At 37.1% G+C, this 288,358-nt stretch overlaps 1 protein-coding gene across 3 annotated transcripts; it reads left to right on the top strand.

Annotated features, from left to right (window-relative positions):
- Nucleotides 1-60,681: 60,681 nt before the first annotated feature.
- LOC131066721 (uncharacterized) lies at nucleotides 60,682-212,564 on the top strand. Of its 3 annotated transcripts, XM_058001554.2 has the most exons (11): nucleotides 60,686-61,173; nucleotides 62,775-62,895; nucleotides 63,010-63,156; nucleotides 147,724-147,770; nucleotides 177,521-177,878; nucleotides 178,034-178,205; nucleotides 178,487-178,630; nucleotides 178,749-179,141; nucleotides 211,371-211,551; nucleotides 211,635-211,768; nucleotides 211,923-212,564. In XM_058001554.2, the coding sequence occupies exons 1-11, from the start codon at nucleotides 60,946-60,948 to the stop codon at nucleotides 212,203-212,205; spliced, it is 2,208 nt and encodes a 735-aa protein (XP_057857537.2). In that variant the 5' UTR covers nucleotides 60,686-60,945; the 3' UTR covers nucleotides 212,206-212,564. The 3 variants fall into 3 exon arrangements, with proteins under 3 accessions (XP_059075870.1, XP_057857544.2, XP_057857537.2); XM_059219887.1 differs by lacking the exons at nucleotides 211,635-211,768; nucleotides 211,923-212,564 and adding an exon at nucleotides 179,592-179,672 and having other exon boundaries at nucleotides 60,682-61,173; nucleotides 178,749-179,130; nucleotides 211,371-211,506; XM_058001561.2 differs by lacking the exons at nucleotides 211,635-211,768; nucleotides 211,923-212,564 and having other exon boundaries at nucleotides 60,683-61,173; nucleotides 178,749-179,130; nucleotides 211,371-211,506.
- Nucleotides 212,565-288,358: the final 75,794 nt, after the last annotated feature.

Raw genomic sequence — 288,358 nt, 5'->3', positions numbered from 1 at the left:
CAGGTTCGACCGTCCAAGACCAAATTTTGAAAAACTACTAACTTGTGTGCATGCAAGGTTTATTTTGAGCAATTTTGCATGCATTTCCTCACTTAGTTTAACTAGGATTACTTTGGGAAGTAAAAAAATCATACATGTTTCACCTAGCTTAACTAAGAGGTAAATGAACAGCATGCAACTTGCATCATGTGTTTTTAGTAAGGTAGTTGCACATCGGTAATCTAAAGGGTAAAAGAACCATTGTCTATCGTGCTAGTTTGAAAGTAGTAAGTATGCTCTCACCTAGATACGGTGATCAAAAAACTAGTCCTGCTTTCATTTTTCATGTTTTACCTTTAGAGGGCCTGCCTTCCCAAGCTGCCTTGAGGGGGCCAGTGAGAGGGGAACGACCCAAGTGGAAATGAGCTAATATCGAGTCCTTCCAATCCAATCTAAATAAATCGTGTCTATGATGAAATTCATGGACAACATGTGTTGATTAGTTCATACCGACACTATGTTTCCCCATAAACCCTATGGAGCATAACCTCTATAGGCTTGGAACATTCTATATTTATAGAGTGTAGAGTGTCACATGTATGGCCACATGATCAGAAGCCCTTACTAAAAACCATTTGTATTAGATACCAAAATCCTTCTAATTGTTGGCGCAGGAGGTCAGACCTATGAAGCGGCTCACACACATACTGTTCTTTGTAGAGATATGAAGTTTGTCATGAGGAGTTTTCATGGAAACTGGTGCTTGGCTTCCCCAGAGAAGTGAGTGCTGAGGGTGGAGCCAGTGGGGTCAAACACCTAAATATCTACTCTGAATAGCATAGCCTCGGGGGAAACCCTATGTGAGATTCAACAATTATTGTCTTGGCCTACCATAGGACTTGTTCTTGCTTGTGCACTTTGATTTCTAAACATTGTGTCTTTTGTGTCTGCAAAATGTTCTCAAAATGGTCCAAAACATTTTTAAAAATCATCATCCTGAAATGAGTAAAAATTTGACAACTTGTTGGAAAACTGAGAAATTATTTAAACACAATCAAAATCGCGCATTTGTTGCACAAAACAACGCATTTGTTTCATAGAACAACACCTTTGATCAACAATACAATGCTTTTGACCTTTAAAATCATGCATTTGCTCAACAAAACAACGCCTTTACAACTAAAACAATGCTTTTGCACCCTAGTTTAACACTTTTACAACATCGAGCAACGCTTCCATTCAACAGAGCAACGCATTTGTTGCGCAGGTTAGTGCTTTGAGCAAAAATTTAGCATGTTTGTTTTCACGCATTTGAAACAGTGAGCACTTCCACATATCATACCAAAATTTCAACATCATCTTCAGATACCCTTTTTTGAGTAGATTTGTCTTCAACTATCACAGGTCTTCAAGCTAGTCAAACAATTAACTTATCAATCAAATAGGCTTTTTTCCAAAAGTTTTTATAAGCATAAAATATCCAACAAGTTAGTGATTCAACCATCTCAAGTGCAAATCAACATCATTATCAGTTTCATATCAGGATATATCAAATCCTTTATCATGAAACTTGATCATGTCAACCTTTGTTCATTATCTTGGATATATCTTTCCTCTTTGAACCTAGGTTTTATCAAAATCAAGATTGCACTCACATTGGAATCAAACAACTTGAAAATCATTTGATGTTTATATGACTTTTAGATATCACCTCAAGAAGAGAAAACCAAGTAGGAAGGCTATCTTGAAGAAGAGGAAATTATTATACATCAATCGCAAAATCTTGCTAAAACATAGAACATTCCTACACCATTTTCATCACTATTTATGTGGTTATAGAACGGAGTTTGACAGAGAACTTTTGCAAGCACGTGACTTTCAACAAAAAGATGCCTTATCACAACGCACTAATAACGGTGGTAAAATCAACAAAGCTTATCTTCCTAAACTAGTGATTACCTTTTGAGTTGCATTTAGAAAATCAAAAACTTGGGAAGTTCAAATCAATTACATGCCAGTTTGGACTAGAGCTCAACACGAGCAATTTAGAAGACAACAAAAACAAATGGAAGAGGAAAATCCAATGTTTCGTCAATTTGGATACACAAATGTTGATGAAGCAGCAGTAAATAACAACATTAGAGACCTTGAATAAGATTATAAATTTGACAAACTAGTGGAAAAGTTATTGGAAAAACAAAAGGAAAAGTACATACTAATATTGGCAAATTCAAGAGCTAAATTGCCACAAGATTTTAATGTAGAAGGTTTGAAAAAAGACGCAGGAACAAGTAACAATCAAAACACTGATGATCTGAATAACGAGGATGTAAATTGAGTAAATCGTGAGGAAACAAGAGGAGATAGAATAAGAAAATACCATGCTGATACAAGAAGAGAGCGTAGTGATAGAAGAACCTGCGTTGATAATCCTTTGTTAACTCTCGCTCAACAAATGAAAACCTTGCAACAACAAATATAGGATATGAAGAATGGAACAAGTTCTAAGAAATATTCATTGGAGGACATATATCCATATTCTTTTGACAAGAATTTAAACATGATACCATTCCCACAACATTGTAAAATCCCTAAATACGATAAATATGATGGGAAATATGATCCTCGGGATCAAATTAGGGAATTTTGCACCATGAGTATGGAGTTTGCACACAATGAAACTTACTTAATGTGACTATTTCCTAGAAGCTTAAGCGGACAATCAATGGAATGGTTCTCAAGACTACCATCTGAGATTAAATATTTTGAAGAACTTGTGAACAGATTTATCTCACAATATTCATACAACACAAGGCATGAGATAACAATGCTAGATCTATGCAACATCAAGCAAACAAATGGTGAACTTTTCATGGTCTTTTTACGATGATGGAGATGAATGTTCAATAGATATCCAAGAGATATACCAGATCAAGAGAAAATGGATGTATTCATTGACAACCTTACCAGTGAAATGAGTTATCGTCTCAAACTGCAATGTCCTTCTTTTGCTAAAATGATGGAAAATGTTCTAAAGATAGAGGATGCAATGGTAAAGAAAGGAGATTTGAAACTCTACAATAGTTCCTACAACAACAATGGTAACAATAAAAAGGACAAACCCAAATTTTGGTCAAAGAATAAGAATGTTACCAATGAATGAAATGATGATAACGATGCTACCAAACAACAACCGATCTTCAACTTATCAAGTCAAGTACCAAACAACAACAATCAAGATAACATTAAATCAAATTCTTTCTTCTCCAATCCTCGCAGGAAATTCACAAACATTGGGGAACCATTGGAATCAACTTTGAAAACTCTTATTGTGAATAAATTGATTATCTTACTAGAAGCAAGAAATTATGAGCCTCAAGTTAAACTGAATTGGTGGAATGACAATTAATTTTGCAATTATCATCGAAACAAAGGACACCAAACCAATGATTGTCAAAGATTGAAGCACCTTATTCAAAATTTAATCGATAATGGAACTATCACAGTGGATGGTCATAAAACAAATGAATCGCATCTAGCATTAAAAATTCCACTCCTGAATTATGAAAAAGGTGAACAATCCAACCCAAAAGATGATAAGGGAAAAGCTAAGGTAAATTATACTTACACATATGATGATGTGGTAAATGTAATCATTGTCAAAGACAAAACACCTTCAGAACCAATCAACGTCATTACAAGAAGCAAAGCGAAGGTTACATTTTTGGGTATAAAAAATGAATCAACATCCACTTGAAGACAATACAACTTAGTGGAACAATTAAAAAAGATACCTGCTCAAATCTCAATTTCGGAGCTTTTAAAATTTTCACCTATTGATAAGAAAATATTGGAGAAATCTCTAGCAGAAACAACGGTCTCAAAAGACCTAGATGTGGATCAATTCCAAAACATGGTGGGACACCTCATAACCCCACATTGCTTATCCTTTTCTGAAAATGATGATGCATCCTTGCAACACCCTCATAATGCTCCCCTACATATTGAAGTTACCATTCATAAAACCCATATCAAACGCGTACTCATAGATGGTGGAGTTGTCTTGAACATTTGTGTATTAAGTTTAATAAAGGCTCTAGGATATTCAAAAAATGCACTGGATCCAAAGAAGAAAATAACTATCAAGGCTTATAATGAGGAAGAGTGTTCTTCTAAAGGGACTGTGGTGTTACTAATCAAAATAGGACATGTGGAAAAAGATACATTGTGCCAAGTTCTAGACTTGAATTTATATTATAGCATTCTTTTGGGAAGATCATGGATTCATGACATGCAAGTCATTCCTTATACCTATCATTAGTGTGTAAAATTTCCTCATAATGGACAAGGAATCACTATAGCAGTAGACTCGAGTCAATATTGCAATAATTTGAAACCAACACAAGATGCAAGAGTTGCACATAATAGAGAAGCAGTCTATCCCACTAAAGAAACTCAAGAAAAATAATAGGAAAACTTTGAGAAAAAGGTCAAATTAAATGATAAATGAATGGGAAAGTATTCTTTGCATAACTTACCACTTTCACCTAAACTATATGGTAAACCTACAAATGCTCAACCATGGATCCCACATAAATTAGTTGAAATGTTTGATGGAGCATTTTTAAGAGATGGAACACTTGCAGAGGAAACTAAAGACAAGGACATTCTTAGTTGGTTGTACAGAGATGAAAATGAAACCATAGCAATAGCTGCAAAAGTTAATATTCCCACGGGATAATATGGAAATGGTTACAAAATCATGCAAAAGATGGGATATGAAGGAAAAGGACCAATTGGCAAGCGTCGGGAAGGTATTTCAAAACCTATTTGTCCTCATACACAATCTAAGGAAGATAAATCAAGACTTGGGTTTTCTAAATCAAAGCAAAAGCATCACACTTATCGACATCCAAAGTGGCAAAAGAAAGCAATCCCTAAAGAAGAACCATGGAAAGAAAAGATACACCAAGCAACAGAAACAATAGCTAACAAACGGAATCAAGAAGAATATGAGAAACATCATGAAGAACTTGCTATCAAAAGAGAAGAAGAATGTTGCAAACACATCCAAGGAATGCAAGCAAACATGGAACCTAATCAAGATATTCCAGAAGCATTGAAAGAACAAATGGCAAAAATCAAAGAACTCTTCTCACCATATAACATTCCTGTTAGGTACAGTGGTGTGATTCTAGACAATGATTCAGAAATAGATTCAAATGAATATGAATGGGGTCCAGATCCATCATCCAATGTATCAAGTGAAGAAAATGATGAGGAACAAGCTACTGTTATAGGTGAGGATACACTTTTCACAAAACAAAGAATAGAGTTGGAAAGAAGACAAGAAGAAATTAGAATTCAGAGGAAAGAAGCATATGCAAGACAACAAAGAAAAGAGAATGAGAAAGATCAAAAAGTGACACCAAAGGAAACACAAAATATTAAATCTATATCAAACATTAAGAAATAGATACCAAGGTATGGAAGAACTATAAAATAACTAATAGAAAGTCAAGCAGGAATGCCTATTAGTCCAAAAGAAGCAAATTTTGAGAGAAGGCAGAACCTAGCAAAGAAAACAGTGACAAAATCATCTATATCATGTGCACAAGTATGCCAACTTCAAGCCACAAATGAATCTGATGAAATTGATCAAGAGGGAACTTTTAGTATCAAAGATGTATGTGTTGATATAATCCATTTGTTTGAGGGACAAACGTCAGATGATGAGTCACTTGAGAGCAAATCACAAAATACCAATCCTGATTTCGTTAGAGCTAATTGGAGAGCACTTGGAAGAGATTATCCTCAAGAGATTTGTATCTGTGACATAACCTATTCTACACCAAACTATGACTATTACATCATGAACCTTGAAATACCCAACGATGATACTGACTATGCCCTACCCCTGCTTCATCCAAAACTGATTGATTGGGATAACCTAAAAAACCCTGAATTGGATGTATTTTCCAATGATCATGACTTAGTTGTATATCTTAATGTCGTTGAACCAATCATACCTAATATATCTTCCACTAGTGAGTCAAATAACGCTTCATGCAGTTAGGAGAGTGCCAAATTTTCTAGTCCCAAAATTGAAATAAAACAAGGTAAAAGACCTAGTGCTAAAAACCATTTCATGGCAACACTAGATCAATCAAAAGGAAAAACAAAGGACGTATCTAATGGTGAAAATCTCCTTGAGGTTCCAGAAGATGGAAAGTTTGACACCCTCCTTGCATATTTTTAGGAGAGATCTGCAATATTGATAGATCCAACAGAAGCAATAAACATTGGCACACCAAAGGATCCCAAGGTCCTTCATCCTGTTGCATCATTATCAGATGAAGAAAATAAAGACTACATAGAATTCTTCAAACAAAGGCAGATAAATTTTGCTTGGTCCTATGTAGACATGCTAGGACTTGATCCAGATCTTATCATGCACCATCTCAATGTGGATCCAAAAGAAAAACCAGTTAAGCAAAAGCTAAGGAAGATGCATCTACATATTGCTCTTCTTGTCAAAACAAAGCTAAAGAAACTATTAGATGTGGGTTTCATAAGACCTGTTTCTTATCCAGAGTGGGTTTCAAGCATTGTACCAGTATTAAAGCCAGATAAAAGCATAAGTGTCTACACCAACTTCAAAGATTTGTACAAAGCATGTCCCAAAGATGATTTCCCACTGCCCAACATTGATATGATGGAACACTTATCAACAGGGCATTAGATGTTTTCCCTAATGGATGGATTCTTGGGGTACAATCAAATAATAATCACCCCTAAAGATCAAGAAAAGACAACATTCACTTGTGCATGGGGTACCTACTGATGGAATGTCATGCCATTTGGGCTTAAAAATGCAGGAGCAACTTATCAGAGGGTCATGACAACAATATTCCATGACATGATGCATAAATTTATGAAAGATTATGTAGATGACATACTTGCAAAATCTCATACAAGAAAAAAACATTTGAACATCTTGGACAAGATTTTTGACAGGCTTGAACAATATTAGTAAAGATTAAATCCAAAGAAATGTGCATTTGGAATTACCTCTGGAAAACTTCTTAGGTACATTATATCAGCTCGTGGAATTGAAGTAGATCCTGAAAAAGTTAAAGCTATCATGGAGATGGAGTCACCCAAGAACATAAGTCAATTGCGATCTCTACAAGGGATATTGCAATTGATCATAAGATTTGTTGCCCAACTAGTAGATAGATGTCATCCCTTCACTCACCTATTACACAAGAATGTTCCATTCAAATGGGATCATAAGTGTGAGGAACCCTTTATTCAAATCAAGGAATATCTGGCGAATTCCCTAGTACTGGTATCACCAATCAAAGGGAAGCCATTGTTTCTTTACATTTCAGCAACAAATGTATCACTAGGAGCTCTCTTAGCACAACATGATGAAGAAGGAAAAGAAAGAGCAGTGTATTATATCAGCAAAACACTTGTAGGCTATGAATTGAATTATAGATCAGGTGAGAAGACATGTCTGGCGGTTGTATTTGCAACTTAGAAATTGTGACACTATATGCTTACTCATTCTGTGAAATTGATAGCAAAAATAGATCCACTGAAATATTTGTTAAGCAAGCCAACTTTGATAGGCAGATTGGCTAAATGGGTTATGATATTAAGTAAGTTTGATATAGAATATATTGATCGGAAAGTTATCAAAGGATAGGTCACTGTTGATCAATTGGCTGAAGTACCCCTGCAAGACAACACACCATTGCATATTGAATTTCCTGATGCAAACATTCTAACAGTTAGCACAATTTTTTGGGAGTTGTTCTTTGATGGCTCTTATACACAACATGGATCAAGTGTTGGAATCCTATTAATCACACCTCAAGGTCACACAATTCTAAAATCATATAGATTGTGATTCCCATGCACAAACAACACTGCAGAATATGAGGCATTGGTTATTGGGATCAAAATGGCCATTAAATGGAACATCAAGGAATTGCATGTTTATGGTGATTCACAGCTCATAATAAACCAGATAAATGATTATTATCAAACTAAAGATGACAATATGATGCCCTGTAAACAATTGGTTGAAGATTTTAAAGAGCACTTTGAAGAAATATCATTCACTCAGATCCCACAAAATGAGAACAAAGCAGCAGATGCAATGGCTACAATAACATATCTTTTGTAAAATCAATAAAATCAACAATGTTACGAATTCCTGGTGGAAGATATCTTTCATCCTACTATTGAATCCTAGAGTACCCACATGATTTGCCATATATCTGGAACCGATCAATCCTTATATAGCCAAACTTATTGATACTTAAAAGAGAATATCATTCCTCCTGACCTATCCTGCAATCAAAAGAGAAATTTTATCCGTTAGTCATCCCGATATACTATTATTGTTGATACCTTATATAGATGAGGTCTAGATAGTACTCTACTGAGATGTCTCAAACAAGATGAATCTGAGAAAGTTATTAATGAAGTCCATGCAGGTATTTGTGGCATGCACTCAAGTGGTTTAATGTTGCTGGCTAAGAAACTTATTCGATTAGGTTACTATTGGCCTACTATGGAGAGAGATTCATTTACATATGCCAAGAAATGCAAACAATGTCAGATCCATGGGATTCTCATTCACGCACCAACACAAGAACTACATCCTATGGTAGGATCATGACCATTCTCTCAATGGGGTCTTGACCTAGTGGGTAAGATAAATCCTTCATCTTCTAATAGACATAAGTTCACTTTGATTGCTACTAAGTATTTCACTAAATGTATTGAAACGGTGCCTTTGAAAAAGGCAATAGGAAAGAAAATATCATTATTCATCCTAAATTACATAATCTGTCGCTATGGAGTCCCTATGACCATCATTACTAATAATGGGAGGCCATTTAAGAATCAAGAGATGAAGAAACTATGTGAGTGATTTCATATCCAACATAGGTTTTCTACACAATATTATCCATTGGCAAATGGTCAAGCTAAGGCATCGAATAAGACAATCCTAAAGATCCTGAAGAAAACAGTCACTGAAGCTAGTAAAGACTGGCATATTCAGCTAAATCTTTCTCTTTGGACATATCAAACCAGTATCTGCACACCAACAGGCGCAACTCCATATTGCTTAGTCTATGGATCAAAAGCCATATTAACAGTAGAAGTAGAGATACCTTCTCTATGAGTATCCTTGAAAGGTCTTATCCTAGAAGAAGAAGAATGAGTCTGTAGACTTCAAGAACTTGAGTTGATTCAGGAGCATCACCAAAATGCTTCAGATCATTTGAAAGCATATCAACAAAGAATGGCAAGAAGTTACAACCATAGAGTTAAGCCACACATTTTTCAGATTGGAGATCTAGTTCTAAGAGAAATCCACGAAATCAGGAAGATCGAGAAAAGAAAGGTAAATTTGAGCCAAACTGGTTAGGTCCCTTTGTCATGGTAGTAGCATATGGTTCAAGAGCACACAGATTATCTACACCAGAAGGAGATTGGTTTGATGAGCCTATCAATACTATGCATCTGAAGAGATTCTATATTTAAAAGTATCAGCAAAAACAGAAAATACCACAAAAACAGTGAAAAAGCATAAAAAGCCTAAAAATAAAAATAAATAGCAAAAAAGCATAAAAAGAGAAAATACAAAAACAATGTAAAACAACGAAGACAGTTAAAAAAATCAAATATATAAAAAAAAATGCAATAAATTTAGATGGTGAAAACTTGGTAAATAGGCGCTATCTAAAAGTGGGCTCTTCCATCTATGAGATCACTTTGCGCATCTATCCATCCTGTCATATCCATCCATCCTCACGTATCCATCTTATCTTTTGCATTCGTCACTCTAAACCATTAGCTGGAAATATGCAGCTTATCAAACAGTTATCAATCTTCGATATACTTATCATAGTCACTATCTTGGATTTTATTAGAATCAATCAATCTACAGTTGTATTTCACCATGGTTTGGATCATCCTTTGTAAATCCATAATAGAGTGTGTTTCCGTTGGGGGCAAAATCCTAAACTCCTTTTGTTAAGGGTATCTTTAAAAGCTTCGAAAAACCAAAAAAAATCGGAAAACTTAGAAAAACCAAAAAAAAACTAGGGTTTTGAAACAGACGATAAACAACAAGGCAATCAAGATCAAGGCATTTGTAACAACTGGATCATGAAATTCTAAATACAAAGATTCAACCAGCAAATAATGAAAGATTATCAATGGTCATTCATCAAGATGATTATATCAGTTAATGACCATGAGAACATATGTATGACTCACAAGATTCAATATTTATATCTTGATTTTCATTAATCATGTGTCCTATGAAATGCGATGATGTCCAAGACTAGAGGAGATATGATGGGGCATGATTATTTTCTTTGTTTGTTGGATGTGGTTTATCTATTAGTAAGGTATGTACTTGTCTAAGGATATAATTGGAAAAAGATCATGGAGGATGTTCTGATTCATGCACGGAAAAGGATAATCCTTGTCTGTTCTGCAAGAAATACTAAGGTCAACTTGATTCATTATATCAAGTTGCTTGTATAAACTTGCTATACCAAAATCCATGTAAGAAGCACTCAAGTTAAATTGAATCATTATGTCAAGTTATTTGTATTTTCTTACAATATTTAAAATCTCAATGATGAAATCAAGCATTGTTACAAGAAAGCATGTGAGGAATGGCAGTATCATTTAAGTTAGATCATTCTAAATTAGTTCATCTGCATTATAAGCATTCATTTTCAATTGCATTATAAGCATTTCATTCGAGATCAACGGTCAAAAATAAAGATTGAGTATAATTGGACAAAAAAAACAAAAAAATAATTGCATTGCTCATGATAAATTTCATTACATTGCATTTAATTAACTAGGTTCATTTCATCTTTTAAATCATTAGGTTTGCATGTTATCATAATCATCATGTCATTCACTATTCATCATTTATCAGTTACATTCATTTTAATCGTATTAGGATTGCATTCATAGTCATTTGCATTGATCATATCATTATTAGTTAGATTCATGATTATCATCTTTTGCATCCAATTATCATTAGTTGCATTTAGAATCATTAACCATATTATTCCATCATTATTTATATCGCATCATTTAATCATTATAAGCATTTACATTTACATCCATAATCATCATATTGCATTCATCAAATCAAAAATCAAATGCATTTCAAATAAATCATTTCATCATCTTATCATCACATGCATATACATTAAGGAATAGAAATAAACATCAATTTGCATATATAATCATTTTCAGATAGATCATTTCAAGCATTTATAAATATCATCATCATATCACATAGATCATTTTCATATCATCAAGATAACATCATGGAATATAAAGGAAAGGAAAGATCATCATTACATCATCCATGAAATCACTGCATATATGGATCAGTAAAGCATCATCCTTGTAACCAATGTATATAGGTCATCACCATCATAGTAGCATTCATAATAAATCATGAATCATCAGTATCATATAGCGTCCATGTATGCATATCATCATAAAACAATAAAAAGTCCAAGTATAGAATGATATCAAAGAAATAATCAATAACATACAAATGTCTCATAATATCAAATCAAGTCTCATGGCTGCCTTGTACCACTCCCGCCTGATTCTGTCCGTCTCTCTGGCTATGGGTGATACGATCCTCTAGATGGCCCTTCTCCTCGTTCCCTACTCCTCCAAGGAGGCCCCATAACCCCACCACTGCTAGTATCCATCTTGTTGGATACAGGAGTACTCGCATAGCTCCCTACTCTCTAGCTCTCAAAGACTAGATCCTCATATCGTCGCTACTAATACGTTGTCTCCTTCCTAGCCTGGTACAATGCTCTAACAATATCGGATGAGAGAGTGCTAGAACCAACCTACTAAATATGATCCAAAGTAGCCTATGTATACTGGTATCTCCTAACATCTTTGTCTCTCTCAACAGTGAGTGTTTGAACCTGTGCCCAACCCGAGCTGATCTATCTATGATCTAAGGTCATCTATGCTCTCCTGCTATGGTACATCTTGCTGAGGTATATCCTACATGGAATCATCATCATCTCCCTCTCCACCTGTTGGAGTCTCCACCCAAGTATCTCTCATAATTTGTAGTTGATTGAGGGGCACATGATCCTCTGAATCCTCCTCCCCCTCATCCCAACCACCTTGAGCTACAATCACCCCTGGATCTAGACGGATCTAACCAAAATCCCTCATCCTCTATCCAATCCTTCATGTCTGCCCAAACCTAAAGAGGGTAATCCTCTCACTACTCCAAACCCTCCTTTACCTGCGTCTCTCCCTGCCATAGGAAGTGGCCTCCCAACTCTCCCAACTTGTCCAAAAGGTCCTCCTCAAACTCTTACCCGACCTCCCCTTCATCCTTGTCTCCCTCCTCTCCCATCTCCACCCTCATCCTCCTCATCTCCCTCAGCCTTTCATGCAGCTCTAAGCTCTCGCCTCTGTCTCCGCCATCGGACAACAGGATCATCTGAATCATCCTCTTCATCTTTTGAGCTGGGAGGAGGGTCTGCGGGATCAGTAATGTGTGGAAAGGGGTGTGCAAGAAGCTACTGAGCATAATCTGTTGTAATCCTCACATCCAAAATGTGTGATCTCAAATCATATGCTATAATAGGAATAGCCAAAAACTCTGCATATGTTATCTCAAAAGTTAATGAAGCCCCCCAATCTTGCCTATCCTTGTATTGTCGTGCATACATGGCGACACCAGAAGGCATGTGTTGAATAATACCAAACTATCTCAAAATGCGACCAAATAACTGTCTCTTAATGATATAAGGAGTGTGACCGATCAAATACCTACTCTGCAAAATCAATGGCAACATCCGAGTGTCCTCCAACCAAGGCTCACAATCAATATATGGCCTCCAAATCACAATGTCCATAGAATCTAAAACCAATCACCAATATTCAAACTTACCCAGCTTAGGCTGAGTAATGATGCCTCTATACAAATATACAAATGGTTTCCCATCACCATGAACTCTATAATGAATAGGCCGAGTAACAACAATGTGCTCCTAGCACCATACCTGAAGTAGTGTGCATCTAGACGAGAGACTGCCTCTGCCATCATAAACAACCTGATGTAGACCATGATATAAATGTACAAGCATACACACACCCCATGCATATCGAGTACGATGTTGCATCATGCTTTGCAAGATCCCTCCCCATCAAATGATAAAACCTCGAGAACTCCTATCAAGACAAATGAACCTGCCAATCAAGCCTACAAGAAGCACTAGAAGAGTTTCATAATGCATGATCATGTCCTCCCATCGAATCTCTCCCCCATAGATGCTCTCATCACCGAACACTGTCATGCATGCCTTAGTCCCACCAAGATCCTGGTGGTCGTACTAGATGAGTTCACTAGTCACAGGGATGTGGAGGATCCTATAGACATCCTCGAGTGTCACACTAATCTCACCAGTGGGTAGGTGAAACGTGTTATGCTCACAGTGCTATCTCTCAGCTAATGCAGTTAATAAACCCCTATTATATGTAATATATGGCATGTATAAGAGGTGACATAATCCACAAGAATCAATATGTCTAATCTTGTCCTGAGTCAACTCTGGGACTAAATTGCGCATCGCCAAGAATTTTTCTCGACACTGGAGAACATCTAGTTTCTCCTATTTAATCAGACAAGTTTTATATCAATCAAATCAACATTCAATCAAATATTTTCTATCAAGAAAATCAGGCTATCAATCAAATGATCAACAAATCAAGCTCTTCATCAAGACTAAATCAGTCTCTTCGAGCTTCTATCAAACAATCAATCGGGCAAACAAACATCAATCCTATCGATCAAAATGTCTATCAATCAAATCAACAATCTATCTATTCAATCAACCAATAATCAAATCAATTGTCAGTCAATCTATCCAAAATCACACATCAATCATCTAATAAAATTCATCTAATTGAATTTTAACATGGCCAAAATCAAGAAAATTCAATTTTGAACAGAAGCACTATCCTATAATGCACAGGCACTAAAACAAGTGAAAATGCTAACCTAATCAACAAATGCGCTAACATTGCAAACAAAAGCAAGAAAACAATGTGCGAAAATTGGAAATTTTTTACATCTATCCTAAATCATGCGTAAATCACGAAAAATCATACAAAAAAATAAAAATAAAAAATCAAGATAGGTCACTCACCGGTGGGCCGTACTACACAGGTCTTTGGTATTTACGAACGCGCTCCAATCGATGGCTCTCGAACGGGATCACCATTTTGCCAGCTCAACAATCCAATTTATTTTCTCTCCAAAAGCTGGCGAATTTGCAAATGAGGATGAAATTGACCTAGGTTAACTTTATTATTACCTTTTTTTACTTTTGAAGGGGTAATTAATTATTTCAAAAGTGGGGCAATTTTATTTATTTTTCAAAAATGAATTTAATTGATAGGCCTATGTTCAATCAAATATTTTCAATCAATTATCATGAGATCAACCGCTCAATCAAAAAAATTCAACAATTTCACGATCAATCTCCCGATGGGGCACACAATCAAGATTTTTATCTTTGTTAGGCGAATTATCAAGACTTGATTTAATCTTTGAAACAATGTTGTCTCAACATCATTTCAAAGAGGGGGAAAATGTTTACATATAAAATTGGCTATGAGCAATTAAATAAATATTTTATATTTATTTAATAATTATTCTTCTATTAAATAGTTAATTTGAAAAGATTAATTTATTTAATTTGTTTCATATTCTTCTATTAATTAATTTAATTGAAACATTTTATTAATTCATTTATTTAGCTTTTCTTCTAATCAATTAATTAAATATCTAATGTTTAATTATTCTTCTATCCACTGTCTTATAGTCTTCTCAATTAAATATTTTTTTAATTATTTAATCTCCCTTATCCAACTCCCCTCATCTCCACATCACTTCTTCTTTGCCAACTCATCCATCATGTGGCTAAAGATATTAATATTTTTTAATATTAATATGCATCATTATCTTCAATATTCATTATATTCTTCAAATAATGTGTACATACACACATTCCTCAACCTTCCTATATTCTCTCCAACCTTCCTACATCTTTGGAGGAAGTTGAGTCCACTTGTCCTCCTATCCCTAAATCTTCTCCAACTATCCTGTATTCTCTTAGTCTTCATTCTTTGTCAAGGTGAGATGAATAACACTTGGCTTCTCCTTCCACCTTTTCCTCCATCTTGTAGGTGTAGGAAGAAACATCTTCCACCTTTCTCTCTCACATCTCAACCTCCTTCTCATAGCCATTCAAATTTCAAGATTTAATCATGATCGTTGATCTCTGCAGTTGATTTTGTGATCAGACTGAGGAATATAGTTTTCTTTAATTTTATCAGTAGAGTATACAGTTTATGTTGTATTACTATTCCAACTTTCCCATGAAAGTGACTAGACAACAAGCAAATAATAGTCAATGTTCACTTTCCCTTGAATGTATACCACCGATGATGAAGGTTGTTCAATCTATCATGGATGTATGCACATATAATTATTTGATTTATTTATCCTTATGTGTATTACAGACTGTCTCTAATCCTAGACATATTCTAATTGAACTACAGATTTGATTAATGTATGGTTGATCCACATCTCTATCTTTATTGTTGTAGGAACTTGATTGAACTCCTGTTACATTCGCTGCATCTATAAATTAAAAATCAATCTTTGTTCAAATGACATCGTATCATATTGATATATTATACTAAACGACTTCCTGAGAAGTCGTGACTCTTTACTCTCAAGAGTCTTGATGGTTTCTAATAAACCAATTCACTTATAATTGGTTTATGACTTAACTAATAAACAATCAATTTGATTATTAGCAAATCAGTGATAGAAATTTGGTCGATCATAATTAACTATCAATCATAAGTACATGATCAGATATATGTGTCTACGATATATGGTTTATTGATATTTGAATTAAATAAACATGCAAGGCCGATAGGCCATTTACATATTTGTTTCAGTTGATTAGAAGGATTGCTACTAATGCTATATCATTTACACTCCCTCTTATCTAGGGATGAATCCTTCATAATCTTTACAAATTACATCACCTCATTGTGATGATTTTCCACAACAACCACATCTATATGTGGAAGAGAAAGATATCACCTCATTGTAATATCAAGTGTTATGGCATGTCCACGAATATCACGTCACATGATATCCACCATAAATCTCTTAATATAATACCCACCATTATAGCTTATCCATGGATATCACATCTCATGATATCCACCATTATGACATATTCAAAGGATATTACTTCATGGCATGTCCACATACATTACGTCACATAATATCCACCATGAATATCTCTTTATGTAACATCCACCATCATGGATAATTCATGAATATCACGTCTCATGATATTCACCATTATGGTATATCCATAGATATTACTTCTAGAGATATCAACCATCATGAAATATCCATAGATAACACGTCTCATGATATCCATCATAATGGTGTGAACAATCAATATTGTAAGATCGTCACCTTACAATAATGATCAAATATACAAGTGTTTATCATTGAGAGATCGTCACCTCACAATGATATCCAAAATGGCTCAACCAGAGGATGAACACACAAGTATAAGGAAATCATCACAGACTCTCTCATGTGATGTTTTCATGGTGTCACACATATGACATCCACCATGAACCGTATCAGAGGGTCGAGATAAGGGCTTTCACCTAAAGTCTCTCTCAAAGAGAAATGCATTATCAAGAGTTTACACATTAAACATCTATGCTCAAATAGATGAATACATTATTATAATATATAACCAATCAATGATGCTGAGACTCCATCTCAGTTAGGGCTCCACTCTTTACCATACCAAACTTACCTCAAAAGTACACAAACTATATTTTGAAGAGAGGCTTGGTGAGAATGTCTATTGTCTGCTCATTAGTACTAATGTATCTTAATTGAAGAGCATCACTTTCCACTTGATCTCTAGATTCCTTGACCTTTCATGAAATACAAGGTTGGAGTCTTCTTCACTCTTGGTGTATTCCAAGCTTGCCAAATATCAATCTATCTAGAAATATCATGCCCTATGAATCGACATAAAGGCCTTTCAACCTATATATATAGGACTCTATCTCATGAAGCATAATTATTTGATTAATCACTAGAGAAACCATCTTAACATGGTCCACTCCCTCTGAATCAATATGATCAAGATCCTTGAATATCAATTGAAGCATATCTTTTTAGTTGCTCCTTCTATCACAAAAGTATCCCCTACTATCATAAGATTGGGCAATAGGCACAAATATGACCATCCTGAGAATAAAATTTCCTGGCAATATGCTCCCTCACTAGGAGAGCCTTCTTGTCTCAACTATGCTTTGTAACCTAGATGTTGTCATCACCTGCATAAATGCCTCGATAATTTTCTCCAGTGGACTGTTGCACTTCTTCCAGCAAAATCTCAAGATCTCCACTGAAGTCCTCTACATATTCCTTCTGAATTTCAATCTCTTCATTACAAATAGAAATTTAAAACTCTATAGCCTGAGAAGCAATAGACTGTCATTCTAAAGATGTCCTAAATATAAGGGACAAATTTCTCATAGTAAATTGAAGAAATTTAAAACACAAGATATCCAAATGTAGCTTGTCGTAAGCGAACATCTACTGACAAAGTTGTTTCACAAATAAAATGCATAATGTAATTGCATGAATTAACAAAAAAACTACATATTAAATTCATGAACATTATTCAACTTGTAGACATATAAATATGACCACTTTCCTAAGTGAATATTTAATATTCATTTTAACCCCATTCTTCCTATTAATTAAATTCTTCACATTCATCTATTTAATTAATGAATTACTCAATTTATTCAAGTAAATTCACCTAAGATTTTTCTAACCTTTAATTAAATAAATCACTTTATTTAATTAATTCCCCTTTCTCCCTTTTTAATTAAATTTACATTTAATTAAATTGATCCTTGCAAATAAATAAATCTAATTTATTTATTAAATCTCCCACTTGTATTTATGCAAGTTGCATCTATTTGATTGAAATAAAGTAATTTTATTTTAATTAAAATCCTTTTTCCTCCACTTTCATTTTCCTACATCTCCCACTTGCCTCCTTAACCCCCTTCTAGATTCTTCTAATCAATTCCAATTTAACCTAAATCCATCTCCTAATTATTGTCACATTCCTAAGCAAAGAGAAGTCACTTCTCAAAGCCTCCAAAGTCTTTGAAAACCATTAAAGGCTTTATGTCCTCAACAAATTAACCCTCAAAGTCTTCCAAACCATTTAAGGCTCTTACATAACTGTTAATGGTTAACTCAACCTTCTTGCATGATTATAGGCTTTCTCTCTAATTCAACCCTCATCTAACCCAAGGGTATCATTAAGCATTCATGGCTTTAACCTTGGTTATTTCTTTAACCCTTTCACAAGAGTTTACCCCTTGGGTAAAAGCTTTATCCATTGGATAACCCTAATCTAACCTTAACCCTTACCTCGTAAGGTAACCTTCGTGTCTTCTCAAGCATTTAATGCTTCTTTCATCTCCTCTCAAGCAACCTCTTGTTGACAATTGTCACCATTTCATTGGTGAAAATTGAAAACATGGACTGATTAACTTTCAATCCTAGCCCTTGTTAAGATTATCCAATCTTGACCATCCATTGCCCTATTTTCCCTATAAATAGAGCTCTCATTCTCTTATTTTGATATAGAAATCTTTGTGTATCAAACTTATAGTCATTTTTTTAATAGGATCCAAGTCCTTGTGCATCTAATTTATAGTCTAATTACTAAGCATTTTAGCCTCTCTCTATTAAATCATCATAATAGCATTTAGAAGCATTCTAATATCATAGAATATCCATGTTAGACTATTATATCATTGCTAGGATAATTAGCTAATCTTGTCATCATCTGTATGCTAGATTAATCATCATAGTTTCAATATCATATATATGTTAGGAATGCATTCATGCTTATAATCAAACATCACTCGTTCTTGGAGTTGTCATTCCTAAGTCACTTTGCTCAGTGATCTGAGAGCAAAGGCATTGACTTTAGGGATCTTGTGAGATAGAGAACAATGGGACACCCCTTGGGAGGTTGAGCTATTCAATATAGTTCCTATAACTTGCACCAAGAGTCTCATTGGTGTGTGGGCCCTTTGAAACTAACTTTCGTGTTTCTATCACCCTCATTTCCCGCACACACAACCAAAAAAGAAAAATTATCTCTTTCAAATCATAATATGAATCCATCTGAATCCTTTTGTAGAATAATATCACTAACATCTACAATGGAAGCTTGAGTCATAGTCCTGGTTCGACATTGCATTGCATAGTGACCATATTTGTCACATCTAAAGCATTGGATTTCAGAAATATCATTCCTTCTTTTGTGTGTAGGAGTGTCATTTGATTCCTCATCTTTATTTCTTTTGGAGTGTCCTTTCTTACCCTTCATCTTTGTGGAGTGGGAGGCAAGAACATGAATGTCTTCATTTATGGAGCTTTGGCCAATGCCTCTTATAGCCAATGTAGACTCTTCTTGAATGCAATCTTGCTTTAATTGATCAAACTTCAGAATTTTTGATCTTGCATTTATCCCTTAAATAAATGCCTCCCATGAGGAGGGGAGACCACTTAGTGCTAGCATGGTTAACTCTTTTCTCTCTATTGTGTGACCTATAGTAAAGAGTTGATCTTTCAATTCAGTAAACCTCATGAAGTATGAGGTGACGAATTTGCCTTTTGTCATTTTGACATGATGAAGTTGTTGCTTTAGAGCAAGAGCTCGGCTTGTGTTGTTTATCTCATACATGTTCTCTAATGATCTGAACATGCCATATGGTGTCTCCAACTTGGAGATGATTGGCACAATATGGTCCTTAACTAAGTCAACCAACATCTTCATGGCTTTATCGTTCTTTCTCATTCCTTGAGGCTTTTTATCTTCTTCTTCTTGTTCCAGTGTAACTTTCTTTACGAACTCATCTAATTCATTTTCTCTTAATGCAAGCATGATCCTGAACTTCCAAGATACAAAGTTGGAAGCTCCATCAAGTCGATCCTCGAATCTAACACCATTCACCATTTTGATGTGTAGAAGGGAGTTGAAGAAATTCAAGAAGATATAGAGCGTGGTGAAGAATCATAGTGCAAGGGTGGTGAAGAATCCGCCCCCAAGATCACTCACCATATATCTCCCAAGATAACTACTCAATTGTGAAGTAATTGACTTTGAGTTAATTTATGGCAAAAGGCAAAAAAAATGGGTGCCCCCTAGGGGGTGACAAGGTTGTTTGAGCTAACGGACTATCGAGAATAGTGGGCTATGATATTGTTAATGACCCTTGAATAAAGAGTCTTCTTGATTTGTCTTATTTGTTATCCAAACTAGTGAAAACATCGAAGATTTGAACACATCCTCACAGAACATACACTACTTGTTTAGCATAGGCAAAATTGTTATCTCTTCTATGTGTCATGTTTTCAAGTTATTTTTCAGAAAATCATCCACCAAAATCACAAGTGATAAAATTCAAAAACTGCAAAAACAAAGCAATTAGGATAGTAGCACATAGGAGCAACATCCTAATGTGTAGCAACCATTCTATAGCGCATTCCAACCTAAACTTACCGCTTTTAGCAGTCAAATCAGCGCATAACCAGTATCATACTAGTGAAATTTCCAGTATTGCTTTCCAGCATCAGTCTAGCACATTTAGACATCAGCATAGTGCATTCAAGACATATCATAGCGCTTTCAATCCAAACAACAATGCATAGTCGGGACATATTAGCGCATTACCCATCCCGGGCAATCATTTTCAAACAGTCTAAAGTAGCGTGTAGGAGAGGAAGTATAGCGCATAAAGATATTTTTGTCATGTATTTTGAACATTCTTTAGCGCATTCAGTTTCTGTCTTAGTGCATGATCAAAAATAGGAAAAACAAAGAGCAAATTAGTCACCTTGCGAAAATTTTATCGACAGTTTCACATACCCTTTTAGGTTTTTTAGCAAACTCAGCAGTCAAACTTCGAATTCGATCATCAGTGAGAAAATTTCCAAACTCAACAAAATGCTCTTAGAATGAATTTTCAAATCATCAACTAGTTGAGATAAGACTTCATCCAACAAAATCAGGAAGTATCAGAAACAGTGATCAAAAGTTTCACCATCCAACAGATTCTATCAAAACAACATACCTAGTTTAATTCTTAAGTTGTCAAATCAAGTTTCCATATCGGGAGACTTTATCCATATCATTTGACACACTTTATCATGGAGGCGAATCTAACTAAACGTCTACTTAATAAAGAAAACTTGAGTATTCAAATGAAGTATCCAAATCCAACATCAACGTCAACCTTTGATCATTCATGTATGACCACTCCTCATATTTTCAGAAGAACAAGTCTTCATCAAAAAACTAAGTTGAAGAAGAGACAACCTAGTTCTAGAGCACTTGCAAGAAGGAATAAATTTCTCTATATCAATTGTCAACTCTTTGCATCACATCGTGCATTCTTGTGTCACATGCGATTGTATATCCAAGGAAAAACAAACGAGTTTGACAAAGAACCTTTGAGAAGTAGGGCTTACATTCAGAAAGTGGCATTCAACCAATGCCTAAATCATGGAGGAAGGATCAACCCCTCTTTATTCCAATAGTTATGTATCACTTATAACGAAGCTTGACCTGAACCGCCAACGCCACCCATAACTCCCATAGGAGACGAAGAATTTATCACGGTACAAATTTACTAAATGCCCGTTGTCACTCGATCTCAGAGAAACAAACAAAGAGAATCACAACCATAATCAAGTATGGGTTGTAGATTATCCAACCCTTTTGAAGAGTATGCCAATATGGGCGAAACAAAGATCACCGAAGAACTTCTTCAAGAGTGTCAAGAAAACCCATCACTCCAAAAACTCATGGAAAGACTTATTGAAGAAGACAAGGAAAAATATCTACTCATGCTAACTAGAAAAGGAGTTAAACTTCCTGAAGATTTCGATGCCGAAAACCTAAGGAATATGGATGAAAGAATTTTATGAACAAGGTCTAGAAATTATGCCTATCAAGACCAACAAAGAGAAGAAGAAACACGTGATCCGAAAAACATACACGAGCAAGACAACACCAATTAACACAACCATGCCCACAATTAGGACAATCTTAATGAGAGAGAGGAAGCTCTCCTTTGAAGTACAAATACACCCATGGTTGCTCTTACACAAAAAATCCAAATGTTGCAAAGACAAATGTAGGACATGCAACAAGGAACCACGGTGCAATGCTCCTTGAACGAAATCTGTCCTTATCCTTTTGACAGAAGATTGAACATGGTACCTTTTCCCCCAAATTAAGATATACCAGAGTATGACAAGTATGACTATAAAATTGATCCCCGTGATCATGTTCCAGAATTTTGTACCATAAGCCTAGAGTTTTCTCATGGTGACAATTACTTGATGAGACTATTCCCAAGAAGTTTGGGAGGGCAAACCATGGAGTGATTGTCTAAACTTACACCTCCCATTAGATTATTTGATGAGTTGGTAAAAAAATTTATCATGCAATACTCCTATAACATTCAGCATGCAATCACCATGCTAGATGTGTGTAACACCAAAAAAAAGAACAATGAAACATTCATGATGTTTCTTCAATGGTGGAGATGCATGGTTTCAAGATATCCTCGAGACGTGCCTGAAAAAGAAAAGATGGAGATCTTTATCGATAGTCTAAATAGTGAGATGAGTTATCAACTCAAACTCCAATGCATACCATCTTTTTCCAAGTTGATAGAAAATGGAATCCAAGTGGAGGAAGCCTACATCAAGAAAGGAACATTGAAGTTCTTTAAGGAAGGAGTTAACTCGTCAAACACTAACCCCTTTAACAATCAAAACAACAATAACACTTTAGACAAATCCAGATTTTGGACAAGGAACAAAAACATTGTTAATGATGGGGTAGTTGATGCTAATAATGTGAAATCCAAACAACTGGTGTTAGCTTTATCAAGTAGCCCACCATCTAACAAAAATCAAAAAAGTGTTAATCAGCACTAACACTTATCCACGGCATACCAATCAAGGAACTTCAACATCAAACATCAACAACACTAACCAAGGCAATAACACTAACCAAGGCAACAACAATAACCAAGGCAACAACACTAATCAAGGGAATAATGCAAACTAGAGAGGCAACACCAACGCTTTCCCGTGTAGATGCATCTACACACCATTAGGGCAAACCTTAGAATCAGCATTTCGAGAACTCTTGGTGAATAAGATTATCATATTGCCAACTGTAAAAAACTTTGAACCCCAGGTCAAACCACCTTGGTGGAATAATGCACATTTCTATGATTTTCATCACAACAAAGGACATCACACAAATGATTGTATAAGGCTTAAGAACATCATTTAGGACATGATCGATAGAGGAGATTTAACAGTTGATAGTCACAAAAAAAATGGTGACCATGATGCCTTTAAAAATCCTCTTCCGAATTACAACAAGGGAGGAGCTTCAACGTCAAACAATACCGGAGGAGCTCGTATAAATCACCTATAAAATAACACCATCAATCACATATCGACATATGACAACCAAATAAATGTCATAAACATCAAGGACAAACAAGAACATGTGTCGATCAATGTGACAACCAGAGCACACAAATACGTCTTGAAAGGGAATACATCAACATCCACAACTATCCCCAAGACTCAATATAGCTTAGTTGATCAACTGCGGAGAACTCCCACTCAAATATCCATACTATAGTTGCTCAAACTCTTGCCAAAACACAAAGACATCTTAGAGCAAGCACTTGTCAAAATAAATGTTCCTAAAGATCTGGACATTGATCGATTCCAAGCCATGGTGGCTCATATGACAGGACCTCATAACCTTACCTTTTCTGAACAAGATGATGTCTCCTTGAATCATCCGCATAACACTTCGCTCCATATCGAAGTCTTAGTCTATAAACATCGAGTTAAAAGAGTGTTAATTGATGGAGGAGCTAGTCTCAATATCTGTACTTTAAAGCTTATATGTGCATTGGGCTTCTCTGAGCAATCTATTGATCCAAACAAGAAGATCACCATCAAGGCCTATGATGATGAAGAAAGGTCATCCAAAGGAACAATGATACTACCTATTTAGGTAGGACCAATACAAAAGGACACCATGTGCCAAGTCTTAGACATAGACTTAACATACAATATCCTATTGGGTCGTCCATGGATACATGAAATGCAAGCAGTACCTTCGACATACCATCAGTGTATCAAGTTCCCGTACAATGGACAAGAAATTTCCATATCTACAGATAATAACCCTTTTTCAACATTGCAATGCTATGGGGGCAACTCAAGACAACCTGGTTCCACACAATAGAGAAGCCCAAGCTTCCTCGGTACCTAATCATCATCAAGAAGAACTAAATTATTTAGCCATAGACTACAAACAAAAGATGAAAATCAAAGATCAAGGCATGGGGGAGTATTCTTTTGAACCCCTGTGTCTATCAAAATTACCCACATCACCAAAATCTTATGGACAACCTTCTGCATCAACACATCAAGCAACACAACCCATCACCAAATTTGATGGCAAATTTATCCAATTGGGCACACTGGCTAATGAATCAAAAGAGAAAGACATCCTTAGTTGGCTATAAAAAGATGAAGAAGAAGTCAGAGTTGCTACCATAGAGGTGGCCATACCAACACAACAATATGGAAAAGGATTCCAGATCATGCAATAGATGGGATACAATGACAAAGGACCTATAGGCAAGCATCAAGAAGGCATTACAGAACCTCTGCAACTTCCTTCATAATTTGCAAGAGACAAAATAGGACTGGGATATGGACAACATGTACCACCTAGATAAAAGCAAAATAAATATCAGAAACCTTAGTGGAGAGCGAAGAATAAATATAATGAAAACTCATGGCAAGAGGCACTACACCAAGCAGCAGAAACGACAAGAGGAACTAGTCATTCAAAGGGAAGAAACCTCTTATAAGAAAGTGCATCATGTGCAAGAACCTGATCAAACCAAGGTAAAGCCACTGCCCAAAGAAATTACTATTCATCGAAGGGAAACAATGTATGAACAAATGCAATGAGTACAAGTGGGCTCTGATTCCAAATTAAAAAAAACTACAAGATTAGTATCAATTGCTAGAGATCTTTTCTCACCGTACAACATACCTATTAGAAGCAGTGAGATACTCTGGGATAGTAATTCTGAAACTGATTCTAATGAATATTAATGGGGTAGTTGTTCCGATGTTACTGGAGATGTTGAGGTAGATACCATCCATTCATACACACTCCTTTCTCGGGAGTGACAAGGCGTAGAATCTCGACCACTTGAATTTGGACCACGACATACCTATGAGGCTAATGAGAATGAGCAACAGTAATATGAACAAGGCTACATCAAAGATGGTATCATCGAGGACCTTAACAATATCATAAACCTAACCCGTATCCCAAACAATTATAATGATGCCTATATCATGACACTTACCGTAGCTGATCTCAACCCACCAAATGACTCCTTACCGCTCGTATATCTTGATCTAATAGACCAGGAAGAACCTGAACACCATGATATACCAATTTTCCCAAATGATGAATCAATTGTCCAATATCTATGTTTAGTCAAACCAAAAACGTACTCTACCAGTGAACAAAATAATGATATCTACAATCAGGGGAGTGCCAAGTCTCTCAGTCAAAAAAATGAAAGAAACAAAGGATCTAATGCTGAAAACCAGTCAATGGTAGTATTAGATTACAAAAAAGTAAAAATAAAGGACGCATCTGCGGGTGAAAACCTTTTTGAGGCACCTAAGGATGGGAGACTTGACACTCTTCCCAAATATTATCAAGAAAGGTCACCCATATTGATTGAGCCAACTCAATCAATAAACATCGATACTGAAGCAGCAATCAAAACCATACACCTAGCAAAATCACTGATAGGAGAAGAGCAACCAGATTTTATCAAATTCTTCAAGGAAAAGCAAATCAATTTTGCTTGGTCCTATGTTGATATGCCTGGAATAGATCCAAACCTGATCATGCATCATTTATCCATTACTCCCGGAGCTAAGCCAGTCAAACAAAAATTAAGAAAGATGAATTTGCATGTGACATTGTTGGTCAAAGCTGAACTAAAGAAGTTATTAGACGTCGGATTTATTCAACCTATAGACTATGCTAAATGGATCTCCTATATTGTACCAGTTTCAAAACCCAATGGAAGCATCAGAATATGCACAGATTTTAGATATGTCAACAAAGCATGTCCAAAGGATGATTTTCCTTTGCCAAGCATCGACATAATTGTGGATCTAACAACAAGCCACATAATGTTATCATTAATGGATGGTTTCTCTGGCTATAATCAAATCAAAATTGCCCTAGAGGATCAAGATAAAACTACATTCACCTGTCCATGGGGAACGTATTGTTGGAACGTCATGTCTTTCGGCTTGAAAAATGTGGGAGCAACTTATCAAAGAGCCATGGTGACAATCTTCCATGATATGATGCATACCTTCATAGAGGACTATGTGGATAATTTACTAGCTAAATCATTTACCCGAGCAGAATATCTAGGCATATTAGATAAAATCTTTCAAAAGATTGGAACAATTCAAGGTTAGACTAAACCTCAAGAAGTGTGTCTTCAGGGTCACATCAGGAAAACTATTAGGATACATTGTGTCAAAAAAGGGCATTGAAGTAGATCCAGCGAGGGTACGAGCCATCATGGAGATGCCACCTCCCAGGAACCTTAGCCAAATCAGATCTTTGCAAGGATTGTTGAAGTCTATAAGGCGATTCATAGCTCAACTAGCGGACAAATGTCTACCATTCAATCATCTGCTACATAAGAACATACCTTTTAGATGGGAAGACAAGTGTGCAGAATCATTTTACCAACTCAAGCAATATCTGATGAATCCGCCAGTTTTGATACCACCAATAGCAGGAAAGTCGCTCATTCTCTACATATCAACAATTGAAGTATCATTGGGGGCAGTACTAGCACAAGAGGATCAGGAAGGTAAGGAACAAGATATATATTACATCAGTAGAACATTAAACAGATATGAGCTAAATTATACATTCATTGAGAAGGCTTGCTTGGTAGTAGTATTTGCCTCTCAAAAGTTCTGTCACTACATGCTAGCTCACACAATCAAGCTAGTAGAAAAATTTGATCCTCTCAAATGTTTATTCAACAAAGAAGCTCTTACAGGCCGATTGACTAAATGGGTCATGATTCTCAGTGAGTTTGATATCCAGTACATAGAACGTCGGGCTATCAAAGGATAGGTAATTATAGATCAATTGGCTGAAGCACCGCTACCAAATCAACAACCAATGCAGGTGGAATTTACAGACATGGATGTACTCACTATCACACCCAAACAATGGACCCTGTACTTTGATGGTTCCTATACCCAACATGGATCAGGTGTCGATATCTTGTTCGTCACTCTAGAAGGGCACACAATTCCATGATCTTATAGACTGATGTTTCCATGCACCAAAAACATCGCTGAATTTGAAGCCCTGGTAATAGGAATCAAAATGTTTGTGGAATGGAAAATAACAGAATTGAGAGTCTATGGGGATTCTCAATTAGTCATCAATCAGATCAATGATGAATATCGGACAAAGGATGATAAGCTGCTGCCATACAAGAGAATGGTGGATGATTTCAAATAGTACTTTATACACATCACCTTCGAACAAATACCAAGGTTGGACAACAAAGTGGCTAATGTAATGGCCACTATCATTTCACTGCTTCAAATTCCAGAGAAACAGAGTCGTTACGAGTTCTTGGTAGAGAAATTGTTTTTCCCAGCCTATGACAATTCCGCATCCCAAGTCATCTATGCCTTAACCGGTTTGGACTCCCCTCTATACGGGACAATTTATGATTATCTTAAGAACAATACCCTTCCATTCGACCTATCTCACAACCAAAATCGTAGCTTCATCCGACAAGCTGCCCGTTATACCTTAACCACTAACACCCTTTACCATCGAGCTCTAGATGGTACTCTTCTTCAATGCCTTGATCGTAATGAATCTGACTCTGCCTTGCATGAGTTTCATGAGGGTATTTGTGGTATGCATTCAAATGGTCCTACTGTCACCAATAAACTTTTGAGAATGGGATATTACTGGCCGATAATGGAGAAAGAGTCTTATCAATTTGCAAAAAAATGTCCTAAGTGCCAGATTCATGGCAATCTTATCCATGCACCAGTACAGAAGCTGCAACTATTTACTACATCTTTGCCTTTCTGTCAGTGGGGACTTGATTTAGTAGGGAAAATTCATCCTTCTTCAAATGGACATAAGTTCATTATCACTGCAACAGAGTATTTTACAAAGTGGATTGAAGCAGTCTCGATGACCACTATAACTAGAAAACAGATCGCCTCATTTATTCTCAATTATCTCATTTGCAGATATGGCATTCCCAGCTCCATCATCACTGACAATGGGCATCCTTTCAAAAATAAAGATGTGCGAGAGCTATGTGAAAGATTCAAAGTCCAACATCGCTTCTCCACCCCTTACTAACCACAAGGGAACGGTCAAGTAGAGGCATCAAATAAAACAATTCTGAAAATCTTTAAGAAAGCAGTTAATGATGCGGGTAAGGATTGGCATGTACAACTCAATCTGGCACTTTGGGCATATAGGACTAGCATTCAGACACATACAGGGGCTACACCATATTCATTGGTGTATGGATCAGAAGCAATTCTACCTCTTGAGGTAGAAATACCCTCTCTCAGAGTATATTTGAAAGGCCTCATACCAGATGAGGAATATCGGGTAAACAAGTTGCATAAACTAGAGCTTCTTGATGAAAAATGACAACATGCCTATGACCATCTCAAGGAATACCAACAAAGAATGTGCAAAATCTATAATCATAAAGTCATCCCAAGGGCTTTCAAACTTGGTGATCTAGTACTAAAAGAAAATCCCATAAATCAACAGGATCGAGAAAAGAAGGGGAAGTTTGAACCTAACTGGTTAGGTCGCTTTGTCATCCTATCAGCCTATGGATCAGGGGCATATCAATTAACAACTTCAGAAGGGGACGTGCTTGACGAACCAACCAACAACATCCATTTGAAGAAATTCTACACTTGAGTCATCCAATGCTCGTAAAAATCAAAAAAAAAAGAAAAAAAAGAAAAAAAAAAGTGCAATAAAAACAAGTAGTGAAAACCTGGCAACATGTGCTATTTGTGAGAGACCGACTCCTCTATCTATCAGTACTCATATCTTTTGATCCATCTAATCTCAGCTAATGGTCATTACCCAACACTTATTCATGCAACATTATCCCAGACATACTTAGCATAGTCACTGTCCTTGATTATCCAGAAACGCTTATCCATATCATATCCCACCATGGCTTGGTAATCAATGTGTATATCCACATCAATGCATATCTATGACTAGGTGAAACATTCCTCTCACTTTCAATCATTTTGGCGACAAATGACAAGGATCACAACATGCTAAGAAAACTAATGTCAACAACTGCTCATCAGGATAGAAAACAAGACTATTATCAAATTGCCACTTTAACACACACATGATGGATGATTTTATAAATTATGATTTGTTTACATATATCATGAAGTTTTGACTATTTTGTATCTTAAATTTTTGAGATCTCCAGAGCTACTCGAGGATGCATTGAGCTAGAGAAGCAACAAAGGAAATCTGTTTTTTGTTTGTTTTCTGTCTGTGAGGTAATCATTCATACGGTTCAAATTTGTCTCAAGACATGATTGGAAACATGTCATTGAAGAGATTTTCCACTTTGCACATGCAAATGGTTAACTCTTGTTTGTTTTACCGAAGCAACACTCAGGTTGTCTTGGTTCAATTATACCTCGATGCTTGTGTCGTCTTGCAATATCAAACATCCATGTAAGTTTTACTCAGGTCATTATGGTTCAATTATACCATTATGCTTGTATTAACTTCCAACATATCAAAATCTCAATGATGACAAACAAAAACAGAGCACAAACAAGTGACTAAATAGGAATGACAACGACAACATTAAAGTGATCATTTAGTTGCACATCATTTTAATCTTGCATTTAGTTGCATATCATTCTTAAAAACATGCATTAGTTGCATATCATGGTAATCTTGCATCAGTATCACATCATTATCATTATAATACATCTCATTTTCAAGATACATCTCACATCATTCGCATTATCATACATCTCATTTTCAAGATACATCTCACATCATTATCATTATCATAGATCTCATTTTCAAGATACATCTCATAAAGCACAATAATCAATACAATACATCATCACATTCTCATCTCAACATGAATCATACATCATCATCAAAATCAAGAGCATTATTATCTAAGCATCACATCGTCATTATAGAATCATCATATCAATGCATATCATCAATCATTATCAATAACACATGTGGATCAGAGAAAATCAGTGCCATATATATTATATCTCAAAAATGGTCGAAATGTACAAGGGATATCATGTCATTCAAAATACAACAAAATGATCAAACTACAACAGAGACAGGTCTCTTAGGTATGACTATCTCCTAAGGCTGACAGTCTCGCAGTGGATGTCCCAGCCCCTGGATCTCCACCAGGTGGATCATGTCGATTAGGCCCTGTAACACCTCTACTCTTTGTCCTTGTGACTGTGACCAGATCAATTGACTGCATAACTAGGAGCTCTGTGATCTCTAGGGACCACCTCCTCATATAAACACCTGTAATACTCAGCCTCCTTGGCCATGTACCGTATCTGCCTCAGCGTATCCCGCATCAGGACACCAACTGTCTCTCTCTCCAATCTCTTAGCAAGATCCTCTTCCTGGCCCCAACGCTCTCTCTATGTATCCCGCTCTGCACTAATCTACGTAATTTGGTGTTGTTGTGCTAACACCTATGCCTGTAGCTCCTGCACTGTGACCTGTAGTGTTCGAATCTATGAATCCTGATGATGGGTGGGTACCCTAATCTGAATGGGTACCTGTTTCATGGTCCCACCTATACCTGTCCCTATCCGAGATGTCGATGGAGGTAAAACATCTTATCTCCTCCTCTGGGCGGGTCGCCTAACATCCTCTATCTCACCCATCGCAGCTAACACCTCACCTACCCAACCAACCCCACCAGCACCAAGAACCAACCCTCTCCCTCTATCTAATCCACCACCTCCTCTATCTCCCCCTCGTCTTCTATCTAATCCATCACTCCCTCTCCCACCTCCTCTATCTCCTCCTCTGCCACCTCCTTCACCACCTCCTCCATCATCTCCACCTCCCTCTCCTACCTCCTCTCCCTCCTCATCTATCTGTCTAGCTCCCCCTCACCTCTATGGTTACTCATTCTCATCATTAAAGGCAGGCAACATCTTTATCAGATCAGATATACATGCCACTGCATGTGCCATGAAGTACGCTGCAAACTCCTCTGTCATCCTTGCATCCACAACCCTAGCTCCATAATCCCAGATATGTCCTACCAGCATCATATACTCCTCCACCATTGCTACTCTATCTAAAGTGGGTCCCCATGGCACATCCTGTCATCGACGAGCATATAAACATGCTCCCTGTGGCATCCCCTATTGTCTACCATACTGCCGCTAAACACGATTGTGCAAGAATCACTCAATAATAAAGGGCATCCGCCCGATCAGATACCTCGACATATAAACATAGGGCATCTCTAGCCCATCCTCAGCCCACACCTCGCAATACATATATGGTCTCCAAATGACTGTATCGATATCATCCAACGCTCTCTACTAATGCTCTAGTTTGCCCAACTTACGTTGGACAACTACACCTGTATACCCATAAACATAAGCTCACCCAACTGTCCTATCCCTATCTGCAAGTGGTCTTGACACAGGAATGTGCTCCCAGGCCCACACCTGTAGCAATGTCACCCCAACTGATAAACTAGTATATCCCAAATATACCACCTAGTGAAGCTCTCTATATAGATGGGCCAACATACAAGACCCCCATGTAAACCTGCATCCCTGCGTCACCATGTCCTCCAACACCAATCCCCATCCCACAACTAGTCCCTTCAACCTACGGTCGGGACACATAAATCCACCAATAAAACCTGCTAGTACAGATGGCAACAGAGCATAAAGAAAATCCAAAAACTCCTACCATGGGATCTCATACCCACTGATCTAATCATCTTGGAAGATGTGATGGAGAGCCTCTGTCCCACCCTCCTTAGTTTCTCATAACACAGCAAGGCCCCAACTATAGAAATCCGTAGAATATGATAATATTCCTCTAGTGTGACTGTTATCCCGCCCAGTGTTCGTGTCACTGTGCCACCTCGCTGCCAAAGCTGTCAACAAACCCCAGTTATTGATATACCGAGGCATGTCTAGTAAAGAGGACAACCCACATCTCTCAATCACATCTCTGTCAGCCTGTCATAAGCACAAAATCAATGACCATGGTCTTGGAAACTGCTCTCGAGACTAAAGCATGGCAAGCTCTGCCTGCAAAACAACAAGTGTCCATCATCAGTTCCCAAATCTATCTGATATATCCAATCAAAGCAAAATCTACTTGAAACAATGAAGCATCTCAAGAACACAACATCAATCAAGACCCATATCAAATCTCTAACCCATATCAAAAATCCAAGACCCATATCAAGAAAGCAGCATCAAAGATCCATAATGCAAGCATCAAATCAAGACCCATATCGAGAAATCAATTAAAGATCCATAACGCAAGCATCAAATCAAGACCCATGTCAAGAAATCAATTAAAGATCCATTATGCAAGCATCAAATCAAGACCCATATCGAGAAATCAATTAAAGATCCATAACGCAAGCAATCAAAAATCCATATCAAAAATCAAATCAAGACTCATAACGCAAGCAACTCAAAATCCATATTGCAAGCATCAATTCAGGAATCATATCAGAAATAAAGAATCAGGACTCATATCGAACATTAACTCAAAAGGAAAACATCAAAGATCCACATCAAACTCAAAATCAGGATGCACATCAAAACAATCAATCAGCTTGGCACTCCTTATCAAAAGCAATTCATCTTAACAACAACAAACTCCAACCAACATATCAGAAATTGAACATCATCACAAAGCAAGACTCACATTGACTCAGGACCCATAGTAGAATAATCAATGGACGCATATCGACATCTACGACATCTATCTAATCTATTCGACCCGTGATGCATTCTTCCAAACCTTTTTCACCAATTTTGGACCCTACGCGCTAAACCAGGGCTCCTACATGCTAAGTTGCTACTTATGTGCTATCCTTTTCCACCCATGTGCTAGACACTTTACTCTACACGTTACAACCCCCAACGTGCTAACTGGTCACTCCACTGCGCTAGCCTGCTAACCGCATGTGTTAAACTACCCAATGTGCTACCCAATCTACCCCATGCGCCTTTCTGTTGACCCTATGCGTTATAACTTTCTACGCGTTAACCTAACCTCCAGGAGTGCTACCAAAAGCTGCTCAGATGCTAACCTACCTAAGTTAACCCTACGTGCTAACATGTCTATCGTATGTGCTGCACGACCTAACCTACACGCTAAACCGATGAATTTCAACCAAAAAATTTAAAACGTGATCAAAATAGGAAAAATAAATAAAAAATGTGGAGAGATTTCAACCACTTACAGGTGGGCCATAGGTGGCAGGCCTCCGATGTCGCCTGACGCGCTCAAGTCGGTGCGAAGCATATGGAATCAACATCTTCATCAGAGCTCAAATGTCACAATCACAAAGAGACAAGTGTGCAAATGTTTTTTCAAAATCACTTTTTACCTTTTTATAGGGTAAAATCAACAAGGTTAATAAGTGGGGCATGTATTTTCCTCCCACTTTCTTATTTTTAACCTTATCAACATCATTATCGGGAGATGAATCAATAATGTGCATTCAACACAGTCAAAATTTTCAAAATGCAATTAATCCAAAAACGCCCATCAAATCGACAAATTTTTCAAAATCCTTGATTCATCTCCCGAGGGGGCATCATCAATATCGTTCATCAAATTTGGGGCATCATATCGATATTTCGACACACAACATCATATTGATAATTTTGACAGCATATCTGGCAAATTTTCTTTGAATCAACATGTGCACACACGTCACTTCAAAGAGGGGCAAAATGTAGACGTATAAATCTGACAACTTTCCTAAGTGAATATTTAATATTCATTTTAACCCCATTCTTCCTATTAATTAAATTCTTCACATTCATCTATTTAATTAAATGAATTACTCAATTTATTCAATTAAATTCACCTAAGCTTTTTCTAACCTTTAATTAAATAAATCACTTTATTTAATTAATTCCCCTTTCTCCCTTTTTAATTAAATTTACATTTAATTAAATTGATCCTTGCAAATAAATAAATCTAATTAGATTATTAAATCTCTCACTTGTATTTATGCAAGTTGCATCTATTTGATTGAAATAAAGTAATTTTATTTTAATTAAAATCCTTTTTCCTCCACTTGCATTTTCCTACATCTCCCACTTGCCTCCTTAACCCCCTTCTAGATTCTTCTAATCAATTCCAATTTAGCCTAATCCATCTCCTAATCATTGTCATATTCCTAAGAAAAGAGAAGTCACTTCTCAAAGCCTCCAAAGTCTTTGAAAACCATTAAAGGCTTTATGTCCTCAACAAGTTAACCCTCAAAGTCTTCCAAACCATTTAAGGCTCTTACATAACCGTCAATGGTTAACTCAACCTTCTTGCATGATTAGAGACTTTCTCTCTAACTCAACCCTCATCTAACCCAAGGGTCTCATCAAGCTTTCATGGTTTTAACCTTGGTTATTTCTTTAACCCTTGCACAAGAGTTTACCCCTTGGGTAAAAGCTTTATCCATTGGATAACCCTAATCTAACCTTAACCCTTACCTCCTAAGGTAACCTTTATGTATTCTCAAGCATTTAATGCTTCTTTCATCTCCTCCCAAGCAACCTCTTGTTGACAACTGTCACCATTTCATTGGTGAAAATTGAAAACATGGATTGATTAACTTTCAATCCTGGCCCTTGTTAAGATTATCCAATCTTGACCATCCATTGCCCTATTTTCCCTATAAATAGAGCTCTCATTCTCTCATTTTGATATAGAAATCTTTGTGTATCAAACTTATAGTCATTTTTTAAATAGGATCCAAGTCTTTGTGCATCTAATTTATAGTCTAATTACTAAGCATTTAGCCTCTCTTTGTTAAATCACCATAATAGCATTTAAAAGCATTCTAATATCATAGAATATCCATGTTAGACTAGTATATCATTGCTAGGATAACTAGCTAATCTTATCATCATCTTTATGCTAGATTAATCATCATAGTTTCAATATCATATACATGTTAGGAATGCATTCATGCTTATAATCAAAAATCACTCGTTCTTAGAGTTGTCATTCCTAAGCCACTTTGCTCAGTGATTTGAGAGCAAAGCCATTGACTTTAAGGATCCTGTGAGATAGATAACAATGGGACACCCCTTGGGAGGTTGAGCTATTCAATATAGTTCCTATAACTTGCACCAAGAGTCTCATTAGTGTGTGGGCCCTTTGAAATTGACTTTCGCATTTCTGTTGCCCTCATTTCCCGCACACACAACCAAAAAAGAAAACTTATCTCTTTCAAATAAAAAATTCAATCCATCTAAATCCTTTTGTGGAATAGTCTCACTAACATCCGCAAAGTAAGATTGAGGCATAATCCTAGTTGGACATTGCATTGCATAGTGACCATATTTGTCACATCGAAATCATTGGATTTCAGAAATATCATTCCTTCTTTTGTGTGTAGGAGCGCCATTTGATTCCTCATCTTTCTTTCTTTTGGAGTGTCCTTTCTTACCCTTCATCTTTGTGGAGTGGGAGGAAACAACATGAATGTCTTCATTTATGGAGCTTTGGCCAATGCCTCTTATAGCCAATGTAGACTCTTCTTGAATGCAATCTTGCTTTAATCAATCAAACTTCAGAATTTTTGATCTTGCACTTATCCCTTAAATAAATGCCTCCCATGAGGAGGGGAGACCACTTAGTGCCAACATGGTTAACTCTTTCCTCTCTATTGTGTGACCTATAGTAAAGAGTTGATCTTTCAATTCAGTAATCCTCATGAAGTATGAGGTGAGAAATTTGCCTTTTGTCATTTTGACATGATGAAGTTGTTGCTTTAGAGAAAGAGTGCGGCTTGAGTTGTTTATCTCATACATGTTCTCTAATGATTTGAGCATGTCATATGAGGTCTCCAACTTGGAGATGATTGGCACAATATGGTCCTTAACTAAGTCAACCAACATCTTCATGGCTTTATCGTTCTTTCTCATCCATTGAGGCTTTTCATCTTCTTCTTCTAGTTCTGGTGTAGCTTTCTTTACGAACTCATCTAATTCATTTTCTCTTAATGCAAGCATGATCATGAACTTCCAAGATACAAAGTTGGAAGCTCCATCAAGTCGATCCTCGAATCTAACACCATTCAGTATTTTGATGCGTAGAAGGGAGTGGAAGAAATTTGAGAAGATATAGAGGGTAATCTCACCTATATAAGTCTGATAAGATCTTTTACTTATATTGGATTTGATACCATGTTGATTTTGTTATTAGACTAAGGAATATAGTTTTCTTTAATTTTATCAATAGAGTATACAGTTTATGTTGTATTACTATTCCAACTTTCCCACAAAAGTGACTAGACAGCAAGCAGATAATAGTCAATGTTCACTTTCCCTTGAATGTATACCATCGATGATGAATGTTGTTCAATCTATCATAGATGTATGCACATATAATTATTTTATTTATTTATCCTTCTGTGTATTACATAATGTCTCTAATCTTAGACATATTCTGATTGAACTACATATTTTATTAATGTATGGTTGATCCATGTCTCTATCTTTATTGTTGTAGGAACTTGATTGAGCTCATGTGACATTCACTGCATCTATAAATTATAATCAATCTTTGTTCAAATGACATCGTATCATATTGATATATGATACTAAATGAATTTTTGAGAAGTCGTGACTCTTTACTCTCAAGAGTCCCGATGGTTTCTAATAAACCGATTCACTTATAATCGGTTTCTTACTTAACTAATAAACAATCAATTTGATTATTAACAAATCAGTGATAGAAATTTGGTGGATTATAATTAAATATCGATCATAAGTACATGATTAGATATGCGCGTCTACAATAAATTGTTTATTGATCTTTGAATTAAATAAACATGTAAGGTCGATAGGCCATTTACATATTTGTTTCAATTGATTAGAAGGATTGCTACTAATGTTGTATCATTAACATCTGCCACCTGAGCTTATGCACTCAAAAATCTATAAATAGAGGTCTCCTAAGCCATTTTTGAAACTAATAGCTGATCTTACAGTCATTCTAGGAGTCTTTATCTTTGCATCTGTGAGTTCATATGCTTAGCATTTTTAGTTGTTTTTGAGCAATTTAGCATAAATCATTATCATAGTTTAGCTTTGTATATCATATCAATTATCAATCCATTCCACACTTGCCATCTTCGAAGCTACTAGTGCTTGTCTAAGAGAAAAATCATCTGCAACCAAGAACAATGGGGTTAGGACACAATGAGACATAATCCATGAAGGTATAACAATTTCATTTGCTTTTTCATTTCGTGTTGTTTCATTGGTTGAAGCTTGAGTTATATTTGCATGATAGACTAATGAGTTTGTAGGTTTAATCTTTAAGGTGAAACTTAAGTGGATACAGCTATCACTCCATCTCACCATCTATATCTCTATATGTCTCCCTCTTATCCTAACTCCCTATCTCTTTCTCTCTATCTTTCCTTCTCTATCTCCCTATATCTCTCTATCTTTATCTCCCCCTCCAAAACTCTCTCTATCTCTCTCTATCTATTTATCTATTTGTTATCTCTTTCTCTCTCACTTTTGTTGAATATTCTTATGCATAAGATAACTGAGGGGTGTGTGTGGATCAGTTGTACATACAACTCTAAAATCTTTTCCTTCAATCAGATCCACAACAACTTGACTTTTATCACTTAGTCGACTGAAATATATGAGCATGAAAGGATGTGAAAAAGTAAAACACAACATATGCAATGAAACACCAGATTTGATGTGGAAAACCATGTTAAGGGAAAAACCATGGAGAACGTTATCCTCAATATATGAAAACTTGTTAGGGTGATATTGGTTAAGGTGATTTTTACAAAGAAAAGCTCACTGACAAAGGGCTTACTACCCAAAAGAAAGAAAGAAAGGTTGATTGTCTATATGAAGAAGAATAAAAGAGAAACAATCCACCACTGATAGACCTTTGCAACTGTAAGATCTGTAGGCTCACTACTACTAGAAGCTAACACATGAAAGTCCAGATCTGTAGATACCTTCGACTCACTACTATCGCCAACTAACACATGAAAGTCCACACTACTTAACACTTTTCACCAACTCAAACAACACTTATCACCATCTCAAACAATCAAGGAGATAGATCCGCTTTCACACACCCTCATCACATACACATATGCCACAACTCACTTCCTTTCCATTGCACACACTCTCATTTCCTCTCTCATCCTCAACAAATTATTCTTTATTTATATCCTCCTTACATATGCAAAATCTCCCAAGGTCGGCTAAGCATCTTAACTGAACACAATTCAAACTAGGTCGACACTAAACATTCTTGTGGTGGAAAAGAATGTAAAGTGGACCACAACACGTCGCTATTGTACATCTGGGATATTGAGAGGGGGGATGAATCAATATTCACATAATTAATTATAGTAAAAGAAGGGAAACTATGAATGAAACACATTACACTCGACATCAATATTTTTACGTGGAAACCCATAAGGGAAAAACCACAAAGAGGGTTAACTCTATTTCAATCTTCTTAGATTTTATGTTTCAATAAAAGTCCTCCTCCTATATACTAGGAGTGAAGTGGTTGTTTTGGTAGGTTGTTAGGATTCAGTTATTATATAGTCTCCTTTGAACTTCTTAGTGAGTTAGTTGAATCATGTTATGTGTCTATTGCATTGTACACTAAATTTAGAAGAAAAAAAGAAAAGAATAAAGTTTAGTCTTTCATTTGAAGCAGCATTTGATATGGTTGTGAGATTTTAGTAATCTAATTATGTAGTTTCCATTTTAGAAGACTCATCCAAGGGGGGCTACTTGGTGAGGATTTTGCATATTTACTTTTTGCACTTTTATTTTGAGTTGTCTTTGTTCTATTATAGTAAACTAAACGTTGTCTGTTTCTACAGCCACTGAACTGTAATTTTGTGACTATTCTTGCAACCAAGGTAGAGCAGAGAAACTATTTCTATTTAACTAGGAAGTTTTTATTTTTAAGAATGAAACATTAGTGGAATCTCTTTGTATCAGAATGTAGATCTCTTTGTATCAGAATGTAGATAGACGTTATTTCTTTGTGAAGATTTACTCAACATTCCATATGTTCAAATTAGTATGGAAATGTCTTCTAGAATCTCTTAGTGCACATATTGTGCTATCCTATTTCAAGTCATATGTCCTCAAGTTGATAAGATAAATGAACCATAATGATGGGGTCTAATAACTACTTAGTAAATAATTCATGTCTCTAAGTTTGGGTGTAGTGCCTAGTTGTTCATTCATTGTTTTGGATCAACAGTGCCCATACAAAGTTGTGGCAAAGTCCTTGGTTACACTTAAGCTACTAGTCAAGTCAATCATTCTATTCCTATACCTACATCCTTGCCTAGTGTCCCTACTTTCACATCTTCAATCATGACTACTTCCACACAAAATATTAATACTACACATGTTAGTCAAGGGGGAAAATTTGTCAATCAAAATTCTCTTATACCTCCTTTCGCGAGTCTTCCATTTATGACCCAATCATCTCCCATACCCACATATCATAGTGTTAAACCTCCTTACACTCAACCTCAACCTACACGCAACAATGTCACTCCTCCATCCCAATCCAATATGTCCAATTTCAATCCATCAACCAAAGAAACAATTAATAACTTAGCCCAAAATGTTTCATCCTTACAACAACAATTAGCTTCCATTACCCAATCCAAGTTTAATGTGCCCAAATTTGATGTTGCAAGCCCATTATCCGATGAATTTTTTTGGGATGTCCCTCCTAAACATGTGTAAGTCCCTCAATTAGAGATTTGCAATGGAAAAATTGATCCCTTGACTCATGTGAAAACATTTCAAACTTTGTGTAGTTACTTTTCTCATGATCAAAGACTTATGGCTAAATTGCTTACTCGAACCTTTAGGGATAAAGATTTGCAATGGTATTGTTCTTTGCCTCCTTATTCTATGACAAAATTTCAACAATTAGCTAATGCTTTCATTCAACAATTTCTTATTAATATTGGTCTTAAAATTACTTTAACTGATTTGATTCATTGTAAGAAAGGTGTTAAAGGAAAAGTGACTGATTTTATTGGTAGATATAAACATTTGTATTCCCAAATTGCTCATCCCATGCCTAATCATGATGTTTAATTTTTTTATTTCTAATTTATAAAGAGACATTAGTGAGAAGCTTCTCTTTTTATGAGTTTACTTCTTCTACGTAGTTGTGCACAATGCTTCATAATTATTAGCTTCAAGTGAGTCAATTTAAATCATCTCCTTCGATAGCTTTGGTTGATAAGAATGAGAGTGCTCAAAAATATTTTGCAAAGTTTAAACTAAACAAGAAATACATAAATATCAATGACAACATCAATACTCAAGTGGCAACCACGACATCGGGTGTGGCCCCTTTATCCAAATACTTTAGAAAATAATTTACTCCTCTTTTTGAGTCTTTGCATAGCATAGTGACACAATTTATAAATAAAAATATGTTGAAAATTCCTCCTATCAAGCCAATTGATACCTCCAAACCTTTGCCACCTTATCACGATCCCAAAGCCTTTTGCCAATTTCATCTTCAACCCAGTCATGATACTGAGAAGTGTTATACCTTAAGGAGTAGAATTCAACATTTTATTGATAACAATACCATATCCATAGCTAGTGTGAATGACAAAGGAAACAAATCCATAGATCCTCCTAATCAAAATCTTCAAATAAAATTTATTAATCCTTTGCGTTCCCATTCTACTAATGTGTTTGAGTATGAGCCTCTTGCATATTGTCCTAATGACCTTCGACTTGAGTCTAATAATTTGGTGAATCTTGTTGATAAACCTACACCTCTGAAGGACCTATACATTACCTTTGATCCTAGCAAGATTATTGTTGCACCTGATGGACCACTATATATCACTGCAAAAATCAAAGACAAGCTCGCACGAGGGGTGCTCATTAATTCAACATGTATGGTGAATGTGATCACTAAAGAATATCTTTATGATTTACAATTACATCAATTAACATATGATAAATCTGATGTAGTGGTCAAGGTGTATGCTAGTTTCTCTTTTCCTACTATTGGTTCTATTACTCTTCCCGTTGAGGTTGGTACTAAGTGATTAGATGTCATTTTTACTATCATTCCTACATATGTGAAAGTTGCAACATCCTTGTCTCTCTTTCATGAAAGCGATCCCTTCTACTATTCATAAATGTTTAAAATTTCTTCATAATGACAAATTATAACAATGGATCATAGTATGTATCAACCCACAGTGAGGCATTGAGATGTCAATCTTGATTACTTTTGGTCTAAACAATTTGAGACTCTTAAACCTCAAAGTGATGCTCTTTTTCTCTCTTATCAAAAGTAGAAGAATGCGATGATTTTATCTTTGAGTAAGCCTAGAGATCCTAGATCTATTCCTCCTCCTCCTCCTCATGATGGATCCAGTCTCCTTCCTATGCCTTCTATTCCTCTTATATATGTTGTGGTCCTAACTCCTACATTTTACAAAAGGAAGCACCCAACATCTCCTATTTTTCAACCTAGTACACCTTCTCTCATTCCTCCTCCTTCAAAGGAAGAGAATAAGCACATTTGTCTATTGATCCTAAACCTTCACAACCCTCTGCTAAAACTAAAAGAAATCATTGTGCGAGAGAACACCGATGAAGACATTGTGCTAAGTCTCATGAACTTGCTTCTCAACCCATTTCCTCCCCAAAGACACTAAATGTTGGTTTAGTCCCATTTGTCTAGGCTTTGCCTAACCCTAGGGAGGAAGTTCAACCTAAATCACTAAGATTACAAATGCTCAAGAAAGATTACGGTTCATGTTCTATTCATATTAGAGCTCCTATTTTTATTAATCTTGATGAAGAAATGCATGAAAATGATGTTGATGATAATGATTAAAATGATGAATATGAGCTTGTTGATGTTGACAATGATTTATCTAAACAATTTTCAAAAGCATTAATTCTAGCTCTTAGTGACAGACAAAGTGACTCATCATTAGAGAATGGTCCTTATTTGGAACTTGTAGTAGCTCCATCTACTATGCTCGAAGTTGCTCCTCTTGCATCTTGTCCACTTTCCCAAAATAATGTTCAACAAGATTGGGAGGTGGATGATTTGCTTGATTAGCTTCATTTGTGTCGTAGATTCTCTCTCCCTTCTCTTGCTTGTTCATGATGTGTTTCCCCCGTGATATGCTCTTTTGTTATGATAGGTTCTCTTTGGATGACCCTTGTCACTTCATTGGTGCAAGGATATAAAGAGGCTGAATCTTTTGTGTCATTCTTCTATTTGTTGTCCCTTGTGTTGTCTACTTGGGGACAATGCAAAGCGTTGAGATCTCTTTTGGTCTCTTTCATGTTGACTCAAAAGATGCATGTTCCCTTCTTCCATTGTGCTTCTGGTTCCACTACCTTTGGGGGATGAGGTCAATTCAATGCAAATATTTCAAGATATACATTATTTATCATAAGAGCATACTAACCCCAGAGTTAGTGGATCTATTATGTGTTTTATGTTTTGTGACCTTAATCCATTGATTTGTCCTTTCATGGGGGCATATCATTGTGGTAACGTGGTTGTCTTTAGATGCATGCTACCTTAAAGCAATTGCTCCTGATAAGGCGTATGCAATCACCTAACATGGGGGCATACACTCCACTAAATTTTTCACTTTATGCACACACTATCACATATCTCAATACTCAAATTACTTTCCAAACTAATAATGAATATCCCTCCCTTTTCTCTCTCTTATGATGTCCCTTTTATCTTTATGTTGAATTAGTAAGATCCGAAAGTCCCTTGGGGGATTGGTGTATCTTACCTCTTTGATGACTTGATAAAAGTTTTTGATGCAAACCTTTGTACTTTACCAAGAGCATGCTTAGTCTCATACTCCTACTAAAGTGGGGGCTAAATGTAGTCTCCTAAATTGTACTCCCTTACAATTTTGTCCTTATTTTGGCCCTCACCTTGGTGTTCATCCCCAATGCCTGATTGGAGCCCTAATTCTGCTCACACCATGAAACAAGCTCAATATTTTCAACACCTACACTTTATCCCCTAAAATTTTGAGTCATTGATTGGACGTGACCAAAGCATTGATGCCCTGGTCCTTAGGGACCAAAGCACCCTCACTATGTTCCTCCCAATTAGGGCCCATTTTGGGGCCTCTCAATGGTAACTTGATCGAGAAACTGGATCCCGTGTCGGCTCATGTCAAAAAATTAATTTGTTTTTCAACCAAGCATGTATAAAAGGAGGTCTACCCCTCTCATTTTGACATCCAATAATACTTTTCAATCAATTAAACATTTGATCAATTAAGCATTCATTCAAATTCAAGTGCATAAGCAATCAATCTTCTTTCAAGCATTAGAGTAGAAGTAAAGTCAAGATTCAAGCATGGGAGATGACATTCATGTTCTATGTTTTATGAAAACTACATGAAACCCTAATTCCTTGTGAAGACAAACAAAATTTCATTAAAAGGTATATCATTAGTGTTTTAGATAGTTTTCAGAATTTCCCTCAAAAGGAAATCATTTCCATTACAACAATTCATTTACATTTCAATTCTATTTCATGGTTAAATCCAAAACTAGGGTTTGACATAAGGCAAACCCCTATTCCCAATAAATTTACCTTCTCTACTGTGTACATGAATAGGTGTGGAGCTAAAATTATTAGGATTGACATTATTCGCAGAGATGAACAAGTTCCCCTTTGGATAGCGAAAAGTTTAGAGGACTAGAGAGATTGGCATTCTAGTCCCAACAATTCCAAATGACCTTTTGGGAATAGATTCAAACACTCACATATTGCTTAGATCCAGGTTAGTGGCTTTTTTTGACAACTGTAGCTCATTGTTTATGCATAATTAATTTAATTTACACACATTTACCCTAATATCAACATTTTCACAATGGGAATAAAACTCTAACGAGTAAATCTAATCAGAATTCTTAGCCCTACCTTAGTTAGATTGATGCTAGACCTATTGGATTTACCCCTCTTTAATGTAATGGTCCTTAAGCAAAAATCAGGTGTTTTACTACATCATTGGGTGAAACCCTAATTTTTCGCCATCTCAATTATTATGCATGGCATGGGAATTATTGTTGTCCCTCTAAAGAGGCTTTCTATAACCTCCATCATTCACATTCTTCAACATGGAAGAGAGCCTAAATACCCCAATGATTTGCATCATCCCTGATATCGAAAGGCAAAATACAACAAATAAAAGAAGAGTGATTAATAAAGAGAAGAAGCTTCATGATAGAAAATCCCCTATTTTCAAGCACCTACAGAGTAACTTAGGATATCCTGGGAAGCACAATATATAAAGATAGTCAAACACCTATTTCCAAGAACCAACAAAGTACCTTGGGTCCTTTGAGAGGGAACAAACATAGAAAGCAAGCATGAGGGAACATAGTTAGGCACAACCTAATCTAACAGATAAAGAAAATGAGGTATTATCCTATAGGTTGTCTACCAACAAGTCATCATCCTCCCAATCTTGATCATAAAAGGAGGGGGGATGAGCTTGAAGAGGGATAACAAAAAGGGCAACACAAGGTGCAACACCAACAACAAAATCCAAGGATGATGCAACTTCCACATTCTCATCCAAAAATTTCTTGAGAGGTGAGGGTCAACGATTGTGTGAAGATCATAAAAAATGTCGAGATATTCTCTAACGATTCAAACAAATGCCCCTCAGTAGAAGAGGCACGTGACTCGATCTGAGCTGACAAAAGAAGAGTTGTACCACCAACCTCTTGAAGAGGGGTAGAGACAAAATCTGGAGAAGGTGGAACCTGTTCAACAAAACAAATAGAAGTAGATAAAGAAACAAACTCTAAAGTAGACAATGAAACAAATCAAGAAGTTACTGAAGCTAATTTCTGATGATGAAATTCTATAACGAGACACTTCTTGAACTTTCTCTTAGGATGTACCGAAAGACATAGCCTTCAATCAACCATAGTGGGCTAAAGGATCCTAAGAAAAATCTAATGAAGATGCAACTATAAAGATGGAGGATCAAACACCACCTGTGTAGGCAGCATATCAAGAGGCCAAGAGAGTGGAGGCATATTAGGCAAGGATGTGATGACAGGAGGCTCCAAGGAGGGAGTGATGAAAACTTGTACCTGCTTAAGATGAGGCTCACCAATAGTCACTAAAGCAACATAAGTAGGATGGAAGATGAGGTAGACGTCATGGGAAAGGGAAGAATAGGAGAAGGAGTGGAAGTAGGTTTTGAAACAACAAAGGAAGGAGTGAACATTGGTAACTCACTCATAGCCTTGAAAGTGGCCTCACACTCTCGGGCCATCGCCCACCGATGATTATTACACTCACATGAAAGATGTTTCTAGCATAAATGACGATCAAGAATAGAATTTTGATAAGGAATAGCGACATCATGCTCCATAGGAGAGGCCTCTGAAGTCGTTATCAGTGACAAAGTAAGAGATGCAACTGAAATAGGTACTACAGATATAGCCACTGGTTCCCATCCTCTTTTTTATCTAGGAGTAGTTGGAGGAATAGAAGATACCCTTAGAGGTAGTGATGTAGGAGCCAAAGGCGATGAGTGAGAATGAGGTGAGTGCCTACCCTTATCATATTGGGCAAGATTGGGGATGTTAACTAGGATTGAGAGCTCAAAGGGCATGTAGGTTTCAAACTTAAACAACATGGGTAGCTTTCCTCTATATGCATAAGGAGAAGTCACAGGGATGGAAGAAATCACTAGGGGTAAAAGACATGACCTATTGTAGCACAAGAGAAGATATGGAAGGCGAAGTGGAGAGTGATGCAGGAGGAGGCAATGAATACCTAGTTCGAATTGACTTAGGAGCTCCAAATTCCCCACATCAAATCACCACAAGGAAGTATAGGCCCAACTAGATCAAACCAAAAATGATCCAATGAAAAATCCCCATGGGCTACTAGTGGTCAATATCTAGTATCCAAGAATGCACTAGAAAAAACTTTAAACACTTATGAATCATCGAGGGGATTGCGTCCATGAAAATCAATTAGGGAATGCCTAGTTTGACCTGAAAAAGGTTCAATTCAGGAATAATAGTAGACATGTTCGATACAACCTTGGGTCCCACAAGGATCATCAAGGTGATATTTACCAAAGGACTAAGAGACAACATTTTTATGCATGCAAAGGGTAGCATGACACTCATCATATCTTAGCCTATGTCGGCCATTAACAAACAAGGCATCCTATGTAATAACATATAGTCTGTAGGAAGGATCAACCATCACTCCTATAATGATCTGACCACTAAACTTTGCAAGGATGTATAGAGGAGTAGGATCTCCACAACAAGGGACATCTAGAGGCATGAAAGATATATCGATGGTTCTTTCCTTCTAGCAAGGACGTGAGATTGAAGTGATAGTAACCATATTAACATATAGGCCTTCACTTGATGCTGGATTCGAAGATGATGTAGAGATGAAGTTAGACAAATGGGGTGGAAAAGGATCTGTGTATATTTACAACTCACTATTTTTCTTGTCAACAAACTTATTAGACTTTTGTTTCCTCTCACCAATCCAGATAGCTCTGGAACAATCTATATGACCTTGGAAAAGATGTCTAAGATGAATGCAACGTTCAAAGTCATGTCTACGCACATGGTGAAACTGATAGAATTTTGAACCATCATACTATCGAGGGTATGGTTTGTTATCAAGAAAATGTATGATTTCCAGAAGGTTTAAATTATCCTTTAACAATTTATGCATTATGCTCAAATAGGAACTATTTAACTTAGTAAAGACTGTGAGATTTTGCCAAGATCAAGAGGCAATGGAAAGCACAAATAAGAGAGACAAAAAATATGATAGAAATAAATTGTATTCTATCAAGATGAAAATACTGATCAACTGGATAATCAATTGTTACATACAATGAATATGAGCTTGCTTATATAGGCAAGGCTATATGGATATGTGAGCACACAAACATGACATGTGGCTCAATAAGAAACAAGGGTAGGTAGGAAATAGGTGTGGGTAGGTAGGAGAAACAATATAATACTCCACATGAGGTGGATCACCCACCGAAGGTGGAGTGTAACAACAAGATCAACACCATAAAAGGTGGAAATTCTCCTATACACACTATCCCAATGTGGCACAAACACCCAAGTGTCTCATACCCAAACTACTATGTAATGCATTTCCTAAGTAAACTTAAGTAAGCTGTAATAATATCCAAGATGAATAATTATTTACACCAACAAAAACCCTATTTCATTGTGGTTCTTGTAAAAATTTCTCAGTTGCCTAAGGCATAGTAATGAAATTAGCCACAATCTTGTTCTTTATAGACCCTTCCAGGGAAGACATACTCCCAAAGGTGCCAACATGAGAATTCAAAGCAAATTCTCTGAACTGAATCATAGTATGTTGGTAATTAGTGAGTGCGCAAAATAGATTACCAAAGTTTTGATTCGAATAAGAGACAAATTTGCCCTCAATGTTCGCTACAAATTACTATTGAACATCCTTTGCAGGTCACTATCTAGCAGGGCAAAGAGAATTCTGGTAGAGAGGTTGGTATTGAGAAATAAAATCAGTAATTCTCTCATTCGATTTTTATTTACAATGAACAAGGTCAGCTATGGTGACCTTGACAACAATGTTTGTCTGGAACCATTTGAGAAACAAGTCCATGAGTTGATCAAATGTTAGGATGGAGTGATTTGATAAGGAATTATACCATTCAAACGTGATTCCCTTAAGGGACCAAGATAATAGTTTATGTAGAATAAAATCCAAACTATGATAATCACTACACATTGTCATGAATGAATCAATGTGCGCATTGGGATCCCCTTCTCCATTAAATCAACCAATTTCAATGCCTCATCCCCTAGGGAAGGATGGTATTAAGGATACTCAAGTCAAGCAAGCTCTTATGACAATAAGCGCGCAACAAAGATACATTAGAGGCAGATGCAATATTTGTAAGTTGTTGTTGAGATTGTCCTATGTTCTACAATATGGTGTTTAAAATAGGATTAGCAAGTGAAGGTACATCATGCATAGTGGTGGATGTATAAGTAATGTGACTACCACCTTCACTAGCACTAGTATGAGGTCCAAAACCACCACCACAGGCAATACTAGCCCCAATGCCAACATTGACAGAAGCAGAGCGAGTTACAAAAAAAGTTGTGGTAGAGATGTTGGACATACCATTGTAACCCAGAGGAATAAAAGAGAAATTGATTTTGGGAATCAAATGATCATTCGTAGGTCTAGTATTAATCATGTGTATTGTCACTCCAGGTATTTCAACACCGATCTAAGAACTAGTAGCATTGAATTGACTACCCTAGGAGGGAGCATCTATAAGGGGAACATGACTCTTGACAGTTAAGGATAATGTCCTAAACATATCTAGGTCTCTACTATTTGAGATTAACATATCTCTTAAAGTATTTACCACATTCCTAGCCTAGGGGAGAACATTTTCTTGATTTAAGAACCCTTCTAAGTCTCTTAGGTTCTCCTCTAATAATTGGATCCAGTCAAACTGAATAGTGACTGAGGAATCATGATCAATAACAGGAGGAGATCCTAAGGGATTATTTGTAGGGGTATTATTTTTTGATCTAGGTGTAGAAGAGCCCTCATTCATAATACTCTTAATGAGATGAGAAGCTATGGGATCACTCAAATCTGGCATGTCTGTGAACATCGAACCAGGTCAAGTAGGACTATTGTGATTAGGAGGAATACTTTGTTCAGAAGTCTTCCTTGCAATAGCCCCAGTGACAGTTTGGGTTGTAAAGCTCATAGACAAACTCTACAACACTCTGACCACTCTATTAGTGTCTAACAAAGGATTCTAATGCAAATCATTAGTTAAGGAAAAATCACACAAAGTTTTAACTTACTTTAGAAAACTTCTTGAACACACACCACATGATTAAATAATATCAAAACGCTTCCACATCGGGTTCACCAAAATGTGGAGGAGGAAATTCAACACCCTCAAGGTGATGAAACTGCGGAGGAGAAAATAGACCTACTCCACCTCACTAAAATGTCACTTTGGTGAGCCAGGAGATACAAACTACTAACTACCCAAAATTATAAGTGAAGTTTACTGGATAGAAGGTTTGTCAAACTACTAAACTTGAAAAGGATAGGTTGTCGAGTCTCTTTGGTAACCTCTACACAGTCTTTGCTTGAAGACGCACACACGAGTTGAAGATGACAACACAATGCGATAACATCTCGTATGGATAGAGTACTAAGACATACACATAAAGTATGGAGTGACGATTATGTATCCCAGATAGACTTTAAGCTAAGTAAATATGTGATAAAGAGTGAAAGCAACTATAATACTGAATAATGAAAGAAGGGAGAAGGAAAGAAAGATCTCACAATTCATCCATGATTAAAGCCTCTAGCAAAGCAATCCTTTCTCTAGTGAAACCTGTACACATGACAAAGAGAAAATGTTGGGGCTGTGTATTGAGGTTTGCCATAGTTAGACCCCTGCCACCTCCACAAACAACCAAAATAAATAGTTAGATAAATGACAAAACCATATATGAAATAAATACAACAATAGATATGCTATAAAGATTAAAGTGATAAAATGTAAGAGGAAAGGGACTACCCTTTCAACCCCACAACAAAGAGCTTGCTAGATGGAGAAGAAGGAAATTATCCTAAAACCATCAAGATAATGAGAGTCTAAAGTAAGCGAGAGAGAAAAGATGCATGCAAGAGAGCCAAGAGTGTTGGAGATTGTGGCATAAAGAGTTACTATAGCTTTCTTCAAGATCTTAAAGTTCTTAGAGAGATCATCCAACCCAAAAATGGAACTCAAAATGGAAGATAAATAGCTTGGGAATGAAACCAACATCAATGGGCGTGAACAAAGACGTAATGATTCCTACTAGTCGTGAGCACAATGCTCAAACGATTACCTTTTGTCAGCAGATTTGTAGGATGCTAGCACAATATGTGGACATCTTCGCAACATGCTAGTATCCACAAGTCAAATAGTCAACGAAGTTAGAAAAAATCCAAGGTGAAGGCTAACTAGGCAAGCCATGCAAATAAAAGGACAAAAAGGTGAATACATTCTTCCATAAGCGTAAAGTGAATGAACTTATATAACATAGAATAAAGGGTGCAAATTATGACACTACAACTTCAAGGAGAATGCTCATCTTTTGCTAAGGGATTATGCTAGCAAGTTGTGATATGCTAGAACATCAGGATCATATGGAGTCACATAAGTGCAACAAGGTGTATTATGCTAGGTTGTCCATAGATTAAAAAATTCCTAGAATGATCACACTAGTAAGCCACACTATACTAGATGATAAAAAATTGCTAGAGATAGATTGTTAACCACACCTTAGGGGGTACTATGCAACACAATACCACCATTTCGGGGGTACAACAATGAATAACTATAAGCAACAAGGAGGCTTCAGATGATCCACCTTAAAATGTCAATATATTATCATGTTGATATGTTAAGGTGGAAATAGGTTTGCATCAAGGATAATACACCTTCAACACAAAAAATATATCCTTAACAAAAATGCATGCATTCCAAGCGAGGAAGAAGATCCTTATAAAGAGTACAAATCTTCAAGCAAGGAAGAAATATTTGTAAAGGAAATATCATTCAACAAGTGTAAAGTAATATTTATTAAGGATAGATATCAAGGGGGAGGAAGAGATATTTGCCTAAATATATCTACCTTTGAAAAAAAGGAGATCTTTAATAATGGTGGCATCTTGTACATTAAGAAAGGGGAAGGAGATCAAGAATTCACACCTTTCCCATTGCTAGGAAAAGGGATTCTCGGTGAAAGATTGCACACTTTCAACACCAAGGAGATAATATTATAAAAGACACATACTTTCAAGCAAGAAGAGGTCCTAATCAAGGATACACATCTTGAATAAAGGATAAGATCCTCGTGAAGGATGAACAATTCCATGCAAGAAAATGATATCCTTATAAAAGATAAAACTCAACAAAGGGAAAGTGGATACTAAAGAAGGAGGAATGCCTGAAAACTATTCTCATCCCAACGTAGAGACAAGAATAATAAGGCTATTATGTTGCAGGCCAAGTATGATTTAACATGAATGGTACCACAATGAATGACAATGAGCCCCTAAAATTTAAGCTACTAGTATCACATAGTGAGGAGAAACATAATTAGGCTAAGAATGGTAAGGTATTACATGATCACCAAGAAATATTTAAATAGAGGAATAAGGATGGATCCTTGTGGGAGGATGCACATCTTATTAACATCATTCATGCCCAATTGGGAGATAATAGAGACCTTTTGTATCAAGTTGTTGGGTTGAGAAGAATTTCTTTCATCATTTAATGTTTCCTTTCTACTCAATGTAACGTCATATGACATATCATTAAGGTAATGCATAACATCATCTTGTCTCAAAATATATTGATGGTTAAGATAATCTCTAGGAGAATAAGGGTGATCTAAGGTTATATATGTGTTGAGAGTTTTCTTGTTAATGTTTAAAGCATGTTCCACTTGCACCAAAGTAATCTTATAGTAAAATGATTCATCATTACTTTTTAATGCTTCATCTCTAGTAGAGAGATCATTGATAAAAGTATTAACTATTTCCTCATGAATAAGAGATACTACAGGAGAGGTACAAGCATGATTCATCTCAACAGATCATTCATAGGGAAAGTATCAAAAGTGCAACATGAAACATATACTAGATCATCTTTTATGAAATCCAAACATTCTATGAACATTTTTAAAAATTGCACCATATAGCAACATGAAATGTGTATAAAAGCTTTTAGAAATGAAGTAAATACCGTGAACATACTCGAGGCTCTTATTATGTCGTACATTAGAATGGAATACATAAATGCAAGAAACATGAAGTGAAATAAGCCACTGTTCAACAAATGATTTTGATAAATGTAGCTAATTAGCAATGTAATCAAATGTGAAAGTGAAAACCTACCAAATTGTGTAGGATCCATAACTAAAAATCAGATTTGAAAATGAAAAATTAGAAGTAATGCGAGTATAAGACATGTCAAGTTCACCAAAATGAAATGGTGGTGAAATAGGTCTCTAAATGCATGAAGTGTAATTGCATAAATGATATAATTAAGAAATGATTATATTTATGAACCAATTAAGTGCATATAAATTAGATTAGAAAATGAAAAAATCAAAATTTTGCAAAATGTAAGACTGCTGGTTGAAAATTTTGTAAACTGGAAAGGTTTACAAAATGTGGGTTTCAGCCATAGTGTGTGAGATTAAATCTCTCCTCACAAAGGGGAGGTTGCCTTCTTATTGCCTTTCCACTTAGGAAACCAATACCTATTCTAAAATCAATTATCTATTCTATCCAAGGGTGTTACAATCATTCAATTCTCTTTTTTTCAGAATGAATGTTTCCTTATTCTCTTTCTTCAGAATAAGGGGGTTCTACTTTTCTAAAACTTTGAACTTTTAAGACACTAGCATGAGCAATAATAACCAATAAGAACTAGAGATGAACCTAATAATGTACCAATGCAATCATACAATTTAGAAACTTGTGTAGCACAAAGACTTCCACAACTTCTTATCTAGTTACGATAACAAAGATAATACTATATTGAAGCACAAATACTTTTAGATATAATATCAGCTAAAACATACGAGAGAGGAAATTTGTAGCTCAAAGACATCAGAATTTTCTATCTCTTGACTTTGAATTTCCAAACTTGACATTGTAGCTCAAAGACTTGCAAATATCAAATTCAAATTTCTTTTAAAACTCGCAACAATAACACTTACTTCAAATAAATTTAAGGTCATATAATTGCATTGACATAAGAACACTCCACTCATATGAAATACTGCTTCACCAAAAATTTTGAAGGCACAACTACTCCTTTATTCACTTGACTAATGTTTCACAAAATAAGCACAAAGCCTCAAGATGCTACACAATTTGACAGAGTTTTGTTGCAATGTTGCAAAGATCCCTATTTACAAAGAGCTCCCTCTTATATATAGGTAAGGGGCTATGAGAAAAGGTGGGAGAGTTCTAACTAACTTTTACTTAAATTTAACATTACAAATCCTAAACTATTTTGACTTGTAACGTGATACATGTAATTACAAATTCTAACTTTGCATGTAATATGTCAAAACATAGCTTCAAAACTACTTCCTAGAAATCATGGAAAAAATACTAAGTACTAAGGGGTACTTCATCTCAATCTTCATTCTTGGCCATAAACGGGAAATTTACGTAATGAGGCTTGTATCTCGTCATCATTTGGCCTAAAGGTGTGGCTTGCTACGACTGTAAGTCTAGTAACAACATCTCCATAACTAGTGAAAGAAACCTTGTATTTACTTAGAACATCTTGCATTTTATTTAAGAATACGTGGAGACTTATCAATTTATCAATAGAGGTTAAAGAAAAATGATTAGCTTCAATTTTTGTATGAACCAATAAACTAAATTTGGAAAGCACTGTATCTTCAGACAACAACTTCTTGTTTTCATCTATTAATCCAAAACAAATTTCAAATTTGGCAAGAATATCTTGGTAATCTTCAACACATGACTCAAGGGTTGATTCCCCATCTTTAATCAAATTTTTAGTAACCTCAACTCCATTGGCTATGAGTTCCTCATACTCGACATATTGCTTTCTAAAGGATAAGACACCATAGTCACACAATATATCCAATTTGAAGTTTGTAAATTTGAGCCAAGTTTTTGGATCTTCTTCTCAAGATTGCGAGTCTTGAGACAAAGCCTCATGTGTGTGTTTCAAGTTGGATTTAATTTCTTCCAAATCCTTCAACATCCGAAGAGTTAGCTTCATGAGTCATGTGTTTTATTGTAACAACTTGTCTGCCCAAGAATCTATTGCCTTTGCTTTATCTTAGGCCCTTTCAACCTTCTTTATAGATTCCTCAGCAATGGAAGATGACAATGGATCAACTGTTTTAGTGGATATAATGAGTTTCAAAAGAACTGAAACAATTTTTTCATTTTGTTCCTTCGACTGATCTTTCTTCTCCTTAAGCTCATCATACCTTTGAATCAATGAAGCCACAAACTCTTGTGTATCATGCTTGTTACTATCATGTGTTTGTTTCCCAAGCTCAACTCTTGTGATTTTATAATATGTAGGCTAAATATCCTCACCAAGCTTATCTGAAGTTGGCTCTGCCACCTCACCATATTTAATCTCATTTTTATCTACTCCAACCCTTGAGATGGTCTTGGTCCTCTTGGTTACCTTAGACTTGGCGGGACAAGCTGTTTGAAATCAAAATCACTTGGTGAAATCTCTTGCTTCTTCCTTTTAGGAGTAATTGTCCTTATCCATGAAGGAAGATTGGAGGAATCAACTTGAGTATCTTCAACTATAGTTTGTGAAGCCTGGACAAACTACGTCTGCATTATAGTTGACACTATGGGTGGGGCATCAGTTTGTACTGCAACAAGGATATGCTTTGTTGTTGCATGAGACATGGATTCAAACATAAACTTGTCAAAGTCAGTGATAGTGGAAGTAGATATACAAGACAAGTTTGGATATAAGGTGTAGGAATCAAATACACTATTCAAATTATCTTGTGGCTCTAGGATGGACTCGATGGCTAAGAAAGAAATAGTTTGAGTAGATATAATAGGCGCTATAAGAGTCACCATTACTATTAAAAAAGTATCAACATTGGTATCCAAAGGGAATGCGGGAACACTTATAGGAGTAGACACCTGAGAAACATCATCAAGGGTAGGTTTTGAACTCAAGGCAACTAGAGATTCTTGTATTTTTTCTTCTTGATCCTGTTCACCTTGACCATCATCTTGTTCTTCAATCTATTCTTTTCCTTTAATAGGTGTTCCTTCTTGGGATCTATTCTTGTCTTTTTCAATATTGATCTTAATCTTGGTCCCCTTGGAAGAAGAGGCATCTTCCTTGTTCTTCATTCTCAATTCAAATTTCCAACCAACTAGCCTTGTTGTATCATCCTTTGACCTAGTTTTGAACTTCTTCAACTTTATGCCTTTTCTTTTCAACCAGGCATTAGTATTGGCCAAAATAGTTTGACACCTTTCCTTGATGGATATGCACTCCTTTTAAGATCAGTGAATGGGACGAAGAGGAGTTTTTGCAATCTTATGTTGTTCATAGATTGGATCAACCTCCTCTTCATCATCTACCATGCCTTTTGGGATATCAACCAAATCTAGATCAACAATTTGCTCCAAAGTGAGCCTACTATAATCCATTCTACTGATATTCTCTTTTTTGCGAAGATCAATCTAGATGTCTTCAATGCGGTGTACATGAGTGAAATCCCTTTTTATCTTATCTTTCATACCCCTATAGTCAAAATCTCTTCTGATTTTGAATTTCTTCACTTTGATCTCCTAAAGTTCTATTTCCATAGCTTTAGCTTTGGCAGAGGTTGCCAATGAATACCTCCCAATGACAAGAGGATTTTGAATAGATATGATAAAATCTACTTTATGGGCAACTGATTGCTTTGCATGAACAACCATTATCTGCCTTCCTAGATCCATCAGGATAATATTATTTGTGGGGTACCTTGTGACCATATATGGTTGATCATCAAAGCATCCTACTCTCATACAGGTAAAGGTAAGAAATTGTGGGAAAAGGAACCCATACTCATTGACCTTCGTTTATTTAGCTTCTAACACTCTTCTCTTCTTCTTAAGTGTTTTGTCAAATGAACACATGTACATACCATATAAGACATCTTTAACCCTTATATAATGATGCCTTCTTGTCTTCATGGTGAATTGGTTATAATATGTCCATATCGGTACTTTTGTTTTGTCACCCTTAGTGGTGAGATTGGGAAACTGTTTGAATGAAGCTACAATGTAGACCACGTATGAATTCATATAGAAGATGAGAGTAGTGTGCACCTATGAAAGTTGTTCACACAAGGCATAACTAATTTGTTCACCCTAGAAGATATGTTGAACACCCTTTTTCATAATGGATATGTACCTATACATCCATGTCTCAAATACATTGGATTTCTTCAATCCTTGATCCTGTCGAGGAGAGTGATCATATCATTAATATCCTCTTTAAAATCACTTTGGTAAAGATTAGGCCACCTGGTAGTCATGAATCTTAGCTTCAAAAGCCAATTGGTATTGATGTTCTTATAGGATTCCTCATTTTTATTATAGTGAGCTTGAGATTTCTCAATGGTGATGTTAGCTTGTGCGTGAGGAGATGGAACCTTGAAAATTTTATCAACAATTTTCGGATCCAACCAGATAATCACTTTATGATCATCATCCTTGATGGTTCTTGTTTCTCTATCAAAATGAGATGCGCAAGCAAGAATAAATTTTGGTTCCAAAGTAGCCACTGAGAAAGACAATACTGGGTGAATGTGACTATTAAGAAGCTATTGCATGCCTGGTGATGATGACTGATCTTCAGTTCTCTTGATAAAAGCAGACATATTAACATGCACTATCGTTGTATCCCCGATCTCCTTAATGTTAGAAACCACTAAAGAAGGTGAGATGGTATTTTGGTACTTGTATTTCATTTTCTTATTAGGAGTGAAAGTTGGCTCTTCTGACATCGAAACTAGATCTCAAAGATGAGGTGGAAAGACCATAGTATTAGAACATCTTCATGTGACATAGAAAGCTCCATGACAACTTCTCTAGAATGGGGACCGTGTTACAATATCAAGACAAACGCTTTGATATATTGAATTTTATAGATCACGTGTGCAAACATAAATGATTTACAAAAAGATGAGCCTGACAAGAAGGGTCATGGGCTAGGTGTGGGGTTGATGTCATTATCACAAGTGAGAAAGGAAATATAAGGCTAATGAATAATTTTGGAAAAATCCAAAAGAGGTTTGCAATCGGGTCCTTGGAACCCGATTCCAAGACATGGGATGTGTATTAACAAAGGAAATTCTGACATACAAATATGAGGAGGAAAGAGAAATATACATGTAATCGGGCCTTTAAGATTTGATCACATATATATGAAGTGATACTACCTATTGTAATCGGGTCTTAAAGACCCGATTACAAGTAAACGATGCTTGGAAGAACTTATTGTGATCGAGCCTTAAAGACCCAATTACAAGTACACTTGTAATAAAAAATCTTCATCTTCTAGTCGAGGCTACAAAACCTGATCACAAGGTGGAAAGATGTACAAGTACAACAGTTGCGGTCAGGTTTTGAAGGCATGACTTCAAGGTTATTGTCCCTTGTAGTCAGGTCTTCAAAACCCGAATGCAAAGAAACGAGAGCAAAGGTATCAATAGATTGTGATTGGAGCTTGGAGATCGAACCACAAGGGTTTCTAAATTATGGTTGGATCTCCAAGACTCGACCACAAGAGAATGCAGCTTTTGATAACACGATGTTGGTCAAGCCCAAAGACCCAACCACCGTCAAAGTCTGACTTAGAACATTCAATAAAAACTCTGGTTGAGGCTTTGGACCTGACCAATATCAAAAAGACACAAAGAAAAAAGAAAGATTAATACAAAACATGAATGAAAACAAAAACCCTAATGAAAATCGAAAAGGAAAAACAACATACTTGGACAAAGAAATGCAAAAAATTTAAAAGCAATAATCCCAAAAAAGAATATGTGATTTTCCAAACGCCAACAAAGCTCAATCCATTTGCAAAGGTAACAATAAAGTTTTCAATCTAAAAAATGGGATGAAAAGTGATAAGAAGAAGATTAAAACCTAATCGACTTCTAACTCTTCAAGGCATTTAATGCTTCTAAAGATGCAATCGGGTCTTTAAACCTCGATGACAAATAAAAACATCACAAAAATGTAATTTGGGTCCTAAAGACCAAATTACAAATAAAGGAGAAACAAAAATGTAATAGGTTTTTTTGATCGCAATTAGACGTAAAACCAATACTTGGACAAATAAGTGATAAGACTGAAAAAGATAGCCTATTGACTTCATTTAGGTTGAAAACGTGTTAGAGGCAAAACCACTCTTAAAGATTTATCATTAATATCTTGATAAGTGTACCCCAAAACAAAAAGGATTATGAATTGGTAAAAAATTCGTAGGGGTTATCCCATTTTTATCAAAACTAAAAATGGAGATAACAAAGACACGTTGGGTTCATCAAAATGAAATAGTAGAAATAGGAGTCTTAGCCTATAAATATAAACTAAGAACCTATTTAATCACCATTGCCACTATTTATTAAGGAGAATAATAAAAAAGATCCAACTTTAGTCCCAAAGGAGAGCTAGATGTTGTGTTTGATTATTTCCTCTTTTTGATTGATTTTGATTGGATACACTTAAGATGAGAAATGATGCCAAATAGACAATAATCAACATAAACAGATAGATATAGAACTAGAAATCAAAATATAAGCTTGGATCTAGAAAGAGATGTAGAAAGGAACCTATAGCCAAAACATGAACCTAAAATAGTTATACTATGAAGCTAGGCACCTTAGTCTAGATCAGTGTCTTGTGGGTTGAGGCTTTGAATCTTGGATCAAGAGGTTTTATAGATCACACTCTCTAAAATTCATCTAAAAAGAATTGGACTATGCAACTAACTAGATTAGTTTTAGGGTTTTTTCCTGTTTAAAGTTAGGAATCATGTGTCTCAATTTGATCTACAAATTTTTGCCACTTTTTGCTATTGGATCTATAACTTGCACATATGTAAAGAGAGAAAATGTTGTACTGTATAGGAGCTTTCCTAAGTCAAACCTCGTGTTGGTGTTTTCACCTCCACAACAACTATAATGATGAAGAAATAAAACTTACCCCTAGTACGACAAAGGCTAAATCTAAAAAGAAATGCTTGAATTGAAATGATATTACCTTAGGAATTGATAATGGTGGTGATACAATGCTCTTTAGATAAGACCCTCAAGTATTTATACAATAACATAACAATATCAATCAAAAAATAATACTTGAGTGTAGATGGTTGTAGCTTGCTTCTCCATAATGCTCAAAGTTTGAAGATGATCGCTTAATAATGCTTTCTCAAATAAAAGTGATTGATAGTGCTAGGATTGGTTAGATGTTCAAATGAATTGAAACGATGTCTTTGTATAGGGCTCACAATGTAATTCCTATTTTAGGTTGACTCCCAATAGTCATATCAAATTATCAGGATTGGATAACAAATGGTGGGAATCAACATTTACACATGTTTGACAGGGCCCTTTTTGGAGGGACTATGATGGTAGGCACCCTAGTCCACTCAAAAAAGGAGTAGATAATGATAGTTGCAGAGTAGAAGGTCTTAGGTCATAGGATCCGGTCACCAAATAAGCATATGACAAGAGCTTGGTATTGACAAGGCGAAGAATAGGCTTAAAATGAGTTATGAGAAAGCACACTTAAGCAAGGACCCAAAAAGGAGCATGAAATTGTAAAAGGGTTACAATTTGTGACACTACAATTACAAATTTTGACACTACTATCACTTTAGACACAATACTTAGACAATACAATGACACTTCAACTCAAACATAGTATTATCAAACATCAGATAAGATGATTGAACACTTTTGATGAATTGTATAACTAAGTTATACTTCAACAATGCCGTGACACTCCAACTCAAATATATTATTGTCAAATATTAGATAAGATGATTGAACACTCTCTTTGAATGCACAAATAAATCATTAATAACATTGTACATAATAACTTTCATTCATATGTGTACTTATTTGATACATACTTTCTAATTGTATAACACAACATAATTTTAAACTATTAAATCTTCCAATTGTATTGAACATTATAGAAAATGCTCATAAGAAATCGGATCTCTCATGATTATCGACGTTGAACAAAATTTCTCTATTATATAGGTCAATGAGTTATTTTAGAACAAGAGATTCATGAATTTATAGTCAAACTTCTTAATAGAACTCTTAAAAAGAGAAAAATAATAGGTCTGTATATGGAGGCTGGTTTTTATAGCCATTTAGGTAGCCTACAATTCTTGGCGCATGCTTTCTTTACAAGCGAAAAAAAATGCAACCCTGAAAGAAGTTCAAACTCTGGAAAACCAAACCTGAAAAGATGTAAATGGAGCATCCTGCCTCTCTAGAGAACTCCTGCCCAATTAATTAGAAACCCTGTGTTTAAAATCCTGTAAATGGAAGGAGTTAATAGTTATAGAGAAATGGTACAAGAGTTTAAGCCAATATTTAATAGGGCCAAAGGCGTGCTGGAGGCATCCTCGCCTCATGCTCGCAATGCTGCTCTGCTTCCATTCCTTGTTCACATTCATCCTTCCGACTCAGGTCACCTGCATGTGCTTACGTCGGATTTCCATTTCAATACGTGGCATGCCCTCTTCAACTGTGATCAGCTTAATCAACTGGTCAACTTCCATCTTCTTTTGTTTTTTCCCAAAAGTTTCCTATTTTTTTCCTGAATACCAATTCACCAGTATACTATTTTTCTCTTAAACTTCTCCATCGATTGCACGAAATGAATTTATCTTGCTTATTTAATTTAGAATGTTGGGAACTAAAAATTTGTAGCAACGATTGTGTAGCAACTGCTTAAATTGGATGTCTACCATGCTGTTATTAAGCCCTGAGCCCATAGTCACTGGGAAACTCAGGTTTAGTGATGTGATTCTTGTTCCTGCACCTGTATCGATAGTTGTAACTGTAATATTTGGCATGCACTTATTCATATAGTTAATTTTCCAATTACATCTTAAAGTCTTCACACCTGTATCTCACATGTCCTGGTGATTACGCCTGAGCCTTAGAGCTCAAAAATTAAGTAATATCACAATGCAGAAAATTTGTTAGATGCTATTTAAATAAGTTCAATACTAAGATATGTCATATTTAACCTAACAATGTTGATCTGAAATTTAAGAGAAAACATTTCTTAATAAATGATCAGTGGTAACGATCAACTATTTGAAGGCAGGAGATGGAGTGAAGATTGTGCTCTTCTTTAGGTATGTTACCTGGTGCCTCTCAATAAGGAAGCTTAACAGAGAGGTTCTGTGTATGAAGCTTTAGACCGTGGGCTTCAATCCATTCGTGGAATTGTCTTCAACTGTTATGATATGGGTACACCTTCCAGTCTCACCACTAGAGTTTTGGCATGTTGATTTAAGCTCTAATCAAAATGGGAGTCATTAGGCACCCATTTCACGATCCTCAAGAGACATCCAGTTATGTATAACTTCTAGTTAATTGGTTTCATACACAAATATATGGAATCATGAAATATCACAATCTGGGATGATATTTGGCAACAGCAATCGAGAACGGTGACCAACATACTATGGCAAAAAAGATGTTTTTCTTTATGATGCTCTCATTGAAGTTCTCTTTGTAAATTTTACTGTGTATGATGCCAAGTTGATTATATCTAATTTCTTAGACATAGTTCCCATTCAGACATGTTGGCAGATTGCTTGCTTTATGTCCAGGGACATTGATACCTCTTCTTACTAAGTTTTTTGTACGAAGATCTTGGGTCTTGTGTGTAGGCAAGTCCCATAATTTGTTCATTTCTTCCACCAACGGTCATAAACAGTTTCATTTGTTTCTATTTTTCTAAAGTTTGTGTTTATTCGTTTGTGGTAAAGGATCAAAATTACATCCTGTTTGTATATGCTAGTGTCATTAAAATCATTGACATTTTTCTGAAAGACATCTTATTACCCCTCTATTAACTTTTTGGGGGATTGTGTTCCTTGTAGCTTTACAATTCTTTCTTCCGTTTGATTAAAATTCAAAACTGAAGGCTCATTTAATTTTTTTCACAAAGAAATTCATTTCAAGTTCTTGGAAGTTTGATAGTATCTAGGTTTCGTTAATTGAGGTTCTCAGCATGGGCTCTCCTTATGGCCCAATTTTTCAATTCATTTCTTCAATGCAATATTGAGCTATCGTTTGTTTTTCTCATGAATTATGAAGAGGCTTATATCCAGCAGCCTGTTGAAATGGGCAGAAAGAAACACTGGGGTTCAACGAAAACTTATCCACATTCCTCCAAGTCTTGTATAAGGCCTTTACATCAGACAATGTAAAGATTGAACTTGGGGGTCCTGCAAGTGCAATCGGTGGAAAAGGTTTGGTTTTAATCATATTCAATTCAACATGTATAGGATGGAAAATAAGATTTCGATATGATTTTCAATATTTGTTCACCTGATATTTGAATTCTTGCCTGGTCTGCAAGGCAGGTGCAACATCTGCTAAGATTAAAGGAACTGCTACTTTTCTGGGAGCTTCAAGAAATGTATGCCTTCATCTGGAGTTGTTCAAAGGTCGAAGTGCAAATGATGCAGTGGGTGCCTTGGCATTGGATCTTTATGAGGCCTTTTACACAGGTAAGCTTCCTGATTATGTAACAAGCTAAATTTTTTAAAAGAGATATCAATTCAAATAATCTAATCGTTGCAAATATAGCCGTTAACATAAACATAGAAAGAAGGATTTTTTTTTTTTAAAACAGGAACAAGAATAACGATAACTGAAAGATGAATTACATTGAACTAAAATTAAGCATACATGTAAGATTAATAAATAAATAACTTGCATGAAATTAAAGAGAGATAGGGTTTAGAGAGTACTTTTCAACTGATGCTAAATTCTGAACTTAAAAACTCCGTCATGATACTGGTGAGGAGGGAAAGTATCATTAGGGCGCTTTTCCGCCCAACCACGGACTATCTAGTCTCCCGTGCCATATCCTTCTGGATTGGCCCGGCCCTTCACAGGGAGGTAAAGGAAAAAGGGAACTCAATGCCATCTGAGACTTGGTGTTAGGACCTACACTCTTAGTCGGTCATACACTAAGGGTGACTCCCTATTAGTATGAAGCTCTGACTAGAGGTCTATCCGGTACTAAAGATCAGACGAATGCATGCATTACGCAGCACCACCTTGGCCAAAGTTTTACACTGTAAGTACGAATTAACGCACTATCAATGATCTCACCCTTCTCGGCAATAAGTCTAGGTTTGAGGAGTTCAACTGAACTGAAAAGGGAACTAAGGTCCAACTTTTGTGTTAGCATTCAATAGACACAATTTTATTACTCTAAAGTGTTATCGGTACCTTCTTACTCATTTAAGACATTTAAGATTGCAATGTTTTACGATGTATCAACTGAATCCCTGGCTTGGGAAGTTAGGGGGCATAAGAGCTGCCAATTGTATGTACAATTCCTAAGTATGGAATATAACTTGCCGGACATGTCTCTGCTGTCAGGGCCTCTTGAGAATGAACTCCCAATCGTGATGCTAACTGCATCATGTACAATAGTGCTCTTCTACCCACTGCCTTCCTAGGCTAGGGTATAGGTTAGTTTTATAACCAGGAGGGTAATCTCAATTAGATAGTGTATTTGACATTGCTGATCGGTTTGTTCAGGTTTAAGCAAAACTGAGGAAGCTTGATTAAGGTGTCATCAGTCTTCTAAACATGAGACTATGCAAGTTTCGATTCTAAACTGAGGGATACTGCTGATATAATTGTTTTCAGTTTATTACACAGTTTAAGAATTCAAATCAACATATTATACATATACCGGTATGTAGTATTATACCTCCATGCTTACATACACACACACCCATGTATATGCAAGTACTCATACAGATTGTATATGTATGTAAGTATGTATATAACACTACATACACCCTTATTCGCTTAGTTTGTAAGAAAACAATGATACAAGTTAATCAACCCCTTTCTTTCCATAACTGAAATAGAATGGACTGTTCCTACAAGAGGTTGATACATTAACCCAACACTGATATAATGATGAGCCAGTAGTTCCGTTAAAGAACTCAGATATCTATAGTTTGCCCAAAATCTTTTATGAAGGAAGCAGGGTTTTGCTGTTCAAAGAAGCTAACAGCATAGTTGCAGCAGAGAAAATGTCTATATTTCCTTAGAATTGCAAACTGTTCAAACCCTTGTCTAACATCAGAAGTATAGGTTTTTTATAACTTCACGTTTTACATCAGACTTGTAGAAACTGCTGTGTAGGTTCTTATACACACATATTTATATATACTTAATGTATATACAAACATATATGTATAAAAACTTAGTACATCTTCTAATTTTAAGAGGAACAAAATAAATAAATGCAGTCACAGCTACGTAAGCCCTTCTTTATGAATTAAGAGCAGATTGGAAGAGAAATTACTTCCTAATTTACAATATAACAGCCACTAATTCTAGTTAACTATAGAATAATGCAGCTGTGGGGTGTATATTTCCTTTCCCATTTCAAACTGCCCAACCCTTCCTTGATTCAATGGTAATAATTATGATTTCTTACAAATACTGAAGATGCATTATGTATTTATTTTGATAGCATAAGGGTTAACACTTACCCATTTTCAAATTCTTTCAACTCTTTCAACATTCAACTACATAATGCAATTTACCCAAAAAAATATCAAGACATAATAAGAAAACATTTCTGCATTTTTGACTTCTTTAATCTTTTTTTTTTTTTGAAAACTAGAATGATAAAAGAAGAAGAATAGTCAATTTCGTAGGGCTACGTGACCTGAGAAAATAGAATCCGCTAGATAATGTACTCAAACGCCCTTTCCAAACAAAACCCTCGATATTTTGAAATGGCTGAGCTGAAATCTGGTAAAATTGCAGAGCAAAATCTTTATTCTTAGCTGTCTAAGAAGAAGAAGAGAATGGAGTGCCGTCCAAGATGAAGAATGAAGAAAGCATGAATCCTTTTCCTTCCTTTTTCCTTAAGTATTTGCCAAAACGTTTTTCCTCAATGCCACGCCCTAATACCAAGCGGAATTCTCAAACTGCCCAAGGAGTCATGTTAATCCCATGCTCCATTCTCACGCCTTCAGCATATTTCGCTTTCAGCAGAAGCTTCCCATGAAAATATCTTTCCATGCCTCCCTTAAAAAAATGAATGCATAATAATATATATATTTGGTGCTTTTTCCATTTTCTTTTCAAATGAAAACGATATATATTAGGAAGTATTGGAAAAGCGTTAAACCCATTCCTTTTTTTTTTAACTTGCTTACTCTATTCTTAACAAATCTCCTAATACCCAATAATTTCATAAGGCAAGATAGAGTGATGAATAATGGTTTAATTAAAAACTATATCCCTCACAATATTGCCATAATATATATAAGTCAAACGCTTAGCAACTTAAGGAGGGACAAACTTCATATCTCCCTTTCACATAACCCTCACTTGATTATAGAGTTGCCAGTTTAAAGTTGGTAAATAATAATTTATTTAATTAAAAATAAACATTGCCATACGATTTATAATTTAATTTAAATATACATATTTATTCATATTTATATATATGCGACCCATACTCCCTACGAATACCTGACTGGGGTAGTACGTATACGACCATGTATATGTACTCCCGTACCCAGGTATTCATATAGGATATATATGTAACATATATATATATTTATATAATAAAAGTAACATTAGTCCCAGCCAACTTGATTAGTAATTAATGAAATAATTAAATAATCGTAATAATTAATAATTACCTCATGAAGCGACAAACCCTAGGGTTATAAACCCTAAAATCTCTGCACTAACCTGCTAGGTTACCCAGCGCACTGGCTAACAAGGTCTGACAAGCTCAACATGGTTTACCTGGCTTAGGTTAGGGTTTTCAAACGGAATTGAGTCCTTTCCTTTCTTCCACCTCCCAACCTGATGATACTTTCCCTCCTTTCGGAGGACTACGGTCTCCTGCACACACTTGGCCCACGGAAATCGGTTAGATCCAAAACTTGTCTAGTCTTGACAATTAATAATTTATGACGAGTAAAGCATGATATCATATTGTTAACTGCAATTTCATCAATTTAATCAATCAAAGTACATCAATCATCATAGAAAGCATAATTATCATCATTCACATATGCATAGTCATTTGAACATATCCATTAATTAAAGCATGAAACTAGGCACATTATACATCTTACAAGTATATCAAAACGCACTAGGTTTAATATGTATCAGGGCGTAAATACTTCACAAAATTAACTAGGGAACAAGTGGGATGTAACAAATTACCTCTTAGCTTCTCGAGAATCAAATGCGATGCAAGGACTACCCATTATGCTTGAATAGCTTAATATTTGCTCAATAAAATATGGAATCTTGTACCAGTCAGTTGAGAAATACTTTATTTTCTCTACATATTTGAGGCTATTGTTCTGATGCAGACTAGTTGTTGGTGTTAAGAATTTCAAAGTTCTTGACAATCAGATTGTGTTAATTGTTGTTTCTGCAGCACGCCAATATGTCATAGGTGTTTTTGACAATCGGCTTGTGTTATAAGAATCAATCTTCATGACTGGTCTCTTCATGAGTAGTGGTTCACAAGAATCCATTTTTATGAGCCTGTCCTTTCTATTTGCATCCAGGTGATGCTTATAGGGGTGAAGTACAAGACTTTAGCTTAAACTCACTTAACTACATAGTTTCCCCCACTACAAGGTTTGCTTAGTGTGCTACCCCATTTGCAAAAGCTCCTGCAAGTGTTGTGCCTTATGAACCATTTATTGTGGGCCTTCCAAGCTCTTTAATTTTGATATAATTGATATTCTACACAATGTGCCAACTATGTAATAGCATTTTTTTGGAGTCAGTTGAATGTCAATATTGAATCAATCTTACTCATCTTAAATCTTTGATAGGTTCAAAGTATTTTTGTATTGCTTTAATCTTCAAAATTTCAAAGTGCTTTTTTGTGGCTTTAATCTACAGAATCTTGTGGACTGATATGCTTTAACAACCTTTGAAAGAGTTTATATGCAATTTGATCCTAGACCAAGGTTAATGATTTTATAACCATGAGACAATCTCAAAAGCTGTTTGTGATCTTATTAGAATCAGACAAGGCTATACATAAAATCATTATATATGAGTCTTATTTTAATTTGTATGCCCTCAATGGTAATTACTAATTATCTGATAATGCTGGAAAAGAACGAATGCTGAAAATAAAATAAAAGGTGCATGCAAGGTAAATTTTTTGAGAGGGTATGGATGCCGATTTGAAATAAATGCAGGATGGTATGGAAACTTCCTTGAACAAAACATACTCTCAAACCCGTGCACAAAGAGCTTCTTTCCCAAAAAATATTTCCATCTCGTTACAAAAGCCAACTTGTAACTAATTTCCCATACTAGCGCTCTTTTTTGTTTGCATTGGATAAGTTTCTAGTTTTCTTACACAAATTACATCTAATGAACCAAAAGCCAAGTGGACCAACAAGATGGGAACCTATGGACCAATGAAGACAAATTGAAAAAATACTTAATAAACCCATACAATTGGTCCTGTTGGACCCACGAGGTGCAAATGACTAGTGCCCAAGCTTATCATTATCAAGCACTATAACACAAAGCCAAATTCACCTAGAGGGAACATTAACCTCAACCTTAGGTGTTGATAGATTCAAGAAGCACTCACAACTTCATCAACAAAGAGTTGGCTTCTTGTCTAAACTGTTTTATTCATCTAGCTCCAGTTTGAGGTCATGATCGGTGATGGGGGAACAATCAGTTGGTCAAGGAACTGCCATAGTATTAAACATGCCATGAGAGAATATTGGATCAACTACCCTATGTTTGCTATTCCCATGGGTGGACCAGACATTGTTTCGGGAGTCTAATGGATTACTACCTTGGGAACGATTCAGATAAACTTCCAAGATTTTTCTTGCATTTTCATTTAGAGGGCAGGCCATGTGAACTAAGAGGGTTGTGTGCAAAGTCTCCACAAATGATTAGTTTTGATCAAATACAAAAGATGTCTAGAAAGGGTGTGGATGGATTTGTGGCCCAATTGTTTTCATTTTTTTTTTTAAAATAAAATATAGGGGGATCTGTATGTGGCTCAACTACAAATAGAAACACCTATCAAAAAGGAAACATATGAAACTAGCAATCCATTGTGTCAGTAGACACTACACTTTCCTTTCTTTCTTCTCAATTTGGTTACTATGTGCTTGTTGATTAAAACTTAACATATTTTTTTCTTGGCTTAACCTCTTTCCATCCAAACAATTCCTCATTTGCTTCGTAATCTGTATAAGAGGAATCGGATAATGGCTGATTCATCATTACTAGCAAGGATTCTTGAAGACTTAACACAGAATCATGCATAATTTCTTTTGGGAAGAGCTTAAAGGGGATGTCCGAAAATATGTGGTCGAATGCATGTTATGCCAGCCAAAAAGGGAGACAATTAAGATTCTAGGTCTTTTGCAACCTTTATCTATTTCATCATTGGTTTGTCAAGTTTGAAGGAAAAAATGTGTTGGAAATGTTGTCATTAATGTCAAAGCTTGTTGATTGTTAATCATAGTTACTAGGAGACATGTCTCCAGGGGCCTCTTACCCCTGGAGACACGTCTCCAGTACCAAAGATGTCTCTGGAAACTTCTTGACGCTTAGGGTGCTTTTGGCTACCATTTCTTGCCATCTCTAAAGGCTTCTGACTAGAAATTGACGTCTCTTACCAGAAAACTTACAGCAAAATGCAGTAATAGGCAAAAAAAGGAAAGAAAATAAATAAAATAAGCTTGGAGCAAAGCAAAGTCATAGGGAAATTAGTAATAACTAATAAGGAAACTGTGTCGCATGAAGACAAAAATCCATGCAAAGTTATAGTGATCAAATATAATGACAGTGTAGAATTTTTTTGAGGGGCATAAACAGTTGTACGATTGATTTCTTGTAATTTTAATGGTCTAAAGAGAAATTGCTTTTACAATTTAGCCAACAATATTAAGTGTGCTCAACACCTATTTTACCTTACTTTTACTTTCACTAAACCATTTAGCTAGCTATGTGTTGATGTGTTTTTTGTACACGACCAAACACAGAATAAAATACCCAGAGGTATCTTATCCTCTCTTGATTAAAGTCTCCGAATGCTGAAGATGTCGCGAAAAGGATCAATCGGGATGACTTCAAGGTTCTTTTTGTAGGATCTCTACATGTGGATAAGCTCTCTGTGGTATGATGTGATTTTGCTGGAATCACAAGGGGACTTACACTCAATGACCTAAACGTCTGATTTGCTGGAATCACAAGATTTCACTGGCCTAAATTTTGAAAAAAAAAGGAAAAGGATGAGGGTGAGGAAAGGATCTAATTCTGACACTAAGAATGTAGGAGCAATGATTGATCTTTGATGAAATTCTAACTAAGTCTTGTTTTGACATCGTAGGACCATCTCCACAAGGTTAGTGCGATCTTCGGAGGAAAGCTCTATGATGTTCAGATCATCGCTACAGGCATAGACACCATCAAGCTGATGCATATCAGTGAAGAAGCGACAATTGAAGTTGAGCTTAAGCTGAATGATTCCAGTTGACTACACAAGGCAAGTCTGCAATCAACAAACTGCTAGTAGTATGGAAATACAAATTTCACCATCAATCAAACACATTTCTTCCACTCATCTAATAACATGAAATCAAATCTGAGAAGTATAAAGACAATGCAAATTGTTGAATCGACCCATAGATTTCACCATTTCTTCAATGAAGTTTTACAAGTCTTTTACAACAACATCTTGGCAACAATCTTTGCCTTCTCTTGCTATTCTACTCTAATTGCTATTCTATCAACTGACTATTCACTATTAGCTAACTATTCACCTACTATCAACTATCGACTAACTATTTTCTATTAGCCTTTACAAATGAAGAGCCGGGGCTTATATAGTGCCCTTAATACAATTCAATGGCTAAGATCAATTTCAGATCAATGGCCAAAATTCTACAATGAAAACCCTAATTAGGGTTTGTTACAACAAACTCAATTCTGACCAATGAAATAATTGTATTAATTGGACACATGTCTTCTTTGGAATATTCGACCAATGGATAGCTGGGGTAGGTACATCGAAGTTTGTGCCACCTTTAATGAGTCAGGTACATTGAATCTGGACATGCTGAGGTGGACCAACCCGACTGGAGGAGTGATGACTAGAATGCCAATTTGTCTGATACTTGCAACTTGGTAGATATCCAATTCGATGATGTTGAGAAGCTAGCTTTAATTAATTCATCTGAAACTATCTGCTTCTTCAACGAACCCTTGCTCTGACTTCTTTTGTCTTTGATGTGCAGGATGATGATGTACCTCGCCTTGGAATGCTGGATTGGAAGAGGTTATTCCTGATGATGCTTGACCGAAGAAGGCCGTCCTTGTCGATGCTAGACAGGAGGAGGTCGCCATTGTCCTTGCCCGATCTTCTTCGTTGAGAGTCTGCTAAGTAATAGATCCTCTGGCTTTGGGTGGTTATTTGAAACCTACACAAAAACTTAAAATTAGTCTTTGAGCATCATACCTTAAAGCATGAAATTTAAGACCTTTCAAGGGTATAACTTAAGATATTAATTTGAAAAAGACATGATAAATCAAGAATTATACATTTTCAAATTAATTATGAATGGAAATTGGATTTTCAAGACTTAGACTTTACAAAATTGCTATGAAATCACAATAAGTCTTGAATAAGAACTTCAAAAAAAATGATTCTTCATACCTCCTCCTTGAATGCCTAACTATGAACCTTGAAAAAATGGAAGAAAGAAGCTCAAAATTTGCTGGAAAAAGATTGAATTTCTGGCCTTCTTTTGGATGAAATATGCCTCAATTAGCCTTTTCGCCTTCCACTAGCCTCCAACCACTCAACAATTTCTGGAAATTAGCCTCCAATCTTAGCAAGAAATTCGCTCCAATCTGCCAGAATTTGCTCCTCCAATCTGCTCTTGAAATTCGCATGAGAGGAATAATGAATGAATGATTTGAAAATGCTACAACACTCCTCTCTTATATAGGGCGCTCGCCCTAATCAACCATGAGGCCGACCTAGCAAATAAACAAAAATAAAATAAAATCCCCTTTTAGAAGGAGGCCGACTTGCTTGTAAAAGCAAAGAAATGAATTTTGAGCGCTCACCTTGATTTTTTAAGTTTTAAAATCAATTCCAAGGCTTCAAAGGTGGTTTTTTTTTTATTTGCTTTAAGGCTTGGAAATTAGTTAATTAAATTATAAAGGCCTTAATTCATGCGAACTTGATTTAGCTTCCCAAATGTCTTGAATTTGGCAAATTTAGTGAAAATTGTGGGCTAGCTTAGGAATATTAAGGTTTGATCAAGACTTAATGAAACTTGTTTCCTCCTTAAGCATCAAAATATCCAAAGTGATGGTTTGAACCCCTTGTCTAGACTTGCTCACTTGATAAAATTGAAATTTTCTCAACCAATATTTGCAAATTTCCACGTCTTTGTATTCTCAATCTTGCAATTTGCCTTAGACTCAATCAAACAAGGTTGAATGATAGATTTTTTGATATTTTCGCGCTGGACCCTTTGGAAGGGTCAAGAGCGATTTTTCCAATTAGGTCTTGAATATCTCATTTCTTTCACTCCAAAATCTCCCGGAAGGCGAGCTTATGCTTGTTTTGACCTAATCAAGTCTTGCATTTCAATTTTTTTATGAGGAAATTAGGTGAAAATGTGAATTTCGCCCTGGACCCTCTGGAAGGGTTAGGAGCGATTTTTCAATTTTAGGCCAAAATTTCACCTTAGTTTGATCATTAAACTCCTTCAAGGCGATCTCCAGGGTTCATTTACCTCCATCACTGGGATAGCTCATCAAAACTTTGAAGGAAACATTGCATTTTTGGTAATTTCGCTCTGGACCCTTTGGAAGGGTCAGGAGCGAAATTCTCTCTTGAGCTCAAAATTCTCATTTTTTGAAGGTCTAGATTTCTTCAAGGCATTCCAAATAGGTTCTTTCACTGTAGTCCAGGCTTAATTTTATTCAAATCTGGAGGAAAAAGGTGATTTTAGGTTTTTTTTTGCCCTGGACCCTTTGGAAGGGTCAGGAGCGATTTTCCTTGCTTGGGCTTACTCTTTCATCATCTCAACTTCAATCCACTTTACAAAGCTAGGAAATAGTCCTCTTCATTCACCCAATCCAAGTTTGATTTGTTTTTGTAAGGCAAAATAGGGGATTTTGAGATTTTCGCCTAGGAGCGATTTTTAGGTTTTAGGCCTATTTTCCAATCCTTTCATCTTCAAATCACTTCCATGGCATAAAACATCTTGCCTTACTCCCCTTCAAGTCATGAAAACCAAAATCTCATCTTGAAATGCAAGGAAAATAGGAGGATTTGGAAATTTCGCCTTGGACCCTTTGGAAGGGTCAGGAGCGAATTTTCTCATGGCATCAAAACTTGCATCCTTAGCAATCCAACCCAACTTCAAGGCAATTCAAATGTCATTTTACACCCATGTCTAAGCTTGGCCTTGCTCAAACTTTGGAGGAAAAGATAGGTTTTAGGATTTTCGCCCTGGACCCTTTAAAAGGGTCAGGAGCGATTTTTCTCATTTGGGCTCAATTCCTTCAATCTTGATAATCATTGGCAATTTGGAGTCATTCCTAAGGCCTTCTTTAATCATGATCCACACTAGATTTGGCATGAAACTAAGGGAAAAGATAGATTTTGCTCAATTTCGCCCTGGACCCTCTGGAAGGTTTAGGAGCGATTTTCCTTTTTTAGACCAAAATCATCATTCTTTCAAACCCAATCTTTATTGCAAGGTAAATTCTCATCTTTCTTCGCCCTAGGAACAAGGTTTTAAGCTCAAGCAAGGTTTAAAATATAGGCTTGCAAGGAATTTCGCTCTGGACCCTTTGGAAGGGTCAGGAGCGAAATTTCCTTCCTTGGCTAAAACACTCATTCCTTAACTCCTTCAAACGTCCTTAAAGATTTCAATATGCCCATTTTCTCTTTCAACATACCTTAGACTTTTCAATTTGATTAAATAAGGCAAGAAATGAGTCCTAGGTTGATTTTTGCTCTGGACCCTTTGGAAGGGTTAGGAGCGAAATTCCTAATCTTGGCCAAAATCCTGACTTCATTTTCACATTTCTCCATCCAAACAAGTGTTTTGCCCTCAAAGATGCCTGGGAACGAGTTGGTTCTAAGTTTTGGTCAAAGTAGAATGTCCGATGGAGAATTTCGCCCTGGACCCTTTGGAAGAGTCAGGAGCGAAATTCGCTTTGGACCCTTTGGAAGGGTCAGGAGCGAAATTTGACTTTTTTGAACTCTCCGTCAGGATCATTTTATGGAATATAACATTTAAGTATAAGAGAAGTTATATTCCATATATACTTTCAGGATGTTTGAGAGTGGTTTCAGACCTCCAGGAGTTATATTGCAAAATCTAGTTTTTGGAGGATTCTTCAGTTTTCGAGACTTAGTCAAATTTTAGGATCAGGACATTCCAGACTTAGCCAAATTTCAGGATCAGGACATTCTAGACTTCATCACTCATCAACTTGACCTCACTCAAGCAGAACCTGCTATCTAGGTGATCCCCTTGGCGACACTCGAAAGTTAAAGGCTAACAGACAAAAACCCTAAAAGACCTAGAAAACAAACCCTAGAAAGCAAAAAGCAGGGGTCCCCATTTGCAATGGGGCGATGTGTGAATACGTCACAACACTATGATACCAACAGTATAAACAATTTTAATTTCAATTTTTGTTCATTTTTAAAGTTAATGTTAAACTTTACCACTATCCTTGTTTTCAAAGTTCTTTGTCAAGATATTTTCTGGAAATTATCAAATTATATTAAAAACAAATTGACATCGCCAAGTAGCCTTGTCTATTTTTTAAATTTAGCTGTACCAGTATCGGTACTAGTCTCTGGAGTCTACAATGTCATGTCCCCTCTTTAGCTCTGTCTAGCAGAGACATGTGAGTCAGCTTATTATGGGGTCTTGTAGGCTGACAGCGATGGATAGAGACTCAGTGTGGTTATACAGTGTCTGGGACTTGGTGTTCTGGCAGTAGTTGATTAGTTTGGAGCAGTCCCTTATTTTTAGGAGACAATTCCTACATTTATGGAGGATATCCCTACTATTTAGGAGGTTATGACCATACCCAGGGTTGGGTCTCCTTGAGATTATTCTTTGGGTTCAGTTTCAGAGGATTTGGGTTTGTTTCCTAGTTTCTAGGAGCATCCCTAGATTTTAGGGATGAGACTGCCAGTGGATCCTTGATTTCCGACTTCAGTCACAGATAGGTGGCAGGTTGACTTTCTGGTTTGTGGTGTCATTTGAGCTTTTTGCAGCTATTTAGGTTATATTTTTAATATTTCCTAAGTTAGCGTTTATTATTTAAATAAGGCTATGTTTATAGCCATTTTGGAGTAATAAGGGGTTTTTGGCCTCATCTGGATGCGTATCCCTTGGTGTAATAGCTCGTTGGAAAGGTCTTGGACTTTTCTAAATATTTCTCTTTTGACTCAGATCCTTTCGGTGAACGGATTTCTTTATATTTTAAAAAAGGTTGTTTTTCTATACACTTGGCAACTTAAAATGAGAAATATAACATTTTAACCCTAAACGCCCCATTGAGTCACTTTTAGGGTTCGAGCTAAGCGGGAAGGTGTTATAAGGAAGTTGTGACCTAACTCTTGGATATCTTTTACACATTCAAAACTTGCTTCTTGCGAATTTGCTCTGGTAGAGCGATTCTTCATCTGGGACGCAAACCCCAGGTTGGATATTGGCTGGGACGTAGCCCCTAGCAGTAGTTTGTCAGTAGATACTTCAGGGTGTTGGGCATTGGTTGACAGAGATTGGGTGCGCTATTGATTGCAGAGGATTCAGATTGCATTCAGAGGGTTTCATCAAGGCAGCTAACCTTATTCAACTGGCACGTGACTACAGCTGCAGCCCATTGGGAGTTGTGGTGGTGTCATTCTTCCTTGCTGTCCACGTTTGGTTTGTTGCTGGTGTGAAGAGCTGGAAATCTGCATATTGTATCTTGCTTATTCATTGCTGGTCAATTCATTTTCTAGCAGCTCCAAATTGGTAAATGATAATTGTTGTAATACAAGGAAATCGGATTATTGTCTTGATACGAGTTGTAGTATTTTAGATTGTAAGTGTTCTAATTTATGAACATTGTTTCCATTCTTATTTCGCACTCTTATTGTTTATTGTTTCTTTATATATATATCTTCAAAACTCCAAAACAAAAAGAAACAAACCCCCTTTCTGCACTTTTGTCTATTCTATAAGATCACCAGAAAATTACAAAAAACCTAGTTTATTAAATAAAAATTACAGCAGATCAGAAAAGGGATCCATTAGGGATCTTTCAGTGGTATCAGAGCTATCATCCTGCCAGCCTGTAGGGTTTGTGTGGACTTTTCACACTAGGGTTACATTTTATTCTATGCATCCGGGTAGAGAGGAGATACACAAGTATTATACACGCAGGGTAGCTCAACAGGAGCGTGAGATTGGAATTGAACAGGTACCCAGTATGGCAGATGAACAAGGGGGTGCTAGATAGAACCGGATTGAGGATGAAGAACGGGAGATGATGAGAACTCTAATCACTACATAGCCCAGGATAGTCCAGACACTTGACAGATTACAGGAAACCTTGGCACGAATGGAGTTGGATAGAAACAGGGGTAGACATGGGCGGAGCAGATCAGTTTACAGCAATTATCATTTACCAATTTGGAGCTGCTAGAAAATGAATTGACCAACAATGAATAAGCAAGATACAATATGCAGATTTCCAGCTCTTCACACCAGCAACAAACCAAACGTGGACAACAAGGAAGAATGACGCCACCGCAACTCCCAATTGGCTGCAGCTGTAGTCACGTGCCAGTTGAATAAGGTTAGTTGCCTTGATGAAACCCTCTGAATGCAATCTGAATCCTCTGCAATCAATAGCGCACCCAATCTCTGTCAACCAATGCCCAACACCCTGAAGTATCTACTGACAAACTACTGCTGGGGGCTACGTCCCAGACAGTATCCAACCTGGGGTTTGCGTCCCAGATGAAGAATCGCTCTACCAGAGCAAATTCGCAAGAAGCAAGTTTTGAATGTGTAAAAGATATCCAAGAGTTAGGTCACAACTTCCTTATAACACCTTCCGACTTAGCTCGAACCCTAAAAGTGACTCAATGGGGCGTTTAGGGTTAAAATGTTATATTTCTCATTTTAAGTTGCCAAGTATATAGAAAAACGACCTTTTTTAAAATATAAAGAAATCCGTTCACCGAAAGGATCTGAGTCAAAAGAGAAATATTTAGAAAAGTCCAAGACCTTTCCAACGAGCTATTACACCAAGGGATACACATCTAGATGAGGCCAAAAACCCCTTATTACTCCAAAATGGCTATAAACATAGCCTTATTTAAATAATAAACGCTAACTTAGGAAATATTAAAAATATAACCCAAATAGCTGCAAAATGCTCAAATGACACCACAAACCAGAAAGTCAACCTGCCACCTATCTGTGACTGAAGTCGGAAATCAAGGGTCCACTGGCAGTCTCATCGCTAAAATCTAGGGATGCTCCTAGAAACTAGGAAACAAACCCAAATCCTCTGAAACTGAACCCAAAGAATAATCTCAAGGAGACCCAACCCTGGGTATGGTCATAACCTCCTAAATAGTAGGGATATCCTCCATAAATGTAGGAACTGTCTCCTAAAAATAAGGAACTGCTCCAAACTGATCAACTACTGCCAGAACACCAAGTCCCAGACACTGTATAACCACACCGAGTCTCTATCCGTTGCTGTCAGCCTACAAGACCCTATAATAAGCTGACTCACATGTCTCTGCTAGACAGAGCTAAAGAGGGGACATGACAGTCCTCCCCTCTCAGAGATGCTTGCCCACAAGAAACTGTAATGCTGGATGTTGTAAAATGGCCTCACCCTCCTAAGTGGCATCCTCTATGGGAAGATTTCTCCAACGTACCAAATACTCACGAATCACCCTGCTTCTCAACCGCCGTTCCCTCACCTCAAGAATCTCCTCAGGAACCAAAGTCAATTTACCTTCCTCATCCATGGGGGGCAAATCGAGTGAAACTGTAATATGCTGTCCAAGGGCCTTTTTCAGGCAAGATACATGAAACACATTATGAATTTTACTGCTTGGTGGTAACTCAACCTCATAAGCAACCTCTCCAACTCGCCTGAGTACCCTGTATGGTCCATAAAAACGTGGTTTGAGCTTCTCGGCTCCCCCCCCTTTATCAAATTATATTAAAAACAAATTGGCATCGCCAAGCAGCCCTGTCTATTTTTTAAATTTAGCTGTACCAGTATCGGTACTAGTCTCCGGAGTCTACAAGTACCCCCGTTTCTTCATAACCTTGTTGTTAATACATTGATGTCTAAGGTTTCTGAGTGTTGTCATTGATATCAGAGGTTGTTGATGTATTGTAAAAAACTTGTTGAAGTGTCCTAGGTGTCAAAGTGATTAGATTGTTAAATAGTTGTTTTAGTTTTTGGAAAGAGGTAAGTCCGGTAAGTCCAATCCCTTAAATGCACTATCTCCTTGTTGGCTGAATGATACCTGATTCGTAAACAATGTTTTAAACACAAACAATTTTATAGAATTGATATATCAACTAGAACAAACTCCTGCATTATCGATATCAAATGTTTTCAGTTATAGATCAAACTTCCTTTAGTAAAAATATTTCTAATCTAGATTTGTCATTTAGAGTAGAGGAATCAAGACTACATTCATAAACTGCGATAGCTTAGAGATTGCACAAATAAAGTGTAATATGATAAATTTTAAAACAATTAAAAAAAAAAGCAAATTATCTTCTAGTTTACAGGATATATTTTTTTTTGAAAGAAACTAACTAATTCAGGTGAAAAAGTAGTTAACTAACTAACTAACTATACTTCAGCATAAATTGAAACTAACTAATTGTTGGGTGAAAATTTTGTAAACTGGTGAAGGGTTACAAAATTTGAGTTTCACGATAGTACATGAGATAATACTTTTTAGAAGGCAAAGTACAATCTCTCCTAATTATAAGGGAAGACTCCCCCTTTCTATTGCAATTTCTATTTTCCCTATTCTACTTGTTAATTTTGCACTAATTCAGGATGTCACAACAACTTCGTTCTCTTTCTTCAGAACAAGTTCTATCTAATCCTTTTTTTAGAATAGTTTCTTTCTTTCAATTGAAACAACTCAAACTTGCAGTAATATTAAAACTATGCTAATTAGGAAGTTAGGTGTCCATGAAAGAACAAAGTCTTTCGTTACTTTTTTTGAAAATGACTTAGGAACAGGTCTTATGTATACAAAAAAACTCAAAGTTTGTTTCAGATACCTAAGTCCTATCAACCACTGTAACCCAAAATGCTGATATATTGCTAGCTCAAAGACTTTCAAATATATCGTAAGACTTTCTACTCTAACAAGATAAGTCAGTATAGCACAAAGACTTTACCTTCTTATCCACTTAATATAAACTTCAGAGATAATAAACAAAAGCTCAAAGACTTTCCAATATTACCCACACCAATTTCCTATACTTGAATTCTTAAAGTAACACAAAGTCTACCTTTATAAACTCAAGTTATTCCTTAATATTTTGCAGCAATAACAATACACAACTTAGATCTTCTAAGAACATATAATATAAACAACATACGAACATTTATATCATACTCAAGAATGATTCTGACACAAAGATTGAAAGCCAAACTTGTCTTCTCTTTGATTAAGTTTGCAAATTCACAATGTGAACACCAAGTCTCAATTTGCTCTCCACTTTAGCAGAGTTTTGTTGCATCAAATAATGATGGAAAAAGATCCTTATTACAATAGAAATCCTCATATATATAGAGGTGAGGTGCCGTATGAAACTAGGAAAATGCAACTAATTTGTGACCAAGTCAAAAGTAGAGACCTATTTGACTTAGAACATGTGCAGTCCTACATGTGTACTAGAGCATATACAAAATGACACTTAAGGTGTCGATTGACATTACAAAATGCCACTGGAAAATCACAAAAATGACTAAGTGTCATTTTCTCCATGTTGACTTATGCTTATGAAATTCTCCAAATTTCTGCAAGACATCTTTCATCTGAGCTCCATCGGGTCCCTGGGTATGGCTGGTGATAATTGTTGTCATTTTATGACACCCTTGGTCCATCAGTAAGAACCGATCAGAGATACGATCCATGGACCAACACTGCCCCAGTTGATCAAGGAGAAAGGCAGAAGAATTAGGAAGTGAGAAGTGTTGTCTTGTTTGGAGGAAGTCCCTTCCCTTTGCTTCCCTTTTCTTTCCTATTCCCCGGAACTCCGGAACCCCGAGGTTCCGAAGTTCCTTCTCTTCCGCTTCTTTTCTTTTCTTCTCCGGAACTTCGGAACCCTGAGGTTTCGAAGTTCCTCCCTTTCCTTCTCCCCTCTTAACATTCAACGAATTCTAACCTCCATACATTCATTGGGGTCACTCATACAACTAAAGTTTGTGCATCTCCTGGGTATTTCAGTTGATTCTTTGTGTCATTTCGGGTAGGGAAAGAAACAATCTCTTCTTGGTGCATCACCTCTTTTTATTTTAAGCATTTCCCTCTTCTCTTTTCCTCTTCAAGTTGTTAGGATAGGCTTAGGAGTAAGTTTTGAAGTGTTGAGTTGGTTCAACACTTGCACCTGGATTGAGAAGGAAGCCGGCCTTCTCCGAATATTCAACCCCCTTGCGTAAGGTCCCACACTTCGGGGTTGTTTCCATGTTTCACAAGGCTGCTGAGTTGATAGCTCAGCAAGGGTGCAAGCTTTGTGATAACAATAATCTTAACCCGTGTGATAGAGTCTTCCAAATCAACACAACACTTTTTGTGTTTCCTTAGAAGAGAATCCAAAAAGTCCAGGATGAATTGTAGATCAATCAATTTATCAATAGAGGACAAGGACAAGTCATCTCTATCAATTTCAGTAGTCACTAACAAGCTGAATTCCTTAATGACTACGTCCACATCAAGAACCTTTTGATTTTCATCAAGGAAAGCACATGGGATCTCAAAGATTTTATCAACAATCTCTTTCTTCTTATCTACACATTCTTTTTGAGCTTTCCTCATGTACTTGATAAGGCGCTCTAGGATATTCATTTGATGTTCTAGCGCCTCTCTTTGTTCAACATACATTTGACGAGAATGAATAACACCATTCTTTACAAGATCATCTGAGTCAAAATCTTCAAGCTTCAACCATGCCTCAAAATCCTTCTCTTGTTCTTCCAGTTCTTGAGAGAAGATTTCTATGGTGTTGTTCACATACGACATCAAGATTATTGATGATAGTGGAGGCTAAACTTAGGAGTTGTGTGCTTTGACTTAACATTCTGTCCATCCATTCTCCCAATGCTCTACTTCGTGATGCTGCTTGCTCAGCCTTTTCCACAACTTGTTCATCTAGTAATGAAGTTACTGGCTCAATTGCTTTCGAAGACTTGGTTACTTTAAGTAACACAGTGGTGAGTTGATCCTTTTTGACCTTGTCTTCATCATACCTGTCGACAAGAGCATCCAAAGTTGATTGAGCATCTCCTGCTGCAGAGTCATGAGTTTGCTTGCCCAATTCAATCCTATGGATTACATGATCTGATTCTTGAATTTGATCCATATCCTTATCAGGAGAAGGAATTGCAACTTCTGCATACTTGTTTCTCGCTTTGTCCACCTTAACCCTTGACAAAGTTTTGGCTTTCTTGGCGACCTTGGGTTTGGTGGGGACAAGCTGACAAAAATCAAAGTCATCAAGAGACACCGCTTGCTTCTTTCTCTTGGGAGTATTAGAGAATAACCATGGAGGCAAAGATGAATTATCATCATCACCAGTCACCACAACTTGAGAGCGATTGATTGATTCTTGAATAGTAGTGGCCACAATAGGTGATGTCATGGTAATAACCGGGGGAAGATTTTCAAAAGATGACTCATTGGGCCTATAACCCGTCTCTATGATAAACCTATCAAAATCATCCAACATGGTGGCAGAAACTTTAGACAAATTGGGAAAAGTTGATAAAATATTCTCAATGTTGTCATGTGGGGTATCAAGAGCAGATTCATTGGCACTAGTGGAAGAAACATGAACAACCGTCCTAGGGGAACGCATGTGACAATATAGGGATCTGACTCAGAAGTGGACACTAGAGTTTGCATCATGGATGAAGAAAGAGATACCTAGGGTAGAGTTGTATGGACTTATCTGCATGCGGTAGTCCTTCCTCATCATATTCATCATACTCTTGATCACCCTCCTGATCATCTTCAAGCTGATCAACATCAATAGTCTCTGTATCAAGATGCTCACCTTCCAATTTTTCATCTTTTATTTCAGGTTCCTATGTCTCATGAACATTAGAGGCCGATGGCTCTCCTTGGGCTTTTCCCTTATTGGTTCCAACTATAAACTTCAACTTGGGAGCCTTTGAAGGAGTGGAGTCCTGTTTGTTCTTTGTTATAATTTCTGATCTCTTTCCAACAAGTCCAGCTATATCTTCATCAGAGCCAGAGGAGAAGGGTTTCAAAAACCCTCATTGTATCTTGGTAGTTCAGAGGTAAATCGGGCCTATGAACCCTTTTTACATATGTGCAATTGGTGTAATTCGGGTTCTGTTGTGACCATTTCACACATCGCCCCATTAAAATGGGGGCCCCCTCTTTTTGCTTTTGTTTTGCCTGTTCTTCTCTCTGCTTTAGGGTTTTGGATTAAATGAGTGAGTCGTCTGGATTAGGGTTAAGCCTTGGGGTTTCCTTTGATATTTTCAAGCCGAAGTCCAGTCAAATTTTGACAGATTATTAAGCATCCTCGCATTGATTGCAATTTTGAAATAGGATGAGCCTGTCAGGAAGTCAAGTTTGTCTCAGGATGGGTCCAGTTAAGATTTTGAGGGCAAATTCAAGTTGGGTCTTAGCATTTTAATGATTAAATTATACATTTTGCCCGGGTGAATTTTGACCAAATTTTTGAAGGTTTACTAACTTGCCCCTGGCCTTGGAAATGACTTAATTATGCCTTGTCAAGTGATTGAAGACCAAAAATGTGGATATTTTGGCCTGCAGAGGTGAAATCACCCCCGTCCCTCACCCAGGGACCAGGGCGAAAGTGATATTTTATGCATATTGGTTATTGACTTGTTTAATTTGTTTTATGCAGGGTCTCCAGGAGGACAAATTGGACGTAAATTGAATATTTTGAAGATTTTTGAAGACTCAAAAATGATGAATTTTGAAGATTCAAGACAAGTTCGCTCCTGTCCCTCACCCAGGGACCAGAGCGATTTTTCTTCAAACACACCTCCTTGGACATTTTTTGGATTTGAACTTTTGTTCATAACTTACGAAATGATGGTACCTTCCCCAGCAAAGGAAATTTGAGATGATAATTATGAAGATTTGACCCTAAGGAACAAAATCGCTCCTGTCCCTCACTGAAGGACCGGAGCTTGTTTTTCAAAATTGCACTGTCCTTGCAGGACTAAGACAATTTTTTGATTGGAAGAGATCAAGGAGGGCATGTTTTGTCCATTGAATATAATTTGAGCAATTGGCAAGCAAGGAAATATGCTAAAATGACAAAATCGCTCCTGTCCCTCACTGAAGGACCGGAGCTTGAATTCCAAGTTTGCCCAATCCTTGCAAAATTTAAATAATTTCGTGATTTGAGAAGGACAAGGAAAGTACGTTTTGCGCATTGAATATAACTTGAGCCGTCTATGAAGTTGAAAATCAACCCAAGTTGCAATAGGCGCTCCTGTCCTTGACCAAGGGACTAGAGCGATTTTTAAAGGAAGCTCCTGTCCCTCTCCGAGGGACCAGAGCGATTTTCTCAAAAGGCAAATTTCCCGCAAAGTTAAAACAAATTTCATGCTGGAGATGAGTGAAGGAAGGCATAGTCACTCCATTGAAGATAATTTTGAAAGTTGGCGAAACACAAGTGAGCTTATAAATGCAAGATCGCTCCTGTCCCTCTCCAAGGGACCAGGGCGAAATATAGATTGTCCAGCCTCCCTCTCCGAATTTGGACAAGTCCGAGCCTAGACACATGATGGCAATGATATGGGAAATGCTTCAAAAAGGAACAAAGTTGCAAAGACCCCTAGAACTTGATGGAATTGGCTGAGGCGCTCCTGTCCCTCTCCCAGGGACCAGAGCGAAATCTTCAAATTTGCCTGGTTGCCTAACATTTTGAAGTGCTACTATCGTTTACAAGACTCGAGATGGGATAAGGAACAATGTTTTACGCCTTGAGGAGAATTTGATGTTGATATGATTAAGGATTTGTGCCATGGACTAAAATTCGCTCCTGTCCTTCACTGGAGGACCAGGGCGATTTCTATAAAATCAAGCATCTCCCTCCAGAATCACGCCAAGGCAAGGTTTTACGAAATGAGAAACGCCTTTTGGAAAACGATGGACAAGGAAACATCCACAAGAATTGACAATTTTTGGCTCAAGTATAAAATTCGCTCCTGTCCTTTCACTGGAGGACCAGGGCGAAAATCCTTAGAAGGGCTCGTTTTGTCTTTAGAGGGCGAATTGAACATGCATTAAGCGAACAATAGAGATCATTGATTGCCTCACATCATAAATGGACAATTTGGAAAACGAGGATCAAGGACAAAAAGATGAAATCGCTCCTGTCCCTCACCAAGGGACCAGGGCGAAAATGGTTCTAAAGAGCATTCATTAAAAAAATTGAATAGATCAAACTCAAAGTCACGAATGAAAACCCCATTTTGGACGTAAAGAAAGAAATTTCGAACGTAAAAGGCAAGAAGTATGAGGTCTAGAATAAAATCGCTCCTGTCCTTCAGTCAAGGACCATGGCGAAATTGCTTTAAAAACAAGTTCCTTCCAAAGATGAAATAAATTAAACCCCAAATGCCAAGCAAGAATGCTATTTTGGACATCCAAGATGAGACTTGGAACGTGAGAAGCGAGAGATACAAGGCCAAAATGAAGGGGCGCTCCTGTCCCTCTCCAAGGGACCAGAGCGATCTTGTTAATATCTATTGTTTTCCATGCTTGGGCGCCAATATCATTCAAATTGCATTAAATGCCAAGTTCGATAAAACCTTGAAACATTTTGAAATTAAATTGACATTTAATAAGTGCGCATGGTATTTAATAATTAATTTAAGCCTTTAAAAAATCGAAAATTTTAATTATAAAGGCATTTTAAATTAATTAGTATTAAATAAATTTAAGAAAGAGCGCTTGGGGGGTATTATTTTAATATTATTTATGAAGTCGGCCTCTTCTTTTATTTTATTTTGTTTATTTTTTGGCCTATTTTCCAAGTCGGCCTATTGGAAATTGCCAAGATGAGCGCCTATATAGTGGAGGTGTGTTGAGCGATTTTAATCCATCATTCATTCATTTGTTCAAATGCGATTTTTGAAGAAGTAATAAAGGAGCGAAATCTCATCCAAGGAGAAGTGCGAATTTTGATCCAAGAAGGAGTGCGAACTTTGTTGGAGGTTAGAGGAGCGAATTTTCCTCAAAGCGTTGAAGGCTAAGGGTGGTGAAATTGCTAGAGGAAGCTCACGTTGAAGACTTCGATCCACGTTTTGCCTAACAAACTTGCTTAATTTTGCATCTTTTTTAGAGTTAGTTCTCAAGTGGAGGTATGGTGAGATTGTCCTAGTCTCAATTTTGAATTTTGAATTTTGAATCTTGAATTCCAAATTGCGTAGCTATATTTAGGAAATGATAATTCAAAGATTTATCATGAAGTTTCCTAGATTTAAACTCTTTCTAATCTATATTTCTACATTGCGAAGCATGTTGCTCATTATGAAATGTTATGTAGGTATCACGATGGCGACCCCAAAGCCAGGAGCATCCACCAGTCGTCCAGCCCTCATGAAGGAAGATCAAAGGAATGAAGAAATGGAGACCAACATCGTGTCAAAATGGAGCAACATTGGAGATACCAACTTGGGAAACTTCAGTGTGAAGAAGTTTCGAGAGGTCCCTTACATTGGAAAGCCATCCCCTGTCGCAAGGAGAATAATTGAGAGTGGCATTATCAAGGCGGCCGGCTTCCCTCCAGCAGTCCAGTGCCATGAGCTGATGATCGAGTGTGCTCGCCATTATGACCCACAGTCAAGATCGATCGTGTCCAAGGAAGGAAACACTTTGGCTTATCTTTCAGATGAGGCTGTCAGTGAAGCTCTTCACCTACCAGAACATAAGGATATGATTTACAAAAGCTTGGAAGGAGCTAGATCCATGTACGAAGATGATCCAGACACTTGCTTGAGCATCATCAACAAGAATTGGTTACTCAAAAGTCGTCCTCGCCTGAGCAAGATTCCCAGCACACCACATAGGATAGACTTTCAGGAAGAATACAGAGATTTGATAACCTTACTCAATCGAGTTACAGGGGCTCCTCAAGCCTTCTATTTTGAGAAGTGGATGTTTTTCTTCATCCAAGTGATAGTTCAAGGAAAAGGAACAATTCATTGGGCTAGAAACATTAGCCATTGCTTGGACGTACAGTTGAGAAGACTGAAGGCTACTAAATCCTTCCACATGAGCTCATACATCATATATGCCTTGATCAGGAGTTTTGAATATGCAGGACTACCTCACAGAGGAGCGATTGGAAGAGGACCTGGAGAAGTCAGAGTTTGTGACTCTTATGTTCATTTGCATCATCCACCTGGGAATAATTACAAGTTAGTCAATGATACTTTCACAATGAATATCACCAGGACACTGCAAGGCGGGATTCATAATCGGCTGTCTCAGGAGGCACAAGAACTTGTAAAGAGGTATGGTGCTTGGTTTATCCAATTCCAGAAGTTTACATATATTAGAGTTCATGGGTGTCCTTCACCTCCATATATGTTGCCAAGATACCCGACAGACAGGATAGTACTACTTGAGGTGATTAGGCAGTTGGCAGCTTATGCGAAGGCATTCAGACACAGGCATGGAAATGGGATTCCTGTACCTATCATACTAGGGAATTCAGTTGAGGTATGTCCTAATGCTCCAGCTTTAGATGATGCAGAAAGGGAGTTGGCCTTATATTCATTTTCATTCTTTTCATTGAGGGAGAATTTTGATCCTTATGGGCATATAGAAGAGACAGTTGGTAGAAAATACAAGCATGAATGTCAGGTAGAGGACTTTTGGATGAATCTCTCAGATGATTTGGAAGTGAAAAGAAAGATGCATTCCAAATTGCCTTTGGATTTCATCAGGAAATGCAAAGTTTACAGAGTGGCTGATCAAGCTCAGGACAGTGGCAGGCACCTCCAATCCTCTTATGATAGAGAGGACAAGGTAGTAAAGATAGATTGGAATGAACCTGAGGTTGTGGACTTGAAAACTTTGATGGCTCGAGTTTTGTCCTGTACTCGCAGATGGGTTGATGTGCAACATCAAAAGTTGAGAGAGCAAAATATATCAATGACTTTTACTTTGGAGGAAAGGTCTGCAGAAGGAGCAAGCGTAAGTGAGGGCCATCCTCATCCTAGAAGCACAAGCGAAGGCAATCCTCACCCCAGAAGCGTAAGTGAAGGCAATCCCCATCATAGAGGTGCGAAGAGGAAGGAAAGACCTGAGAAAAGAGAATCTTCCAAGAAGAAGCAAGAAGCCAATCGAGGTCGCTCATCCGGCACATCTTCTCGACAAGAGAAGAGGACACTGGAAGTTGAGGAATCTATGGAGTCAATGGTTCAGAATGATAAACATGACGAAGGACAGGCATCTCAACGTTCATCAAGTCAATCTCCCCAGGTCAATGAACTACATGAAGACAAGGATGATGATGAAGCAACATCTCCTCTCCGGAAAGAAGAGCCACTACCTAAAGAAATACAAGTTAGAGAGACAAGGTCCGCCATTCCAGATTGGTTGAAGGAGAGGCTAACAAGGGTGATTGTGATCGAAGACGAAGATAATGTGATTGATTTAGATAGCCTTGTTGGAGATTCTCAGGGAGTAACAGAAAAGAAGAAGGCCACCAAAATGTCCAAGATGATCAGAGATGAAACAGGGTCTAGGAAGTTGCAGATAGCTACACCGGCTGTGGACAAGTACGAGGGTGAGATCCTTGCAGAAGAATATGATGTAGAAACCGTTGAGCTTGGTCCACTCGCCACCGAGCAGGCATTGGATGAGGCAACTGATTCATTTGAGGCGCTTAAAGATAAACTTAAGGAAGAAATGGAAAAGAATAGAAAACTTGAGAGAGAGGTCGGTGCTTGGAGAGGCTACTTTAGTCACCTCAGTCAGCCTTTGGGACGTCAGGATCCAGCAGTATCTCCTGTGCAAGCACTTCCCCTTGAATCAGTTGGTGAAGCAGAGAAAGTTAAGAGCTTGGTCCAGCTTATGAGCTCGTGGATTAACAAATCCCATATAGTTGCCATTGAGTTTGCAACAAGAATGATGCAGACCATTCATCGGGCTATCCAGGTCCTTGAAATCATCCACAATCTAATGATAACAGTAGCCGCCTTTGCTCATACTAAAGATGTTATCATTCCTGTTCTTCAAGTAATCAGGCAAACACCAAGAAAGATCTTAGCACAAGAAAAAATAATGGATGGAGGAGCTCATAATTTACTCCAGTGGTCTACTTTACTCCAGATGAAGGAAGTTCTCTTCGAGGACACCAGCACCAAATGCAATCAAGTAGAGGAGGTCATCCATCCGATCCAGGACAAGGTGTTTGGGGTTTTATGTACTATTCTTGGCAGAAGGATCGAAGTTGAGACAGATGTGGATCTTCAAGAATTGGAAGAAAGGGTCAAGGTCATCTTTTGCAAAGATGAGAATGTTATTACAGATGAGCAAAGAGATCAGATGTTTGCTACTATGCTCCTGATTGAGAAAATTAAGGAACTCGAACCTGAATGGGACGCAGCTCTTCTCAAGGCCTTTGATCAGATTATTCACTTGGAGGAACAAATGAGGAATCTTCCTGAGATTCCTATTGCTGAGATTGAGGGAATCGTGTCCAGATTCATTGCATATGCTAAAAAGGAGCATTGGAAAGGGAATAAGGTTCTAGAAGAGAGGTTGTTATAGATGACATGGCACCTTAATTGTCATTGGTCTATGTTTCCTAGATTTTTGTGCCAAATTAAATATTTGGCTATGCATTTAATGTTGTGCAATAAAAAGGGAACTTTTGTAATAAAACCCTAATTAGGGTTTAGGTGTCAAAATCTCAGCCATTGATCCTCTTTTTATCTGGGCCGTTCATTGTAATTGAGGATGCTATATATACCCTCACTCATTTTCATTTTGTCATTAGAAGAAAATTAGAAATAGAGAAATAAGAAATAGTTAGAAGTTTAGAGCTTTTGGAGAGAAGAAAGTTATTTTGTAGAAAGATTGAGCATTGAAGAAGGAATTTCAAGCAATTGTTGTCTATTTTGGCTTTGAGATCAATAAAATATTGAAGTTATGGTGTTTTATTGCAATTCTTGTGGCTATCTTCATGGTTGTTTACTTTCTTGAATCATTCTTAGTCGAAGTAGTATTTAAGTTTGAAAGGACTAAGTGTTGGGCTTGATTTTGGTGAGATTCACGTTCCAAACCACTAGCTTCTTACTGATTGTGGGAACGCCTTGTGTGGTCAACTGGAGAGACTTGAATTACTTAAACCTTCAATCGTCATTGAGCTTTGGATATGTGCCTTTGTGGTAGTGTCCATGATCCTTGATGAATTGAAAAATCATTTGTTACCTTAGAAGATCGTATCAATTTCAGTTGGGTTGTTACTTCATGGCAATATTGAAATTGGTAGAATCTTGCCAAGTCTAGCCTACATTAGGTCATTCATAGGATTAGATCAAAATTTATCCCTTGCAAACTCTACCTTTTGATCTTTTTGAAGAACTTATTAGTTTTAGGAAATCTTGTTCCTGCAAATCGGAGGACGTAAGGCCCCTTGATGAAACAACATTCACAACGACCACTGGTGCTTATCCACACGTAGAGACCCTACATAAAAGAACATTGGAGTTACCCTGATTGATCCTTTTTTGCGACATCTTCAACAATCAGAGGCTTTATTCAAGAGAGGATAAGGTACCCATGGGTATTTTATTCTGTGTATGATTGTGTACAAAATACACGTCAACAGGTTCATAGGCCGGAATTACACTTTTGACAAAGTGTGGTTCTCAGGTGTAGTTTGGGTTCATAGCCCCGAACTGTACCTTTGGGAAAAACAAAACCATGTGTAGGTCGGACCTACAGGTCTGAAATACACCAATTTAGTGCAAACCAAAATCAGGCGTCAATCGGACCTATAGGTCTGCCATACACCTGTATGAGGGAAACAAACTGTAAGGCGGGTTTATAAACCCGCCATACACTTGAGAAGGGAAGAACTCAAAACAAGGTGTAAGGCGGATTTGTAAACCCACCATACACTTATGCTATGGCAATAGATGGTGTAAGGCGGGTTCACAAACCCGCCATACACTTAGGTTATGGCCACAATGGTTGGCGAGGTGCAGCATAGGGTTGTAGACCTGCCATGCACCAAGTAAGGTTTTTTCAATGTATGGCGGGCCCATGGCCCCGCCATGCACCGCCCATACAAGAAATGACAATGGCAAGGGAGGTGGAGACCGGGTTGGGGAACCCGAACTTCACCAAAATTTGGTGTTCAAAAAACCTTAAAAACAATCAGGGGGCAATGAAGGGTGCCGCTCGAGTGAATTGATTCGAGCAACACCACAAATGTGATGTTGTTCGGGCTGATAAACCCGAATGGCACCACGATATAGTTATGCATCGAATGAAAAGAATGTTGGTGTTGGAAATAAGCCACACCCGGACCAACGATGGACTGGTCCAAGAGGGGCCAGTAGCTCAGTGGTAGAGCACTCCAGTAGCGTATGGAAGGTTCTAGGTTCGAGTCCTAGTTGGTCCATGCCTCAACATGGTATCAGAGCCAGGTCCAGGCTAGGAGCCCCAAGCAAACGAGAGGTGTGGCTTAAGGGGGGCTGTTGTTGTTGGAAATAAGCCACACCCGGACCAACAATGGATTGGTCCAAGAGCACTCCAACAGCTTAGTGGTAGAGCACTCCAGCAGCGTATGGAAGGTCCTAGGTTCGAGTCCTAGCTGGTCCATGTCTCAACATGGTGTCACAACCAGGTCCAAGCTAGGAGCCCCAAACACACGAGAGGTGTGGCTTAAGGGGGGGTGTTGGTGTTGGAAATAAGCCACACCCAGACCAATGATGGACTGGTCCAAGAGGGGCCAGTAGCTTAGTGGTAGAGCACTCCAACAGTGTATGGAAGGTCCTAGGTTCGAGTCCTAGCTGGTCCATGTCTCAACAAAGAAAAGCATTCAGATCATTTGAAATATCCCTTGCTAATTCTGCCCTCAAATCACTGATTTCTACCCTTAGGAATTTTGTCAAATACTTGCCTTGCGAAATCTGAACTTGCTGGTTGGTGATTCTTTTTGGTATTCAAATGAAGATAAGGATAATATGCATTCAATGGACTCAAATGAATGTATGCAAATGACTGAAATGAATTTAGGATGTAATACAAGGTATATATAATGCAATAAGATCCCTGATGTGCACCTACAACCAAGGGACATGAATGCAAACACTTGGCAAGTAACCTACCTATGCAAATACACACCCACAGCAAGGAAGTATTTTAACAAACAAATCATATGTAGCTCCAAACTCTTTTATGGCAGCATTTTAAACTGATTTGATTGAAAATGCATAGGCATTATTACAAATAGTTGGCATGCAATACTTTCTTACCCGGATTTCAATGTCAATGACTGCAGGTCTGAAAACTGTTATGACAACAAATTCTGGAAGTGCAAACCAGTAATCAAAGTCCCCAATAAATATTCTCCAATAAGTATGCCATCTGCACTTGACAAACTTTAATCATTGCTTGATATAAACCCCACGTACCAAGAGGAAGGTACTGTAGCAATTACAGTTCATGGGTACTGTAGCGTCACTGTTCACGGGTACTGTAGCAGCGCATTAAACCCTTGTTAAACCTTTGAAATCTTTCACCAATATGCACAATGTTGATTCCTGAATGGAACCAATCAATTACAGGCAATCTTCAGCTGGTATCTCACAACCTCAAAATGCACAACTTCGAAGCAGCTACGCTCTCCAAAATGATAATGGCAGAAAACCCCTGGCATTCCCTCCAAATTCCACAAGCAACAAAAGCAAATAACATAGAATGAAATGCAATGCTTTTTGAGTGCTATTTATACCCTCCTTCACATGGCTCGATTTCCAACAATTGGCCTATTTTATAATTTTAAATTATATCAAACATTAAATATTTAATATATGTCTCACAAGTGGGCGCCCAATCATTAATAAATAATCATATTGACTTAGAAGAATATTTAATATCTCCTTCAAAACATAGTCAATATAATTATTAATGATATGCCCTTGTTAACTCACCACTGATAATAATAATTATTAAAGTATTACCTTAATAATAATTATAATATTATAACTCCAAAAATAAATGGCATTTATCAACTCTACTGACATCGCCGGCTTACCCACTGAATAACCTGTCCATCTGAATGCCTTACTGAAATTAGTAAGGTCCACCTCTATCAACCCACTTACTTACTATAAATAGTAAGTTCATGCAAATGAAGCTGTAAACTCTTGAATATCGCCACCACCAATTGAATCAATGAACTAGAGAGAATAATCAATGCCAACTGCCTCCTGAAGAGCTCATGAGTGCCCAAAATGGACCCTCTAATCCACCATACAATGATAGGCTAGTCCTTTGAACTCAGGTGCTCACTAAGAAGGGGACATTACAGTCCGCCCTCACTGAAATCACTTGCCCCCAAGCAATTTGCATCTGCATACCATACCAACTGCTATTGGCACATGTATGCCACTCTGAATACTAGGATCCCAAGTCTGAGAATCATAATACATTCTGAGTGTGGTCGGATAAGTATTCCCACATAAATCCACCAAAGGTAGTATCCTCATGCTGCTAAAGACTCGCTGTAACATAACCACCCATGGGAGTGCTCCACTTGGATCCCACAAACAAAATGGCCATCCACCTTCCTTGATATCTGAAAACTTTTGCTGCTCTATATCGGCTACAGGTGGAATGCCAAACTGCCACAACACTGCCTCTCTAACCTGTAATCCAAAATAGAGTCCATCCCAAAGAAGCAAATTGGAAGGCTTGCAAGATTTAGCTTCTTCGTCCACAGGAGGAAACACCTCAGACCACTCATCCACCCCACACTTATGTGTCATCCGAAACATCAAGTCATTTGTGGATGAGCTGAATGAAAAAGAATATACATACCTCATGGCGTAATCACAACGGAATGCATTAATTGACACTGATGGAAATCCTAAATCAATACTAGGATTCCATCTCTCACTACCAACGTCAGGAATCTCACAATGCTGATCATGGAGCGAAAAGTTCACATTGTCAAGCAAAATCTACGTACCAATCCCAACTGAATCACACTCATTATGTTCCACCCTTGTGCTATCTCCATGTGTAACCTCATTGACAGTGGAGCCACTGCTGCCTCCGGATATCTCATTCCATGCAAATGCTTTACAAAATTGCCTTGCAAACATGGTGGCACGGTTTCTACTCGAAAGCAATTGTAGGTAATTTGATTTAATAACTTCAAGTACCTTCCTAAGTGTTTCCAAACTTGATGCTGAGACTCCTTCCCTAGACCCATTCGGTCCCTCATCAAAGCGAACTATCCAAATGAGGTATTCAATGGATTTATCTGCCATATCAAAACGAGCTAAAGTTTGTGCAACCTCTTTCTCCTCCACGACTGATTTACAACCAATATCTTGCTCACTTTCCATATTTGTTAAGGCAACAGTCTCATGGCTGCAATCAAAATCTTCATGTATTAAGTCTCCCACATGAAGTTCATCAACTATTCCTGTCACCCTGTTGATCTTCCACAATTGTTGTATTTGAATGCTGCATCTGAGTTGATGATGCCATAGAAGATAGAATTTCTGATTGATCTGAAGTAGAATGTACTAGACTCAGCTCCACACAATGCTGTTCTTTCTGATTTTTAACTTCTTGAAGAGCTCCTTGAGTAGCTTCCAAGGAGTCCCTGGTGTCCATAAGCTCGAAGATTAACCTATCCACTTCCTCTTCCTTCCTTTTTAACGCTTCAGAATAGATCGCAGCAAGGTCAAGGAGATGATAATGATGTGATAGTAAATTTAAATAATCTGATTTCATTATTTCCATTGCTGTTTTGGTCACTTGAAAATTTGGATAAGAAGATTCTTCATCACCTTTTTGTCTCCTCTCAAGTTGACTCTTCCATAGATGGTTTTCTATCAACTTGTGAGTGCTATCAAAATGAGAAAGTGCTGTCACAATTTTATCTTCACTTTCAATTGTTTCTCCAAATTTGGCTTATGAACCACATTGGATTTAACGGATGATGTGGGTGAAAGACCCTGAATTGCTGATTTGGAACTAAGGCAACATTTGTTCCATAAATAGACTCATCCTCATCATCCCAATCACCCAACACGTGAGATGATAGCATTTTGTTCTCAAATAAAAGAAGAGGGGCAGCGTTAGAAGCAACCATAGAACTATCAGGAGAATTCATCTCCTCACATGGCACATCAATGATGACCTGTAAATCACCCACCAAGAGACTCTTGCTCACATTGCCTTTATCTGCAATGGGTTCTTCAACTTCTTGGACAACATGTTGCTCATCTTCATTTCCAGATTGATAATCAGCATTATGCAACTCTAAGTCTGATTTATTTCTGAGGTTAGTATCAACACCATCATTGATACGAACACCAACCTCCATATTTAATTGTTCAGAAGAAGTTAGGACAAAATTTTGTTCAGAGAGAATTCCATCCCAAACATCATTAGGTGCTGATCCATGAGGAGCCTCATACTGATTTCTATCTTCAACTATCTTTTTGTCCTCAACATTACTTGGCTGCAATAATTTTTTTCCCTTATTGAGTCCACATATGTGATCCAATGCCCATGCCTCTTGGCATGTGAAGCAAATCTGCTCTCTTTAGATTTGCTTCTTGCTCTTTTTGGGAGATCCTGTAACCTGTAATTCCAAGGAATTTAGTTACTCTTCAGTCAATTGTTCCCTAAACTTTACAATTTTCTGCTGAACCAAACTTTGTGAGAACTCATAAGCAATTGGCGAAACATTTTTCTCCTTCCTCCAAATGGCCAACAAGTCTAATCGGAACTGCTTGCAGATATCATCATCCTCATCCAAGATTAAGGACATAATGGTTAGCATGCTTGCTCTAACACTGTTTGGATGATGTTTTCTGATTTCAGTAAAGAAGCATTGGAACATTTGAAGAATTAATTCATCACACTTCAGATCAATCATGATGTCACATGACCTGACACTTGCCATCAATTCTAAATGCATAGCCCTCTTATTGAAAGAATGACTATTGATTTCACCTAGCCCATCAAAACTTTCAATGATTACTTGGAAGACCACCTTCTTTTTATCATTTTCGTAAGGAGTTTCAGGAGTTGTAATTCTTATAATTTCACTTAAACAACGAGATACAACAAGCCTTACCTCCTTATCCTTGTGTCTCAATAGCCTGTGCTCACCCAAAGAATTCCTTGTTGGAGTTATTGCTATTTGAATCAATTGGGAAGGTGACTGTTCCACCTTTTGCAAATACTTTGCCACTTCCTCCAATGAGGTGAAAGATCCCCGATGGATCTCTTTTACCAATCTGCTGTAATTTTTATTTATTTAAATTGATTTTTCCTGCTTATTAATATTTTCTTTTAGAAATAGATGGAAGTTGCAAAAGGGTTGAATTCTTTTTGTATTTTGATGATTTTTTAACAAGTAAATAATGAAGTACAAGTACATGAACAAAGTACTGAAAATGAAGTTCATATACAACCAAAACAAATTCGATTCAAGGCAGATTTCTGAATATAAAATCAAATATTTGACCAGATGAAGATTTCCAATAATTTCAGGAAGATTACAATCAGGAATAATTCCAACCTGGATGCTGAAAGAGTAACATAACCAGGAATGAAGTTGTGGCAAGATTCCAGCCCTCCAAGTGCTGCACGTGGGAAGGAAAGTGGCTGCCAGGTACAGCCGTACGGCTGCCAAGTACACTCAACTGGTTATAAACCCTAAACCCCACGCTGAACTCTGTCAGAATCGTTGAACCTCCAGAAAGATTGTCGTACAATCTCCAAGATGCTAATAGCTGCAAACAAATCCAAACCACTGTATTGGGGGCTACGTCCCAAACAGGCAAGGCATTGGGGTTGGCATCCCAGATGCTAAAAATCTCTTCCAGAGCCAAATCTCAAATCCAAGATGTAAAATGTGTAAAAGATAATAAGAATTAGGTCTCAACTTCCTTATAACACCTTCCCACTTAGCTCGAACCCTAAAAGTGACTCAATGGGGCGTTTAGGGTTAAAATGTTATATTTCTCATTTTAAGTTGTCAAGTGCATAGAAAATGACCTTTTTTCAAATATAAAGAAATCCGTTCATCGAAAGGATCTGAGTCAAAAGAGAAATATTTAGAAAAGTCCAAGACCTTTCCAACGAGCTATTACACCAAGGGATACGCATCCAGATGAGGCCAAAAACCCCTTATTACTCCAAAATGGCTATAAACATAGCCTTATTTAAATAATTAAACGCTAACTTAGGAAATATTTAAATATATTAAAAATATATCCCAAATAGCTGTAGAAGGCTCAAATGACTCCAAAAGCCTGAAACGGAACCTGCCACCTGTCTATGACTGAAGTCGGAAATCATGGATCAACTGGCAGTCTCATTCGTAAAATCTAGGGATGCTCCTAGAAACTAGGAAACACACCCAAATCTCCTGAAACTGAAACCATCTAAAAGGTCATGAATAACCTCACGACTGGCAACTGTCACGACCTCCTAAAATTTAGGGATACCCCCTAAAATCTAGGAACTGCTCCAAACTGGCTGTAAAGCCAATATCCAATCACTATATGCACTTAATGAGTCCCAATCAACCTCTACTAGCCTACGAGACTCCAATGATAGGCCAACTCCTTCGTCTCTGATGTCCACTCTAGAAAGGGGACATGACAAGCCTCCCCTCTCGAAGTTGCTTGCCCACAAGCAACTGAAACACCAATCCTCTACCATCCCAAATAAGACGTAAACAAATCATTGCATGTAACTGCTGCTCATCTCTGATATAAACAACATGCGATACCCCGGTCTGGAATGGCTCCTCAAAACGCTGAAGCACTTGTGCTGTCAAATCAACACTGCCTGGGTCCTAGAGCGAAGCATAGCTCCCGCTGAATACCTCAAGTGAGCAATGGAAAACTATATCATCTCCATAGATCAAATATCCATAAATGCCAAGACCACTAGTGTGTCTGTGATCACCAACATGCATAACATCCGTCATAATATCCAATGAATGCCAATCTATGGAAGACCCTCTGTGATCTGACCCCATCTGACACAAGTGACACACAACTGCCGCACACTGCTATTGATGTGCCGGAAGATCTAATGCCAACTCACTAGACAATATATAATACTGACTAAAATCATCACTGTCCAGGCTGGCATCTAAAAATATGTAATCACCAACCAGCAATGAAACAATCACCCTATCTAGAGAATCAGGTGAAACTGCCACATCAGCTGGCTCAAAGTACTCACTAGGAGTAACATCACATAACTCATCCACGCCAGCTATCTGATGACAATCAACCTGTGGATCAACTGTCGTCCCACTCTGCTCGATAAACTGAGATGGATAGTGGGTAAACTCCAGCTCCATCCTCGTGATATTCCGAACATACCGTCCAAGTGTCAACAACCACTGTACACCCACGACTACATCTATACATCTGAAGTGAAGCAACCCATGTAGGATCCACGAAAGAAAGGTACTACACATGTCTACACCATGATCCCACACAAACCACCTGTAGGACATAAACTACTTCTGCTGCTCTCCTCTGATATAAGTGCCATATAATCTTAATATCTAGAGCAACATACTATAATCCCTATAAGATGCTGTATCAAATGAATCAACACCTGGATCCCAAATAAAACTAAATCCACATCCATTTGTCATGAAGAGACAATGATAGTAAGAGGCATCCTCGATACCGTGTCTCTCTACAGCCACTGTGAAACCATAAATACCACCAATCTTCAATGTTGAAATGGACCCATCAATAAGACAATTTCCAACAAGCAAAGTGTGATGGAAATCTCTCCAAAACCTTTGATCAGCGGCTGCAACTTGCCCAATTTCTCCACAAGTTAGTATGTCTTCATTGGAGGATGCCAAATAAATATATTGTTTAGCCATGCACCAAATATAGTCTCTTACACGCTGATCTTCATAGCCCACTGTCACATCTAAGAAAACTGAGTCACCAATTAATAAGTACATCGCTGCCCTATCATATGAAAGAGGTGACAAGTCCACAAATGAATAGTAGATGTTTTTGTTCTACAACATGGATAAACCTTAAGTGGCTGGTTCACTATGAATGCCACCTAACAACTCATAAACTTCACACCTAGTCTTCCCAACTTGAATGTTCTCAATGCAAGGTTTCAAATTTGACTCATTAGATGAAGGAGAATTGCTGATCAAACTCAGAAAATCAAACTGATTTCTATTTCCATTCAATGTATCTTTGCTGTCCTTTTCTTCCCTTGGAAGAAATAAAGATCTAATGGATGATTCTCTTTGTATCCTTGCATCATCTAACCGATTGTGACGCTCTTTGACTCTTTGGAGGTGGTGTCTTGCTTGGGCAGCAAGCGTTTTTGCTTGGGCAGCTCTATGTAACCAATCTTCGTTCAACTTTTGGCAATGTTTTATACCAGCTGCCCAAAGTACACAAAATCAGACTTATGGTGAGTTGTATTATTTGCATCAGCATAACCCATGCTTGTACCATAAGCACCCGCAAATGTAGAATGCAAATCTTTATTCTCTTCATGACTAAAAGCTGTCATATCTTGAGGAAGAGAAGTTACGTCACTGCTGTTATGGACTTCAGAATTATGATCATACCGTGGTGACAAATCTTTGGATTCACTACACACCATTAAATTTCGACTTTCCTCATGGTCTTCCCAATTGAGAAGAGGAAGTAGTGTGACAAATGAATTCCAAACTTACGCTGTCCATTTCAACCTCATGTTCTTCATCAATTGCTGATTCAAAATCAGTTTTTGGGCAATCTGAAAACTCATCAAACCTCTCATGAATGTCTTGTGTATTGCTTGAAGTTACAAACTCTTCCTTCACATCTTCCACCAAAAATGATGGGACAACGTTGTAACCAACCAAAGAGGCACCAATTGGATCTACATGTCTCTCAAAATCTTCAAATAGTTTCCTACCAATCTCACTGGTAAACATCATATCTGCTCCTCTTCCTTTGCTTCCCTTGCTCTCAATTGACTCTTGTTTTGTTCTTGGTTGATGACGTGGACTTGAAAACATCAAGTCATCTTCAACTGGTACACCCATGAATTGTGTGAAGGAAAGGTGGTCACGTATCTTTTTAGGAAGAGACCTTCTCCTTGTACTTGTTGAAGGAGTTGTACCCTTAGACTGTGTGGAACTCCTTGAAGGTGTTTGTTCAAATTCTTTCCCTGCTTGTTTATTTCTAAACAACCGTGTCATGATGTCCAATTTGATTTTCAACCAAACTAAACTCAAATCTGAATTAGAACTCTTGATCTTCACCCAACAGGCTGGCAAGATCAAAGCTCTGATACCACTGAAAGATCCCTGATGGATCTCTTTTACCAACCTGCTGTAATTTTTATTTATTTAAATTGTTTTTTCCTGCTTATTAATATTTTCTTTCAGAAATAGACAGAAGTTGCAGAAGGGTTGAATTCTTTTTGTATTTTGATGATTTTTCAACAAGTAAATAATGAAGTACAAGTACATGAACAAAGTACTGAAAATGAAGTTCATATACAGCCAAAACAAATTCTATTCAAGGCAGATTTTTGAATATAAAATCAAATATTTGACCAGATGAAGATTTCCAATAATTTCAGGAAGATTACAATCAGGAATAATTCCAACCTGGGTGTTGAAAGAGTAACATAACCAGGAATGAAGCTGTGGCAAGATTCCAACCCTCCAAGTGCTGCACGTGGGAAGGAAAGTGGCTGCCAAGTACACCCAACTGGTTAGAAACCCCAAACCCCATGCTGAACTCTGTCAAAATCGCTGAACCTCCAAAAAGAATGCCGTACAATCTCCAAGATGCTAATAGCTGCAAACAAATCCAAACGACTGTATTGGGGGCTACGTCCCAAATAGGCAAGGCATTGGGGTTGGCGTCCCAGATGCTGAAAAGCTCTTCCAGAGCCAAATCTCAAATTCAAGATGTAAAATGTGTAAAAGATAATAAGAATTAGGTCTCAACTTCCTTATAACACCTTCCCACTTAGCTCGAACCATAAAAGTGACTCAATGGGGCGTTTAGGGTTAAAATGTTATATTTCTCATTTTAAGTTGTCAAGTGCATAGAAAATGACCTTTTTTCAAATATAAAGAAATCCGTTCACCGAAAGGATCTGAGTCAAAAGAGAAATATTTAGAAAAGTCCAAGACCTTTCCAACGAGCTATTACACCAAGGGATACGCATCCAGATGAGGCCAAAAACCCCTTATTACTCCAAAATGGCTATAAACATAGCCTTATTTAAATAATTAAACGCTAACTTAGGAAATATTTAAATATATTAAAAATATATCCCAAATAGCTGTAGAAGGCTCAAATGACTCCAAAAGCCTGAAACGGAACCTGCCACCTGTCTGTGACTGAAGTCGGAAATCAAGGATCAACTGACAGTCTCATCCCTAAAATCTAGGGATGCTCCTAGAAACTAGGAAACACACCCAAATCTCCTGAAACTGAAGCCATCTAAAAGGTCATGAATAACCTCACGACTGACAACCGTCACGACCTCCTAAAATTCAGGGATACCCCCTAAAATCTAGGAACTGCTCCAAACTGGCTGTAAAGCCAAAATCCAATCACTACATGCACTGAATGAGTCCCAATCAACCTCTACTAGCCTACGAGACTCCAATGATAGGCCAACTCCTCCGTCTCTGATGTCCACTCTAGAAAGGGGACATGAGATGGGGTGAGTAGAGCATCTTTTGAAAGAAACAAGTGTCCAAGTTTCTCTCTTGCAGTATACAACATTTTGCCCAACTCTTTGTCACCCTTTGAGCTGGTTAGACTATCCACCGTATTGTTTTTTCTTCTTTCTTTTGCAGGTGTTGAGACATGGACCAGCTAGGACTCGAACCTAGGACCTCCCATACGCTGCTGGAGTGCTCTACCATTGAGCTACTGGCCCCTCTTGGACCAGCCCATCGTCGGTCCGGGTGTGGCTTATTTCCAACACCAACATCCCCCCTTAAGCCACACCTCTCATGTGCTTGGGGCTCCTAGCCTGGACCTAGCTCTGATACCATGTTGAGACATGGATCAGCTAGGACTCGAACCTAGGACCTTCCATACGCTACTGGAGTGCTCTACCACTGAGCTACTGGCCCCTCTTGGACCAGCCCATTGTCGGTCCGGGTGTGGCTTATTTCCAACACCAACAGCAGGAATAGGTTCTAGTACTTTTGGATGATGGATCAACTTTGTCAAAGTTCTGTCATAATTCTCATAAGTCTTCTTCAGATCCATCATAGGCTCTTGCATAGACCTCATCTTTCAACAATCTAAAGGGATTGATGTTAGAAGAATGTTGGTCAAGACAAACTGAAAAATAAACTCTGACTTTCCCAATAGGCTGGCAGGATACAGCGCTCTGATACCACTGAAATGTCTCTTGCTAATTCTGCCCTCAAATTACTGATTTCTACCCTTAGGAATTTTGTCAAACACTTGCCTTGCAAAATTTGAACTTGCTGATTGGTGATTCTTTTTGTTATTTCAATGAAGATAATGATAGTATGCATTCAATGGACTTAAATGAACGTATGCAAATGACTGAAATGAATTTAGGATGTAATACAAGGTATATAAAATGCAATAAGATCGCTGATGTGCACCTACAACCAAGGGACATTAATGAAAACACTTGGCAAGCAACCTACCTATTCAAATAACACCTACAACAAGGAAGTATTTTAACAAACAAATCATATTTAGCTCCAAACTCTTTTATTGCAGCATTTTAAACTGATTACAATGATTGAAAATGCATAGGCATTATTACAAATAGTTGGCATGCAATACTTTCATACCCGGATTTCAATGTCAATGACTATAGGTTTGAAAACTGTTATGATAGCAAATTTTGGAAGTGCAAACTAGTAATCAAAGTCCTCAATAAATATTCTCCAATAAGTATGCCATCTGCACTTGACAAACTTTAATCATTGCTTGATATAAACCCCACGTGCCAAGAGGAAGGTACTGTAGCAATTACTGTTCATGGGTACGGTAGCGTCACTGTTCACGGATACTGTAGCAGCACATCAAACCCTTGTTAAACCTTTGAAATCTTTCACCAATATGCACAATGTTGATTCTTGAATGGAACCAATCAATTACAAGCAATCTTCAGCGGGTATCTCACAACCTCAGACTGCACAACTTCGAAGCAGCTATGCTCTCCAAAGTGATAACAGCATAAAACCCTGGTTTTCCCTCCAAATTCCACAAGCAACAAAAGCAAATAACATAGAATGAAATACAATGCTTTTTGAGTGCTATTTATACCCTCCTTCACATGGCTTGATTTCCAACAATTGGCCTATTTTATAATTTTAAATTATATCAAACATTAAATGTTTAATATATGTCTCAAAAGTGGGTGCCCAATCATTAATAAATAATCATATTGACTTAGAAGAATATTTAATATCTCCTTCAAAACATAGTCAATATAATTATTAATGTTATGCCATTATTAACTCACCACTAATAATAATTATTATTAAAGTATTACTTTAATAATAATTATAATATTATAACTCCAAAAATAAATGGCATTTATCAATTCTACTGACATCGCCGGCTTATCCACTGAATAACCTGTCCATCTAAATGCCTTATTAAAATTAGTAAGGTCCACCTCTATCAACCCACTGACTTACTATAAATAGTAAGTTCATGCAAATGAAGCCGTAAACTCCTGAATATCGCCACCACCAAATGAACCAATGAACTGGAGAGAATAATCACTACCAATTGCCTCTTGAAGAGCTCATGAGTGCCCAAAATGGACCATCTAATCCACCATACTAGCCTACGAGGATCAAATGATAGGCTATTCCTTTGAACTTAGGTGCTCACTAAGAAGGGGACATTGCCGCTCGAGTGAATTGATCCAAGCAACACCACAAACGTGATGTTGTTCGGGCCAATAAACCCGAATGGCACCACGATATGGTTATGCATTGAATGAAAAGAAAAGCACTCAGATCATTCTATTAGAAATAAGAATGATCAAGAATCAAGGGTTTCAAAAACCCAATACAATGCATCAAAAGAACAAAAAGAAACTTACCCGAAAATAACAGGGAAAACCCTTGTGAAATCCAAGATGAATCCTCTCCTCCACAACCTTGGATAGCTCAAAATGACATGATGAGGTCAAAATGTAGAGGAAATGGATTAAAAACCAAGTGAAAGACTCCAAATCAAATTAAAAGAGTATACATTTAATATCTTCGAGTGCCATAAATACATGCAAATCGGGTTTGTAAACCCGATTGGCACTTATCAAGGTGCTTTTTTGGGGTTTACAAATCCGATTTGCACTTTGATGCAAAAAGGTGATAAAGAGTTGTAAATCGGGTTTATAAACCCGATTGACACCTAGAGCTCTCATTTGGTGTAAATCGGGTTTATGATCCCAATTTGCAGCTAGGATTCACACTTAATGAAAAAATGGGAAAACCAAGAGATAATCATGCTTGTGATGACAAAAACATCTCGAAAAGCGTGCATAGAGCTTGAATTCCACAAATTGGCCAAAAATTTGTGGGGTTACCTCAATTTTACCTAATGTTAAAGTTGAGGATAACATTGGCTCTGATTGGGGAACTACCTTTGGCCATTATTTGAAATGGGCGAAGGTAGTAGAATCCCAATGCTCTATGTGCCTTCATCCATCCATTGGGCTTAGAGTCAAGCGATGGGGAAGTACCAAAAGATGAAAAGATGCAAAAAAAAACCTAAAAAGAAAAGAATGCACCAAGGCATTAAAACTTCACTGAGTAAAAAAACTTGGGATTCGCCTTGGTCCGGCACTTTTTTGACCGAATTTCAGGAGGATAATTTGGTGGTCCTATCTAATTCATGTCCCGCTCTGTGCGAATACATATCAAATCTAAGCCGGCCTAATGGTGATTTTAATTTTGAAATTCCTATACAAGGCATCCCTCTTAATTCATTTTCATCATCTTATCTTATGCTAACATTATCGCCAATTCAAAACCAATTCTTCTTCCTAAAGAGAAAATCTGATTCAAGGAGCAACAAGCTACATCAAGGCATCTTCAACTTATGTTTTATCTATGATTTCATGATGGATTTTATGTGATTTATCATGTTATTGCATCAACACATGGAGGACTTACCCTAAGAACATTGCATCACCTATTGAAGGTATGATCACCTACATTGAAGCATTTCAATTCCAAGTCTTGCCTTTGCGCTCATAAGGCACACTTTCAATTCCATTTCTATTCAAATTAGGGTTAATTCCAAATCTGGGGTTTGACCTAAGGCAAACCCCAATCCACAACCTCTTTTCTTTCCTCTTGTGTGTAGCTACAGGTACTTGACAGAGTCGGGAGACCCAAAATAACATCAAGAAGCTAGCACAAACCCAATCCCAGAATTTGGACCTGATTTTTTGGGACCAGGGCGTCGGGGGGTGCCCCTGTCCTTAGTATTTTTCACCAGATTTTGCAGATAGATCCCAGACAACTTCAGGTTGCCAATTTCTCGATAGTAGCTCAAAAGACCAAGGCGTTGGGCACCCTGGTCTTGCCAGATCAGCATAGATTTTAGTCACAAGTACACAGTCAAATTCCCTACCCACTTCTATACTTGTTGTGAAGTTTCTGTTTCTCTATCAGTTAGCATAATTAGTCCAAGTTGCTAGTTCATGAATGTACTTTCTTACCTTAGATTTGGCATTCTGTTTACATCTTTTTTAATTACATTTTCAACTCAAACAAAAGGGGAATAAGACTTCAATCGGTATTTAACCTTCTTCCTAATAGAATTGAGGTTGGATCTATTGAGTTCATCCTGCTTTTAATGTGATGCATGTGAAGGTTAGATCATTTCCTAGTTTTCAAAGCATAACTTGTGAAACCCTAATTTTCCATCAATTACATTTTGATGAACCCGACATGTCTTATGCTTCTGATTTTCATTTTCAGATTTGATTTATATACAATTTTCAGATTAAGCTGCATTTATTCATGGTTTATGTACTTGCATTAGTAAAAAAATCATAAAAGTCACATTTTTATCTCTTTTTTATCATGCATTTTGCATATGTTATCATTTGAAAAAGAAAATTGTTGTCATTTGGTTAGTTCCACGATGCATTTATTTCATTGATGTGATAATGGCTTAGCCTCCCTTATTTCACTCTATCCCTCTCCTAATGATCCTCCTACCAACAAGGACATTTTAGTGCAAAAAGAGATCATTAGCACTTCTTTCAAAACTCTCCCTTCTAAGGATGATGTTTTGATGAATAATGTTGATCTTTCCCCTAAAACGTGCCTCTCCCATGAGAGTATCTTAGAGGAAGAGGATGATATCATAAACACTTTCGTCAATGTTACTTTACCTTCCATACATTGTACCTCTCCTAGAGAAAAAGTGTTGATGGACATTGATTTATCCTCTCCCAAATTTGGTCCTACCAGTGAGTGCACATTGGTGCAAGAAGAGGTTATGAACAATTCTTACAAAACCCTCTCTCTTAAGGATTATTATTTGAAGATTGATGTTTATCTTTCTCCTAAAATGTACCTCCCCCATGAGGATCATTTGGTGCAAGTGGATGATATTGGCACTACCTTTCCTTGTGATACCATAACCTCTTTTCATTTCAATGAATTTCTCACTAGAGATGAAGCATTAATGAGTTATGTTTGTCCTCCTCCTAAAGCTTGCTTACCCATAAAGATACCTTGGATCAAGAGGATGAAATCATTAGCAATTGCCTTGATTCTCTCCCTTCTAAAGATGTATCCTTGGAGAACAAAGAAACTAATCAAGTCAATACCATTCATGTTTCTAGTTATGAGAAGCCTAGGTCCAAGAAAACTCCCAATATGCTAAAAGTTGCAAAATACATATGTGAAAGAGGTGCTATGGAAAGGCAACTAGCACAAAAATATGGTATTGAAGTCCCTAACTTTAGAAACAAGAAGCAAGATTCCAGTGTTCTTCTCACTTCCTTTCCTTCCCTCCTCATCCTAAGAAGCATGTTGATAAGGAACCTAATCTTGTTGAGAAACTCCATGATATCTTAGCTAAGATTTCCCTTTGGGACTTGATTCAAACTTCACCTTCATACCATAAGTTGATCCAAGAAGCCTTACAAAGGGTGGTTCCTCATCCTTCTTCTAAACCAAATGATATTATATTCTCACAAGATGAATTGCCTTCTATAGAGGTTAAAATTAGAAATGGTCCACTTATGATTATTCCTTGCATTTATGAACAAAACGTAAAAGGTACGTTAATTGATAATGGGTCAGCACTTAACAATTGCTGTGTTGACTTATTGGATAGGATAAATTGGGATTATTCTTCTATTCAACCTGATCTTCTTGTGTTCGTGGATTTGATAATGTTCTTAGAGAGTCGTTATAGTCATATTAACTATCAAAGGAGGACCCATGACTTTACCTACTCCTTTTCATGTCATGCCCAATCATCTTAATTATAACCTTCTTCTAGGTAGACCGTGGATTCATGCTATGAAAGCAGTTTCTTCTACCCTCATCGTACAATCAAATTCATATATAACAATGAACTTCATACAATTAAGCCTGATCCTAATCCTTATAATTTCATTCATGATTAAATGGGATGCATTTTCCCCTTTAATACTATGATTCCTTCAACAACACAATCTCCTATCAATGACGCTTCCTTGGCAAGGAATTGGGGTACATTAAACTTTACACCCTCCTTCAATGGGTATAAGAACCCTCAATCTAAGAATGAAGCCTTGAAGGAGCCTTGTGTGCCATTTATCCAAGCTTCTTCTAAATCAATACCCACCTCTTCTTCCAACACATGTCTTGATGATGATGGGGGCGCTTTAGACTTTGACACTAAGAATGAACTCTCTCCTCTAGACATTTCAACACATATATTTGATTCTACACATGGATACAATGGACATGGTTTAGGATGTGTGGAACAAAGTTTTGACAGTTATGAGAAATCTACATCACACTTTTTCAAAGAAGGTTTAGGTTTCCCAAGTCCTCCTTTGTCGGCATCCCCTCCTCCATTGTCTAATACATCCAGGTCTTCTTACAACTTCTCATCACAACAAGAGAGTATCTTGTATGAGCTTCTTAAAGCCAACTTGATTACTCTCGCTTTAAAAAATCAAAGAAAGAATCGTAAGAAAAATCAAAACATTTTTTCTTTTTGCAAGTATCATCAAATCCATGGCCATTCCACTAATGAATGTCATGATTTAGTGGATAAAATTCAACAACTTTTGTAACTGGTATCATTCAAATACCGGATGACAATAAGTTGGACACCCATCTTATTCCTTCCAAATAGCATTTAAGTTCTAGTATGTTGCTCCTCACTATGTGACATTATTAGCTTATTTATTGGGGGCTCTTTGTCATTCATGGTGGTACAATTTCAGGTGCAATCATGCTTAGGTAGCAGCATAATAGCATTGTTATTCTTGTCTCCACGCTTGGGGGGCAATAATGGCCTTTCAATCATTCATTCTTTCTTTCTAAGGATTTACTTTTCCTTTGTTGAGTTGCATCTTTTCATAATTTGATGTCATTTCTTGTATAGAATTATCGTTCATGCGAGTACATGTGTGTTCCTTGTTTAGGACCTATTCTTCCTTTAAATGGTTTGTCTTTTATAAATAATTTATCCTTAGTGAATGTGTGCAGTCCTTCACTAAGAATCCACTTTTTCCTAAATATTGGAGAGGGTGTGTATTCTTACTCCATTTCTCCTTCCAAGATGTTATCTTTATTAAGGATTCCCTCTACTCTTGGAGGTAGATATCTTTATGCAAAGATCTCTTCCTCCTTTGTCAATCATGCATCCTGATGAGCCAAAAGAATGGCTCTATTTTATCCATGTTTATGTGTCATTACTGGGACATTAGGAGTCTAGATATGTCTTTTGAGTTCAGAACCTTTGCTAAGTGATAAGACTTTATATGTTTTGATAATATGGTCATATGACATGAACTCATTTGATGTATGTTCCTTTTTGATGCAATATAATAGGTAATTATGCTATGGAGAATATCCATGGTAATGTTGCATGTAGATTTTGAATGTTACTCTAATAGGGATAAATAGGCCTATATTTGTGCATGTTAACAATTTCACACAGGACTAAAAAAGAATGTTGAACCAGTCCAAGATGCTCAGCAATAAAGATCATAGAGTTGCTGGCCGGTAAAAGAGATAGCAAGGATTGTCATTGAAAGAGTCAACTAGCGGTTGAAGATAGTTCATTATGACTTATTTGAAGACTTAATGATTTCCTTTGCTATAGGAGTAAATTTAGGACATAGGTTACACTAGATTCTCTCTCTGCTGTTCCAACAGACTTTGACTGATTCTTAGCACTTGTAACTTCACCTTCTTTTTCTCCTTGTTCAATAAAAGCAACCTCCTTGAACTTTGGGAGTGGTATGCTAGTTAGTTAGGAATTTCACGCTTTAAATAATCTCATACCTTCTCTTGTACGGTGGTTGAAAAAAGAATAGTTTCAGCGTTTGTAATACAGTTCTAGCTTAGTTGAGAGACAGACTTCCAGTAAATATGTTATGTTATCAAGTACTTTTGGATTAATAAAGATGATACTTTAAGTTCCAGGCATTTGATTTAGTTGTTTGGATGCTTACTAAGGGGGCCCACTTAGTGAGTATTCCCTTGATTTCTTTTATGAGTTACTTTTTCATTCTGTACTCAGCATTATCTTGATCACAGACTATTCCTGCAACCACTAGAATAACTCTTGTGATTGTTCCTGGAACCACTACAAACTGAGTAGAACCCTGTTTGTTGATCATGGATAAAGTCCCGTCTTTCCTAGTTGTTGCTTAGAAGTTAGTTAGTTTTCCTTTCAAGCATTTCAGTTATTTGCTTTCAGCATTTTCCTTCAGCAACATTTCATTTCCAGCAATAGGAAAGGTGACTGCTTGAGTCTTTCTAGTGCATATACCTTGCAGACCCATTTCAAGTATACGCCCTAGGTTGATAACTAAATGGACCTTCATGATGAAAGATAACTACTTAGTTGGATCTCCAATCCCTAAGGTATGACTTCAAGGTCTAGTTGTTGAACCATTCAGAAGACCAGTCATTTTTGGCGCCGTTGCCGAGGATGGTGTCAAACTAGAAGTCTTTACAGTTATTGATAATTGTACTTTGTTTTCAGTAGTTAAAAGTTCTGTTTCCATTTATCTTCGTAGAAGTAATGACCTATAACTACTTCTGAATACTACTGTATGCCTAGGAGAGGAGACGTTCTAGAGAGGTTTCTTCCTAACAACCCTTATCTTGACAATCATTTTGAGCAAGATTATAATCTATTTGAAGATGGAGACCAAGATATAAACCCTTTAGCTGAGTTATTTGCCAACATTGAGGAGCCAGCTGACCAAGAACACCCATTTGCTTTGATACTTTATCAAGCGAGGATGGCCGCTGCTGCACAAAATCAACCTAACCAAGCTACCTTTGAATTCCCTATCACCGACCGACATGATAATAACAACCTCAAGAATATCCCTGCTTTAGTTCTCCATAAGTTTTATGGGCTTGTAACAGAGGACCTAGATACCTTTTTGTTCAAATTCGACATTGTCTGTCGAAGCTATGATTACACCACTGATGCTCATAGACTCAAGTTGTTTCCTGCTACTTTGAAAGGAGCCCTGAGATGGTTTATGAGTTTGGGGAGAGATGCTGTTGACAGTTGGGAAGCTATGCAAACCAAATTTCTTGAGAAATACAAAGAATACTGTAGAAGTGGTAATAGGGGAGATGACATCTTCAAGATGCAGCAAAAGGAAGATGAAAATTTGGAGGACTACATCTCAAGGTTCTTGTTCTGTCTAAAGAAAAATTCAGACCACTCTCTTAACCAAGAGTCTCAAAAGTTGCTTTTCCTCAGAGGGATCAATGACAATTGTATTGATGCCCTGGACCTGATAGGAAGAGGAGACATCACTCAAGTTCCTTGGGATGATATTAAGACGATATGCTAGAGCTACTCCCGAGCAGTTGTAAAGAAAGGAAGAGGTTATCAAGCTACCAAGGAGAAGTCTTTGCCAATGGAGTTTCAAGGATGGAAATTAATCACTTACTGTTTGACTTCAAGCAAGATATTATCAACAACACGGCCACACAGCTGGACACACTTCAAGCAAAGAAAAAGCACGAGGAGGTAGAGGCAATGTTAGCTGAATATTGCCCTCACTGTAGGCAAAAGAAGAGAGACTGCAGGTGCAAGATGGTAGCAAATATTGAAAACCAACATGCTCCATTAGAGTTCAAACTTGTTGAAAGGGTGGAGGACCAATCTTCTATGTTGCACAAAGGAGACCATGGGCTTCATGACAAACTATGCCACCTGATCCATTATCCTTTAATGGTCTTTATTCAAATTCATATAATCCTAATAATCAGTGGCAAAATCCTTATCCATCACATTATGGGAATTTTCCTCAGCAAAATTGGAATAGCCCCCAAAATGCATGGACCAATTATCTAAACTCTCCCCCTCCTTGGTAGCAAATTCAAGGAGGTTGGCAACCACCTCAAGGAAACTGGCAACAAACACCTCAATGGAGAGGACAACAATGGCCAAATCAGTCCACCGGTTTCCTGCAACCTCCTCAACAACCCCAACAACAAGCTCTAATGCCACCACTTAATCAAAATGCTACTACTCCACCTAAACCTACCTCAGTTGCCAGCTCAGCCTATGCCCAATCCTAACAGTAAACAACCACAACAACATTAGGTTTATGCTACTGATCCAAACCAATACCCTGCCTATGTTGTTAGTATTAGTGACATCCACTTAAGGTCAGGAACAACTCTTCCTACACCTTCGCCTCCAGTGATAATTGAGATGCATGTAGAAGACCCCATTCAGCAAAGTGAGACAGCTCCACCTATTCCATCAAGGCCGGTGCAACAAGAATCAGACACTACACCTCCATTTCCTCAAAGATTGGAAGTAGAGCCAACAAAACAAAAAGAAGAGCCTATGTTTGATGTTGTGGACCAACTAAAGAACGTGTGTGTTAAGATTCATTTGTTTCAAGCAATAAAAGATGTTCCAATCTATGGAAAAGCAATTAAAGAAGCTTTTTTGAAGAAGGCATGAAGGAGGAAAGACCCATAGACGGTCCATGTTGTAGGCCAGTTAGCAGATATTATGCTAGGAAAACTTTTTGTCCCTAAGTATTCAGACCTAGGAAGTCCTGTTGTGGGAATAGTCATTAATGGAGTTCAAGTTCAGGATGCTCTTATTGACCTTGGGGCAGCAATAAATGTCATGACAAAGGATGTGATGCAGAAGCTCAACATCACTAACCTAAGATCTACACCTACTGTCCTGCAGCTTGCAGACAGTTCTACTGTTAAACCAGACGGTATGGTGGAAGACCTTATTGTAACACTGGATTCTTGGCAATATCCAGCTGACTTTGTTATCCTCTCACCTAAAGCAACTCTAGGGGGGTACCCTATCATTTTGGGTAGACCTTGGTTAGCCACAACGGATGCCTTCATATGATGTAGGTCAGGGGACATGACCATCTCAGATGGGATGAAAACTAAAAAGCTTGCACTATACCCACCTGTACAACCTCAACTTGAGCAAGAGCAACCCGTTTGGCCAGATATAGAGGAAGAGTCTGATGAAGTCAATACAATACAACAGTTGATGATGATAAGAAGGGACCCCTTCCTGCAGCTTCAAGAAGAGGAGGATGTGCTCTCCAATATCTTGCAAAATCAACATGGAGTCCCTGATCAAACTGAAGACTAATGCAAAAAATACATGTCCCTTACAACTGTTACTGCCAGCTTCTGCTGCAGGATCTCCTGCAGCCACAGACCTACTACATACACTGCTGCTGCATGAAATACAAGTACCACACTTTCCTGCAGCATCTATAATAGAATTGATTAAGCAAGTTGAAGTGACTCCAGATAAATGGTTGAATGTTAATAGTAAACTCACTCAAGATCAAACCATGTCTCTAACAAGAGTACTAATGTCTCATAAGGAAGCATTTGCATGGGACTACACAGATATGAAAGGTTTACATCCTAAGTTGTGCACGCACTGAATCTACATCAAAGAAGATTGTAAACTAGTGAGGCAACCTCAGAGAAGAATCAACCCTACATTAAGGGAAATAGTTAAGCAAGAACTGCAGAAATTACTAAATGCAGGATTCATATATCCTATATTTGACAGTGAATGGGTGTCACCTCTGGTTATTGTTCCTAAGAAAAATGGAAAGTGGAGGGTTTGTGTAGATTATAGGGAGCTTAATGTTGCAACCAAGAAAGATCACTTCCCTCTACCTTTCATTGACCAAGTGTTGGACTCCTTAGCAGGAAAGAAATATCTCTCATTCTGAGATGGTTTTAGTGGATATAACCAAATAAGAATAGCACCTGAGGACCAGGAGAAGACAACATTCACATGCCCATGGGGGACTCATGCCTACTCTGTGCTTCCATTTGGCTTATGTAATGCCCCAACTACTTTCCAAAGGGCAGTCATAAGCATGTTCTCAGATATTTCTAATGATTGTATGGAGATATACATGGACAACTTCACTACCTATGGTGGAACTTTTGAAGAAGCATTAAGTAACTAGAGAAGACGTTGCAAAGGTTTGAAGACCATAACTATTCTTTAAACAGTGAGAAGTGCTTCATGATGATGCAGGAAGGTGTTGTCCTTGGCCACTATCTTTCTCACAAAGGAATTCAAGTGGACCCAACAAAAATTGAAGTTATTTCTAACTGCATACCTGAAAAACAAAAGGATGTAAGGAGTTTTCTAGGCCATGTAGGCTATTACAGGAGATTCATCAAATGTTTCAGTAAAATCGCAGCACCATTGTATACACTCCTCACTAAAGATGCAGAATTCCAGTGGACATAATCATGTAGCAAAGCATTCTCTGAGTTAAAGGAAGCATTAACTCATGCACCAGTGCTTCAAGGTCCTAATTGGGAACTTCCATTCCATATACACACTGATGCATCTGATTATGCAATTGGAGCTGTCTTAGGACAAAAAGAAACAACAGTGGAGCGTGCAATTTATTTTGTTAGCAAAAACTTGCAGGGCGCTAAATTTAAGTACACAGTAACAGAAAAGGAAATGTTAGCAGTCATCTATGCCCTCAATAAGTTCAGACATTATATAACTGGGTACAAAGTCTTTGTTCATACTGACCATGTAGCAATCAAATATCTCATGAACAAACCTTCAATCTCAGGAAGGTTGGCCAAATGGATCCTCTTGATGCAGGAGTTTGATATCACTATTATAGACAAACCATGAAAGGCAAATGTAGTTGCAGATTTTCTTCCAAGATTAACAACAAATCAGGATTCACCGGTTATGGATGATTCATTTCCAGATGAGCATTTATTCTCCATTGCTGTTCATACACCATGGTATGCTGATATAGCCAACTATTTAGTTGCTCAAAAGGTACCCTCTCATTTTTCTCCAAAAGAAAGGAAACTACTTGTTGAGAAGAGTTTCAAATTCACATGGACAACATGATGCTTATTTTACACAGGTCCAGACCAAGTCATGAGAAGATGTGGGAGAGAAGATGAGACTTATGACATACTGCATGCATGTCATGATGAACCTTGTGGTGGACATTTTGCAGCAAAAAGAACAGCTATCAAAATACTTAACATAGAATATTATTGGCCAACACTTCATAAAGATGCAGCCAGGTATACAAGTAAATGTGATAGATGCCAGTGGATGGGCAGACCAACCAGATCAGATGAAATGCCCTTGCATTCTCAAGTGGTGGTAACACTATTTGACAAGTGGGGCCTTGATTTTGTAGGACCAATTGATCCACCTTCTAACGGTAAGTCTTACATTCTGGTTTGTATTGATTATGTCACTAAATGGGTAGAAGCTGAGGCAATGACACATGCGATAACAAGGTTGCCGAGTTTCTGTATGAAGAAATCTTCACAAGATATGGAGTTCCTAGAGAAATTGTCACAGACCAAGAAGCACAGTTCACATCTACACTTGTTACAACATTAGTAAATGAATACAATATTAGGCATCGAAAATTTACACCATACCATCCTCAAGATAATGGTCAAGCAGAGACAACCAATAGGGACATTGAAAGCATCTTGACCAAAACTGTAGATCTCCATAGGAAAGATTGGGCAGCTAGATTGTCGGAAGCAGTTTGGGCATATAGGACATCTTGGAAGACAACAACAGGGTTCACTCCTTTTGAGATGCTATATGGGAAGAAAGCAATGATGCCCATTGAATTTGAGCATAAAACTCTTAGAACAACAGTTGAGTTGGGTATGAATATCACTGCCACACAACAAGCAAAGATCATGCAACTAAATGAGTTAGATGAAATCAGGACAACAGCCCTACAAAACACAGAAATCTTGCAAAACCAACAAATCAGATGGCATTATAAGTACATTAAGGACAAGAAATTTCAATCAGGAGATTGGGCTCTCCTATATGATTCACAATACAAAGACAATCTGGGCAAACTTCACACAAGATGGTTGGGCCCATATGAGGTATCATAGGTATTTGAGAATGGAGCTGTTCAGCTCACAACAATTGATCTTGTAAGATTCAAATTGCTAGTCAACGGGCATGGGTTGAAGTTTTATCACAAGCCCTCATCCGAAGCAGAGTTCCTGCATCAGTTTGCTTCAACCTTCGATTTTCCTGTAGCTTTAACCTTCGGGTTTCCTACAACCGATGAAGGTGGGTTCTCAGCCCTTCCTTCTGACTAGCCAACCATGACAGTTCATATTAAATACTTCCATGCTTTTGGAGGTCATTTCTCCATAATAAATTCCGTACTCCACTCCATTTCACCTTCCTATCTTCTGTTCCACTCCATCTCACTCCACATGCAACCACTTTTCCAGCACTTCCATTAAGTTAACTATAGGTGAGCTAAAGAGGACTAAAACTTGCATGCAGCCGCATCACTCCAGGTACGTCACACATTAATGCTTTATTTGTTTTTTTTAGATACATTCATTAGCTGCATCATTATTGCAATGTATATTCCACATAGCCTTCCTATAATTTCTCTTGTGCCATGTGAGGACACCTGGCACACTTTTGGTTGGGGGGGAGTGCAGTGTGATTTGATATTCCCATGTATGATTTGACTTTCCCACGTTCCAGGTCATCAATACCTTGTTTTTAATGTGTGCTTAAAATGTCATTATGTCGCTTTTAATAAAAATCCAATCTGAGTTAAGTGAATAAAGTGATAGTGACATTTTAATTTGTGAAATACACATTTTTGAAACTTTGCATGAGTTGTCTTTCTGGGTTGTCCTTCCGCCTTTATGAGCCATAATTACACTGTCTTGTCACCTTTTAGTTGCCAGTTTTTTGCCATTTTCGTCTAGAAAGGTAGTAAACACTCAGGTTTGCAAAGCAAAAACATGGTTTTCTTTGAAAGACAGAGATTGTGAGCTACAAGAGACGCTGGTAAGAAGTTGAAACAGAGGGTTGCAGGGTATTGCATAACTTGAGCTGAAAGAACATAATGGGGGGTTCTTTGATAAGACACGAACGTACGGTCCATACCTCCGTTTTGCAAGACCAAGTATGTGGTCAAGAATTTGTTCAAAGTGGATGGTTGAATTATTTTATGAAGCTGGATGATTTTAATGAAGATATAGCCACCGAGTTTGCCATGACATTTTCTAATGGTGAAGCAAATGTTAAAGGTCTGAGAGTTTTGGCCACTAAGAAAGGATTGTAGAAGTGACAGGTTTGCCAGTTGAAGGAGAGAAGTACCCAAAATCGAAGGATGCCAAGAGTGCTAGAGCAGAATTCACAAGACCTGGTGATCGTGCACTGATTGTTGACAAGCAAGGGGCCAGAAGAACCTCTTTACAAGACAAATGGATGGCGGTAGCTGTTCACAAAATTAAACATTTGACCTGTGAAGGGAGGCAGTCCTATTTGCACTCAATTCACTTTAAGTTGCTCAGCCATCTTAGGCATGAAATTAGGATGAATGTCCCAAATGTGTCGTATAACCTTCTAGTGTTCATGGCCACTAAAACTCAAAAATGTAATTTTGTGCCCTAGATTAGTAATCAGTTTTATGTCCTTTAATTATGCCCTAGTCTGTTAATCAGATTTGTAACATTTTAGTAACACATAATTTAGTAAACTCAGAAATGGAGGAAGTAAACAAGAGACAAACACACATACCCTGGGAAAACCTCCAAGGAGGAAAAACCCAGCATTAAAGACCATAGGTCAGATTATATATTCTCACTTTAAAATCACAAGCACAATACTTAGCTTCCTTGCTAGATCTGATCCCTTTTGTATGACAGATCTGCACTTCTAAGTTCTTCAAGTCAGTACCAAAACAGCCTATGCCCTCTTGGACAATTTCGCACAAGTCTGAACAATTTCGCCCCTCCTTGTGAATTCGCACCTTTTCAGGCAGAGCTAATTCACTTGACTTGAAATGAATGAGTGATTTGTCTTTTGCAAAGTATCTTTATTTATATGCATCTTCACCTTTATTATTTGCAAGTCGGCCTCCTTTCTTTTGGCGCCAATGTAGTTATTGTGGTGTGTGTATTTAGGATGGCGTGAGGAATAGGACTGGGCTTAGACTTGGGGTCACGTTACCCTTTAGGATAGGGCCCATACCTAAATGGGTTCGGATGTTGCCTTAAGGCAATCCGAGCCCATATATAGACTTAGTTACAATCAACAAAAAAGGTAGGTCAAATTCAGTCTCTCACCATTGTTTAATTAAATTGTTAGTTGAACGGTCATTGAGGGATGTTTATCAGTTATCTTGGGAGGAATTTGTCTCAATTCGGGAATTTAGGGCAGAAGATTATAGGGGTTAGCAAAGGGTTTCTAAAAGAGAGACTAGGGTTTATAAAAAGAAAAGGAAAATTGCTTCTGGAGCCTCAAGCTCTAAGGATGTTCCTGCTGTAGAGTTTCTTGCAATGGAGGTAACCCCTAGCAATGTTGAGCCGACTACTGCAGCCACCGGTAGAAATGTTCCAGCGGAAATTTTTAGGAAAACTAGGGCTTTTACTTGTAAGGGAAAAGGTAAGGCAGTTGAGTCAGTTAAGGTTCGGATAGAAGAGGAAACCCCAAGCCCTAAAGGGGTAAAGATGAAAAAGTCAACTGAGACCGTTGAGGAAGGCCCTAGTACAAAAAGCCTTGAGAGATTAAAGCAGAGGCAGAGGTTTAAACAGAATTTAGAGAAATGAAAAGGGCCCTCAAGTGTTAAAGGTGTAAAAAGGAAACTTGAGGATGAATTAGAAGAAGAAACTTCAACCCTTGAAAAGAGAAAGCAGAAAGTTGCAAAATCTCTTAAAAATAGAAAGGAGGTTGTTGTCACAAAATCTCCTTCAGTAGCTTTTCGGTTCAAAGAAACTACAAAGAAATCTAAACCTACCAAAACCCATAGGAGTGCTCCAACTATGCCTCAAAGAAGAAGCCATAGGCTTAGAGGAAAGCCCAAGAAAAATTCAAATGTGAAATCTGGAGGACTTATCCAAATTGATTCTTCAAACTCAGCTACTTAAACCCTCGAGTTTGAGAGAAAAGAGGAGGAAGTCGAGCAGGAGGAGGAGATGAGTGGAAGCCCTTATAAGGAGTAGACTTCTGAGGAGGAGCAAAGCACTGAAGAACAACAAGAAGCCCAGGAAGAGCAATATTATGATGAAGTAAGGCTGGGTGGGTTAGATGATTTAGCAAAAGCAGTAGACAGAGTAATTGAACAGGATCAAGACGCAGTTCCCGCAACAACTGCTTCCATGACAGGACAAGAGAAAGTTCCTGCAACAGAAAAGCAAACTCCTGCCGCTGAAAAGGAACCAGAGCAGGAAGGAATACAACAAACTCCTATAGCAGAACAAGAAGCAACCTCTGTAGGAGAACAGGAAGATGAAATGGGACAAAAAGAAACTCCTGCACAAGAACCAGTGAATGCACAAGTAGCATAGCAAGAACAGTTAACTGTGGAACAGAGGAAAAGGAAAGGAAAAGAGAAACTTCGAGTAGTTAGGCATAGGCCTACTCCTTTTTCTTGGATGTCAGTTGCATTAGATCTATATCGGGACATGTTGGACAAGGAAGCAGAATGGGAAAATGAGAAGTATCAACTACAGAAAGAAATCAAGAGGGATGAGGAAATTGTCGCTCTTAAGGGGAAAATAGACACTGTGGTGACCAGCATCCTTCAGTGTAGATCACCACCTAGGGTGTATGCAATGTATTTAAAGGAACGTTTTCTCACTTTTAAAATGTCTAGGATTATTTCAGATCGGGATCACTCCTTGGGAACTGCACAAGAATTTTATCAGGTTTATCAAGACTCTCTTGCTGTAATCAGAAACTTTGTGAGTTTTATTTGCACAACTATGCAGTGCCTCATGATAGAGAATGGAACCCTCTATTATATTTTGGTGACATACATCTGAGAGCACTAGTGTCCTGGATTCAGAATGAAATGCAATAGGTGAAGAAGCTAAGACCTATCAAGAGGAAGAACTCAAAATTCCTTTGCCAATAAGAGCAGAGAGTGATAATCCCAGGAAACTTTATTATGATTGGTAGAGAGTGTTGTATAATCCTGACTATAGCCCCAAAATGTTGGCTCTAAGGGAAGAAGCATACAAGGAGTTTGAAGAAATGAGGTCCTCTGAGGCATAGTCAACTCTGGGTCACATAGCAAGAAGGTGGAACAGTCTTACAGAGGAATTAAAGACGGCAAAACCACACTCTTTACAGAATTACTATGCAGCCTTGAAGAGAACTTTGTGGTACCTCCAGTTGGGTTGAACAAAAACGAATAATTGGCTTCCATTACTCTTTCAACCTCCTATGCTTCTATGGCCAATACCAGACTGCAACAGATTTGCCAATACATTTGATGATTCAGCAGAGAAATCTAGATGGGACAAACTTGAGAAGAATAAGGGATTTTATTGGAGCCTTGTTACAGGAGGCTCATGACAAACTCAAGTCATTGATTACAGGATTCAGGCAAGAGGAAGGAATGTAGCATCTTCATCTTTTTCTGGAGGACCAACAAAACCTTAGGTTGGGGGGAATGATGAGCCAAAAGAATGGCTCTATTTTATCCATGTTTATGTGTCATTACTGGGACATTAGGAGTCTAGATATGTCTTTTGAGTTTAGAACCTTTGCTAAGTGATAAGACTTTATATGTTTTGATAATATGGTCATATGACATGAACTCGTTTGATGTATGTTCCTTTTTGATGCAATATAATAGGTTATTATGCTATGAGGAATATCCATGGTAATGTTGCATGTAGATTTTGAATGTTACTCTAATAGGGATAAATAGGCCTATATTTGTGGACGTTAACAATTTCCTGCAGGACTAAAGAAGAATATTGAACCAGTCCAAGATGCTCAGCAATAAAGATCATAGAGTTGCTGGCTGGTAAAAGAGATAGCAAGGATTGTCATTGAAAGAGTCAACTAGCGGTTGAGGATGGTTCATTATGACTTATCTGAAGACTTAATGATTTCCTTTGCTGTAGGAGTAAATTTAGGACAGAGGTTATGTTAGATTCTCTCTCTGCTGTTCCAGTAGACTTTGATTGATTCTCAGCACTTGTAACTTCACCTTCTTTTTCTCCTTGTTCAATAAAAGCATCCTTCTTGAACTTTGGGAGTGGTATGCTAGTTAGTTAGGAATTTCATGCTTTAAATAATCTCCCATCTTCTCTTGTATGGTGGTTGAAAAAAGAATAGTTTCAGCGTTTGTAATATAGTTCTAGCTTAGTTGAGAACTTGAGAGACAGACTTCCAGCAATATGTTGTTATGTTATCAAGTACTTTTGGATTAATAAAGATGATAATTTAAGTTCCAGGCATTTGATTCAGTTGTTTGGATGCTTACTAAGGGGGCCCACTTAGTAAGTATTCCCTTGATTTCTTTTATGAGTTACTTTTTCATTCTGTACGTAGCATTATCTTGATCACAGACTGTTCCTGCAGCCATTGGAATAACCCCTATGATTGTTCCTACTACCACCACAAACTGAGTAGAACCTTGTTTGTTGATCATGGATAAAGTCTTGTCTTTCCTAGTTGTTGCTTAGAAGTTAGTTAGTTTTCCTTTCAAGCATTTTAGTTATTTGCTTTCAGCATTTTCCTTCAGCAACATTTCATTTCCAGCAATAGGAAAGGTGACTGTTTTAGTCTTTCTAGTGCATATACCTTGCAGACCCATTTCAAGTATACGCCCCGGGTTGATAACTAAATGAACCTTCATGATGAAAGATAACTACTTAGTTGGATGTCCAATCCCTAAGGTATGACTTCAAGGTCTAGTTGTTGAACCATTGAGAAGACCAGTCACATCCCTCAAAAGGATCCCTTTACACTTGTTGCAAGATATCTTTTTTACAATTATCTCTTTCTTGCTTAAAGAAACGAAGCCTATTCAGGCATCTTTCTTCCTAGCTTGGAATGCATGTATCTTTGCTTAATGAATATCTCCTTGGTGTTGAAGATGGGTATCCTTGTTTCTTTCTACCTTAAGACATCAACATAGGGCTATGTTGACATCTGGAAGTGGTAGGTTCCTCACAACCTCTACCAACTTGTTCCACATATGTGGTCTTTGCCTCTCTTGACTATGGCTTCTACTCACACTCCTACTCCTACTTCTCACTAGACTCTCTGAAACTTAAAGGATTTATTTTAACTGTCGTCTCCTTTCACTTTGTTCTTTTAGGCGAAGAGATCTCTGTATGGATGTTTCTCCCTCTTCCTGAGTGTTTTTGGTACATCGGTCTTTGTTTGGACGTAGGGGCATTAATTGTCGGGTGTATGACGTCTGCTCGTATTCCACTTCTCTCCCTCCCTACGGGTCTTCTCTTTGTATCATTGTAGTATCTGTTGCCGACACTATTCTTGATTGCTTTCCTCTCGTCGGTCTTGCAGTTTAATCAGATTCCGTGCCAACAACCTTGGAACACTTCCGAGAAGATCAAAGATGGTAGTGTTCACTGTGAGTTCGCCTTGCATTGTGCCTTTAGGGACTGCTCTCTCTCGAGCTTCCTTCTGCATGTACTGAGCGACCAAAACCTCCCACAGATCTACCAAGTCTTTCGTCAATTGTTCTTCTCGTACTTCCGCCTATGTCACTTCTTCTTGGGTGCCACTTTTGGTTTCAAGCAAAGAAATGGGACTCGGGCTCGGCTTAGACTCGGCAAGGCCGACTCGGACTCGAACTCGGGACTCGGCATCAGACTCGGCTCCAGACTCGGCTGGACTTGGGAAAGTGAAAAAATCAAGAAATTTAGAGATTTTTAAAGATTTAAAACTTGTTTCAGACACCCTTTATTGAATACACCTTAAAGACACAAAAACATCATTAAACTCAGCTCATTTGATTACATACACAAGTATACATCAATCACATAAGCATAAACACAAATTGTAGTTGAAGAAAATAACAAACATAGATATATAAATATTGTCAAATGTATACAATATTACAAAACTCATGGAATAAAAAATCCATGTCATCATATGAGCATCATCAAATGTTTCATACAAATACCAAAGGTAAATAGTAAATACTAAATACAACAACAAGTGTACAAGCCTATGGCTCAGAGGGCCGTGCACCCTCTCGCCCTGGCCCCCTGCGAAGGCGTTTAAAGTAGGTCCTGGATGATTCAGCAGCCATAGTTGCTCCCCATGAAACCATGCCATGCTCACCAACATCAGGAACAACTGTGTCATGCTCACCAACATCAGGAATAGCTGTGTCATGCTCACCAACATTAGGAACAACTGTGTCACTCCGAGTCTCAGTATTTCCTGTCTCTGCTCGTGCTCTCTGCTCCTCCTTTGCCATGGCTACAGCCTCAACCTCTATATCTACCTGGCCGATCCAATCAATGTCATCATCACTAAATACAGCCTGCGAAGGCGTTTAAAGTAGGTCCTGGATGATTCAACAGCCATAGTTGCTCCCCGTGACACCATGCCATGCTCACCAACATCAGGAACAGCTGTGTCATGCTCACCAACATCAGGAACAGCTGTGTCATGCTCACCAACATTAGGAACAACTGTGTCACTCCGAGTCTCAGTATTTCCTGTCTCTGCTCGTGCTCTCTGCTCCTCCTTTGCCATGGCTACAGCCTCAACCTCTATATCTACGTGGCCGATCCAATCAATGTCATCATCACTAAATACAGCTGTAGGAGTCCCAGGAGCTGTTTGATTCTCATTGGTCCACTCTGCTTCAAGATCAACCTCATCTAGAATGATAGGAGACATGTCAACTATTGCATTCTTTCTCATTCTCAGGCGGAGGTTGTAGTGAACAAAGACGAGATCATTCATCTTCTCCACAGATAATCTATTGCGCCTCTTCGAGTGTATGTGCTCAAACATACTCCAATTGCGCTCACAACTTGATGTGCTGCATGGTTGGCTCAAGATGCGAATGGCCAACTTCTGAATATTTGGTGTCTCTGGGCCAAAAAAGTTCCACCAATGATTTGAGTTTGAAATGAGAAAAATAAATAAAATCAGTCTCACTCATGAAGTCATTTAACAAGTTACAATATAGTATTGAATAAAACTAAAATTAAGCTTTACAATTTATTTTTACTTGGCATCATAGTTGTCCTACCGTGTTTGGCGACTTGACGAGAGAAGGTCTCCCCTTGTGCATCTGAGAACAACTGTAGCTCTCAAAAAAGGTCTATCTGAGAAGTACCAGCAGGTCCCATCTTCTCCATGATTGCATATAGCCCATTAAGGACCTCCACATCAGCCTTGAAAGAAGGGATAAAAAGGAATGCCGGATTTAGATAATAGGCTGCCGCATGGATGGGCCTATGAAGCTGATGATGCCATCTCCTATCAATGATCTCCCAAATGGGACCATACTTGCTCTCATCTCCTCCATAGACGAATCTGATGGCCTCCTTCGCCCTATCCATGCCCTCATATATATAGCCCATTGTGGGCTTATCTCCATCTGCAACTCGCAACAAAACCACCAAGGGCTTAACAAACTGCAAAATTGAAAATATTGTGTAATTTAGAAAAATGAGCAAATAAGAGAATACATATAATAAGTTATAACACATGAAGTTAAATTGTAGAATTTATAAAAAAATTACCTTCACTATCTCATCACAAGGGACCCAAAAGCCTTGCTCATCAAAAATGCAATCTGCCATATCTTTCCCTGCAAGGGTGGTAGCATAGGATGAGGAAGACCACTCCTCACCAACAATCATACGTCTCAAGGCAGACTTAGACCTAAGCATGGACTGCAATGTGAGGAAGTTTGTTGCAAATCTTGTGATTCTTGGATGAGCTAACTCCTTCTGCTCTGTGTATTGTCTCATAAGAGCCAACACCCATGAATGATTATGTACAAATTTGCAGACATTTCTTGCCCTTTCTACACATCTCTTGACCCATGGGATTTTTCCAATATCCTCCAACATGAGGTCAATGCAATGAGCAGCACATGGAGTCCAAACTATAGATGGGTGCCTCTCCATCAATAGTCTACCTGCAGCAACATAATTTGTTGCATTGTAAATTGTAATTAATGGAGGTACAAACTACAAGATAGTAATTAATTTGCAAACAAAATTAGTTTTGTAATCAAAAGTTTACCCGCAACAACATAATTTGCTGCATTGTCGGTCACCACATGTACCACGTTCTCCTCACCTACATCTTCAATCAACTCTTCTATTTGCTCACATAGGTAGGTGGCATTCTTGCAATGGGCGAAGGCATCAATGGACTTGATGAAAACGATGCCCCCTGAAATAAAAAAATAAAGCTAGGTCAATGGTCATTCAATAAACCATTAGATAAAAAATAAAAAATTAAAGACTATATGAAACTAAAATTAATCAATCACCTGTAGAAGAAACAAGAAAATTAAGGAGAGTTCTATTTCTCCTATCCGTCCAACCATTAGTCATGATGGTGCAACCTTTAGTGTTCCATATCTGGCGTTGTTCATCTAAATCCTTCTTCACATCATCCACCATTTGAGACAAAATGGGTCCCCTCAAATTACTCTCACTAGGGGCTTTGAACCCCGCCCCGCATATAGTAATGGCATCAACCATTTGTTGCCAATAAGGAGACCTGTCGCAAAGAAACCCAATGAGATAAGTTAAGTATAAAAATTCAATGAGACAAGTTAAGTATAAAAATTAAAACAATCAAAGTTATCAAACATAAAAGTTAGTAAAACATTCACCTGGCTACAAAGAATGGAATACAACTGTAGCTCCAAAACCCGCCAACTGCCATTTTAGCAGCATCATGGACCTCCTTGTTCCAACCCATGCCCTCAAGCGACGGTTGGGACCCAGGAGTAGTGCGAGGCACAAAGAAGGATTCCAACCTAGATTTATGAATCCTAGGTCCAATGGTAGCACTCCCACTACAACTACTAGTGCTAGGAGCATGAGAAGTGGCGGTGGCACTGCCACTTATAGAAGCAAAAGCAGAAACAGAAGCACCAACAGTAGCAAACTGAGTGGGACGATATGGAGGTAAGGAAGAAGGGCCTCCAACACAACCTAACTGTGTCCCTCTTCCTAAAACTGTTTCTCTCCCAATGGCCGCTCGATCCTCCTTTTGTTTCTTTTTCCTTTCAATCTCCTCAACCATTACATAACATTCACGTACAGCCTCAGGGACTGCTTTTAGGCATGGTTCGGCATCATGTCCATGCACACCAACAATATGGTATTTCAGCCTATATATACCTCCATGGAATATTGTTTTGCAAAACATACATTTTGTTTGCCCCTTTCCTTGCCTTGGAAAATCCTCATGATATTTCCAAACAGGGTCCTTTCTAATGGGGGGTCTAGAAGCTGAAGTAGACATTTTAGGATAGTTTTGTGAAACTTGAAGTTGAGGCAAATAATAAAGTGAAGTTTGCTGCAATAAAACATTACAAATACAAAATAAAATTAATACATATTACATACATTCAAAAAAACTAAAGTAGGGATTGTCAAACCCTACTTTTAAAAAAAAAGAAATTTACAAACTCTACATAGTACAACACTACAACTACATACTACATGCTACATACAAACATACAAAAGATTTTGAAAGAAAATGTAAAACTTTCAAAAAAAATGAATAGAAAATGGATTTTTTGCATACAAGAAACAAACTAATCTTCAAAAAAACAATCGTACCTCTTACAACAAGCTTGAAATGAGCTGCAAAGTCTTCCTATCCGACTCTTGATGCACCAAATCGAAACACAATGCAGCTCCAATGTGACAAATTGAAGAAAACTTGAGCTTCCTCCTTGCTGGTTTTTCTTCTATGCACCCTTGTTTTTCTTCCCAACTCACTTTACTCCTTTTTTTGCAAGTGAATGAAATGAAAGTCACTTTTAGAGATAGAAGATAATTATGGACTTAAAAAACATTGCAAAATAATTTTTTTTTGGTGTTTTTCTTTGGCTTGACGCCGGCCGAGTCTGGGGCTCAGGACTCGCTGAGTTTGGCGAGTTTGGGCCAAACTCGCCAACTTGGTGAGTCTGGTGAGTTTACTACTTGCCAGACTCGGACGAGTCCGAGTCCGAGCCCCTGGGACTCGCCGGGCCTGACTCGTACTTGGACTCACCGAGTCTGGGCGAGTCCCGTTTCTATGGTTACAAGTAATCAAGGTTGCATGGGTAGGGGGGTATTCAGAGACGCTGGAGACTGGTACTGGTACCAGTACGACTATTTTTTCAAAATAGGAGATGGGGGTACTTGGAGACGCCAAATTTTTTTAAAATATAATTTAATAATTTATAGAAAATCTGAAAATATAATGACATTGAACTTTCAAAACAAGAATTAACATTAACTTTGAAATTTAAGTACACAAATGTGAAATGAGTCAAATCAAAATTTCATACAAATGTCTGAAAATAGAGCTCACATCGGTGGTTTTTACTTCTGCCCATGCATCGCATCAAACTTTTTGACTTTTGCGCTTGTTATTTAGGGTGGAGACGGGAGAGTTCATTGACGTGGAGTCTCCTATGTGTAGAGACGTCTCCTAACGGGTCTCCAGTGCGGGAGACGCGTACCAGTCTTCGGTTTGCGTTCTAGGGGGTTGGGTTCGGGTACCCATGCAACACAGCAAGTAATTGCTGTTGGAATGGTTGGCCCATTATGTGTGCCTACCGCCTGCCACCATATTGATCTCCAAGTTCATATCAGCAACGGTACCAAAATGTTTACTCCCTATGGGATATGTTCTTTAACATCCAGAAGTAAACAAGAAATGTACAACACATGAACAACACAACATATAGAACTTATAACAACATATCGCAAAATGATATATCTTTATTTCCAGCATGTAATTTTTACAACAAATGATCCAAATCCTGATACAATATGACATATATATACCACTTGGCGGTTGGCTAAGTTACCAACCATCAGCAACTACCCACTAACCTCTCCAGAAACATTACATTGCCATTTATTTAAAAATAAACATAACAAAGTATTATTTAACGCGGCATATTTACCCTCTACAACCCCTTACCCAAATTTAGAACTTCAAGATGTTCCGGAAAGGGGAAAGAATGAAGAACAAAACCCAAAAACTTTTTTGCAAGATTCTTAAACACGTGTGAGCAGTTTTCACCCCTTATCCAAATTTATAACTTCAAAATGTTCCGGAAAGGGGAAAAAATGAAGCACAAAACCCAGAAATGTATTTGCAAGATTATTAAACATGTGTGAGTAGTTTTCACCCCTTATCCAATTTTAGAACTTCAAGATGTTCTGGAAAGGGGAAGGAATGAAGAACAAAACCTAGAAATGTTTTTGTAAGATTATTAAACATGTGTGAGCAGTTTTCTCTTCAAATCAGTTCATCGGATTCCTATCAGAACAGTAGTTTGATAAAGAGACCAATTTTTAAACTATGCTTATATGCATATATAATTTGGCAGTGGTTCTAGAGGGTCAGCTATTTCAATAAGCAACTATCACTAATCACACAACTTCGTATGTTACTTGAAATCTCCATTTGTGAACTCTAAAATGTAGATCATACTCTGCATTTCAAGTGCAACACACGTTTTAATGAGAATCATTTTAAAAGAATTGGATATCCTGCCAGCATGGAGAATGATAAGGCTAGAATTGTTACAAAATCCAGTACAGAAGTTCAATTGATATACATGTGAGATGCCAATATGGCTTTATGAAATTTATACAAAAATAGATGCTATTTTTAGAATCGAGACATTGAGATTGTGGTGAAGGATAAATGTCATATAAAGATGCAGAAACATATTTTGAAAATTTGATTCTGGAAACAGAAACCTAGCATTAGTGGCGGTAATAGTAATTTGGAACCTTTGATCTACCAAAAGGACAACAATAAAGCCATCCTCGTAATCCTTAAGCACATCTTGCAAACCCACAATCAGAACCTTTAAGTCCACTACATATAATATGAATATCTGCAGAAACTTTAACATGAAATATGTTGGAAGTGCCTTAAGTCAAGGTTCACAATCTTGATAAAGTAGCATTTAATATACGTCATAGGAAAACAAGTCTTGATGTAGAAAGCACATTTGTAAACTGGGTCACAGTTCAATATTGAGTTATATATGTTAAAATTGGAAGAACCTGAAAATTATCTATTGAGTTTAGGAACATTGTCTTTATATGATGTAGATGAACTATTCTAATATAAAGCTCATTTTTTGTCACATGAAAATTATTTTATTTTGTATTTACAGATATTCTCAATTGAAGCCTTTCCAATCCAAAAATATTGCAGCTATAGTCTGCAAAATTCGGGCCAGAGTATAATATGCTTCTGCCTATTTCTGTGGAAGGAGTTACTCATTACAGCTTGGATGCACATTTAGTGCTCTGTCAATGTGATACTAAAGCCAGTTCAATGCTTACTGTAATGAATGCATATTTCGTGTGAGCAGATACACCCCATTAATTTTATGTGTTTGCTAGGGTTGTAAGTACACTACGTTATCACCATGTGCAATCCATACAAAACTTCTAAATACATATAAACTCTATGCACCAAAACAATTTTTGCTTATCCTCTTCAGAAGCAAGTCAGTTCTAAGCATCCATCCTGAGGGCCTAGGTATCTTCCATTACATTGTCCCATGAAATAAAAATGAGACCAAAAGCTTCATCAGGTTTCAGTGCATATTGTATTCTTTGAAGACCACTTTCATGCAGTTGATCATTTAAGAAGTCTACATCAACTTCTAGTGGGCCATTTCGTTTGTAAGCTTCAAAAGCCTGTCCATATTTAGCTCCAATAGCCTCTTCACTGAAAGGTGTTTTGGGTATAGTTGGAAACTCTCCATTGCAATCCCCCCTTCCCCCCTTGCTGTTGACAATTTCTTAGAAACCTCTGAAGCAGTTGCTACTGCCATGCGTAAGCTAGCTTCCACAACCTTTGCTAGCTTCTTGCCATGCCTCACATACCTGCATTTTGTGGAAGCAGTGACAAGGCACGTGGATGGGGGAATAATTTGAGTTTCCCTTAATGATCTTATTTTACCCTTTTTATGTCATGCCTCCGTCATGAATAGCACAAGAAAATTGTCTTAGTCTTAAGACTTCACAATTTTCTTAATTTAAATCAAACCTAAGTGGGTATAGTATACACAGCAGCAATCTGTTTATTATTTGAAAGGCAGTGACCTGTTGTGAATAAAGAAAGAACTTCTTGAGGTAGCAAAAGGTTAAAATCTCCACACACACAAATGAGCAGAAGTCACTCCTTAGATCAGTGATTAATAGGTTGGATGGTGGTTAATAGAAGGAATAGTATAATGACAGCAATTCCCTTTTAGGAAGGAGCATTGGTTAACAACAATTGATGACTAACAATTAAATGCACTTAAAGCAGTGATTAGTCTGAGTTTTGAAGGGATGTTATTTAGAAAGGGTGTGACCCTCCTGTTAGGACAGCAACCACCAAGAGTTGTCTGTCTTCAAGAGACACACAGTTATAAAGGTGAAGGACCATGATGGTAGAAGGAAAATGAGCATTTTTTTAAAAGAAGAGTTTGCAGACTCGGAATTAATATATTAAGCAGCAGTTTATATACTTATCAAATATTGTGGTGTGAAGTATAATGCATTGCAATATGATTTGACAGATTTGTTATTTGTAGTAAACCACCCCAATCTGCTAATCTGATTTTCTGAGTTTGCTGATTTTTTTTTTGGTTTTAATGTTTTTCTGATTTTTTTGTGTTTGCTGGTTTTTTTCTGATTTTTTTTTGAGTTTATGCTTGTGTTATGGTATGCAATGCAGAATGACAATAAAAATATAATGCTGGAAATAAATGAAATGAAATTAAATGCAAGGAAAGACAATTTTGATATTTTATTTGCTCCCAAATGAAGTTACATACCTGTACATTCAGGTACAGGTCTGATTATTAATTGGAGCAGCCAAATAACTGGGCCTGATTTCTTCACAGTTTCGGCTTCCCTAATGTCTGATCTGCAATATCAGACCTAAATCAATTTTGATCAGCCCCTAATTATGCCTCAAAACCCTACGTCCCAACTAGGGTTTGCTGGTAACTCTTCCTGGAAGGTATGGCTGGGCTGGAAATGGGTTGCCAGGCTGATAAAATGTCCAAAACTGACTGGGTCTGCAATAATTTACTGATTCTTCCCTGCTGCAACCTGTTTTGTGTGTTTTCCCTTTGCTGATTACACGAAAAAGACCATAAATCAGACCCTTGGAAGATATTGCACTTCTGTAGGCCCTCAAACTGTGAAGGTTTTCGTTTCCACAATCCAACTGCTGAAACCCTTGCTCCAGAGATCCAAAATCAGAGATGCCAAGCTCAAAAATGACCTGTGAATAATGGCAAAATCCAACTCCAAAGTCTCTTTATGCTTTTCTCATCTTGCACGTACCCTTTTTAGGGTTCCTTGGCATCTTATGTAATATTCTTTTTAATGCGCTTTAAAAGACGCTCTCTAATTTGGTTCGAACCCCCCTTCATGAGTATTCACTCTTTTTAATTTATTCAAATATGCTTTTAAAAACAACTTTGTGCCTACTAGGAAGCACGCCCCCCAAGGTGGTCCCCTCTATTAGACCACTTTATTATTATAATAATATAAATGACTTTATTAGAAGGCACATTATTTAATTAAATTGAAATATGAAAGTTATTACTCTAATATCCCAAATTTATTCTGGAACCAACACCTAACCACCTCCAACTGAAATTTGATGACGCGACTGGTTCCTGGGTGATATCTGGACTTAGCGGGCCAACTGCTAGTTTCCCCTAAAAAATAGGGATTCTCCTAAAAAATAGAGAACTATGTCCGATCACCTAAAATTGCTCCTCTAGCTCCCTACCAATCTCCCCGATCTCCAGAAAGTCAACAGGTGAATTACCAGTCTGCTCCTAAAAAATAGGAGACAGTCCTTGAACAACTGAAAATGCTCATAAGGTCTCCAGCTATGCTCCACAGGCTCCGGGTGATCTTTGGGTGAACTATCAGTCCCTCCTAAAAAATAGGAAACTTGTTTTAAACTTTTAAGCTTCGTAAATGCCTCATAAACCTCTCCAAAGGGTCACAAGATCCCAAACGGGTTCCCTATCCACCGTATTAGCCTACGGGAACCCTGATGATAAGTTAATCCCTAAAAAACACTGGCACTAAGGAATACGCAAAAATGGGGACATTACAGTTCGCCCTCCCCAAGATTGCTTGATCTCAAGCAATGCTAGTACAGCCTCCAATCAACAAACTGATCCAGACTGAAATAAAAAATGATCCCAAGGTCCCACGTCAATCTTGGAAGGAATCCACCATGCTGATGCTGTGCCACTTTAATCACAACTGAAATATTATCATGCCTCTCTTGCACTCTTCCCTCCTAGGACCCTCAAAAGTACTCATCACCAAACCCACTCTAGAATAGATGAAATCTATATCAAGAAACATCTCCTGCCAAGGCATCTTAGTAAGGTCCATAATTGCAATCCTCATACTGGACACGATCCTAGGTAACTGGAGATATAACCTGCTCATCCATAGAATAGAAACCTCAGCATCTCTCCTCATGATGTCCCACAAGTGAAGCAGACCTGGTATAGAATATGCCAACAAAACCGTCTCTGAAACACAAATAACTCCTCCAATCTCGAGTCAATATCCCACAGCTGAAAAATTCACTAGGGTCCCAAATCATCACTCCTACAGTGTTATCATCACCAACTATCCATCTAGCTCTGAATGATCTTATAGGGATGTGAAAAATGCCCATCACGGGTGCATAGAAAAGAATGCGAATCCATACTAGGCTGCTGATATAAATCAGAACAGCACTATGCAAACTGAAAATTATTCCTATGATGGTGCTAAAAGGTCCTCCAATGTTATACAATGATAGGCTCTCATCATCGTGCCATCCTCCAACACTGACGTAGTGGTCCAACCCTCTCCAATCTATACAAAAAACTGCTGTCTTCACAGTGCAGTCTGAAAACTCCATGACCAGCAATGTAGGGCAGCCGCCTATCAACAATGTATAAATTAGAAGACAAAGGGCTAAGGCTGGAACACTTCTTTCCTCATGCTCATATCCATACTGTGGGTCACAGACCATTTGAAACTCAATACCTCCAAGTATAAAATCCAATAATTCCATTATTTTTCCTTCACATGTCTCAGGTTCCGAAAATAAGACAGCATTATGTTCCAACAATGAATCATCATGATGATGGTGTAGTGTCAAAACACAAATAGAGTCATTGATATTCCCAAGGGTAGCTAAACTCCCAATGACAAAGTTAGATGGAAACTCATCGCTGTACAAAACCTCCAACAAAGAGTGGATGATCCCAAACTCTCCAAATCCTCCAACCAGCTGCTGTCCTAAAGAGTGTGCCATATTGAGAACTCCTATCATGAACTGTTAGACTCGCCCCCTCAAGGCTGCTGTTATAAATCAGACCAGCAACTAAAGAGAAGTCAATGATGTCTATATACCCATGCATAGAAAGAAACACATCTCATACGCCTTACCTATCAAGTGAACGTGTCTCCACACACTCCAATCCAACCCAAAAATTGATGTACACTCAGATAAATCTGGAAATGCAATGTCTAACCCTGTAGGACAGCCACGTTCCAACCATGAATCCATGAAAATTATATCACAACCCAACCAATAAACAACTCCATAAGCATATGTAATAGGTGACAAATCCATAGTTGCATTGTAGTTGTCTCCATTAATACCCAAAGTCAAACCATGAGTGGCTGATCCAGTAAACATATCACCTATAAAATCATGATATACTATACCTCAATGAAATTGTCAACATCAACTGAAAACTCAGAATTTTGGATGTTAGAGAGCCCTTGCTTCCCATCATCCGTGGAGTCGTGTGAATCACAATCTTGTTGTAGATGAAGTTTGGCTTGATGAATCATCAACTTGGCATTCCTTGCCTTCACCAGCCAACTGTCTTTCATTCTTTGGGACTGATTTTATGTTACTGTACGAAAGTTTACAAATTCAGTCCTCTCCTAGGATGCATTACCATAAATGTTCTTTGGGACTGATTTAATGAGGCGGTGAGGGGGAATCGGGATATAACTCTTGAGTGTGTCTACTTAGACATTATTATTGCACAACTTCCCAAAAATCTCTTTAGATGAGGCAACTTCTACATATGACATGGCTAGTAGAAGTGGCATTAATAATTCATTTAGACTTGAACTTGTTTTTTGGTCTGTGGTATGTATCAAATTCTAATTTTGATTTATATATGATGGAAATTAGTAATATTCTCAACAAATTTAGTAATATGTGTGTTTTTGAAGAATATTTATAAGCATTTATGTATATTAAATGTTCGATATAATTTCTGAGTTATTGCCGAGTTTTCCCCAAGTTTTTTAAAATTTTGGGCCAAAAGAATTATTGCCAAGTAAGAGTTTTTCAACTATGGTTAGGACAGCCTCCTAGTAAGATTTGATCATGAACAATGCTGATCTTGAAACTTTCATCCAAGTCACATAATGCAACATCATTTCCTTCTCGATATTAACATCAAACTCTGAAAACAAGAACCTCATTATTGATGGAGGTGATGATTTTCTATTGAATACTTGGGTCCTGCCGTGCAAAGAAGACAAAAATCATCAAATAAGTACACACAAATAGGTTCCAAAACTGTTAATGTTCTTCCAATCAGATTCCAAGTCATAAATAATAAGATCTTCCATTTGTAAAACTGCAACCTATATGAGTTTGAGGTGAAACTTAGAAAATTCCTGATTCTACATGCAATTTTCTTTATGTCTCACGCCTTGCTGCCCTGTAATTTTGCTCATGTTCAGTCTGAAAGGTGAAAATGAATGATAAATATGACCTTGTTATGAATACAAGAAAGATAAATGAAGTTAGGTTCCATGAATGCAAAATCTAAAATTTAGGTGTTTCCATAAGAGCGTGCCAATATTTATCATAGAAAAATCAAACTAGGCTGGTTAGAACAGCTGTAGGAGGCCTCTGACCATGCACCACACATGTGGCCCCACCAGCATGGGAGATAGGCATTGAAATTCCACAATGACGAGCTATTTTAAGGTCCTAACTCCTAGGAGAGAGCAGGAACCATGATAGGCAAAGGAGGGTTTCCACACAAGTTGTCAAATTTAACCCTAAAGGTAATGGAAAAATAGATCCGAAAGGTCATGCTCCTAAAGGAATAATCAATGGCCACATTGAAAGATGTGTGATAAATTTAAACTATGCTTACCAATCACCTTTCCTCTAAGGAAAATTCAAAATTTTGAGCACTAGGAGGGTTTTTTGTATTATCATGAGGGTATTTAGGTCTGTTTAGAAGGTATGGACATCCAAGTAAGGCTTATGAACCTCAAGGGAGGGTTTTAAGACCTTAAATTGTAAAGAGGTTCACAAATCAAGTTTCTAAAGAGGCTCACAACTTAAGTTATAACCTTGGATGGGTCCCACTCAAGCAATACAAGTGTTACAACACTCTTAAAGGTATTCAAAGGCACAATAAGAACATAGAATTGAACTTTGATTAATGTAATCTATACTCTCCTCTTCATAACCATAGAAGTTGATGATCCACCATAGGAGCCAAGAATCATCTGCAAGAAAAATACCTATCACACAAAAGAAATAAAGCAAAGATTGTATGCTCTATAACAACAAGAGAATATTGTATAAAGGCACAAAAAAATAAAGGATTCAATATTGAAGGTACAATATTGGAGGTACACAATATTGGAGGTTCACAATGAATGAATGACTTGCTTTATAGAGAGCAAGAGATGCCCTAATCCTAAAAATAGAAGAACTAAAGCAATACAAAGTAGGAGCTAAATTAAGCTCAACTACAAGCTAAAAAAGCTAACTAGAAGTGCCTCTAAGTGAATTAAGACTAAAAAAACATAACGCCTAGATAAAATAAAGCACCTAAGTTTAGCTTAAGTGAAAAAGCAATTAAAGGACCTAATTAATAAATAATTAGATAATTGTCCTTAAATTACTCCAACACCCCCCCTTAAGATAAACCTAGGGAGAAGCTAAAGAGCTAATGATGAATGCAAAATGCATGCATGAATGAGTTGTGGCAACAAAGGCCTGATTAGGTACTCATTTACAAAGCAATGCAACTCATAACAATGAGGTCTCTCTAAACGAAGAAAAGGAGAAAAAGCACATGGGAAAAACCCCTCTCCAAAAGCAAGAGATACAATGAAAAAGAAAAGGGTACTACATGTGACTAAGATGAAAGACTCCAAGTGACCTCCCAAGTACAAAATCGGTCACAAAAGTACAATCCCCCCATAAGAGAGAGAATGAGGATAAGAATTCCCCCACTGTAGAAGTAGCTCCTGTGCCAATGATGAACGCTTGAAGACAGAACATGGTCCATTGCCTACAAACAACATGTCTCCCCTTCGGAAGAAACCAATCCATTGGAGATATGAGAAGCCACTCCCATAAATTGGAAGATGGAGGAATCAAAATCCAAATTGTATGTGCCTCTGGAAACTGCTCAAATGTTGCCATGTCCATGAATAATGAGGATGAGACAAACCAATCAGGTACATGCCTAATAAATGTAGGAGGTGACAAATCAGGACTCTGCAAATGCTGATGAAGAACAAACTCCATGGGCAACAAAGATGAGCTAACAACACTGATGTGGCTATCAGTAAAGAGGAGATGAATGTCCTCAAAATAGTACTCCAAATCTGAAATATGAGACTCCACAAACAAGGATGATATGTCTGCTAGATATGAATCCCAAATAGCTGTGTTTGGAAGAATAATATCCTACTGCATTGAATCAATGGGGGCTATGCATGAGCCAACGCCAATCTGATTAGGAACAACTGAAGATGAAGATGATTGAGATGGGATCTCAATGTGAGAAGTAGGAACATGAAGATAGGCCTTTGATCCATCGGAACATGCAAGACCTTTGATATACTCAATCTCCTATATAGTATCATCATCATAGGGCATGAAATCTGCATGTGCAAGGGGAAGAAGACAATCTGTTGCAAGGTCCTTTGGAAATGGAGAGATATGAGGGTCTCCAAAGATCTCCCAAAGGCAAGTCCAAAGTGCGGGAGGACACTCAAGGTCCGAGATAGCACACATATTGTCATTATCAACACTAGAACAAATCACACCTACAACATGGTTTATGAGATTACTCCAAGCTGATTTGCCTCTTGAAGTTGTTGGTTCAGATATGAGTCCATACAAATAAGGCAACATATCTAGCCACTTGAGAAGGATGCCATGTCGCCAAGACTCATAATTGCCCTTAGCCAGACAGACAGTTGAAGGATGAACAAAAAAACCTATGATACCTCAAATGAAATTATCAGACCCCAATAATCTCAGCACATGTAAAGCACATCAAATATAACCCTGTTCAACAAACAGATCCATCCAAAGTGCCAAAATATCCAAATAATTGAGCATATAGTGAAAACACAAAAATCTCAATAAAATGTACTTGGAGCACAATCTGGAAAAATAGACTTGATATATGGATAGAGGACTCTGAGAGCTTTCTGATGATGTATGGAAGTTGAAAAATGGAGTCCGGATGTGCAAGATATGGCCCCAGAAGTGTGAAATTGAATGCCGACTTTGGAGGCCTGGTATGGAAAATTGGTGCAGAATATGATCAAACCACCTGCAGAATAAGATTGGCACCAGAACCAGCTTTCCAATGATATCTTGTTTTTTTGATTACGTATGACGAAGTTATTAGCAAAAAACCACACACTAATTTTTAAGGCTTGGAGGTCTAAAAATAGAGAAACTCAGCTAAATTTAGCTGAGCGACTATTCTGCCAAATTTATGGGACTGACTGATGATGTCAGCACTGTGTAAGGCCCATACCTACCTTCTTGTTGACTTTGATTTTTTTCAAATAAAAAATTAATCTTTGTTTTGTTTAAAAAAATTTAACAAAAAGATTTATGCATGGAATTGTTTTTTACCAGATCTGTGATTTTAAAAAAAATTTCTGACGCAGGTACTGTAGCGTGCAGGTGGTACAGCTGTACAGATTTTTGACTCGTAAAGCATGCCAACCAATTTTTCACCGAAAATATTTTTGACCTCCGATTTTTATGATTTGACAGCAATTTAGGGGTTTTGGGGCCTTTTGAGTGTGATGGTGAACTTCGTTTTGTGTCAAAGTGCCCAGATTTTTCAGCTATCCCTAGATTTTGCCTCAATTTGTGTGCCCTCAACCAATTTGACCCGATTTTTCAACTGCTTAGATTTTGATGAAACAATAGTCGATCTTGGGGTTTTTCGATGCTGCAGACACAATGGTGACCTTTGTTTGAACCCAACATGCATAGAAAATTCATCTCAGGTTGGATCCCACAAGCATGCGGATAGGAGCTTTATAGATTTGAAGCTTTGATACCATGTAGAAATTGGTGATCAACCACATGATCCAAGAATCATCTGCAAAAAAAGTACCCATCACACAAAAGAGATCAAGCAAAGATTGTATGCTCTATAACAACCGGAGGATTTTGTATTAAGGCACAAAAAATAAAAAGATTCAATATTGTAGGTACAATATTGGAGGTTCACAATGAATGAATGACTTGCTTTATAGAGAGCAAGAGATGCCCTAATCCTTAAAATAGAAGAACTAAAGCAATGCAAAGTAGGAGCTAAATTGAACTCAACTACAAGCTAAAAAAGCTAACTAGAAGTGCCTCTAAGTGAATTAAGACTAAAAAAGTACAACACCTAGATAAAATAAAGCACCTAAGTTTAGCTTAAGTGAAAAAGCAGTTAAAGGACCTAATTAATAAATAATTAGATAATTGTCCTAAAATTGCTCCAATTGTAACATAACAAAGGTTGAGGATCTCAAACCAAAGCCGACCCAACCATTACCATTACAAATTAGACAAAAGAAATCAAACCTCATTAAAGACCATGACTACATAAATATTGAAGACACTCCTTTTGCAAACTTAGGATGTAACATCATAGGTCAAAATGTAAACATGGATAGGCGTGCCGTGTGACTACCCATAGAACCAAGATCTCTCAAAGAGACTGCGTTAACAATACAAAATGATCGAAACCGAAATCAAGATGCCTAAGAGAAGTAAACTTTGAACTCAAATGGGACAATACCTATGCACCTAGAAGCAAACAAGAAAAGAAGGTGAATTCAGTGTATGGAGCCTCAAACCAAACCAAAGATATACCTCTTGCAAGTCAACCTCATTACAAAGATTTGACCATGAAAATAAATTAGGACCTAAAACCAAACAACTAGAAGCACACTTGATTCAGGACTTGAGAGCGAAGAAAGGGGTCCACATTTTACCAAGGCAAAATGGGGCACATTTTGTGGGGCACTTGACAAAGATCCACTCTCATATAATTTAGTTAAAAAAACAATAGATTTTTTTTAAATATAGGACCCTATCTTTTTTAGAAGCTTGATAATTATCTTTCAAAGAATACCACAATGCACTAGTGTTGACGTGTATTTTGTACACTGCCTAACACAGAATAAAATACCCAAGGGTACCTTATCCTCTCTTGAATAAAGCCTCTGATTGCTGAAGATGTTGCAAAAAAAGGATCAATCAGGATGACTCCAAGGTTCTTTGATGTAGGGTCTCTACGTGTGGATAAGCACCAGTGGTCGTTGTGAATGCTGTTTCATCAAGGGGCCTTACGTTTCCGTTCAGGAACAGATTTTCCTAAAACTAACAAGTTCTCAAAAAGATCAAAAGGTAGGGTTTGCAAGAGATAGATTCTAATCTAATCCTAAGAATGACTCGATGTAGGCTAGACTTGGTAGGATTCGACCAATTTCAGTATCGCCAAGGAATTACAACTCTACTGAGATTGATGCGATCTTCTAAGGTGATTATTGATTTTCAAATCATCAAGAATCATAGACACTACCATGAAGGTACATATCAATAGTTCAATGATGATTGAAGGTTTAAGTAATCCAAATATCTCCAGTTGACCACACAAAGCGTTCTTACAATCAGTAAGAAGCTAGTGGTTTGGAACGTGAATCTCACCAAAGATCAAGCTCAACACTTAGTCCTTCAAACTTTAAATACTGCTTCGACCAAGAATGATTCAAGAAAGTAAGCAACCATGAAAGTAGCCACAAGATTTGCAATAAAACACCATAACTTCAATATTTCATTGATCTCAAAGCCAAAATAGACAACAATTGCTTGAAATTCTCTCTTCAAAACTCAATCTTGCTGCAAAATAACTTTCTTCTCTCCAAAAGCTCTAATTCTATTCTGCTATTCTCTATCTATATTCTAATTTCTAATGACAAAATGAAAATGAATGAGGGTATATATAGCATCCTCAATTACAATGAACGGCCCAGATCAAAAGAAGATCAACGGCTGAGATTTTGACACCTAAACCCTAATTAGGGTTTTATTACAAAAGTTCCCCTTTTATTGAACAATATTAAATGCATAGCCAAATATTTAATTGGCACAAAAATCTAGGAAACATGGACCAATGATAATTAAGGTGCCACATCATCTATAACAACCTCTCTTCTAGAACCTTGTTCCCTTTCCAATGCTCCTTCTTAGCATATGCAGTGAATCTAGACACAATTCCCTCGATCTCAGCAATAGGAATCTCTGGAAGATTCCTCATTCGTTCCTCCAAGTGGATGACCTGATCGAAAGCCTTGAGAAGAGCTATGTCCCATCCAGGCTCGAGTTCTTTGATTTTCTCAATTAGGAGCATAGTAGCGAACATTTGATCTCTTTGCTCATCTGTGATAACATTCTCATCTTTGCAAAAGATGACCTTGACCTTCTCCTCCAACTCTTGAAGATTCACATCTGTCTCATCTTCAATCCTCCTGCCAAGAATAGAACATAACACCTCAAACACCTTGTCCTGGTTTGGATGGATGACCTCCTCAACTTGATTGCATTTTGTACTAATGTCTTCGAAAAGAACTTCCTTCATCTGAAGTAGAGTTGACCACTGGAGTAAATTATGAGCTCCTCCATCCATTATCTTTTCTTGTGCTAAGATCTTTCTTGGTGTTTGCCTGATTACTTGCAGAACAAGAATGATAACATCTCTAGTGTGGGCAAAGGCGGCTACTGTTATCATTAGGTTGTGAATGATCTCAAGGACCTGGATAGCTCGACGGGTAGTCTGCATCATTCTTGTTGCGAACTCAATGGCAACAGTATGAGATTTGTCAATCCAAGAGCTCATAAGCTGGACCAAGCTCTTAACTCTTTCTGCCTCACCAACTGATTCAAGGGGAAGTGCTTGCATAGGGGATACTGCTGGATCCTGATGTCCCAAAGGCTGATTGAGATGGCTAAAGTAGCCTCTCCAAGCACCAACCTCTCGCTCAAGCTTTCTATTCTTTTCCATTTCTTCTTTAAGCTTGTCTTTAAGTGCCTCAAATGAATCAGTTGCCTCATCCAGTGTCTGCTCGGCTGTGAGTGGACCAAGTTCAAAGGTCTCTACATCATACTCTTCTGCAAGGATTTCACCTTCGTACTTGTCCACTGCCGGTGTAGCTATCTGCAACTTCCTGGACCCTGTCTCATCTCTGATCATCTTGGACATTTTGGTGGCCTTCTTCCTTTCTGTTACTCCCTGAGAATTTCCAACAAGACTCTCTAAATCAATCACATTATCTTCGTCTTCGATCACAATCACCCTTGTTAGCCTCTCCTTTAACCAATCTGGAATGGTGGACTTTGTCTCTCTGACTTGTATCTCTTTAGGCAATGGTTCTTCTTCTCGGAGAGGAGATGTCACTTCATCATTATTCTTGTCTTCATGTAGCTCATCAACTTGAGGAGATTGACTTGATGAACGTTGAGGTGCTTGCCTTTCTTCATGTTTATCATTCTGGACCATTGATTCCATAGATTCCTCAACTTCAAGTACCCTCTTCCCTTGTCCTTGACTTGTCCTTTTTTCATGTCGGGAAGATGTGCCAGATGAGTGATCTCGATGGGCCTCTTGCTTCTTCTTGGAGGGTTCCCTCTTCTCAGGTCTTTCTTTCCTCTTCGCACTTCTAGGGTGAGGATTGCCTTCACTTACGCATCTAGGGTGAGGATTGTCTTCATTTGTGCTCCTAGGATGAGGATTGCCTTCATTTGTGCTCCTAGGATGAGGATTGCCTTCGCTTGTGCTTGCTCCTCCTTTCCCTGGCCTTTCCTCCAAAGTAAAAGTCATAGGTATGTTCTGTTCTCTCAACTTTTGATGTTGCACATCAACCCATCTGCGAGTACAAGACAAAACTGGAGCCATCAAAGCTTTTAAGTCAAAAACCTCAGGTTCATTCCAATCTATCTTCACTGCTTTGTCTTCTCGGTCATAAGATGATTGGAGATGTCTGCCACTGTCCTGAGCTTGATCAGCCACTCTGTAAACTTTGCATTTCCTGATGAGATCTAAAGGTATCCTGGAATGCATCTTTCTTTTCACTTCTAAATCATCTGAGAGATTCATCAAAAAGTCCTCTATCTGAAATTCGTGCTTGTACTTTCTACCAACTGTTTCTTCTAAATATCCATAAGGATCAAAATTCTCTCTCAAGGCAAAGAATGAAAATGAATATAAGGCCAACTCTTTCTCTGCATCATCCATGGCTAGAGCATTAGGACATACCTCAACTGAATTCCCTAGTATGATAGGCACAAGAATTCCATTTCCATGCCTGTGTCTGAATGCCTTTGCATAAGCTGCCAACTGCCTAGTCACCTCAAGTAACACTATTCTGTCTGTCGGATATCTTGGCAACATATATGGAGGTGAAGGACACCCATGAACTCTAATATATGTAAACTTCTGGAATTGGATAAACCAAGCACCATACCTCTTCACGAGCTCTTGTGCATCTTGAGATATCCGATTGTGAATCCCGCCTTGCAATGTCCTGGTGATGTTCATCGTGAAGGTATCATTAACTAACTTGTAGTTACTTCCAGGTGGGTGATGCAAATGAACATAAGATTCACAAACTCTGACTTCCCCGGACCCTCTTCCGATCACTCCTCTGTGAGGTAGTCCTGCATATTCAAAACTCCTGATCAAGGCATATATGATGTACGAGCTCATGTGGAATGACTTGGTAGCCTTCAGTCTTCTCAACTGCATGTCCAAGCAATGGCTAATAATTCTAGCCCAATGAATTGTTCCTTTCCCTTGAGCTATCACTTGGATGAAGTAGAACATCCACTTCTCAAAATAGAAGGCTTGAGGAGCCCCGGTAACTCGATTGAGTAAAGTTATCAAATCCCTGTACTCCTCCTGGAAGTCGATCCTATGTGGTGTGTTGGGAATCTTGCTCAGGCGAGGACGACTTTTGAGTAACCAATTCTTGTTGATGATGCTCAAGCAAGTGTCTGGATCATCTTCGTACATGGATCTAGCTCCTTCCAAGCTTTTGTAAATCATATCTTTATGTTCTGGTAAATGGAGAGCTTCACTGATAGCCTCTTCTGAAAGGTAAGCCAAAGTGTTTCCTTCGTTGGACACGATTGATCTTGATTGTGGGTCATAATGGCGGGCACACTCGATCATCAGCTCATGACACTGGACTGCTGGAGGGAAGCCGACCGCCTTGATAATGCCACTTTCAATTATTCTCCTTGCGACAGGTGATGGCTTTCCAATGTAAGGGACCTCTCGAAACTTCTTCACACTGAAGTTTTCCAAGTTGGTATCTCCAATGTTACTCCACTTTGACACGATCTTGGTCTCCAATTCTTCATTCCTTTGATCTTCCTTCATGAGGGCTAGATGACTAGTGGATGCTCTTGCCTTCGGGGTCGCCATCTTGATACCTCCACTTGAGGACTAATTCTAAGAAATAATGCAAAATTAGGCAAGTTCGCTAGGCAAAATGTGGATCAAGGCTCTCCCTTCAACAAAATGGTCTTCCTCTAGACTTCGCAAGCATCAACTTTACCACTTCTAGCCTTCAACCAAATTCGCTCTTCTTAAATCAAACTTCGCACTCCTTCTTGGACCAGATTTCGCACCTTTATTGCTTCTTCAAATCGCACTTGAATGGATGATTAAATGATGGATTAAAATGCTCCAAAACACCACAACTATATAGGCGCTCATTACCTCATTCCTCATAGGCCGACTTGGTGAAAATAGGCCAAAAAATAAACAAAATTTAATAAAAGAAGAGGCCGACTTTTATAAAAAATATTAAAATAATATCCCAAGCGCTCTATTTTAAATTTAATTTAATAATAATTAATTTTAAATGCCTTTATAATTAAAAATTTTGATTTTTTAAAGGCTTAAATTAATTATTAAATATCAACGCACCTTTATTAAATGCCAACTTAATTAGAAAATTTCAAGGTTTTAGCGAATTTGGCATTTAATACGAGTTTTTCAAAGTACGTGCTCAAGCATGGGAAAATAGTAGGCATGAATAACATCGCTCTGGTCCCTTGGAGAGGGACAGGAGCGCCCATACATTTTAGACCTCGCATTTCTAGTTTTTTTACGTTCAAAATCCCATCCTTGATGTTCAAAATGGCACTCTTGCTTGGAATTTTGAGTTTAATTCATGTGACCTTTGGAAGGAGCTTGCTTTAAAACATTTTCGCCCTGGTCCCTTGGTGAGGGACAGGAGCGATCCCACCTTTTGTCCTTGGTCTCCAAATTGCCAATTCATGATGTGAGGTAGGCAATGATCATTTTTGTTCGTTCTATGCATGCTTAACTCGTTTTCTCAAGGCAAAATGAGCTCATCCAAGGATTTTCGCCCTGGTCCTTCAGTGAAGGACAGGAGCGATTTTTACATTTGAGTCCAGGATCGTTGATTTTTGGGGTCGATTCCTTGTTCATCGTCCTTCGAAAGACATTTCCCATCTTGTATCACCTTGTCTTGCGTTGGCTTTGAAGAAAAATTGTTGATTTCATGAAAATCGCCCTGGTCCTTCAGTGAAGGACAGGAGCGATTTTTAGTCCATAGCACCATATCAATACCTAATCACCTTCAAGGTATAAAACAATCATCCCTTATTCCATCTTGAGTCTTTGAAACGAAAGTAGCATTCCAAAATGTTAGGCTTTAGGCAAATTTGAAGATTTCGCTCTGGTCCCTTGGAGAGGGACAGGAGCGCCTTAGCCAATTTTCATCAAGTTTTGTGGTCCTCGCAACTTCATTCTTCCTTGAAGCATTTTAAATATCATCGCCATCTTGTGCTTTGGCCTGGATTCGTCCAAATTTGGAGGGGAAGACTTGATAATGTGTTTTTCGCCCTGGTCCCTTGGAGAGGGACAGGGGCACCTTGGCCATTATGAGCTCACTTGTGTTTTGCTAACTTTCAAAATTATCTTCAATGGAGTGATTATGCCTTCCTTCCTTCATCTCAAACTTGAAACTCGCTTTACCTTTGCCAAGAATTTGTCTCTTGAGAAAATCGCTCTGGTCCCTTGGAGAGGGACAGGAGCTTCCTTTGAAAATCGCTCTGGTCCCTTGGTGAGGGACAGGAGCGCCTATTGCAACTTGGGTTGGTTTTCTCCTTTGTAGGCCACTCAAGTTATATTCAACGAATAAAACATACCTCTCTTGACCTCCTCAAATCGCGAAATCACTTAAATCTTATGAGGACAATGCAAATTAGGAACTCAAGCTCTGGTCCTTCAGTGAGGGACAGGAGCGCCTTTTGGTTTCAAGGCCAAATCTTTTCACTTCACATCTCAAATTTCCTTTGCTGGGGAAGATACCATCTTTTTACAAGCCACGAACGAGAGCCCAAGTCTAGGAAAGATCCCAGAAGGTGTGTGTGGAGAAAATCGCTCTGGTCCCTTGAAGAGGGACAGGAGCGAACTTGTCTTTTAGGCAAGGCGTTCAACCTTTCACTGCTTTTTGACTAAGTCTGGATATTCAATTACGCTCACTTCATCCTTCCTTGTGCCTTCGACGCTCAAATTTGACGAATCAAGGCCAAGAATGACCCTGATAAGCCATTTCGCCTTGGTCCTTCAGTGAAGGACAGGAGCGATTTTGTCTTAATCATTCAAAATCATCACCTTCAAACCTCCAAAATCCTTAAAATCTTCAATTCACGTCCAATTGACTCCCCTGGCAATCTTGCACAAAACAATTAAATGAAATTAGAGACAAATATGCATTAAATAACATTTTCGCCTTGGTCCCTGAGAGAGGGGCAGGGGCGATTTCTCCTTTTCAAGCTAAAATATCCACAGTTTAAATCTTTAAATCACTTCATCATGCAGGGTTAGGTCATCTTCAAGGCCAGGGTCAGTCATCTTGCTTCCAAAAATTTGGTCAAAATTTACCTAGACAAAATGTACAATTTCATCCTCAAAATGCTGGCACTAAGAAAAAAATTTGAATTTACCCCAAAAGAACCCTGACTTAACCTAAGACAACCCTAACTTCAGTAATCAATCTTCAGGAGGATGCGTAATAACCTTCAAAATTTGACTGGATTTGCCTTGAACAAACACATTCAAAAGAAACCCCAGGGGTTTAGACCTAGTCCAGACAGACCTCACTCACTTAATCAAAACCCTAAAAGCAGAGAGAAGAGCAGGCAAAACAAAAGCAAAAACGAGAGGGGGTCCCCATTCTAATGGGGCGATGTGTGAAATGGTCACAACAACTAGCAAACACAGCACTATGGAATTTGGGGATTAAATCATTAGACATAGACAAATTGAGTAATAATAGGGCCTTTCTATGACGCTTGTCAAAATCATCTTGATTGTTGGTTGGCCTGGTTTCAATGCTTAACAATATTCTGTCACACATTTGATACTCAGTGATAGTGAGTATTTGGACTCCTTATATTATACTTTTCTTGGTGAGTTTTTGATTTTTTTGTAGAATAAGGTTTTGAATATTGATCATTGCACAATGGGGATATATAGACACAATATTCAAACCCTAAAAACCCTTTTAATTTGACCTAGAAAATGAAATTTTCCCAAAACCACAGTCCTTAACAAGTGCAGATTTTTCACAAAATTTTTACAGACTAGAAATGGATATTTTTCATAGACTAATTTAGGCTTTTACAATAAATTGAAATTAAATTTTTTATTTTATGTGGAGAAAGAATAAAGAGGGTACCTATAGAATTTTGCAATTGACAAAGACTTGTTTTTTTGCCCATTGTTATTGCATATAATGTGCCTTGATGTCGTTTGACCTTCAAACTCCTTGATTTTCTGGCATTGCTTGTTTACCCTAGCTTTGATTTTATTGCTTGTGATTGTATCATGCCCTCATTTGTTGTAATTCATGATTTTTGTTGTGATTGTTTGAATGCTTGTGCTTGTAGACTTCCATGTGTCTCCGTCATGCCCCAAAAATTCAAATATACCCACATTTTCTAGAATATGTTTCCAGACATAAAAATTCCCCCAACTATATTTTTGGGTGTGCCATGTTGTTGGTAAATGTCATGCCGTTAGGAATCCTATGTGACCTTTAGCCTGCGATCCTTCAAAACACAATTTCCTTGCCATGCCCTAGCAATGTGATCACAAATGTTTTAGCTATGATCCTCCAATTGGTGTTTGCAACTCACGATTTGATGACTGCTTTGCTTACTGCCTTTTGATCTTCTCTCTCCTTGATCTCTTTCGAACTCTGTATGATTGATGTTGTATCTACTGATACCATCTTAATTTTCCATGGACCAACTAGGACTTGAATGTGGGACTTCCCATTGGCTGCTGGGGTGCTCTACCATTGAGCTACCAGCCCACTTTGTGACTCGTCCTTTTATGGTTTAGGTGGCTCATTTCTCCAACACTCCCTCTTGAGCCATTGCATAGAAGCTCAGGGCTCCTAGCCTTGGTTTTGATACCAATGTTGGTAAAAACAAAACAAATTTTTTTTAGAGAAACTGGTGTACATCTCATGGTAAGAGTTATATAGATTCAAGAAAATTCTTGTTACAACCAACTCATTGACAGACTAAGACAAATCAAGCAATTTGGGGATTCTCAGTGGCCTATAAATGCTGACACTCAGGCTGCTTTTTATGCTGATTAAAGTGCTGTATCATGGCAGCCTGTAAGAGTGAAAGATCACTCATAGGTGGCACAATGTTCAACAACTTCTGTTGCACAATTTTTGGCTTGTGTGGCTGCAAAGGCATTTCTTATAGTGACCTGTCTTTTCTCTTGTCATGTTCCAGTGAAATTTTTGATTGTGTAAGTACACACATCATCAGAAGCTTTTGTGCATGTTGAATCTACACCTTGAAGAGTTGGGATACATAAAGGCTAATGCTGATGGTCCAAAACTAAAAGTATGTATAGAAGTTTTTAGCCCTAATGTAGTAGCAAGAGCTCTACTTTTACATTGTCATTAGTTACAAAATCAAAATTCTGATTCAACTTTTCTTCAAGTTTATCATGCCTAAAAATGCCTTGTGGGGAGTTCATTGTATAATTTCCTGGAAATGGTGCATAAGATTGCAGTGCAGGGAATGTTTGGATCCCATAATTCTTATTTTCCTATTTATTTGTTGTCCAGACATACTATATATTGTGTGAAAGGTTTGAATTGAATACATCTCATTCGCCTTATTTGCACTTGGGGATGAAGCCTTGTTTGTACACCTGTTGACTATGTGTTGCTTTCATCTCATATTACTTTTCATATTTCAGGAATTATGCATGTATAAACTCTACTAGCCTTTTGTATCTTCTCAGCTATTTGATATTTTGTTTTGTCTGTCTGCTGAATTTATAACAGCAAACAATCAAATAGCTGAGCTGGAATTGCTTTTGGATGAAGAGAAGGTACTATTATCTTATGCCTTTAAAATGCTTCCACAAAATACTTTAACTGAAAAACAATCGTGGTAATGTTAGTTTATCTATAAGAAAGAAATTTTAATGAAATTTTTTGTTCTTAGTACTTTTGGTTAGGTAGTTTGGTTTTGAGATTGCACTCTTTGAAGCTGGTCCAGTTTTGTATTACCCTCTTACAGGAACATTTGTGTCAATAAAGCTACACAATAAAAGAAAACAAAAGCAAACTATGTCACGACTGTTCTAGGAAGCCGACTAAATTTGTCAATGGTATCTTCCTGTGAAATTTTGTTTTAATGGTAGATAAATGCTTTGAATTTAACGATGGGTCTTATTGTTGATGTTGTGCGTTGCACTTCAGAAAATACATTCCCAGGCATTCTGAAACTCATTGAATAATGCATTTTAATCAGTAATTATCTTAAAATAATATTATTTGAAGGAGCATGTTTTGTATGACTGGAGTGACTCCGAATTCTGGAGTTATAGTACCGAAATTTTTGCATCACAGTTATTATAGTGTGGTGGTATTAACAGCCAAAAAAGATGTAAATGCACCTCCATAATTGAGTTTTTTGCCGTGATGCAATGAATTGAACTGGACAAAATTGTAATTAGACTCTTCAACTGCTGTTTTTTACTAACTGAATGGACTTTTTCCTCTTACCCTCATATCACAAACTTAGGATAGCAAAACAATTACAATTTGGAAGCTGAATTCCTCAATTTTGGCTATACACATTTAACTATCCATATCGTGAACATTTTTAACCAGCTTTCCTCCCTCCTAAATATTTGCATTATCCACTCCGTTTAGATATTTCATTTTTGCTATGTTGCTGGTTTGGATTTATAGGTTCAGGGCATTTTGGTTTGGTAGTTTGGTGTTTCTTTATTCTGGGTTTGGTATGGCGGGGTTTGGCTGTACAATATAAAATAGATAAAAGTAATTAAAATATAAATATATATTTGTAAAACAAAAAACATACTTTATATTCATTTATCCAAATATATAAATATAGATATATAGCTATAAATAAGAAAGACAAAATATATTAATATAAAAATATAAACATAAAATAATAGATATTGAAAGGAAATATTGTTACAAGATTGCAGCCTTCAGAGGTTACAGTAAGCCATCGGTGGCTAAATATGAACATTTGATGAACAAAGACTAAAGGATTCAAAAACTTCTTGAGGCCATCGCGATAAAAAACCACGTTTCCAATTTCAATCAAGATGAAGGGTTGCCTCTTAATGCAGCTTGGCAACCCTTTTGAACTCCCCCTCCTTTTCAACCCTCCGCCTTAGTGTTCTCTCTCTTACCTTCTCCTTCCTGCCTTTGTTTATAACTTTTACTTTTCTTCTTTCCTAATTTAGTGGCCCAGTCTTATCCTTTCTTTTTTCTTTCCCGTTAGTTCCCTCTTAAATCCTTCTTTGTTTGTTCTTTTTAATCTCCTTTAATTTTTTTCTTTTCCTTAATTTATAAGTTTATATGTTTTCTTGTAATCCCTCTTATATTCTTTTTAACCTTTTTGCTTCCTTCGTCCTTTCTAGTTTAACTTATTCTTTTGTTCTTTTCTATTCCTTTGCACTCTTAATTTTAACTTTCTAACTACTTTCTTCTCAATTTTTTAGCATTTTTTACATTTTTTTAGGTTTCGGTTCTTGTTCTCTTTTGTTTTAATTATTTTCTAACTAGTGTGTTTTGCTTATGATTTTATTTATTCCTTTTTATTCCTTTATTAGATTCCTAGGTTTTTAATCTTAATCTCTCTCTCTCTCTCTATATATATATATATATGTATATGTATTCTCTTAGTATTTTTCAATCTCTATTTATTTGTTTTTTGAGTTTCTTGTCTTCATAGTAAGCTTTATTTTTTAGCTTGTCACTTTTTCTTTGACTATATACCTTTTTAACATAATATATATTTACGGATTTAATCTCTCTTATTATATTTTTATATTCCATTAATTACTTCCTTCTTACTATTTCTTTAGTTCTTTCTTTCCTTTCTAGTAGATCCTATCCACAACAAACTGGGTTGAGCCCTAACTCGACATCATAATGACCCTATGTTTTAACCTTGTTAAGGGCATTTGCGAACCCCATGCCTTCAAAGTGAGCATCCCCTTTTCAAATGTCCCACTTGGCAACATGGCACCTTCACTTGAAAGTGTACAACATTTCATCAATATAGAAACCCGCAGGTGTGCCATGTGGCGATCCCATATGCTTCCCAAAAGGCCCCATTGTTTAATTAATACTTGCGGCGGAGCATGACACGTGGAGGTGTCGTGAAAGTTCGAAGTGAGATCAAAAGGGGCTTCCCAAATTTCCCCACCAACGCACCACGTGCTTGAGGCACAAATAGACCTAGCGAGCATGTATGAAATTTTTCAAGTCCAAGCAAAGTGTGCCACTTGTCAACTATGCTTGAGACTGAAAAAATTTTGGGCCTTGAAGGAGAATGCAAATACGCCATTGGCTGTTGGGAGATGGAGAAGAATCTGGACACACCGCATGGCCAAATTAAGAAACAAGTGCTAGAAATAGAAAAATAAGATTCCATGCTGAGTTCATTTTGATGAAAGTCATGGGAAATCTAGGTGGTGCTCATGCTATGCGCTTTGGGAAAGATAATGATGTAGAAGTCTATCATGCAAAAGCAATTACAACAACCCTATGATAAGGTTGACACGCAACAGATTTGCAGGCATGGATTCAATTGCAAAAATATTTTCCAATCTAGAGGAGCTTTTTTATTTAAGCCTGTGGGCACTCTGTAATAAGGGTTTTACATGTTAAAAACGTTCAATGGATTCAACACTTTCAGTATATTTTTGAGAAGTATTTTCTTTAAGCTTAGTAACTTGCAGCCCATGCTCAAACCTTAGCATGTTTGTTCTTAAATAAAGCATTGAGATTGTGCCATAGTTTGCCTTTTGCTTGTTTTATTTCTACATAAATGCTCTATCATAAAAATGAGTGTAGTTACTGTATGCTTAATCTAGCTTTTCTGATTTCTAGCTAATTTGTGAATCATGGACCATGTAAGGATCTTTTACTCTTCCATTTTCCTTAGATTAGGAAACTAGACTAGGCTCTTGGTGAGTAAAATTTGTGAATGCTTAATTATTGTGAAAATCCCTAAGGATCAATACATTTTCACCAAGCCTTCATAGGTGCTTCCCATGGTGAGGATTTGAATGCTATACCCTATGTCTATGTAACTTTGTGTATTTTGTTCTGCTCTTGACAATGAAGGGTTTGTGGTGTGTTGTGCCCAATTTCAGAAAATGATAGTTCCTCATAATTTCATGAGGGAAATTTTAAAGTGTTGTAAAAGCTTTGCATCAGTGTATTGCCTTAGTTTAGTTAATTTAATGATTAGTCCCCTTTCCCTTTTCATCCTATTTGAGATCTGAAGAGTTGACTTCTAAAATCCCAAAGGTTGTTTCACAAGTCGCATCAAGTCCCACACTTGTGAAACTTTCGGATTGCCCTCATACTAAGCAAAAGCTTCGGAGGTCAACAATTTTCTTGGCAAGCCTAGTGGGACCTTTGTTGAAACCCCATCGCTCAAGAATTGGTGCATTTTTTTAGCATTTCTAGCTTTCAAGAGGCATTCTATCGCATCTGGTGACTTCGCATGATCAAATTTTTAAAAGATGACTCAACTAGTAAGTGCCTTATGCCTAGTGTCAAACAAACCTATTTCTTTTGTTTGAGATAGTGTTTAGAAATCTCATGTTGATCGCCTCATGCTTTAGCATGGAAAAGTATTATGAACATCGTATTTTCCCTTATCCTTTCCATGAAGGTCAAGATCCCTTACCCCCATACCCGCAACATAGAGTTAGCAATGTCTTGGGTTATGCTTCATATTTCCCTGCCACAACGAGCTATGAACAAGTTTTCCCAATTTGTAGATCCAAAACTTACTCCCAACCTCCTTATTAGCGGGATCACCATGTCATGCAACACCCAAATGTACACGATTCCGATGATGTAGATGTTAGAGGTATAATGTTGAACTTTCAAGAACAGTTGAGGTCAATTGAAAAAGAAAAATAAAGGTATCAATATCAACTCGCCTACTATGTCCAGCTACTACAACAAGACTTGGAAATTCAAAGAAGACGTAGGAAGCAAATTCTTATTACCCAAACAGTTGTAAGAAACAAAGAGTGACCCATTATCTCTCAGAAAACCCAACTAAAGAGCTTGTCACCATATCTGAAAATCAATTTCCCCTGTCTTGTTTAAGAAAAGTTCTCCCCTTAAAATCTCTTATCTTGATACCATCTTGCTCTTCAAAGGAGGGCCAGTTGTTTGGAGATCAGACTGGTCTCATGAACAAAGGGAGAAGATGGAACAATACGAGGATCGTAAGGTCCCATGCTCACATGAGGTGAGAAAGGGAAGAGCTACAACCCCAACAACAAGATGTCTACTATGTTCCCAAATAGGATAAAGCTAATGAGTCATGTCTTTTCTTTTACGATCTTCCTTTTTTATTTGAAAATGAAGAAAATAATGAGTTCATACCAACTTGGGCGACTGATTTGGAACGACAAAGTAGTGTGGTAAGTATCACTGAGCAACTAGGGCATGTAATCAACCCCAACCCCAGGGTTGGAGAGGATTGTCAGGATGAAGGTAAAAGCAATCCTGTCTTCATGGGTGACCACAAGAATCACGATGTAACAAAGGGAGCTCTTGTTCAAGGGCAAAATGAAGAATGGATGGATGAAGTCCAATTCTGGGATGAACTGGAACTTTTCTTCTCATCCATAGCAGTCAAGTTGTTGTTCACCAAAAGTGATAACCCAAGAACACCTGCAAATCTGACTATGAGATAGCCAATCTCAATCAATGAAACACTTCAGGGCTTGGACAACATAACATAGGATCCTAATGATCCTCCTACACTTCAGGTTCTGCTAGACCTAGGGGGGGACACCCTTTGATGCATTAAATACAACGATTACAGACACACAACTGCATCAACAATAAGCAGATAGATCATTCCACAGACTCACCAAATTTAGAAACACAGGTACCTTGAAGTACATATTAAATCTTTGGATTCTCAGTTCGACCAAAAGTCTGACTGGGTGCAAATGGCGCGCTCATGAAAACGACTACTTTAACTGATATAGCACTGAAAGTACGGATAATTGAAAATGATGGCTCAATGAACCCTTTTGAAAACCAACTAAACGGATTGGTAGGGGCTCGAAACTGGAAACATAGCTCATCATTTATACCAACAATAGCCCGGAACAAACATTCTGTCATGATACTTACTAAAGCAACTTTTACACTTATGCAAAACAGGGCTCCGACTAGGTGCTGAAATAGGGACTTGTCAAAACATGCAAACTGCAAACAGTTCGAGCTTTAAAAACTGAGCAAATGGATTCATAAGGACTTGAAATTTTGCATGCTGACTCACATTTATACATACAATTCAATCCATTTTGAAATTCTTCATGACAATCAATAGGGCAAAAGATATAAACACCCAAAGTAGGCTACTCAATAAAATCTGCATTTGTGCCTAAAATGCACTTTCAGCTCACCCCTCGAAATGGGTACCTGATAAACTTATCCAAATTGAATTCTGAAAGTTGCACATCACTGAATAGGCCAAATGAAAGGTGTAGGCACACTTCCTGAGCCTTACCCTTTGAAAATCAACCGGCTCCATTTTACCCTCTCTTTGACTAGGCCATTCAAACTGACTCATTTTGAAATGCAAAGCAAAAATTCGAATTGGGCCTCAAAACTTGACTCAATTTTAATGAGTCCCAACACAAGTCATTATCTCACAAAGCAAAAGATTGTGAGCAACATCTGAGGGACCAAATTGTAATGTCCTCATTTTGAAATAGGATTTAATAATAAATGCTAATAATAAAATTAAAATAGAATAAAAAAAAGAAAATTAAAATAAAAAATTAAAGTAATTGAAATCTAGTTAAATTTAATGAATGGTCAAAAGGCATGAAATGAAAAGTTGTGACTCCCTCAAACATGAGATATAAAAGGGAGAAGAGAACATCATTTGAAGAGGGAGATATGAAACCAGGAAGAGAGGAAGCAATCTATCTAAGAAGCATCATAAATTGATTTCAGAATCAAAGAAAGGAAACCGGCAAATTTGATATTTGCAAGGGCAAGATTTAGGGCAATCCCAAAAGGGGACATTACAATTGGTAGGTATCAAAGCATTGATTCTGGCATTCTGTGAGATCAACATTAAAGCTATAGGTGTATTAGTTGTGAATAAGGCAAATTATCCAAACAATAATTAAAGATTGAAATTTTGTGATTCTTCTCACAGTTTTGATTCATATCAACAAGGGTTTGTGGTGAATTGTGAATCATTTGCAGAAAATATAACGATCCTTCTTGACAATCAGGACCATTGATTCGTATTCTTATCAATACCATTCATTGGGTTGAGTATTCAAAAGGTCTATTCATATTCTGCAAACAGTGATACATATTCCTACCCATGCAAAGTGGCGAATCTTGCTGAAAGTGAATTTTATGTTGTATGGAGTATGAAAATGAAAAAATGGAGAATTGCAAGGCTTTGGTGGGAAAAGCCCATAGGATTTACAAGTATGGATTAGGTGATACACAATGATTCAAATTAGATGGGATGTTTAGAATAAGTCAATAGAAAAGCTTCTTTGGGACATGCCTAGGATGCCATTAAAAAGCATACTCAACAACTTGTGTTTCAACATTGATTGTCAAGTTGTTTACATAAATGATAAATTGCAAATAGAAAAGTTTGTTTTGGTTCAACTAATTGTCGAATTGTTTACAAAATGACAGAATACAATTCTTTTTGCTAATTTTATAAGTAGTTTTTTAAATATTGTATATTATATATTATTTTAGCCATTGCCTGTTTGCCTTTCCCAAGTTTTAGGGAAAAAATTGTTATACGTGAAACTTGTCTTTGTGTTAACCTATTTTGGACTTTGTAGAACACTAATTAAGACAAAGACAACTCAACCAATAGCGTACCTAAAATAGAGATGACCAAGGTCTTGAAAAGGTTGGACAAATAAGTTCAGGAGGTGCTGGAGTGTGAGAGATAGGTTTTTTAACAACTTGAGGTGGAGTTCTTATTTGTTTGGTAAGGTTGGGTTTGTTCATAAGAAAGTTGGAGGTCGGAAAATATGAAGACCAAGTGTCAAAGGTCACAAAGAAGATCTAATTGAAAGTTCTAACTTTGACAAGCAAAGAAGGGACATCCCAATTTAGTGCTATTGTCATGCATTGCAATGTGTTGAGGGCCAAACCTATTTTGAGTGGGGGATTACATAGGGGAAAGAATTGTGCCCTAACTGCTAAAAGCATTTCTAAATGGTTTGAACCAAAGAAGCATTAATCTGCAAAAAATCGCGATTAATCGTCAATCGGCAAGGTTGGCGATTTTTTGCCCTAAAAAATCGCATAAAAATCGGTCAACGATTTCTGATGATTTTCAACGATTTTTGGCTGATTAATCATGAAAGAATTGTGCGATAAATCCTCATAAAATCGTCGCTACTTGCAAAACCCTAAAACGGGGGAAAAAAATGCACAAAAAGGTAAAAAATTGGCTCGCACATTCTTCTGGTTGGCGTGCACGGGATTACAGGTTAATGCACTGAGTGTGTGTGAAGAGTAGTCGTTGAGTCGGTGACTAGGACATTCTTACCCTGGACGTGAGGAAGCCATTGACAGCCAAAACTCCACGCGAGCCAAGTTTTAATATATTTTTTTCATGAACTTCATATTGAATTTTATTTAAATTTTGTATGTTTATATATAATATGATTCGATGAATAAATTTTATATAAAGTTTTTTTTGAAATTCTTCCAAAAAATTGTATATAAATTTTGTAAAAAAGAAAAATGCAAATTTTAAAATATTTTTATTAAATACTAAAAAATATAAACTAACTTATTAAAGTTCGTTGATATTCTTAATATTTAGTAAAAAACATTTAAATTTTTTTTTGTTTTTGTTTATGATAAGGTATTTTCGTATATGAATTTTATTAAAAAAATAATGTAATTTTTTTTATATTCTATTAAATACTAAAAATTTTGTTAAAAAAATGACTGCAAAATTATTTTATGTTTTCTATTAAATATTAATTTTTTTTTTAATATTAAATAGAAAACAAAATAATTTCTATTAAATATTTTTTGTTTTCTATTAAATATTAAATATTAAAAATTGTTTATTTTTGTTTATGATTAGATATTTTCATGTATAAATTTTATTAAAAAAATATTGCAAATTTTTTTATATTTTTATTAAATACTCTAAATTTTGCTAAAAACATGACTGCAAAATTATTTTATATTTTCTATTAAATATTAAAAAATAGAAACATTTATATTTTTTAATATTAAATAGAAAACAAAATAATTTCTATTAAATATTAAAAATAATTTCTATTAAATATTAAAAATTATTTCTATTAAATATTTTATGTTTTCTATTAAATATTAAAAATAATTTCTATTAAATATTTTATGTTTTCTATTAAATATTAAAAAATATAAACATTTATATTTTTTAATATTTAATGAAAACAAAATATTTCTGCAGTAATTTTGTTTTACATTATATTTTTGTAAAAAAAATATATTTATTATGTTGAAGTAATATCTTTATGCTTTAATATTAAATAGAAAACAAAATAATTTCTATTAAATATTAAAAATTATTTCTATTAAATATTTTATGTTTTCTATTAAATATTAAAAAATATAAAATATTAAAAATAATTTCTATTAAATATTTTATGTTTTCTATTAAATATTAAAAAATATAAACATTTATATTTTTTAATATTTAATGAAAACAAAATATTTCTGCAGTAATTTTGTTTTACATTATATTTTTGTAAAAAAAATATATTTATTATGTTGAAGTAATATCTTTAATGCTATGGAAATGCTCTTAAATATTTCAAAAAATTAGTTTTTGACTGTTGTTTTGTAATTTTTTTATGTTTTTTCTAAATCCGATTTTTTCTCGATTTTTTCACGATTTTTTCAAAAAATCTTAATCTTTTGTTTTGCCGATTAATTCCCCAAACGATTAATGCTACTTTGGTTTGAACCTTATAACTTATAAGTTGTCTTAGCATATAGCAAGTGGTGCGAGGAGTCTTAGTGCCACCATGAAGTTGAGCTGCCTTGGAGACCTATTGAAGCTTATGGAGGATTTGTACTCTCTCATATACAACATTTTGTGCTTTGATCTAAAGTAAAGGGCAATGTGTCTTCTTAGATCATCAAGGGGATGAAGCAAACTTGGGGAACAATTGTGGTGACCTCAAGAAAGAGTTTATGTGAAATGCTCAAATCTTGAAATTTACTCATGCAAGCATAACATAAAAATAGATTGAAATAACCTTTACACAATTTGTTTGACAATGACTATAACATAGGATGTTTTTTTCACTAAAACTCTTTCAAATATATGAATGCAACCTTTGGGAGAGATTGCCTTTAGGAAATTAGAGGGTTTTCATCCTCCAATCTCTAGGAAACCATAGGGGTTTCATCCTCTGATCTCTAGAATCAAAGGGTTTTCATCCTCGAACCTAATAAATGAACAAAAGTGCTCAAACTAGGACAAGTTAGGGTTTGTTTGATAAAATGGCAAAAGATGCAAATTGATGAAGCCGCTCAACTTAAATAGAGATTGATGGCCTAACGTAGAACCCACATGTGAACACAGACATTTGAAAGTATTCCTCAATCTTATTGTATCCATTTGAGGCTATTAATGGCGTCTTGGGTTGTATAGTGGTAGGTGAGACTTTTAGTTTGAATAGTGGGGGTCCAAGGATTTGCATGCCAAAGGGTGCATTTGCAAGAGGGATTGGGGGTTTGGGGATTCACATGTTGAAGGCTGCCTTTGCAAGAGGGGCCAAGGGTTCAAGAATTCACATGCCAAAGGGTGCATTTGCAAGAGGGATTGGGGGTTTAGGGGTTCACATGCTGAAGCGTGAACTTGCAGCTTGGATTGGGGAATCAGGTGTCGGGATGCCATATAGATGATTTTCACTTGGTACACTAGCATTAAGATTCTTGAGGATTCGAAGTCAAGGTTTCACAGAATGAGATGTAGAGATGCCAAGATGCAAGGGGATGAAAAGGTTGAAGTGCTTGGGAAGGTAGAGTTGTGGGACAACAGGAAATGAAATATCGAGATCCTTGCTAACAAATTTTGCAAGAGGGATGATGGTAGAGAGAACCTTGAAGGTTTGTAAGAGGGAAGCATCCTGGGGAGCAAGGATTAGGCTCCAGAGGTGGGGATTAAAATTTGAAGATACTTGATGTAAGAAGTTGGGATCTAGATTCGAAGATACCGAATCCATGGAGGAGTAGGGAGTAGGGATTGGGATACTTGATGTAGGAAGGAGTGGGAAGTAGGGATTGGGGATATGACATACTCAATATAGAGTGATGAGGGAAAGGAAATATTGGAAGTCTATTAGGGTGGTGGGGTATGGGGTTGCAGGATATTTGATACCATTTAGGTATGTCAGTAGGGAAAGGTTAAGGACTTCATGACAGAGTGGAAGTCAGTGCTTGGGGTTTTGAGATACTAGATACCATTTAGGCATGTTGGTAGGGAAAAGTCTCGGAGCTTGCAATATCATTTAGGGAAAAGTTGGGATTTGGGGTTTAGGGTTCTGGGGTATTGGATATCATTTAGGTATGCTAGTAGGGGAAAGTCTAGGAACTCATGTTATAGAGGGAGTGCAATGAGGGAAACAAACCTTTGAAATCTTGCAGGAAATAGGGATTGGAAAGTGGTGGCACAAAGAATTGAGGAAGGGGATGTCTAAATTTTTCAAAGTTGGGGGATCAAGAAAGCAAGGGTAATGCAAATAGACATACATGTAAGGAAATCTTCCAAAGACTGAGACATGAAGTTGTAGGGAATTAAGGGTTGATGGAAAGGCATACTAGGGATGAGAAAGATTGGAGGTCCAAAGTATGGAGAATTGAGTGATTGGGGAAATGACACCAATGTAAGGGAAAACCTAAAATGATGCTTAAGGCAAAGGATTGGGAAAATTGGAAAGTGGGGGACGAAGGAAAGGCATGACAACATTAAAAAGGTTGAAACTCCACCAAAGTTGGAAAGTATTCTAAACACCCTTAAACTTGAATTAATTGAAAAAATGGACATTGCAACAACTTGATATAGTAGGTGTGACCAAGAGTTTTGAAGCATCATGAAGGGAGGATGTATAGGGCATTACTGAGCTATGGGGGTTGGAGGTTGACCTTGAGTGAAGTCATTGGGACTATGTTTTGAAGAGGTGTTTGGGATCTTGGTGGGGGTTGTTCCTTTTGTAAGAATCCAAGCACTTTCTATAGAGCTCAACTTGGTTCCTTGGATAGTGAATTCAAACTTGGGACCCATTCTCAATAATATTATTGTGTATATTCAGTTCAAATGTTTTGGGTAGGAATTGCTTGTGGAACTCAAGTGTTGTCTAGGTTTGTGAACAATTTGGTCCTCTTGGGTGAGCTTTGTAGGAGGTGATAGTGCTGCATGGGCTCTAACCTTGTGACACCACCCCCTTCCTAACATCAAGACAATTTCGATAATTAGAACCCTCTTTCCTCTTTATTCACGAACTTCTCGATGTGTTTTCCTCACTTTGTTAGTTTCTCTCACTCGTCCATGCTACCTTGCCAATACTTGAGACATGTTTCACTCCTTCCTTTTGTTGTGTCCTCACATAACACCCTCCATGCTTAACCCTCATTTAATTTATTTAAAACCCAACAATTCCATTATCATGATAGTTTTTCATTATGCCTCACTAAATATATTGAAGTATATTACAACCCAAAGCACACTTCGTGAGGTTTTTTAATGCTTAGTATGGAGAAAGTCATTAACTATCAACTCTCATTATTGTTTCAACAATATCACATAACACTTGAAAGGAAATAAGGTATGTGGAAATAGTTCCTGAACTAGTATTTGAGGAGAGTATAGTGCAAATTTTAGATCTTTACAATTACAAAAAGGATACACACACACACACACACACACACCACTCAAAGTAGTCAAATGTATTAGCAGTAATCTAAATAGAGTTACATTGCACATGTAGAGCAAGCCTTTATAGGAGTCTCACCAACCAAAAATTTGGATTAATTTTGATAGCATAATAGTACCTACAAAACTCACTACTCATACCTCCATCTCAAACATGTTATAGATAGGAAAAGTAGTATATAAAACTATCAAATAGTAATTACCAAACCATGAGCTAAAACCATCGAAAAAAGTACCAAAATACCTAGTGTTGATGTGTTTTCTATGCACATATGAACACAGGATAAAATACCAAGGTATCTTATCCTCTCTTGAACAAAGTCTCTCAAATTCTATGCTTCGCGATTAAATGATACAACTCCAAGGTTACGAAATGTCAGGTCTTGACGTGTGGATAAGCTCAATGGTTTGATGTGATATTGTTGTTTTCACTCGGGGACTTACACAATTGTTCGGATGGACTTGGAATAGGCTATGCTGATGACTTAAGATTTTGCAATTAAGCTCTTGATCTAATCTAACAAGGATTTCTTAAAAAAAGGACAAAAGGAATAGGGTTTAGGAATTTCTATTCTAAAGCCTAGAATGCCAGAAATAGTGAACGATTCAATGGAATCCTACTAGGCAAGCTCTCACCATCAAAAGAACAATTTGACACAAGCTTAGTGCAATCATCTAAGGTAAATTTCATAGATGTTCAAATCATTACCATTAGCCATTGATACCATCAAGGCAATGCATAACAATGGACGTGCAACAATTGAAGTTAAGTTCGTATAAAATTCCAGTTGACCACACAAGGCTAACTTACAATCAACAAGAAGCTAGTGGTATGGATTAGATGGATTCCACACAAATGCATTCAACAACTCTTTCATCCAATCTAAAATACTTGAAAGCAAATTTCTAATCTAAAATTCTAATGTAACTTGGAGGCAATGAGAACCACAAATGCATACAACACTTAAACAAAACCACCAAACTTCAATGATTGTATTCAAATATGTAGCATGTAGATGACAATTCTAAAAAATCTCTCTTACAAATGAGAGGCAATGGGGTTTATAGAGTCTCAAATGAAATGAATGGCCAAGATTCATTTAGAATCGAGGGCCAAGATCATGCCAACACAGCCCTAAAGTTGCCCTATTTAGGGTTTACATCAAAAAAGGAATCACCAACATGTGATCCAATGAAATGACGCCTAGTCATCAAATAATGAATCTTCTAGAAGATTCTGGCCTACATCCCTCTCTCTAGCAGCATATTCCAGGAATCTAACCAAAATTGAATCTAACTCCTCCATGGTAATGCTGGGCAAACCCTCCTGTTGTGCATCAATCACATCCAACGTATTGGAACAAGCATCCAAAGTATTCTCCCAATCCGGCATAAGCTTCTGTGAACTATGGACATGGATCAGCAGGGAAACCAAATCATCGATTTGATTCTTCTTCAAAGAATCCAACTGGCTGAAGTACATGAACTTCATCTTATCTCTCAATTCTATTAAGTGTAAACTGCTGGAAGCACTGACATCTACCCCAAACAATTCATCAATGGATGTAAGGATCTTTGATTGAATCTCTTGAATTGATCCTACTATCTCTACACAATCTCTCTGTGCATGCTCATAAGTAGATTTACGCATGGCCAATGAACAATATGAACCTTGGAAATCATATCTATCTCCTGCGTGTACAACTCCCTCATGGATCAATGTGTACATAGGAACTTTCTTCAACACTCTGAGGCGGGGAATAGTCCTCTCCTGAATCGGTTGGAATGCATCCCAAACTCCCTCCAAATCTTGTATCCTATATGCGAGCATAGTTGTCCTGTCAAATACCTGGACAAATTGAGCTAGGAAATCATCCGCCTGCTTTGTTACATCTTCAATCCATTTACCAAACTTTGCATGCGTATTCCTCGCTGCCTCATGATCAAATGGAGTCCACAGTCAACTGCGATAGGCGAGATCTTCACGCCTCATCCTTGCAATATATTCCTTAAGTTTCTTGTTCTCAATCTCTAGCATATCTTTCTTCTCAATCTCCCTATCCAACCTTGCATTGATCACCCAGACTGTATTATCAAGTTCCTGGAACTCTTGTGTCTTTGTAGTCCATCCAAGGGCAACCGAAGTGATTTGGTAATCCATGGGAGTAGCAACATCCCTAGTCACATCGCCTACTCGGATAGCTACTTGTGCAATCCACATACCCGTTTCATCTCTTGCTATATTTGAAAATATCCTAGCCTTCTTTGGTTCCTTCTCCTTATTATTCTTGGCTAAGTAGTCATCAATGTCATCAATAGGCTAGACCTCTACCATCTTCTTACTTTTCTCCATGCTTTGCAGCAACCAATCGGAATGGTGGAAATTTCCATCCCATCATCGAGACACATCTCCCGATCAAGTTCCCTCAATGCAGATATAACATCGTCATCATCATCCTTATCCTTGGTTAAATCATGAACATTATCCCCCATGCTAACTTCCAACTGAACAATAGGAGGTCTTGGTTGTTCTTCCTCTTCATTTGGTGGCACAGACTGGGTTGTAGCATGCAACTCTTGAATATTCTCTGGTAAAACCACTGTGTTGGAGCATTGTTCAAACTCCTTGCTTTGCTCTGGCATGTTGATTTCCTTGATCGATGAGGAACTAATGGTGGGAAGAGGAACACTGAGCTTTTGCTTCTTCTCCTTTGTTTGTCGTTTTTCAATCTCCTTGCCCTTTGTTTTGGATTCTCCATGCGTACTCTTCCTTCTTTTGGGAGCTTTACTCTCCTCATCCTCATACATCTTTACTTCACTGGTCGTTCCCTCATCATCATTGAGAGAAGGCTCCACTTGTTTCATCTTTTCATAGGTGAAGGTGACACCCATTTCCACCAATTTCTTTATATATGTGTCCACCCATTCTTTGGAGAATTCATTTACCTCTCGCATAAGTTCACTCAAATCCACCACCTCAGGCTGTGTCCAATTTTGTGCTAGGATGGGCTTTCTCACTTCATTTTCATATTGTGGATGAGTATGATCACTATTATCAATTATCTGGTTTGGAATGGCTAAAAGTTCACATTTCCTCATGAAATCAACCGACATCCTGGACCACATTCTCTTTCTTACTGCATTTTCATCCATGAGATTAGCCCAGTATTCTTCAATGTCGACCTTATGTATGAACTTTTCCCCCTTGATCTTCACAACACTCGTGTGGATCAAATTTATCTCTGCTCTTGTATGTTCCAAGGCGATAAAATGCAAGCTCATCAATGACTGAACTAGCTGTAGCTGCATTGTGGCACACCTCCGTCATCTTCCCTAAAACAATAGGGGGAGTTATCCTTGTTCTGTGCTTCTCCTTTTGGATAAAATCAAATTCCAGAAGTTGTCTCACTACCTCAAGTAGGATCATTCTGTCAGTAGGATACCTAGGAAGTTTGTAAGGTTTGGATCTAAATCCTTGAATCCGTAGGTATGTGAAGGTGGGAAACTGTATATACCAAGATCCATATTTCTCAATAAGTGTTGTCGCATCCTTGGACAATTGTTTGTGGATTCCGCCTTGTAGTAGCCTCGTGATGTGCATGGTGAATGCATCATTCACCCTCCTATAATCTTCAATTCTATGCATATCAAGTTGTGGATAACATTCATAAACTCTACACTCACCTGGTCCATTCCCAATCTTGCTTTTGCATATTAATCCTTATATGTGATGAATCTTGCAAGCAGGTATACAAGGTGGGAAGTCATGCTAAAGGACCTTGTCTTTTCCACGTTTCTCAATTGAAAATCTAGATTGTCACTGATAATCTTGGCCCAATTGACCATAATTCCTTTCATTATATTCCTAGACAAAATAGAACATCTAGCCTTCAAATAAGGCACCTTGAGCATTCCCATCACTCGATTGAGTAGGAATAGTAGATCACTATACTCATCCTTAAAATCTGTGCACATGAGCGTCTTGGGCATCTTGGAATGGTGAGGCCTTGGCTCAATCATCCACTCCTTATTTACTATCACCATACATGCATCCGCCCTTTTCTTAAATTTGGCATCATATTCATCCCGAGTTTTCTCCCGCATATCCGTAGTCCTAGGAATCCCAAACACCTTTGCAATTGCGTCCTCAACAAGATATGCAAGCATAGTCTCCTTAGGAGATTTGATCATACGTTTTCTTGAGTCATAATGCCTTGCACACTCCACGACTAGTTCACTGCACTGTATTGATTGTGGAAACCTTGCAGCGTGGTATATGCCACTCTTCATGATATTTGCATAGGTAGGAGAAGGAAGCTGGTTCTTAATCCAAACATTTTTTGCCGCATCCACTCCATATCCAGGAATTCCATGTTCGTGTCTGTGATCTTCCATCGGGATGACAATTGAGACTCCAGATAGAATCCCTTTCACACAATCTTCAGTTGTTCCTTCCTAGCTCCAATCCCGGTTTTAGACATGGTACCTGTACGAAACTAGAAGTCAAATATCATGGAAAATCATCTAAGTAACTAATTTCCAGAATTATATAAGTTCTGATTTTTAAAGATTTTGACCAACTTAGGGACTAAAATCAAGAATTTTATCCATATTCATCATGAACTTTGGAAATAGAATGGAAATTCGATAGGAATAGGGTACAAAACCCTTATAAAACCTTCGTTTTCAGACTCGTATGGGGTCTGATAAAAAAATAAGTTTGAAAACAATTCAGTATACTTAGAAAATTGTCAAAATAAGGTCAATGAGTATACCAAAATTCTGGAAATGCTTTGGAAAGGATGTGATAAGGTCTGATTTTCAACTCTTAAAGTCTGAAGACACCCTTCCAAGGTTGGCAATGGCTGCTCTAAGTCTGAAGACAACCTGCAACCTGTAAAAATCAGTCATTTGGAGAGGTTGCAGCCATGTAAAACACTTGTGTTTGATAAAATTTACCTTCCCAAAGTGAAAATTGCTGAGTCTGAGCACAAACAAAGGGCTGGTAACAAATAAATAAGTCTGAAGACAAATCTGGAAATGGTGTTTCAGACTTACTCAACAATGGAAGCTCCACCAAATGTCCCCAAAACTCACTAAATGAGTGTACAAGTGAAATCGCCTATGTGTGGAATGGTTGGCAAGCTGAAAATGAAGTCTGAAAATGCACACTTCAGCCAACGATGGTGTCCCGACAAGTTCCAGCAATGGTGAAAATCTCAGATCTGATCACAATGGCAGCCCACTAGCATCAATGAAACTCAGCAAACCAATCAAATCACCTCACAAAGTGAAGTGACCAGCCACCAAACAAAAATCGTGGCATCTCCAATCATGGTGCCACCTTGCAAAATTGCCCAATGTGGCCCAATCTGCAACTAAACTAGCTGAAGCTCCCCTTTAATGGCAACGCCTAGGTGTATTTGGGCAAAATTGCCCTTCAATCTGCAACTCCAACTCACAAAATGGTGTCCAGTGGACACTTAGAAAAAATAACCTTGGCTGGAAACTCTCCAATCAGCCACCAAAATGCCACTGGACTTTCACAATCACTTTTAATATTATTTTAATGTTGGGGCAGGTTCTTTTAAACTTGTTTTCACCTTGTTACTTCACCTCATAGGCAATGTGGGATAAAACTTTGCCTCTTATACTTGCTTGAGAGAATCGATTTGCCTTGGGAAAAATATGTGATCATTAATAATCATTAAATAATTGTTTTTGATTATTAAATAATCGTTGTTAATACAAAAATAATTAAATTTGGGCCCACTTGCATTAAATTTAATTCACTTTTATCAATTTTGGGCCAATTGGGGAAATCGCCCCATGTCTGGATAAAAATCCAAATGAAAATTCATCATTAATCATCACATTTGCCAATTTGGGGAAAATGAACCCTATTTGGATAAAAATTCAGATAAAAAATCTCTTTGTTTCGCTCATTACCTTCAAATTTCACCCTTTTGGGGAAAATCGATCCCCATCTAGATAAAAATCCAAATCAAAAAATCATCATAAAGCACATTTGGGGAAATTTGCCACTCATCAGGACAATTGTCCGCATTAAAATCCATAAATTTCGCTCACAAGCTGACTTGGGGAAAATCGATCTCCATCTGGACAGTCAATTTCATCCGCATGAAATTCATCTGCAGCCTTGGGGAAAAACGACCCTCATCAGGAATATTTCCAACACTTAGTCAAAATAATGGGCCTCTTGGGGAAAAATGCCCTCCATCAGGAACTTGAATAGGGAAAATCAGGGTCCATCAGAAATTTGCTCAAAAACATGGAGGAAAAACGTCCTCCATCGGGAATTTTGACATTTAGACCTTTTAAAACTCGATTTCCATCGGAAAAAATGGTGATTTTCATATTCAAAAACATCTGGACACCTCATATTTCATCATTTTCCATTGGAATTTAGCCTTATTAAACTGGATTTTGAGCGGGAAAATTGGAATTTATCGAGATAAAATTTAAATTTGACTTAGTTAACCTCCTAGAAGTGAAAAGACAACTCCTAAAAGACCTCTTGACTCTCAGGCACAAAAATATCACTGACTTACCACACTTAAATGCATTTATGCTCAAAATCAAAACGCATTACAACTTCTTGATTTAGGCAAAATTAGGATCACACAATCATTTTGACACTTTTTAAAACACTTGATCCTATTGACTCATTATTTCAAAACTTGCAACCCTAATTGCATACCTGGACATGATCACACTTCAAAATTGAGACTTAGTCATTAAAAGCTCAACCCTAAACTAACAAGATGCGAAAAGAAGGAAAGAGGGGGTCCCCGTTTGCAATGGGGCGATGTGTGAAAAGGTCACAACATCTAGTTAGAAAACCAACTTGCAAAATCCAAGATTAGTTCATAGGCTAAAAATAGCAAATTTCTTCCACTTGTCATAAGTGCATCATAATCCACCCACCAACTTGGGCGTTCCATTTTAGCTTTGTTATCTCCTTTCAAATATGCCTTGTGATGTGTTGCAACACGTATCGTAAGTTAGTTAACAAGTGTAACTCCCTCTTATATCTCTTATCTATGTCCTATATGTTTTTACATTTCCAATGTAGGAGGTCTAATTTCAAGAGGCCATAACTTTTAATCAGAAGGGTTGTTGGGGCTTTTTTTTTTAAATTGTAGAACTTGAAAAGTTCTATACAACAAAGGATTGTTGGAAGCAATGCTAAACAACCTGAAATTTTTATTCTTCCTAGAAACAAAGTCTATAGCTCAGAAACTCAGTTTTATCGCTTCGTAGTCTGAAAATTGTATTCTTTATATACATAACATTAGTAGCAAGGTTGAGACACCTTAAACTACAACACCATTGAATGAAGAGTTGTTTGTAGACTTCCATCAAACAATACACCATACTTGAACATTTAAAAAATTTAAGGCACCACCAATCCATCTTCATTTAGTCCATTTCACATAGGTATCATCATATTTTTTTGTAAGTAAATAAAAATTTGAACAAGACTACATGGATTCATGTATGGTGTGTAAGTTTTTGAATTCATTTACACTCAAATGCAAACAAAAAATATAATCTTTGTGGTTATTTTAACAAGACTTCTACTTAGGAAAATCCAATTGATAAAGCAATACATCAATAAAGACTTGAATGCCATTGTCAAAAAGCTCTAGATTAAAGGTTTATTAGCTTAGGAGAAAGAGACAAATTAAGGCCATACCCAAATATAAGGTAGAAGACAAGGAGCAGCACATTGGCATTGCTTTTAGTCAATAGGATTTTCATACCAATATGCAACAAAGGATCCTAATGCCCTAGTTAGCATTTTGAATAATTTCTGTAGTTCCATGGCCACTGAATTAGAAAACCCTTCCCTTACCTCTACTAAACATTCATAAACTTGAAAAATTCTTGAATAACATGCCCTCCATTTGAAGCCCTTCTCAATCATCCTCCAACTAGATGCCACTATCACCCCAACATCCATCTAACTCCTCCTCGATCTCCAATCTGACTCTGAAATTTTAGCATAAGAGATTTTCACCATCCACTGGACACTCGGGCTACCAACTTCTGCCCTAGAAGCATACTAGGGCACCAATGAGAAGCCCTCAATTAAAGATCTGGTGCAGGAGAAAAGAAGTGATGTGGCCATAGCCAAATAATCCCAACTTTGTAACATGGCTTCTCCACATGCAAATAATGTTAAGAGCCCCATTAAGGTAGAAGACAAGGGAAACCACACTAGTATTTCCTTTAGCCGAGAGGATTTTCATTCCAACAATCAGCAAGAACTCCTAGTGCCCTTGTTGGCATTTTGAATAATACACTCATGCCATGGCCTGCAAATCTCTCCCATTGCCTGTAATATCCCTTGCTTGAAAAGTGTAGAAATGTTGTATTATCAACACAAGGAATATCGTCAAACAATTGGCTAACAAGGTCCCAGTTTGCTAGTCTAAGTTTTCAGTCTGATTTAATGCCGTTAGCAGCATCAAAGATGTTTGTAAATGGTCTCATAATTGTCTAAATTATCAGCATATTGCTTAACAACAATCTGACTCTTCTAATACATATTCATGACACACATAAGATGTAATGAACTCCTACAGCTCAATAGGCATTTTATCAAACATGTGGCATGCAATCAATGATGACACACATAAGAACTGAAAGCAACCTTATCCCTCCTTAACAATGACAAAAGTATGATTACAAAATGTCAACACAATGGCTAGACTCTTGACTAGTTTCAGTATTTTCTGAGTACATAAGCAGCCATGACTACATACATATTCAATCATCAACAATCATTGAAGACTATGCCAAAAAGAACCTGGAGGAAATCGCCTAGGTTGGAAAATGAAGAAGCAAGCAATGTCATGAGATTTGAAGCCTCCACAGTGCCAAATTGAATTATCTCCAAATCGCCCCTGATGCTGGTTTGCAGAATGGTAACTATTAATTGACAGCAGATTGGTCCCCTTTTAATCACCAAACATTATTGTTGACCCTTCCCAAAAAGAGCGCTGTAGTCAAATGATGGATACGATGCCCAAGCAATGAGGTAGAAGCAAAATCGTGGGTCATAGGGGGTCTGGTACGAACTGGATCTCAGACCTGATTTGACTGATATCCCCACCAAATCACCTTCAAAATGCTTCTAGGTGAATCGCTTACTTCACCCACAAAATATCGATGTCCTCAAACCTTGAAGTGATGCAATCCCAATGGCCTATGAGCAGAATCGTGGGGGAAGAGGGTCTGAAGCAATGTGTCTTCAGATCTGATATCTCACCTGTAATCAACACAAAACTCCTCCAATATGCTTTAGGAAGATTCGCCTAGCCTCTCCAAATGAGTAGTCACACTTTTCACTATTTATTCACCCTAATAGCTGAAGTCTTCAACAAAATCATACTCTATGAAACTGGTATAAAATCCCAATCAGCTCAATATGAAGGACTGAATGTCCCTCACTCTCAAGGCAACCCTTCGGAGGATTTCTCACCCCCTTAGTTATGCAGATCAAAGGGAGGTTTCGTTCCCTAAGACCAAATCTGCAGACAGCCCTTGGCTCCACAATCCAAAACAAGAGTAGATAACAAATAACCGATGATCAACCATGAATTTCCCTCCTCTATTTATTATTTTCATAAACCATCATAAGATACCTTCTAGAAGATCCCCCTCCTTATCAGGTAGGTACACTTTAATATTATTTATTACATATGTTATTTAATTGCACTTTTAAAATATTATTTCATTGTAATTAAAGTGCACACGTCTCATGATAGTGTTATCTCCTTATTACGCCATAAAACCAAGTAGAAATAGAATGTGAAGCCCCAAATTTCGGCCAAGTCGACCCCCTAATCAACTCCTTGGCCTACGAGGGTCAAATTCTAGGCCAACCTCGTGAATGTCCATGTGCTAAGGAGAAGGGGACATTACATTTCCCTATTCACACTTTTAGATACTTCGAGATTTCCTCAATCAAATGTCCTCCATTTGAGGCCCTTCTCTTTTTTTCTTCTAACTAGACACTACAGTCACCCCAAATATCCATCCAGCTGCTTTTGATCTTGGATTTGACTCAAATTTTAGCATTAGATTCCTTTTCCATTCACTAGACACTTGGGTTACCAACTTTCTGTCTTGGAAGCACACCAACATGGTTCCCAAAACACCGAAGCCAAGTCCTCACAACAAATTCCTGATCTCACAATGGAAGATATCACTACCAATTCTAACTGGTAGTCTATTGAAACCAATATGAAGCCTCTCTGCAATGTATTAGGAGGCCACACCTTTTCATGACATGTTGTTGGAGGTTTCCTACTCACAAGTGGTCCTGCTGCAGCAACGAAACATGCTGGATTAGCATCATTGAAAACATTAATTTTAAAGGAGCTAATCTCAAATGGCTAGCTACTGCAATGGCATTTGTCCCCTCTTCCAAGGCATAATCACCTGCTTTGATAAAAGCATGCTCGACCATGCCAGAAAAAGGCTCTTGCAATGCATTTAGCTACATAAACATGAGAAACGGAACCACGTTTCTATCACCAAAACCCCAAAGAATGATCACAACCAATTGGCTATCCTAGAGAAATACACAATATTCAGTAGGTACATTAACTTAAAGCTTCAAGCTTCTATCCTTGGGGGCAGTTTAAATGTTATCTGCAAGATACACTGATTTGGCAAGAAGGAATTGTGGTTGACTTTGGACCAAGATTAAAGCAACTCTGTAAAACCATCTATGACCAAACACTCTATGTGACGTAAAACCTATAAGAGAATTGAGAAAAATGCATGAAAATAAGCTTCTACTCTAGATCGAACCAAAAAACCTCCAATAGAGTAAAGAAGGTAAACAATGCAACAAATACTCAAAGAAACTCAAGAATTATACATCCTTGATGCTTGGATGAGCTCTTGGAAGTTGATGAAAGGTTGAAAGGTATGAAAAGTAGGTTGCTCATGGAGAGATTCCCAATTTGGCAGCATGCACCTGTGATCTTTGAAATGCTTTGATATATGCTAAGTGTCTTTGAAATGAGTGTTTATATAGATTTTTAGCTCTTGATATGGATGACTGAGATCATGTCTTAGATTGGATGGCTAGGATTTGTTTCCATGTGATGAGGGATGAGACGGATGTAAGAGGAGGGATAGGATTAAATCAAGATGGAGAAATGAGGTGCAAGCAAGTAGAGGCTTGAGGAGAATGCAAGTAGATGGGGGATATCGAATCATGAGATGAAGGATTAAGATCAACTTGTCTTGCATGGAGAGATAGGATGCACACATATGGATGCTTGGGGTGAGGGCAAGTGAAGAAGAGAGGTTGAGTTGTGATGGATGACCAAGATTATCCTGATTTGAAAGTGTTGACGTGTCTGAAATCGCATTGCTGCAAACTCCATAGGGCCAACGCAGAATAGAATAGCCGACTGATTATCCTACTCTCTCTTGAGATAAGGAAGTCTCTAATGCTGTTTTCTAAGTTTGATCAAAGGAGACTACCTCAAGGTTTCTTTTGTTAGGTCTTGACTGCGGGATCTCTTAGTGGCTTGATGTGTTTATGCTGGAAACACAAGGGGACTTACGATTTGCAACAAGCTAGTCTGCTGTGATTCTCGAATTACGCAATAAAGAGCAAAAGGAAAGGGTTAGGAGATCTAAAACTAACAACACGGGTATGCGGGTAGACGGATTCCACATAACCAATTCCTGCTTGGCCAGAATAGCTCACAACCTTGCAGGAACGGTGCAATCTTCAAAGGGACTTGGAAGATTTTCAGATTGGAGATGCATGGCTAAGCACCCAATTCTGGCGCAGCTCAGACGGACACCTGCAATTGAACTAAGCACAATCGAAGGCTCAGGTTAACCACACAAAAGGATACACAATCAGCATATCCTCAGTGGTATGAGCCCGAATCTATCAAATACCTGCACACCCAAAATAGAAAGATCTATCTAAAATGCTGAAAGAAACCATGCAAACAGGATGAAAACAAGACAATAAACACCAAATCAATGTTTATATATTGATTTCAACTGCCTATTACAACAATTTCTGCAGCATCTCTATGCTACTGCTAAGATCTAACCTATTCTAACCTCTAAAATCTAACTATCTAACCATCTCACTATCTAACCATCTCTAACCCTTTGCAAAAGAAAGGCCTCTGCCTTTTATAGATATTACAATTTTGAACCGAAGGCTAGGATGGACTGCAGCCAAGGGTCCTGATCTGTCTTCCAGAAGCTGACAGCTTTAACCCATGCCTAATTAATTCTCAGTTATCCAACCAACAACTATCTCAACTACCTGCCACTATTTGGCTTTAATTCAGGTCTATCCAATCTTCTTGGTGGTTGGGAATAGTTATCCACAAAAATATCTTGCACGGGACCCATAGGCAGTTTACAATAAAGCAATTTCAGCTTTAAAACTGAATTTCTGGACTTAAATCCAGCTGTGTGCTTTTTTGAGAATGCATAAACTTGCAGCATTCAGAGTGTTCTTTGGTCTTTGGTCCCGGTGGTGGACTTCATCTTTGTTCAGCGGCACGGTTCCCAATGTTTGGTTGCTCTTGCGCTCCTGTATCTTTTCTTTTTCCAGTCTTTAGCGCTTGGCCTTGAATTGCGACCCTTCCTCGATTTGCGTTTCAGGTCTCTCCTGGTTCTTCGATGACGTCCTGTGATCAACCAATTTCATTTCATTAAATCAATTTGAAAAATTAAATAATTTAATTTTAACAAACATTAAATTTAATTACGACGTCTGGCTTGAGAAGCTCTTTGTGAGATGTATCTTGAAAATGCTTCTCTTTTTCTTCGAATGTGAAATCCGATCCTTGGTCTTTTACTTCTGTGTGATTTTACCTTTGGAGTCTTGGGCGTTTTGAATCTTCTTATGGCGCGATTCTGGAGGTTTGAAGAGCTTCTGCAAATTTTAAAACTCTAACTCTCATGCTTTTCTGGTAAATTTCGGAGAACTTAGACGTTTTTGAAATTTCATCATATTCTCCAATTTAGCCCCCCAGGGTCTGAAATTGGCGTTTTAAGTGAAATTTCGGACCATTTGGGGATTTTGCAACTCTTCCAAATATTAAATTTCGGCCCCATGGTCCGAAATTGATGTTTGGACGAAATTCGGAGCTCTTGGGGTTTCGTACAAACTTTAAGCATTTTCGGACCTAAAGCACCCTTTTGGGAAATTTCGGATTGTTTGAATTTTGCAACTTTATCATTTTCGGACCTCCTGGCGTTCTGGAATTTAAAAGAAAACTTCGGACCATAAGGCGTTTTTATAAATCTCGGAGCTAAACGCGTTTGCAAATTTTGGAGGTTTGAAGGCGTCTTAACCTTCTGGCGAATTTCGGAGCGCTTGGGGTTTTTGTTCCAGCTGAAGGGTAATTTTCGGATCATTAAACACTTCTGCAAATAAAAAAAAATCTTCGGACCTTTCAGCATATTTGGAATTTCGCGTTTTAACCTTTTTTATCCCAAGGTCCGAATTTGGGAACACTTTCGTGATTTCGAGCTTTCAAGCATTTGGTGAACTGGGAATACTTTCGGAGCTAAATGCGTTTGGCAAATTTATAACAAACTTCGGAGTTGGGGGGGAAGGACTTTTGCGATTTCCTTTTATCTTTCATTTTGGAGCTAGGGTTCGAAAACAAGCTCTAAGTGCTTTTCGGAATTTTAACGCCTTTGGAAACATTTCGCGTTTTTTCACTTTGGTCCAAAGGGTCCGAAAACATAATCAGTTAGTGATTTTCGGAGGTGGGGGGCACTTTTACGATTCTCGGACCAAGTGCGTCCCTTTTTAAATACTTCGCGTTTCTTCCTTTTGCTCCCTAGGGTCCGAAAAGGAAAACTTAAGTGATTTCGGGGCTTATAGCATTTTTTGCAAAATCGTGTTTTTTAAACATTTCGCCCCAGGGTCCGAAAATGGACATTTGAAGTGTTTTTCGGACTTTGAGGGTCTTTTCACTTTTCAACTTTTGGCTTCTGGGTCCGAAATTGAGCATATGGAATATAACATTTAAGTATTCTTATACTTTAAGTTATATTCCATATATACTTTTAGGATGTTTGAGAGTGGTTTCAGACCTCCAGGAGTTATATTGCAAATTCTAGTTTTTGGAGGTTCCCTCAGTTTTTAGAGTTAGCCAAATTTCAGGATCAGGACATTCCAGACTTAGCCAAATTTCAGGATCAGGAAATTCTAGACTTAGCCAAATTTCAGGGCAGGACAGAAAGGCACAAACTGGGGGGTCCCTGTCCAAGACGGGGATGGGTGTGCGATTCGCACAATAGAAAGGAGGGTGGAGATGAAAAAAGTTCCTTTGGGGCCTCTTGTGGTGAGGTGGAAATGGTTTATTTCTTTATTTTTAAATGAGGCGAGAGAGGACTGCACAGTAGCCTAATTAATTAAATAAGTTTGATTTGTTAAATTAATTAGTGGAAAAAGGTTAGTTCTAATTAATCAAAAAGATATATTTTTTTTAATTAATTAGTGAAGGATAGTTTGGTTAATTAAATTAATGTGATTTATTTCTTTATCTATTAGAAGAAAGATGACCTAATTAACTAAATAAATTATATTATTAATTAATGAAGGAATGATGCAGGTTGGTGATGAAAGACAGATGTGAAAATGTTAGGTTAAAATGTGAAAGCAGATCTTAAGTGTCTATACACTCAAAGGGACATTTTTCAGCAAGCAATAGAAATAATATCAATAACTACAAGTAATTCAATGTATGGTTCAATTGTCCTAGTTTTGTGAAACATTTCAGGAATATGATAGTAAATATAATATTCGTTCATATATGAAGTTGCTTTAGCTGTAGGTGTTATGAATCAAGGAAAATACTTTACAAGCACAGACCCGATTCTGATGTAATTACCTTGTCTAAATATGTATGGAACTTTTGACATAAAGACAATTAAAGATTCATGTATTTGAATGGCCCAATTGGGACTCCTAGCACCAAGGAGTAATCTTGATGCCATAATAAATAGATAACAAGCAGAAAACAGGACAAAAAATCTGCATACCTCATACTCATCTCTAATAATTTCAGATAATGGCATATTCAATCAATTTTTTATAGAAATGTCTAGTTTAAGGTACACTAAATATTTGGATAACATAATTTTTAAATTCATTCATTAGCAAACCCATTAGAATCTTTAAATGTTATACGGTTTCTTGTAAACTATTTTTTTCTTGAGGATATATATATTAGCAGTACATTGAAGTCATCTTACTCCATAGCTCTTAGCACCAAGTTGGTTTTTTTATGTGACTATTTCTAATGGACAGTAGATGGCACTGTCATTCGACATGACCACCTCTAGCATCATCTATCACATTTTGTTAGGATTGGCCAACTGAAGGTGTGATCTGACTAGTTATACATTGAGATTGACCACCATATCTCATGAGGTGATAAGATTTGTAGTCTCTGTTTCCTTTGGGAGGTTGAGATTGAGGAGCACTCTATTTTAGTTGTCCTATGGGCTATGAGATTTGGGGGAGATAACATTGTTCATACAGTATACAGTGACTTGACCAACTCTTTATCCACCTTTCGGGATCCTGATCAAGGGTGCCTTGTCCTTTTTGTTTAAGTCTGTTAGTATTGGACACAGATCCTTACAAGTGACTGCAAGGATTAGGCTAATTACTTCCTTTGTTCAACCCACTACAGGCATGAAAGACATCAAATGATCTGTGGATATAACAAATTCAGTCCCAGAATAAGACAAATCAGTAAGACGGTGTTCCTTTTTCTGCATTACTACCAAAGTGCCCCAACCTCCTCGGTATTTTATTTGTTTTTGCATCGAGGACTTTCTCCGTCCAGTACTGGGATCTCTCTCCAATCTCCTATATTTATACCCGGTTTATAATCAGTTCTAATTCTAGGTTGGCTTTGCCCTAGAAATGCCCCTGATTTGCCTTGGGCATGACATCCTTCTTAGGTATGGTTTGCATTCATCAGTGATAAATTCAAGGGTATCTTAGTAAGTTACTTCATAGCTGGGGTAAAATCACATTAAAACACCCATAAAAAGTAAATTTTAATGAGAAAAAAGAAAGAAAAAGAAAGAAAATTAAAACATCGAAACACAAATAAAAAACCCTAAAACCTAAAAAGACACTAAGGGACAACACAAAACGGGAAGAACCCAAAATTAACTCTCAATTCACTCTGAGCTTTCATGATTGCCCATGGATGAAACCTTATCAACAACAACTAATGGGACCGATTGACACTGGTGCTGTTTGTGGTTCAAATGAAACAAATAATGCCTTTGATGTTGTCAGTGGAGAACAACATCATGATTCATTTTGAGTTTTCTTGTGCGCTATGTAGTTTGTGCACTGATCATTAGCTTATTTAGTATTATCCAATTTTTAACAAATAATTAATACACATTGATTAATCATTTTACATTTGGCATTGTATTATCAACTATTAGTAGCATTTTGTTGTTAATTTGTTTATTTTATGCATATTATTATTAATTGTCTTTATTTGGCAATAATTCGATATTTTAACTTTTTAATATTTTCTATGTGATTGTGCCAAATTTTGGAGCAAAAGATAATCGGCAATTTCTTATATTGAACCTGTACATGTATCAGCAACTTAGCTTTTTCCCTGCCCCTAGCACTGGCCATAAAAAAAACACAAATTAGTAAATTTTTCTTTGCTAACAGAGTTTTATATGCCCTGGATTCTGGAAGAGATTTTAGAGTGATTACTTGGAATTCTCCTAGGATTGTTCAACCTATTCCTCTTAGCTTTGGTCATTTCCATATGAGCATTCTCAAATTTTGCCCATTCGCTTTTGCAGTGATAGATGATGATGTTGGTTCTTCTGGTCTAAGCCTTACCACAGATGTATAACAATGTTATTCCTCTTTAAAGGTCTCCTGCTTGATTTTTAATTTCCTCAGTGTTTCTTTGAAGGGTCCTTCACTCTTACAATATCTTATACTTGGGGTTTAACAATGTTAGGCTTAACCCCTCTCCTTTGTCCATCTTTCTTGTGTCTGGTTTTAGTTACTTTTCAGTCTTCATAGCCTAGGGTGTTTGTGCTCTAGTTCTTCTTATTTATAAGAGTCTGAACTTCTGAGGTCCCATTGCCCTCTTTTGGTTATTTGTGAACATCAGTATAAGTTCAATCTTCCATTCTTTCTCTGGCTTTCCACAGTGGTCAAATTCCTAAAGCAATGCTTATTATAGACATATATTTCTTAGCTATCATGGGTAAGGAGGTTTGTAGGAGTCTGTATCAACTGTATATGGAGGTAAATAACTACAATGAATTGATTCTATTTCTTGACATGCATTAGCTGCTGCATGATTGATAATTTCTAGATATGATCGATGTTGTAGATTGTAGCACATTGACAAGTTAGCTGGCAGTCATGATGTTTGACTTTTAGAAAGTAGATATTAGAAATTAAGGAAAATGTAAGCTCTAATAAGATACCTTTAAGTTGGATTATTGAAACTTGAAGGCTATAAACTGAATTTTTTCTGTGGATTCTTATTAATGGTGATCCAGAAGAAAAATTCCAAAATACTAGATGCAGTTGTGCAAGGCAAGGCAAATGGCATACACTTCCGGCCACATGCTATTCTCAATGATTCTGCGGTTGTCTGGAATAAAGATCATGATTCTGAGTCATTGCCTCCTGAACACCCTTCAGTAGCAATGCCAGAAAACTCTGTTTTTCAAATGTCCCTTCCTGCACCTATGCAGCCTCAAATAGAGCCTTTTCCTTCACATTCTCCAATATCTGCACCCAAACATTTGAAGCATTCATCTAGCAAAAGGCGGAAAATTGGTAGTTCCCGTGGTTCATCTCTAAAATTGGCAGTGCAAAATAGCTATGCAAGGATTGGTAAACAAACAAGTAAAGGTAGTCTTTTGATGCAAAAACTTTTATTTCATTAGTTTTGTTTGTTTCAGCATTTTAGTAGTTCTAAGCTTCAAAACTAATGTCATAGATGTCCTGTACAAAGTTTAAAGATGATTATTTCACTTGTACAATGTTAAGGAGTGTCATTGTTGTAGGTACATTGAAGGATTGCAATTCTACTGTCTGCAGTTCTGAGTGTGAAACAGTTCCTGAAATTATCGAATCAGCTGGCAGCAAGAGCAAGTATCGTGATATAGACATGGATATACTAGCAAAGATAGAAGAAGGCGGAGAAAATAGGAGCTTGAAGACTGGTCTATGGGCTAGGTGATCATAGAATGAGTTTTACTCTGGGCTTCTTTACCTGTGCTTTATTAGCTATTTGTTGCATCAGCAATTCTTGTTGAGGGCATGTGATTTTTCATTTTACTCATGTTTTTCATGGTGCTCTTTTAACATCGAGTTATGGTTTGTACATTTTAATATGTAAAATGTGGTTTTTCTGTGAATTGCATTTGTGCTTCATCAAAGTAGAAGATAGATTTTAGAGGTTATAATTGTTTATACTGATTTAATGAGTGTTTGAATACCTCATTTTACATCTTCAGGCGACATTATTTAGAATGGAGGAAATTTGAAGGCTTACCAGAGATAGAAATTGAGGAGCTTCCTTTGCCTGAATTTGCTGAAAGCTTGGTCAAATTTTTTTGCATGGTTAAAAAGCGTAATGGTGACCTTTTCCCTTCGGAGAGGTACATAGATTATATGGTAGAATTGTCCATGGTGCATAATCATTTCGAAGAATGTGATGTCTATATAAGCTTGTGCAGGAGGGTAAATATGCTGAACTGATAGTTTTTGGATATGCAGTCTAAAAGCAATGTTTAGGGCCTTTGCACGTATTCTGCAGTTCCATCATAAAAGATTAGCTGTGCTTGGGAGCTACAATGGTCCAATTGTGGATGCAAGCAAAGATGCTCTTTTTGAGAAGGCTCGTTTAGCATGCATAGAGGCAATGAAGCACAGCTTGGCCAATGGTGCTAATCAAAATAAAAGGAGGAGGACTGATGAAGACCGTTGCCTGTCAGAGGAAGAGATACTACAGCATCAAGATAATCAGCCATCAACACCACAAGGACTATCTAGACGAATTTGTTATTATGTTATTCATAAATTCAACATATATGGAGATATGGAGCTTTATAATACCACTGATGTTGAATTTCAGCGAGTTCTTAATGAGAAGGGCGAGGTATTTTGGCAGTAAGTTCATCTTGCAATAAGTTTTCAGATGCAGTATCTAATTTATAGATGCATAGTTGATCATGTAAAGATCATTGGTAACATGAGGGAAGTACTTTTAAGGGCCAGCATGAAAATTGATTATCATATGTCAATGTGAAATTACATATAAATCAGAAGATGCAAAAGAGTTTTGTCTAAAAAGCAAGCTGGTCAACAGTTCTGCATGTCCTACATATAAATCAGAAGATGCAAAGAATTTTGTCAAAAAAAACAAGCTGGTCTACAATGTATGCATGACTTAAATATAAATTGGAAGATTAAAAGAATTTTGTCAAAAAGCAAGCTGGTCAATGATTTCTTTATGTTTTTCTTCTTCAATACTGCTTGTATTTTACCAACTACCATATGTCTTGTGAAAGTCTATATTTTGCACAGCTTACGATTCTGGAGGTAATTTTGTTTTTGCAGAGTTTTCGATGCCTCCCCACTCGCCTGCTGCCCACTTTCCTGCTGCTCCATGTCCCCCTACCATACATCATACATCTATTAGTGAGTACAACCAGTGGCAATGGAAATAGTGAAATAGAACAAATGATTGTTGTGTATGATTTTCTGGCATGATATATTGAGGCATCATTTTAAAATTTTCTGACCTTTCAAAATTCAAACACAAACACTAGTGCATATGAGTGATGCGTGTGAGGAGATACTAGACAACCTGTTTGTAGAGACTCCTTTTCTGAGGCAAAAGAAAAAAAATTCAAAACCTTATTGCTTGCCAGAAGAGGAATCTGTGGTCACCATAAAATACAACAAAATAAAGCCAAAAAATGCCAAACCAAATTGATTGGATGTGTGCCCGATCATTCCTTGTTCTCCTCATGCAGAATCAATACTCCGCACTCTCATAACAATCAACCATTTTTGTTTTGGATGTTTTGATACCACCTAAAGAATTTAACACATATGTTGTAGAGAAAAGCAGAGTCTATAATATTATTACAATAAACATGCTTGGATGTCTTTTCCAATAGATTACAATGGTTTTTAAAAAACCTATAATTTTTCCATACAATGATCACTTGAGTACCTACCAAACTAACCAAACCACTTACTAACCACTAACAATTATTAGAGAGTAGAAAAAGTGAGTGCATAAGAATTGAATTGCAAACAAACACAAGTTTTATGCAAACCTAATAAGGGAAATTGCATACAAAGCTAAACTAACTGCTTCAACGAAAACTACAATACAAACATAATTGTAAAAGCAAAATGCTGAAGTGCTAAGCTGATAATAGAATGCTTGCACATAAAGCAAGCTCTAAATACAAAATTGTCTGAACTAAAACCTCTCAAACAAGGAAATATTCAAGTAGATTTCATCTGAATATATAAAGTCTCAAGAGAAACCTTCTAGAAGGTCATCTAAGAATATCTATTCTTTGAAAAATAATAGTAGCTAAAATTAGCCATTTTGAAACCTCAACCTGCAATTTTGGTGCAACATCCTAGGTACTCTGTAGTTTGGACCACCTGAAATCTGTCCACCAACCTTTTAAGTTATGAAACCTTAGGCAATGTGAGATTGCTTATTGTAGTACATATGGATCACCTTGACCTCCAAGATGTACTTACTCTTAAGTCACACATTTTTCAACCTGAATTTGCCCCGTTTCTACTTTCTGGATGTGCCTGGAGATGCCCACCAACTTATCCATGTTCTCTTTACTCAAAGTTTGAGGCCCTTTAAACTTCTCCTTTACCAACCTATGAAAGTTGGTCCTCCCCTCAACATGTTCAATTTAATGCATGTTCTCATCATGGAGGACACATGGAATAGTAGAGATGAAGGAAGAGATTTCCTGCTCAGCATCATCTAGGATGCTCTTTTGCTCCATGAATGCTTTTATAATTTTATTATATCCTCATGGTGTTGAGTAATGAACTTGGACTTTTTTGCCCATTCAAAAGCATGATCTTCTTTCAAAACCACTATAACTCCCTTATCCAACAACTTCATGATACTAACGGTATGCATTTGATTGAAATTCTTCATGATTTACTTGTTTGTGGACATTTTATCAAGCATAATGAGTTATATATCAAGTTCTATATCTGAAATATCATTCTAAATCTTTGCATACCTTGGGTAATAAGCCATATGCTTGATCAAATGCCTGCATACCTTGGTCGTATACTTTTGCCAATTAATTCTTGCATTATTCTACAGTCTACCATATGCAATGAGTTGATCAAGCCATTTTCTTTGATCATCTGAGGACAACACTCTTGGCATTGACTTTGAAGTTGACATAGGCATAAATTGTATCAAGTGAGCAATAAACCCATGTAATTCCATTTTTTCAGCCTTGATTTCAGCCTTCTTGTCACCATCATTGAGGACCCTCCTTGATATTATTTTATGCTACCTACAACAAGTTCAAATCTTCTTGTCTCAAGTATGGGTCCAAATCCATCTATAAAATATAGATGTAAATGCCTCTTATTCATGTGAGGCCTTTTCCTCAGGAGGAAATTGTTGTATCAAGTTCAACTATCATATGACCCTTGGGATTCTTTTTCAAATGTACCTGTTTATTCAACTTCTTTAGAGCCAACTTTTCTAGAGGAGAAGTTAGGGCTATAATGTTTGGAAATCAGAATTGGTACAATCTTTCTCTTCTTGGAAACCTTGATTCTAATCTAAATTGGTGGTTCTCCCACTTGTGCTTGCTTCTTAAGAGGATTAGGAGACGAGAAGATGAAAATAGGCTGTTTGGGAGAAAGATGAATGTGGGGATTGGAGAAGATGGGTTTTGTGGAAGAGGTGGAGAAGAATGAGACAGAAGGGGTATTGGAGGTACATGAGATGAAACAGCTTTTGGTGATAGGGGTGAAGGGTGTGTCATGTCCCCTTTTCAGAACTAAAGGAATTAGTTGAAAATCCATAGCCTATTTTTCCTTACCATAGGCTAAGGGATAAAATAAGAGATAATTATAATAATTTTAATTGGGCCCAATCACTTTATTTTGAAAAGGACAACTTAAATATTATTATAGGGCCTATGTAATATTAAAAAGTGTTTTGAACACCTAATTCAATTAGTAATTCAAAATACTTTTTGTAATTTAAAAAGTATTTTTAAATACTTGGAAGGAAAAAGTAAATTCAAATGGAGGGCCCAAAAGACAATTATAAAAAAAAAATTACATTTGCTCAGCAAATTATTTGTATTTTTTCATTTTGTTATTCCTTCCAATTTGGAGTTTGAAGCATTCAAGGACAAAAAACTTTGGTGTGGTAGAGCCAAAGGATGAAAACCCTTTGGTTTCCATATTTTGATTTGGAAACAAAAACCTCTTGTCCATGAGAGGTGATTCTACCTATGAATCACGTTTATGCTAATTTGTTAAAGATTAAGGATTTGAAGTCATTTTTGTTGCCACAGTGCCACTACAGTGTGAAAGGGTTAGATTTATTGATTTTGAAGGGATTTTAGATATTATTGATGTTTGTGGGGATTTTTAGTCATTGATTTTGGTTGTTTTCCATCCTCCATTCCAATGCTAGCACCATTGTATATTTTGGGTTTTGCTGATTTTTAGGAGGTTTTCAGTGGGCTGCTATTTATTAGGCATTTTGGCCATTGGATATGCCAAAACATCACATCATTGCCACCATACAACATTGCATTGCTGATTTTTTGTAATGTCCCCATCTCCTTGTTGACTTGGCTCAAATTTGTTGATGTTGTGATACTCTCTATCTCTACACTTTCAAGCTTTTAGTCTTCCTCTATGATGCCAATCCGCCTTCTCCAAGTTGCCTTGGTTTGTAGTGGTATCTTCCCTGACATGTTCATGTACGAAAAATTATAGAAGTTAGATGACTCAAAGTATGTTTCAAAACCGAATGATAATAATACATCTAAGCTCTGATTTTATTGATGAGTATACATGCTTTCAGATGTGCAAAACCAAAAATTAGAATCTCTTATATCAAGTTCTGAAATTTATCATAATAATGCATTAAATTTATATTTCAAAACCTGAATTTTATGAGACTGAAAAGTCTGATTACTACCCAGAAAGTCTGAGATATACCTCTCTTTCTTAACTTCTGGAACAATTGATTAAGCTCTGTGGTTTAATCTCTGGGTTAATGATGAATGGGGTTTAATCAGCACTCAGTAATCTGACTTAAAACTACTTGGGCTTTGGTCTTTGACCAGCCCCTTTGATTCTTCCTTCCAACGGCTCGATGTTAAAAAAAAACCTCTTTCCAACTGTACCCTCTCAAGGCAGATTCGTGGCACTTAAATTTCTGATTTTTTAGTTTCTTAGATGAGTTCGTGGAGTCTTCTTTTGATACTGATTCAAGGCAAGTTTGTTTACCCAAAGCCAGCGAACCTCCTTCCTCATGCAATGTTATCAACTTGGGACGAATTTCCTTATTTTACTTGCTGTGGGAACTTGTAATGGGCAAATTTGTTGCTGGGCGAATTTACAATGGCAGAGGTTATTCGAATTGCATTTGTATTATCTAAGATGTCTTTCTCCCTTTACTTATATGACTGGGATTTAGAAGTTGCACCTCCTCACCTTCTTATGTTAGCTGACTTGCAACTTAAAACGTTTTTTTTGTGTTATTTATTTTTAATTCCCATAAGGAATTGCACCTCTTCACATTCAGCTGACTTGATATAGATGAAATGTCATCTTACTTTGGAGCGCTCATCAACCTCTAACCTTCTAACTTCCACCTTCCAGCGATCTGCCTGGTAGCAATTTCTTGTGTTGGTTTAAATTTGCACATTCCTTTACTTGATAATTCCACCAACTTGCATCCTTAGAGGTTTGAATTTTTAAATTTGATACTTAATGATTCTCTATCCTCATCTTTGCAACTTAAAGGTTTCATCCTTCATCTTCCTAAAGGACCGATTTACTTTTGCCTCTTGAAATTCACTAGTGTTTAAGTTAGATGCAAATCAACTTCCTCTCTTCCAATGTCTAGTTCTCTTCCTTTTGAAGCATGGTCGGATCTTACCCATGATGATTGGAAGTTACATTCTATTTCCTTTTACTTACCCTTCTCACAAATCTAGGTTGATTCACACTTTTCATCTTCTTAGGAAAATCATCTTCCTATCAACTTAGGTTGATGTGCACCTCTTTCTTATCATCGAGGGTTGAACTTAGTTAATCAAAGTTTATTTCCTTCCAACCTGTTGTGACATATTCACACATCGCCCCATTGCAAATGGGGACCCCTGCTTTTTGCTCTCTAGGGTTTGTTTTCTGGGTTTTTTTGGTTTTAGTCTGTTAGCTTTTGCATGGTGAGTGCTGTCAGGAGGATCATTGGATAGTAGGCTCTGCTTGAGCTAGGGTGAGTCAGTTGATGCTCCAAATTAAGGGTGTTTTTCAAGGTCTTCCTTATGCTTGGTTTTGCTGGTGGTGTCCTGTTTGAGTTCGAGGAAGTTAGTGAGTAGTTGAGCAAATTTGGCTAATGGAAGGGATGAATCAAAGATCTAGCCTAGGACAAATTCAAGCTAGTTTGAAGGTGAATTGAGCCTAGAATGGAAATTTCGCTCCTGACCCTTCCAAAGGGTCTAGAGCGAAATTCATGTAAAACCCTATTTTCCACAAAAATTGGAGTTATATGTCAACCTAAAGGAGAAATTTGCATGATCATGAGGAAAGGAGGCCTAATGAAGTTTGCCCAAGGTGTGAGGAGGAGAAAATATGTGAGAAATTGGCTCAAAAGGTGAATTTCGCTCCTGACCCTTCCAAAGGGTCCAGAGCGAAATTCATATTTCCTCTATTGTGCTTCTTAGCTTGACCAAGTTAGGAGCTTCTAAGGCATGATTTGGTAGGTTTTGGTGCATATTTGCCTTGAAGAGGAATTTTTGGATTTTAAGATGACGAAAGCTAGCCTTAAATGAGGATTTTGCTCCTGCCTTCCTTGGCCCTGAAAACCTAGTTGGACCTTGCCTAGACCAAGTTGGGTGATGGAATATCTTGATAGTGAAAGAGGGAAGTTGATTTGATCAAGTTTGATGGAGAATGGAGTGAACCAAGGTGAGGAACTAGCCAAGAATATGATTTTCGCTCCTGACCCTTCCAAAGGGTCCAGAGCGAAAATCCCCTTTAGCATCAAATTTTAACTTGTCAAGGCCAGGATTATAGCTTCCTTAGGCATAGTAATGACAAATTGATATGTTCTAGCCCTAGGAAGTGATTGATGATGGGTAAGATGAAAGATTTTAGTCAAGAGGATGAATTTCGCTCCTGACCCTTCCAAAGGGTCCAGAGCGAAATTCTTGAAAGCTCTCATTTTTACTTGGCTAAAGGTAGGATCTTGATGGGGGTGCGTGAAGAAGGGTCTTTGTTTGCCTCTCAAAAAAAAAAAAATTGGAGTTCAAAAGGTCAAGAATCAAGCTCAAATCATGATTTTCGCTCCTGACCCTTCCAAAGGGTCCAGAGCGAAAATCTTTGTAGTCCACATTTCCTTCCAATTTTGGCTAAGTGTTGGTTTCTAAGGCACGTTTGAGGATGAATTGATATGTTTTTGCCTGGAGATGGAGTTGATTGATTTTGAAGAACAAGATTTTGGCCTAAAGGAGAATTTCGCTCCAGACCCTTCCAAAGGGTCCATCATAAACCTTATTTGTTGCCTTGAATGGACTAGAAACCTTGTTCCTAATGTGGAAAATGATCTAATTTTGCCTTATGAGGTGGTTTGAAGTTTGAAAAGTGAGCAATCTAGCCTGGATTGAGATTTTCGCTCCTGACCCTTCCAAAGGGTCCAAAGCGAAAATCTTCTTAAAGCTCATTTCCTCCTAAGTTTGACTAAATTTTGATTTGTAGGGTATCTTGGAAGGAAGGTTGGACATTCTTGTTGCCTTTGAAATGTTTGAAAGCATTGAAAAATGAAGGATTTTGGACCAAAAAGGAAATTTCACTCCTGACCCTTCTAAAGGGTCCAGAGCAAAATTCCTAAAAACTCTTATTTTTGCATTGAAGAAGGTCAAGTTCTTGGTCTTTTATGAATTGAATGGAAGGGAGATAGCTTGTCTTTGCCTCTTGAAGATGTTTTGAATTGAAAAAATGAAGAATCTAGCCCAAGTCAAGATTTTCGCTCCTGACCCTTCCAAAGGGTCCAGAGCGAAAATCTCTCTAAGAGGCATTTCTTTCCTTGTTTGGCCAAATCTTGATGACCAAGGCATGTTGAAGGAGAGAATTGACATGTTGGAAGTCTTGGGGATGCTTTGAAGTTATGAAAATGAAGGATTTTAGCCAGGAAAGGAAATTTCGCACCTGACCCTCCCAAAGGGTCCAGAGCAAAATTCCTTATAAGCCTCCTTTTTGACCTTTATTGGACATGAAACCTTGTTCCTGGGGCAATGAAAGATGAAATTCTACCTTGCAAAGAAGTTTCAAGTTGAAAAAATGATGATTTTTGGTCAAGAATGAGAATTTCTCTCTCCTGACCCTTCCAAAGGGTCCAAAGCGAATTCTCTCAAAACTTCTCTTTGCTATCAATTTTTTGCTAGATCAAGTGTGGGATAAGGTAAAATCAAGGAGAAGTTGCCCCGAGAGTGACTTTAAGCTGCTAGAAACCATGAAAGATGAAGGAATTGAGCCTAAAAGTGATTTTCGCTCCTGACCCTTCCAAAGGGTCCAGAGCGAAAATCCTAAAAACCATCTTTTCTTCCAAAATTTGAGCAAAGTTAAACTTGGACAAGGGTGCGAGAAGTCATTTGGATTGCCTTAGAGTGGATTTTGGTCGCCAAGAATGCAAAATTTGAAGCCAAATGAGAATTTCGCTCTTGACCCTTCCAAAGGTTCTAGAGCAAAATTCCTAGGATCACCCATTTTTCCTTGCAAATCAAGTCAAGTTTTTGGTGTTTATACCCTGGAGAGGAGTGAGGCAAGGTGTTCTAAGTCTTGGAGGTGATTTGAAGTTGAAAGGATGGCGAAATAGCCCTAAAACAAGATTTTCGCTCCTGACCTTTCCAAAGGGTCCAAAGCGAAAAACACTAAAACCATCCTTTTCTCCAAATTTTGTGTTAAGTCAGGCCTATACTAGGGTGAGAGAAGCTATTTAGAATGCCTTGGAAAGATGTTTCACCTTCAAAAATGTGAATTTTGAGCTAAAATTGGAATTTCGCTCCTGACCCTTCCAAAGGGTCCAGAGTGAAACTCATCAAAATCCCTATTTTCTCCTTGTGTCAAGTCAAGACTTTGAGTCCTAAGGCGTAGTTGAGGTTGAAATGATGTTTCTTTGCCCTGTAGGATGAATTGAAGTGAAGGAGATGAGGAATTAAGACCTAAAGCTTGAATTTCGCTCCTGGCCCTTCCAAAGGGTCCAGAGCAAAATTCTTAAAACCTCCATTTTTGCCCCAAATTTACATCAAGCTTGGTGTTGGTTGAGAATGAAGATGTCCTTGGGCATGTATCTAAGCAAGTATGATCACAAGGTGAGAAGAATTTGAGCCAGGAATGCAAAATTCGCTCCTGACCCTTCCAAAGGGTCCAGGGCGAAATTCTTATGGAGCCTGTCCTTGGAAAGAATTTTAAGCAAACTTCATTTTGATATCTTCTTTTTGATGATTTAAGGTGTGAAATACTATGTTGAAATGAATTTATTATGTCCTTAATCATCTTTTGATTTGTTTTTGCAGATGAAAGAAGATCAAGCCAAGACAAGGACGACCTTCTCCAGCCCAGCATCATCAAGGACGGCCTTCTCCGGTCTAGCATCATCAAGGACGACCTCTTCCAGTCCAGCATTCGAAGGAAAGGTACACCATCCATCCTGCACATCGAAGACAAAGGAAGTTAAAGCAAGGGTTCGTTGAAGAAGCAGACAATTTCAGAAGAGTTAATTAAAGCTAGCTTCTTAGCAACATCATATTGAATATCTACCAAGTTACAAGTGTCAGACAAGGTGGCATCCTAGTCATCACTCCTCCATGTTGGGTTGATCCACCTCAGCGTGTCCAGGTTCAATGTACCTGACTCATCAAAGATGACACAAACTTCAATGTACCTACCCCGGCTATCCATTGGTTGAATATTCCAGAGAAGACATGTGTCCAAATAATGCAATTATTTCATTGGTCAGAATTAAGTTTGTTGTAACAAACCCTAATTAGGGTTTTCATTGTAAAATCTCGGCCATTGATCTCAAGTTGATCTAAGCCATTGAATTGTATTGAGGGCACTATATAAGCCCTGGCTCCTCATTTGTAAAGGCTAATAGTTAGCTAATAGTTAGTCATTAATAGTTAGAAGGTGAATAGTTAGTTCATAGAGGTTAGAATAGCTAATGATTAATAGCAAATAGAATAGCAGTTAAAGTAGAATAGAAAGAGAAGGCAAAGATTGTTGCCAAGATGTTGTAAAAGACTTGTAAACTTCATTGAAGAAATGGTGAAATCTATGAGTCGATTCAACAATTTGCATGGTCTCTATACTTCTCAGATTTGATTTCATGTTATTAGATGAGTGGAAGAAATGTGTTTGATTGATGGTGAAATTTATATATCCATACTACTAGCAGTTTGTTGATTGCAGACTTGCCTTGTGTAGTCAACTGGAATCATTCAGCTTAAGCTTAACTTAAATTGTCGCTTCTTCATTGATATGCATCAACCTGATGGTGTCTATGCCTGTAGCGATGATCTAAACATCATAAAGCTTTCCTCCGAAGATCACACTAACCTTGTGGAGATGGTCCTGGGATGTCAAGACAAGACTTAGTTAGAATTTCATCAAAGGTCATTCATTGCTCCTACATTCTTAGTGTCAGAATTAGATCCTTCCCTCGCCCTCATCCTTTTTTCTTTTTTTCAAAAATCTAGGCTAGTGAAATCCTGTGATTCCAATAAATTAGACATTTAGGTCGTCAAGTGTAAGTCCCCTTGTGATTCCAACAAAATCACATCATACCACAAAGAGCTTATCCACGAGTAGAGAACCTACATACAAGAACCTTGGAGTTACTCTGACTGATCCTTCGGCGAGATCTTCAACAGTTAGAAACTTTGCTCAAGAGAGGATAAGGTACCTTTAGGTATTTTATTCTGTGTTTGGTCGTGTACAAAATACACATCAACACAACCTAAGTTGGTGTGCAGGTGACTTTGTAATACTTGCTTACTTCCCTCCAACTTAAGTTAGTGCACAAGAGGTTTGCTATTAGCCCAAGTTGAAATGTTCTTCATTAATCCTTCTTGCCAACCTAGGTTGATTTGCAGCCCTTTTCCTATCAGTGAAGGTTGATACTTTAGTTTAAGCAATTTCACTTTCCCATCAACCTAAGTTGATGCGCAGGCTCTTATACTTAGAATATTTCACTTCCTATCAACTTAAGTTGATGTGCAGGCTCTTGCTTGATGTTGGAGGTTAATTGTCCAAGTCCATTGCCTTAGAATTTTTCTATCCTAAAGATAAAAATTGAAATGCACAAGAGAGGGACTTCATTATACAAGGAAGATTTTATTTCCTTCAAAATTATTATTTACCCAAAATCAAAGCCTTGAAGGGAATTTCCTAGTTCATTCACCTTGACTCCTTCGTGACAACTTTGGCAATTCTTGCAACATATTGACAACCTACATACTCAAGCAATTTTGCAACGTGACCACAACCTGACATCTCTTATTCATTAGCAAAGGTTAACGATTGAAGAAACTAAGAAAACTAAGACACCTAATCTAAGAAAAAAGTGGGGGACCCAATTTCCAATGGGGCGATGTGTGAAAACGTCACAACCGTATGCAAGAAAAGCACCTATATTTTCTTCAATGATTTTAAATTTGATAATTCTACCAAGAAGTTTGAAAGGCATACAAACGGTATAATCACTAGGTTGCTAAAGAAGATGGGATATGATGGGAATAGGCCTTGCTAAAGATGGCTCATGAATAGTCTTTCCCAACTAGCCGTACAGCCTACAAGGGATGTGGGGAATTGTTGTGACGTTTTCACACATCGCCCCATTGCAAATGGGGACCCATGTTTTTTTTGCTTTATAGGGTTTGTTTTCTAGGTCTTTTAGGGTTTTGTCAGTTAGCCTTTGCATTTTGAGTGATGTCCTGATCTTGAAATTTGGCTAAGTCTGAAAGTCCTGATCCTGAAATTTGGCTAAGTCTGGAATGTCCTGATCCTGAATTTGACTGAGTCTGGAAACTAAAAAACCTCAAAAAACTAGATTTTGCAATATAACTCCTGGAGGTCTGAAACCACTCTCAAACATCCTGAAAGTATATATGGAATATAACTTAAAGTATAAGTGACATTTCCTTCTGCTCACTTATACTTAAATGTTATATTCCATTAAAATTGTCCTGATAGAGAGTTCGAAAAGTCAAATGTCGCTCCTGTCCTTCTCCAAGGGTCCAGAGCGAAAAGCGCTCCTGTCCCTCTCCAAGGGTCTAGAGCGAAAAAGCTTAGTGGAGTCATTCTTGACCTTGTTTGGACAAATTGAGACATCAAAGGCATGATGGAGGACAAAATGAACGTGATAGAGCATCTAGACTTGATTAAGGACGATGAAATGATGGAGTATTTGTCTAGAAAGGTAAATTCGCTCCTGTCCCTCACCAAGGGACCAGAGCGATTTTATTCATATACACATTTTTAGACCTTGTTTGGACTCGAACTTTTATTCATGGCGTGTAAAGAGATGATATTTTCCTCAGCGAAGGAAATTTGAAGTGAAAAGTAAAAAGATTTGGCCCTGAGAGCAAAAATCGCTCCTGTCCCTCACTGAAGGACCGGAGCTTGAAATCCAAAATTGCCTTGTCCTTGAAAGATTTGAACGACTTCGCGATTTGAGAAGAACAAGGGAGGTACATTTTACTCGTTGAATATAACTTGAAAGTACCATAATGAGGAAAATTGGCCCTAGAAGCAAAATCGCTCCTGTCCCTCTGCCAGGGACCAGGGCGAATTTCAATGATAGCTCCCGTCCCTCTCTCAGGGACCAGAGCGATTTTCTTATAAGACAAGTTTTTGGCGAAGTGAAAAGAGTTTTTAAGTTTGAGGCAAGTAAAAGGAGGCATAACGAATCTATTGGAGATCATTTGAAGATTGCAAGATACCAAATGAAGCCCATATTTGCCTAGGCGCTCCTGTCCCTCTCCAAGGGACCAGAGCGATTTCTTCCTAAGACAAATTTCTCGCCAATTTGAAGCAAATTCCATGTCAAAGATGAGTGAAGGGGAGCATAGCGGATCCATTGAAGATAGTTTTAAACATTGGCAAAGAATGATTGAGCCTACAAATGAAAGTTCGCTCCTGTCCTTCAGTCAAGGACCAGGGCGAAATCTTGGTTATTTTGCCTTCCCCTTCGAATTTTAATGACTCCAAGCCAAGGTACAAGGCGGCAATGATATTGGAAATGTTTCGAAGAAGAGTGAAGTTGCAAAAACCGCAAAAAGTGATGGAAATAGCCAAAGCGCTCCTGTCCCTCTCCTAGGGACCAGAGCGAAATATGCAAGTATGCTTAAATTTTGAATGCCTCTTCCGTTTCAAACGTTCAAGAAGGAATAAAGGACATTATTTTACACTTTGAAGGCAATTGGAAGTTCATATGATCAAATGTTTATACCAAAAACAAAAGTTCGCTCCTGTCCTTCAGTTAAGGACCAGGGCGATATTCATTAAACTAGTCATTTCCTTCAAAAACTACGTCAAGGCGAGGTCGCACAAGGTCGAAAATGTCATTTGAAAGGTGATGAACAAGGAGTTAAGGTTAATAGATGACAAATTTGAGCTAGAATTCAAAGTTCGCTCCTGTCCCTCACCAAGGGACCAGGGCGATATTCACTTGAATATCAAATTTGCCTTGTAAAGGACAAGTAAAGTACACGTGGAATGAATGGATAAAATTGTTACTTGCCTTGTGATGCAAATTGGTGATTAAGGAGACAAAGACCAAGGAAGAAAAGCAAAATCGCTCCTGTCCCTCAGTCAGGGACTAGAGCGAAAATGGTCTAGGAGGCATTCATTTCAAAACATTGAATCAATCAAGCTCAAGGTTCCTATTTAAAATGCCAGTTTCAACGTAGAGGAAGTGACTTTGAACGTAAAAAGCGAGAAATTCAAGAACAAAATGCTAAGGCGCTCCTTTCCCTCTCCCAGGGACCAGAGCGATGTGGTTTGTATCCCTTATATCTCCCATGTTTAGGCACCAACATCATTTTCGAATGCATTAAATGCTAAATTTCGATGAACCTTGATATTTTTAATTAAAAATCGGCATTTAATAGGTGCGCACAAGGCATTTAATTGATTAATTTAATTTTAATTTTGCCTTTTTAAAAATCGAAATAATTAATTATAAAGGCATTTTAATCAATTAATCTAAATAAAATTGGAGCGCTTGGGTTTTATTTTCTATATTTTACAAAGTCGGCCTCCATTTTTTATTTGAAATTTATTTTTTATTTGCCTATTTTCAAAAGTCGGCCTATGGGGGATTGAAGAGGTAAGCGCTTATATAAAGGGGGTGTGATATGGCATTTTAAATCATCATTTGCATGCGATTTGGAAGACAAGGAGGAGTGCGAAATCTCATCAAGAGGAGTGCGAATTGTGTTCAAGTGGAGCGCATTTGCCCTCAAGGCATTGGAAGACCCCAAAGTTGGTGGAGTTGACAAGAAAGGCGCCTTTGCTAGAGGAGGATCACGTTGAATACTTCAATCTTCGTTTTTGCCTAGGCGAATTTCATAGTTTTAGCATCTTTTGTTAAGTTAGCTCTCAAGTGAGGTATGGCGAAGTCCTCTTTGTTCTTATTTTTGAATTTCAAAAGTCGTCCTAGCCTTAATCTTGAATTTTGAATTTTGAAATTTTGAATTTCCAGTAGCTCAATCGTATTTAGGAAATGATAACTCGAAGACTTATCATGAAGTTTCCTAAATTCAATCTTTAATCTAGTCTATGTTTATACATTGCAAAATCTATTACTTATTATGAAATGTTGTGTAGGTATCAAGATGGCGACTCCAAGCTCGAAAGATCTACAAGTCGGAAGACTCTCCTCAAGGAAAATCAAGCCAGATCAAGGACCATCAAGCAAGGACAAGGGCGACCTCCTCCAGCCTAGCATCGACAAGGACGGCCTTCTTCGATCCAGCATCATCAGGATAAGGGCGACCTCTTCCAATCCAGTATTCCAAGGCGAGGTACATCAATCATCCTGCACATCAAGGACACAAGAAGTTAGAACAAGGGTTCGTTGAAGAAGCAAATAGTACCAGATGAATTAATTAAAGTTAGCTTCTCAACAACATCAAGTTGAATATCTACCAAGTTACAAGTGTCAGACGAAGTGGCATCCTAGTCATCACTTCTCCAATCAGTGTGGTCCACCTCAGCATTTCCAGATTCAATGTACCTAACTCATGGAAGTTGGCACAAACTCCGATGTACCTACCCTAGCTATCCATTGGTGGAATTTTCTAGAGAGGACATGTGTCCAAGCAATACAATTTTATCATTGGTCAAGCATTAAATGTTATGTAATGGTTGTAACAAACCCTAATTAGGGTTTTTATTATTGAATCCTGGCCATTGATCTCAAATTGATCTTAGCCATCGAATTGTATTGTGGGCACTATATAAGCACTGGCATTTCATTTTGTAAAGGGAATTAGCAATAGTTAGAGAGTTGAAAATAGTTAGGATAGTTAGAGAATAGTTGGAAGCAATTAGAGTAGAGTAGAGAGAGAAGGCAAAGATTGTTGCCAAGATGTTGTTGTAAAAGACTTGTAACTTCATTGAAGAAATGGTGAAATTTATGGGTCGATTCAACAATTTGCATGGTCTTTATACTTCTCATATTTGATTTCATGTTATTAGATGAGTGGAAGAAATGTGCTTGATTGATGATGGAATTCGTATATCCATACTACTAGCAGTTTGTTGATTGCAAACTTGCCTTGTGTAGTCAACTGGAATCATTCAGCTTAAGCTTAACTTCAATTGTCGCTTCTTCAGTGATATGCATCAACCTGATGGTGTCTATGCCTGCAGTGATGATTTGAACATCATAAAACTTTCCTTCGAAGATCGCACTAGCCTTGTGGAGATGGTCCTGCGATGTCAAAACAAGACCTAGTTAGAATTTCATCAAAGATCAATCATTGCTCCTACATTCCTTAGTATTAGGATTAGATTCTTTCCTCACCCTCCTCTTTTTTCCTTTTTTTCAAGTCAAAGTTAGTAAAATCCTGTGTCCAGCAATATTCAAAGCAAATCAGAAGTTCAGGCATCAAATGTAAGTCCCCTTGTGATTCCAACAAATCACATCATACCACAGAGAGCTTATCCACACGTAGAGACCCTACATACAAGAACCTTGGAGTCATCCTGATTGATCCTTTTTCGCGATATCTTCAGCAATCAGAGGCTTTATTCAAGAGAGGATAAGGTACCCTTAGGTATTTTGTTCTGTGTTTGATAGTGTACAAAATACACGTCAACAGGAACCTAGGAAGCCAAACGCCTAGGGTTTTGAGGGTATTTCTGCTTGTTCTAAGGTGCCAGGTTGGACAATCACTTGGCTAAGGTTAGCTGAGTGGATAAATGAGTTGAAAGAGTCATGACCATATTTTCAAGTCTCCAGTTTGTGCTCCAGAGTCATTTTCAGACCTGTAGCAAAAAGCAGCTTATGGGCATGTGGGAAAAGTGTTGATTTATGTAATACATCATCTAGGAGATCAATATAATGTATTTATTTTGAATATATCTGCTGTTTATGTAATTCTGGATGCAAAACAGCCTATATACACATTATAAATTGTATTGGACATGAAACTTGTATTGCAGCCTGAGTTTTATGGTTGAGTGAAAATATTGTGACTAACTCATGTGGTATTGGAGTATATTGTTCTATTTGATGTATTTATCATGTTTGCCATTGAATAACCTCTAAAAAGGCAGTTTGGTCAGTATATGTGTGCATTTGTTAGTTTCTATTTGGCTGTAGCAGAATATTGTTCCTGAAAATCACAAAAAATAAGTAGGGTGCATATTACATGGGTCCTAAAAATGGTCATTACGGACAATGCAAAAAATTGAAAGGCTATAGGTGCTTTGAGTTGAAGAAAGGTATACACATTTTTTGGACATCGTGTACTGTACACTCCCTTAACTTGGCGATGCAAGCAATTGGCACTCAAATAGAGTGGGTGAAAGCTATATACACTGAGTGTGAAGAGATCCAAATGTTTGCGACGAATCATCATATGTCACAAGGCATCTTCAAGACTTTCTCAAATTCGGTATTGTTGAAGGTGAATTTAATTTAATTATTTAATTTATTTTTAAATTTAATTTATGCCATGTTTATAATTTAATGTATTATTAACTCAACATTAAGTTGATGAGACCTGATTCGCATCACACATGATCATTTTGAGGTGACTTGTGAAGGTGCGAAAGGCATTGGGCGCCATGGTTATTAGCCACCAATGGTGTATTTGGAAGCAATCAAATACAAAGAGGGCCCAAAAGGTCAAGTCATTGATCCTAGATGACAATTAGTGGGCTCATGTGGACTGTCTTGAGTTTCATTGAGCCTATCATGAGTATGATCAAGTTTGCTGATACAAATGGGCCATGTTTGGGGGAAATATATGATGGCATTGACTCAGTGGTAGAGTAACTAAAAGTCATAATAGCACAAAAAGAGAATGACCCAAAAGAAACATTTTTTTTAGGTGGAAAAAATCATTCATCTCTATTGGAACAAGATGAACATGTCATTGCATCTTCTTGCATATGGATTAACCCCCAAATACTATAGTACATAGATACTTTCTTTGCTAGAGAGAATTGCACAATATAGAGATAGTGAAATTGCTAATTGTTACAAGTTAGCATTTTTAAGAATCTTCTTAGATCCAAAATTGGTGGATAATGTTAGGAAAGAGTTTGGCTGGTTTATCTTAGGACAAGATCATATTATTTGTGCTCTTTGAGACCAATACAAGGAAGATGATGAGACATTTACACATGATGTACCTAGTGGGAGTGGCACTCCATTTGCTTGTGGTTCAAATGATGTTGAACCAAATGATGAGCTTGATCTAGATTCCTTTAATGAAGATTGAAGACAATTATACAAATACTTTATTTTATTTATTTCAATTGTTGTCATTGTAATGATTTTCATTTGAATTCCTAGACATATATGATATATGATATATGACATAATATTGAAAATTTTAACTATAAATTGACACTTTTCTTTATCACTACCAATAACCAATGATGAAGTATCATACTATCAAATGTATTTACAATTCCATATATTTTTTAATTATTTTGCACACACACACACACACACACACACACACATATATACATATATATACTGGAACCAACAACTTAGCTTCCAACAACTGATCTTCCACAATTTTTTCATTTACAATAATATCTCGGAGCAACCTATCACTAAATTTTCTTGGAGATGGTGCCTTGTACCCTTTCCCTACAATTGTCAATGTTGTCACCAAATTGTCCCAATACTTGCTACATTGAAGGGAAGGTTGTAATAATAAAAATTTGCATGTCTTATCTGCTTCTTTGTGTGCCTCCTTGTTCCACCCTATAGCTTCCGATGAAGGTTGTTCTCCTTGTACATTTCTAGGCACAAAACCCTTGTAGATGAGCTCTACTAGAGCTAGATGAGATGGATGTGCCGCATTTGTGGGGACCTGTTGTGACCTTTTCACACATCGCCCCATTGCAAATGGGGACCCCCCTGTTTTTGCTTTTTAGGGTTTTGCCATGGCGTCGCAACTGCTAAGTCCAATCTTTTTGCAATGAGGAGTTAGAGTTTTTCCGAGAGTCATCCCAAGGCGAATGGAGAATTTATGCTCAGAACAGTGTCTAGATGTCATCAAAGTGCTTAGAAGGCTCGGAGGACGAAAATCGCAATTGCTTAGGGTCAATTCTGACACCTTCCTATTTCTAAGGAATTCTGCTTTTTTGCTTTTTCTGCTTTTTATTTTTATTTTTGGCACTTTGGGACCAATCCGAGAAGTAGTTTTTTGGCTTGCTTTTGCTTTTTTACTTTTTGCTTTTTTCTACTTTTTTGAAAGTAGACCTAGGGTTGGGTCCCTCAGGTCATGGCATCAATGCCTATGTCTTCAAAATCAAAAAATTATGTCTCCAAGTGTAAAAAGTAGGGTAAAATCTCCAGGCTAGGGTTTGTTCTAGAAGATCCGAATAGGCAACATGGCAAATCAAACTTGAGGATGGCAGAGATGGAAAGGTTCAAACATGGCACATGGCCAGACCAATGTCAAGTCCACCCTAGAAAAGCATCCATCCACTTCGCCCAAAATTATCGCCCAAGGTTTGGACACGTCCGAAGAGCCTGCCAAAATTCTCGCCCAAGGTTTGGACATGTCCAATTAGCTGTGAAGTCTGCCCAACCAAGTTGCACAACATTTGACACAAGTTGAAGTTTGCCAAGGAAAAAATTCTGAAAATTAGCCAAGTGTTGATACCTTGGAGAATAAAATTCAAAATTTGGTTGTGTCAAGGAAATTCCCTAAGCAAGAAGCAAATCCGCCCAAGGAAGATGAAGGAAAAATTGGCTAAAGGGTTGGTGGATTGAAAGAAAAGTTGAAAATGTCCAATCTATCATGAATTTCGCTCAAGAAATGGCCAATCCAAAGTCTGCCCAGCTATGTAAGAAAGTGGCAAGGCATCTGCAAAGTCTGCTCCAAGCTTGGCAAAGCTATGATAAAGTCCGCCAAGGAAAGAGTCAAGAAAAATGTCCAAACACTTGTCAAGTCTGCCCCACCCAACGAGAGAGAGTAAGGTTGAATGGCGAGACAAGCCTAAAGTCCACCCAACTAAGGAAGGTGTCCAAATATTCATGAGGTTCTCCTATGGTTGGAAGACTATGAAGTTTGGCATAGACACAAAGATGATCAAGTTCGCCAAAGAGAAGGAAAAGATGGCTTGAAGAGGTTAAAGTCCGCCCAGCACCTAGAGAAGTTGGCCAATCAACCTACACATGACCAGACATCTACAAAGTTCGCCTAGGGGAAATTGAAGGTAGCAAGGTAAAATGGCACAAAGTTAGTATGTCCAAACATGTGCAAAGTCCGCCATGACTAGAAAATGATGGCAAGATAACCAATTCGGCCTAGCAAGAGACCAAATTCGCCATGAAAGAGGAAAATGGCTAGAGGAACAGACAAATTGGACAAGAAGCATGAGATCCACCATTGAAAGATCAATCAAGATTGAAAGGGTTGGAAAATAAAGTTCGACACCTAAAATATTTTTTTATATTTTTTCCAACACTTAGAATTATTTTCAAAGGGAAAATAAATTCAACACAGAGAGAAATATTCAAAAATATTCAACACGTGAAAATTTTTGAACACAGAGATTTCTAAAGACTCTTTGCCAACACATTCACCTACCCAAGGAAGGAAAGAAATTTCCAAAGTCCGACCCAAGTGCTGGAATTTGCCAGGAGAAAAAAATAAAATAAAAAATGGCTGTGTGGAATTTTCCACAACAAAAGAATCAAATTTTGACTAAGTGTTGGAAAGAAAACAGGAAGAAAGAAGAAGAATAAAGAGGAAAAGTAAAGAGGAAATGAATAAAATCCTTGTCCACGAGCGGAGTTTGTCCTACTTAGCACAAGCCAAATTTAGAATTGAAGGCAAATCCACAGGCAAAGTTCGTCCGAGCATAGAGATTGCCAAAATCTCGGCTAGGTGTTGGAAGGTTCACATGAAGGTGTCACAAAATGAAATTGAATAGCCAAAATTTGGCTATGGGTGGGAAAAACTTCGCAGAGAAAATTCCAAATTCCTCCATTGTGGCAAAGGCATAGGGGATTTCTTCTCCAAATTCAGGGCACATGAAAGAATTTCAAGGCATCAAGAAAGAAAAGTCTCCAGACTTGGCAAAAATATAGAAAGAAATTTCAGACTTCTTGGAGGATTTCATTTACAATCCCAGACCTATTGAAGCAATCAGGGCAACATCTTGAAGGATTTCATCTCCTGAAGAATTAAAGACAAACTCCCAATCAGAATCAGATGGTGGCAACAAGAGTATTCCAAACAAATTTCCATACAATTTCTCGACACAAATTGGAGAATTCAGGGAGGACATTCAACAATCAGATTGTTCCAAGTCAACATGTCGAAGTTCAATGAACCCGACTTATCCAGAAGCTTCTAGAAGGCATACTTCACAATGCAACAACCTTCTATTTTATTATTGGTTTATATTTAGCAAGAAGGACAATTGTCCTCAAATGTAATTTTCTCATTGGTCGAGGGGTAGTTAGTTGTAGCAAACCCTAATTAGGGTTTTATTTTGTAATCTCGACCGTTGATTTGAGATCAATCTTGGCCATTGAATTGTAATTGGGGAGCCTATAAATTGAGCTCGCCCCTCATTTGTAAATCATGGGAGCATGTTGCAAAACATGTTAAGATAAGCAAATTGTTGTTTATGATTGCCAAAGTAATAAGTGATGCATTGTTCAAATTGATGGTGATTACTTCTATTATTTTGGAGCTTACATGGTTCTTATCCCTCATCATAGTTTAGATTTTATTTCATGTATGTTAGACGAATGCAAGATTTGATAAGTATTGATTTATGGTGAATCTTCCATTCATACTTTTGATGAACAGATGATTTTTGTTCATTGTGTAAAGTTAGTCTAAGTTTACTTTGTGGATGAAAATCATAAGCGCATCCCTTGAAGATTGCACCCACTTTGTGTAGTTGTCCTAGCGTGGCGAAGCAAAGTAGTGTTATTGGTTTCACCGAGTCAATGTCTTCTCTTGAATTCTTAGGAATAGATTAGAACTTCTAAACCCTTATCTCCTTTTTAGTTTTCTTCAAGTCCACGATCCAAGTCCCAAATGATAGAGCTTCATTGTCTAGACCTTCATTGTAAATTGAACAAGCCAAGCGTAAGTCCCCCTTGTATTTCAACATACATAACCAAGAAAGCTATCCAACATAAAGTCGCCTGTTCGCACATATAAACCTTGGAGTCGCTGTGTGGTCTTTTTTTGCAATCTTAGCACACATAGTGATTTTGTTCAAGAGAGGGTAGAGTGTCCTTCACATTTTATTCTAATGTTTGGTGAATGATAAAACTTACACCAACAAGACCGTGGCTAGAGCCCACAATGCCTATTGTATCTACATTGGATTCTGTTGGCAAATTAGGAGCAATGGCTTCTTGTGCCCTAACTTCCAAATTTATTTTCATTCGGTGATGCAAGATGTGCCATCATTTCTCATTTCACCTCTTTTGGAACTGCTAGACACAACTTGGAATTGTGAATAAGAATGTTTGCAAGATGGTATTTGAGGTGATTGATGTCTCCACTAAGCTTCTTTGAGTAGTAGGTACAAATCATAGTCTTTGCTAGTAGTCCCTTTAGAATATATTGTTAAGTGGGGCATGACTTTGAGGGGGTTTTATTCCAAAGAGATGGTTTCCACTTGATGCAAAGTCAAGTACCAATGTGATTGTATATTAACTTGTAATATTGATAAGCAAAAATGTTTTTAAGAAAATGTAGCAATTTGAACACAAATTCTATATAAAATCATGCAAAATTTAAATGCATTTGAAAAATTTAAATGTAATATGATAATTGAATTAGCAAATTTGACAAAAATAACATTTTTAACCCTAAAAAGTAAATCCTATATTCAAAAAATATAAAAATTTGAAAAAAGTCAATGTAAACCATTTAAATTTAATTGACAAACAAATTTACTTAAATTAAATTACTTCAATGCAATAAATATGTAAATTTTACATGCTTAAAAAACTAGAAATGATTTAGAAATTTCTATGCCTGAAAGAAAAAGAAAAAAAATAATTGATGCAAATTTGAAATTCCAAAAAACTGATCTTCAAATCCCCTAAAAAATTGTCCTAATTTTCTTTAGAATGCTTCCTTTTTGTTGTTTTAAAAATGGGTGAATGGGGGTTTTGAGTTAGAGCACTAGTGGTAGTGTTGGGCGTAGAGTCCATCAATATTGGATTTGTGTATTGTACGACACTACTCTAGGTTCCCAACCATTGCTTGAGAGCATTGGAATAGAGACATCAAATAATGAGGAGTGTAGTTGTTTACTTTTGGTTCCGTTTTTCTATTCTATTTTATGTGGCTTGGTAATTAGTTCTTTTTTTTTGGATTCCTTTGTCTCTTGAATTCTAAGTTGTCAATTTTGGTATACATATACATATATATATATATATTAAAAATTGTAAAATTATAAAATATAAAAATAGGGATACTCATGATTACCAATAAACAAAACATTTAAATACCTCATAATTTGCAAAAAAAAGAAGACTTAAATTCATAATTCAGTGTCTTGTCAGATGTCAATACACAATGAAAATTACAATCAATATTCAATAATCTTCATATTTCTCTTCATTAAGAGCATCAATGGTCGACATTGATTCAATTCATTTGAACCACAATGAGTTATAATGTCACTTCCACTAACCATGCCATTTGTAGAAGTTGCCTCATCTAAAGAGGATTTTGATGTGTTCTGTGGCAATAATGTCAAAATCAACACATTCAAGAATTAGATCCCAATTCCTTGTAACCCCCTCATTGTAATCAAATTTTTTATGTGACAAGAGATTCCAATAACTAGTGGCGGTCTATGAGTGGAGACCCTAATGGTGCATGCCATTTCCCAATATTATCAATTGAGGGTGAAATTAGGTATTTCACATCTATTGTGTTTATAAAAATATTTTTTAAAAATTATTTTTTAATTTGGGGGGCCATTGGGTCGGTTTGCTTTGAGGACCTATATGAAACCTGATGTGCCTTGTCGAGATCTTGATTGAACTCAAGCTACTCTTGTCGTAAGATTTGTACCTAGACCAGTTCGGTATGGTACTGGGATTTGGTGAAGGCGTACTTGACAACATAGCTTGAATTTTAAAATTTAAGAGTGCTCTAAATTTAGATTCTAAATTTTTGAATACCTTTATTAATTTTATTTGTTGGAGGTCTCTTTATTGATAAAATATAGTTGATGTTGTTGCTAGGTGTTGGTGTACGTTTTATCATTCACCTAACATTAGAATAAAATATCCAAGGATACTCTATCCTCTCCTGAACAAAATCACTAGTGCCAAGATTGCGAGAAAGACCACAAGGCGACTCCAAGGTATATGTGTGCGAACGAACGACTTTATGTGGATAGCTTCCTTGGTAGTGTGTGCTGAAATACAGAGGGGACTTACGCTTGACAAATATCATTCACAAGCTAGGACTTAGACTAATGTGGCAATGAATGCTCTCTCTTTTTTTTTTTTTTTTTCAAATTTTGGACTTCTTAAAAAAAAGGATAAAAAGATAGGGGTTCAGAAGTTTATGCTACTTCTAAGCTATTCTTATGAACTCAAGAGACAGTAAAGATTGGGTGAAACCAATAACAACACTTTGTTTCGCCACTCTTGGACAACTACGCAAAGCAAGTGCAATCTTCTAAGGTTGTGCTCAAGATTTTTATACTTATGAATAATACCAACAATTGAACGATATTACTCAAAGTAGAAGTTAAGCATCCACATCAAAAGCTCAGGCTAACTTTACACATTGAACAAAAATCATCTATCTAAAGAAAGTATGAACAAAAGTTTCACCAATCTAAACTATCAATCCTTCATTCATCTAACAACTTCAAAGCAATACTACAAATAAACTTTTTATTATTCAAGTAGCTCTAACCAACAATTTCATAAATCTCTCCACAACAACAATGAAATGAGAGAATGAGAGTTTATATAGAGTTCTGAAAAATGAATGAATGGCCGAGATCAATCTAAGATCAATGGTCAAGTTTAAAACAACACAACCCTAATTAGGGTTTCCCAAAAATAAAACTAGAGCCAAATGCATGCTGGACAAGTGGCGTAGTTAGCCATCTCCCTAAGAAGGTGCATCCTTATCCTCATGGGCAACAGCGTGTTCAATGAATCTGGACACAATTGAGTCGACCTCTTCCATGGTGACATGTGGCAACATGTTGATCCTATATTCCCACCCGTCCAAACCATCTGCGCAAGCAGCAAAAGCAATCTCCCACTCCAAATCCTGTTTCTGGAAGGCATCTTGGATAGACAAGAATTCTGATGCCTTAGCCAAATTGTGTATCAGGACTACTATTGTGATGGGGAAGAAAATCTCCTGAATTCTGAGCTTTATGCTTTCCAACTGCATATCACTTTCTTTGATTGTTTCTTTCTTGAGCACATCTGCAGCTACAAGGAAGATCTTATCTTGAATCTCTTTTATCTGCTCTGCGGCCTTAGCACTATCTGCCTTTACCTTCTCTAGGACTTCACTGCGTGCAACTAAAGTCCAATGCCATGCACTAAAATCATAGGTTGACCCTGCTGCAATTATCTCTTTGTTAATCAGTTCCTGTTTATGCATGCCCTTCAATACTCTAAGGCATGGGATAATCCTGTCTTGAATGTCTTGGAGATCAGTCCATGCTTTCGCCATGCTTGCAATTCTGGAGAGCAGGAAGGAAGTCTTCCCATATGTCAGTTTCAATTTGTTCGCAAATGTTGCTGCTCCTTTTCCATTAGCCATCTATTCTTTGGTTTCTCTGGCCGTAACGACTTCTTCCTCAGAATTCTGACTATCTCCTGTGAATTTAAAAGTGGAGGAACTTCTGGATTGGTTTGATTGAGCAGCTTAGTCAAGTGCTGAATGTATTCCCTCAGGCGCTCAACTTCTCTTTTGTATTCCCTTTTCTTTCCTACTTCTTTGTGCAGTCTTGTGTTTATGGAACAAGCGACTGAATTATTCAAGTCTTCAACTTCCCGACTCTTAGTAGTTGGTCCCAAATCGATTGTAGTGATTGTATATTCTTGAGAAGCAATATCTTCTTTTGCCTTGTCTATTTTTGGCACAACAATCTGCACCATGCGACAACCGGCTTCATCTCTTTGGATGGTGGAAAACCTTTTGGCTGGCTTCTTTACAACAACTTGTTCTAATGTGGCCAAGAAGTCGGCCATATCATCTTCTTCTTGAACTTCTATTACTTGTATCTTTACTTTCAATCTTTCCTTCAGCTAATTAGGAACTGTAGGTTGTTCAACGCCTTCCACTTCCTGATCATTCTCTTCACATGGCATATTTTGGCCTCGAAGAGCGGAAATCATTCCCTCCTGAAATTCATTGCCCAAAATATCCATTTCATTATCTGACTCCAATATTTTTGTGCCTATAGGAGATGGGGGCTCTTCATCTTCTTGATGGACTGACTCTACATTTCCTCCATGAACTGGGGAAGGAATCTGCATATTTGCCAATGACTCATCAATAGCCAATGTATCAATTATGTTCCCTGATGCGGTAGAACGAGATGGTTCTATCCTTTGTTTCTTCTGAGTAGGTCCTTCATTTACAACTGTCGTCCCTTTTGTTCTTGAAGAGCTTCCTACTTCTCCTTTCTTTTTAGCACTTTCAATCGGTCTGGCACTTTGAGATGCTTCTACATTTGAAGAACATTCTTCTGCTTTACCCATCAGGTCATAAGTCAAGGTCAAATTTCTCCATCTTAATCCATGAATTTGTTGATTGACCTACCAACGAGAATACTTCACAACTGGCCGCATTAAAGTAGCCAAGTTTGCATGCTCAGGTTCTGACCATCTGACAAGCGGAAGAGGTGTATTCTCGTCAAGATGTGGCTGAGTGTATTCTCCATTATCTTCCAGTTGATCAGGCACACGAAAAAGTTTAGTTATTCTGATCAATCTTATTGGTAGTCTTGACCATAGTCTCTTCCTGATGTCAAATTCATTTGCCCAAAATCTTCTAATTCCTCTCTATGCCTGTATCTCTCTCCATTTATTGTTTCAATATTGTTGTGAGGATCATAGTTAGCTCTAGACTGGTAGAATGTGAAGGGATTCCATTGCATCTCTAGCCTGGCACTTTCAGCTGTCTGTGCCATTGGACAAGACTAGCATATTTCCAATAAAGAATGGGAAGGAAATAGCTGCCTTTTGCCTTATTCTTTTGAAGCCTTGATATGTCTCCAGTTGTCTTAGAACTTATAGTAGGACCATCCTATTGGTGGGATAGATCGGAAGTCGGTAAGGACGACCGGCAAAACCTTGAACTCTTATGTATTTGAATTTCGGAAATTGGATAAACCAGGATCCATACTTGCTGATTAAACTCTTAGCTTCAGGAGATAGCCTTTGATGAGTTCCTCCTTGTAGTGTCCTTGTGATATACATCAGGTATGCATCATTCACTCGCTTGAAATGGCTCTTCTCACTAAGCTGCAGCTGCGGGTAACAATCATTAGATTTGAATTCATTTTCACCATTGCCAACTATGCCTTTGCAAATCAGTCAGGAATATCTATAATTTTTGGCCAACAGGTAGACAATGTAAGAGCTCATGTAGAAGGACTGTCTTTTCTAAATTTGTCAATTGTTCATGAAGATTGTTACTGATTATGCGGGACCAATTGAACATCTTGACTCTCGAGGTGATTTCATCAATAAAGTAGTTCATCCATGTCTCGAATGGTGCACCTTGAGGGCTGCCTATTACTCTATTCAGCAGTAGGAGGATAAAGTCACCATATTCCTCTTTGTAGTATGGGCGTAGCAGCTTCTTTGGCATTTTCTTTTGAGGAGGTCTTGTCTTTTCCAACCATGACTTCTTGATATTTGCCGCACAGAGTTCAGAGTGGTCATCATAGATCTTTTGGGTATCTTCTTTAGTTTTATATGAGGTTTTATTGTAGTTTGGTATTCCAAACACTTCCTAAATGACTAACTCTGAAAGATTAGCTAATACCCTTCCATCAGGTGCAATGATCTCTCTTTCTTGTGTATCATAGTGCATAGCACATTCAACCATCAGCCTAGCACATTCTTTAGTTGGTGGAAATCCAGCTGCTTGGACGATGCCATTCCTCATGATCTGGCGAGCAATGGGTGTAGGCAGGTATCCATCATGGCCATACATTCTCTTTTTGAAGTCTTCGAAATCCACATGCCCAAGGTCAGTATCTGTGACATTCTTCCACTTGGATTTGATCTTTGATTCCGGCTGGAATCCTTTGCTGGCGAACTTCATCTGAGCTTTTATAGAAGGTACTCCTTTAACCTGCAAAACACATGAAAATTTAATTTATTTTCCAGAAAACGTGAAGATTTTAACTCTGATTTTAGACCTTTTTACTTGAAAATTTCACTTTTAGCTTGTTAAAAAGCTAATTATCTGTGAAAAATCAGATTGAAAGTGGATGAAATTGGTCAAGTACTCAGTAAATTCTGAGAAATAAACGGTTAGACAGAAGAAATCAGTCAAGAATATGAATTTCTTGAACCTCTGGAGTTTTATTTGACTGATTTTGATGAAAATTTGCCTTAAATTCTGAAAATTCTGTCTAAAACTCAGAAAAAGCACTTATTTTCTTCCTTCCAACACCTGAAAATTTTTAAATTCTTCAAAATTCCTTCTTGAAAATCAATTTTCAACAAAATCTGAGAGAGAGAAAACTTCTACTCAATTGCACTCCAATCTTCCAACCTGATAATGAATTTGAAAGTGATTGGTTGAAAATATAGAGTTAAGAATTTTAATTTTAGGAGCTCCATGTTTTTTTTATTTATTTTTATTTTTTAATTATTTTTTTGTGTTCTAATGTTTTAAATCTTTCCAAAATGGAAAGTTTTATTTTTCTCTCAAGGATTCTTTCTTAGCCAAAAAAGCAAAGAATCTTCTAGATCTTTCTCTCAAATTCCAAAAAATTCTTGAATTTTTGAAAATAATTCAAGTGTTGAAAACATTTTCATTTCAAAAATAATTCTAAGTGTTAGAAAATATTTAATAATATTCTATGTGTCGAGTTTAATTTTTCCAACCCGTTTGTTTGATTGACCCTTGATTTCATGTGCTATTTTGTCAGATTTGTTTTTCCTCTAGCCATTTTTCTCTGCAATGGCAAGTTGATTATCTTCATGTCTATTCTTCAAATCGTGGGCAATTTTTTCATCTTGTTTAGGCATCTTCACATATTCCATTTATGCCTAGGCAAACTTGGAAGGTCTAATGTCTTATTCATCTTGGCAAATTTTGCTTCCATGTCCAAAATTTCTTGCTTTCTAGGCGAACTTGTCATAATGTTTGGCTCTCTTTCTCGTATCATGCTTAGCCAAGAGTGGGCGATCTTCATAGAAGTTTGGACATCTTGTTTATCTTTGTCTTGGCCTTGAGCGAGCTTGAATGTTTATGTGCCAATGTTTGGCCATGTCTTTCTTTTCCCTCTAAACCTTTTCTTAGGTGGACTTGGTATAGGCTTTGCCATATTATTCTTGTCATCTCTTTCATGAGCGGACTTGGAGTCTTTTTCGACACACTGGCTTTATCTTCCTTGCTTTAACTTCATTGTTTTAATTTTCTATCATCTACTTGGGCGGACTTGGAAGCTTGTTTGTCATATACTTTAGTGTGCTTTACTTTTCTCCTTTATACCTTGGTGGACTTTGCTAATTATCTAGCCATCTCTTCTCCTTGTCAAGGCGGACTTTGGCTCTCATTGGACATATGCTTTTCTATCCTCCCAACCTTGTCTTGTCATGGTGGACTTTAAGAAAGTCTAGCCAAGGCGGACTTTGCTCTCTCTTTGACATGCCAAACCTTTCCTAGGCAGGGCGGACTTGGAGCTTTATTTGCATGGCGGAGTTCATGAACTTTTGGACGTTCTTCTTTATGCCTTGACGGAGTTGAATAGTCTTTTGCCAACTTGTGTTTGTGCATGGGCGGACTTGGAAGGTCATTGGATGTGTTTTGTTTTGTGCTTTATTTGCTTTTATCCTTCTCCTTGTTTCTTAGGCTTAATCTCTTTCCATATGTCTTGTTTGCTGAAACCCTTTGCTTTTCTTATGTCAAAACCCCTTGCTTTAATTCATGTTTTTCCAAGCTAGGCGGACTTAGAGTCTTGTTGGACCATCTTCCAATACTTCCTAAGTGGATTTTGCTCTTTACTAGACAAGGCAGAGTTTAACATATGTTTGGCCATGCTTATCGGACTTCATGCTTTATTTGCCATGTCTATGGTCATGTCTTTTCAAGTGCCTAGGGCGGACTTGGGGCTTGGCTTGCCCATCCTTTCATGTGCCAAAGCGAACTTTACACCTTCTCATGCCATACCTTTCCAAGTGTTGGGCGGAGTCTAGGCTTGTTTGGACATGCTTCCTTATGCTTTGGCGGACTTTGAACTTCATTGGATGTCCACACCTCGGACTTGGAAGGCTCTTGGACATGGTTTCATCTTGGTCAAATCGGACTTGGCATTGACTTAGGCATGGTGGACTTGAATGCTGATCAGCCAAGGCAGACTTCATATTGATTGTGCCATGTTTACTCTTGATTGAGCGAACTTAAGGTTTGTTTGGATAATCTTCCATAGCTGGGCGGAGTTTGTGTTGCTTGTGCCATCTCTTCTATACCTTGACCATGGGCGGACTTCAAGTTATGTTTTCTATCTTCTAACACTTCCTAGATAGGGCAGACTTCATCCTCTGTCTGCCATTCTTCCATGTGCTTGGCTGGTCGGACTTGATCTTCCTTTGGACAAATTTTCATCTTCATGCCACTTTTCTTCCAAACATCTTCATTCAAACTGTCATGTCCATCTTTGACTTGCCATGTTCATACCTAGATCATTTGGAACAAAACCCTAGATTAGGGTTTTCACCTTGCTTTTTACACTTAAAGACATAATTTTTTCAATTCTGAGTACATGGGCACTGATCATATGACCCAAGGAACAAAACCCTAATTCTACTTTCAAAAAAGTAGATAAAAGCAAAAAGCAAGCCAAAAAAGTTGCTTCCCGGATTGGGGCAAAAGTGCCAAAAACAAAACTTTCTAAATATAGAAAAAAAACAAAAAAGCAAAATGCCTAAAAATAGAAAGTTGTCAGAAATGACTCAAAGCAATTGCGATCCTCGTCCTTTAGGCCTTCTAAGCACTTTGACAATGTTCAAACTCTGTTTTGAGCATGAACTCTCTACTCGGCTCGGGATGACTTCTCAAAACTCTGACTCAAAAACTCCCAAAGAAGATGGATTTATGAAATTGTAGAGCTAAGACCCAAAAAACCCTAAAAAGCAAACTACTAGGGGGTCCCCATTCGCAATGGGGCGATTTGTGAAATAGGTCACAACACTAGGGTAGGGTCCAAAGCCCCTAATGATGAGATTAAGGACATGATTTTAAGGCCAATGACAAGGTTTTGAGTGGGCTCTACATGGTCATAGATAAAATGGAAGCGAATTCCCAGCTTAGAGGAAACATCATCTTTGAGATTAAGATCTTTAGAGTTGTGCAAGGCAACCTCTGTGCGTGAAATATATTAAGGCAACTCAAACAATATTGTATCTGGGTAAAAGTTGATTATGGTCATTCTTGAAGTTTTGTTTTTTAACAATTTTTTATGTTAATGATATGCCCTTAGGTGTAACTGATTAGTTTTGAATCAAGTGTTCCAATTTTGCTCAAATTTAATGGTCAATAACGAGATTTTGACTGAGCTTTACATGGTCATAGAGTAGATGGAAGTAGATTCTCACTTTAGAGCAAGGATCACTTTTGAGATTGAGATTTTTAGATTTGTGCAACGGGATCTCTTTGTGTGAGATATATTTTAGACAATTCAAACAACATTGCAGCTGGCCAAAATATGATTAAGGTTACTTAATGTTTAAATTCTTGACATTTTTAACATTTTTGTTGAACAATGAAATTTTGAGTTCCTTTTCTTTTTTGTCTTTTTATATGCATTGTGGAAAATGTTTGGTGTGAAGTTGCCAAATCTCTAGAGAATTGTCATGTGTCTTGAGCTAAACATGCAATGCTTGAAGATGTGAGTGTAATTGAAATATTTATGAGCACATACACTTCAAGAGGCGTAATAAATTGTTTGTGCAAATGTTGAATGATCTTGTCTATGTTCAATACAATTTTCTTCTTTATTGCAAACAATTCGTAAAACTCAGATTTATCCTCCATTTTATTAGAGGAGTTTGATCGATGTTAGACTTTGTGTAGGTTGATCTAGTTGATCCTGAGATAGAGGTGATAACCATGGCATAGGAGAGCACAATTAGAATCCTTGAATGTTGATGTTGTTAATATACATGCAAATATCATGGTTGCATCAGCATCGAGGACATATCTCCAATGTGAGCACATGACCCACCATAGAGCTATAGATGTTAGGTTGAGTGTTTCAAGCTCATTTCAACCATAGTTGTACTTTTGATTATTGTTTTGATGCTATGGGTATTATAATCTCTGAGTTTTGTACACCTTACAACACTTAAATTTATAATTTTATATATTTAACAATTTTGTTTCATCACCAAATCTGTGCCATTTCGAGTTTTGTAACTATGATTTTTTTTGCTTCTTTTCATTTCAGCACTTTGTTTCTTGTGAACAGCTGTTTAATTCCTCCATATTAGTACTGTCATTTGGATTTCCAAGTAGAATAGTAAATTATTTGCATTATTCCATAGTTTCTAACTTGTTTCGATGGTAAGTATGGATCAATGATCATGATATACTTAAGAATGATATTGTTCCTAAGAAGGAATCTTCACTATTGAGTTTGAGGGCACCACCATTGAGGAGCTTTAGTTGGAGGAAAAAAATATAAAACATTTTATGGATTTGTAAATTTACATGATGATGATAGATGATCAGTCATCATACCATATGCGACACCATGATATGCAGTTTACTCGTTTGGTCAAACTCTACTAGAAAGATACCAATGAGTTCTCTGAAGTCGGTATTTTGCATATCATTTGATTTTATTTCATGAATTATGTAAGTTTTAGTGCCTAATTATTGTAGGGAGCCTAATTCAAAATTTTGGCTTGCCTAGTATATTCCGACTCCAAGGTTTTTTAACCATATATATAATTATGTGCTTAGTTTATGTTTCTGTTTTCTTGAGTGAATTGTTTTGTATTCAACATGTTAAGCATTTACATGCTAGAACTAGCAATTTTTAAAGTGGTTATCTCATTATAGATTTCTCCTTGAATTTGAGGATTCACTTCTTTTTCTTTTTACCATTTCCTATTTGAGCCCATGCAAATTTTTATAAACATTCATGTATGTGCAGATATGATGAGAGACGAGCAATGAAATACAAAAATAAAACTTCATTTCGAGAAATAAAATGCTGTGGAGAAAAAGATCTAGTGAACTGTTTTGATAAATATTTCATGAGTCTTCCACCAAAGCCTATTGAAAGTGAGCCACGCCGACTTTTCCTTGCTCCAATTAAAAGGCCAACATCAAATGTGAGTTTACCTTCATTTATCTGTTGACTTTAAAATGAAATTTTTTAAACATTGTATATCATAGTTCTGTTTCTCTTCAACAGGTATGGTTCCGCCATCAAAATATTGGTGTGAGAACATTGTTAAAATGGTACAAGCAAATGTATTGTACTGATTGTCATGCTGAATTGAATGTGGCAAACTGCTCTCCAGACCAACAGTCAGAATTATTGATAAGGTTAGCTTCAATTGTTTTTCATGAGAACAAACTTTAGATCCTTTTAATCATTGTCTACAACATTTGTTGGATGCTTTTTCTGTAATGTTGTTTAACTGATCATATCCTATGCAACTATCTAAGATACCTAATAAGTTTGTTCTTATCTTGTCAGAACATCTTGTTCCACTGGTGGTGATAATAATGAATCGACATCTTGTACAAACTTGAACACACCATCTGTAGATAGGTCTGTAGTGGATCCAATCAGCATGGCTGAAAAAAACTCCACAGAATTTGATAATAGTATAGACATTTCAAGTGATTCAGATGCAGACAATCTCGACTCTGAAGATGATAATGAGATTGAGATGTGTGTTCTGAATTCCCATGCAGAGAGCAACTCAAAGGACTTAAGAATTCATGCTTCATCAGAGATAGATGAAATAAATTTGTAATATAATATTTGATCCTGGTTCTATAATATTTCAAAGGAATATAAGTTTTCCTTTTGTCAGGTTTCATTTTGTTTCATTGATTGAGCTTTCATCTTTGGCTTCCTGCAGTCACTGCTGTATATTGGATGATATGTTTACTGGAACTCCTAAGCCTCTCTTTATAATCTCTTATAATTCTTGTTTGTAAGGATAACTGTTTTAGATGAAAAATTGATAGCTTCAACATCATTACTCGTTAAGAGTATTGGTTAGTTCATAGAGGGTAGGGATGCAATAAACAATCAAATATTTTTTGAAGTGGCAGGCCCTTGAAGACATTATCACAAACCTAAGGCATTATCAGATGTTTCTTTTTTTCATTTTACTCTTAAAGATGGTGAGGATTTCGGCATTAATACCCACAAGAATCTAAAGTGCAAGTGATACTTTCAGCATGTATTTTGAAAATCATATGAAATAAACATTGCTATCTAACATCTTGAATAATTTTCATGTTCTTACCTGTTGAAATTAATGTTTTGACTTTCCCTCTGTGTTGTTTTGATGGGGATCTTTCTTTTTCGTTCTAATTTTAAGTGCTTTCTGTGACTAAAGGCCAAGTGGGTGGAATAAAGATTTGTTTTGAAAAATCAAGAGGTGCAAGAATTTACGGTTAATTGTTGGCCTTTATGCAAACTATTTTTTTACGATTTAGGGAAGTTAAGGGGCTCTTCTATAGATTTTGTTCTTTCTAATGGGGTTATGATTTTGGCTAATAAATTTTATATGGTATCCAATGACTTGGATGATAAAGTTTAAAAAAAAAAGAACGAATTTGTAGTAATTGAGCACTGAAAAATATTTGAGTTATGGTGACATGTTTCTTGGTGTTATTTGATGCATATTAGTTTTGAAAATTCTCAAAATTATATTCTGAATTCTTAGAATCGTGATATATATCTTTTATACTGTGGTATTTCTTAATATACTAATAATGGGGTTTTGGCATTATTGATTGATTTTACATTTATTTAGTTCATAAAAAGTTTTAACATATTGTACCATCATAAATAGCATGATCTCCTCGATGTCTTCAACATTTAGAGCCTTGTTTATGTTTTAATCAGGTAAATCCATAAGGATAACGTTGAACCATCAAAATAAATCTACAAAATCAACTGCAGCCTTTACCCAATCATGGCAACATAAGCACCCAGTTCAAATTAGAAAATCTACTTTTATTTGCCTTTAAGTAGTGAATATAGAGTCTAGCAAAGTTTATGAAATAGAGGAAGACATTGTAACAGGATTTTCGAGTCTTAATGATACTAAACTGTCTGCAACACAAAAGGAGATTACCAGGCACAAAAGAAGGCTCCTAAACTTGTGCCACAGAAGAAGGGAGAGAAGAGAGCCAAATGTGGTTGCTAACAGGCCTAATCTTCCCCCCAGTCTAGGTGCAAACCAAGCATGTCATAGAAATAAGGTGCTACCAGTGACCCAACAAAGATACACTCTTCTAGTTACAAGTCACTTAAAGATGCAACAACCCATCCCAATTATCCTAACTCTGCTTTACCCTCCGCCTCTTCATTGTAAAGATCTATAAGAGGTTCTTTTCATCAAGTTGCCTATCTCACAGTACATGTCCAAACTAGATTCATAATCTATTATACGAACATATGTTTTTGGGTCAACCTTCATCTTAGGCATAGATGACATATAACCGCTTGCATTGAACGGCAACTTCTTTGCTCAAGCCTCTTGTAATTACCACATCCAGCATAAACATGACATCAAATTCTAAATCTTGCATTTCCTCTTGAATAACAAGTGTATACTCACCCCAATAGTAGTGTTTGTAATGTGATGTCTCATTTTCATGTTATTTGGACAAGTTGTAGATCGTTCAATGATCTCGCATTTCTTATAGCCTAAAATCCACAAAAGACATCTCACCCAGTCTTGCAGATTTGAGCTATGAGAAGATTAATGGTAGTCAATTTTAACAAATTCTCTTTTCCTTTTTAGAAGGTTTTTAACAAAAACATTTTTTCACCATTGATACGTATGCTCTCAGCAATCAAAAGCCACTATCAATCAGTTACTTTAGTTTCAAATAATTAACTAAACTCATATAAGATAGTGAACATTACCCAAATAATTATATGTTGCTATTTTTTTTGTTTTGAACTTTAACAATCCTTTGAAAGGAGGCCTTCTCTTTAGAGTTGTGTTGGGAAGATCATCTTTTGCTTGCATTGATATCCATGGAAAAGGATAATTGTAGATATATAAGATGTTTGCAACAATTCAAGGCATTAGGAGTATGATAACCTATATTTTGTGTTTAATTGTAAGATGAAGTGCCATGAAAAAGATATATCTGTTTTTTTCCTTTAAAGTTTCCATTCAACAATCTAAGACAAGTGTCCTATTTTGAATCTATTGGCGATGCTCTTGATCATTTATATAGGAAGACGCTACAACAGTATACTATGGCCATACTATTTATGCCTGCATTCTTGTGGACATTGACACCTTTAAGGATTTATCTTCCATGGTCCCTTTGGGCGTTCCACCTTATAGATCTTTGATGCCAAGGGTTGAATCTAGGGATCATATGTATTTGGATGCTTCGGCAAAGTTGACAACTCCTATTTCATTGCCTTTGGGGGCAACAAAGGATAGCCCTTTCCTCTCCCCTTGATTTGATTACTTGTAGGATGGTATTTTGCGTAAGATTGTCCATAGAACGATGTTGGAGTATTTACTCCACCCAAGCCCACAAATACTTATAAACCTTCACACAAAGAGAATATGATATTACACGAGAAAGATGATTGTATTGAGATGGATATCAATGTACAATAGCTATCCTTATAAAGGCAAGAGCAAGGATGTGAGTACCAATGAGGTGTGAGGGCGGTTAGGGAGTAGGTATAACCAACTACCGAGGGACAAATACCTATGTACTTAGGAAATATCAAATTATAGCAACAAATACCTAAGTGGAACTTAAGTATAATGAGTAAATAATTAATTTACTCCAACACCCCCTTTAAGTGCAACTTAGGGAAAATATTATTATGCAATATGAGCAAAATGCAAGATGGTTGTCAGCTACAAAACTATTTTAGGTACCCATGTACAATACAAATGCTATGCAATGAATTAAGATGTAATCTCTCACAAAGGGAGAAAAGGAGATAACCACATGGGAGAAAACTCCTCTTCAAAAGAGAGAAACAAACAAGATGCATCGATGGAGGACTCAATCACAAGAGAAACATGGTCATCCTAAACATGTTTGTGCCTCCCACACTCAAGTTTTGGGTGCTTGGAGCATTAGAAAGTGTCCAGGGGTGGCATAGTTAACCACCCTTGTTTGTATTGTTAGCAGCTTGGGTTCAAAGTATGTGTTGTTGGTTGTGTTTAGTGTGTAAGAACTTCGATATTGTTTTGTGCTAGCCTGCCTTTTTTGGCTACTTTTTTGTTCTTTGATTGTGTGTTGGATGTCTCTTGTTGTGTAGGGTTTTTAGAGCCCCTATTCAACGTATTTTTCCACTAATAAAAAAAGACGTTAAAAGTAGAAATAGGCTAATCTAAAATATAATAAAATTCTTTTTTACTAGGGTTAAAACAACCAAATAGAGAACAAGATGAACCAAACTAGATAAAGCGTGTGTGAATCGACAAAGCCATACAATAGACATATGCATGAAACATAGATCGACCATAACTAAAGGAGAGGACTCTATGGTGGGGCACCCTAACTTCACACCTCCCAAAATGTCTTAAATATTTCAATTTTTTTGCATTTTGTACAGTTGCTTACTTGTCAAGACCTCTACTATAAAAAATGGGTTTTAAGATCACATGGTCAAATATGATGCCACATTACATGTCTTTTTTGCCAAGGTGTCCAAGATGGTCCCAAAAAGAAGGAAGACTTATAGTTGTGCACTAAGTCATGTTTATTGGTGCACTAATGTGGCATCACATAATTGGTTGCTTTTAAAAATTTCTTGGAATCGTTTTTGAAATAAGTATTGACATGACACTTTTTGTGCTCCACTAATAGATTAATTGTACCCAACTACTATCACGACTATTGGACCCCGCACCACTCTATACCCTCTCCCTTAGTATCAAAGTGTCAAATTAAGGTTTTGATGGGGAAAGATGAAAATGAATTTTTTTAGAATTTTGATGGAGAAAGATGAAAATGATTAAAAAAAAGAAGTCCTTTGTCATTAAAAAAAACAAAGATGAGGTCAAGAGGATTTATCTTTCTTCCTTTTGACAAATTAAGAAACTAGAAATAGGGTCAACACAAATTTACCAATTTTCCTATCATACTAGAGCCAATTCAAAATGCATAAAACACATGGTATAATGACTTCCATGGGTTAACTAAGCGATGGATTAAGTAAAACACATCTAAATTCGAGCAAAGAGTTTATATAAGTTAAATTTTTGGAATCTTATTAATTAGGACAATTTTGATTAATTATTATGTATTTTTTATATTATAATAATTGAGTAGATGGAGCAATTAATTATTTAAATGTTAATGTAGTTAAATTGATTCGATAAGAAATTTTATTAATTTAATAATTTTCTTTAATTTTGATGGGTAATATTTTATTTTCAATTTAATGAATTAAATTTATTAATTAATTGACTAGATTAAACGATTTGATAAATTAATTATAATCTTCATTAATTTATTTGACCAATTGAATAAAAAATGAATTATTAATAAGAATTTATTATTTAGTCTTGTTTAAATGAAAATATTAAACATTTAATAATTAAAATGAATGAGCATATTCTAATGAATAGTAAATGGTTTAAGAAAAATACTTACTATTTAACATTAAAAAACAATAGATATATATTAGATTGTAGTTAATGGTAAATTCGAAATATTTGGTGTGTAACATTTAAAAAGGAATGATTATATATTAATAAGTGTGAACAGTGAGTATGTAGAATGTAAACCAGGACTCAAGGAACAAATTCAAATTCTTTTTTACACTCAATTAATACCTTAGATTAAGTAAACGAATTGTATAAAAAAGGTAAAAGAAAATAAGAATTTTCCTCGTCATAAATATTTATTGTACACAATGTGTGGTTGTGGTTTAGTGAATTTGTATTTGAGAGATGATGTGTGTGGATGCTTAAATTGACAACATGATTTGCATCTTAGAACATTTATTAAACAACTTACAAGAGGGTCCATTTATAGATTGGAGGGATGATTGATAAGGGTTTGAGATTGAACCAATAAATCCATGGAAGTGATTGAGAGGATTGGGAGAAGGAGAAGCCTCCAAGTGTCACCTTGTGATTGGTGCACTTGAAGAGGGCCAAGATCAAATGAATTTGAATGGCCAAAGATTATCTTGAAAAATATATTTTTTTTAAATCAAAAATCTATTTTGGAGATATGTGAAAGGTCAAGATATTTTTCGAGAATTTGATAGAGGAGACTTAATGAGAGGATTTTTGGAGAAGTGGGATGAATGGGACACATATTTACATGACGTACATTTGACCATGGCTTAAGCATGTTTAGGTACGTGCAACAAGATTTATTAGTTAGAAAATTAGATTTTATAAACTAATAATTTCAAATGAAAAATAAATTAAATAAATAGTTTGTATTCATTTAATTTTTTGGAGGATATAAATATGAAGGGTGATCTTAATTAATTAAATATTATTTTTTAATTAAGGTGAGTTACATGGGAAAGAAAGATAATTTTTTTTAATTAATTTAAAAAATGATTGAAATTCGTTTAATTAGCGATGGGAAAATGATTGAGAAAGTTAATATAATACTTCATTTTATTTAAATGATGTTAGAAGGGGATAAAATTAGACTTGGTTAGGATGTGGATGATTTTATGTGTCTCTAATAAGTATGATAAGCAACATTATTTTATTAAAAAAGAAATAGAGAAGGAATTTGGATATAAAAGAATGGTTTAGTTACATATTTAATGTTAGCATTGAAAAATGGAACATACTATCATTTGCCCCTTCTAAATCATTTCCGCAATAATGATTTGCTATGTCTGCCCTTTTATTTACTGCATTCCATTGAAAGCTTTGTTAAAGACAACATGGACCCCAAGCATGGGGATAAGCCAACCTCCCTCCTTCACCAGGGCCTCATTTACAAGCTATACAAATTTCATGAGCCCTTTGCCCCCCTAGAACCTCTCGCTCTCTCAGCCCCCCATGCCTACTCCTCAGCAGCTTGCCGCCCTGTCTATGGCCTTCCCCAGATTTTTCCAGTATCCACATGAAGGCTTTACTACGACCAACTTCTCCATGTCTCTGCCTGCTTATGCCTCTGTTGTTTCTTTATCTGCAGTCTCCCCCAGCTTGACTCTATTCGCCTCTCCCTGCGTTTCCCGCTCCTTGTCCAAGGGCAAAGGCAAAACCCTTGTTAAACACAAACGTATTGTCTTTGATGACAATTCGTCCTCTAAGGATGTTGAGAATGACAATCCTTCCCCTGATTCTGAGGTTAAAAGGAGATCCTCTAGATTGGCTTCCAAAATCTTGCGCAAAAAGAAGACCCCTGTGATAAAAAATATTGACTCAGAGGAGGACCCCATTGAGGACAAGGAGGGAGAGGACCCTAAAACCACTATGGGGGGGCTTGGTGAGGATGTTGCGGATGTGGATTTGACTAGGGACCCCATGGTTCTGAACACTGTTGGTGCCGCTAGCATGGGCAATTCTGAGATGCAAGCCCAGGACTCTGTTGATGTTAAGGATAGGGCCCCTATGAACATGGGCACTATGGGTGTCATGGGTGAGGGAAATTTTGATACCAAAGACCTAGACTCTGGTAACTTGGACTCAGATTTAAAGATGACAAAATAGGCGATGAACTCTCTTCCCCTGATGGGCCTAGGCAATGATATTGATTGTTCTCCTGCTAAAGATGTGGCCAAGGTGATAGACAAGACTATGGATGACATGGCTACTATGAACCCCCAGGGTGTCCCTACTCTGGAGCAAATGGAAAAGCTGCGCACGACCGTGTTGGACAGCACGCAGAGGATTGAGAACTTGGGCCCTGTGCTTGAATTGCAAGCTATCATGGACGATGTCAATCGACTCAAGAGCAAGATGGAGGCCTGGGATGCCCAAATTGCAGGCCTTAACTAATTTCATCTGCAAATTTTACATAGCTCGGTGCTCACCCTCTCTTTGTTGAGGGAATGTACTACGGACACAGAGGAGGATAAGGAGGCTAAGGACTTGTATAAGTTCCTGTCTAATGAATGGAACAATGCCATTGATGCCACTGGGGTGCGAAAGACATCCATGTAGTTTGTTTTCATGTTTTTTGCTGCTGTTTTTTATTTTCTAAGACTTGGTCTCTTTTTGTTGTTATTTGTTGTTAATGTTGTTATAGTGTTGTTTTTGCACTGTGGTCTCGTTGATAGTTCTGCTATGTAAAGGGTTAGTGCCCTCGTTCTCACTGCTTTTTTAATAAAAAACAAGTCAATTTTTTGGAGTGAAATTCTCTACTTTTTTTAATGGAGGGATCTTGGTCTAAAAATTTTGTGGCTAGTATTGAGTGCACGAGATTGCTAAGTCATTCCATTAATCCATGGGGATAAACCACTTACATGAGTGAATTTTGTTAGACTAAAATAGGTAATCACCTAATCAATTATGACTCCTTATTTCATTAAACTTAAGTTAAAATTAGGAAGTGTTTTATTTTTTAGGTCATGTGTTTTTTGTCTCATAGCATAGGATGAAGACACATGCCATAATCTAATTTAATTCTCACCTAGAGTTTCATCTAGGATTGTTTTTTTCCTTTTATAAGGATCTAATATTCATTATTGTAATTATCCAATTATCTATTATTCAAAATCTCAATCACAATACTTTTCCAGATCATCTCAATTGTCATGGTTGAATAGCAGATCAAATGTTTCATCATGTGATAGGTGTTTTGGTTGTAGAAGATTTTTTAAAATCATGGGGTTCAACAATAAACTCCAACATCGTATTAGATCTCTCTATCAATTCCATAAAATTTTGGTTTCCTCACCCCAATTAATGGTTTGTAAAATTAGAATTAAGGTGATGGTAATAGGTTGAAGAGGTCACTAATAAAACTAAAATCCAAAGTATGTGTGAAAGGAAAACATACCTTGTAACTATGATACTTATTATTCGAGTCACCACAAAAGTGATTGAGATAGACTCTTGATAACACGTATGATGTACCCTTATTGATGGTGCGAATCAAAGTCCTCTTATTCTTGTGAAGAAATTAATTAGTGGATAATCTAATGGATGGCTCTTTGTGTGGAAGGAGTGTTTGGTGAGTGAACCATTATTGTCATGTTGAATGGGAGTCAAACTAGTTAGTTCACACATTTTGGGAGGAAGGAGCGCTTGGTGTCAAACTATGATATCTATGAGAGGCATGTTGGGATGTTCTCTAGCAAATCGTTGAAGAGGTGCATTTTATATTTTAATTTTGTTTATTGAAACATTGGCTTTAACTTTGATGAGCTCATTTCAGGTGAAGAGACTAAAATATGTAATATTTTTCTCCCTTAGTTTTATTAGTTCTTTTAAGACTGCTAGTTCTCATGTGGAATTCTTCTCTCATGCACCTCCTTCTGTTGGTCTCCTAGATTTGTCTAAGGAGTGTTTCTTTTTTTTGAGCTTGTTATTTTGTTCATGTTTCTTGTATTGGTAGATTTTCTTTGATCTCATCTAAAATTGTCTCAATCCAATTTTCTTAACTTTAATACACATTGGGTGTAAAAAGTCAAGTGATGAAGGAATGAAAGCCTAGAAGAGAATCTTGGATGAGTTCATGTGTTTTGCTTGGTTGAAAGGTATTTGATGGTTGAATATTTTAACTCACCAAGTTTGTTTGAGTTGCTTTGTTTTATAGATTAGGCTACGATCCACATAATAACATTCTCCATGCGGGTGCAAGGGAACACCTGGCTTGACAGGGTTAATGGTCTCCTCGGCAACCTTACTACTTTCTCCTTGCAATACTTTTGTTGGTTTCTTCAAGCTTCCTTGCTTCTTCCCAACTGGGTTGTGCTCTTCCTCATACTGTTCCTCCGAACCAAAGTCTTCTAGAGCCTCCACAATGAAAGGTTCGTAACCTTCCTCTATCATGTATTTTTTCCACCAATCATCTCCTCCTTCCTTTTTTAACTCTGGCCATATTTGTAGGAAATCTATATTCCTGGCAATCTCCAATTTTCTTGCCTCAAAGGCCCTCTCACTCTTAATTTCCAATATAGGTTCTTTATCTATTTTCCTTCATTTCTATAGGCATTCTCATGACTAGCGGAAGATATATAATCTTCTGGGTATGGAACATTGAGACCTTCATCCACATCTTCTACTGCTATGTCTAAATCTCCTAGAATGAATTGACAAAGAGTTTTGAAAAACATTCAATAAAAGATATTTCTAATCTAATTTAATCTAAGAAAGTGATGAAAATTTAATTTAATCTAAAAAAGTAATAATATATTTTAAGTTATAACCAAAAAAGAAGCAACAAAACATTAAGATTCCTTAGACAATTTTCATGTTTTATCTACTATTTTAAGGTGTTATGTAAATAAAAGCTTCTACAAAATTAACTAAAATTATGGAACCTATTTGATGCTTAAAGAAGTTTCCTTAAAATTGTTGTGATCTACATCTTTAGAAAATCAAACTTTGTCATTGTATCTTCTCCTCTCTAGCTTTGTGATACTCTCTTCATGAAGATGCCATAATGGAGCTTGGGCTTGGATTGAAAGAACACTTGCATACTTTTGAATTTAGATCCCATTCCTAACAAAAAAAAATGTATAGTTATTTTATGATCATCCAAACATCAAATATTGGCAAGATTATCACCTATTCTTTTTTACTTCGTTTTTAGCTCCCCTTTTCACTTCACAGATGCATGGGAATAGGGTGGTTTAAATAAGAAAAAGATTAATTAATCAATGGAGAAGTTTCTAAATATTAAGAAGGGACTTCTATAAAGATGAAGATACTATAAAAAAATAAATTATGCCATATAAATCATGAGATAGATTACCAAGTCATTATCAAACAATTGTATCAACTCAAACCGTTTTTCTCTTATAGTAATAATACAAAAAAACACTATGTTTTCAACAATAAATAACTCTTTACAAATCATACCATATAAATCATAAGATGGACTACTAAATCATCATCAAACTATTGTATCAATCCAAACAATATTTGACACTTACAAAAACAATGCTAATAGTTTTTTATCAATAGAGAAAGGTAATTGTCAAAGAATGTAAATCTCCTCTTTATATGACTCAAATACTGCTTGAAAAGAGTATTTTGAAATTAATAAAATTGTTCTTCTATGCTTAATATAAAACATAATGTGCATTGTGATATTTTGGTAGGAAGAATGGAAGATAAAAATTCAAAGGAAAAAATAACATGATAATGATAATCTAACCTGATCACACAAAGTTCAAGATTATTTTGATATATGTAGTGTTCAATTATATTTTGGTCGTATGTTTTTTATTAATAAAAACAACAAACTAGAGTGTTGACCCTTTATAATCACGAGCCAAAGATAAGCCACTTGCAACTTTACATAGGTCATTAATAGAACACTTACAATACCTCACAGGCTATGAACAAAACTCTTATATGTTACAAACATCCCACATCAAAAGTGGGTAGGACTCAAGCTCACAACTTGGGGAGTATTTTGGGAAGAGGAGGAAGAAGCGCCTTTCCTTCATTGACTAACAACAATCCAAGAAAAATTGTCATCAAGAGCACCAATGCAACGGGAAGTATGGGGGATACTCCTACAAATAGCTTGTCAATACATGAAGCAAAAGGCGTACAAAGAGGGGCATCCTCCACCAAAGATTGGGGTTGAATAGAGACAATATGTAGAGCTAGGAGAACACATCAGGAAAGAGGATCTCTAGGAGGGACCAAAAGACATAAAGAGGTTGCACTAATGACAAGAGGTTGATAAACAACATGAGAGGAGTCATCATCATCTTGGGAAGAGTCACCAGAAGAAGAATAGGAAGCTTGGATAGTTAAGTTAGCACTAATAGCATCCTTCCATGAAGTAGCAATGCCTTTACAATGTGAGAGAGCACAATTCGTGGCAAAGTTACTAGTAGAGAAGCACCGATGACATCAAAAGGGGAGGCCCTCATATTCCAGCGACTGAGTCCATGGCTTATCCCCAACCATGAGAACCAAATCCTTAGGAAGATGTATGGAAATGTCACTATCAATCAATATACATGCAAAAATAGAATGACCCATGAAAGAAGCGGTATCATCAACCTTCAAGAAGTAGTTGATAAAGTTGTTAATGGCCTCATAACAATAATTCTCCCAAAATGAAGGAGAAGAGTTGGAAGACAAACCCACACCTAATGCACATGTAATGGTTCTATAAGAGGGTTAAAGGAAGTTTTTTAGGGTTTTACCAAGAGAGATTTCACTCCCCAAGCCCACAAATTATGCAACACCAAGTCACAATCATCATCAGAAGAAAAAAAAGTAATGAAAAAACCATTAGCACAAGGGAAGAGATCGATTTTACTAGCAAATAAAGGCTTCTAAGAATCTATCAGCCAATGAGAGAGAAGGCCATAGACCAAAAAATCTATACACCAACCTGCAACGTTGGTAGAAATCCATATTTTTCACCACATTGTGGCCATAAACCATAGCATGAGAGATCTTGGAACAAGGAAGAGGATGATATTTCCCTATGGGAGGATGAGAAACAACAAATCTAGCAACAATAGAAAGGCTTTGTCCACAATATTAGAGAAATGCCTTGAAGGGGGGGCCTAAAAACCTCAATAACTATCCCAACAGGACCAGAAGTAGGATGACCATCCACAACAACGATAGGTTTCAAATCACCACCATTGATTCCAACGATAGGGCCAATAGCTGACCAACCCATTGCCTAGGAGGTGAGAGCACCCATAGAAGAATCCCCCAAAGGCACAATAGGAGGAGGGGCAGGAACCTCCTAGCCAATGCATTTGTAGGCCAGGAGTAGTGGGAGGGTTTGAAATTGCAAATAGAGAGAGAGACATTACGATTAGGAATATATTTTAGTTATATGTTGAAACAGTGACGAGGCTGCAATTTTTTCTGATAATTGTATATTCGGTGTATTTTAGTCATAACTTTAACTTCGTGATTTGAGTTTTTGTCATTTTTAATAGATGGTTTTGAATTAGGTGTAGAACATCTGCACAAAATTTAGGACAAATTAGGCTAGTATATTTTCTATATTTCATACTTGTGACTGAAAATCGTCTAATATTTGTTGTATAAGAGTTAGTTTTTATTGAAATTTGGTTTAATTTTGAAAAAGAATTAATTACAAACTTCTATTTTCATTCAATGGAGTTTGAATTACTATTTTATGTTTCTCTTTATCTTCTTTCTCCTCTTTAATTCTCTTTTTTAGTTTAATTGTTCATTTTTTTGTGTTTATTTTAGTTGGTAATTGCAAGTGGTTTGTTTTTAGGGAATTTGATTATTTTTTGAATTTAAATTCTCTTTCCCACCACCTTTTGTCTTGCTTATCAGTTGAGGGGTACAAACTTGATAAGTGGTGTAGACACCTAAAATTGATCACTTGTGTTTCATCAATTTATTTCCATTATTCATTTATTTTGGCTATTTCTATTAATTGAATAATTTATTATTTAATTAATCATCTTTATTCCTCTATTTTCTAGTCTACTTCCTAAGGTAATTAATTTAATTAATTTACCTATTCAACACCACCTCTTAGCCCTCCGCCTATTTAATTAAATAAAATTATATGCTTATTTAATTAAATCCCCATCTCCACTTTCCTCCATTTTTGAATTAAAATCAATTCAAATTTCCTATTTTCTCTCATCCACTTGCATTCTTCTAACTTCCCCACTTGCATCCTAATCCTAATCTCCACCTAACCCACTCCATGAATCATGTGCACACACTTAAGCCTTGATCAAGTGAAGTAACTCCTCCCATCACATTAAGCACATTGGTTTCTTACACAAGAAAATGTGCTTGTCCCCTCAAGTACCCAAAAGAAATAATTTAAGATCTTTTATTCCTCTCCTTCATCCCCAACCATTGATCTCAATCAATCAATCTTTGACCATTCATCCAATCTCACTCAAAATTCTATAAATCCAACCCTTAGCCATTTTTATCCTCTTTCACTCATTTTCCATTTAAGAATCGTTATGCTGCCAAAATCTTGAGAAAGGACACATCCAACAAAACATCATGGGCAAATCTACTCAATAAAGGCATTTGATATAGTTTTGTATATGCTCTTTTGACCCCTTTTAACTTAATTTTGATTGTTTCTTTGATTTATGTTTTTGGGTTGATTTCTTAGTTATTTCAGTCAATTTTGAAAGCATATTTTCTTGTACACATTCTGGCACACGTGATGTGGTGCAGTCACGACAGGAGGGTCCTAAAAGAGAATAGTTTGGACCGTGCAACAAGTGTACAATAGAAGAGACACAATGTGATGGAGGTAATGTTGAATAGACTTTATTATATCATGAAAATTAATTACAATCTATCGGCAACATGCAGGCTCACAAGATTCGACACATGAGGCTGATTACATACATGCTCAAATACAATATCCGGGCTCAAGCAAGAATGTGAGCCAACTCCGAACCTCTTAACCTTCAAATTTATCTTCTATATTCTAATAACTCATTTTTATTTTATTGATCACATTGATTGATATGATCAAGAATGATCTGCGTTAGCCCAAGATGAAACAAATATCGATGAATAAGATGTAACATGTAAAACAACAAGGTCGGCCTCCACCAAAGAGATCCTTCCAAAAAATCCATAGAATGAAGTGCAGACCCAAGGGAATGTCAACCATATGCCAAGGAATGTTGGAAACAACAAATTGAAGCTCTGCAAGCTACAGAAGTGATCTGCAAGATTCACCAATAGGTAATAGGTCCAAGCGGTTACGATGTTTCAAGCTAGAAAACTGTCTCAGATTCTGGGAGAGATAACTTGCCGAAAAAATATCCAAACATCTCACGGACTTATGATAAGGTATATGAACATGTCCATGAACAAAATCCAACTCTGCAAGATCTGGTGAGAAAATGCAAAGAAACACATAAAGAAATGTTGAAACTGCAAAATAGGAAACAAACTGAAAAGAAAATGTTTTTGGTTGATGCAAGATTGCCAAGAACCAGGGATGCTCTTGCATCAGACATCCGGGGTTGTTGAAAAAGTGAGTCCCTCACTTTGCTAGGGTCAGAGGAAAACCAAGGCGGTCTACCTCTGCCTAAGAAATCCATGATGAATCTTCAACTGGTTTACCCTTCCACTTCACAAGATACTCTTTGTACTGGTTGCTCTGGGTGCTATGCCCAATCCTACTGCCCAAAATCTCTTCAATCTAATCTAGTTCCCTCCGGGGCATTTTCTTCTTCAATTCTGCTCCACTGTCTTCACTGAATTCTGCCTCATGATACTAATGTAGATCTGCAATGTTGAATATAGGTGAAATTTCCAAAGTATCAGGTAACTCCACTTCATATGCATTTCTGAAACTGAATTTCCTCAACATCTTACAAGGTCCAAGCTTCCTCATATGAAACTTATTATAGGTTCCAACTAGAAATATCTCTTTTCTCAAATACACCATCACATCATTGCCAACTTTAAATTCCTTATTTCTCCTCTTCTCATCTACTTTCTCCTTATAGTTGTTGTTAGTGTCTTCCAAATGTTGTTTGATCCGAGTATGTATTGTCTTCATATGTTTTGCAAATTATTCTTCTTCTATACCCCTTTTATCTTCATTGCTGATCTCTCTCAATTCTGATATGCCTCTAGGGTGTGCTCCGATAACAATCTCAAAAGATGTTCTTTCGGTACTCCTGTTCACTGAATTATTGTAGGCAAATTTTGCTTGTGCAAGAATCAAGTCCTAACTTCCGGTTTTCTCTCCAAGTAAACATCTCAACAAATTCCCCAAACTCCTATTCATTACATCTGTATGTCCATCAATATGTGGAAGAACTGTAGAACTGAACTTCAAATTTGTCTTCATCTTCTTCCAAAGTGTCCTCCAAAAATATCCAACAAACCTAGTATCTCTATCAGAAACTATTCTCTTAGGCAATCCATGTAATCTCACCACTTCCTTGAAAAATAAGTTAGCAACATGTACTGCATCTATTGTCTTCTTACAGGGTATGAAATGTGCCATCTTTGAGAACCTATCTATCACCATAAATATAGAATCATTTCCTTTATATGTCTTAGTAAATCCAAGTATAAAATCCATGCTTATGTCCTCCCAAGGTCTCTCTGGAACTATCAAATCCAACATTCTGACTACTTGTTTCTGCAAGTGACCAATCCTACATCTCTACACAAATTTCTTAACATCCTTATGAATTTGAGGCCAAAAGTAATTCTCACTAATCAATGCCACTGTGTTATCAACACTAAAGTGTCTGGCTAATCCTCCACTATGCTTCTCCTTTATCAGACTCTCCCTCATAGAACTCCTAGGTATACACAACTGAACTCCTCTAAACAACATCTCATCTTGAATGAAATATTCTAACCACTTACTTCAGTCCACCATAACCGGTTCCTTACAAGCTTTCCAAGGTTCTACAAAATTCGAGTCTTCCTCATACAAGTCCTTCAATTTTTCAAAACCTAATACCTCCACTCTCATCTCTATAAGCTATTTCCTCCTTCTACTCAATGCATTAGCAACTCTATTTGACTTCCCACTCCTATGCTTCAAAACAAAGGTATAACTCTACAAGAACTCTACCCATCTCATATGTCTCTGATTTAGCTTACTCTGATTGTTCAAATATTGCAAAGCTTGATGATCGGTATACAACACAAACTCCTTAGGAAACAAATAATGTATCCATTTCTTCAATGTTTGAACTATGGCATAGAATTATTGATCATACACCGAATATCTCCTCCTTGCATCATTCAACTTCTCACCGAAATAAGCTATTGGTCTTCCTTCCTGACTTAACACTGCTCCAATTACATTCCCACTTGCATCACAATCTACTTGAAATACTTTACTAAAATCTGGTAGGGCTAACATAGGTCGTTCAGTTACCTTCTGCTTCAGCAACTCAAATCTTTTGTTTTCTCCAGATGTCCATCTAAATTCCTTCTGGTCTCCTCTCATTGTCTCAGTCATAGGGCTGCAAACTGAACTGAAATTTCAGATAAACTTCTGGTAGAAACTAAGCAATCCATGAAATTATCTCACTTCTCCAATGCTTTTTGGTATAGGCCATTCAACAATTGCTCTTACCTTCTCAGGATCCATCTTCAATCCTTCTGCAGATATCACAAATCCCAAATAGACTAATTATTCCTTCATGAAACTGTACTTCTTAATGTTTATCAACAACTTCTCTTCAAATTTCAAAATTATAAAACACAATGGGTGCGAAGCGACAAGGAGAGCGGCGAGCGAGAATTTCAAATTTCAAATCTGGGAATGGCGGAATTCCTTGGGATGGCAGTCTTTCTATGGGTGGAACTGGCAATCAGGCTAGTTTCTAGGCATCCCAAGGTACTGAAGGGGACAAGGAGACAGTCAAATCGGTGGAAGACAAAGATTCCAAAATCGGGGACCCACATGATAGAGGTAAGGAAAAAAAATGGTCTTTGCTTTTTGGAGTGAAACCATTGGTAAAATCAGGGCTACCAGAAGTTCAAAATATTTCTAATCCGGCAACAGGGGTTGTTGCTATTTCTGTTCCGGATAAGCTGGTTGATCTTACTCTCTTAGGATTAGCTATGCCATTAGTTGGAAGGTTTGCTGGTTTTAGGCCTAATATTGATGTTGTTAGGAATTTTATAAGGAGGAAATGGGTTCTCAAGGGTCAAGTGGATGTGGCGGCTTTGCCTAGGCATTTTTTTTCCTTTGCTTTTAATTGCGAAGATGATATGAATAAAGCTCTATGTGAAGGACCATGGATGTTCGACAAGTCAACTTTGGCTTTACAGAAATGGGCTCTAAACCTTTCTCTTGACGAGTCCTTTTATGTATTGGTGCCTGTGTGGACATGCCTCCCGGGCCTCCCGCTGGAGGTCTGGAATGAGGAAGTCTTCAAGGGGATAGCAAGTTCTTTTGGAGAACTTCTCTTGATCGATCCAATGATTGCAGCTAAATCAAGGTTGGTTTTCACCCATATCTGTGTTAATGTTAATCAAATGACAGATATGCCCCAATCTATTGAGATTATATCTAAATTAGGGAAATGGACCCAAGCAATTGAATATGAATCGCTCCCGTTTTCTTGTTTTCATTGCAAAAAATCGAGTCATTGGGCAAAATCATGTCCGCTTAATAAGAGTAAGAATAACAAGAGTGATAGTAGCTTGAAGCAGAAATGGCAAACAAAAGATAAAAGAGAAGACTCATCAGTAGAGTGTGTTCCAGATAAGAAAGTGATTGAGCTGGAAAGTGAGGCAAAGAAGGATGCGAATAGTAATAATGAAAAACCTGTTTGTGCTTGTTCTAATAATCAAATAGAAAGTACCAAAGAAGAAGAGAAAAGGAAAGAGGCAAATGGGCAAAAACATGATCCAGAGGACCAGCAGGGAGGGCCTGTCAATCAGGATAAAGTAGAGGAGAGTTCCAATGATGATGCCTCTGCCTCATCTTATACAAAAGCAAACGAGGAAGACTTCAATGAAGCGCATGATTATAACATTTCTGATTTTGAGCCTCTTTTGTTGTTGACCAATGGAAGTCGAAAGTCGTTTCAATGCAAAACCCCATATAATAGTGTGGAAATGACGACCCTGGAGGGAAATATTAGGATTCTTAGTACTAAAGAGGGAAAATCGAATAAGGACCCAATGGAGGTATCTCAACTAGAAGCAAGAATAAGAAAAATGTAGATGTTGGAAGCCAAAACAAAAAGCAAGGGAGACCTTCTCTAAAACATCAAAGGGAACAGGAAAGTTGGAAGAACAATGCTGATGGAACACTGAGCTCCATCGAGTCAGCTCTATCCCCTGTTAAAGTATGAAGATAATCTCCTGAAATATAAGAGGGTTGAATGCCCCTCATAAGCAAGATATGTTACGTAATATTATAAGAGATCATAAACCAGATGTGGTCCTTGTTTAGGAAACTAATATGTGTAAGGATAAAGTGGAAAGGATTAGAATATTTAAAAATAATGGTGCTATAGGAACTAGTTCGGAGGGTGCCTCTTGAGGAACAATGATTTTTTGGAACCAAAAAACTATTAAAGGTAAGGAAATCATTTCTAAAATCAATAGGAATTCTGTGCTGCTTGAGCATATCAAGGATAAATTTGTTTGGGTTATCACTAATGTCTATGCGCCTAATACCAAAGCTGAGAAATTTAAATATTGGAGAAGCCTTGTAGAAGACATACTTAATTTTGCTGATAAAAGCTGGATAATAATGGGAGATTTTAATACCCCGCTTAAAGAGGAAGAGAAAATGGGAGGCCTCCCCTTGTAGCTTGATGGTAAACAAGATCTTATGAATTTCATCAACGATCAAGCTCTTATGGATGTGGATCTCCAAGGGATCAACTATACCTAGACTAATAGAAGAATTGGAGCTAATCTTATTCAAGTTAAGTTAGACAAAACCTTAATTTCTCCTGAGAGGTTATCTAAGAATGGTTGTTCTTTGAAGTCTACTATTAAGATTGGATCTAATCATTACCCTATTTCTTTTACTGCCAATTCTTTTTCTGCTAAGAGAAATTTCCCTTTTAGATTTGAAAAAGCATGGTTATCCCATCAGTCTCTCGAAGTTTGTGTTGCTGATTGGTGGAGTTCTGAGGTTGAGGGAACGACTTTATTTAGAATAGCCAAAAAGCTCAATATTATAAAGGCTAAAATCAAATTTTGGAACAAAGAGAATTTTGGGGATATCTTCAAAAGTAAAGCCCAAATTAAAACTGAAATAAAAGAAGTTCAAGATAAAATCCAAGAGGATGGGCTTTCAGAAGAATTGAGATTTGTGGAAAATGGTTTGTTGTCTAAATACCACACTATTATTTCTAATGAAGAGACTTTCTGGAGACAAAGTTCAAGAGCCTTTAATTTGAAGGAAGGTGATAAAAATACCCGATTTTTTCACTTAACTGCTCTTAAGCACAGGGCCGCAAACAAGATTTCCAGGTTATCCTGTAATAGGGGGATTTTAACGGATGATAAGGACACAAGAAAGGAAGTTCTGGATTATTTTAGCAACATGTTGGGAGAAGTGGATGATCTTGATGTCAGCAATCAAAACCTCCTTTTGCAGGCTATTCCTCCTACCTTGACTTAGGAAGACAACAAATATCTCTCTCGAATACCTTCTAGTCAGGAAATAAAAAAGGCAGTGTTTTCTTTTCAAGGAGATAAGTCTCTTGGTCCGGATGGTTTTCCAATGTTCTTTTTCCAATCCTTTTGGCACATTGTGGAGACTAATATCTGTAAAGGAGTTAAAGAATTCTTTGGTTCAAGAAAGATTTTAAAAGAATTGAATGCGACCTTCATTGTTCTAATTCCGAAGATTTTTGGAGCTTACTCTCTCAATAATTTTAGACCTATTAGTCTTTGTAATTCTGTTTACAAGATTTTGTCTAAGGTTCTCACTTCAAGATTGCTGGATATTCTTCCTAGAATTATTTTTGCTCAACAAAATGGTTTTGTCCCCGGCAGACAGATTCTGGATTCTATTATTTCAGTTCATGAAAATATTCATTCTCTAACAGCTGCTAAAAATCAGGGTTTTTTTCTTAAGTTAGATATGTCTAAAGCCTATGATAGAGTGAATTGGCAGTTTCTTTTTAGGATTATGAAAGCCTTTGGATTTGGAGAAAAATTTATTCAACTTTGTTCTCAATTGATGGAAACTTCCTCATCTGCTGTTATTGTCAATGGATCTTGTTCCAGTTTCTTCAAAAGCACTAGAGGTCTAAGACAGGGGGATCCCATCTCCCCTATCTTGTTTACTATTTTAGCTGAAAGTTTGCGTAGATTTATCTTTAAAAATGTGGAACAAGGTAATCTCAAAGGGCTGAAACATTCTTTGTCCAATATTACTTGTACTCATGAACAATTTGTTGATGATTCAGTCACCATGGGGGAAGCTACTATTAGGGAAGCAAAAAATATGAAGAATCTTATGGATATTTATGAATCTGCTTCTTGCCAAAAAATTAATTGGGACAAGAGCTCGTTGTTCTTCATCAATACCCCTATTCAAAGACAATTAAGGATTGAAAGAATTCTTGGATGTAAAATTGCCGAGTTTCCCTCTACTTACCTAGGGCTTCCCCTTTGTATTAAGCCTGGATAATTTCTGGATCAAGTTCGTTGATAGATTCAACTCTAAATTGGCAGGTTGGAAATGGGCTATCCTTAGTCAAGCGGGCAAGGTTACGCTGCTTAAAGATACTCTCCAAAACTTGCCTATTTATGCTCTTAGCTTGTTTAAAATCCCTAGAAAGTTTGCGGAGGCAATTGAAAGAATCCAAAAAAAATTTCTTTGGTCGAGAGTGGAAGACAAGAATAGAATTCCCCTTATAGCTTGGAATAAAATCTTCTCTCCCAAGGCCTCTGGGGGGTTGGGTTTAAGGAATAATAGCTCTATGAATAATGCCTTATTAGCAAAACAAATCTGGAGAATGAAAGGGGAGGAAAGAGAGTGGAATTTAATCTGGAGAAAGAAATGTCTTCATATGCAACCTCTCGAGGAAGAATTTTTGGATAAATCTTTTACTGTTGAAGGCTCTGCAATTTGGAATGTAGTTCAATCGACTAAAAGTTGGGCTGCTGCTGGAAGAACGTGGAAATTGGGGAATGGTAGAAGTATAAGATTTTGGGAAGATAGATGGCTTATGGATAAACCTTTGGAGGAAATTCCAATCCTTTATGATTGGAAAGATTGGTTCAAAAACAGGCATGGGGGTTTGCTCAAGGACTACTGGAGAAATGGGAATTGGATTGAGTTTAGCTAGCATTGTCCGGGTTTAAAGTTTCTTGAGATTTTGATTTCTTCTAAAATTTTGAGGGACAACAAAGAGGATAGTTTGATTTGGAGGGAAACCCTAGATGGGAATTATTCTGTGTCTTCGGCAGTGGCTATCCACAACAAAGTTAAGGAAGATATTCCTATTTGGGCTAAAGTGTGGACTAAGAAGTTAATTCGTAAAGTTAATATCTTTTTCTGGATCTTTATCCAAAACAAGGTGTTGACTTTAGACAACCTCCAAAAATCAGGATTTGTTTTTCCTAATAGGTGTTCTCTTTGTTGCAGGGAAGAAGAGTCAGCTTGCCATATTCTCCACTAGTGAACTTTCAGCCAGGAAATTTGGAAAATTATTTTTAGTAGGTGGAAGCTGAGCTGGGTTTTTCAGAACTCTCTAGGGGAGTCCTGGCAGCAATGGTACTGTCCTAATTCCAACCCTAAGATTGTGGAGCTTTGGAAACTTACTTTTCCTAATGTTATCTGGAACATCTAGAAGGAGCGCAACAATAGGATTTTTAGGGATAAAAGTGCTAATCCTGAAGTTGTGGTGGATAAAATATATAGAAGTATATTTGAATGTCTCAATGGTACTGATCATGGTCTAGCAGCTAAAGAAGACTTTAATGATAGGTGGAACCTTTCTACAACCAAATCCAGTAAGGAGAAGGGTAGGGAAGGTCTGGTGTGGTGCTTCCCACTTCAGGGATGGATAAAGGCCAACTTTGATGGGGCGTTGAAAGGGAATCCAGGTAAAGCTGGTTATGGGGGCATTGTCAGGAATTTTGTTGGAAGTTGCCTAGTGGCGGTTGCTGGCCCTCTGGGTAGTCAAACTAGTCATTATGTTGAAGCTTCAGCTGCTCTGAATACTCTCATTATTGCTAAGAACCTAAATCATGACAACTTATGGCTGGAGGGAGACTCACTAAATATTATCAAGTGCTTGAAGGGGGAAACAGAGCCATCGCGGTCTATTGAAAACATAATTTTGAAAGCAAGAGAAATTATTGCTAGTTTTAAAGTTATCATAATTGAACATGCCTTTAGAGAAAAAAATTTGGTTGTGGATGGCCTGGTGAACCTAGGCGTTAATTCCAAAGCTCAAACTATTTGGCATGGGGAAGATAATTTTAATTTTAGTATCAAAGATCTCCTAAGAAAGGATAGATTCACGGGGAAAGAAAGACTGCATAATTATGATAGTTGAAATGAGTATTTTATGCATTTATAGAAAGGCTATGATTACTTGGCAAAGTGGCAGAATCACAATCAAAGATATTAACACTCCGTACACTTTGTGGGTTATCATTTTCAAAATTTCGAGAGACAACGGGAAGAAAGCTTTGAGCTTGCAGAAGAACAAAGGTGACATTCTGAAATTGAATATGGGAGGGGATCTAAGGAGGGAGGAACCAGACAACATTTCCAGATGGAAGGAAATGCCAAAAGTATGGACGAAGCTGGAAAAAGGGTCCCTGATGAATTTTATGGAGAAGCTGGTTGATTACGATAAAGGTAGGGTTAATCTTGTAGTCTCCAAGATAATTGAAATTGGAGTAATGGGTCTTTTAAAATCCATGGTGTGAGGTTCAAATTGGACGCGAGCCTCATTGCAACTGTAACAGGTATGCCCCACTCTGGGCTCAATTTTTTTAGAGATCTTAAGGTTTCCAATAATGCGGTTAAACTTTTTCCACGTAAAGAAAAGAAGAGGGCTAAAATTGGTAAAGCCAAGAGGGGTTATTATGATGCCTCCAACATCAAGAAAATTTGGGGCTGTGTGTTGAATGCCATCATGGAATACATAACTATTGAGGTCATTTTAATAGGGCCCATACATATCACTTTTTGCTATTAAACCACTTCAAGCATGACAAAAGGGTTTCCTTTCCCTACTATCTCTTCAGGTCTTTGTCGAGGTCCCTCAACAAACACAACAAGAACCCCTCGAACCCGGTGCTTCATTGTGGCCTCATTTTGCTCATTTATGAGCATTGCAAAATCCTTACCATTTAGGAAAATAAGAGGTTGTCTGCTTCTCTAGAGAAAGGAAAGAGAAAGCTGGAGGAAGGTGGACCCAGCCAGGAAGAGTCGACTCAGAGCAAAGAAAATAAGAGCACAACTGGGATGAAAACCCAAGATGACAAGAATGACACTGAGGAAACTGGAAAAGATGGCAATGAAATGGAAACAGACGAGTCTGGAGATGAGGAAAGTTGGAAAGATGAGGACGTGGGTGCAGAGGAAGATGAAGCTGAGGACATGTCCGACCAAGATAGTCCAATTCACAGTGCTAGCTTAGGCAATGACAATAGCTAGCCTATGGTGGAGAAGGATGATAAGGTTAATGAGGAAAAAGAAATGGATTCTAAGAGGGAAAAGAATAAGGAACCCAAGAAGGAAATGGCTAATGATAATTTGAGTAAGGATAAGGAGTGTGTTGGAGAAGGGTTATTCCTGGATAACCTCAAAAACCTTATCGAGGCTAGATTGGGTTTTGACAGATGGACATATGAAGTTTTGAAGAATTTGGAAAAAAATGGGAAGCATATGGATGAGAAAAGGAAGGAAGATGATAGGAACCAGAAGAAATGGAAGCAGGACATGGAGGAAAATGCTAAAAAGATGGCAGCTCAAATTGACTATCTGGAAGAAGGTAAAGTGGCAATGAAAAACCTATTGGGAATGATCCCGAATATCTTGTTTGCTTTTACAAAGAACCTAGAGGATATTTCTAAGGTCCTTGAAAGCTCTAGTTCTCCCAAACTAGTGGTGGACCTTGACATTGATGATGATGCTATCGAGACTGGGAGCGGGGAAGCTACGCCTGGTGGAGTTGCAAAGAGAACTAGGGCAAGTATGAAGAAAGTTGTTGTGGCGTCTGCTAAGGATATCTCTAATCTTAGGGATGATATCAAAGATCTATATGGGATTAGTAGTAACTTGGCTAATGCCCTGAAAAACATAAATTAGTTCCTTTTCTGTGCTTTGTCTGGTTTGGCTGGTTTTTGTTGGTTTTATGGGGCTTTTTAGCTAGTTTTTTTCTAGTTGTTATGCTGGTTTTTCTTATGTAAGTTCCTTTTAGTTTCTTAATGCTTTTATCTAGTAAGGATCTTTTGTAAAGGGTTTCGGGGCCCCTTCAAAACCCGTTTTTACCTTAATCAAAAACAACTTCTCTTCTCTCAACCTCTACAAAACGTGTCTCAAATACAACATATGTTCTTCCTTGCTCTTACTAAAAATCAAAATGTCATCCAAATACATAATAACTAACTTACCCAAGAATTTCATCAATACCTCATTCATCAACCTCATGAAAGTACCTGGTGCAGTAGTCAATCCAAAAGGCATCACCAACAATTCATACAATCCTTCATTTGTCTTAAATGTTGTCTTCCACTCATCTTCTTCTCTGATTCTGATATGATGATATCCACTCTTCAAATCTATCATTGTGTAGTACTTGAATCCACTCAAACAATCCATTCTATCATCCATCCTAGGCAAAGGAAATTTGTACTTCATTGTGATCTTGTTTATTTCTCTAGAATCAATACACATCCTCCATTATCTGTCCTTCTTAGGTGCTAGTATTGTTGGCACTGCATAAGGACTCAATCTTTCCCTGATCAAACCTTTCCTCAACAAGTCCTGCACTTGTCTATTCAACTCCTCATTCTCTATTGATTTAATCTGGTGTGATTCTTTATCAGGCAAACTAGCTTCGAGAATCAAGTCCATGCAATGACTAATACTCCTCATAGGGGGTAATCCATCAGGTACATTATTTGAAATGATGTCTCCATACTCTGTCAGCAAATCCTTTATTTCTTCTAGTTGTTCTCCTTCATGCTCTGGATTGTTAGTCTTCTTAGGAACTTAGGCAAAACACACTTACTCATGTCTCATCCCATCCAAGAATTTCCTTCCATCCACCAAACAGATTCTAGCACTTGTACAAATTTTTTCAGAGGCTCCTCCAAGGGTAACAAGGTTTAATTCATCCCATTTGCAAAATAGTGTATACGTTCTTCCTCCTATCATGTATTGCCTATCTATCAAACTTCCAAAGTCTACCCAACAAGATACGACATGCATCTATAGACATAACATCACACAAAACTTCATCATGATAAGATCCAATCTTCAATTTTACCAAACATTGTTCACTTACTAGTATCTTATGATCATCCTGAATTCATGCTATCTGATAAGGCTTAGTGTGCTTCAATCTCTCCAAATTCAGCTTATTCACCATCTCCTCCAAAACAAGATTATCCGAACTACCACTATCAATTATAACTTTACAACACTTATTGGATACTTTACATCTAGTCCTAAACAAATTCCTCATTTGCAAGGGCTCTTCATCATCTCCGGTGTGACACAAATATCTCCTCATCACCAACAATTCTCCATCTTCCAGTTTATTAGTTAATCTGGTATGGTCTTCCTCTACCAATGCTACTCTCTCATTGCTCTCTTCCTTCCTACATTCAAAAGCACGATGTCCTTCTCCTCCACACTTAAAGAAGGTTCCTCTAAACATTATTTAATCTTGTCTTTTGTTTTCTTTTCCACAACCCTCATTCCAGTATTTATCAGGTTCTCTTCTCTGGTAAAAATTTCCATCATCCTTCCAGTATAAACTACCATCTCTGCTAACTTCCTTGTCTTTACCCTGATCTGCATAGGGTCCTCTTCCTTTGGAATAGCTTCTTCCTCCTTGAAACCTTCTTCCTTTACCTCTTTGCTTCTACTCATATCTTGTGTTCAACTTCTCTTCTACTTTCAAGGAATATTGATAAGTTTCCTCAACACTTTGCAACTTGATTAGACCGAGTTCATCTTGTATAGACATCCGCAACCCATTCAAATATGTAGCAGCTTGTTCAATCTCATCATATGTATGTCTGGATCTGATATTCAACTTGTATAATGCTTCGGTATACTCCTTCAAACTAGATTCCTTTTGCTTCAGATTCTACAACTTCCAGAATAGATTCACTTGATAATCAACAGGCATAAACTTTGATTTCAACTTACTAACCATCCACTCCCAAGATTTAATCTTCTCTGTACCTCTTCTTTATCTATCAAACTACTAATGTTCCCACCAAAGAGATGCATGTCCTTTCAACTTAGTGCAATCATATCTCACCTTCTTATCTTTTGTGGTACCTTCAAATTCAAAATACTTTTCCATCTTCATGATCCAATCGAGCAATTCATCTGAATCTAACTTGCCATCATAATCTAGTGGGGTAAAATGTGGTCTAGTATTTGCTCTTTTCAAGGCTTTTATGAACCTTTCTTCATCCAGATCTTTCATCAATGGATTTGCTCCTTATTCTCCAGCTACTTCTTCTTCCTCATCATCACTCACATCTTCAAAATATTGACCTCTTATCTAAAGTCATTTCAACAGCTTCCAACCGGGTTGCAATTCCTCTCAACATTTCCATCACAATAGGGTCTACATTTCCACGCTCTACCACTTCTAAAATTTCCTCTTCGCACCATCTACATGCTAGTCCTCACAACTGTAGGTTAGATCCTGAATCCGCCACCCCACAACAAAATCTTATAGGACTCTGCAATCTCCAAAATGAAAACTCGCTCTAATACCACTTGGTGTAGTCACAACAGGAGAGTCCTCAAATAGAATAGTCTGAACCATGTAGCAAGAGTTAACAGAACAAAAGTGACACAATGTGATAGAGGCAATGTTGAACAAACTACTATATCATGAAAATCAATTACAATATGCTGGCAACATGCGAGATCACAAGATTTGGCACACAGGGCTAGTTACATACATGCTCAAATACAATATCCAGGCTCAAGCAAGAATGTGAGCCAACGTCGAACCTCCTAACCTTCAGATTTATCTTCTATGTTCTAATAACTTATTTCTAAATGCTTAATTACATTGATTTATATGATCAATAATTATCCACATCGGTCCAAGATGAAACAAATTCCAATGAACAACATGTAACATGTAAAACCACAAGGTCAGCCTCTACCAAAGAGATCCTTCCAGAAAATCCATAGAATGAAGTGTGAACCCAAAGGAAGGTCATCCACACACCAAGGAATTTTGGAAGCAATGAACCGAAGCTTTGCAAGCTACGGAAGTGATCCGCAATATTTGCCAATAGGAAATAGGTCCAAGCAGTTCCAGTGTTCTAAGCCAGAAAACTGTCTTAGATTCTAAAAGCACTAACGTGCCAGAAAAAGATCCAAACATCCCACGGAAAAAGGATAAGGTAGATGAACATGTCCACAAACAAAATCCAGCTCCGCAAGATCCGGTGAGCAAATGCAAAGAAACGCAGAAAGAAATGCTAAAACTACAAAACATGAAACAAACTGAAAAGAAAATGTTTTCAGTTGATACAAGATTGCCAAGAACCAGGGATGTTACCGCATCATGATGAGACCTACATCACTTGTCCAAACTAATTATTTTAATGTTTTCTAGTTTTTTCATATCTACAGGTTGTGGTTTAGAGAGCCTTTATATGTTTTGATGGGTTTTGTTTTAGTCTAGTGGGTTTGCATCCAAACAACTCAGACATATTCATTTTAACCTACCAGGCTCACCCTATTAATCGATGGGTACGCTCAGTGGATTGACAAAATTGCTCTGTGAAACAATGGATAAGCTCTGTGGACCAACAAGTTCATGCTTGAAATTCGACAAGTTCATTTGATAGCAAATAGTTATCTAGAAACACATTTTTTAGCGGATTCACGATTAAAGTTTGGGGGATCGCCTTTAGGTCTAATGGGTTTTCCTATTGGATTAGTTGGATTGATCATAAGTTTAGAGGTTTTACCTACTAAACTAGTGGGGTAGTTCTTATATTACAGTCCTCTTGAAATTTTAGCAGGTTTTCTCCCTAGTTCAACAGGCTCGACTTATATTCCAACGGGAGCATTTTGTATTCTAGTGAGATTGCAGGTTATTGTCAAAGCGCTCTATCATTTAGCAGGATATCATGTAAATCAGCAGATTTTCACTTTCATCCAATGGGTTCATAATTATGCATAATAATTAGTTCTAAGTCATTTTTTTGGGTTGATTTTCCTTTATGATTTTAGGGGTTTAATAAAAAAATTGTTCGAGGGTTGCACTCTCGAACCCCTATTAGTGGGGGGTCGAACCACCCCCTTGTCATTGGGTTGAGTGCTCCAACCCCCCTTGGGTTAAGCCACCACTATCTATTTGAATGTTTTTGGCATCTAATCAATTTCTTGTGAAACTTGTAATCAATTTCCAAAGAAAAAATTGAAAACTATTAATGCATCTTCTGCAATTTCACGGTCAGAGACAAGCATTTTCTCACTAATCTAGGAACACTTCATTTTTTTAAGGGAAAGAACGATTTTATTTTGTCTTTGGTGCATTTGCACACTTTTTTTATTTGAGTTAGAGTGTGTGTATCCTCTCCCCTTGTACTTCAATTTTTTAAGGGAAAGAACGATTTTCTTTTGTTTTTGGTGCACTTGCACACTTTTTTTCTTTGAGTTAGAGTGTGTGTATCCTCTCCCCTTGTCTTCATGGACCTTGGATGTAATAGAAAAAAATGCTAGATCCTTTTTATTTTATTAGCATGCTTGTTTGGGGATTTTATCACCCTACAGGACAACCTCAACCACATAAACTAGTCAGGTATATAAAGGGGTGAGAATGAAAGTTGTAGCCCAATCCATCTCACATCATGTCTAGCAGAATCCTAAAGCTTGGGTGATACCAAGGTAGGGGTGTAGGGTTGGTTTGAAAGGCTTAACTAGCATTCTTAGCCCACTCTTGTGATGGAGTTGTGCTCATGAATATGTCTCACATACCCTTATGGTATATAAAGGACTCCCCTAGCTTGCTTATACAATCCTAGATAGAAGATTTTTCCCACCACTACATTGGTGTAGGGGATGTGGATCGTACCTTGAATTTACTCATGATGTACTTGTTTGGGTTGAGATAGGAATCACTTGGTTGGGCTTATCCAACCTCCTTCAGAGAGAGAAAAGGGAAATCTCTTTAAAGGCCCGAAGCTCTAGCTATGTGCCTTCTCTAGTATTAGTGCTTACATTGTGAGCCCAATGTAGTAGGTATTCCTACTGTCTAGCATAGGTTATGAGCATTCCTAGTGTGTCTTCTTGTGGATATATGGTGATTATCTCTAGTCAATTCAATCTTATTTTCCTCTTGTCTTCTTGTTTGTTGTCTTTAGTCCTTTTGGCATATTAATTAGTCCAATATGTCATCTTCATCCTTCAACGGTTTTGACCACTAGTCTAGCAAGTTCATCTTTCCTAGTCAATTCATCCATCGAGAATATCGCTCTATCCTTAGCTGGGATCACCCTATCTTCTGGTGGTTTCACCTTTCCTTGTTAGTCCATCCTTTGATGGTTTTGCCCGTTAGTCTGACGAATTTTCTCTTGATTCAACAAGTTCACTTCTTGTTCCAATAGTTTCAATTCCCCATTCAATGGGTCCGCCATGTATCTCGATGGGATCACCTAGTCCTAGTTAGTCCCTAGTCTGGTGAGTCTACCATGTCTTTCAGCAGAATCGCCTAATCTTAGTTAGTCTCTCTTTTGGTGGGTTTTCCCTATCTTTTGACAGGTTCACTTAATCCCATTCAGTTCACTATTCGGTGGGATTATTCTGCCTTTTGGTGGGTTTGCTTTGTGCTTCAGTGGGTCTTCCCCCATCCAAAATCCAAATATTCAATCCTTCATCCCCTAAGTACTCCTTATTCTTCCTAGTCCAAAACCCCCATCAAACTTTTTTCCTCCATTATCCTAAGTTGAATGATTCATTTTTCGTCATCCCCATTTTCTTTCTAGCTTCTTCAAAGTTAATTACAATCTTAATATGAGCTTAATTCACATCCTAGTTTGATCTTATTGTCAATTATTCTCCGAGCTTTAGTCTACCATACATTTTCATCCTTCATCCCTATCTAACTCATCAACTAATCATCATGTCACAATCTTATTATGATAAGTTTGTCTATCATTCATTTTCTTCCACTTCATCTAATTCTAATTATGTTGAGTCTTATTGATCAAGGCAAGTATGAAATTTGAAAACCTTTATGCCATCATCCATAGAAAGCATCCACTAAGCATCAAATACCAAGATTCATTCATCCATCCTAGCTACGCCATCATGCCTCCATGCACACCCACTCATAATCCTTATCACATCTTTGACAAACAAAATCCACTATGTCATCCATCCACATCTCCCTTTTATATCACACCCACATATCCCCCTTATGTAGCATTCATGCTTCCACCTTCTCCCATGATCCTATCCCAACATCCATTTTTTCATAAAAACACTACCATCTACACCCCTAGTCCAACTCCACTATCTCACTATCCCCCAATTTATTATACACTTTATAATCATAGTCCTATAGTTAATCCTAATCCTCCATCCTATCTCAAGCCATCATCATCCATTCCATCATACCTCTATCCTCTATCCAATCCTAATCCTCCATCCTATTTAGATATTTTCCATCCACTTCATCCTATCTCAATCCACCAACTTCCATTCCACAATCGACCTACATACCTTAATCCATTTCATATGGTATGTCCCAACCCATTTCTTCTCCATCATTTCTCAATTGACCAAATTTACAAATTGCTACCACACCTTCATATGTGAACTATCTCATCTTCCCACCATTTATGAATGCTAACCATCCACCTCAACCTCAAATATGCAAGTTCACAATGAAGCCAACACAAAACCCAACTCCTAAGGTTGATGAGTCATGTAATCCAACTCCATTACATGAGGCTACTACTAATGAGGCCCTTCCACCTCCCAAACTCATCATTCTTCTTCTATCTCCTAACACTATTGAAACCCTCGCATTTGTAAACAACATCCAACCACAATCTCCATCTCCTACTCCTACCATCATTCACACTCGAGCAAATGAGCCTACCATCCTTCTATCCACTCCATCTATCCCAGTTTAAGAACCTCTCATCCTTCCATCTATTCCATTTAAAGAGTCTACTAACTCATCTTCCATCACCCCATCCACACCAATCCCATCATGCCAAGATTATTGTTCTAAAGCATGTTGAAATATATATCAATCAAAATCAAGATCCTACCATTCTGCCTCCTCCATCTCAAGATCCATTATCATCCAGTCATCAAAATCATGTTCGTACCATCCCATCAAACCCATTGCATGATCCTTCACCATCTCCTCTTCAGACCACACTACCATCATCACTTCGTCCCCTTGGTTTGCTTACATTCATCCATGACGGTTCACTTGTAGCAAAAGAGAACCTCATATACACCATCCATCCTCATCCATCTGATAATAGACTCACATCTTGTTTCCTAAAGAACAAGTCTCCTATTTTAAATAAAATGCTAAAAAAAATGAACTATCAAGGTAAAGTCTTAGCCCTTAATAAGCATAGTAATTTGGATCCCATCCATGTCAAAGCACATATAGTATCTCATGGTCTTGGTCACATATCCCAAGACACTTAATCCAAAAAAAATGGTACAACTAATGCAAAATCCAAGCATGCTTCCAAACCCACCATCACATCTCCTCATCACTCATCCAAATCATTTATCGTCATGCCCTCTCCTCCATTATATCAAGCCAAAACAAACATCCATCTTCCTCTGTCATCCTTTAAATCCACTTTGGGTCCCTATAGCCCAAAATTCACCATCACATATCCCCCACACACTAAATCCATTGTAGGCCCTTACATCCCAAGATCCCACCCCACTCATCCCCTCATACACTAATCCCAAATCCCTATCACCCATCGTAAACATATCACTACTTAAATTCTCAATTAGGATCAACAAAGGTGCATACCCATGCATCCTATCCAACATCCTACCTCCATTACTCCATTCATATTCCCTCCATCTCATGCATTTCCTGACCCTCATGTCATTGCTAATAAAATCAATTTGGATGCCAAGTAGAAAATGCATAAAGCTAAACATCCACAACAATCTGAATTTCTCCATGCCCACTCGAAGAGACAGGCCCCTGCAATGAAAAATATGATCCACAAATGCAATAAATCCGAAAGGCCACAAAGGCCCACTAAAGAAAAAGGAAAAACAATGTGGATCCCAAGAAAAAAGTAGCAATGCATCCAAAATAAAAATCCCCATTGCAATCCAAAGTTGCTAATAAACAAGATAATAATTCCTCCCCTCCATTTCTTAAATCAATTTTGGGCCCTTATGCCCTAAAGTTCTTTATCCTAACTCCTTCGTCATCCCATATCCTCCATCCATTTCTCCTACACTTATCCAGTACCCCCCACAACTTGTGCCAATGTTGATCTTGACAACATCCCCCTACCACACTCCCTTTCCAACATTCCATCCAAACACTTTCCAACACCGTGATGTCCATTATCCTACATATATCCCTCATCCAAACCATTTAATCTATGCCTTTGCATAATCCACCCATCCTAATAAGGTTGTATCAACATCCAATGATCACTCCAAATGGGCTCCTATTTCCTTGATATGGAACTCAATGGTTGATTCCTCCATCCATCTCTATTATCACCTATCTTCAAAATCCATTTATCCACATCCTTATCCATCCATAAACTCCTGCCAAAAATCTAGAAAATTTCAAGACAAAAAAAGAAGAAGAAAAAATTGTCCAATGGTGAGAACTTGGCAAAAAGGCACCTTGGACGAGTACCATAATCAAAACTTGGCAAATAGGTGTCATGTGTAATCCCCCCATCCATTTTCTCTCCACACTTGGGGGCAAGTTCTTCTAGCTAGCTATCAATCCATCCCTTCCTGCATCCATCCTAGTTACCATACTCATCATATCCTATCCCTTTCACTTCCTCCATCCTCCTTTATGTCTTGATAAACATAAAGACCACCATGTATAGATGCTTTGGATACCTCTTGGCATCCATTTATCTATCACAACCTATCTTCCATCTATCTCCCACATTCACCCATCATTCCTCCCATCCATATAATTATTACACATACCTTCATATTCCTTATCCATCCATCATCCTATCTTCCATCTACCTCCCTGTTATCATGCTTTTAGATTTGGCCTCCAAATCTAAAAAACTATGATAACCCCCCACATTTTTTGTCAAATTATGGCCTATATACTTTAAGTAAATCAATAGAGGTGATTTTCATCCAAAAACTTCTTATTGACTTGGTCGTTTAGTCATTTTTTTGTTTATGTTCCTTCTTTTTAAGTCTTTTATTTCCATTAAGTTAATTTTTTGCTTTTATCATTTTTGTGTCAAATCGGGTCCTATACCCGATTAGGCACTAGTTTGGTAAGATATGGTTTATATTGGATCCATAGACCCGAAATGCACCCAATGATGCAAATTAGGTCTATGGACCTAATACTCATCATTAATTTCTCACACTTTGTAATTAATGAGTTTGTGTTTGTTTACAAATTCAACTCTTTGTTGCCCTTATTAATATCTTTCTTTTGGTTTTTGTTGTTTTTACTTTCCTTCATCCACGCCCTAGTTTGTTTTCAGATCTTCCTTGGAGAGTGTCATCTTCGCCTGTACCATTCCAAGTATGTTAACTTTTCATTTCGGTTTTGTTTTTGTGTTTTAGGGTTTATTTTTATATCTTTGTTTGATTTGAAACCCACGTAGTGTTGCTCCATATCATGGTGTCACTCAGGTCTATAGATCCGAGCGACATCATGTTTGCAGTCACTTGGTAGTAAAACTTTGAGATACCACCATAGTGGTGTTTGGGTCTGTAGACTCAAACTTCACGAAGTTTGGTGTCGTTTGGGCCTACAAATCCAAATGACACTGAATCCTTTGCATTTCAATGATTTCTCGATATGAATGATTCCTTTAGTGTTGATCGGGTCCATAGACCCGAACTACACCAAATAAATGCTTTCGTTTGGGCCTTCAAACCCGAATAACATACCCTAGTGTTTTTATTTTTTGGCATGTGTCGGGCTCATAGACCAAACCTACACCATCACCTTGACCTGTTGTGGTGTAAGTCAGGCCTATGAACCCAACTTACACAGGCTTTTCCCATCCCTCCAAGTGTATGTCAAGCCTATAAACCTGACTTACACTTGGTGTTGCTTTACCTTTGCAGGTGTCAATTGGATCTATGGACTTGATTTGCACCACGCATTCCATGAGCTCTACCCTAGGTGCAAATCAGGCCTATGGACCCGATTGACACCTATATTTAGAATTTTTTCTCTATGTAAAAATATATGATACAATTATTTACTTTGAATTTTTCTAAGTATGGAGAAGAAAGTTTTACCCTTGGAGGACTTTTCAAGACATGGCCTTTTCAACCTTCTTGAAGATATTTTAACATGAAGATTTTTAGGATAACTTGAGAGATATTTCTCAAATATATTGCAGTTATAGTGCCTACCAGATGACTTCACCATCTCCAAGTCAGAAAAATATTTTCAAAAAACAAGGGCCTCATCCTACTTTTCCACAGTCTTTGGTGGCCTCCAACATCGAGCATATCAAGGATACATAAATTAGTAACATAGACTTATAAGAGTTTCTCAAAAGGGTTGAGAATCCTCCAAATTATTATTTGATGGAGCCCATGATTAATAGTAGTATACATTTGGTTGCGACCTTTCCCATGTTAGTTCAAAATCCAGAGTTGGTACTTGCAATAGCCAGTCATTTTGATCCAGTGAGTAGAAGTGTCAAAGATGGTGATGATAATAAGGTGTTGGTTTTGGATGAATAATTCTTTGATACTGTAAGTGGGACAATGAGTTGATCAAAATGAATAAATCAAGATCAAATGACCTACATACCAATGAGACTCTTGGTTCAAGTATATAAACTAATTTGAACTAGTTTAACCTCCCAAGGGGTGTCCCATTGTTCTCTATCTCATAAGATCCCTAAAGCCAATGTTTTCCTCTCAGATCATTGAGCAAATGACTTAGGAATGACAACTCCAAGAACGAGTGATGTTGTGATCTATATGCATGAATGCACTCTAAGATCTATATGATGTGTTAAAACTTATGATGATTAAGCTAGTATGAAGATAGTGATATGATAAAGACATTGCTAAATTATCCTAATCATGATATACTAGCATGGATATACTATTGATATGAAAATGAAATGATTTTAAATGTTCATCATGATATTTTAACAAAGAGAGGCTAAAATGCTTAGTAAATTAGACTATAATGTAGATGCAGGAAACTTGGATATATAAAAAATGAAGAATGGGAGCTCTATTTATAGGGAAAATAGGGAAATGGATGGTTAAGATTGAATAATATTAACAAGGGCTAGGATTGAAAGTTAATCAATCCATGTTTATAATTTTCACCAATCAAATGGTGATAATTGTCAACAAGAGGTTTCTTGAGAGGAGATGCAAGAAGCATTAAATGCCTGAGAAGACTTGAAGGTTACCTTAGGAGGTAAGGGTTAAGGTTAGGTTAGGGTTATCCATTGGATAAAGCTTTTACCCAAGGGTTAAACTCTTGTGCAAGGGTTAATAGGATAACTATGGTCAAAGCCATAAGTTCTTGATGAGACCCTTTAGTCAAAATGATGGCTAAGTTAGAGGAAAGTCTTTAACCAAAGGTCAAAGGTGAGTTAACCATAAATGGTTATGTAAGAGCCTTTAATGGTTTGGAAGACTTTAGAGGTTAACCATTTGAAGACATAAAGCCTTTAATGGTTATTGAAGACTTTGGAGGTTTTTGAGAAGTGACTTCCTTTTACTTAGAAATGTGAAAATGATTAGGAGATGAATTAGGCTAAATTGGAAGTGATTAGAAGAATCTAGAAGGGGTTTAGGAGGCAAGTGGGAGATGTAGGAAAATGCAAGTGGATGAGGGAAAAGGATTTTAATTAAAATAAAATGTTTTATTTCAACCAAAATAGATGCAACTTGCATAAATACAAGTGGGGGGATTTAATTAAATGTAAATTTAATTAAAAGGAAGAAAGGGGAATTAATTAAATAAAGTGATTTATTTAATTAAAGGTTAGAAAATATTTAGATGAGTTTAATTAGATAATTTGAGTAGTTCATTTAATCAAATAGATGAAAACAAAGAAATTAATTAAATAAGATTTAATTAATAGGAGGAGTGGTCAGATTTATACGTCTACAGATACATTCTTCAAATGCCTTGATATAGATTCTTTTGCCAACTTAGATATGGAATTAGCTGAAGTTTATTATGAAAAGAATTCTAACAGGCACAAGAGGAATATAAATGATAACTAGTTAAAAACTCTTAGGCCAACCATTGTTAGGTGGCCCAAGACATAGAAGAAGTGAATGACCTAATCACTCCTCTAGGAAGGGTAAAAGGTTTGCCAACTTCAAATACATAGATGTATCAGTACATTCATGTCATAAGACAAAATAATAAGAGGATCTTTTGGGGAAGACAAGCAAGTGATGTTGTGATCATCTTACCAAATTTCCTACCACCTTGAAGTTCTACATGACTTCATACTTCATATATGTTGTAGAAACCTTGAGAAATTTTGTAGGACTAACAACAGAAGGTTATAGAAGGTTTGTTCTTGTCTAGAAGTACTACCCACAATTGACTTTGAAGCAGAGTCAATTTTATTTATAAAGAATCAATGATGCTTTCTTTGGTAATTTTTTTTGTTTGTTTGACAAGAGCCTAAAAGATAAAAGATTTTCAAATCAAGCCCGAGAAAAGGTTAATAAGTATGGATGCATGTTCCTCCAATTTCCCACCTTCACTTATTTGAGAGTTGGTTGTTTTGATTATCAACCATTCATTTATCCAGGTATCCATCTAACAATATTGTCTTGATGGAGTTAGCATGAAAAATGATATATGTTCAATCAGAGACAATCAAGTTCACATAGGCTACGATTCAAATTCTCTTTTTCTATTGGCAGATAATCAATAAATTTAGTTTTCAAAGCTAGAGCCATGGATGAAGAGATGAGAAGATTCACAATGAATTTTTTCAAGGACCGAAAGGATTTTGATTATAGAAGTATGAAGAACAAATTGAAATGATCCTATACTCATGTTCCTAGGATTCAAGATATTTTAATAGACTATCTTGGTGCCCAAAAATGGGCTTACACTGACTCAAAGGCAGAGACCAAGTTTTTTTCTCCTGAAAATATCTATGGAGAGCCACTTCCAATTGTTTAATATTCTCCAGACTTGGACCAACAATAGCAAGGATGCAAGATCCTTCTGCACTTTAGGCTCTACAGAACCAGGGAGGGTGATCCCCATGCTTATTTTTCATTTTACGCCACACTCACAAATCATGCATGAAACAAAGCAGATAATCTCATATAAAGACTCAACAATAAGGGATAATGCTCAGGAATGGCAAATTCCTCAGTGATCCTCAACCAGCTTGGAGCTTGAGATGACTAATACACATGACAACATTCATGTAAAATGAAAATATTCTAATATTCAACAAGTTATAGCAAACCAATGGTGATTACGAACAATAAATAAATACCCAGGCATTCACTTAACAATGATCAGTGCCTTATTCCATTGGGTACATGAATTGATGTTGCATTAAGCTATACTTCTGACATAATTTATCTAACAACATATAACTTGAGATAACATTGCTTTGCAATACATCGTATTTGTCATTCTTACCCAAAACTACTTATCAAAATCCCTGTAAACATCCCTATCACTCTGCAATTTCATTCAAGCATTTAGTTGACCTCTTAGACCAAAGCATGAACAAAAATTTTCATACACCGCAACAAGGAAATGAATGATAAAATCCTTGATTATATGCATTCAAAACATGATAGAACAATACACTGGAGAGAAGTGGGTTTGAATCATATATTTATTTATTAATTTTGATGTCTCTATAAGAATACAATCCATACATAACTCCTTCAAGAACCTCCAAAAATTACAGACACAAGACTCTTACTATTTTTGCTTTGTAAAATAACCTTTTACAACCCTTTTGTTTCACCTAGACCTTGCTATTTGGAAACAAAAATTTGGAACACTCAAGGGACCAAAATTCCGAACCCCGTCTCATAGCCCTAAATTCCCTTTTATAAAAAAAACAAGGGAGCAAACAAGCTTCAGGCCAGAGGAGACACTTATTATCTCAAAATGACTACATATAACTGCATTCTGTTATACAAAATAATCATCCTCAAACTTTCTTATGCAAGATCAAAATATGCAACCACCTTCTTCAAAACTCATGATGAAAATTACCCCCATCTTGTTATACGGGTTTCAAAATATCTGCCACTACAAGACAAAAAAATAGCTATGCAAATTGTTTACAACTTTCTATTCATCATTCAGATACATGCTACTCCATGCACTATAGTCTTCATCGGATTACCAATTGGAATTAATGACTTCATCAGCTTTTGCCCTATATGGAATATACTTAATGGCTACTTGGTTTGCCTCTGTTTCAAAAGTTTCAAAAAATAATCTTGTAGCAATTATTTATCCATGCTATCCTCCAGCATATCCATATTTAGCCCATCACAAATCATTTCTACTTGGGTATTGATGACTCTCTCCGCGTCTTCCAAAAATGCAAAGGCTTGACTTCCCCTTCTCTATCTTCAATATCTGGAAAAAGAGTTTGTTATAATTCACTAAAACTCTTCATCAATTCCCTTACCTTTCTTTCTATGTTTTCTGGCAAAATTTGGGCTTCCAGCATTGATTTCACCAACAAATATGTTGGTTGGAGTGCATGTGGTCTCTCAGCATGAAATTTAGAGGCCATAGACATCATTCTAAGCTCACTTCCCCTTTGTAACCACTTTGTAAATAGGGGAATCGCCACTTCTTTATCATCATTAAACTTTTGAATAGCATCAAAAAGTAAAGAATATAAGGCATGGATAATGTTTAACCTACTTTCAATTTTCTTATTCAAATGAGTTAGCACTAAGCTAACTATATCCTTTTGCTGCTCGGTTGATTGTTTTTCTAATTCTTTGAGTTTACTTTCTGATTCAACAATCTTCTCTAAAAGCTGAGACTCATTTGGTTCAGTTGATCTTGTAGTACCAAGCTAATCATCATCATCATATGGGACTAATACCATGCCAGTGACATTAGTACTTGTATTTAGTTGACCTACTTCTCCTCCTTGGACCATAGGTGGTGACCTGGATGTTGATGGCTCAGACTGTCTTGTAAGTGCAGGATAAGAAACCTTTCTTTGTTCTTGCTCAAGGAGTTGCACTCTCGTTTGCAACTCCACACACATTTTTTGAGATGCATTATAATCATTAAAAAGCTTACATAATCATTTGCAAAATCTGATCCTCTTAATGCTAACCCTGCTTCTTCTTCCTTTGATTTCCTAATTGTGTCAAATGCCACTACATCTGCTATATCCCATTCCAGCAAAATCAAGACTCCAACTTGACTTACAATTTTCCCGCCCTCATCAATAGAGATTTCCTTAAACTCTTCCTTCATTTCACTCTTTACTTCCTCTTGGATTTCTTGATCTAATCTGTCTAGCCTTTGGGCCTTCCTCTCAGTAATCCTTCCTTTATACTCATCAACCTTTTTCTTCCATACTAACTGCAAAAAGGCTTGGCTTCTTACAAAAGCATCATCCTCAAGGAAATTATCACATGCCTCCTTTTTTGCATCTTTTAAGGCTTTACCCTGGATATCCAAGGGAGTAAGATCCAAATCCAAATTAGGAGGCAATGCAGGAATACCAATCTGTATTTCTCCACTTGTTGCAATAAACCTGTCTTCCTCCACATGTTCCTCATCTTTCCTTACTGGTCAAAAAGATATAGATGATGGCGAAGTACTTCTATCAGAATCTTCAAGATCAATGATCATGAATCCTTGAAGAGGCTTAGTTTGTATCATGGGGAAAGGCTTTGAATGTCGGCACATGTGCAGAGCTTAATGACATGATGATATTGTATGTTGTCATTGATGTCAATATGCTGAAGTATGGACCAGTATATTGAAGTAAGCAAACTAACAAGAGAATCGGTATGATATTGTGAACTTGTATATGTGAGAACTGGTATGGTATTGTGAACCGGTATATGTAAAAAAGTGAAGTGGTATGTTGGAATGAGAACTAGTATATATATGAGAAGTTTTGTATTGGGGTTTCATTTGGCTTGACTACCAGTTGGTAGTCTCAGCTTCAGGGTTTCTGGTTGATGTATTCCAAGCCTGTGTGATTCAACTGATGACATCTTGTGATGAAGTTAGGATTGTAATGAAGATCAGATCATGTTGCCACGTTAGCCTTATGCATGTGAAGGATTTACTTGAGGATCTTACATGGAGATTGATCCTATCTACCTCAGGAATGTGCGAAGTCTCTGTAAATGGTGGAGAGCGCGTGATGGGTTATCAACTTCCTGAAGGGACAAAGAATGAACGTTAGAGAACATCTTGAGATCTATTCAAGACTGTTCTATTCAATGCAGTATGATTAACGGTTAGGATTGAACCGATTGAATTATTAAACCTAAATGTTTAGGCTTTAGGGTTTATGCTACCGACCTATCTATTTCCTATAAGGTCGATGATGTTTTTCATTTTGAAGTTGTTGGCAAATGTTATGTGTGTATCCAAGTGAAGAGATACTTGATTCTTGCCAGACCAGAGAAGTGTGTTGATACCAACAGAGTGTGATAACAGAAGCAAAGGAGCTAAAGAGGATTTGCATTGGCATTTTGTGTTGTTATCATATCAGTGTATTACCCATTGACTTCTAACCATTTCAGCAGTTGGAAAATCCCTTAACCGGTTAGCTTTAACAGGATTTTGTATAAATCCTTTAATAGGGTGACTCAATTCAATGAATTCTTCAAATCCTCTTGCAAGGTAACCTTTAATAGGGTTCTAACCTTTAACCAGGTATTTTGCCATCCCTTAACCGGGTGATCCCTAGCAGGATCGGTTCCTAGCAGAACCTATTGTAAAAGTCTTTAACCGGACTAGGCTCCTAACAGAGCGGACTTCAAAAGAGTTCAAAGAACATCTTGTCAGTATTCATCCCCACTGTCATTTTTCCTAGTTGGGTTTCCACGTGAAAAACCAGTGTGTCATGTTTGATGCTATTAATGTGATGGTTTAGTGTTTTATGTTAAGTGGTAATGCAAGTTGATTCAATGGTCATAAGTATTTCTGATGTATTACTTGCTTAAGCTTTTGGGTGAAGTTATGATAAGGTATTAGGTCTTGAATTGATCTAGGTGTTACCAGTTTGTGTGTTTGATAGTCTCACCATGTTGTTACCGGTAGTGCCCTGATTTAGACTGGTGTTACTGTTTACCAGTTAAGTGCAGTCTTTGTAGTCAAACTGGTTGAGGGAAAGTTTTTGTCTGTATTGATTCACCCCCCCTCTCAGTACCGGTTTGGTACTAACTGTTCATCATTATTCATCAATTGGTATTAGAGCATCTTTCAGGTCCTCTGTGTTGTAAGCTTAACCGCTTGAGGAAAAGATCCTACTCTAATGATGAAGAGGGAAGGTCCAAAGTTCAACAGAGATAACTTTAAGATATAAAAGGACATAATGAAGATCTACATTAGAAGCATGGGTGCTCAACATTGGAGCTATGTTGAGAATGCTTATGTTATCCCTACTGGTACTCTCACCGATGATCAAAGAAGAGAGATTCAGGAGAATGGGCAAGTCATGGAAGCCCTAATCAGCAGTCTATCTAACATTGAGTTTATTGATGTTTAGGATAAAGACAATCCCAAAGAAGTATGGGATGCTCTGGAGAATATCTATGGTGGTGATGAGCATGTGAAACAAGCTAAGGAAGAGAGCCTTAGGGGAAAGTTTGAAGACATGCGAATGGTTGAAGGAGAGACCATTCAACAATATGGGATAAGGATTAAAACTGTTGTTGGAGATATCAAGAGTGCAGGAGGCACAATGGATGATTCCACCATTGTTAGCAAAGTTTTGAGAACCCAATTACTGATCTATGTAATAAGGGTTGCCGCTATTCAGGAGTTGACATCTATTGACAAGACAAAGGTGACCCTTGATTCTATCATTGCTAATTTGACCGCATATGAGCTAAATAATTATGATGGAAGTATTCAGAATACTGAATCAGCCTTTAGAGCATCTACTGCATCATCTAAAAAGGGAAAAGAAGCTAGTACCAATTGTGAACCAAGACAAAGCATAGAAATGGATGATGAGGAGATCTTGATGGAATTTGAAGCTCTTCTTGCCAAGAGACTTCCTAAGAGAACTAGTAAATACAGAGGTAAGCTCCCTTTGAAATGCCTTTCTTGCAATAGGATAGGACAAATTGCTATAAACTGTCCTAATGGTGAAAATAAGGACAAACCAGAGAAGTTCAAGAAGTTCAAAGGAGGAAACAGGAGAAACTGTTTTGTAGCAGTTGATGAAGGTATCCCTCATGAGGAATTAGAAGATGAAGAAAGTGAAGACATTGTGTTTATAGCAGTTAAGGAAAATGTGTCAGACAAGAAGGCTCTTGTCTCCTGCTTTGATGATTCCAATGAGTGGATTATTGATAGTGGTTGTTCTCACCACATGACTAGTGGTGTGGTCCGATTTGGTAATGATGCACCATGTATGGTAAAAGCTAGAGGGTCCATCTCTCTAAATGGAAAAAGCAATGCTGATAATGTGTATTGGGTAGAAGGTCTCAGGCACAACCTTTTGAGTGTTGCCTAGCTGAATGATAATGGACTCACTCTGGAATTCAAAGATGGAGTGTGCAAAATAAAAGGAAAGAGTGGTGAAATAATTGCCACTGGTATGCAGACCAGAGGTAACTTATTTTAGCTAAATGCAAATATCAGTACATGTCTAATGGCTAAGTTTGATGATAGCTGGATATGGCATAGGAGACTCTGCCATGTAAACTTTGATAATATTGTGAAGGCCAGTAAGATCAAGATAGTTAGAGGATTGCCTATGCTGAACAAACCAGAGAATCCTTTGTGCAGAGAGTGTCAACTGGGGAAAATGTCTTCCTCAACCTTCAAAGGTAAATCTTTTACTGCAGACAATTTACTTGATCTTGTGCATACTGATTTGTGTGGTCCTATGAAAACTAGGAGTGTGTAGGGAGATAGGTACTTTATGATTCTCACTGATGACCACTCAAGAATGATGTGGGTCACATTCTTGAAATATAAGTCTGAAGCTTTTGGAAAGTTCAAAGCTTTCAGAGCACTAGTCGAAAAGGAAAGTGGTAAGAGGATTAAGTGCCTAAGAACTGATCAAGGAGGAGAATTCACTTCTGGTGAATTCAATAAGTACTGTGAAGAAAATGGCATCAAGAGGCAACTGTCTGCCCCTCAGACTCTACAAACGAATGGGCTAGCAAAGAGGAACAACTAGACTATAGTTGAAGCAGCCAGAATGATGTTGATTCAAGGGAAGGTTACTCACACCTTCTGGAGAGAAGCGGTGAGCACTGCAGTCTACACTATGAACCGAGTACTCATCAAGAAAGGTAAGGATAAAAATCCTTATGAGTATTGGACCGGTAAGACACTAGTGGTAAGCTACTTTAGAGTGTTTAGTAGCAAATGTTATATCAAGAGGAGTGAACATCAGAGCAAGTTTGATGCAAAATATGATGAGGGAATATTCTTAGGGTATTCCACCAAGAACAAAGCTCTCAAATGTTTCAACAATAAGACTTAGAGAATTGTTGAAAGTATCAATGTTAGAGTTGATGAAATCTCTGAGAAACTTGAGGAAACCGATAGTGAGTGAGTGGTAGATGAACTGGTTGTAACCTTCTAGGAACTGGTTGCAAAACAGCCTAGTACCAGTAACAGTGCTTCTACATCGGTAGATGTTGATGCTGATGAAGATGAGGATGAAGAAGAAAAGAAAGAGGAAACAACTAAGATCATTCCTAGGTATGTAAAACTAAACCATGATCCAAAGAAGATCATAGGAGATAAGGATGCAAGAATTCTTACAAGAAAAAAGGTCAGAGAAAACTCTTGCATGATCTCTTAATTTGAGCCTAAAACTTTTAAAGAGGCACATAAAGATGAAGACTAGATCAAGGCAATGGAAGAGGAACTTGACCAGATAGAAAAGAATGGTACATGGTCTTTGGTACCTAGACCTGAACATAAAAATGTCATTGGCACCAAATGGGTTTTCAGAAATAAGATGAATGAAGATGGCACAATGGTAAGAAACAAAGCCAGACTGGTGTGTAAGGGATATGCTCAAGAAGAAGGAGAAGACTATGGAGAAACCTTTGCTCCAGTGGCTAGATTGGAAGGAGTTTGTATGCTTCTTGCATATGCAGCCTTCAAGGGATTCAAAGTATATCAAATGGATGTAAAATCTGCATTCCTAAATGGAATACTTGAAGAGGAGGTGTATATAGAGCAACCAGATGGGTTTTCCATATCAGAAGACAGTGACATGGTGTGTAGGCTACATAAAGCCTTGTATGGATTGAAGCAGGCACCTAGAGCATGGTATGAACACTTACACTCCCATCTTGTGAAGATTGGATTTGAAAGAACAAGTGAAGACAACAATATCTATTTGAAGTTAGAAGGAGATCAAATTCTAATCTGTGAAGTATTTGTTGATGACATAATTTTTGGTGGAGATGACAAGATGAGTCATGATTTTGCAAATGAGATGAAGAAGGAATTTGAGATGTCACTTATAGGGGAAATTAAGTTCTTCATTGGACTATAGATTCAACAAATGAAAGATGGTGTCTTTATCACTTAGTCCAAGTATGTCAAAGAGGTATTGAAGACCTTTGGCATGGAAGACAACAAATCGGTTGGTACACCGATGGTGACCGGTTGTAAATTGTCAAAAGAGGATGACTCACCATTGGTGAATGAGAATGAATGCCGATCAATGATTGGTAAGTTGCACTATGTAGTACATAGCAAACCAGACATTGCACATGCAGTGGGCATTACTGCATAGTTTCGGAAAAGTCCAAGAGAATCCCACTTGGTAGCATTCAAGTGGATTCTTAGATATCTGAAGGGAACTATTGACTATGGATTATGATATCCATACAGTAATGATTTCAACCTGAAAGTGTTTACAGATGCTGATTGGGTTGGTAATGTGGATGACCGAAAGAGCACAACCGGTGGTGCATTCTTTCTTGGTGGTAGACTAGTCTCATGGATGAGTAAGAAGCAGAGTTGTATCTCTCAGTCTACAGCAGAAGCGGAATATGTTGCAGCATTTATGAATTGCACCCAGACAATTTGGATGAAGCATGTATTAAATGCTTTCAAAGTTCCTGTATCTGAACTGGTGAGTATATTATATGACAACACAAGTGCAATTAATATTTCCAAGAATTCGGTTTTGCATGCTAGAACCAAGAACTTTGAGCTCAAGTACATTTCTTGAGGGGGAGATTATTGGCATATGTGCAGAGCTTAATGACATGATGATATTGTATGTTGTCATTTATGTCAATATGCTGAAGTATGAACCGGTATATTGAAGTAAGAAAATTGACAAGAGAACCAGTATGATATTGTGAACCGGTATATGTGAGAACTGGTATGATATTGTGAACCGGTATATGTGAAAAAGTGAAGCGGTATGTTGGAATGAGAACCGATATATATATATATATATATGGGAAGTTTTGTATCGAGGTTTCATTTGGCTTGACTATCGGTTGGTAGTCTCAGCTTTAGGGTTTCCGGTTGATGCATTCCAAGCTTGTGTGATTCAACTGATGACATCTTGTGATGAAGTTAGCATTGTAATGAAGAACAGATCGTGTTGCCACATCAGCCTTATGTGCGTGAAGGATTTCCTTGAGGATCTTGCATGGAGATTGATCCTATCTACCTCAGGAATGTGCAAAGTCTCTGTAAACGGTGGAGAGCATGTGATGGGTTACCAACTTCCTAAAGTGGCAAAGAATAAATGTTGGAGAACGTCTTGAGATCTGTTCAAGACTGTTGTATTCAATGCAGTATGATTAACGATCAAGATTGAACCGATTGAATTATAAAACCTAAATGTTTAGGGTTTAGGGTTTATGCTAACGACCTATCTATTTCCTATAAGGTCGATGATGTTTTTCATTTTGAATTTTTTGGCAAATGTTATGTGTGTATCCAAGTGAAGAGATACTTGATTCTTTCCAGACCGGAGAAGTGTGTTGATACCTGCAGAGTGTGATTGCAGAAGGAAAGGAGCTGAAGAGGATCTGCCTTGGCATTGTGTGTTGTTATCAGATCAGTGTATTACCTATTGACTTCTAACCATTTCAGTGGTTGGAAAATCCCTTAACCAGGTAGCTTTAACAAGCTTTTGTATAAATCCTTTAACAGGGTAACTCAATTCAATGAGTTCTTCAAATCCTCTTGCGATGTAACCTTTAATAGGGTTCTAACCTTTAATCGGGTATTTAGCCATCCCTTAACCAGGTGATCCCTAGTAGGATCGATTCCTAGCAAAACCTATTGTAAAAGTCTTTAATTGAACCAGGCTCCTAATAGGGCAGACTTCAGAAGAGTTCAAAGAGAATCTTGTGGGTATTCATCCCCACTGTGGTTTTTCCCAATTGGGTTTCCACGTGAAAAATCAGTGTGTCATGTGTGATGCTTTTAATGTGATGGTTTAGTGTTTTATGTTAAGTGGTAATGCAAGTTGATTCAATGGTCATAAGTATTTATGATGTATTACTTGTTTAATATTTTGGGTGAAGTTGTTATAAGGTATTAGGTCTTGAATTGATCTAGGTGTTATCGGTTTGTATGTTTCATAATCTCACTATGTTGTTACCGGTAGTGCCTTGATTTAGGATGATGTTACTGTTTACCAGTTAAGTGCAGTCTTTGTAGTCAAACTGATTCACCCCCCCTCTCAGTACCGGTTTGGTACTAACTGTTCATCATAATTCATCATTGAACTCATCATCTTCTTACCCTTTCTCCTTATCAATCTCCCACTTTCATTACTACTATCCTCCTTCTCACTTGTTTCTTCTCTAACTCTTTTGTGAGAAGATTCCTGAACAGGCCTCCCTGCTACCACACCACTTGCTCTCTAGGATACAGGAGGTTGTGAGCTTAATTTTTGTCGGCCATGAACTTCTTCAAGTCTGGCTAGCTTCTCCCTTAAGACCTTCATCAATTCATCAAAAAATTTCATAACAAATTCAATCTTGGCATAGAATTGGGAAAACTCCTTTAAAGGATCATATTTTGGATCCATCTTTTGAATAGGAACCCATAATTTTTTAAAGATTATCCACTTCCCTTTTCTTCATTCCTGAGTCATGTGGTCAAATTCATTCTTGATTAAGTCCTCGGGAAAATTATGCACAAGGGGCAACAAAGCTCCTTTTATTATTTTTTTAAAATCATTGTAAAAACCCTCAAGATCATTGTTTCTAGCTATACTAACTCCCAAATGATATGGAGCAAAGAATTTGTCAAAATGCTCATATCCTCCCTTTATAATCACAAAGAAAGGGATAATGATGTAATCTGAGAAAATTGTCCCTTTTCCTTTTCCCTTTAAATCCTTATCTTGAATACATCCTATTTTCCACATCACCTCAACAAAACCCATTTTTAGAGGAATATTGAAGGGAAATACATGTGGCTATCCAGAGAAGCCATAAATTTTGATTACAGTACATACAGAGTATGGGATAAAATCCCCCCAATTATGTTCAATCCTGGCAAGAGGCACCCTCTCCTTGGGTCTCACAAAATCATGCAATTCCTTAGGAATCCTTAGTGGATTTACTATCAACGTTTCCCTTAACCTAGAAGCAAAACTAGTATCAAACCTTATATAGCTAGCCTCTTGCCTATCCCAAGACATGTATGTGCTCCAGAGTTGTATTGGAATCTCCTGGTTATCTATTTTCCTTCAAAGGTTCATGGTACTGCCAAAGTAATCTGCATTCCTTGAAATGAACATATGCATGAGTAAAGAATACTAGGAGAACTTAACACCAACAACTTGATTCTTAATGTCTAATAACCCCTCATGAATCTTTTCCTCAAGGTAAGGGGCAAAATCAAAAACTACTATAAAAGCCAGATGTTGTATCTGTGTAGCCATGTACATAAAATCAAGTGGCATCACTGTAATGGGATTAAAACCCAATATTTGGTACAAAGAAAAGAAAGTAGCATGGAAATAGGGAGTGAAAGAACCGATTGGGAATGACTCCTCTGAGCTACGGTCGATATGGTATGTTGTACTTCCCGCTCTGGCTAAATGCATTGGAAGGAAATTCTTTCTAATGAATTCCTTCATCTTGTAATACTTTGCCTTTTGTTCATTTAAATCTATTGGTACTAGGCTAGGGGATGGTTTTTATAAGTCAAAAATCTCTTGAAATTCTCCCCTTCTGATGGTTAATAGAATATCTCCATCATTTCCCCTAATAACCCTTGAAACTGGGTCATATTTGTTTGCAACAGCCTTGAGTAAGTTGACATCCATGAAAACACCCGGTACCACCAACTTGCCCAAATCATACTGCCAAGGACTGGATAATGGGGAATTTAGTTTTCATTGTCCATACCATAATTTGAACATCTGTAACCCAGTTGTTGGTATATTAGCATCTTCCAAGTGGAATGCTTTGTCAGTTAACCCTTCCCCTAGGGTTTTTCCATCCACAAACTTCTGCCCTTGCTGCTTATCATTTGTAGAGAGCTTTAACTGGTTTAAGAAATCATCATAAAGATTTGTTTTCATATAATCCACTTGTCCTGAATGTTTTTGTGAGGTAGTCATCTTCTACAACCAGGGCTTTGTACTAGAATTCCAAATTTGGGAAGGAAAACTAGGGCTAGTACAAGATTTTAAATTACCAGAGTAATTTCAAGCGAATTTCACTATTCTTTGTCTAGTACCTAACCCTTAAAACAAATTGAATTCTCTTCTTACAACCTCATGCACAATTTGTAATATCAAATTATTTCAAGAACATATAGAGAGCTTAGATAAACTTACTGCTTTGATTTTTGCCAGAGATGACAATTTTGTGTCATAGAGAGTCGTTTCAGCGTCCTTCAGCAAGAGGAAATTCTTCACGATTGCTTTGAAATATTTTACAATTGAAAATACCTTTTAAGAGTCTTTTAATTATTGCCTAGGAAAAAACACAAATGTCTCATCCCCCATTAATACTTGCACGAGCGAAACAACGACTCATAACTTTGCATTTAAAAAAGTTTGAAAACTAGTCGTCGATTGTCTTCCAAGTTGGTCAATCCAACAATCATCTCTTGTCAACTTAGCACTTGACTTTCCATCTGTATCAACAGCCCCACAAAATAGTGACTAATCAGCACCACATCATCTTTCTGTCAAACTCCGACAACCGCCCCACTGTAGGTCTTCCTGGCCAACTCGAGATACTGATGGTATGATGAAAGAATAAGTATCCGGTAGAATACTGAGAGGGGGGGGGTGAATCAGTATACTGAAAAACTGATACAAAGTTCCCAAACTCAAATTCAATCACACAAAGTAAACATATAACAGTGAAGATCAATATTCATAAGAATACTTGACATCAACCAGTTTGACTATTGTGACAACTTAACAGTAAACAACTTCATTATTGTAAACATCAACAATGCTTAATCATATCTCAATATATTCATCTCTCAATGCTTCTAGTTATCATGCCTTATCAGAAGTTAATCAAATCAACAAATAAGATCATAACCACAAAAAAATTCACCACTTGACATAAATGTTTATACGTGGAAAACCCAAATAGGTAAAAACCACAGTGAGATGAGACTCACAAGGATAACTATCTGAACTCTTCTGAAGTTCACCCTGTTAGGAGCCAAGCCTGTTAAAGCTTTACAATAAGTCCTGTTAAGAACTAATTCCAATTAGGAATCACCCAGTTAAGGGATTTACAAATATGCCTTGATGAAAAGCACAATACCCTGTTAGGAGTAACCTCGCTGGAGGATTTAAGAATCTAAGCTAATGGACCACCTTGTTAGAGGATTTAATAAGTAACCAAGCTTGTTAGAGCTTACCCGATTAAGGGATTTCACTTTTGTTGTAATTATTAGAAAACAACAGGTTTTCTTAATCTATCTGAATAGCACTACATTTGCTTGATCAGATTGTTTTAAGCTTCAATCTGCCTTTAGTCAAAGTGCAAATCCATGCACCGGTTAGGCAACTACACACTCAACGGGTTTCTGCCAATCTTGCCAATAACTTTTACAAACAACTTCATCGACCTTAAATACAAATCAATTAGGTCGGTAACACAACAAAAACCTAATTCTCATCAACGAGATTACAAACAAGTCGGTACAATCTTGACCGTTAGAAATCATAACAATCTCTTCACATTCTTCAAGAAAATTCCAACCGCTCCATGATCACCGCTTCATCGGAGTTTGTAACTCATCACGCGTTGTGCATTAGATGCAATCTACTTTGCTCCTTCCCTAGACAACAAACAAATGTGCCAAAACAATATGAACTTATCCTCATACAATGATCAGATGTGTCTCCATCATTACCTCTCATCAAATAATAAACCAACAAACTTGATCGGTTAGGGTTTAACAACTGATAGGGTTTACCAGTTACATTGCATAGAAAGGTTTAACCCTTTACACCAGTTTACCGGTCCAACTCACAAACTTAACATACTGATTTACAACATCTTCTACAAAGCTCCTCTTACCGGTTACTAGCCAATATCATCAATAACATGAATACCATTACCGGTTCAATTGACATCAATGACAACATATCATTAACACAATCGATATACAAAATGTCAACAAACTAAAAATGACAACAATCTCCCCCTTTGGCATTGATGGCAATACAAATATCAATGCCTCTAATTGTTGCTGAGATTGGTGAATAGGAATCCTGGTTTACATTACCAAGTATTCACCTTTCTCTGTCCGTCTTCAGCCTACCGCTGGTTCACCTAATTAGATACATAATTATTCTCTTGAATCACATAATTCTTCTCCCCCTTTGATAGCAATGCCAAAAATAAAGTAAAAACATGTAATTCTGCTCTCACTGTGCATCAACAACATACTGCAACTTGATGCTCCCCCTGTGGATACATCCATTTCTTCATCACTTCATGTAAGATTCTATAAGTAATTCAGGGACCAATGCAATCAACATCATGCTCAACTAACTTCATGAAGAGGGACAACCCCCAATTGACTTCTAAGATACTCAAAAGTGGTCTTAGGCAGAGATTTGGTAAAGATATTTGCAAGCTGCTCTTTGGTAGAAACATGCTCCAAGATAACATCTTTACTTTGAACTTTTTCCCTCGAGAAGTGATACTTCAATTCAATGTGCTTAGTCCTTGCGTGCAAAATAGGATTTTTAGAAATGTTTATTTGCACTTGTATTATCACACAAAATTTGTATTTGGTTCTAAGATTTTCATCTTAAAACCTTTGAAAATGTGTCTCATCCAAATAGCTTGTGTGCAATTCATATAAGCTGCAACATACTCAGCTTCAGTAGTAGATTGTGAAGTACAACTCTTCTTTTTACTACTCCATGAAACTACTTTTCCTCCTAGAAAGAATGCTCCAATGGTAGTACTCTTCCGGTCATCAATATTTCCTGCCCAATCAGCATTTGTGTATGCCTTCAAATCAAAATTTTCATCATATGGATACCATAACCCATAGTCAACAGTACCTTTTAGACATCTAATAATTCTCTTGGTTGCCATCAAATGTGCTGCCTTTGGATTCTTCTGAAATCTAGCAACAATACCAACTGCATGGGCAATATCCGGTCGACTGTGAACAACATAGTGTAATTTGCCAATCATTGACCTGTATTCCTTTTCATCTACAAACTTAAATGCATCTTCCTTGGACAACTTACAACCTGTAACCATTGGGGTTCCAACTGGTTTACAGTCACTCATACCAAAAGTCTTCAAAACCTCTTTCATATACTTAGATTGAGTAATGAAAATACCATTCTTCATTTGTTGTATCTGCAAGCCTATGAAATTTTTTATTTCCCCTACTAATGATCTCAAACTCATTCTTCATTTCATCTACAACACAATTACTTATGTCATCATTACCTCCAAATATAATGTCATCAACAAATACTTCACTGACCAGTATTTCATCTCCTTTAGAGTTGAGATAAATGTTGTTGTCATCACTGGTTCTAGCAAAGCCTATCTTCATCAGATGTGTATGCTCTAGGTGCCTTCTTTAATTCATACAAAGCTTTATGCAATTTTCATACCATGTCTTCCTTATCTATCAATGCATAACCATCAGGCTGCTCTATATAAACCTCTTCTTCCAATATCCCATTCAAAAATGCAGACTTAACATCCATCTATTATACCTTGAACTTCTTATGAGCTGCAAATGCAAGTAAAGTTCTGACACCTTCCAGTCTTGCTACTGGTGCAAAAGTTTCTCCATAATCTTCTCCTTCTTCTTGCACATAACCTTTGTAGACTAATCTTTCCTTGTTGCGAACTACAACACCATCTTCATTTAACTTTTTTCTGAACACCCATTTAGTACCTATAACATTCTTGTTTACCGGTCAGGGTACCAGGGTCCAAGTGTTGTTCTTCTCAATTTGATCCAATTCCTCCTCCATAGCTTTAACCCAATGATCATCACCAAATGCCTCCTTAGAACTTCTAGGTTCAAAGGTGGAGATCATGCAAGAGTTATCTCTTATTCTCTTTCTAGTTAGTACTCCAACATCCTTATCCCCAATAATCTATTCAAGACTGTGATTCATACTCACATACCTAGGAATAACATGATCATTCTCTTTAGGTCCAGCTTCTTCATTATCATCTTCTTCTGAATTTATTTGTTCTGATTGAACAAGTACATCAAGATTTTCTTTACTAGTTTCTGATTTAACAGTTTTAGGTTCCAAAAGAAAAATGCAAGGATCTTCATCCTTTTTCTCTAAACTGGTTCCTTTTGAAACTTCAAGACATTCATCTACATGAACATCAGCACTCTCAACAATTCTTTGTGTCCAGTTTTTGAAGCATTTATAGGCCTTACTCTTGGTGGAATAGCCAAGAAATAAGCCTTCATCACTCTTAGCTACAAACTTGCTTATGCAATCACCTCTTTTAATAAAACATTTGCTTCAAAATATCTTAAAATGGCTAACATCAGGTGATCTCCCATACCAGTATTCATAAGGGGTCTTGTCCTTACCTCTTTTCACTAGAACTCAATTCATTGCGTAGACAGTTGTGCTTACAGCTTCTTTCCAAAATGTTTTCGCTACACCTCCTTGTATCAACATAGTCCTAGCAGCTTCAACATTGTCCATGAACAGGCAATTCAAGAGTATTACCATGTATATCCTGGACAATATAAGACTCTTCTCCCCATTTTCTTTGAATCAAATATGGGCCCAGCCAAATGGCATCAAACTTGTCATGTTTTCCTTTGTCTTCTATTCTGGTATTCCACATCAGAACCAAATCATTAACCTAAAAAATCCTTGCAGTTGTTCTTTTATCATACAGGTTCTTAACCTGCATCGGTAACTTTGTATTTATAGTACTTGCTTCTCTTCTAGCTTCATATAATTCCATTATAGCCTCAATTCTCAACTACATATCATCATCTATATTATTGTTATAAGTTTGGACAAACTTATACATCTCCATCAAATTATTTTGGGGTAACCTTGCACGCATACCATACACCAAATCAAAAGGTGCACATCCAATTGCTTTTTGATTGTTACCCTGTCTTCCCAAATAGCTAATCTTAGCTTTGAATCCCAAGACTTTTTATTCTTTTCTAGGATTCCTTTAATAATTTTCATCAAACTTTTGTTGCTAGATTCAGCTTGCCCATTTCCGTGTGGGTGGTTAGGTGATGAATAAGAACTCTAGATACCATATTTATTGTAGAAGTCTTCATATTCTTCTGACCTAAAACTCATTGCATTATCAGAGGCTATCCTCTCTGGACATCCAAATTTGGTCAATATATTGTCTATAAGGAAATCAATTACCACCTTACTTGTTGCTTTTTTAGTGGGTACAACTTCAACCCACTTAGTGAAATAGTCAGTGGCCACTAAAATCCAAGAATGGCCACTACTATATTTGTATGCTATTTCTCCAATAAAATCTATACCCCACTACTAAAATGGAGCTTGCACATTTACAGGTCTTAATGGCAAATTTCTTGAAAATTTTCATTTTCCTAAAATCTTTGGCATGGCTCACATTTCTTGACTAGTTGATGTGCATCTTTTAAAATTGTTGGCCACCAGAACCCAACTCTTAATACTTTGTGTGCAGTTGTTTTAGCCATATAATGCCCGCCACAAACTCCACTATGTAGTTCAGACAACAACTTCTGAGCTTGATCCTGGTCCACACATTTTAACATGACACCATCACTGTTCTTCCACCAGAGATTCCCATTTATAATGGCATACTTAATAGCATGTAATTTTAATAGCTTCCTTTTATTATCAGTCACATCTTCAAGACATTTCATCCTTTGCAAATAATATATGATATCATCATACCATTTGCAACCATCCATATCATAGATACAAGACCTGTGCTCTTCTTCCACAATATTTATTTGATTGGCATCCAAATTACTCTTGGCCATTAGCTTTGCCAATCCTAATCCTCTCACTAACTTAGTGATTTGGATATCAATATTGAATTCCTAGATGCTGTTTATCCATCGACATCTTCTTCCAGACACTTCCTATTGTGTGAAAATATTTTTAATTGCAGCACTAGGAACATATGCAACCACTGTTGCTCCCATCAAGTAACTCCTAAAATCTTTAACAACCTTCATTATTGCATAATCTTTCTTTTCATTTAAATCATACTTAAGTTCTGTAGCTTGCAAAGACTTACTAAAAAATGCTATAGGTTGTTCAAAAGCTTCTAAATTCTTTTACAACAATACAACAACAATAGTATGAAAAGATGCAAATGAAAATATCTGCATAGGTTTGCCATAATCAAGTGTTTTAAGAACAGGTGCATTTTTAATAGCCTATTTAATCTCCTAGAATGCCTTGAATGGATCCTTGCTCCATTCTATCTTTGCACCTTTCTTTAACATTTTGAATATAGGTCTACTAATTTCAGCAAAATTAGTGACAAATCTTCTTAAAAAAATTATCTTCCCAAAGAACGATTGGATAACTTTCACTGTTCTGGGCTGAGGGACTTTGTCTATTGCTATCACCCTCTTTGGGTCAATTCTCACACCATCTTTTGAAACAATGTGACCCAGCAACTTACCTTCAGTTACCCCAAAAGAACATTTTTGGGGGTTTAAGGATATCCCATATTCAACAACTCTATCAAAAAAAAATTCAAGGTGACCACAGTGATCACTTTCCTTCTTGGAATAAGTTGTTAAATCATCCTGATATACCACTAAGAATACATTTATAATATCAGAAAATGCAGCATCCATGGCTCTTTTAAATGTTGCTCCTGTATTTGTTAAACCAAAAGGCATTCTTATATAAACATAGGTTCCCCAAGGTGTAGTAAATGATGTTTTGTATTGTTTTGACTCTTTAACCATCACTTGGTTATAACCTAAAAATCCATCCATCATAGATAAAAGCTCATAGCTCGTTACCCTTTGTATCATTGCTTCCATATTCAACAATGGATAATTGTCTTTTAATGAAGATATATTTAGATTTCTGAAATCAACACATAGTTTGATATCTCCATTCTTTTTTCTGACAAGCACCAAGTTAGACACCCATGATGAATGTCTGATAAGTCTTATAATCCTAGCATCTCTTAGGTTGACTAGCTCCTCTTGCATTTTAGGTGCTAATGTTGGATTAATAGACCTCTATTTTTGCCTAAAAGGCTTGGCATTTTCTTTCAAAGGAATCTCATGTTGAAATAAATCTTCCCTGTAAGCCTTTAAATCATCATACGACCAAGCAAAAACATGCTTATATTTTCTCAAAAAATCAATTAACATGTTCCTAACCCTAGGTGACATTTTCTTTCCAATATATACCTTCCTTAGAGCTCCTTTCATCCCAAGGTTAACTTCTTCTAAATCTTCAGGGTGCAGGGTAGTAGTAACAACCTTAGCTTTATCTTGACTATCAAACACACTCTCCAAAACAACCAAACCTCTGGGAATTTTATTTGTCTTCAATTGAATCACTTCCTTCCCAAAGAGTGTTTCCTTATCATCCTCTGTTTGCACAAAAGCACTTAAATCAATCTCCTAATTTTCATATTCATCTACACAATGTAGAAATCTTAAAATATCATCATCAACATTAAAAACCTGCTAGTTTTCAATGTTATCAGGGACTGAAGGCCTTGCCTGAATCTCAATCTTTGAGATTCCAGGAAAAGTGATGTCCTTTGGCCTTAGATCTATATTTTCCAGGAGATCAACAATTCTGTTATGACTTATCTCTTTCCATTCAATACCAAATGCATCAAAGTTCTCAATTTGGTCCCATACAACATTTCTATACTGCTTCAGCCTTTTGTTTTTTGACGCATATTTAGATCTGATTTGGGATATGACTAACTCAGAGTCTCCAACCACCTTGAGATTCTTTATCCCATGTTTTTCAGATAACTTCAAACCAAGCAACAATGCTTCATATTCTACTATATTATTTGTACATACAAAGGACAAAGTAAAAGAAAACTTAAAAGTTTCTCCATGGGGTGATATGAATAACACACCTGCTCCTGAGCCCTCCTTATAATAGGCTCCATCAAAATACATGGTCCACAAATCATCGTCTCTTGATTATTTTTCTACTTCTTCATCCAATAATGTAGGTTGTTCCCTTTTCTTCAGTGGAGAGTCTTCAACCCTGAATGCATTTATCTTTGTGTCTACAAAACAAGTCATATCTTCATCAGATTGTGTTGTATGTACCATCATATATGGTACCCTGGATTCTCTTTTGACCTTTATATTTTTACCATCAATGCAAAAACTAGCATAAGACAGGTCACATTGCAAACTTCCACCCATAGAGGCACTCCATTTTCTTGATAATAGCATCCCATAATGAGGTGGAATATCCACAACTAGGACACTCATAACTAATTCTTTCTCAGGGAAAGCAACAAGTTTATAAGGTAGTGCCTTTATAGTTCCTATCATAGGCACTTCTCTTGAATCCATAGCACAACATCTTTTGTGATGAGTATCTACCTTCAAACTATGGATTGCATTATCCTTATTGGCATTACATTATTTGAGGCCCCATAATCAATCATACAATTCTTCAAGACTCCTCCATTTATAATAACACTTAGAAATAAAGAATCTACATTGTCAGGGCTCTCACCTACTATATCTTCAAGATAAATTTGGGGAATCTGAGAAACCATTCCCTCTAGTTCTTTATCCTTTGTTTCATTTTTAATCATTCGTTCCTTTATATTATGAGATACATTGTTATTTTCAATTTCAACAGAATGGGAAATACCCTTGACCCAAGCCATGGCTTTCTCCCTATTCTCTTCAATTCTTAACATCTCTTGCAAAGGAACCTTAACTGTAATCTGAAAAAGCAACTAAAGCATAATCATAGGCGTGCGATTTGGTAATTCAAGTGACATACTTGATTGTTCCGCATATTTCTTAGGTATGTTTCCTTCAATATTTTTTGTCTTTTGTGAGTCTCCTTCAATGAGCAAAGTAGACTTTTCAACCATCTTTGCTTTCATCTTAAGTAGAGAATTTTTTTCAATAGGTTTCACAACCTCTGCTTTCTTATCCCACTCCTTTCTCTTGACCTCCTTAATTTTGATTGCTTTCCTTGACCTCTTTTCCTTTATTTTTCAATTCTTTGACAAATAGACCCAAAGGCTTGTCCTGGTCTTCACCCACAACTCTATTTCTTAATTGATAGTTGCTTTTTACTTGAGCTACCATAGCAGTTGTTATTTTAGAAATCTCTTCATTTGAGGGTCTTCTCAAGGACAAAACACTCACCTTGTTCAGCATTGCACATTTGGTCACCAACAGATAATTCCTCATCAGAAAAAACTTGTTGATGATATGTTTCATTTATTTGCCTTTGATTATATATATTGAAGTCTTGAGTCTCAATATCAAAAGAATATTCTTCTTCTCTAAGACAGGAAGAAATCATAAGACAGTCAACATTGTCACCTTCAAAGGTTTCTTCCTCTTCTTCATGTGTCTCATCCTTAGCAGAAATAAATTATGCTATGGCACAATATTTAGGTGAATGGGATAATTGACAAGCAACACACTAGGGAGTATCATCCACCATGTTCACTGTATGTTTCTACAATGGGTCAGGGGTTTGTTGTTCTTGTTTACCCTTTTGCTGCTGGAAAGGATTTCCATCCTTCCAATTTGTATTGTAAGGATAATCTTGCAATCTTAGTGGTCTATTAAATTTATGGAACTGTGGCTTTTCTGGTACAGAACTCTTGTCTTTTTTTGCCACAATCAATTTCAAGTCCTTCAAGGTATTAAGTACCTTGTCCCATATTTCTTCTTCTTTAGGTTTTGTACCTAAAGAATTTTCAATTTTATCTTTGGCACTTTTAGAAAGTCTAGGATCTTCTCTTCTTCCGAGCTTACCCGAAGCTCTTCTATTTCCTTCCACATTTATAGCTATTCTAAATGCATCTCTCAGAGTTTGAGGATCCTTGTCTCTAAGTATATATGTCATTTTCGCATCAAATGCATTCATATATGTAGTATGACAACCATTGTCATCCAACCTTAACACTTGAAACAACTTATGTATAGCTTTCTAAAATCTGATATTGAAATCAAACACATCCTCGTTCAATAACTTCTTGATGTTATTGAACTCGTTTAACATGAAGCTGGGGTTTGTTTTGTCACCATACTACTCCTTATAAAATCTCTCAAATTCCTCCCAGGATCTAATACTTGCAGTTGGAAATCCTGTATACCAATCCCTGACATCCTCTGTCAGAGATTGTACAAATAATTTCATAACCACATCTTCATGCTCCACCTCATAATCATTCAACTTGTTAGTGAATTCCCTTAGGTGTTCCTTGCTAGTTATAGCATTATTACCTATGAATTTACTAAATTTATCCCTTAAGTCATTTGGGATAACATTGGGATATCCTGGGATCCAATCAAAATGTAACTGCCTATACCTCTCTAGGTGGATAGGTCTTCTTTGAAATTGCACTATTGTAGCTCATCCTGCAACACTTGTTATAGTATTAGCTGCAATAGCATCTATTTTAATGTTAACCCTGTAGCTATGTTAAAATATATAAGACATTGGGGATGACTACTATTTTGAGTAGTTACCTGACTTTTCTGTCCAATAAGTGGAATCCTAGTGTTCTGATTACTTTGGACATTTTGAGATGGAACAATCTTAATGACATTTGGCGTTGCACTAGAAATAGCCCGAGTTTTGGATGGGTTGACAATAAATGAAGAACTGTTCAAGGTTGACAACTTAAGGAAATCAATTTTCCTTTTCATCTCTGTATTTGACACTTCCATTTCAACTCTCTTCAACTCTTTTGCAAGAGTTTCATTTTCTATCCCGGTTGTTTCTAGCTCAATGTCAATTTGGGATAACTTTAGGCTTAAATCTGGGATAGTCAAAGACTTCGTATCATCTATCTTAACACTAGACACTTTTTGTTTTCCCTTATCCAAGTCCAATTTAGGAACCTGAATACTTGGCTGACTAAGATCCGCTAACCACTAGTTATCCACATTATTCTTAGCCTTTTCCCTTATGACATTTTCAGATTTCATATCTAAAATCTCTCTCAAAACAGGGCCCTCAACACTAGGCTTATCATTTTCTTGAGCTTTTGAGTGTTGCTAACTGTCTTATCAGACCATCTCTCTCTATCATAACTTTAATAACCTCAGATTCTTTTTCCTTTTCTCTCTTACTTCTAAGATCTATCTGTTCTTGGAGTTCTCTTCTCAATGTATCTATATCTCCAAAAACTTCTTCTGGATTTGACAAAGTTATCTCTAATCCGGAAGTGTCATCTAAGTCAATCAAGTTCACATTGTCTTATTCTCGTACTGACTCATACCTATGAGAAAAATTTGTTATGAGACTTGGAGGAAGAGGTACACCAATAGCATTCTCGCTTTGATGACTTCTACTTCTACTCTGACCTCTTGTCTTCTCTGAATATTGAACTTGAGTGCATTATTTTCTTTGTGGTTGCATTTCTTCTTGTATATGTGTATCAAATAAAGAATTGAAAAATCCTAAACTATCTGATTCAGAACTTTTAGAAGATGATGCATGAACCTTAGGAACAGAGTTTAACTATGACTTACTTGCATTCTTATGCTTGGGATTCCACGATGAGGGAGTGGTGCTTGTATCTGCATTTCTTCTTGTTCCCTGTCTCTGCGGAGCTCCTTGAAGCTCTTCCAACTTTTCTTTGGGGTGCAGCCTCATGTAACCTCTAGCGTTCTTTGCTTTACTCATAGGAGCATAATCCTTCAAAGATTTGTTAGAATTACTCAAAGATATATGCACTGGCGTAAAAACCTCAGAGTCACCACCCAAATTACTTTGGGATATCAAGTAATATACTGCCTGATAATTCTTGAAAGAAATATGTGAACCTTGTTCACAAACCGGAATATCTTTCTCACAAAAATGTTGAACACCCTTTTCACAAGAAAACATGAACCAAAAATACAGAATAGTGGGCTCAATCATCAAATCAAAAAGATATAATGAAAACTTATACTGTATTTTAAACAAGGCCTCTTTAACCAGAGACTCTTTATCTTTCATTTCCCCAGCAGAGTCGCCATTTTTTGTTGGTGCCCAAAAACAGGTTTACACTAACTCAAAGGCAGAGACCAAGTTGTTTTCTCCTGAAAATATCTATGGAAATCCACTTCCAACTGTTTAATATTCTTCAGACTTGGACCAAAAATAACAAGGATGTGAGATCCTTTTGCACTTCAGGCTCTGCAGAACTAGGGAGGGTGATCCCCATTCTTATTTGTGATTTTACGCCACACTCACAAATCATGTGTCATAACCCTCTTTTTGGACTTTGATATGACTTGCTATTATTATTATTATTATTATTATTATTATTATTATTATTATTATTATTATTATTATTATTATTATTATTATTATTATTATTATTATTATTATTATTATTATTATATTAATTTTATGAGTAATGTTAGAAAGAAAATATAAATTGAAATGAGGTTGAAGTTTTTAAATAAAAAAAGAATTTAAGTGGTGACACACACGAGGCCATAATTTATTTGAAAATTACTTATTTTCTCAATATCCTAATTGAGCACAAGGTGTAGGAGAAATAAGAAGATTCTAGAAAAAATAAATTTAATTCAAAATATTAAGGAATAAATATAATATTTAGAAAATATATGACATGGGAGTTACAAAATTATTCTATGACAAGAATAATTCTATTCATGGCAATTTTATGACAAAGGAGTTACAAAATGCATTTTTGGGGGAGAATTCAAATTTGAATTTTGAATGCTTGGTCAAATGTAACCCCCACTATAACAACAATCATTTTTGCATGAAATTAATTTAAACATTGTTTATTTTCTCAATATGCTATTTAGCACATGTTGTAGGAGGAAATGAGAAGGTTCTAGAATAGAATTTCAAATTCAATTTTTGCATGTAACCCCCACTATGACAATTAATCATTTTGCATGAAATTATTTTGGGAAAAGAATATAGAAATCAATTAATTTCTTTTGTAGTGGGAAAATGACTCTCTTTTCTATAAATTGAGTTCTAAATTTTTGAAGAAGGGAGTTCATTATTTTTTTATGATAAAGTAGCCTTGAAATTCTTATTAATTTATTTTCAATACCATGTTAGTTGTAGGAGAAATTTTGTAGACGTGTTGCAGGATTTTGGAGAAGATCATTACCAAGATTCAAGGAGGAATTAAAGGAGGTCAACAAGGTTCTTCATTCAAATCCAAGTTCCCCTCTTGCATATTCATTGCTTGCTTTTTCTTTTCAAAGAAAATCTTCTTCTCGTCTCTTTCAGAATTTTGCACATAAGAAAGTTTATATTTTAATTTTATTTTGTTAAAAGAAATCTCTTTTATCCATTTCAGATTTTTGCAAAGGAAATCTTTTTCAGTTTTTGTTGATTGATTTAATCAAATACATGTAATAAATTGTTTTTCTATCCAAAAAAGAAAAGAAAAAAATCTTATTTTTTATTCTACATGTAGGAAATAAATTGGTTAATTGATTTCTTTCAAAATATGCATATACAAATTCAAATATTGTTTAATTTCTTTTCTTTTCCTCAATCAACTTTCTTTATTTTACAAAAAAACAGATTTTTTTTAGAATGGAATATATATATTAGAATAACTTGAACAAAAATAAATCTATTGCCAAAGTAATCTAAAATCAGAATAAAGAAAACAAAAATAGAAATATATTCATCTCTGTGTATGTTAGATACATACCCATCTCTGTGGATTTTAGGAAAACATTCATCTTTGTGCATTACAGAAAAAAAAAGTTCATCTTTGTACTTTTTAGAAACATATTCATCTCTTTGGATTTTTAGGAAAAAATATATTATTCCATGTGCATGTATGAATTTAAAAAAAAAAGGTAAATCTTGCCTTGATTAATAAATTAGTAAATTTCCCTTCAAATATATATTATATAAACATATATATCAAATTTATTTAAAATCATATTATATTTATGTTCTAAATTTGTTTGTAGATTTAAGTTTATTATTATATTATTAAAAGATTTTGAGTCAATTATTTTTAATAAAAAAAACATATATATATTTTGAGTTAGGAATTGTTTTATTAAAATTGAATTATACTTTAGAGAGTGGCTCAGGACCCGGATAGTCTCGATGAGTCTAAAGTCTCTGGCCAGAGCATATCCTATTCTTATGAATAGATGCCTACCCCGTTTGGGTAGATGCCTATCCTAGATTGGATAGATGAAACCTCCTGTCCTGTATGGATAGATGCCTAACCCGTATGGTTAGATGCCTAACCTGTATGGTTAGATGCATAGTCCCGTATGGACAGATGCCTAACCCATATGGTTAGATGCCCATCCCGGTTGGATGGATGCCTATCTTGTTTGGATAGATGTACCTGAGTATGTGATTGAATCAAAAATAAATAAGAATAAGTAAGAATAAGAAATCAATGTTTTTATATATGAAAAAAAAAATCAGTTGAGTTTTTGGATTAAGTTAAGTGGGTTATTACATCATGCATGAAACAAAGAAGATAATCTCATATAAAGACTCAACAATAAGGGAGAATGCTCAGGAATGGAAAATTCCTTAGTGATCCTCAACCAGCTTGGAGCTTGAGATGACTAATACACATGACAACATTCATGTAAAATGAAAATATTCTGATATTCAACAAGTTATAGAAAACCATTGGTGATTCCGAACAATAAATAAATACCCAGGCATCCACTTAACAATGATCAGTGCCGTATTCCATTGGGTACATGAACTAATACTACATTAAAATGTACTTCTGATAGAATTTATCTAACAACATATAACTTGAGATAATATTGCTTTGCAATACATCGTATTTGTAATCCTTACCCAAAAATACTTATCCAAAACCTTGTAAACATCCCTATCACTCTGCAATTTCATTCAAGCATTTAATTGACCTCTTAGACCAAAGCATGAACAAAAAATTTCATACACCACAACAGTGCAATGAATGATAAAAACCTTGATAATATGCATTCAAAACATGATAGAATAATACACTGAAGAGAAGTGGGTTTGAATTATATATGTATTTATTATTCTGATGTCTCTGTAAGAATACAATCCATACATAACTCCTTCAAGAACCTACAAAAATTACAAACACAAGATCCTTTCTATTTTTTCTCTATAAAATAAACTTTTACAGCCCTTTTGTTTCACCTAGACTTTTCTATTTGGAAACAAAAATTCAGAACACTCAAGGGACCAAAATTTTGAACCCCGTCTCATAGCCCTCAATTCCCTTTTATAAAAAAAACAAGGGAGCAAACAAGCTTCAGGCCAAAGGAGACACCTGTTATTTCAGAATGACTACATATAACTACATTTTGTTATACAAAACAATCATCCTCGAACTTGCTTACACAGGATCAAAATATGCAGGTGTGTTCTTCAAAACTTGTGATGAAAACTACCCTCATCTTGTTATATGGGTTTCAAAATATCTGCCACTAGAAGACAAAAAACAGTCATGCAAACTGTTTAAAACTTTCTATTCATTTAGATACATGCTACTCCATGCACTATAGTCTTCATCGGATGGCTAATTGAAATTCATGACTTCATCAACTTTTGCCTTATATGGAATATACTTAACGGCTACTTGGTTTTCCTCTCTTTCAAAAGTTTCAAAAAATAATCCTGTAGCAATTATTTTATCCATGCTATCCTCCAGCATATCCATATTTAGCCCATCACAAATCATTTCTACTTGGGTATTGATGACTCTCTTTGCCTCTTCCTTCCAAAATTGCAAAGGCTTGACTACCCCTTCTCTATCTTCAATATCTAGCAAAAGAGTTTGTTCTAATTCACTAAAACTCTTCATCAATTCCTTTACCTTTCTTTCTATATTTTCTGGCAAAATTTGGGCTTCCTGCATTGATTTCACAAACAATATGTTGGTTGGAGTGCATGTGGTCTCTCAGCATGAAATTTAGAGGCCATAGACATCATTCTAAGCTCATTTCCCCTTTGTAACCACTTTGTAAACAAGGGAATTGCCACTTATTTATCATCATTTAACTTTTGAATAGCATCAAAAAGTAAAGAATATAAGGCATGGATAATGTTTAACCTACTTTCAATTTTCTCATTCAAATGAGTTAGCACTGAGCTAACTATATCCTTTTGCTGCTTGGCTAATTGTTTTTCTATTTCTTTTAGTTTAATTTATGATTCAACAATCTTCTCTAAAAGATGAGACTCATTTGGTTCAATTGATCTTGCAGTATCAGACTCATCATCATCATCATCATATGGGACTAATACCATGCCAGGGACATTAGTACTTGTATTTAGTTGACCTTCTTCTCCTCCCTGGACCATAGGTGGTGACCTGGATGTTGATGGCTCGGACGGTCTTGTAAGTGTAGCATAAGAAACCTTTATTTGTCCTTTCTCAAGGAGTTGCACTCTCATTTGAAACTCCACACACATTTTTTGAGATGCATTATAATCATTAAAAATCTTGTCAAACTTCTTTATCAGCTCAGCCTTCTCTGAAGTTTCCTTTTTTGCACTCTCATGTGCCAACTTGGCAACATCAACATTTAACTTTGTAGCCTCTACACTTGATGTGTCAGCTTCTCTCTTTATAATTAGGCTTCCCCTTAAGTTGGGGTTTAAATCACTGATATTAGGCTTCCTAGGTCCTTCCTCTAGTGCTCATATTGCCAAGGTTGCATAATCATCTGCAAAATCTGATCCTCTTAATGCTAACCCTGCTTTTTCTTCCTTTGATTTCCTAATTGCATCAAATGCCACAACATTTGCTATATCTCATTCTGGCAAATTCAAGACTCCAACCCAACTTACAATTTTCCTGCCCTCGTTAGCAGTGATTTTCTTAAACTCTTCCTTCATTTCACTCTCTACTTCCTCTTGGATTTCTTGATTTGATTTGTCTGGCCTCTGGGCCTTCCTCTCAGTAATCCTTCCTTTATATTCCTCAACCTTTGTCTTCCATACTAACTGCAAAAAGGTTGGGCTTCTTACAAAAGCATCATCCTCAAGGAAATTATCACATGCCTCCTTTCTTCCATCTTTGAAGGCTTTACCCTTGATATCCAAGGGAGTAAGATCCAACTGCAAATTAGGAGGCAATGCAGGAATACCAATCTGCATTTTTGCACTTGTTGCAACAAACCTGTCTTCCTCCACATGTTACTCATGTTGTCTTACTGGTGAAAAAGATACAATTGATGGCAAAGGACTTCTATCAGAATCTTCAAGATCAATGATTCTGACTCCTTGAAGAGGCTTAGTTTGTATCTTGGGGTAAGGCTTTAAACTCATCACCTTCTTACCCTTTCTCCTTATCAATCTCCCACTATCATTGCTACTATCCTCTTCCTCACTTGTTTCTTCTCTAACTCTTTTGTGAGAAGATTCTTGAATAGCCCTCCCTGCTATCACACCACTTGCTCTCTGGGATACGGGAGGTTGTGAGCTTAATTATTGCCAGCCATGAACTTCTTCAAGTCTGGCTAGCTTCTCCCTTAAGACCTTCATCAATTCATCAAAAAATTTCATAACAAATTCAATCTTGGCATAGAATGGGGAAAACTCCTTTAATGGATCATATTTTGGATCAATCTTCTAAATAGAAGCCCATAATTTTCTAAAGATTATCCACTTCTCTTTTCTCCATTCTTGAGTCATGGGGTCAAATTCATTTCCGATTAAGTCCTCAGGAAAATTATGCACATGGGGCAATAGAGCTCCTTTTATGTTTTTTCTAAAATCATTGTAAAAACCCTTAGGATCACTATTTCTAGCTATACATATGCCCAAATGATATGGAGCAAAGAATTTGTCGAAGTGCTCATATCCTCCCTTTATAATCACAAAGTAAGGGATATTGAAGGGCAATACATGTGGTTGTCTGAAGAAGCCATAGATTCAGATTACAGTACTTACAGAGTATGACATAAAACCCCCCCAATTATGTTCAATCCTGGCAAGAGGCACCCTCTCCTTGGGTCTCAAAAAATCATGCAATTCCTTAGGAATCCTTGGTGGATTTACTGTCAACTTTTGCCTTAACCTAGAAGCAAAATTGTTATCGAACCTTATATAGCTAGCCTCTTGTCTATCCCAAGACATGTATGTGCTCCAAAGTTGTATTGGAATCTCCTAGTTATCTATTGTCCTTCTGAGGTTCATGGTACCCTCAACTTGAAATGAACATATGCATGAGTAAAGAATACCAGGAGAACTTAACACCAACAACTTGATTATTAATGTCTAATAACCCCTCATGAATCTTTTCCTCGAGGTAAGGGGAAAAATCAAAAACTACTATAAAATCCAAATGTTGTATCTGCATAGCCATATACATAAAATCAGGCGGCATCACTGTAATGGGATTAAAACCCAATATTTGGCACAAAGAAAAGAAAGTAGCCTAGAAATAGGGAGTGAAAGCACCGATTGGGAACGACTCCTCTAAGCTAGGGCCGATATGTTATGTTGTACTTCCCGCTCTAGCTAAATGCATTGGAAGGAAATTTTTTCTAATGAATTCCTTCATCTTGTAATACTCTGCCTTTTGTTCATTTAAATCTATTGGTACCGGGCTAGGGGATGGTTCATATAAGTCATAAATATCTTGAAACTCTTCCCTTCTGATGGTTAATAGAATATCTCCATCATTTCCCCTAATAACCCTTGAAATTAGGTCATATCTATTTTCAATAGCCTTGAGTAAGTTGACATCCATGAAAACACCCGGTACCACCAACTTGCCCAAATCATACTGCCAATGACTGGATAATGGGTAATTTAGTTTTCTTTGTCCATACCATAATTTGAACATCTCTAACCCAGTTGTTGGTATATTAGCATCCGCCAAGCAAAATGCTTTGTCAGTTAACCCTTCCCCTAGGGTTTTTCCATCCACAAACTTCTGCCCCTGCTGCTTAGCATTTGTAGAGGGATTTAACTGGTCCAAGCAATCATCATAAATATTTCTTTTCATAAAATCCACTTATCCTAAATGTTTCCGCGAGGGAGTCATCTTCTGCAACTAGGGCTTTATACTATAATTCCAAATTTGGGAAGGAAAACTAGGGCTAGTACAAGATTTTAAATTACCATAGTAATTTCAAGCAAATTTCACTATTCTCTGTCTAGTACCTAACCCTTAAAACAAATTGAATTCTCTTCTTACAACCTCATGCACAATTTGTAATATCAATTTATTTCAAGAGCATATGGAGAGCTTAGATAAACTTACTGCTTTGATTTTCACTAGAGATGACAATTTGGTGTCACGGAGAGTCATTTCCACCTACTTCAGCAACAGGAAATTCTTTAGGATTTCTATGAAATATTTTGCAAATGAAAAAACCCTTTAAGAGTCTTTTAATTGTTGCCTAGGAAAAAATACAAATGTCTCATCTGCCATTAATATTTGCGCAAGCGAAACAACAACTCATAACTTTGCATTTACAAAAGTTTGAAAACTGGTTATCGATCGTCTTCCAAGTTGGCCAATCCAATGATCATCTCTTGTCAACTCAATACTTTACTTTCCATCTGTATCAACGACTCCACAAAATAGTGACTAATCAGCACCACATCATCTTTCTATGAAACTCCGTCAACGACCCCACTGTAGGTCTTCTTGGCCAACCCAGAACACGTGGCATCATCTCATGATGTCGTGGTCCATAACCACCTTGCAAATTCTATTGTGGGAAAATGAGGGCCATCTGATCCGCTCAAACTTTACCGCCTAGCATACTGCCCATTAACTCTTCCTGAACTTAAAAATCGAGCACCTTTTACCTCAAGATAAAACATCTCCATTCATTCTGAGCATGTGCAAATTGATGGGACTGTTAGTAGATCAACATTCACCATCTACGAACTGGTAACACAATGCTTTCAACTGGTTATGCTGCCAACCTTGCCAGTTTCCGCCGATAACACGTGGCACAATCTCACGATGCCGCAGTTATTAAAATCCTCGCATCTTTGATCACGGGAAAGCGGTAGCCATTGGATCCATCCTATCTTTACCAAACGGCTGGAGTATTTAGAGCTCTTCAAACTTAGGAAAATACAAGCGCAGGCACAAATATTTAAAAGGAAAACCGGTCATACGAAATTCTATGCGAATGACTTAGGAATATCATATTTCACGAACCGGTTAATCACCACTTAATACTTAGGAAATGAAAATGGCCCCGAAAGCGAAAGTGGAACCCTCGGTCTTAAGTGAGAAAAAGGTAACAACAGGATATAAAAGGGACCAGAGACTTACTTTCAAACCAATATTTAATCATAAAATACATAACCCCCAAAGCCCAAAAACCCTAATAACTTGACAAAGGGCAAAAATAAAACTAGGACGACCAAATTTCGCAAGACATAATTTTAGGTCCTATCAGACTATACAATAAAGAGAGAGATTATGAAGCTTGACTATTGCCATCTCACCAAGGAGAAACTAGTTAATCTCAATTTGGCCGACATAGCTAAAGAACTTCATGATGATAGTATTGTTCTTGAGCTGATGCATGAGGCTAATAAAATTGATAGTGATCCTCTTCCTTTGATCCAATGCTCACAAAAGGAGGTTGTTTCCATAAAATCTTGATTTCAAAAGATTCTTGCAAACACTAATGTGTGGCCTGCCTCAAAAGGCATTCAACTTAAAGAGTTCACCACAGGTTCAGAAGAAGACATTGCGGGACCTATTAGGAAGAAGTGGGAGTTGACAACAAAGAACATGCAAGACCCTAATGCCTCAACTGCTACTCCTAGGTTCAATTTTAAAGTGGGAAAAGGTAAAGGAAAGGTGCAAGTTGAATCATCTTCTTCGAGTGCTTACGAGGAGAAGGAATTGGAGGTATTGGGTGAACATAGATATGAACCTCCTAATCTAGACAATTAACCAATAGATATTGAAGATCAATACAAATATTAGCCTACAAAGGGTGATCAAAATGAAGAGTTAGAGAAAGAGTTTGATGAAGAAATCTTACCAAAAACTTCAAAGGATGGAGAGAGAGAAGATTCAAAAGAAAGTTTCTCAAGCACCAAATCTGGTAGCTATCACTTCAACTTTGCAAGTTTCTATTCCTACCTCTGTGCCATTTGGATCCATAGTTTCATATGTACCAACAATTTCTATTATTGAGTCAATACCAGCTAGAACTACTCCTAGTAATGTTATTCATGTGCCTACCAATAGGTTTGCATTAGAAACCCTTCGAGATAACATTGTTAATGTTTTATCCTCTCTTCCAAAAGTCAATTTTGTTATGTTAAATGATTTTGATAAATTCTTAGTAGAAATTGGTTCCAAGCCCAATGAGTATTCTATTGAAAATCCTCCATTTGTTGTTATTACCACCTCTAATTTACCTATAGTGGTCACTATTTCTTAGAGTCAGGGGATTGTGTAGCACCCCTCCTTAATCAGACTCTTTTTGTATGTTTTTGATTGACTTTAGTGGAACATTATTGTATATTGATTCAAATTTTATGCGATGTTATTTAAAGCTTTATCTGGATTTGTAGTGTATGATTTTATGTAGTATCTCAGTGCTTATGTTTAATGTTATTTTATGGATCATTATCATGGACTGACACTCTTACCCTATATGTGTGATGTGTTATTTATGTGTTGCATGTTTGCATGTGTATGGGATGCGAGGAGATGATTTTCCTTCACTCACTTTGGTGAGAGAGGGAACGTCATGATTCTCCTTCATCGGTGTGTGTGTCATGTCTGTATATATATATATATATATATATATATATATATATATTATTTTATTTCTATATGCACGTGTGGTTATTTGGTGCAGGACATTGCAGGTACAAGTATTGGGTAGGTACAGGGTATCGACTTCACTTGGTTTCACAGGTCTGAGCGTGCCTTATATGTCCAATGGGAGTGGAGGAGATAGTTGTTGGACCCTAACTTGACCTACAGTTACACTCGTGTGATTGTTGTCAATCGGTTGTCTTTCCCGTCTGGCTGGTATGTGAGTCATACTGGTTTGGTTTGGTCATTTGTGAGTCATCATTTGATCATTCTTCATTTTGTGTGCTTTCATTAATTTGAATAGTTATTTAATTGAATGGAAGATGCTATCTTATGTTGGCGTAATTAGTTAATTATTATGCTCTGAGATTATTGATTTAATTAAATTAATGATTTGCTAGATTAAATGGTTAAATGGCTTATTTCATTGTGTAAAGTGCATTAATACATATTGTGGAAGGAATTAAATAATTGCCTAGCCATTTAAATGATAAATGTTTATGTTGAAGGAAAGTATTATGGAAAATAGAAAATAAAATAAAAAGCTTTTCCTTTTACTTTCCAATTGAATTTTTTATTTTATGTTGATAAAGAATTGTTTTTAGGAAAGAGTAAATCTGATTGCTTTTTACTTTTTTAAATAAATTGATCTGATTGGTGGAGAAAATTTTCAACCTAGAAAGTTTAGGTTGAAGTTATTTTCCCCATATATTCCTTGAAATTCATGGGAAGAGGGGGCAAAAAATTGGGAAGAGAAAATTTGGAAAAACATTCTGAAAGAGGAGCTAGAATTTGATTTGGTTTGCAAGGACTGGGGTTCTTCCACCATTTTTCTTGCTAGTTTTCTTCAAGGTTGGATGATCTCTTCTTGTTTTAAATTTAATTTTGATTTTTCAATTGCTTCCTGTGTATGAAAGAAAATGAAAATCTTCTTGTAGAATCTTGTGGAATGATTGGAATGGAAGAAGAAATGCCTGTTATTGTTAATTTTGTGAAGCTTTTATCATATGTTTTCTTATAGGAAAGAAATGGCTCATTTCTCTATTTGTTGTATGTTTTTGTGTTCTTGAAAATCAACTTCATGGATTGCCCCTTCTATTTAGAATAGAATGAATTGGATTTAGTTTGTTGTGTGCTTCCTATTATCTTATTGCCCAATACTTGGGGTTCTTGTGTGATTGTATTTCACCATTTACTGTATTGGTAAATATCCATTTGAATTTGGATCTTGGCACTATGTATGTGTGCCCGTGAAACGATTTGGAAATGAATCATTTTTATGTTTAAACGATTAGTATCTTGTGATTTTTAAATGCTTAAGAAGTAAGAATTTTTATTAATTTGGACTTTGCCTTACCCCGTGGTGGGCTAGTCCCACCATGCGGGTTGGTAGTGTCTACTGCCCGCAAGTAGCAGTACTACCCGTCGGTAGGACTGCTTCTGGTCAGTAGCGTCTGCTACCAGTCAGAAGCAGCGCTACCGGTCGGTAGGCCTACTACCGACAGGTAGTGTCTGCGCCCTCGACAACAACACTGTTGCGGGTTGGTCTGGACCCCCACGTAACCTTGTACCATAGAGGTACAAATTTCTATGTGCTATGAATTTAATTTTTATTAAATGAAATATTTTTTAAGTGGTTTTTTTTATGTTAAATAAAATAGTGAGTTTTATTATGTAGTTTAATAAATTTATCAATGAAAATCAAGGCATGAATTAGTAATTCAAATTGGTTAATTTGGATATATTCTGGAAATGAATTAAATGCTTGTTAGAAATTCATGTTTTATTTGGTTGAATATTTGATGTGAATTTCATTCTTGATGGAATATTGATTTGGAAATTGAATAGATGTGAATATCATAAAAGACTATTTTATTTAATTTTCAATCAATGATGTTGCAAGTGCTTATGATGCTGATTTTCTCAAAGATTGTCTGAGTATGGACTTAGTGAAATAAGCTTTCCTTTTGAGAGTTATATTGTGTTATTTCTGGTATGTGGTTCAGTCATCCTATGGTGGCGTATTTGGTACCTTTGACCAAGTGATATATGATGACTTCCTTGCCTTAACTATGTAGTGTCTTACCTTATGGTTAACCAAGAGTCAATATGTCCTTGTTTTGACCAATTGTATTTGGATAGTGGTGTTATGGTTGTCTGCTTTGCCATAGGATCCTCATGGAGTGACCATGTTTGTTTAGTGTCCTTTGAGAGAGTGGCTTTCGAAAGGGGGTTGCGCCCAAAAAGGTTGATAGGATGACCCTTTGAAAGTAAGATAATAAGTGATAATCTAATTAATTGATTAGGTGAGTAGTTCTCAAACATTAATAAAGATATTGTACCTCGCGCATAGGTGAGTGCTTGTACTGAGGCTCATAATGTAATGAGAAGGCCTTGAATGGCAAACCGACCACCTTGTCTTCAAGAAAGGCTGGTAGGGTCCGCATGAGACTTAGTTGGAGCCAGAGGTTCAAGAAAGGTTACCAGGATAGTGAGTCGGGACCTATGGAGGCCGACCATGGTAACCATCATAAGCTATATGATGACACTCTCTCTTTAGGTTCACTTGTGGTATGTGATGTCGGTTCACTTGTGGTATGTGATGTCGTCTCACTTGTGGTTTGTGATGTTGGTTCACTTGTGTATTTGTGATGTTGAGTCACCTGGATTATTGTGGAGTCTCTTTGTGTTGTCATGGTGCCGTATTGTTTTGTCGACCATGTCATGCTTTTGCTTGCTTGAGGGTCCTCAGCTATCTCCTAGCACAGTGGGGTGATTCCATTTTGGGAATTACATGGACGGGTGGTAGTGCCACTTCCTATCGGATGTACTTGTTTGTACCTTCATGCAATGATTGGCTTCGCAGGTGTTTCTGTGGTTCGTGACTCACGCTTAATCTCATGTTTGGAGATTATTGTTATTTGGAGACCTACGTGGTCATTGTATCATGATCTTTTGTAACCTTATAATTGGTTAAGTTGTATCTTTAAATGTATATTGAGAAGCCATGTATTGGAAGAACAATATAATCCTAGATTGGGATGTTATTTATCAATTTCCTTTATATTATGTGTACATGCTTATTGAAGAGAAATTATATTGTATCCTTTCAATCTTTCAATGGTGTAATCTGTTATTGCATATGGCTTCTTGTGATCATTGAGTTAATCATGAATTATTGGATTAACTTTAAATGTGGGATTTGTCTTTTGATTTGGATTCTGCGTTGGTAACCCTTAAGGACTTCTGGTGTAAGTCTTCCGCTTGTGTTATCATGCTTCTGTGTTATGCACCTATTATGTTTATACTTAAAAAAAATAAAATTGTTTCACCCTTGTTGTGGGTATTCCTTTGGGGTTCCTAGCCAGGCATTATATTTGGTATCAGAGCCCATGTTTCAACACTGGGTACTCTGGGTTTATAGTGAGCCCATTCGCCTTGACCTTTTGTGTAGGTCTTGTGGTGTGACTTCCTTGCTTATTTCCTTTCCTTTGATTTGAACTTTTCTCTCTTCTGCAGTGTTAGGTCATGGATAGGAAAGCCAAGGGAGGAGGTTGTGTTGGTGGCTGCACCAGAGGCAGAGGAGGAGGACGGGGTCGAGGTTCCTACCGCCATAGTCCTTCGCCACCACCCACAAATGCGAGTGTGGATCAGGATCAATCGGTACATCAGGAGGGACCGCATTCAGGAGTGTAAGTTCCTGAAGGGGAAGAGTTGTGGCAGATGTTTGAGGAGGTGCTAGCTAGACTAGGCCCCAGACCTGAGGTGGATTAGCCCATCCATGCCTAGATAGTGGAGTCCCTTCGGCAGATTCCAGAGAGAGAGAGATCTCCTAGAGGGAGAAAGGTACCAATGGACCAGGACCCAGCAATCATGAGGCACATGAGGGACTTGATGAGGTCCAATCCTCCTTTCTTTGATGGTAAAGGTACCGGTCTTGAGGCAAAGACCTGGCTTATCAGTTTAGATTGGTGTTTCACCATGTATCCATATGGTAGAAAAACCAAGGCGAGATGCACTATCATGCATCTCGAGAGTTTCGCATCTATCTGGTGGCAGTTAGAGGAGGAGAGGATCGATATGAGAATTAACACCATGTCATGGGATATCTTTCTAGAGAGATTTAAGGCATGATTTCTCTCACCCTAGTGGAGGCAATCGCGTGCAGACGAGTTCTATGCTTTGCGCTAGTTTGGGTTGTCAGTATCTATTTGAGCATAGGTTCTATTAGCTCAAACAGTATGTCGGGATCGACAATGATGAGGCTATGATTGTTCAACACTTCTTGAGGGGTCTTAATGACCACATCAGTGGAGGAGTGAGAGTTTTTGAGCCTGCTTCAGTAGAGGTAGCCGTGGAAAAATCCAGGATGGTGGAGCAGAACCTTAGTCGTGCTCATGGCAGCTAGTCTGGAGTTCAGATTAGGAGTGATCCTTTCAATGGGTCTAGAGGGAGAGGGAATCAGTCCCAGACTGTTTCACCTTTTAGGGGTCCTCAAGCACCCACTAAGGGTGGTCAGCAAAAGCAGCAATAGCCGCTGAGACCGAAGTAGTCTTAGGGCCAGCAAGGTGGCAACTCTCAGTCTCAGAAGAGCAGGAACTGACAGAGGAATAGGCAGACCTTCCCAAGGAAGTCCTCTTAGGGTGCATCTTAGGCCCCTAGTGGGGAGAGCTTTTAGTAGTCTAGTGGACCGTCTGGGAGTAGAGGACCTATTAGAGGAGCTTGCTTCTCCTGTGGTCAGTTTGGCCACAAAGCCGTTCAGTGCCCTCAGCGTCCTCACCGGACGAGTAGCCAGAGGCCAGCCGCATCAGAACCAATAGTGGGGGATGCAGAAAGATCCCATAGAGTATTTGTAGCGGTGAATGACCACTAGGCTGAGCATTAGAGTACCGTGATTGAGATTACAGGTGTGTTGTGTGGTATTCCTATCTTTGTACTTTTTGATTCCAGTACTTCAGATTCTTTTATTTCTTCATCCATTGTGGAGCAATGTGGGCTCGTCTCTACTATGTAGGCAGATAGGTGGCAAGTAGAGTTGGCTACCGGTGTGCGTGTGTTTGTAGATGCCTTTGTTCCTAGTTGTGAGTTGGACCTAAGACCCTTTGTTACTTCAGTTGACCTCTGAGTCATTCCTTTGGGGTCCTATGGAGTTGTGTTGGGGACGGATTGGTTATCATCTCACAACACTCATGTAGACTTTCATCTAAAGACATAGAGTGTTTAGATGACCATGGTAGGAGAGTGGGGATCATTGGAGTTCAGAGATCGATATCCTTATGTATGATTTCTGCTATGCAACTTAGGCAGTGCATGCATCAAGGGTGTCAATTTTTTGTAGTTTCTCTTGAGGAT

Source organism: Cryptomeria japonica, chromosome 4 (genome assembly GCF_030272615.1).
Source record: "Cryptomeria japonica chromosome 4, Sugi_1.0, whole genome shotgun sequence".
In the NCBI taxonomy this organism is placed as follows: domain Eukaryota; kingdom Viridiplantae; phylum Streptophyta; class Pinopsida; order Cupressales; family Cupressaceae; genus Cryptomeria; species Cryptomeria japonica.
The sequence above is the reverse complement of the archived record's forward strand: the minus strand, read 5'-3'. Positions and strand labels throughout refer to the sequence as shown.

Bases quoted from the DNA above. Each gene is read 5' to 3' on its own strand.
- LOC131066721 (XM_058001554.2), top strand. From the start codon at position 60,946: ATGGAAGGAGTTAATAGTTATAGAGAAATGGTACAAGAGTTTAAGCCA. The intron at 178,631-178,748 runs GTACATAGATTA...TTGGATATGCAG, and splicing joins GACCTTTTCCCTTCGGAGAG to TCTAAAAGCAATGTTTAGGG. The intron at 211,552-211,634 runs GTGAGTTTACCT...TCTCTTCAACAG, and splicing joins TTAAAAGGCCAACATCAAAT to GTATGGTTCCGCCATCAAAA.